Consider the following 243,793-nt stretch of genomic DNA (forward strand, 5'->3'; position numbering starts at 1 on the left):
GATGATTAGTCTCCTATAATGATGGCAGTATGATTGGGTAATGTATATGCCAGCTGGCTGAGGTTTTCTCTAAAATTTTGTTTTGCATCTGGCAGTGAGTCAGACATGCGGTAGAAAGAAACAGTTACAAGTTCATCCTCACCCTTTATACTGCGTCTTGCCCAAACAGCCTTGCATGGGCCTTCAATTTCTATCATAGATCACAGTGGACTTAGTTTTTTGTCTGCTGCAACATATGCTTCATTTTTGTTTCACATAAGCCTATCCTTTCGGTATTACTTATCCCATCTCATAGCTGCCAATTGTGGGTTTCGGCCACTTTTCCTCTTTCTGGCATTATGCAAGTTCCACTTTCTTTCTTTTTTAACTGCTTGAAACTACATGACTTTTGAATGCTTTGACATTAGGATTTTAATCATTTCATATGTGGGGACCATAGGTTTGGGACTTCAGCTCTCATTATCTGGACTAGTAGCTGAGTCGCCTAACCGAAAGAATTCTTTTGTGCATCTACCCGTGTAGCAGCCTCTGTTGTGTAGAGCACAGCTTTCCTGTTTAGGTGGACCCTACTGTTCTTAACCCTATGGCTGAAAGGCCCCTACACATGATCAAACAATTCATCAAATTTTTCTATGTTTGCTAAATATTTGACTGTGTACAGTGCTGCTTGAAATGTTTGTCAAACACAGCACGTATCACAGAAATCTTGACTGACGGAAAATTTGAGAAGATGGCAGGCACTGTGTTGATGTTTCACCGCAAACATTCAATGAAAAAGTTTCATTACAATTGATAGCACCATTTCCACAAATACAGAACCTACAATGAAGGATAAAAACAAAATAGCAATGGCAATTACCAAAATGGTAGAGGTGTAGCACAGTCCCCAGCAGTATATTATGCAGGAAGATGTTAAGAAGAAAATCAATATTCTGCACACAAAATGCAGCAGGGGGTGTAATAAAATTAATACACACAAGTTCTCCTTTTCTTCCATAGATGATGTAGCCTACATGTTACCACATTGTGGTATTTTAATGAACTGTCACAAAAGAAATAAGAAGAGAAAATAATTTTTTGCATAATCGTATCTTTTTTTACAGTTTGAGGGCAAAGAAACTCTAAACAAGTTATTAACAGTTTCTGCAGAAAGGTTCAGTCTTCTCATTTTAAACCATTCCCTGGACCAGCATCTTTTAACAGAGTGCCAGAGTCAATGTTAGAAATGCCATTCCCACTAGTCTCAAAATACAGCATATAAAAACAGTGTTTGAGGTTAAACTAACACACTTTGTCAGTATGTCTACAGGCTTATTGTCAAATGTGGGTTCAGATAAGTGTGAATTTGACAAACATGTATGATTATTTACAGGGCCTACAGCCCATAAAGTCATTGCCTAAATTATAACAGACCCTTCATAGCCTCTGGTTTAAAACCTCTACTCAACTAGGAATCAGAGGGGTATGAAGAAAATGATGCAGGTTCACCTTCAGTGAAACTCCATGAGCAACCCTGATCTTCTCCACCTTCTCTGCCATTTACTCCAAGACTGAACTCACATCCCAGAAGGCAGATGTCATTTGCTGCAACATACACAACTTTCTGCAGCTGGCTGCACCTGTTCCCTCAATGCCTTTAGCACAGCCTCCTCAACATGTTTAATGAGACCCACCCCTTCTTTCAAAACACCTGCTACTGCTTACCTAAGGTGTAGCATTATTTGAAGTACATTCAAACTATCAAGGATAACAGACTGCACCCCATTTGAACATGTTTTTCCATGACAGCAGCCTCCTTAACAGGTGAAATTTGTCGAAGTAACTCAGTTTCAAATCACCAGTACAGGTGTAGTACCATGATTGTGACCCCATACCTGCCTCCTGTGTACAAAGGCCTACACCTGCCACAGACTCGGCAGCAAGTCAAATCATTGTGTAGTGACAGGTAAGTGCTGTATTTCTTGGAGAGGAGACAGTATCTATGGGATACTTTAAGTACCTCTGGTATCTCTTTGATAGTTATCCCCACATACTCATTTGCAGTAGCTTTCTGGACAATTCCAAGTGCTTACAAACAGCAACAAACTCATCCTATGCACAAGAGTTGCAATAACAAAAGGCACGGATTTTTTAGGCCTTTACTGATGTTCACTCTTTAACATACATACTATTTAGTGGATGAAGATTATAGTGACAGATTGAGCTATAGTAAAGCTTAGTGTCAGGCTGTGCTGTAGTATAGCCTGAGGTTTTCATTAGGTTCAGAATTGAACTGATTTTAAGTTGGCAATGCCAACAAATGTGATAGTGTAAGAACACAACTAACATTCTCTGCTAAGTGAAGTTTACATATTCTTTATGAGGTGATTTTTTCTTTATAAGATCAGTTAGCAACATAAACATGTATGTCCTGTTAAGTAAAATAAATGGAAACCCACCTTGGTGATGGTGGAGCATCACCTCAACATACATGCATGAATATAAAATTTTCATCCCAGTCTCTGGCTACTGTGGTCATCTGTGTGCGAGTTGCATTTGCGCGTGTGTGTGTGTGTGTGTGTGTGTGTGTGTGTGTGTGTGTGTGTGTGTGTGAGAGAGAGAGAGAGAGAGAGAGAGAGAGAGAGAGAGAGAGAGAGATTGTGTCTTTGTTGTGCCTATCTGCAATATAGTAAGCAGCAATTGTCCTTTTCTCAATATTGCTGAATACAAAATTAACAAGAATTTGAGGTTTGGCCAACAGGATTTTCCTTAAATATTTGACCTTTAAAGAATCACGTCAATACAAGGTACCTTGCTATAGTTAGCTTATGAAGGTCCACTTTTATAAGATACTTGTAGGAGATCCCTAAAAGCAGTTTACCAATAGCACTGCTGTTCAATGCTAGCGTTTTATATATATATAATCATGTTAAATTATGAAATGCAACATGCTTCACACAAAACTTCCCACGAAAAGCATAAGCTGGGGGAATTATTGCCTGGTTAAGTGCATTTTATGCTCAAACAGGGGCTCACGTAAAACATGGCGTGGTATTGTGGGGTAATTCATCAGATGCTCTTAGCGTTTTTAGAATCCAGAAGAGACACAGGAAGATCATTAATGACAGAAAAACTAGACACTCTTGTTGACAGAACTTAAGATGCTAACACTGCTTTGCTCGTGTATTTACAGGACTGCAAGAATCTTAGAAAAATCACATGGCACCATCCAAACACAGGCTAAAGAAACACAATGAAAGCCACAAACAGAGTAAATTCAAATCTGCATGTGGTTCATGTTAATACACAACTATGGCAAAAAGGAGCATTCCACATGGACCTTTAGCTGTTAAATATGATCAATGCAAGTATGGTACAAAGTCTGTTGAAGGCAACACATAAATATGAAAAGTCATTAAGTCTTACTTGCTGTGTCCCAGTTTATAACTGAATACCTAGAACAGTATCTTATGACTAAGTGCAAGTAGCGTTCTGTTTGGCAGGGTCATGTAGTGTAAATATCTGGGAATAACGTACCAAAGTGATATGAAAATGTGCGAGCTCGTGGTGACTGTGATAGGGAAAGTGAATGGGTGACTTAGTTTTATTGGGAGAATTTTAGGGAAGTGAGGTCCATGTGTGAAGGACAGCACATATGGGGCACTAGTAAGATTCATTCTTGAGTACTGCTTTAGTTTTCGGAATCCGCACCATGTACAATTAAAGGAAGGCATCGAAGCAACTCAAGGCAGGCTGCTACATTTGTTGCCAGTATGTTCGAATAACACCTAAGTATAGCGGAGATGCTTCGGAATTCAAATGGCAATCACTGAAGGGTATACGACGTTCTTTCCGAGGAACACTACTGAGAAAATTTAGAGAACCGACATTTGTAGCTGACTGCGGAGCAATCATACTTCTGCCAACATAAATTTCGAGTAAGGGCCACGAAGACATAACAAATTAGGCTCGTACAGAGGCATAAAGACAGTCATTTTTCCCTCGCTCTATTTGAGAGTCGAACGAGAAAGGAAATGACTAATATTGGTTCGAGGTATCCTTCGAGACACACGATTGCTTGCGGTGCATGTATGTACATGTAGACATATGAACTACTCAGAAGTAAGTCTCGTATGAACCTACTGCAATTTATTGTAAACCATAATCTACCCGACGTAAACAGTAGCAAAGTTCGCCCGGCATCTGTGGCACACTGTGTAATATTAGATCACACAGACCAAATAGGGCTACGTTGTTTTTACGATAAAACTAACCATTTCCATCGCGAATGCTCAGAAGTTCAGCTCTTTCACAAATTTTACGCCAAAACAGGATTACTTCTCAGATTCACAGCGCTTGATTCTACACACGTCTTTTCTCAATTCTGTAGTCTGTGAACTGATAAGAGATAACGAATTTAAGTGAAGTTCCAACGGTTGGTAAGGGATGCGCTATTAATCGATTAATCGTAATTGTTCTGGTAATCGATTACGGCTATATCAATACGACTTTCACGCCATTATTTTACATAATATTACCCTTATAATTAATTATTTCAATTGTCTCTTTTTTCTTCTAAAGTTGACTTGCGCTTTATTACGGAAACAAGTGTGACTGTCCCCTACATTGAATAACTCATCTTGTTGGCACAAATTAGAACATTTCGTGTCGACTGTGCTTTGTTTACGATTGCTACCAACATCAACGAGCTAACAGTAGTAGTGTGGCGAAGTCTGAAGCGTCACAATTCTCAAATAAATAACTTAGCATGTGTGTTTGGACATGAATGTCTCTATGAAGTGCTTTCACAGAAGCTTGCTACTTCTGTTATTTGTTAATACTATACCCAAAACGGAATGAGTAGCCAATGGAAAGCGCAGAAGAACAGAATCCGCGCAAATCACAGCATACTGCACTGCTGTACTAAAAACAGATTTTCGGTCGTCCTGTACAGCAGTTGCAGCATTCTGACAAACGAGAGCCTTCGATGCCATCCTATAACCAATATACTTTATGCAGATTATTCTGGTATATACACATTCTGTAAGAAAAAAATTAACTCACTCTATTTTATAATACTTCAGATATGGCAGTCCGGCTGTTAAGGCATTAATATTACAGTGCATCAGTGGGCCATATACGTTGTTGACTATGATTCGGTGGATTCTTTGATACTCACACTTGCTCTTTTAAATCCGCTTTTTCTGTATCCCATCAGAAGTATGCTTTCGCTTATCTTTTTTTTATTTTACACATGTCCAAAGCATTTTATGAAGTTCTTGGAGCCTACTGGTAACCTATTAAGGTGCAAACCATCTTTTCCCATACATTTATCATTTTAAAACGGTTCAAATGGCTCTGAGCACTATGGGACTTAACTTCTGAGGTCATCAGTCCCCTAGAACTTAGAACTACTTAAACCTAACTAACCTAAGGACATCACACACATCCATGTCCGAGGAAGCATTCGAACCTGCGACCGTAGGGGTCGCGCGGTTCCAGACTGTAGCGCCTAGAACCACTCGGCCAAACCGGCCGGCATGAATGCGACATGTTGACCATATATTTCTGCAAAACTCATCGTATCTATCAACTCATGTTTAAGTCCATCTTTCCTTATACTCTTGTCACTTCTTGAGTTCTTGTTAATTTACAGGTCCTGGCAATAGCGTACATCAGTAATCAAGAGCTGGATTAACTGTTTTCTGTTGTGTTAACGGCAGCAATACCAACTATGGAACTGAAATTATGTGAGCAGAGAGATATGCACTATCACGAAAAATTTTCTTAACGGAATGCTTCTCTGAACTGTAGAAAATCGTAGCATTTCCACAGACGATACCAAAGAGTAAATGTAGCCTGAAGACAAAAAAGATAATCAGAATTGGCGGTAAAAGTCTGTCTCTAAAATGAATAGCGCAAGCAAGTGGCATTTGCCGGAAGACCGCTGCAATTGCAGTTCAGAGAATCCCGTGTAGCAGTAGCAGTGGCAGCACAGTGTGCTGTGGTTTTTGCGTATTCTGTTCATTTGCGTTTCTGAGTTGGTTATATTAATTACTAACCTGTATACGTTCAAAGCAGTTATTGGAAAATAGCCACCCCCGGCCGCCTCTGCGCACATCGCCAGTGATTCAAAAGGCACGCTGCTGAGTATTTAAAGACACAAGACTATAGCTTATTTTAACACATACACAATACACTTTTTTGCAGAGCTACGAAGCAAAAACTTAACCAGCTATTGAACTTATTACCTTTACTTTTCAAGTACATTATTTCACTTAGCAGGCTATGAATAATATTGCACCGAGTATTTTACATCTTTCTGAGACAGTGAGATGATGATGACATACCTAAATAGCTTTATCTTCTGGTACTGAATTTGTGGGTGTCGCCAAAAGAACATCTGTGAGTGCACAATGAAATGCAGCATTATTCTGTGGCGACGAGCGCACGGACAATCTGCTTTACTCTTTGATTTTTATTAGTATTCTTCGTATTCACTTAGATTTTTCAATTGATTGGTGTTTGAGCTTTAGGAAATAAATAGTTGTTGCCTGACTACTACGTTGCATCTCTTTAGCAGACGGCGATAAGCTGTAGTTGGCTAAAAATTTATACCTGTCCTAAAAAATACGTGGACGAAAGAAAGCTGAACAACGAAGATCTGTAGAGGAAAGTTGTGAAATCAGTTGATTGTAAACAGCCAGTTGTATTTTGTACTGATAAAAAGCCCTGCTAACTCGTTGCTTGCATCTCAGTCTCCTTAAAAGTTCTGTAGTGAAAATAAAATATGGATTACAAAAATAATTTACGTTCTGCTGTATATACTTCGGAAACAGCGTTATCTCCCCGCCTTCTGCAATTTACGTAGCTCGCAAGGAAAGAGCTTTCTTCGAAACGTTCACAGCATAGAAAATAGTTTTCTGTCTGTCGGAAACCTTGCTTGTGACAGCGTTAGGCCATTTTTTTCCCCAAGCGCCATTCGAGAGTGGAATAGTAGAGAAGTAGTATGATAATGGTTCGATGAACCCTCTGCCAGGCACTTAAGCGTGAATTGCAGAGTAATCACGTAGATGTAGATGTAACAGCTGTGACTCTGAAACAGGAAACCTTCAAATAAATGCGTGATCATTATATTATTACCATGTTATAGATGTTTATCAGCCAAGTGTCTTACCATACAAAAGTCTAAATATATGCACGTACTTGTGAATTCCCTTTCTGGAATTTATTTGTACAATAAAACGCTGCACAGTTCTTCACCATTTTTCCTGGTTAGACTGGAATATGTAGACAGTACAATTAAAAGTAACAAATATTGTATCTGTGCCCCAACGAATACATAATGTTCGATCTGTATCTCTATCAGACTCAATACAACTCTACTCAAATCACCACAATGCCCGCAACACAATGGAAAACGGCGTCTAGTCGAAGGTTAAAGGATCGCGCGATTGCAGTGCCGTCGCCGAGTCGAGTTATTTTTGTGTTTTGTGTCCGCCTGACAGTAAAACTCGGCGACTTGCTCACGAGCTGCCTTCTCGGGAAAAACTCGCTAGTGTCAGACTGTTTCTCTTATGGGACAGAGCTGCCAGGGAGTGGAGAAATTGTGAATCGCTACTCGGGGGATAGGGTGCCCCTACACGGCGAGACAGAAGGTTGCCAATAGGACCGGTGTTCGTATTCTGAGAGACACTGTCTCACAGTTGCGCGGTGCAAGATGCCGTATCTTGAATATTGGTGTGACCTGTGTAACTTTCCAGTTTTTGGGTACGGATCTTTCGTCGAGCGAACGGTTTTATATGATTTCCAAGTATGCAGCTAATGCATTAGCATACTCTGAAAGGAACCTAATTGGTATACAGTCGCCGGCCGGTATGGCCGAGCGGTTCTAGGCGCTTCAGTGTGGAACCGCGCGACCGCTACGTCGCAGGTTCGAATCCTGCCTCGGGCATGGATGTGTGTGATGTCCTTAGGTTAGTTAGGTTTAAGTAGTTCTAGGTTCTAGGGGACTGATGACCTCAGATGTTAAGGTCCATAGTGCTGAGAGCCATTTGAACCATTTTTGGTATAGGGTCTGGACCAGAAGCCTTGCGTCTATTAAGTGATTTATGTTGCTTCGCTACTCCGAGAATATTTACTTCTACGTTACTCATGTTGGCAGCTGTTCTTGTTTCGAATTCTGGAATATTTACTTCGTCTTCTTTTGTGAAGGTATTTCGGAAGGCTGTCTTTGGTAACTCTGCTTCGGCAGCACTGTCTTCGATAGTATCTCCTTTGCCGTCGCGCGGAGAAGGCATTGATTATTTCTTGCCGCTAACATACTTCACATACGACCAGATCTCTTTGGATTTTCTGCCAGGTTTAGAGACAAAGTTTCGTTGTGGAAACTGTTAGAAGCATCTCGCATTGAAGTCCGCGCTAAATTTCGAGCTTCTGTAAAAGAACGCCAGTCTTGGGGATAATGCGTCTGTTTAAATTAGGCATGTTTGTTTCGTTGGTTCTGCAACAGTGTTCTGGTATAAATCTCTCAATTGCAGCCGATGCTATTTCTCTGAATTCAAGCCACATCTGGTCTACACTTATATCATTAATTTGGGAGGAGTGGAGATTGTCTCTCAGGAAGGCGTCAAGTGAATTTTTATCTGCTTTTTTGAATAGGTTTCGTTTCGTTTATTTTTGGAGGATTTGAGGGTTACAATATTCAATCTCGCCACGACAAGCCCTGTATCCGTTTTGATGCTCGTTATTAACTCAGCATTATTTGTTGGTAAGAGGTCAAGTGTGTTTTCACAACCGTTTACTATTGCCGTGGGCTCGTGAACTAACTGCTCGAAATAATTATTAAAGAATGTGTTTAGCACAATTTCGGATGATGTTTTATGCGTACCTCCGGAATTAAACATGTATTTTCGCCAACATATCGAGGGCAAATTAAAGTCACTACCGACTGTGAGTATGAGTCGGGTACGTGTTTGAAATCAAACTCAAGTTTTCTTTGAACCTTTCAGCAACTGTATCATCTGAATTGGGATCCTATTATTATTTTATTCCGGTTGCCAGCAATGACGTCTGCCCATACTAACTCACAGGAAGTATCTACTTCAATTTCGCGACAAGATGAACTACTTCTAAAAGCAACAAACACGCCATCGCCAACCGTGTTTAGCCTATCCTTTCGGAACACCGTTAGGTTCTTCGCAAAAGTTTCGGCTGAGTTTATGTCCGGCTTTAGCCAGCTTTCAGCGCTTATAACGATTTGAACGTCAGTGCATTCTATTAGCGCTTGAAGCCCTGTTAGTTTCCCATCGAAGCTACGACAATTTACAACTGTTACACCGATGGTTCCTGTATCTACGTTCTTCCTGTGTTCGGCCTGCACCCTTTGCGGCCGAAGACCTTCTTGTGTTTTCCCGAGGCCCTCTAACCTAAAAACCGCCCAGTCCATGCCACACAGCCCCTGCTACCCGTGTAGCCGCCTCCTGCGTATAGTGGACACCTGACTTATTCAGCGGAAACCGAAAACCAACCACTCTTTGGCGCAAACGAGGAATCTGCTGCCTACACGGTCGCAAAACCGTCTGAGCCTCTGATTCATACCCTCCACTCGGCTCTGTACCAGAGGTCCGCAATCGGTCCTGTCGACTATGCTGCATTGGTCAGCTCTGGAGGACTGGCAGCCTCTACCACTTCTGTTAGCCGCTCAAAACCAGATAGAGTCTCTTCTGATCGAAAGTGACACACGTCATTGGTACTAACATTAGCAACCAACTGCAATTGGCTGCACGCTGTGCTCTTCATGCCATCCGGGAGGACCCTTTCCACATCTGGAATGACTCCACCCGGTATGCACACGGAGTGCACATTGGTTTTATTTCCCTTTTTCGCAGCCATGTCCCTAAAGGGCCCCATAACGCGCCTAACGTTGGAGCTCCCAATTATCTGTAATCCCACCCTCTGTGATTGTCCGGATCTTGCACGCTTAGTGGTTTCCTCTGAAACAGGACAGGTGACAGCATGTGGCTCAGCAACAGCGTCAGCCACAGACAGCACCTGGAACCTGTTTGTCAGACAAACCGGGGAGGCCTCGAGCGCGGCCGCCTGGGAAGTCTTTCGCCGCCTGCTTCGCCCCGGGGCGACCTCCCACTCAAAATACACCAGTCACATACCGTTTAAGATGCGACACATCAGGCAACTGATTCTCGATAAGAGCTACGCATGTCCACCGTAACAAACCCGCAACTAAGGACGGCGAAAAACATCTACGGCGCACTAAGAGGTCAAACACACAAAATAAGGATCGAGATAAAATCTCCAGACCACGATTGGCCAGTAGTCTGGAAAAACATCTCGGAACAAGCAATACCGGAGCACGCCAGGTCCACGTGGTGCAAAGTAGTGCACGACACCGTACCGACCAACGAGAGGCTGGCCCTAATCCGTATAAAAGAATCGCCCAACTGTGAAACCTGCAACGAAAACGACACCGTAGAACACCGATTCCTATGCACGGCAACCGGCAATATGTGAGACACAAGCAGGAAAATGATAGCCCACATAAACAGAAATGACCCACGTACCATTGAAGTCGCGGCACTCACCGTCCCTGGTGCGAAACCGTTTCCGAGACCAAAACGCACGGCTACGATGTGGATACTCGCCATGGCTGCACACGCAGTCATAGCCAGAAGGCAGTCAGGCAGCGTGCATTTCCTCACGGACTTGTGGGAAGCGCACAAGAAGGCAAAACAAGGCGCCAAATACCGCGAGACCTTCCACACACAACTTCCTGGAGATCCCGCTGACCGCCGCCTTCAGGGACGCCCTGTCTGCCGCCACGTGAGGTGTCCGCCGCCGCCACAACACCCCCCCCCCCCCCAACGCCCATGTCGCAGTCGCCGATGCCCTCCCACATCCCAAAAGAACCAATAGTGATACGTGTGTTAAAGTGTTAAAAAAAAGTGACAGTGAAAAGTATTATAAGACGTAAAAGTTTCCCATATCGTGCCAGTGTAACCATAGCTTCGAGTATTTTTTTTTCTACCTTCTTCGTGTGCAGTCGAGAGGTGTGCCCAACAGTGAGTACCTCGATATGATTATAGTTCTATCAATGCAACAAATTAGTGTTTCACGTGCTTATATATGTCTTTCCTTCCACCATGAATAGTTTCCTTCCCTCCTATCGCTCAATGTGACAAAATGATTTTAATAATTCGCTATAATGATAATGTTTGTTTTCCTTCTTAGTTTTTATTATGGTTCGTTTTTTTCTGTGTTAAGATAGTTATTCATGAGTGTTCTCCTGTGGATACCACTTTGCTCACCAAATAAGTTCATTTCATGCCTAGTGTATACTCCACTACGGTCTGGCTTTCAAGGCCCAACGTAAAATGCCTCCCATTTTTGTTTTCCAACAGTAGATTTCATAAGAAAATAGTAAAAATACAACATTATTTTAAAATGGATAGAAACATCCACAACTCTCTCTCTCTCTCTCTCTCTCTCTATATATATATATATATATATATATATATATATATATATATATATATATATATATATAAAAACCAACTAGTAATAATTCCTTAAAATAATTTTTTATTTATCAATTATTTAGAGTAACTAACTAGATCTTGCAATCAATGCTTTCTTCCAATTCCTTCTGCCACATGTACAAATGTAGTGTACCAAGACTCAGAAAACGCTAAACAGAAATAATAAACAGCGTAAGAAACTAATAACCAATCAGTCTCACAGACACTTGAAAAATATAGAAGACCAATGAAATAAATTCCAGGGCAATAACAGAAAAATAAAAGCACAGAACGGATTATCTCATCGGAACAAGTAAACTGTTTTTGCAAAACGAAAATTGTTATTCTGTAAATAAAAGTTTATAAACGTTTAAAAAATGGCAGCACAACAGGCCGTATCACCAGACTGACGTACAAATTCGCGGTGAGGGTGCGTGGAGTAACCACGAGAGTGCCGCTGCTGTCATATGAAATCGCATCCCGGACCATTGGCCAACGTGTCTAGACTGCTGACAGGTTGGCTGCAGGCCCTCGACTGGGCTCCTCCTAACCAATACACCTCCATCACTCGCACACATGCAGAAAGAGATCTCATCAGAAAACACAACAGACCCCCGTTCTACCTTGCAGTGAGCTCTCGCTTGATACCACAGAAGTTACAAATGGCGTTTGTTTGGGGTCGCGGTACAGGGCATCTAGCTCTGAGCTGTCACTGTGGTGCCAAATGCTGCTGATATTGTTGCTGCAGGTGCTATACGATGAACCAGAGCCGTACGCCGAACACAAAGGTCTTCCGTCTCCGTAGTGCCACGTGGCCATCCGGAGACAGGTCTCCCCGTGACCGTACAATCCCTAGACCACGCCACCAGCAACCACGTACAGTGGCTACATTCCTGCAATGTCTGTCTGCACTATCACAGGGGGAACGTCGAACATCCCGCTGCCCTATTACACGACCCCGTTCAAACTCAGTGAGGTGTTGAAAATGGCGTCGTTGTCGCCTTAAAGCCTTTCTCGACTAACATCAACTCACCAGGTCCAGCCTGACAGGTAAGCAACGCTCACGACTGTTGCGGCATACAGTGGGCCGGGACACAGCTCTCATCTGATATACATCTACAGAAAGACAAGTTAAATGTTTATCTTTTTTTGTATTTTCCTCATAATATACTTATTAAATAACGGGAGTGTTTTTCTGTTTAAGAGGCTTAATCTTCCGTTTTTGTAAGTATAAATCCATTCAGTCTGTAGCGCAGTAGTTGCTCGTTTGTTTCGTTTTTAAGGCAATCGTCCGTTCGTTTAGTGAGCCAGCCGGTCACGCAGGCAGCAGCTCTCAGCTGATTCGCGTCTGCAGAGCGGCGAGTAGTGCATTTAATAAATTTCGTGCGTGTTTTTCTGTTTAAGAGGTTCAGTCTCGCATTTCTGTAAGGGTGAATGCACTGAGTCTGTAGCGCAATAGCTGCTCACTGAACAGCCAACTACAGCTCACTAAACAAAGCATCAGCGTCAGTTGGCGACACATCAGGAGGGCAGCAAGTTGCATATCAAGGATTCTGTCTGCTTTTATAGTTTACTTCTTCAGTTAGGCTTGCTAGGATGGTTGAGTGACTGCAGGAGGATACAAGATGACTTGGACAGGATTTGTGATTGGTGTAAAGAATGACAACTAACTCTAAATATAGATAAATGTAAATTAATGCAGATGGATAGGAAAAAGAATCCAGTAATGTTTGAATACTCCATTAGTAATGTAGCGCTTGACACAGTCACGTCGATTAAATATTTGGGCGTAACATTGCAGAGCGATATGAAGTGGGACAAGCATGAAATGGCAGTTGTGGGGAAGGCGGATAGTCGTCTTCGGTTCATTGGTACAATTTTCGGTAGATGTGGTTCATCTGTAAAGAAGATCGCTTATAAAACACTAATACGACCTATTCTTGAGTACTGCTCGAGCGTTTGGGATCCCTATCAGGTCGGATTGAGGGATGACATGGAAAGCAATTCAGAGGCGGGCTGCTAGATTTGTTACTGGTAGGTTTGATCATCACGCGAGTGTTACGGAAATGCTTCACGAAGTCGGGTGGGAGTCTCTGGAGGAAAGGAGGCGTTCTTTTCGTGAATCGTTACTGAGGAAATTCAGAGAACCAGCATTTGAGGTTGACTGCAGTAAAATTTTACTGCCGCCAACTTACATTTCGCGGAAAGACCACAAAGATAAGATAAGAGAGATTAGAGCTCGTACAGAGGCATATAGGCAGTCATTTTTCCCTCGTTCTGTTCGGGAGTGGAACAGGGAGAGAAGATGCTAGTTGTGGTACGAGGTACCCTCCGCTACGCGCCGTATGGTATTGCGGAGTATATATGTAGATGTAGATGGTTAGGACGCGTGCATGCTACGTGTGGATGCAGGAGGAGCTGCCCACACTTTGCAATGAGCTGAATGCACTTTTCGCTATGGTCAGTTACCTTCAGGCTGCTGCCTCAGGATGTAGTGGTAGCGAAGAATCTAACTCGTCACATGGGATACCTCAGGCGTCTACTTCCGAGGCGCTTCCTAGTGAACACGACGCGGTGGATCTGCCCCACAGCAAGATGAGTGGCGCGTCATAGCTCGAGGCAGAGACTGGCCGCCTGGCCTCACCCATTCACCCTATGAGTGGACAGGTGACCATTCCGTCAGCAGGGTCCGAGCAGGCACGGGGGAAGAGGCGAGCAGGCACATCGGGGGAGGGGGGGGGGGTAACAGTTATCTGGAGCTCTAACGTTAGGCGCGTTATGAAGCCAGAGACCAGAGACTGTCCACTCGGTATTCCTGCCGGCTGAGCCTCATCCGAGATGCGTAGGCGGCCTGGCCTGATGCTAGTGAGAGGGCAGTGGGCAATCGCCTGCAGGCTGTGGCTCACAACTCCTGTGGCATGAATTCTGAGGCCGTCCTCAAGTTGCACTGGTGGCTGGTGGAGGTAGTGAAAAATACTGGACCGAGCGAGGTGGCGCAGTGGTTAGCACACTGGACTCGCATTCGGGAGGACGACGGTTCAATCCCGCGTCCAGCCATCCTGATTTAGGTTTTTCGTGATTTCCCTAAATCGCCATAGGCAAATGCCGGGATGGTTCCTTTGAAAGGGCACGGCCGACTTCCTTCCGCGTCCTTCCCTAATCCGATGAGACCGATGACCTCGCTGTTTGGTCTCTTCCCCCAAACAATCCAATCCAATCCAAATCCAAGAATACTGGCTTGGCGCATAGGGTGGAAGCAGAGATCGCAATTCGCAGCTTTGTCCTCAGAGCTGACTGGGGTCCTTTGATTTGGAGCCGAGTGGAGGGCCTCAGTCAAAGGCTTCGTCGAGTCTGTGATGGTCTTGGCTGCAGATTTCTAGCCTACGTTATCGTGTGGAGATCTGTAGGAATCCCCTTGATAGGTCAGGGGTGCACTACACTTTTATTTATTTATTTATTTTTTTGGCTAGGCAGTAGTTTGAGGTGCTCTGATGAACACTCGCCGGTAAATACACAGCAAGGGAAGCCAGATGGTGTTCAGATTAAAGACACTTTGACTGTCAAAACTTTATCAGCAAACCGTCCAAGTATTCGCAATAAAGTTGCCGAATTTACTGCCTTCCAGGAAAGTTCTTGCGCTTAAATTCTTCTTGGCACCGAGAGCTGGCTGAAATCCGAAATGGAAGGCTCTGACATATGTTGCGAGACAGGTTAGGGGCCGTAGGAGGAGGAGTGTTCATCGCAGCTGACGAAAATTTTGTCTCTATTGAGGCCGAAGTTGAGTGTGACAGTAAAGTTATCTGGTCGCGTGTGACATGTGTAGGTGAAACCAAGTTAATTGTTGGATATTTTTACCGGCCACGCGATTCCGCTGTGACAGTTCTACAGTCACTCGAAGAAAGTCTACAGTCAGTAGTGCGTAAATAACCAGATCACACAATAATGGAAGCGACTTTAACCTACCGAGTATAGACTGGGATGTCTATGGAGTCATTCTGGGAGGGAGGAGGGGGGGGGAGAGGAGTACAGATAGACAATCATTCGAGATACTTTAGAAATGGAGATTAGCAATGATGCTCTCATTATAGCAACTACGGTTACGAAAGTTAATAAATCACTCAAGAAGGTTACGAAAGTGTTTGTGTTAGATATAGCGGATAAGCAGTTACTAACATCTCACTGCCCCCCCCCCCCCCTCTAATGAACCATGGACCTTGCCGTTGGTGGGGAGGCTTGCGTGCCTCAGCGATACAGATGGCCGTACCGTAGGTGCAACCACAACGGAGGGGTATCTGTTGAGAGACCAGACAAACGTGTGGTTCCTGAAGAGGGGCAGCAGTCTTTTCAGTAGTTGCAAGGGCAACAGTCTGGATGATTGACTGATCTGGCATTGTAACACTAACCAAAACGGCCTTGCTGTGCTGGTACTGCGAACGGCTGAAAGCAAGGGGAAACTACGGCCGTAATTTTTCCCGAGGGCATGCAGTTTTACTGTATGGTTAAATGATGATGGCGTCCTCTTGGGTAAAATATTCCGGAGGTAAAATAGTCCCCCATTCGGATCTCCGGGCGGGGACTATTCAAGAGGATGTCGTTATCAGAAGAAAAAAAACTGGCATTCTACGGATCGGAGCGTGGAATGTCAGATCCCTTAATCGGGCAGGTAGGTTAGAAAATTTAAAAAGGGAAATTGATAGGTTAAAGTTAGATATAGTGGGAATTAGTGAAGTTCGGTGGAAGGAGGAACAAGACTTCTGGTCAGATGACTACAGAGTTATAAACACAAAATCAAATAGGGGTAATGCAGGAGTAGGTTTAATAATGAATAGGAAAATAGGAATGCGGGTAAGCTACTACAAACAGCATAGTGAACGCACTATTGTGGCCAAGATAGATACGAAGCCCACGCCTACTACAGTAGTACAAGTTTATATGCCAACTAGCTCTGCAGATGACGAAGAAATTGAAGAAATGTATGATGAAATAAAAAGAAATTATTCAGATTGTAAAGAGAGACGAAAATTTAATAGTCATGGGTGACTGGAATTCGGAAGTAGGAAAAGGGAGAGAAGGAAACGTAGTAGGTGAATATGGATTGGGGGTAAGAAATGAAAGAGGAAGCCGCCTGGTAGAATTTTGCACAGAGTACAACTTAATCATAGCTAACACTTGGTTCAAGAATCATAAAAGAAGGTTGTATACATGGAAGAAGCCTGGAGATACTGATAGATTTCAGATAGATTATATAATGGTAAGACAGAGATTTAGGAACCAGGTTTTAAATTGTAAGACATTTCCAGGGGCAGATGTGGATTCTGACCACAATCTATTGGTTATGAACTGTAGATTAAAACTGAAGAAACGGCAAAAACGTTGGAATTTCAGGAGATGCGACCTGGATAAACTGACTAAACTAGAGGTTGTACAGAGTTTCAGGGAGAGCATAAGGGAACAATTGCCAGGAATGGGGGAAAGAAATACAGTAGAAGAAGAATGGGTAGCTTTGAGGAATGAAGTAGTGAAGGCAGCAGAGGATCAAGTAGGTAAAAAGACGAGGACTAGTAGATATCCTTGGGTGACAGAGGAAATACTGAATTTAATTGATGAAAGGAGAAAATATAAAACTGCAGTAAATGAAGCAGGCAAAAAGGAATACAAACGTCTCAAAAACAAGGTCGACAGAAAGTGCAAAATGGCTAAGCAGGGATGGCTAGAGGACAAACGTAAGGATGTAAGAGGGTTACCTCACTAGGGGTAAGATAGATACTGCGTACAGGAAAAATAAAGAGACCTTTGGAGAACAGAGAACCACTTTTATGAATATCAAGGGCTCAGATGGAAACCCAGTTCGAGATCGACAGGAAGTGCAAAATGACTAAGCATGCATGGCTAGAGGACAAATGTAAGAATGTAGAGGCTTATCTCACTATATAGCAAAGAAGCAAAGAAGGGAAAGCAGAAAGGTGGAAGGAGTATATAGAGGGTCTATACAAGAGCGATGTACTTGAGGACAATATTATGGAAATGGAAGAGGATGTAGATGAAGATGAAATGGGAGATATAATACTGCGTGAAGAGTTTGACAGAGCACTGAAAGACCTGAGTCGAAACAAGGCCCCGAGAGTAGACAACATTCCATTAGAACTACTGACAGCCCTGGGAGAGCCAGTCCTGACGAAACTCTACCATCTGGAGAGCAAGATGTATGAAACAGGCGAAATACCCTCAGACTTCAAGAAGAATATAATAATTCCAATCCTAAAGAAAGCAGGTGTTGACAGATGTGAAAATTACCGAACTATCAGTTTAATGAGTCACAGCTGCAAAATACTAACGCGAATTCTTTACAGACGAATGGAAAAACTAGTAGAAGCCGACCTCGGGGAAGATCAGTTTGAATTTCATAGAAATGTTGGAACACGTGAGGCAATACTAACGGTACGACTTATTTTAGAAGCTAGATTAAGGAAAGGCAAACCGACGTTTCTAGCATTTGTAGACTTAGAGAAAGCTTTTGACAATGTTGACTGGAATACGCTCTTTCAAATTCTGAAGGTGGCAGGGGTAAAATACAGGGAGCGAAAGGGTATATACAATTTGTACAGAAACCAGATGGCAGTTATAAGAGTTGAGGGACACGAAAGGGAAGCAGTGGTTGGGAAGGGAGTGAGACAGGGTTATAGTCTCTTCGCGATGTTATTCAATCTGTATATTGAGCAAGCAGTGAAGGAAACAAAAGAAAAATTCGGAGTAGGTATTAAAATCAGTGGAGAAGAAATAAAAACTTTGAGGTTCGCCGATGACATTGTAATTCTGTCAGAAACAGCTAAGGACTTGGAAGAGCAGTTGAATGGAATGGATAGTGTCTTGAAAGGAGGGTATAAGATGAACATCAACAAAAGCAAAACGAGGATAATGGAATGTAGTCGACTTAAGTCGGATGATGCTGAGGGAATTAGATTAGGAAATGAGACACTTAAAAGTAGTAAAGGAATTTTGTTATTTGGGGAGCAAAATAACTGATGATGGTCGAAGTAGAGAGGATATAAAATGTAGACTGGCAATGGCAAGGAAAGCGTTTCTGAAGAAGAAAAATTTGTTAACATCGAGTATAGATTTAAGTGTCAGGAAGTCATTTCTGAAAGTAGCCATGTATGGATGTGAAAAATGGACGATAAATAGTTTGGACAAGAAGAGAATAGAAGCTTTTGAAATGTGGTGCTACAGAAGAATGCTGAAGATTAGATGGGTAGATCAGTTAACTAATGAGGGAGTATTGAATAGAATTGGGGAGAAGAGGAGTTTGTGGCACAACTTGACTTGAAGAAGGGACCGGTTGGTAGGACATGTTCTGAGGCATCAAGGGATCACCAATTTAGCATTGGAGGGCAGCGTGGAGGGTAAAAATCGTAGAGGAAGACCAAGAGATGAATACACTAAGCAGATTCGGAAGGATGTAGGCTGCAGTAGGTACTGGGAGATGAAGAAGCTTGCACAGGATAGAGTAGCGAGGAGGGCTGCATCAAACCAGTCTCAGAACTGAAGACCACAAGAACAACAACAACAACAACATCTCACTTAGACAGTAAATATGGGTGTAGAGGTATTGTGAGCAAAGTTTGAGCAGACTGTAAATCGTCGTCTGAAGAGTTACGTGCCTGCCTAGTAAGTGGATAGAGGATGGGAAAGACCCACCATTGTTTAAAAATTAAATTCGGAAGATGCTGAGGAAGCAGAAGTTGTTGCACTCTCGGTTCAAAAGAGAACGCACAAACGACGGCAAGAAAAGTTTAGAAGAGCTCCGTGCCGCTGTGGAAAGATGTGTGCACGAAGCATACAGCAGGTACCACCGGCACACCGTAGCAAAACATCTGGCAGAGAACCCGAGGAAATTCCGGTCCTGCGAGATATCGCTAAGCGGGCCTGATGCTTCCGTTCAGTCCTTTGTCGCAGCTGCAGACTCCAAAACGAAAGCCCCAGTTTCAAATTTCACATTCAAGAAGCCGTTCGCGTAGGAGAATCGTACAAACATACCGCCATTTGACCATCAGACAGACTCCCGTGTCGACGACCTAGTAATAAGCATCCCCGGTATAGAGAAACAAGTGAAATATTTGAAAGTACATAAATCACTAAGTCTGGATGGAGTTCGGTCTTGCAAGGAGTACTGCACGGCATTAGCGCCTTACCTAGCCTGCATTTATCGTGAATCTCTTGCTCAGCACAAAATCCCAAGTGACTGGAGAAACGCGGAAGTCACTCCAGTGTATAAAAAGGGCAGAAGAACCGCAAAATTGCAGACCAATATCCGTAGCTTCGGTTTGCTGCAGAAACCTTGGACATATTCTCGGTTCGAATATAATAAACTACCTTCAGAGTGAGAAGCTTGTGTCCACGAATCAGCATGATCTTAGAAAGCATCTCTCAGCTTGCCCTTTTCTCACATGATATACTGCGAAGGGCAACAGACAGATGCCATATTTCTAGATTTCAGAAAGGATTTCACACGGTGCCCGATTGCAGGGTTTTAACGAAGGTACCATCATATGGAGTAAGTTCACAGATATGTGAGTGTCTTGAAGATTTCCTAAGTAATAGAACCCAGTATGTTGTACTCGACGGCGAGAGTTGATCGGAGGCAAGGGTATTGTGAGCAGTGCCCCAGGTAAGTGTGACGGGACCGCTGCTGTTCTCTGGCAGCAACCTGCGGTTGTTCGCTGCTGACGCTGTGCTGTCCGGTAAGGTGTCCAAGTTGAGTGACTGTGCGAACATACAAGACGGACAAAATTTCTAGTTAGTGGCAGCTGTCTCTAAATGTGGAAAATGTCGCTTAATGAGGCTGAGTAGGGAGAACAAACCTGTAGTGTTTGTAGTGTCCTGCCTGACACAGTCAAGTCGTTCAAATGTCTGGGTCTCACGTTTCAAAGGGATATGAAATGGACCGAGCATCTGAGAACTGTGATGGGGAAGGCGAATGGTGTTCTTCGGGTTATGGCGAGAATACGACGAAAGAGTGGTTCACCTGTAAAGGAGACCGCATATAGAAAGCTGCTGCGACCTACTCTTGAGTACTGCTCGAGTGTTCGTCATCGTACCTACATCTACGTGATTGCTCTGCTATTCGCAATGAAGTGACTGACAGAGGGTTCAATGAACCACCTTCAAGCTGTCTCTCTACTGTTCCACTCTCGAACGGTGCACGGGAAAAACGAGCACTTAAATTTTTCTATGCGAGCCCTGATTTCTCTTATTTTATCGTGATGATCATTTCTCCCTATGTAGGTGGGTGCCAACAAATGTTTTCGCAATCGGAGGAGAAAACTGGTGATTGAAATGTCATGACAAGATCCTGTCGCAACGAAAAATGCCTTTGTTTCAATGATTGCCACTCCAATTCACGTATTATGTCTATTGCACTATCTCCCCTATTAAGCGATAATACAAAACGAGCTGCCCTTCTTTAAACTTTTCCGATGTCATCCGTCAGTCCCACCTGATGAGGATCCCACACCTCACAGCAATGCTCCAGAATAGGGCGGACAAGCGTGGTGTAAGCAGTCTCTTTAGTAGACCTGTTGCACTTTCTAAGTGTTCTGACTATGAATCGTGTGGTGTCACCGCCAGACACCACACTTGCTAGGTGGCAGCCTTTAAATCGGCCGCAGTCCGTTAGTATACGTCGGACCCGCGTGCCGCCACTATCAGTGATTGCAGACCGAGCGCCGCCACACGGCAGGTCTAGAGAGTCTTCCTAGCACTCGCCCCAGTTGTACAGCCGACTTTGCTAGCGAGGGTTCACTGACAAATTACGCTCTCATTTGCCGAGACGATAGTTAGCATAGCCTTCAGCTACGTCATTTGCTACGACCTAGCAAGGCGCCCTTATCAATTGCTATTTATCTTGTGATGCACGTACCGTCAGACCGATGTTCACCAGTTATGGATTAAAGTTAAGTATTCCAGCAGCTACGTACTTTATTTGCTAAACTCAAATCCTTTAACTGTTCCAGACCTCACGCCAGCCTGCGTGAGCTTAAACGCGTGCCTTTCGGCTACCCGTCACTGTGGATTGGCTGTCTTGCCAGTCCACAACAAGTCGCAGTCTCGGTGGTTTGCTCTACCCACACAATTATCTATGTGATCGTTCCAATTTAGGTTATTTGTAATTGTAACCCCTAAGTATTCTGTTGAATTTACAACCTTCAGATTTGTGTGACTTATCGCATATCGAAATTTAGCAGATTTGTTTTAGACTCAAGTGAATAACTTCACACTTTCCTTTATTCAGGGTTAATTGCCAGATATCTAAATCATTTTTCAGTTCCTTTTAGTCATCTGATGGCTTCACAAGACGATAAATGACAGCATTTGCAAACAATCTAAAAGGGCTACTCAGGTTGTCTCCCATGTCGCTAATATAGAACACAAACAATAGAGGGCCTATAACACTTCCTTGGGGAACGCCGGACACTATTTCTGTTTTACTCGATGACTTTCCGTCTATGACTACGAACTGTGACCTTTCTGACAGCAAATGCCGGCCGAAGTGGCCGTGCGGTTAAAGGCGCTGCAGTCTGGAACCGCAAGACCGCTACGGTCGCAGGTTCGAATCCTGCCTCGGGCATGGATGTTTGTGATGTCCTTAGATTAGTTAGGTTTAACTAGTTCTAAGTTCTAGGGGACTAATGACCGCAGCAGTTGAGTCCCATAGTGCTCAGAGCCATTTGAACCATTTGACAGCAAATCACGAATCCAGTCGCACAGCTGAGGCCGTATTCCACAGGCACGCAGCTTGGTTAGGCGATGCTTGTGAGGAACGGTGTCGAAAGCCTTCTGGAATCAATTTGACAACCCCGGTCGATACCACTCATTACTTCATGAGTATAAAGAATTAGTTGTGTTTCACAAGAACGATATTTTCTGAATCGTTTTCTTCGAGGAAATTCATAATGTTCGAACACGGCATATGTTCCAAAAGCCTACTGCAAATCAACGTTAGTGATATGGGCCTGTAATTTAGCGGATTACTCCTAGTTTCCTTTTTGGGTATAGGTGTGACTTGAGCAATTCACTAGTCTTTAGGTACGGATCTTTCTATGAGCGAGCGGTTGTATATAATGGCTAAATGTGGAGCTGAAAGGAACCTGACTGGTATACCATCTGGGCCGGAGACCTTCCGTTTATTAAGTGATTTAAGCTGCTTTGCTACACCGAGGATATCTGCTTCTATGTTCCTCATCTTGGCAGTTGTTCTTGATTGGAATTCAACAATATTTACTTCGTCTTCTTTGATGAAGGAATTTCGGAAAACCGTGTTTATAAACTCTGGCACTGTCATCAGTGACTTCACCGTTGCTATCGCGCAGTGAAGGTATTGATTGCGTCTTGCCTCTAGTGTCCTTTATGTCTGACCAGAATCTCTTTGGGTTTTTTGCCGGATTCCGAGACAGAGTTTCGTTGTGGAAATTATTAAAAGTATCTTGCATTGAAGCACGCACTATATTTGAGATTTTGCAAAACTTAGCCAATCTTGAGGATTTTCCGTTCTTTTAAATTTGGCATGCTTTTTCGTTGCTTATGCAACAACGGTGTGATTCGATTTGTGTACCATGGGGGATCAGTACCATCACTTATTAATTTATGTGGTATATATCTCTCTGTTGCCGTCGATACTATCTCTCTGAAATCATTCCACATCTTTTCTACGCTTACATGATCAGATCGGAAGGAGTGGGGACTGTCTCATAAAATGGCGTTAAGAGCATTTTATTAGCTTTTTTAAATAGATGTACTTTGCGTTTCCTTTTGATGGTTGTGGGTGTTACGCTATTCAGCCTAGAAGTACTAATCCCTGTATCCGTTATCATACTCCCTATTTGTCCAAGATTATTTGTTGTCAAGAGGTCAAGTATGCTTTCGCAACCATTTACGCTTCGAGTGGGCTCATGAACTAATTGCTCAAAATAATTTTCTGAGAAGGTATTCAGTACAATTTCGGATGACGTATTATGCCTGCCGTCGGCTTTAAACATATAGTTTTTTCAGTATATCGAAGATAGATTGAAGTCACCACCGGCTATAATTGTATGAGTGGTGTACCTATTTGAAATGAGACTCAAGTTTTCTTTGAACTGTTCAGCAACTATAATCCTCTGAGTCGGGGGGGGGGGGGGGGGGGGGGGAGGGGGCGGTAAAATGATCCAATTCATAGTTTAGTTCGATTGTGAAGTATAATCACTACCCATACTATTTCGCAGGAACTAGCTACTTCAATTTCACTACAAGGTAAACTACTTCTGACAGCAATAAATACTCCACCACCAACTGTATTTAAATCCTATCTGAACAGTTAGGTCGTTTGAAAAAAAATCGGCTGAACTTCTTTCCGGCTTTAGCCAGTTTTTCGTACCTATAACTTCTCTCCTGGAAATTGAAATAAGAACACTGTGAATTCATTGTCCCAGGAAGGGGAAACTTTATTGACACATTCCTGGGGTCAGATACATTACATGATCACACTGACAGAACCACAGGCACATAGACACAGGCAACAGAGCATGCACAATGTCGGCACTAGTACAGTGTATATCTACCTTTCGCAGCAATGCAGGCTGCTATTCTCCCATGGAGACGATCGTAGAGATGCTGGATGTAGTCCTGTGGAACGGCTTGCCATGCCATTTCCACCTGGCGCCTCAGTTGGACCAGCGTTCGTGCTGGACGTGCAGACCGCGTGAGACGACGCTTCATCCAGTACCAAACATGCTCAATAGGGGACAGATCCGGAGATCTTGCTGGCCAGGGTAGTTGACTTACACCTTCTAGAGCACGTTGGGTGGCACGGGATACATGCGGACGTGCATTGTCCTGTTGGAACAGCAAGTTCCCTTGCCGGTCTAGGAATGGTAGAACGATGGGTTCGATGACGGTTTGGATGTACCGTGCACTATTCAGTGTCCCCTCGACGATCACCAGTGGTGTACGGCCAGTGTAGGAGATCGCTCCCCACACCATGATGCCGGGTGTTGGCCCTGTGTGTCTCGGTCGTATGCAGTCCTGATTGTGGCGCTCACCTGCACGGCGCCAAACACGCATACGACCATCATTGGCACCAAGGCAGAAGCGACTCTCATCGCTGAAGACGACACGTCTCCATTCGTGCCTCCATTCACGCCTGTCGCGACACCACTGGAGGCGGGCTGCACGATGTTGGGGCGTGAGCGGAAGACGGCCTAACGGTGTGCGGGACCGTAGCCCAGCTTCATGGAGACGGTTGCGAATGGTCCTCGCCGATACCCCAGGAGCAACAGTGTCCCTAATTTGCTGGGAAGTGGCGGTGCGGTCCCCTACGGCACTGCGTAGGATCCTACGGTCTTGGCGTGCATCTGTGCGTCGCTGCGGTCCGGTCCCAGGTCGACGGGCACGTGCACCTTCCGCCGACCACTGGCGACAACATCGATGTCCTGTGGAGGCCTCACGCCCCACGTGTTGAGCAATTCGGCGGTACGTCCACCCGGCCTCCCGCATGCCCACTATACGCCCTCGCTCAAAGTCCGTCAACTGCACATACGGTTCACGTCCACGCTGTCGCGGCATGCTACCAGTGTTAAAGACTGCGATGGAGCTCCGTATGCCACGGCAAACTGGCTGACGCTGACGGCGGCGGTGCACAAATGCTGCGCAGCTAGCGCCATTCGACGGCCAATACCGCGGTTCCTGGTGTGTCCGCTGTGCCGTGCGTGTGATCATTGCTTGTACAGCCCTGTCGCAGTGTCCGGAGCAAGTATGGTGGGTCTGACACACCGGTGTCAATGTGTTCTTTTTTCCATTTCCAGGAGTGTATATGAGCTTGAGTGCTTTCTGTTAGGGCTTGGAGCTCTGGTTCTTTCCCAACACAGCTACGACAACTGAAAACTACGATACCGATTGTTGCTACAACTACCTTACTGTGCTTTACCTGCCCCTCTTTTAGACGAACGCCCTTTCTGTGGTTTCCTGAGAACCTGTAACCTAAAAAACCGCCCAGTCCCTTCCACACAGCCCCCGCTACCCGTGTACCCGCTTCCTGTGTGTAATGGACTTCTATTAAGCGGAACCCGGAAACCCACCACCCGACGGCGCAAGTCAGGCAATCCGCAGCCTACACGGTCGCAGAACAGCCTGAGCCTCTGATTCAGACCCTCCACTCGGCTCTACACCAAAGGACCACAGTCGGTTCTGTCGACGAGGCTGCAGATGGTGAGCTCCGCCTCCATCTCACAGTCTCACAGTGCACGTCGGACTGAAGGAAAGCATCAAAGTAATTCAGAGGTGGGCTGCTAAATGCATTACGAGTAGGTTCGAACAAGATGTAAGTGTTTCGGAGATGCTTCGGATGCTCAAATGGAAATCTCTGGAGAGAAGGAGACGTTCTTTCTGCGAAACACTATTGATCAAATTTAGAGAGCCGATATTTGAAGCTGGCTGCCGAACGATTCTAGTATCGCCAAACATACATTGCGCGTAAGGCTCACGAAAATAAGACATGAGAAATTAGGGCTCATACGGAGGCATGTAGATAGTCGTTTCACCCTCGTTCTACACAGGGATGGAAATGACTAGTAGTGGTACAGGATACCCTCCGCCACGCAATGTACGGTGGCTCGCGGAAGATCTACGTAGATGTAGACGCGTCCTCACAGTAGCGCTACTGCACTCCGTCCACCATAAGAACAAACCAGATGTAAACAAACACAAACGCACTGACTGGTCAGAAGCCGTAGCGAACGTACGCTGATGTTGTTGCACTCTTGGAAGTAGGTCCTACTTATGTATTAGACACATTACTACGACGTTACGTAACACGAAATTTTAAGATATTCAAATGTTGTATTCAGTCCAGACTTTGGTTTGAAGCAGCTCTCCATGCTACTCTATCCTGTGCAAACTTCATCTCCCAGTACCTACTGCAACCTACATCCTTCTGAATCTCCTTAGTGTATTCATCTCTTGGTCTCCCTCTACGATTTTTACCCTCCACGCTGCCCTCCAATACTACATTGGTGATCCCTAGATGCCTCAGAACTTGTCCCATCAACCGATCCCTTCTTCTAGCCAAGCTTTGCCACAAATTCCCCTTTTCCCGAATTCTGTCAGTACCTCCTCATTAGTTATGTGATCTACCCAAATAATCTTCAGCATTCTTCTGTTGCACCACATTTCAAAGGCTTCTATTCTCTTCTTGGCTAAACTATTTAGCGTCCATGTTTCACTTCCATACATGGCTACACTCCATACAAATACTTTCAAAAAAGACTTCCTGTCACTTAAATCTCTACTCGATGTTAGTAAATTTCTCTTCTCCAGAAACGCTTTCCTTGCCATTGCCAGTCTACATTTTATATCCTCTCTACTTCGACCGTCATCAGTTATTTTGCTTCCCAAATAGCAAAACTCATCTACTACTTTCAGTGTCTCATTTCCTAATCTAATTCCCTCAGCATCACCCGATTTAATCCCACTACATTCCATTATCCGCGTTTTCCTTTTGTTGATCTTCATCTTGTATCCTCCTTTCAAGGCGCTGTCCATGCTGTTCAACTTCTCTTCCAGGTCCTTTGCTGTCTCTGACAGAATTACAATGTCATCGCCAAACCTCAAAGTTTTTATTTCTTCACTATGGATTTTAATTCCTACTCCAAAATTTTCTTTTGTTTCCTTTACTGCATGCTCAATATACAAACTGAATAACATTGGAGATACGCTACAACCATGCCTCACTCCTTTACCAACCACTGCTTCCTGTTCATGCCCCTCAATTCTTACAACTGACATCTTGTTTTCACACAAATTTTAAATATCCTTTCGCTCCCTGTATTTCACTACTGCCACTTGCAGAATTTAAAAGATAGAATTCCAGTCAACATTGTCAAAAGCTTTCTCTAAGTCTACAAATACTAGAAAAGTAGGTTTGCCTTTCCTTAATCTTTCTTCTAAGATAAGTCGTAAGGTCAGTATTGCCTCACGTGTTCCAACATTTCTACGGAATCCAAACTCATCTTCACCGAGGTCGGCTTCTACCAGTTTTTCCATTCGTCTGTAAATAATTCGTCTTAGTATTTTACAGCTGTGACTTATTAAACTGATAGTTCGGTAATTTTCACATCTGTCAACACCTGCTTTCTTTGGGATTGGAATTATTATATTCTTCTTGAAGTCTGAGGGTATTTCGCCTGTCTCGTACACCTTGCTCACCAGATGGTAGAGTTTTGTCAGGACTGGCTCTCCCAAGGCCGTCAGTAGTTCTAATGGAATGTTGTCAACTCCTGGGGCTTTGTTTCGACTTAGGTCTTTCAGTGTTCTGTCAAATTCTTCACGCAGTATCATATCTCCCATTTCATCTTCATCTAAGTCCTCTTTCATTTCCACAATATTGTCCTTAAGTACATCGCCCTTGTATAGGCCCTCTTTATACTCCTTGCACCTTCCTGCTTTCCCTTCTTTGCTTACAACTGGTTTGTCCACCTGAGCTCTTGATATTCAGACAAGTGGTTCTCTTTTGTCCAGATGTATCTTTAATTTTCCTGTAGGCAGTATCTATCTTACCCCCAGGGATATACGCCTCTACATTCTTCCATTTGTCCCATAGCCATCCCTGCCTAGCCATTTTGCACTTCCTGTCGATATCATTTTTAGACGTTTGTATTCCTTTTTTGCCTGCATTATTTTCTGCATTTTTATATTTTCTCCTTACATCAACTAAATTCCATATTTTTTTCTATTACCCAAGGATTTCTACTAACCCTCGTCTTTTTACCTACTTGATCCTGTGCTGCCTTCACTAATTCATCTCTCAAAGCCACCCATTTTTCTTCTACTGTATTTCTTTCCCCCGTTCTTGTCAATCGATCCCTAATGTTCTCTCTGAAACTCTCTACAACCTCTGGTTCTTTCAGTTTATCCAGGTCACGTCTCCTTAAAATCCCACTTTTTTACAGTTTCTTCAATTTTAATCTACAGTTCATAACCAATAGATTGTGGCCAGAGCCCACATCTGCCCCGAAACTGTTTTACAATTTAAAACCTGGTTCCTAAATCTCTGTCTTACCATTATACAACCTAAAACCTTCCACTGTCTCAAGGCTTCTTCCATGTACAGAACCTTATTTCATGATTCTTTTACCAAGGGTTAGCTATGATTAAATTACGTTTTGTGGAAAATTCTACCAGGCGGCTTCCTCTTTCATTTCTTACCCCCATTCCATATTCACCTACTGCTTTTCCTTCTCTTCCTTTTCCTACTATCGAATTCCAGTCCTCCATTATAGTTAAATTTTCGTCTCCCATCACTATCTAATAATTTCTTTTATCTCATCATACATTTCTTCAATCTCGCCGTCGTCTGCGGAGCTAGTTGGCGTATAAACTAGTACTTCTGTGGTAGGTGTGAGCTTCGTGTCTTCGTGTCTATCTTGGCTACAATAATGCAAAAAAATGGCTCTGAGCACTATGGGACTCAACTGCTGTGGTCATCAGTCCCCTAGAACTTAGAACTTCTTAAACCTAACTAACCTAAGGACATCACACACATCCATGCCCGAGGCAGGATTCGAACCTGCGACCGTAGCAGTCGCACGGTTCCCGACTGCGCGCCTAGAACCGCGAGACCACGGCGGCCGGTTACAATAATGCATTCACTATGCTGTTCGTAGTAGCTTACCAGCGTTCCTATTCTTTTATTCATTATTAAACCTACTCCTGCATTACCCCTATTTGATTTTGTATTTACAACCCTGTATTCACCTGACCAGAAGTCTTGTTCCTCCTGCTACCGAATTACCCTATTCCCACTATATCTAACTTTAACCTATGCATTTCCCTTTTTAAACGACTTCCTCCTGAGTAGTCCCCGCCCGAAGATCCGAATGGGGGACTATTTTACCTCCGGAATATTTTATCCAAGAGGACGCCGTGATCATTTAACCATTCAGTAAAGCTGCATGCTCTCGGGAAAAATTACGGCTGTGGTTTCCCCTTGCTTTCAGCCGTTCGCAGTAGCAGCACAGTAAGGCCGTTTTGGTTAGTGTTACAAGGCCAGATGAGTCAATCATCCAGACTGTTGCCCCTGCAAGTACTGAAAAGGCTGCTGCCCCTCTTCAGGAACCACACGTTTGTCTGGCCTCTCAACAGATACCCCTCCGTTGTGGTTGCACCTACGGTACGACTATCTGTATCGCTGAGGCTCGCAAACCTCCCCACCAACGGCAAGGTCCATGGTTCATACATTCAGATGTTCATAAATTCAAATGTATTAACGGCCATCAACTTATTTCTTAATCACGTTTTAGTTACGTAGTTCTCTGTGAAAATGGTTTAGATTGCTTACTGTTCCGTAGTGAAGCACGAGGTGAGAACGACAGCATTTTATGCTTACCATCTGGTCAGGTAAGCTGGAGTTTTGGCGAATATTATTTCATTCTCTTTAAAAATCTGAGGACGTTCGAAGCAATATTGTTTCTCTGCTCGTCTCTTTTTACGTCTGAACTGCAACTGCTCAAACCGTTGCAGGTTAGTTGGACCGCTGGCTGGCCAGTGGTATGAAAGTTTAACGCCTCTGTAAAACTGTTGTCCCGCGTTATCGATCCGTCTACGTGCGTGTAACACAGCATAAAACGTACGCACGCTAATGATTGTACTCGACTGTACTGGCTTCCGCTCCAAGTGAAACGAAATCCAGTGACTTCAAGCAAACGCAGAAGAATACATGGCGTAAAGTTTATATCAGGTTTATTCTTACTATGAACACAGCGTCACTCTTACGCGACTGGCGTCGCACGCAACTGCGCTACCGGCAACTGCGCATGCGTGCGTTTGCGAATCCCGTTGGCAAAACTAAATATTCTCTGCTTGTTCCAACTTTGGCGACACTGTTTACATGCGTATTTAAGTTAGGTGTGTAGGCAGAGGGTAAACAAACTGAAATATTAAGTGAGGAACAGAGAAAATTGTTCGCTTTTTAGGTATCAATGCTTCGCATAGGTATGTAGGATTTTAGTGAGGTTGAGTACAAAAACAAGCAGTGACTTCTTGATGCGCGTGAGACTGTCACACGCGATTTGAACGTGAATTCGTGAACAATGTCTGGGCAGCAGAGCAAAATCCATTCAATTTAAATTATAGGAGTACATACACAAATGAATTTAAAAAAAATACAGTCAAGCAAAACATCTGGCTGTGGAACTGGCCACGTCGACAAGGCTAAAATCCCGTGGTTAGAGTTGGACGATTCTTTTTTAAGAAAAATAGTGATAGAAGAAAAGTCTACAGAAATCTGGAAAGGTGAACTCTTTATTCAATATTAATTTATTTAAAACGTCACAGCAGTGCTTCCCAGTCAAACTATAGTACAATGCTTAAAATAACTTATAGTCTTCCAATACCATGTCTTTCAGCATGGTCGGTGAACAACAGAGCTGACGTCTTTTCTTTATACAGTCAAGAGACCAAACTCGTTTTTTTTACTATCTTTTGTCTTGTGCAGCGATTTCATGCAAAGAACGTTATCTCCTCCACAACTCGTACTTCCATTTTACACGCGACTACGGCAATCACAAACGACGAAACTGAAGTGCAGGGCGGTGGCGCCGTGTCTACAGACATAGGAGAAACTACACACCAAAAAAAGTTTGTATCACCTCGGTTCCGAGAGTTCCGGAACCTACACAGAAAATTGGATCAATATAAACAACATTTCCGCCCTTTTTATTGCTCATGAAACCGACTCATTGCATGTTGCACCACCATACAGCGAGACCTTCAGAGGTGGTGGTGCAGATTGCTGTTAACACCGGTTCCTCTAATACACAGTAGCACGTCCTCTTGCACTGATGCATGCCTGTGTTCGTCGTGGCATAATATCCACAAGTTCCTCAAGGCACTGTTGGTCCACATGGTCCCACTCCTCAAAGGCGATTCGACGTACATCCCTCAGAGTGGCTGGTGGGTCACGTCGTCCATAAACAGCCCTTTTCATTCTAGTCGAGCGATGTCGTTAACCTGAAGGAAGTCATTCACAAGATGAGCACGATGGGGGCGCGAATTGTCGTCCATGAAGACGAACGCTTCGACAATATTCTGCCGATATGGCTGCACTATCGGTCGGAGAATGGCATTGACGTATCGTAGAGCCGTTATGGCGCCTTCCATGAACAAGAGTGGCGTGCGTCGGCTCCACATAATGCCACCTCAAAGCAGCAGGGAACACCTATCTTGCTGCTCTCGGTGGACAGTGTGTCTAAGGCGTTCAGCCTGACCGGGTTGCCTTCAAACTCGTTTCCGACGACTGTCTGGTTGAACGCATATGCGACACTCATCGGTGAAGAGAACGTGATGCCAATCCTGAGTGATCCATTCAGCATGTTGTTGGGCCCATCTGTACCGCGCTGTATGGTGTTGTGGTTGCAAAGATGGACCTCGCCATGGACATCGGGAGTGAAGTTGCGCATCATGCAGCCTATTGCGTACAGTTTGAGTCGTAACAAGACTTCCTGTGGCTGCGCGAATAGCGTTATTCAACATGGTGGCGTTGCTGTCAGGGTTCCTCCGAGCCATAATCCGTAGGTAGCGGTCATCCACTGCAGTAGTAGCCCTTGCGTGGCCTGAGCGAGGCATGTCATCGACAGTTCCTGTCTCTCTGTATCTCCTCCATGTCCGAACGACATCACTTTCGTTCACTCCGTGACGCGTGGACTCTTCCCATGTTGAGAGCCCTTCCCAGAGCAAACTAACAATGCGGAAGCGATCGAACCGCTGTCCTGACCAGCTAGGCACGGTTGAACTACAGTCAACACGAGCCGTGTACCTCCTTCTTGGTGCAATGACTGGAACTGATCGGCTGATCTAATAGGCGCTGCTCAGGCGTGGTTGTTTTACATCTTTAGGCGGGTTTAGTGACATCTCTGAACGGTCAAAGGACTGTGTCTGTGATACAGTATCCACAGTCAACGTTTAACCTCAGGAGTTCTGCGAACTGGGGTGATGCAAAACTTTTTTTTATGTGTGCATTATAAGATGGATGTAACTTAGCTGAACCTGGCTCGAAACGTGGCGAGTACTATACACTCCGTCCTTCTTTACTGGAATCACCAGACACGTTGTACGAACACACGAGAGGAGAGGAGAAATACCGTGGCACAAAAGTGGAAGACGCTTTAACTTTGTGATGCCACTTTCCTTCTCTCAACAGCGATCAGCGTCAGAAGGGACCAGACCACCGCCCTAAAAACTAACAGGCCACAATTGACGTTTTGCATATTTATACGCGTGTATTAAGAAAATATGTGGTTTCAGTGATACACTGCACTAATGATCTCTCCAAAGCACGTTGTTCAGATTGTGGTTTAGTATGGTATAGTGGCAGGATGTACGACTTGCGTCTGTAAAGTTTTTGCCAGTGAGGTTATGACCACATAATGGTTAATTTACGTGGTGAAAGTACATGTTTGTATTATGTGATGCATAGATAAAATTTGTATGTAAGGAAGCAAGTATTATGTAATTAATGAAAGATAAATTTGTGATTTCGCAGCAGCTCACTTTATTCTAAAAATGGTGAAAATTAATGCAGTACTTGCTGGATATTCAGATAATCTGATTCTAGTACACTTCACTGCTCTCTAGACACTTACCAAGTGGATTTGACAAAGGAAGTAACAGTATTCCTGATGGCAGTATTATTTCAGATTGAGTGTTGCCTTTCATAAAGAAAATCAGTACTACATTGTCTTTTAGTGCGCTTCAAAACTTCAAAATTCGGTAAAAAAAATTAAAAATTTCGTAGAACAGATATTTCACGTGCAAGAGTGAAAATATTAGATTTCAAATTAATATTTAGAACATCGTAAATAACATCTAACGTATCAGACAAAAACTTTGAAACTGTACTTTTCACAATGTGATGTAGGTCTAATTATTAGAAAGATGTAATCGATAGTTGTCAAGTATCAAAGTGTCGCTTCTCGTTTTACTTGAACCAGAAATGCATCTTTAATGTGAGAACTGGAGTTTTTAATAGACCTCAAATCACACCTCTGCAAGTCGCGGCGTATTCGAAATCTGTTTTACTGAATTCATTTAACGTTGTACAGGCATACGTCAAATAACCTCCAATGACTGTCATTCAGTATACGTGTGAAAGACAAACACAAAGTGTGAGATACTCTCAACACGTGTAGCTCTGAAAAGTGGAAACAGCACTTCACGTAGCAGAGTCACCACCCTACCGTCACGAAAACAACGCAAGGGAGCAGGGGCTGCTCATGTCCACCTACCACAACCCAAAAAGACCCACTGCCGTAATTTTAAGCAAAAGATAAACCATCCTCGTCACTTCGACAAATTATTTTTCCGGATTATAATTCTACACCTAAAAAATCTTTCCTGTATCGTCAAGAACATGGTAAATACTGTAAGTAGTGTCCTCAGTTATGGGAATAACCAGACAAGTATTACAAATGCATAACATGACGGGAGAAACGTTCTGTTACATACTCGAGGTAATTCGTAGTGACGCTAATAAGTTACAAATTGTGTACAATGGAATACACGATTTGGTAAAGTTGTCAATAGAAGAACGCCACAGTCAGTTCGATTCAGATGCAACACTTCTATACGATACTATTCCATCACATGTAGCTTTGTGGTAGTTGGTGGATTGTAAGTATGCACATAGTATAGAAGCAACTGTCAAATGTGGTCTTCTTTGTGAAATTTTCAGTCTCTCAAAGAAGCTGTTACAAGACAGACAGCATGGAGATTGATTTAACTGAAAATTCTGAGAGGTGTTACTGGCTAGCTTGCTGTCGGTTTTATGTCTTAGAATGATTATGGTTCAAATGGCTCTGAGCACTATGGGACTTAACTTCGGAGGTCATCAGTCCCCTAGAACTTAGAACTACTTAAACCTAACTAACCTAAGGATATCACACACATCCATGCCCGAGGCAGGATTCGAACCTACGGCCGTAGCGGGTGCGCGGTTCCAGACTGTAGCGCCTAGAACCGCTCGGCCACTCCGGTCGGCTAGAATGATTAATTGATTACTGTAGCGATGGGCGTTATGCAGAAAATACGCTTGCTGAATTATTGAACACCATATGTGCATCACTTTCTGGAGTTCTTGGACAAAAATCGATTAAATATTTGGGCGTAACATCGCAGAGCGTCAGGAAGTGGGACAAGCATGTAATGGCAGTTGTGGGGAAGGCGGATAGTCGTCTTCGGTTCATTGGTAGAATTTTGGGAAGATGTGGTTCATCTGTAAAGGAGACCGCTTATAAAACACTAATTGACCTATTCTTGAGTACTGCTCGAGCGTTTAGGATCCCTATCAGGTCGGATTGAGGGAGGACATAGAAGCAATTCAGAGGCGGGCTGCTAGATTTGTTACTGGTAGGTTTGATCATCACGCGAGTGTTACCGAAATGCTTCAGGAACTCGGGTGGGAGTCTCTAGAGGAAAGGAGGCGTTCTTTTCGTGAATCGTTACTGAGGAAATTCAGAGAACCAGCATTTGAGGTTGACTGCAGTAAAATTTTACTGCCGCCAACTTACATTTCGCAGAAAGACCACAAAGATAAGATAAGAGAGATTAGAGCTCGTACAGAGGCATATAGGCAGTCATTTTTCCCTCGTTCTGTTCGGGAGTGGAACAGGGAGAGAAGATGCTAGTTGTGGTACGAGGTACCCTCCGCCACACATCGTATGGTGCATTGCGGAGTATGTGTGTAGATGTAGATGTAGACATATGTAATTCTGTTTCTATGATGTGATTGTTATTAATTATATTTAGTATATGTGCCGGCATATACAGTAGGTGACCACTTTTTTTTTTTTTTTTTAATCCTGTGGTAGAAATGTACCTATGGCACATATCAAGTTCGAGGCTGTTGTATCTCACCCTAAATATTTGAGGAACACTATTTCATACATAGTACTGGCTTCTGTAGTTATCTCTAGCAGCTACACGTAAGCTGTGTGGAGGGGGGGGGGGAGGGGGGGGAAGTAGCCGCTTTCTCGCTGCCGCACTCCGCGGGCCGTGCCGCCTCTCCGACATACGTCCTGCGCTGCCTACCAGGCTCTGCAACACTCTAGGCGTGCTCTTACCACCTCTCACTGCAGGGTTTACCTATATACACTATGTGATCAAAAGTATCCAGACACCCGGCTGAAAACGACTTACAAGTTCGTGGGGCCCTCCGTAGGTAATGCTGCAATACAATATGGTGTTAGCCCACCCTTAGCCTTGATGACAGCTTCCACTCTCGCACGCATAAGTTCAATCAGGGGATGGAAGGTTTCTTGGGGAATGGCAGCCCATTCTTCACGGCATGCTGTACTGAGGAGAGGTATCGATGTCGGTCGATGAGGCCTGGCTCGAAGTCGGCGTTCAAAAACACCCCAAACGTGTTCTATACGATTCACGTCAGGACTCTATGCAGGCCAGTCTATTACAGAGACGTTATTGTCGTGTAACCAATCCGCCACAGGCCGTGCAGTATGAACAGGTGCTCTATCGTGTTGAAAGATGCAGTCGCCATCCCCGAATTGCTCTTCAACAGTGGCGAGCAAGAAGGTGCTTTAAACATCAATGTAGGCCTGTGCTGTGATAGTGCCACGCAAAACAACAAGGGGTGCAAGCCCTCTCCGTGAAAAACACGACCACACCGTAACACCACCGCCTCCGAATTTTACTGTTGGCACTACACATGCTGGCGGGCATTCGCCATACCCACAACCTGTCATCGGATCCCACATTGTGTACCGTGCTTCCTCACTCCACACGTTTTTACACTGTTCAATAGTCCAATGTTTACGCTCCTTACACCAAGCGAGGCGTCGTTTGGCATTTACCGGCGTGATTTGTGGCTTATGAGCAGCCGGTCGACCGTAAAATCCAAGTTTTCTCACCTCCCGTCTGTCATATACTTGCAGTAGATCCTGACGCAGTTTGGAACTCCTGTGTGATGGTCTTGATAGATGTCTGCCTATTACATATTACGACCTTCTCCAACTGTCGGCGGTCTCCCAGTCAACTGACCATCTACTCTGCTCTCTCACGATGTCTAATGACTACTGAGGTCGCTGACATGGATCACCTGGCAGTAGGTGGCAGCACAATGAACCTAATATGAAAAACGTATGGTTTTGGGTTTGTCCGCATACTTTTGATCACATAGTGTACCGTGAAAATTGTTTAACACGAAACTGATGGGGCTCAAAATATTTTTCCTTGTTAAAAGAAATTCATTTTCACTGTGCATGCAAAATAAATGCTCGACAGTATATTGGAAGCAATTTTCTGAAATACTATTTGCTGCTAAAATGTACACACGCAGTTGCTAGTATTATGCGAATATTAAGCTAATATTACCGTGGCAGTCGGCCGCGACAGTAAAGAGACGAGAACTTTGAGTGATCGAGGGGAGACGAGTGCTGTGGGTTGCCATCCAACTTCCGCGTTCTCTGATTCCACGAAAGCACAACGGACATAACGGTCATGGAGATCCCTGATTCCTTTTCTTGTGATGAGAGTCTTATTAGAATCCCTTCATGCACCAAGATTACTCTCTTCACTCATTTCAAAATTAGAGAAAGAAACAATGAATCAAAATGCAAAGCAAGTTGGAGAACACAAAGCACTTGGTAGTGGCTACAGCGCAATTGCCGGCCGGTGTGGCCGAGCGGTTCTAGGCGCTTCAGTCCGGAACCGCGCTGCTGCTGCGTTCGCAGATTCGAATCCTGCCTCGGGCGTGGATGTGTATTACGTCCTTAGGTTACTTAGGTTTAAGTAGATCTAAGTCTAGGGGACTGAAGACCTCAGATGTAAGTCCCATAGTGCTCGGAGCCATTTGAACAGCGCAATTGTTCGCTGCGGTTGGCAGTGGTAGTTCACGCCCGCCCCCCGCCGGTATGTTGCGCAACCATAGTTCAAGACTCTCCCCACCTAAAACCGTCACGACGTAGTGTCTGCATAATACATATCATTAGATACATTTGTTTACGCTTTGAATGTTTCCATTTTAAGCAAAATGATGAGTTGTATTCGCATAGTTTTCTCGACCATTAGACACGTAAACTGCGTTTCGACACATCCAGAACCGAATTCGAAAACTGACTGACTAGAATAATGAAATTTGCTGACACTGGCAGCGCCTGAACCTGCCCAAAAGCCGCAGTGTTTCTTCTGCTTCGTCTAACAAATAAACAAAAATAAGAACAAAACTTCTGAGAGTTGATGCAACTGCGTAAAATATGTACTGAATACTTAACTGTACTGAGAAGCGGAGCCGGCCGAAGTGGCCGTGCGGTTAAAGGCGCTGCAGTCTGGAACCGCAAGACCGCTACGGTCGCAGGTTCGAATCCTGCCTCGGGCATGGATGTTTGTGATGTCCTTAGGTTAGTTAGGTTCAACTAGTTCTAAGTTCTAGGGGACTAATGACCTCAGCTGTTGAGTCCCATAGTGCTCAGAGCCATTTGAACCATTTTTTGAGAAGCGGATTATTGTCATGTCACACCATTTTGTTTCGTGCTAAAGAAAAACTGAGTATCATTACGCCGGGTCCATAGTATTATTTCACGTCAACGGATTATTTAGATTAAGCGTTCTCGCGTTACACGATTGTCACTGCACTAACATCAAAACGTGATGACTTGGAGTGCGATAAAACTGCCAACATGATGCCTACAGTGCAATTATAATTCACAAAAAAGGGGTTCGTTTATTTGGCTGCAATAAATCGACACTAATTTGAGAATAGCTACAAGACAAACAGATACTGAAGTGTTGGCAGAAGAGCCAACACCGTGTTGCTAGAGGAGGCCGAAATGCACGCGTTTAAGCTCACGCAGACTGGCGTGAGGTCTGGAACAATTAAAGGAGTTGAGTCTAATAAGAAAAGAACGTAGTTCTTGGAATACTTAACTTTAATCCACAATTGGAGAACATCGCTCTTGATGATACATAATTACAATCTCAATATAAACTGGTAATGGCGCCTTGCTAGGTCGTAGCAAATGACGTAGCTGAAGGCTATGCTAACCTATCGTCTCGGCAAATGAGAGCGTATTTGTCATTGATCCATCTCTGGCAAAGTCTGTTGTACAACTGGGACGAGTGCTAGGACGTCTCTCTAGACCTGCCGTGTGGTGGCGCTCGGTCTGCAATCACTGACAGTGGCGACACGCGGGTCCGACGTATACTAATGGACCGCGGCCGATTTAAAGGCTACCACCTAGCAAGTGTGGTGTCTGGCGGTGACACCACAGACACCATAATCGATAACCGATTTAGAGAAAACATAAAACAAAACGTGGTGTGGAAAACATTTACAAGATATTCCTTCATTCATTTTCTCTGATACTGGAGTTGCTAAGCAGAAGGAGAAGAGCATGAACATTGTCCGGGTCCAAAAGTTCATTTGCCCGTTTTCATTCCAGTCATAAGCTACATTTTCAACCAATTTAGAATTGTGGTTTGACTACATATCTAATTCATCTGTGGGAGTCGGATTGCCATCATTATTCGCCTACAAACCAAACTTCTGTACTTTTGTTCTTGGTGTAAAACACAGACTTTTAAAATACTGTTTGACAAACCAAGAGAGTGTAAAAGTACTACTGAAGGGGGAAAAAATTCCGTTCTCAAAAATATTTGAATTATTTTTCAGGATTTAAGGTTGCTCCCAGCTTCGGTCTGGACAGTCTGACAAACAGTTCACGTATATTTGGCTATTATTTAACAAGAATATACGTGAGATAGCCGTCTCTTGTGTGGCCGATTTTAGTTTTATTTAGTACACAGCGCTTCACGAGAAAGCGTCCTTTTGTGAATGGTCACTCGAAATTATTTTGGTAGTAGTTACTAAATTGTATTCTTTTCTCTCCCATGACTTCACGCCTCTGAGATTGAGACATCATTTTCAGGTAGCGAAATGGGGCCCACAGGAAGGAAGCTATATCGAGGCGCCTTTTCCTCTACATAATTTTTCTGGCGCATTCGCAATATTCATTTCGGAGATTTCTCCGTCCTGAGGATCTTTACTTAAGTGTTTTAGGAGCTTCATCTTCCATCACAACATGAGGTACAGTGTAGGTGATTATTTTGAGGTCTCCAAGAAGGGATGTAAAAAAAAATCCCTGCTCTACAATTAAAAAAAAAAATGTTTCAAATGGCTCTGAGCACTATGCGACTTACCTTCTGAGGTCATCAGTCGCCTAGAACTTAGAACTAATTAAATCTATGGACATCACACACATCCATACCCGGGGCAGGATTCGAACCTGCGACCGTAGCGGTCGCTCGGCTCCAGACTGTAGCGCCTAGAACTGCACGGCCACTCCGGCCGGCCTTTTACAATTCCTCAAATAATTTACGTGCTTGTGAATAGAGTTTAACATAAAAATAACAGCATACATAGCGCTAGAACAGAACTCAGTTCGTCCATCAACGTGATGTGAAGCCTTCATTCTCTCTGTTTCTCATTCTCCTCAGAGAGCTTTTTGCACAATACCCAGTATTGCCTTTTGACCGATTAAAGCGTGGTCAATCGTGCGTCCCAGAGAGTTTCGGACGACTGCTCCACTGCTCTCTTTAGACTACGAACAACGCCACTTTGCTCTGCGAACGTCACAAGTTCCTTCACTGCAGTCGGAACAAAACCAAGTTGCGGGATATTGAGTGACATATACCGCACATTAAACGCATTTGGTAGCACTGTGTTCAGCAAGTGACAGGCAAACTTCAGTGTAGAAGAGCAGCGACAGTCGTAAAAGGTACATGTTTCAGATAAATCGCCTCAGCAATTCGTTTGTAATGTTTTCATCTGTTTTAGGCTCGAGTGGGAACCAGGTCATAAACATGAAACGAGACCTGACGTCCCAGTTAACAAAATAAGGATCTGTACGTGTCAGGTAATGAATCCTCTTTGCGCTACATATTCGCATATCTGTGTCGTCGAACATTCACCTCCGTTCACGTAATAAATTACTTCAGGCATAATTTCCTTTCTAAGGCCTTTCACTTTTTTCTGTGATGTGGCGTGAGACAGTTGTGGGGGAAGCATAAGAGGTTTTACGGATACATTTTCTATAAATCGCTGTGTGTATCGACTAATCTCTGAGCCAGATCCAAAATTCCTTCCCCTCCAATAACTTCATAAGATCTCAAATCACATGCACATACAGCCAGGAATATGTCAGTAATCTTGCCGTGAGGAGATCTGGGAAGGCGTGTTTGGTCAACCATGCCACTTGTTTAGCAGACACGCACAAATGGCGTTAAATATGCGAAATGCCAGATGACCCTTCAGCATGCAAGTAAAGTTCATTGCACTCCACACAACAATTATAATTAACACTGTTTCCATCACCATATGATTTGGCTCAGGCTCTTTGGTTCTGTATTCACCAACCATTAGTTTTTGTTTTATTTCCCGTTTTCTTGACATACTTTCCTTTCTTATCGAAGCACTAGCAATTTCCGCATCATTTTCTATGTAATAAGAAAAACATGAAAATCTCTTATACCATCACTTCTGTTTGACACATAATAAGACAACGTATGTTTGCAAAAGATTAAATAAGGACTTTCGTAAACGATTTCCTACAATTTATCAATGATTCGTGCCTCATTTACTTGTGTCCATCGCAATAAGATTGCTACTAACTGCATTGGAGCAGCTGTGTTACAAAGCATCTGTTTTAGAAGTATGAAGACGTCGCACTGTCGTACAACTGCCGCCATCCCGGATATAAAAATTGAAACAGCTTGAACCGTGTGCCTGAAAATCGGCTCGACTAATGTCTGAAGAAGCGCTGGAGGAACTGACACCATGAATCTTGCAGGGCTGTCCATAAATTCTTAAAACTGCGAGGGGGTGGAGATCTCTTATGAACAGGACGTTGCAAGGCATCCCGGATATGCTCGATAATGTTCAAGTCTGGAGAGTTCGGTGACCAGCGGAAGTGTTTAAACTCAGAAGAGTGTTCCTGGAGCCAGTCTGTAGCAATTCTGGACGTGTTGGGTATCGCATTGTCCTGCTGGAATTGGCCAAATCTGTCGGAATGCAAAATGGACATGAATAGATGCAGGTGATCAGACCTACGTGTCAGCTATCAGAGTCGTATCTAGATTTATCAGTGGTCCCATATCGCTCCAACTACACACGCCCCACATCATTACAGAGCCTTCACCATCTTGAACAGTCTCCTGCTGACATGCAGAGTCCATGGATTCATGAGGTTGTCTCCATACCCGTACACATCCATCCGCTCGATATAATTTACAACGAGACCCGTTCGACCAGGCAACATGTTTCCAGTCATCAACAGTCCAATATCGGTTTTGACGGGCCCAGGTGAGGTGTAAAGCTTTGTGTCGTGCAGTCATCAAGGATGCACGAGTGGGCCTTCGGCTCCGAAAGCCCGTGTCGATGATGTTTCGTTGAATGGTTCGCACGCTAACCTTGTTGATGACCCAGCATTGAAATCAGTAGCAATTTGCTGAAGGGTTGCACTTTTGTCACGTTGAACGATTCTCTTTAGCCATCGTTGGTGCTGTTCTTGCAGGGTCTTTTTGCGGTCGCAACAAAGTCGGAGTTTTGATTTTTTACCGGATTCCTGATATTTACGGTACACTCGTGAAATGGTCGTACAGGGAAATCCCCACTTCATCGCGACCTTACAGATGCTGTGTCCCATCGCTCGTGCGCCGGCTATGGTTCAAATGGCTCTGAGCACTATGGGACTTAACTTCTGTGGTCATCAGTCCCCTAGAACTTAGAACTACTTAAACCTAACTAACCTAAGGACATCACACACATCCATGCCCGAGGCAGGATTCGGACCTGCGACCGTAGCAGTCGCGCGGCGCCGGCTATAACACCACGTTCAAACTCACTTAAATCTTGATAACCCGCCATTGTAGCAGCAGTAACCGATCTAACAACTGCTCCAGACACATGCCTTACACGGGCGTTACCGACCACAGCGCCGTATTCTGGTTGTTTACATATCTCTCTGCATTTGAATACTGCATGCCTATGCCAGCTTTTTGGGGCTTCTGTGTAGTATATACAGGCCTTTATATGGGAGGAAAACAGCCTTAGAAGAAAGGTAAAGAAAGTCGTGAAAAGTCAGGGAACGTATTACTGTATGACTATGTACATCGAAGCAGTAAAAGCAGTTAATTTATAACTGAATGACGGCTGCAGATGCATCTAATGAAATTATGAAGAGTACTTCGCTATAGCCGGCCGCTGTGGTCGAGCGGTTCTAGGTGCTACAGTCCGGAACCCCGCTGCTGCTACGGTCGCAGGTTCGAATCCTGCCTCGGGCATGGAAGTGTGTGATGTCCTTAAGTTAGTTGGGTTTAAGTAGTTCTAAATTTTAAATTACATTTGCCTAACTTTTTGAGTTAACCGGTGTGAACCCTCCAGGCTGTTAAAATATTTACACTCAACATCAAGTATTGTACTGCCAACAAAATATTATTTTGTGAAACTATAATTATAAGCACTGCTGACCTAGTGTAAACATAAGTTTACGGTTCCCCCTACATGAGATTTACATTTTGTGTGCCAGAGGATGATGTCAACAGGTAATGCAATATTTGAATTTTATATTACAATACTGAGAAAATTCATGAACAGAGTAATTAATTTGCTTACCAGTTGTTTCATTTCGCAGTAACTGCAAGCTTGCAGAATTAGTCAGATTCATGTAAAGAACTTGCATTTAGATCCAATGTAGGATGTAGTGGGCTTCTTGAAACTCGTATTGGATTTTTGCAAGTTGTGTTATCTGAAATCAAATCATGCAGTTGACAATAACGCAAAAAAACATTAGATTAGAGCTACTTTGTATGCAATTCACATTTTGAAGTGTCGATGTTGATTAATCTGCAGTGCTCAACTCCTGATATTTTATGTAATTTATCATCTGATGGACTACAGCTCAATGAGTTGCACACAGTTTAACTAATTTAATTCAACAAGAAAATTGTTTGCATTGAGCTTACGCATGAGACACAACATATCTGTAAATGAATACATCATTTGAAACTACTGTGTTTCATTACGAACAAAAATGGAGCGCTAGAATATTACAACATTCACTTTTGAGATAACTGTACGAAGTGCTACCGTATAATGACTTATTTTAAAGTAGTTTTCATGTTTCTTACCTGTTGGATGTGTCTCCACAAGCAATGGCACGCTTACTTCAGACATTTGTGAATAGAGATTTATAATCTGAAAACAAAAGTGACACTTTTAAGTAGAGATTATTGTAGAAAACATGGAAGAACAGAGTGAAGATCTTACTTCTCCAGTTACTTCCCCCTCCCCCTGTATTACACATAGATGCTAGAGATAATTGTAAAGCCATAATTATATATTTAAAAGCAACTGTTACTTACATATTTAGGAGACATTAAATGACAACAGCCTCTAGTTAAGACATGACCCATAAGTACATTAATTATACCCCAGCAATATAAAAAGGTTTATGGCTGTCCACTATAAATGTTGACAACCTATTCTCCATGTGTATTCCTCAATAAAATATTTAATTACCGCCTCATCATAAATATGGTAGCCTATTTGTATATGGAAAAAAAGAAGCAGCAGAAGTGGAGGAACAAACCGTGTTCAATAATTCAGTAAATGTACTATAGTTACCGTAAAACAACCATTGCCACTGTAGTGAATTAATCATTCTGAAATTTAATTACGACAGAGAGCTAGCCCGTAAATAGCACACCTCAGAATTATCGGCAAAATTAAACTCCGTGACGCCTGTGTTGTCGCTGGTTGTTGCAGTCTCTGAAAAGATGACATGACGTTCATTATTTTAAAAAGCTGCTTGCCTTTCAAAATAGTTACTACATTAGCTGCCGACGAAAAATTCATCATCTACCATATTGGACGGAATATTCTTACCTAGAAACGTTGCGTCACGATCAAAATGACTAGTGTGGCCATCTGAAGGAAGTTTAATTACATTGTGTATTTTTGTATACACAATTACAAATTTATGTTGGACAAAAGGCCCACCGCCAGTCTGGTGCCTATGCTGCCTTAATGCAGTATAATATTTTCTGGTCTCTTTCTTTAGCGTGTCATATATCTGTCGCAGCTCATCACTGGTTCTGCTTGATGTTGTTTGTGAATTATAGAGATCGCATACTTTCTCCCATGCTTTGTTCTGAAATTTGGAAAGATATCTTATTGGTCAAACGACGAAAACTTAATCATTTAACCAATTTCAAGAGATACTTCATTATACATACATTACAAGGTTAGTTAAATGTTTTGACTGACTTTTTCACTACATGACACTGCACCCGTTTACTTGTTCTCTCTTATGCTTCTGAAATCGTGAACGATATCGACAAGCTTTAATACGTCTTCCAGGGAATAGTTTTGAGCTCTCGATCGCTTTTCACTGATTTTAATCGAGCTCTTTTTGCAGACGACGAGACGTAAATAAACTTCAAAAACGCACGAAAATACCCAGAGTGCTCTTCTGCTGTTGCCAACTTAACTGAACGAGATCGCTATTCCAGGATTAACTAATCTGAGAATCAAATGGCATCGTACAACGCGCTGTCAAAGTTAAGCCCGGTCCACACGCAACGATTTGTCTGCGCAGATGTCTGTACATGCAAAAGATCGCTGCAAATGTGGTGTGTTCACACGACACAAACCCCAATCTAGTACTCGCCCGCCATCTGTCGGTGTAGAAAAGAAATCAGTGGCAAGCGACTACGCTCCCCGTAAACGTCAAAAATTTAATTCAGTTATTCTGAAATATAGAAATGGAGGAAGTTCTGTTGTGGTCTGTGATCGCAACTTGTGTTGCAAAAAACATTCAGACCAACCGCAGGAAACAGTGAAAGCGGTCAAAATGGTGTAGACAGTGGCTGCTAAAGCGAAAGCAGTTTTCTCACATAAATTTACTGCGAGATTTGCAAGGCGAAACTTAAGAAAGCCAAGCAGATCAAAATACTATAACGTTGGCTGGTATACTTGATCTACTCCTACACCAGATCTTCTAGATTTCTGAACTTTGGATAACTCTTTTCGGTAAACAGTTCGCAACGAAATTTTTTTTTAATTACTGTTTCTCTGTTTACCGAGGCGTCAACTGCCCGCAATTTTTCAATTAGAGCATTGTATGGTGCTGTCTTTTTGTCTCGGTCACTATATTCTGTACTCTAATCTTCCACAAACATGGGTGGTTTCTACATATTTCAATGAATTCACTAACAAGCTCTCGAGAACACTGACGAGTTATCAGCCATTTTAATGCCCTGTGCGCACAAATTCGAACACTAGACTGAGCAAACAGCTGTTTCGCGCCAGATTTGCGGCGATCTCCTTTCCACACGCTCCAACTCGTCTGCGCAGATGCGGTTTGAACCCACAGATTTGAGAGGTTTCGCTCAAACCTCCAACTCCAACTTCCAGGTTTGCACACACCTCAGGTTGGTGCAAATCTTCTGTCCACACGCAACGATCTGTCTGCGCAGATGTGATGTGCGCAGACATTTGCGCAGACAGATCGTTGCGTGTGGACGGGCCTTTATACCGTGGTTAACTTATTCGGTGGTTAGCTAACCTTGGATTTAACCGGACGTTGTACAACCGGCCCAGAGTAAAATTTCATGTGTGAAATAGAATTACATAAAATAACGATAAAATAAAGTATGCACTCCTAGTTGTGGGAATAAAACATGAAACAATGCCTTGCCCGCGAACTGACGTTCGGTCTCGTTTCGTCCACCCTTGGGCTGACGGGCAACGCCGGCCCGTCGCACACCGATCAACATGTGGCCCAGCTCGGCCCTTGCAGTGACGTCACGGGCCCGTTTCGTCCGAGGCTGCTGAGGCACAGGGCTGAGAAGTGCGCTCACAGACAGTGAGACGGGCCGCTTTGCAGGACTGGGGAGTGGTCTTCTTTACTCCTAAGTATTATAGGATTTGTCATCTTAATACAATGAAAGTAGGTAGCTCAACAGTATATTTGTGGTACGGGCAACGCACGCATGCGTTCGTCTCGAACAGATCAGCAGCTGTGGTATAAACTATACACAGAAGTAACAAGGACTCCAGAAATCGCATTATAGAGATTTTAATGTTCAGATGTACTCGTTACATTAGTTATTTCTTAACCACTTGCTCAACAAGTTTCGCTATGCGACGAAGAGGCAGTACTGATGGAACACATAAGTTGGCAGCAATCGAAAACAAAGGACAGTCAACACGAAATGTCCCAGTGTGTCGTAAGAGTACTCACTGCGTTTAAATGCGACACATCTTCCGAAACACGAAAAACGAATTTCGAAAACCATTTTTGACTGTCGTATTTACTTGTTAAGGTCTGAAGCGGATTTGGTAGCCCAGTTAAATATGGCGCCTGGAAAACGGCTGTTACAGTGTCTGATGTAGTCAGCACCATCGCTGTTTCTCTTCGATCAGACGAGGTGTTAACAGCTTCGGTGTAATTTTTCTATTTATTCTTTACTGTACAAAAAGCCTCTCCGTCCACATTAGCCGAACATTTTTAAAAATAAGACTAAACCTGACAGCCCAAGCACATTTCAAAACCGGTTGAGTTTACATGGGAGCGAAAATCGATTGCGGAATTGGAAAACAAGCAACCAGAAGTGGATTTCCAAAACAGATTTTGAGGTGTTTACATGATAACCTTGAAGCGGTATTAGGAAATCTATTTACGAAATACGGTTTTGGGAGCCCCATGTAAATGGGGTCATGACAACCCAGAAGCGGTACGATATTGGGGAAACTGGTTTAAGAAATCCGGTTTTGGGAGCCCCATGTAAACGCAGTGATCGTTCACCTTCCACCTATGGTTTCATTTGAGTCTGAAGTGAATTAGTTATCATCGGTGAAAATGAAGTTACCCCAAAATATGATACCGTATGACATAATAAAATAAAAGTAAGCAAAGTATCCCAATTTTATATCAATCATTCCAAGACAATACGATGCAGTTGGGCGGTTGAAAATTATTGCTAATAAATCCCCGTAAACCTCCATTTAAAAAATGGCCAGATGTTGGTTATCTCCCTTAAAACCATGTGCAAATGATGGTCGCCCTAGGTGCGCATAGTAAATTTTCTGAGCTCGCACGCATTATTACACTGTGAATTGCAACAGTTTTCTGCGGAATTGAATTAATAGTATAGAGATTTTATGTATTGCTGCAAAATACGTTGGTTGAGTCTAAGGGCATGCCCGGACAGATTTTTCTATTTAAAAACCGGGTCAATGGAAGCGTCCGATTCCACCCGTCTGTTGTGTTGTGTGACGACATTGCAAGGTGAGAAACAATATACTTCTGATAAGATGTTGATGCTTTTAAAAAGAAAATCGCATTATGCAAGGAACAAATTCGCACAAAAAACAGCCTCCGTGTTCCTAAGTTCACTAGCGTTGAAGAAAACGCGAGTTCTGAAGAATTCATTGTGACCTCGATGGAATTTCGAGGATAGTTTTCTAATTGTTTTGATGACATTGCCGACTTACATCTGTTTTAGAGACCTTTTGCCATTTTAGTTGAAAGTGCCATTGCTCATGACCAGATGCAACAGATAACTGTAATGTAATTCTTCTGAGATAAATTCTTTCACGTCAAAACTGTCCAGAAGGACTAAGTTTCCAGCTTTGCACGCCTCTCCAATGAGCCTGCATACGTGATAAAATATTTAGATTAACATATGTGTTCGGAAGGCGTTTTTGGATTTTGAAACTAAAATAAGTCACGATTAAAGTACGCGGCAACCTGAGAGCGAAAAATATGTGTAACTATTGCGTCTGTCCGTATGCCACCAATTTGTGGCAGATAAACGTTAGGTCTTCAGCTCGCCATAAATTATTTAAATAATACTGAAATTTGTTTTCTTAGTGATCTATATTGTTGAGAAATATGAAACCAAGTGGTATGCCATGCGATTGTATTGTCATCAGAATGCGGTGCGTTCGCAGTTTCTGCTTCCTCACGCTCAGACGGCGAGGTCTGGCTGCAGGGGAGCTGTGCAGCCAGGCGGGAGAGGTGCCGTTGCCGCTGCCGTTGTCATGACTGGACTTCAGTCCATGTATTCTGAAGGGCCGGTGGACTTCGCCTAATGCCCTCTGTCTGACTTTTGGGTTTGTTAACATGATGGGGTTTGTTCGTGCATGTATAGTTGTAAGTGTGTTGTGTGAGGGGATCATGATTTATACCCTAAAGTGTCGGGATATTGTGTTTTTAGGATGTTTGTAGTTGATGTGGAATGGGTTTGAGCCCAGTGATGATATCAGTTGGTAAGGTGATATTTCGGCAGTTTCGTAAAATGTTTGTGTTCTCAACTGTATTATAGACGATACAGTGGGCATGTTTGTATCTCTGTGTATAGTGGCGTTTGAGACGAACCATGGCGCGTCTGTGATGATACAAAGTGCTTTGTTCTGAATGACTCGCAATTTGCGTATGTGGGTGTCAGCAGCCATACCCCAGATCTCGCAGCCGTAGAGTAGAGCTGGAAGGACCACCATCTTCCAGATTTTTAGCTTTGTTTGCGTGGTCAGCCCGTTTCCTTTCAGGAGCGGGTAAAGCTGGAAAAGTCGTCCTGAGCCTTTGTTGCTCGCGTTTGTGATGTGCTCGCTCCAGAGGAGTTTGCTGTCAAACTTTAGCCCTAGGTATTTGATTGTGTTACACCAGGGAAGGTCGTTGTCTTCGATCGTGATCTGCCGGTTTGGTGGCCGTCTTTTGGTTGTAAACGTGATGGCGTTGTATTTCGTAAGCATTGATTTTAGTTTTCCAAAGATTGTACCATTGCGTAATTTCGTCAAGGTGCCTTTGGAGATTGTATACTATGTAATTTAGGTTAGAGTGACTGGCGTATACGGCCGTGTCGTCCGCAAAGAGAGCTAATTGGGTGTTGTCCGTTTGGGGTATATCAATGGTGTAAATGCTGTAAAGGACTGGGCCAAGTACGAAACCTTGGGGCACGCCTGCCTCTATGGATTTGAGGTTGCTCTTGTGTCTTTCCAGGTTTACGTACAACTTCCTATCGCTTAGGAAGGACGACAGTATTTTAAGAATGTGGTGTGGGCAGCCATAGTTGTGTATTTTGTATAGCAAGCCGTAGTGCCATATGCGGTCAAAGGCCTTTTCTATATCTATAAATACGGCGCCCGTACTTTGGCCTTCGGCTCGTGCCTTGCAAATCTGCTCGACCAGCGGGTGGCCTGAGCTATTGTGCCATGTCCGGCGCGAAATCCAAACTCTTGTGGGATGGTTATATGTCTGGAGTGAGGTGAGGATAAGGCATTCGCGTATTTTTCCTAGGATACAAAGGAGGGAAATGGGACTACGGTTTTGTGGGAATACGGGATTTTTTCCGTGTTTGGGTATGGTTATGACCTTCGCCGTTTTCCAGGAGAATAGGGAGTATGTATATTTAAGACAGGAGTTGAATATGTTTATTAGGATAAGGATGGCTGAGGGGGGGGGGGGGTAGGTTTTTGAGCTGGGGTGGCTTGATGCCGTCAGGACCGGGGGATTTGTTGTTGCCGAGCCCTTTGATGGCCGAGCAGATTGTTGTTCTGTCACAGGTTGAAAAATTTTGTCCGAGCGTCTTCGTAAAATTCTCGGAACTGTGCGAAGGACCGTTTCATCGTGGTCATCTGCCTCGTCATCAGTGACGATGTTTTCCATGAACCGTAGTTCCAAGGAATTTGCCGTGGCCTCCGCTTTGTCGTGGGGGTCGTAGACTAGACCGTTTTGGCCGTTGATTTGGCGGACTCCTTACGCGACTTGATTATGCGCCAGAACTTTTGTGGATTATTCCCGATTTCGTGGAGAGTTTGTTCCCAGAGAGAGCTTCTGAACTCAGCCAAGAGTACCCTGATTTCCTGGGCTAGACTGTTTACGATTCTCCTGTCTTCAGGATCGCGGTAAGCCTGCCACCTTTTACGGAAACGTTTCTTTGTGCGTAGTAGTTCCTGAATTTCTTCAGGTAGGTCCTGCCTTCTATTTAGATGGCGTGTTCTGGTGGATGTTTGTATGTTGCACTCGTTAATCATGTGGGTGAAGTGGTCCACGGCTTGATCTATACCCCTACGGTTTGTGAGTCTAGGTGGTTCGGTGGTATGCTGCCTGACTAGGTCCTTGTAGCTGTCCCAGTCGGTGCTATATGTGTAATAGACTTTGTTGTTTCGGTTGTGTCTGGCTCCTGTGATTTCGATACCAACAGGGCCGTGGTCAGAGTCTATTTCTTTTATAACCACTGGGTCGTAAGCCCCGTTGAAGTTTTTTGTTACAAAGATATCTCGTATATCGGGTCTGTGGTCTGGATTTTTTGGAAAGTGGGTCGATTCGTCAGGCGCTATTATAGTCACATCATTGTGGTTTTGCACATAGTTGTACAGCGTGCCACCACTGTTGTTGTTTGCGAGGCAACCCCACGTCCTGCTTTTGGAGTTCAGGTCTCCAGCCACAATGACTTTCGGCCCTAGTCCTAACAGGGAATCCAGGTCTCTGACAGTTATGTTTCTTCCTGGAGGGTGGTAGCAGCTACGAGAATGACTAATCCCTGATCGAGCTTGATTTCTATGGCAGACGCCTCCATTCTTTCGAGTGGAGGGACTTCCACCACTCTGTGAGCAATGCTGTTTTTAATTAGTATTAGCGTTCCGCCTTTTGGACGGTCCGCTCTGTCTTTTCGATACATGGAATAGTTCCTAATCGCTAGATTTTGGTCGGGGTCGAGGTGCGTCTCTGTTAAGAGAGCTATGTCAACTCCCATGTCATCCAGAAAATGTTCTAGAGTATGCTTTTGTCTCAGAATGCCGTCAGCATTCCAGTTTATTATGTACAGATTGTCTACTGTATTAAGGTCCGTCGAAGAAACTTAAAACTACAGACGCTAGTACTATCAGCTTCGAGATCTTGTCAGGTGTTTGTTGCCTGAAGCTGTGCCATAGTGTTTTTTATTGTCGTGGCCACTTTGGCCAGATCAAACGAAGTGAAAGTGAGTAGGCTGGTGATGCCTTGTAGTTGCGTCAGGGTTCATTCCCGCTGTGGGGAAGTGCGTGTAGTGCGGCAGACGTATTGTCCGCCGGGCTGGCTGCTGCGCGACAGCCGTTACCTGTGTTTGCTGCGGTACGCTCCCTTTGGGTACCCTTTTAAATAACCGTGGGTACACTCCCACGGCTTCTCAACGTCGGGAAATTTGTGGTGTTTATGGCTGGGGCTGGTTTTTGTTTCGGCTTTCCAGCTTCTCGTTTCGAGTTGTTTTTCATGGCTTGTGCCATTTCAATGTATTTCGGGCATTTCCGGTAGCTTGCTGGGTGTTTCCCCCGCAGTGTACGCACGTTGGATCTTTGTCTTTGGGTTTCAAGCACAGAGAGGATAGATGGGGTCCTGCGCATTTTACGCAACGTGGTTCAGCTCGGTAGTTGCGGCTGCCGTGGTTGAACCGCTGGCAGCGGTAGCACTGCGTTGGGCCATCTTTCCTTCTGTAGGATTCCGTCGTAAAGGCGTTTTACTTTGTAGATTTCACCAGCATTTTCACCTTTTACAATGGTGGCTATGAAGTTTGGTAATTTCACGAGCTGTGATTTTCCATTTATTTCTCGGTATTCACGCATTTGAATTACGTTTTCGACATCAAAGTTGAGTTCGGTCAACGCATCTTTTATTTCGAGCGGCTCCGCAAAGTCAGGGAGATATTTAATGACTACTTTTTGTAGTCTGTTTGGCTCTAGGTCACACGTGTGATATTGCATACCGCGAAGGGCGAGGTGTTGCCGGACATAAGCGGTAGTCGTCTGGGTTGTCGAGTTGGAATTTAACAGTGTCCCCTTTGTATCTTGCTTTTGAGCCCTGGTTTGATTTCCTTGACGAAGTCAATATAGCCTTTTGTCTGGTAACTAATGATGGGTGGTGCGCGGATTTTCTTTGAAGACGCTGTTGCCCCAGGGCGGGGAGCGTCGCCTGCGTCGTGTGTGAGTTCACTGAATCTGTTTGAAGTGGGGACATTTGCCACTTCCATGTCCTCCTCGTCATCGTCAGGTAGAGGAGTGACCATTGCTGCAGCCACGTCCTCCGTGGCTTGTTTTTTGCTGCTGACAGCAGACATGCCTTGTTCGCCTTCGGGTCTGTGTGTCTTTCTAGTGTGTTTTTTGTGTGTCGTGTTCTGTTTTCGGCGGTCCCTAGCGGTACCACGCTCGACTGTAGTGAATGGTTGATCTGTTTGGGTAAGTCAACGTCTGGCATTGGGGAAAGTTACCAGACAGCACGCTGGGATTGCCAGTTGCACCTTGGCTGTCACCGTAGGGTATCCGGACCCTGGCTCGGAATCATCCCTATCTTCGGTCGAAGCAGAGTGGGAGCTCTGCTGCGTGGTGTCGTGATGTTGGGAAGACTCGACAAATTTGCTCACGCGCATCACGACGAAGTTACGACTAGCATCATGAATAGCTAAACTCAATGACAATTTTGCCCGTAAACGGGCAATAAACTAAGCGCGTGTATTTCGCGGCGTTCGCACACCGTCTTGTTCAGTGTGCGTCGTCGCAAATACAATAACCAACACCGGCGAGCGCACGCCGTTTCACGGCAGTCACGTGCGTCGGCGGAGAATAACGTAGTAGCGGCGATCAGACCAGCGTTAGCGCAGTGCGTCCGAACAGGTCGCCGTCGCAGCCCAGAATGCGGTGGCCGGCTGGCGCAGGAGAGCTATGCATGCGTGCTAGAGCACAGTTCGCGTGCCGAATTCTCTGTCGTCGCTACAGGTAGTACGCGATCTTGTGAAAACAATGATGGCGCCGAGTGACGGAAGTAAATCGTGTGTAAAGTGCCAAAAAACAGTTAATAGCAGGGAAATAGCTTTAGTGTGTGGATTATGGTGTAGAAAATCATTCCACAGTGATTGTGTAGGCCTTAGTAACAGAGCGGCCCGTGCAGTGTCGTGTTCTAAAGAGCAAATTAAGTTTCATTGTGAAGCTTGCGAAAATAGGTTAGGTATCGAACTTGTCAGAGGAAAAGAAGCTCATGAACCTAAAAGCTTAGAGAACAATGTAAACAGTTGCTTACTGGAGCTTGTAGAAAATCTTCTCAAGTTAACATATGAAATATCACATGATAACTCGGCAATAAATAGAAAGCTAGATACAGTTCTAAGTTCAAATGCAAGATTGGAAGAGTATTTATTACAGTCCCTAAAGCGTTACGAAAAACGTAGTGGAGAAACCCCTGCCAACAGTGTAGTGTGTAAGGAAAGTGATCCTATTAGACGAATAACTGAAATTAATGTGGTAAACGACACAACTTCACATAACCAAAGTGGAAATGGTAAACAAATGTGCTGTCCATCAGAGCATCAACAAACTGATAACAGTTCGCTGCATATTGCAAGCGATCTCCCCAGACATTTAACTGATGGTCAACAACAAAACGTTGCAGAAGCATGCAGTTCAAATGTAAGTAGGGAACAATCCAATGAATTAGAACGAATGTATGAAGTGATTTAAAATGTAAAAGTAACTTATCACGTAATCAAAAATACTCCATGTAATTAAAATATAACAAGTGTGTGCTACGATAGAAAGTATTATAACATTCATGCGAATCCTAGAGACGAAACCCCAACAAAACATTCCATTTATTCTTTTACCGTTGATCCAAATAAAGAATCGTGTATCTGTGGGACGAGTTGTGCATTACAAAGTAACAGTTGGAAATTGAGGTACTTTGACAATACATGTCAACGGTAGCCAAGTGCGCTAATAATTACAAACAGTAACATAACATGTGCAATGGAACAAAATATTCCAATAATTACAAACTTGAGCTTTTACCACATTGAAACTGATATATGAAACAAAATTTTAGGTGTCTCAAATTAAAAGTTATAAAATGGCAAACATTAAAATATGTCATTAAATGGACCATAATAAGTACAGTGGTAAGGCAGGGCATAATATTCATGTACAAAGTGGTAATAATGATTATTATATGTATAGTGCTTCGTTGCTAAATTACAATGGATAAATATTAATTAGAAAATCATCAAGACACACATTTTGGCATTACACTGGTAAGGTTTTGTGCAAGATGGTAATTTACCCCCTTTTGTTCAAGGCTCAAGTTTTTACTGTCTATATCCAAGTTGTGTTTTCATCTTTTGATCTTGTTTGTTTACATTGAGTGAGGCTCTTAAGTACAAAGCGCATAACGTATAGGATATACTGTGAGGTCATTGTTTTATCATTTATTATTGTTGTTAATGATTTCATCATTTTATAAAAGGATTTCTGCATAGGCTTCTTTCCAAGAAGTACTGTACACAGCAAAAGGAGATGATGTACATCTTTGCCAATGAAACAGCTCATTTCATGAGTAACAAAGGGGAAAATATATGTTGAGACTATGGTTGAAGAACATAAGCGTGCAAAAGTGCACTTGCAAACAGAATGGAAGCTCACTATCGGAGAATTCTAATGCACCTGGAAATCTCAAACATAGAGCTCCATTAAAACAATTGTTGGTACAGGAGATGACTCAGGCATATTCTACGGCAGAAAAAGATCATTGTTAATCCCTTGTTTTATTTTGTATTAACACCTCCTGATCTCGCACTGTAATGTTTGGAAAATGGATCTTTCATTTGGCGGTTTATTGTGCAATTTATTCCTTATACAAAATTCTGTTTTGTTTGTATTACCTTTGAAAATGTAACTCCAAACTGGCTCTTGTTCTATGAGTGTGTATGGAACTCCTAGTGAAGTAGCATACTTAATGATGTTTTCACTGATACACACAACAAATTGGAAGAAGTGCTAACTTGGTTCAGTAAGGATATCCAGTTTTTTAAATAGTTCTTGACAATGAATCTCACTACTAATTTTAGTTAAAATTGTTACCGTCCTCAGTTAGAAAATAGTGCCCATGTTTTGTACTTTTAAACCCCAAAAAAGAATCCATATGTGAGAACTAAGTGGACATAGGAACAGTTTGTCACCACATGATGGCTGTTGTTATGAATTGAAGATGGAGTCTGATGAGTCTAAAATGCTGACAACGTTCTATATGCCAGTCTCTTTTTTTGTGTTATTTCCATGTCAACTGACTGTCAGTATTCATCCTTAACTAGTTCGTGTTCATTACACAGTATATATGTTTGTCATCTATGTGTAAGGTGACATAATTGTTTTGCCACTGTATGGAAATGTGCATGCTTTTTGTTTTCTTTGTGTTCAGTAAAGAGTATAACATTAAAACTTCCATTTGGCAGCCCTGCCCCTCCTTAGAAAATATTAATTGCAAAGGGCACCAAATTATATAGAACTGGCTCTCTGTATGTTATTTGCTACTCATTGCACAAAAAAGAAAAAAGTTTTGTGGTGGTCATGACATAACTTAAACAAGTCTGTGGCATTTGTAGTTCACACAATAGTAACTTGGTGCACTCCTTTTCAGTGTCTGCAAGAGTGGGGGGTGCCTGATGACCACAGTGGTACACAGGACGCACGAAGCATCTTTAAAGAGGTGAGGGCAGCTTTACTTTTGTATTCTTCCTATGCTGCTGTGAATAATTGTATTACGTAACATAGAAAGGCAGTTTATTACTTATTTTCCATAAAAAAACAATACTTTTATTTTATTTTCAACAGGTGCTACAAATCATGTCATATCTTGCAGGAAACAATTACAGAAACACAGTGCATTTCAATTATTTATAGATTGTATGGTGCAAAGAAAGATAGTCTACCTTTCTGAGAGGCATAATGTATTACTATAAAAACACCTATTAGTAAGAAACACCTGCAGAGCAACATCCACATGGGTACTAAGGAAGTTCGTTAAGCAATTTGATACTCGTGTCATAGAGCCTGTTGTCTGTATCTTTTGTCTGATGTCATGCAAGGCAATAAACGCAATCAGCGGAAGTGTGGTTACAGTGTAGCTGGTATTTCCATTTTGTGGTGCAGTTGGCAATTTTTGTGCCACAAATAATGCATTTCAGTGTCACAAATTTAAACAGTACTTGTAGGTGCCACCCTAACTACAACCTCACAAATGTCGGCATATTTGGGGGGGAGGGGGCGGGGGGATGCGACTGTGAATATTTAACATAAGAACCACTAAAACGTTGTGTGGAATATGTACGGAGCCAATTCCAAGTGGTCAGCAAGTGTAAGAATTATATGTAGGTGTAGGCTACTAAATTGTAGGAAGTGCATCTACTAACATAAATCATTTAGAAATCCCTGTACAGTGCACTGAAAATTATGATGTAAGAAAAATATGTTAAATACATAATGGCAGTAGTAAACTGGTGGCATTGACTGGCTAGACAAGATGACAGATTCATTGGGAAAATAGGACTTGGTGAACATTGACATGACTTCGAGTGTATGAAATTATGTGGCGGCATAATGAAATTCAGTTGTGTAGAAAGCTTTCATGAGAAACAATGTACCGTAAAATTTAAGTTGTACTCCTAGGTTGATGCCTAACCACTTTCTTGCAAATTGGGATGTTATTGAAACAACCCACTGAGTTTTGAAATGATCAGCACAAATGTATTTTAGAGATTGAACAGCTACATACACACATTTGCACCTAATCTACACCTTTGGCTATGCTACAGATCAGTCCATCAACACAGCTAGTTTTCCTACATTTACATTTGTTGGCTTTGCCTTCTCACAACCAAACTGTAACATTCTAATCTTACCTAGCCCTCGAGCTACACTACAAACCAGCCTGTCACAACATACATTTTTTTTTTTTCTATTTCACACATGTACTAAAATAGGTGCTGCTTCAATTGGTTTGTGACACTACTTTGTACTTAATTTGCTAGAGGTGGCACCTACCAGTAGGACTGTGCAATGTGTGTGTGTGTGGCATTGGAAGAGCAGCTGGATGAGTTTACCACATTCCACTGACCACAAAATTTTCAGGATTTAAACTCAATCGAGAATCTGTGGGACAATGTCAATCGTGCTGTTCGCGACAAACCTAGCACAGCTGGCTGCGGCACTGCAGTTAGTATGGCTCTGTGTCCCCATTGATACTTACCTGGGCTCCACTGACATTCTTCCTGAACATCTCGTTGCAAAAAGTGGTTATTCCAGCTTCTGACATATCGTCACATTAATGTGATTGGACAGAGTTTTTATCACGCTAGCAAAGATTTTATATCTACAGTAGGGTGTCCATTCGTCCTGTTTTTCCCGGGACAGTCCCGTTTTTTACCAAAATGTCCTGCTGTCCCGAAAATTTTTTTGGGGACACTCAAATGTCCCGTTTTTTTATGATTCCGCGTAGCTAGAGTATTTTACGATACTGGTTGTTTGACTTGCTATGAACTGCGCAATTATTTACGCTAGGAAGTGTGTAATAACTTTCAGCATATCCCAAACATGTACCGAACTGTCAAAAATCGCAAGTAATTTTAAACGCACTACAGGCTACAAATAACAACGAAGATTCTTCTCTTCTAACTCGATCCACTGAATCCATCCTTTCGGTCCAGGGACACTCTACACCACTGATACTTGCTCTCTGGCTTTCGTCACCACACTGTTAGTGTTTTGCACTGTGCAATGACTGTTTCATTATACAAAAACGAAAGTGTAATTTTATCAGCGATATAAAAAGCGAGTTTCCTTTTATCACTGGTAGTGGAGAAACTGTAGAATGTACGTTGTGCAGATCAAAATTTGCTATTGGTCATGGTGGAAGGTCTGACATTGTGAATCACATTAAGATGAAGAAACATCGCATGAGTGATCAAATGAAAAGAGCAAATAAATGCGTGAGTAACTCACGTAAACTTAAAATCAGTAACAGAATTGCATAGGCAGTTGGCATCACAAGAAGCTACGTTTGCATACCACAGTGCAATGCATAACCATAGCTGTAAGTCAATGGACTGTACTACAGCAGTTGTTAAAAAACTTTTCAATCCTAAATTCACATGAGGACACACAAAATGTAATGCAATCATTTCAAATGTTATTGCACTGTATGCAGCTCAGCAGGTTTTAAATGAACTGAAAAGTGTTTGATTCATTTCTGTAATGATTGATACATCGAATCATCTGGATTTGAAGTTGGTTCCTCTCCTTATCAGGTATTTTCACACTGAAAATGGCGTCACTGTGAAAGTGCTCAAATTGGTTAATATAGCTGGAGAAACTTCAGGTTTACTTCAGAATTATGTGTTGGAGGTCTTAAAGAAATATGATCTTGAGGGAAAGATGATTGCAGTTTCTGCAGACAACAATAACACTAATTTTGGTGGTAAACAGAGGAAAGGAAAAAACAATTTGTTCTATAAACTGCAACAGAACACAGTGAACAATATAGTAGGTGTTGGCTGTCCAGCACATGTTGTGCACAATTCTTTACAAACTGGCTCAGATTGCCTACCCACCGACTGCCAATTAATTGTAAACAAAATCTACCAGCATTTCCACATACATACAGTAAGGGTTGAATCTCTGAAGTCATTCTGTAAGTTTACTGAAACTGAATACAAAACTGTACTTGGGCACAGCAAGACAAGGTGGCTGTCTCCGCTACGAGCATTGGAAAGAATTGTAGAGATATTTCCTGCTTGGAAATCATATTTCATTTTCCTTGATTAGTGTCCTGTTATCCTTAAACAATTCTTTGACAACTCTGTGTCTATTGTTCTTCTACATTTTCTTGTTAGCCAGATAAAACCTTTCTCCACAACAATTAAATGTATTGAGAAACAAGAAATCACAATAGTGGAAGTTTATCAAGAAATAAACAAATTGTTGGGCAAATTACAATGTAGAAAGTCTGAAAGATTTCTCACATTCGTTGTACATGAGACTCTTAAGAAAGCTGGAAGAAGAGGGTGAAATTACTGCAGAACAATTTCATATTTATGCTGACATCTTCTATGACTCCTTCATTGAGTATATTATAGAATGGTGTTCACCATTTCTCGCACCTTTTAAAGCATTTGACTGGGTTAGTACTGAAAATGAGCAGCTACAGTGGAAGGATATTCAGGACTGTTGTGTTTTTGTTAAAAGTATTGTACCAAATTTTCCTGTTTATGAAGACGAACTGTTCGATGAATTTTCATGTGCACAGAATGTCATAGAAAGTGAAGAAGGAGACAAAGCAAGTGTTAGTGCAACGTGGTGTAAAATATTTGCTTATTTCAAAAGGAAAAACATTAACATGAAAAACATGATTCATTTGGTGGAGTTTTGTCTGGCACTTCCTGGGTCAAATGCTGCTGTGGAATGTGTGTTTTCGTTAGTGAACTCTTTGTGGTCAGGTGAAAAAAACAGAATGAAAGTTGAAACGGCTAGGGCCTTGCTCATTGTCAAAACACGCTTTAATGGTGTATCGTGTACTGACTTTCATGATACAGTTTGAAACGAAAATGCAATTCTTGATAAAGTACATAAAAGTGAAAAGTATGGCGATAGTGTGGCAGAATAATTGTAAAAAGTGATTTGGGATCATCTGAGTGCAGGTTGTAAAGGTAAACTTGTATGTGTATTAAATTTAGTCAATACAATATTTGTGTCCCATTTTTTGTTCATTGTCCCAGGTTTTTCTCTAATTTATTTTAAATGTCCCCTTTTTCGATGAAAGTGAAATGGACACCATAATCTACACTGAAATTATGGTGTAATGGGATCTTCAGCTGCATCGTCTGACCACAGCACTGCCAATTTTCCTTCTTTACCAATTCTGTTTAGCCTAAAGAGTTGCAACTATAATGGAAGTAGTAATTGAAAAGCAAAATGTACAACCAAAATCAAAACTTTTCCGTATGATTAATTTTGGAATCACCTACCATAAATTTCATAATAATTCACTTTCTTCTCTCCACTTCATCATCAATGTATAATTAAACAAGAGTTAAGCAGATTTTTGAACTTGTTCATTCCCTGCATAGATCATTGCATAGCTGACCATGCCCCTTCTGTAGTATTAGTGTGTGCACTTGCATTTCAATCTTTGACAATAATTTTATGGTTCACTGTCAAGCCTTGTTATCACATTGAGAAGAGTGTTTTCTGTTCTTTTGTAAATGACTTCAAAGCAGCACTTCTTGCAGTATTTTACACACCACCCAACATCAGTTTGCTTAAAACATGATTATCTCTTCCTGATTCTCTTGCCAAACATGTATTTGTCAGTCCCTACAACACAATCCAAAACAGACTTTGTAGCAAAAGCTATTCTAGTCAACAACAGTATGCTTTGATAAATGTAGCAGTTAAGCAATAAAAATGCTACTACATTTTTGAACCTATGAATAAATTATTTTAATGTGTTCCCCATTGTCAGCCTGCCTTCCACAAACCAACTTTGTAGAACCGTTGTATGTCATCACTTGTATAGTTTCTTACTACAAGCTTCATTGGCTGAAAACGTATCTGCAGATCCTGTATTTTGCAATGATCCGTGAACCATATGTCATTTCAGTTCCTCACCTTACAAATGGAAGCAACTTTATTGTAACGTGAAACACCACCTCAAAAACTTGTGTCATATTCTGAAAAACATATAATACAAAAAATAAATACGAAAATCAGTGCCCAACTTTATAATCCGTAATAGCCAACTCAATAACTATCAATTTTAAGCTCTCCAATTTGAAAGTGGAAATAATGAAATCATATATTTTGCTGAAATAAATCTTATATTTGTCAGTTCTTGTCGGCTGCTGATATTATCACCCAATTTGATACGACCTGTGGCAACAAGTTACCAGTAACCATGCAGCTAAATGTCCCATTGCACCATAATTGCACTGCAGATACAAAATCTTACCTAGTGTGATAAAAACACTGTCCAATCACATTAATGTGACCATATGTCAGAAGCTGGAATAACTATTTTTTGCACCGAGCGAAGTGGCGCAGGTGTTAAACACTGGACTCGCATTCGGGAGGACGACGGTTCAATCCCCCGTCTGGCCATCCGTGATTTCCCTAAATCGCTCCAGGCAAATGCTGGGATGGTTCCTTTGAAAGGGCGTGGCCGACTTCCTTCCCCATCCTTCCCTAATCCGATGAGACCGATGACCTCGCTGTCTGGTCTCCTTCCCCAAACAACCCAACCCAACCCAACCCAACCCCAACCCAACTATTTTTTGCAACGAGATGTTCAGGAAGAATGTCAATGGAGCCCAGGAAAGTATCAATGGGGACACGGAGCCATACTAACTGCACTGCTGCGGCCAGCTGTACTAGGTTTGTCGCGAACAGCACGATCGACGTGGTCCCACAGATTCTGATTGTGTTTAAATCCTGAAAACTTTGTGGTCAGTGGAATATGGTAAAACCATCCAGCTGCTCTTCCAAAAACACACACACTAATAGCCGTGTGACACTCTGCATAGTCCTATTGGTAGGTGCCATCAGGCCAAGGAAAAACAAACTGCATGGGGGGGTGGAAAATGTCCCCAAGGAAAGATACGTATTTGTTTTGATCCACTGTGCCTTCCAGAGTGATGAGGTCACACAGGAAATGCCACGAAAATATTCCACAGACTATAACGCATCCTCCCTCAGTCTGGACCCTTCCGACGATTGGCAGGGTATTTGCTTTCAAACGTTTCGTGCTCGATGGCGTGTAAAACGTGATTTCGTCTGAAAAAGGCGCCTGTAACCACTCGGTGGACTCCAGTTGCTGTATTGGCATACAAATTCCAGCCTGTATCGCTGCTGACCAGCAGTCAGAATATGTTCGTGAACCAGACTCCCGCTGTCTTTTTGGACCTCTAATAAATCTTTCCATTTCCAAATTCCGACAATGATTGCACTCCAGAATGAGACTTTCACTCTGCAGCAGTGTGTGCACTGATATGAAACTTCCTGGCAGATTAAAAATGTGTACCGGACCGACACTCGAACTCGGGTCCTTTGCCTTTCGTGGGCAAGTGCTCTACCATCTGAGTTACCCAAGCATGACTCACTCCCCGTCCTCACAGCTTCACTTCTGCCAGTACCTCGTCTCCTACCTTCCAAACTTTATAGAAGCTCTCCCGCGAACCTTGCAGAACCAGCACTCCTGAAAGAAAGGATATTGCGGAGACATGGCATAGCCACAGCCTGGGGGATGTTTCCAGAATGAGATTTTCACTCGGTCCGGCACACAGTTTTACTCTGCCAGGAAGTGTCATATCAGCGCACACTCTGCTGCAGAGTGAAAATCTCATTCTGGAAACATCTCCCAGGCTGTGGGTATGCCATGTCTCCGCAATATCCTTTCTTTCAGGAGTGCTACTTTTGAAAGGTTCGCAGGAGAGCTTCTGTAAAGTTTGGAAGGTAGGAGACGAGGTATTGGCAGAAGTGAAGCTGTGAGGATGGGGCGTGAGTCATGCTTGAATAGCTCAGTTGGTAGAGCACTTGCCCGTGAAAGGCAAAGGTCCTGAGTTCGAGTTTCGATCCGGCACACACATTTAATCTGCCAGGAAGTTTAATGATTGTACTGTTTTCTGCATTCTCCTTGTCACGCATTGTGTACCCTCCACTGTTGGTGCTGCCACTTACCGTCTGTGAGCTGTTATTGCACATTGATGTTGAACATAAGTAATGGTCACATTAATGTGACTGGTCCGTGTGTTTGTACATCTTAGTGTAAACTGTTGTACTACGTGTACTTGAAATATGTTTTACAATTATAAGCATGTATGTTGATGGCAGTGTAAGTAATTATTTCTTTCCCTTGAACACCCCTTGACGTGTATGATTAATAATGAGACTGCATAGAATCAAAAGTACCATATTTTTACAAAAGAATGAATACTCTGTTATATACTTGGCTGCTACATAACTGCATTTTTGAAGTGTGTGTGAGATTAGATACACTAGTAAAATACACTATTCGCCGTTGATCATTGTACAAACTCATTTCATACTGTCACGCAGTAGGGGACAGTGTGCTATGGACATAATACATGAACTGGTGTGGCAGTCATTAAAACAAAGGCATTTTTCGCTGCGGCTGAATCTTCTCGTGAAATCTACGTCATCAAATTTCTCCCTGGGTTACAAAAATGCTCTGTTGCTGAACACTCTGTCAGGCACTTAATAGGCAATTGCACACTAACCATGTAGATGTAGGTGAAACTTACTGAAACTTTCTTGCGTATATGTGCAAGCAACTTTGGCTCCAGAATTTTACACTGTGCTTTTAAAACTAATTAAGAAGATGCTGAGCCAACATTAGCCAGTTCAGGAATCTGGCCATACCCACAGAATTAAGAGTGATGATGACACACTGAAGATTCAAGATTGACAAGGTTAACAGTTTACTTGTAGCTAATTTACCTAAAACTGATGGCCAGGTATTGAGAGTAAAACATAATGAGCAGCTAGGTTAAGATTATAAAATTAGAACAGTTTATAAAGGATACATAATCAGTTACCTATTGTGTAATGACTTGCTTGAAGAACACTGGGAAGACAGTCACAGTTATTCTCTTACTTTGGTTGTCGTGCAATAAACTTCTTTTATCCCCTATTCAGTTCAGTAGGCCTTTAGTTTAGATCTACTCATCTAATCCTCAGATCTCTTCCATAGCACACCATGTGGAAAATTTCTATTTTTGTTGTGCCTTTAGTGTTTATCATACGTTTTCATATAAGACTACACTCTAGGCCAGTACTTTCAGAAAAGACTTCTTGGTACTTAAATTCCTATGCTATGTTAACAATTTTTTTGCATTGAAATAGGAACTATCATATTCATGTTGAAATCTGAGGGTTATTCATCTGCTTCATGTATCTTGCACAACAGATGGAATAGTTTTGTCGAGACTGGCCCTCTCGACATCTCAATAATTCTGTGGGGGTGTTCTCTGCTCCAGGGTTCTTTCATACTGCTTTTCGTTACTACCTTTTGTTTGTTGTACTGGTATTATATTGAGCTATGTAGATCAACTGATGTTTTCGATATTGCCTTTCATTAGTTTTCATGATTTTATGCTGTGTGTTTTAGTGTTACCTTTTAGAAATGCTTTGAATTTTTGTCTTATCGGCATTTCAAGTAGAGCTATGCAGCTGTTTTCGATATAGCTTTTTCTTGTCATTTCAAGTTGAGCTGTATAGCTCAGCTGAAATTATAGGTTGGACATTTTTACAGATATATGGAATTCTCAGGCAATTATGGTTTACCTGGAAATCTCATAAGATCTCAAGGAATTCAGTATTTTCAACCAAGCATTGTAATTTATTTGTTTGAGCTTTATAAATCACAAATTTCAAAATAGTTAATATTTGAAAGCCTGTTAATTATATGAATACTATTCCTTATAAATAATCCGTCTTTGAAAACTGCGATTAAACTAGTGCTTATTGGTTAGTACGTCTCAACTGTGAGGAAAGAAAAGCTGTTGATGTAATGGAAAACCCTGATCTCCCCCCCCCCCCCCCCCCCTTCTCCCTGGCAACCCCCTGCCCCACCTCTCCTCCACTCCCTCTGTGGGTTCAGGGATTAGAATAAACCCAAGGTATTCCTGCCTGTCGTAAGAGGCGACTGAAAGGAGTCTCACGTTTTGGCCATATGAGTTTAGCTACTTGGGAGCCTTAATAACAAATTATAACAGTATTGGAAAGGCTATAAGGGAAAGAATACAAGCAGGAAACAGAGCTTACTCTGCAAATATGCAGCTTTTCAAAAGTAGCCTTGTTACAAGAAAAACTAAATTGCTAATATATAATTCCCTAGTCCGCCCAGTTATCACATACTGCTCAGAGGTGTGGACGTTGACAGAACACGATAAAAATGCTCTAAGAAGCATTGAGCGGAAAATACTACGCAAAATCTATGGGCCAATATGGGAGGAAGAAGGCTGGAGAATGCGCTACAATGCCGAATTACAAGACTTAATACAAGGCAGGGACATAGTAAAATTTGTGAAATCACAGCGAATACGATGGCTAGGACACTTGGAGAGAATGGCAGAGGATAGAATTCCAAAGAAAATGATGAAAGGTATGATCCATTCAGTTAGGCGAAAAGGGAGACCTAGAAGAAGACGGATCGATGAGGTAATAATGGATATCAGCAATATGGGAGTCCGGGGGTGGAAAGGAACAGCAAATAACCGAGAAGTGTGGAGGGAGATTGTTGAAGAAGCCAAAGCTCACCAAGGGCTGTAGCGCTACTGAAGAAGAGAAGTTTAGGTCCCATTTTATGGTTTGACCTGCCACTTTCAAAATTCTACAGAAATGCGGGCCACGTGGGGAAGGACGCTTTACGTGGTTTACGAGTTATCTATAGTGCCCTTAGATTCGATCTCCTGAATCTCTTGTCATGGCTTTGCATCTCCACCTGCGATTCAACTATTTGGATGAGGACACTTTTCGGGGTATGCCATCTTCTTCCGTTGTCTCCTGTTCTCTTTCGCCAACATGACAATATTGGATTTCTCTGCGCCCAATAACCAGCACGGTAGCCAGTCCGTTGTGGTGGGGCCTTCATATACCAATTTGGTGGTAGTCCAATGACAGCACAGGGATTGCACTGCTGATGCCTCAGCTGTAAAGTCCCCACATATGCCAAGAAGTAGATGCCCGTCTTCCTGGGTCATCAGGAGTCCCAGCAACGGCCATCGCGCCGGTTGGACTGTGCTGTGGCTGTGTGGCACCCGTGGGGAGAGCCCATGATCAGAGTCGGTGGCATCAGGGCGGATGACCCGCAACGAAGTGGACTAAGTTATCTCTTTCTGGTGACCATACGGCACCAGCAGTCTCTAAGAAGGGGAAGAGCGAATACAGTGCCGATAGCTACGACCCTAAATCGTTTCCATCCCTTGCTACACCACGGGAGGAATGTAGGGCTACAGAACGGAGAGAGCTATATTCGCCTCGGTTTTTAGTCTGTACCAGAACCTGCGGGGACTCCTTTATACCTCAGTTTTTCATTGGACACCTTGAGGATAAGTTTGGAGAAGTGACAGCACTGTCAAAGATGCAAAACGGCGCAGTCTTGATTCAGACAGCAACCTCAGCCCAATCCTGACCGTTAATACACCTGGGACAAGCTGGGTGACGTTCCTGTTTCCGTCACTCCCCATAAAAGCCTCAACATGGTCCAGGGGATCATTTTCCATCACAATCTCCTCTTGCAGTCTGACCACGCGCCAATTTAGAATGGTGGAGTGTTCATTTCATCTGGTGCGTTTACAGGGGACCCAAAGACAACAGGGTTGCTACCGGTGCCTTCATCTTAGCCTTTGAGGGTGATTCATTGCCTGAAAAGGTCAAGGTTACGCTTTACCATTGTGACACCCCTTCCCCTATGCGGTGCTTTAATTGCTGGACGTTCGGGCATGTCTCTCCGCTGCACTTCCAGCGCCACATGTCGAGACTGCGGACGCCCACTGCACCCAGATACGTGCGCCACCTCCCTCTTGCATCAACTGTGGAGAGCACCACTCACACTCCTCGCCAGACTGACCAGTACTCCAAATGGAGTGGAAAGTCATGGAGTACAAGACCCTGGACCAGTCGACTTACACAGAGGCTAAATGTAAATTTGAAAGGTTGCACCCCATTCAGTTGACGTCGACATATGCTGCAGCTACGTCGTCATCGCCATCCCAAGTGCCAGTGGTTCCTCACTCTGTGCCATGAACAGTGCCTCCCTCCCTCCTCCCCCCCCCCCCCCCCCCCCCCCCCCCGTTTCCCTGCTCCCAGGTCACCAGAATATGTCCACCCCCTTGGTGGTAGGGGGCAAATATTACTCCATTGCTCCCAAAACACCTACTCCAGGAGCAAGGACCCCCCCCCCCCCCCCCCGCCCCCAAATGCTGGGGACATTGGTCCCCTCCCCCCTGCTGGAGAAGCAACAGCCTCCTCTGGCTTCTCCCGTGCAGAAGGGATCCCTTGGGGCCATCTCTCCCAAGGTCTCCACTAATGCCACGGCGGACACTCGCCAGTGGCTCAAGGAGCCAAAAGCTGTTGGACGAAGAGCTTCATGGTCTTCCTCTGTGTCTGAAGCTGCTTTGGAGAAATCTTCCCAGCAAGCCCCTAAAGAGAAGTGAGCAAGGAAACAAAAGAGTCTGCTAAGAAAAAGGACCCTGAGGTATAACCTGCCGCTTGGGCACTTCTTGCCTTCCCAGCCTCACAGTAATGTCATCCTCCAGTGGAATTGCGGCGGTTTTTTCCGCCACCTGGCTGAGCTACGGCAACTCTTAAGCTTTACACCTGCTTTCTGCATTGCCCTTCAGGAAACCCTGTTCCTAGAAATGCAGACCTCTGCCCTCCATGGCAATAGGGGCTATTACAAAAATCGTAGTGTCTGTGATAGTGTTAGGTAGAGTTTGTGTCTGTGTCCTGAACTCAGTGTGCAGTGAACCTGTGGCCTTCAAATCCCTCTTGAAATTGGCTGTCAGGATTAGGATGACGCAGGAAATAACTGTCCACAACGTTTATCTCCCTCCAGGTGGTGCAGTACCCCTAAGCGCATTGGCTGCATTGATTGATCAACTCCCTAAACCTTTCTTTCTTTTGGGAGATTTTAACGCTCATAACCCCTTGTGGGGTGACACCGTGCTTACTGGCCGAGGCAGATATGTTGAAAATTTATTGTCACAACTCGACCTGTGCCCCTTAAATACAGGTGCCCCCAACATTTCAGTATGGCACATGGCACATATTGGGCCATTGATCTCTCGGTTTGCAATCCTGGCCTTCTGTGGTCTTCCTGTCACTGCCCCGGCGTCAGACCCACGGATGCCTGCCCAGATGGGCTTTAAACGATGCAGACTGGGAAGCCTTCACTTCTGATGTCACCGTTGAATCTCCCTCACGTGATAGCATCAATGTGGTGGTTGAGCAGATAACTACAACAATCGTTTCTGTAGCGGAAAATGTGATCCCTCATTCTTTAGGGTACCCCATGCGACAGACAGTCCCTCAGTCATCACTGGAAGTTGCTGAGGCAATTTAAGGAGTGTCAGTGAGCTCTACGGCAGCATAAGCAGCACCCTTCCCTGGAGCACCTCATAGCCTTTAAACAGCTCCGTGCACCAGCTTATCAGTCGACGGAAACTGGAGTGTTGGGAGAGACATGTCTCGACCATTGGGTGCCGTACACCTTCCCAAGTCAGGTCGAAGAGTTTTTGGGTACCGGACCCAAATAATTGTTCCTGGTGTTAAAATAAAGGCATGTTATATACCAACACAGACGTGATTGCCGAGCATTTTACTGAGCACTATGCTCACGCATCTGCTTCGAAGAATTACCCCCGCAGCCATTTGCACTCTCAAACGGTGGATGGAAGAGAAAGTCCTCTCGTTCACTACATGCCACAGTGAGCCCTATAACGTCCCGTTTACAGAGTGGGAGTTCCTCAGTCCCCTTGCACGTTGCCCCGACACAGCTCCTGGATCCACTGTCAGATGATTAAACATCTCTCGTCTGAATACAAGCGACATCTCCTCGTGATCTTGAGCCAGATCTGGTGCGATGGCGTCTTTCCATCACACTGGCGGGAGAGCACCATAATATCTAACAGTTTGGGTGACAAGAAGTGGTGCAAAACTGGATTGCGAACTTCACACTTCTCTTACTACAGTTGACTTACTTGACACGTTGAGCCGATCCTCTTCTCTGGATACACTGCGTCGATCTCCACAACTTCTTCTCCGAAGAAATAATGCTGGTTAGAGGAACCAAAAAGTATTCTCTCTCTCTCCCTCTCCCCCCGCCCCCCCCCCCCCCTCTCTCTCTCTCTTGAAATAACTCGGTACTCTCATACTTTCAGTTCAATCCAGGTATATTTTTATTTCCACAAGTTTCACATAAGCATACAAACTCTTGCAAGTCAACTGTGTTGTTAACCATTAGATACTATTAAATATAATTACAATATGGTGGGTTTAATAACCACCAGGAATTCAAAGACAGTTCTTGGTTCTAGCAAGTCTAACACCAAGATTAAGTAAGAGTCTCTAGACAAAACATGTTTCAATTGTCTATAACAATTACAATTATTCGACTACCAAGGAATAACACGTAATTACTCCTTGTACTTTCCACACAGGTTGTATGGCGCGAGCGGCAAACACTTGTCGGCGCCGCTCGTCTGACTCAGCTCCTGTCCTCCCATGACCAATGTCCATCCTGCACACGCAGACATGTGTTGCGCAGTAAATAGGCTCTCTCTCACACTTATCTTTAAAATATTGTGTGTTGGAGGCGGTAGAAAGTCTAGTAGTTCCAGGATTTATGTATAAATTCTCAAATCACTACAAATACCAGTGCTCTGACCCCACAAAAACCTGCTTGATGTGGATAGCTATCGCCCCATCAGCCTCACCAATGTTGTTTGTAAGCTGCTGGAACATACAGTGTGTTGGCGGTTGGGTTGGGTCCTTGTCACGTAGCCTACTGGCTCCGTGTCAGGGCGGTTTCCGCTTGGGTCACTCTACCACTGATAATCTTGTGACCCTCAAGTCTGCCATCCGAACAACCATTTCCAGACGCCAGCACCTTGTTGCTGTCTTTTTTGACATACGAAAAGCGCATGACATCACCTGGCGACATCATATCATTGCCACATTATACGAGTGGGGTGTCCCAGGCCCGCTCCGATTTTTATCCAGAATTTCCTGTCGCTCCGTACTTTCCGTGTCCAAGTTGGTGCCACCCATAGACTGGGGTCCTGTAGGGCTATGTATTAGGTGTTTCTCTATTTTTAGTGGCCATTAATCATCTAGCAGCAGCTGTAGGGTTGTCTGTCTCACTCTCTCTGTGTGCAGACGACGTCTGCGTTTTGTACTGCTCTACCTGTACTGGTGTTGCTGAGGGGCACCGACAGGGGGCCATCCACAAGGCGCAGTCATGGGCTCTAGCCCACGGCTTCCAGTTTTCAGTCGCAAAGTCGTGTGTCGTGCACTTCTGTCAGCAATGTACCGTACATCTGGAACCAGAACTTTACATTACTGACGATTCCCTCACTGTAGTGGGGCATATCACTTTCTAGGACTGGTTTTTGACGCCCTATTGACTTGGCTTCCTCACCTTCGTCAGCTTAAGTGGAAGTGCTGGCAGCACCTCAATGCCCTCTGCTGCCTGAGAAACACCAACTGGGGTGCAGATCGCTCTGTGATGCTGCAGTTGTACTAAGCCCTTATCAATCCTGCCTTGACTATGAGAGTCTGGTTTATGGTTCAGGGGCACCCTCAGCATTGCGTTTACTCAACCCAGTGCCGTTTGCCTAGCAACAGGAGCTTGTAGGATGAGTCTGGTGACCAGTGTCCCGGCGGAGACCGGAGTCCCTCCATTGCAGGTCAGATGCACAACTGCTCACCAGTTATGTTGCACACGTTCGTAGTTCTCCTGTGCTTTTAGGGTGGAGGTTTTGATGTGTTGCAGAATGGCTGGCGTCTCCTTTTTATTCTCATGGTCAGCCAGCTATGGTAATCTGTTTTGTCATTTTAATCTCTTCTACCTGTTTCTTGTGCTTCTGTGGTTCTCTTCTCCCCTTTTGTTTATTTAAGTGTTTGTTGTCCTTCCGTCATTCTTGTGGTTTTTCCTTTCTCTCTGTTTAGTGTTGTCAGTCTCACTTGTTTTATTCTCGCCCTTGTGGCATTGTTTTGTTCGAAATAAGGGGCTGATGACCTAACAGTTTGGTCTCTTCCCCTCTCTTTTAAACCAACCAACCCCCCCCCCCCCCCATCCACACACACACACACACACACACACACACACACACACTGACTCTCTCTCTCTCTCTCTCTCTCTCTCTCTCTCTCTCTCTCACACACACACGGACACACACACACACCACCTCTCTTTATTTCCTTGCACATTGTACAAGGAAGAAAAAGTTTTATAGTAGTCATGGCATGTGGTGGTCAAGCTCTATATGTACATTGAAGCTCACACAAGAGTAAATCAGTACTCCTTTTCAGTGTCTGCAGGAGTGGGAGGTGCCTGGTGACCACAATGGTACGCAGGATCCACTTTGCATTAATAAAGAGGTGAGTGTGTCTTTCCTTTTGTACTATTCTTATGTCACTGTGAATAATTGCATTTTGTAGCATATGATAATAACTTTTTTATTTATTCTCCATAAAATGCAAGATTTGTTTTGATTTGGAATATATGTTACAAGTTGTATCCTAACTTGTTGGAAACAATATTTTAAAATCTCAATTGCATATGAATAGTATGCTGCAAAGAACGATGGTCCAATCTGCTGAGAGTCATAGCTTATTAATACAAAAGCACTTTTTAATAATCAAGCAATGCAAAATCCAGAATGGAACGTAACAATATTATGAAAAGGAATGTAGCTACTCATCATATAGCGGAGACAGGCACAACAGAAAGACTGTCACAAATAAGCTTTTGGCCAGTAAAGCCTCTATCAGAAATAGACCACACACACACACACACACACACACACACACACACACAATGCAACTCACACAACACCCATGACTGCAGTCTCTGGTAACTCAAGCCACACAGTGAGTAGCAGCACCAGTGCATGATGGGAGTGGCGACGGGGTGGGGGTAAGGAGGTGGCTCGGACAGGGAGGGGGTGGTGGACAGTGAAGTGCTGCAGTTTAGGCGGTGCGCAGGGGAGGGGTGGGGGGGGGGGGGTTAGCAGAAAAGGAGAAAAGTAAAAAGGAATGAGGGCTGAGTAGTGCTGGAATGGGAACAGAGAAGGGGCTGGATGGGTGAGGACAATATCGCATCGCGGAAATTGAGGCCAGGAGGGTTACAGGAATGTAGGATATATTGCAGGGAGAGTTCTCACCTGTGCAATCCAGAAAACTGATGTTGGTGGGAAGGATCCATATGGCACAGGCTGTGAAGCAATCTATGAAATGAAGGATGTCATGTTTCGCAGCGTGCTCAGTGACAGGGTGGTCCACTTGTTTCTCTGCCACTGTTTGTCGGTGGCCATTCGTGTGGACAGACAGCTTGTTGGTTGTTATCACCACATAGAATACAGCAAAGCAATTACTGGTTAGCTTGTAAATCACATGACTGGTTTCACAGGTAGCCGTGCTTTTGGTGGGATAAGTGATGTTAGTGACCGGACTTGAGTAGGTGGTGGCAGGAGGATGTACAGGAGAGGCTTGCCTCTAGGTCTGTTACAGGGGTACGAGCCATGAGGTAAGGGTTGGGAGGAGGGGTTGTGTAGGGATGGACGAGTGTATTGGGTAGTTTCAGTGGGCAATGGAATACCAATTCTCCTCTTTGGCCGGATGGCGAGACTTTGGGAAGTGATGAGAGTCTTTCCAGTTTCCCACCACCTCCAAAAATCTCACCGTGCAGCCACAGAGGAGCATTCCCCTTGTAACTCAGTACCACCCAGGACTGCATCACCTAAATTACATTCTCTGCCAGAGTTTCGATTACCTCTCGCCGTGCCCTGAAATGAGAAATGTCTTGCCTACTATCCTTCCCACCTATCCTACATTGCTATTCTGCTGTCCAACGAACCTACCCAATATACTCGTCCATCCCTAGACAACCCCGCCTCCCAACCCTTACCTCATGGCTCGTACCCTTGTAATAGACTTCTACGCAAGACCTGTCCCATACATCCGCCCACCACCACCTAATCCAGTCCGGTCACAAACATCACCTATCCCGTCAAAGACAGGGCTACCTGTGAAACCAGTCACATGGTCTACAAGCTAAGCTGCAACCACTGTGCTGCATTCTTTGCAGGCATGACAACCGACAAGTTGTCTTGTCCGCACGAATGGCCACCGACAAACTGTGGCCGAGAAACGAGTGGACCACCCTATTGCTGAGCACGCTGCCCAACACGACATACTTCATTTCAGTGACTGCTTCACTGCCTGTGCCATATGGATTGTGCCCACTAACACAAGCTTTCCTGGATTGCACAGGTGAGAACTCTCCCTGCAATATGTCCTACATTCCCGTAACCCTCTTGGCCTCAACTTACGTTAATCATTGTCCTCACCCATCCAGCCCCTTCTCTGTTCCCATTCCAGCAGAATGCAGCCCTCATTCCACCATCACACCCAGTCTTTTTACTTTCCTCCTTTTCCGCTAACTCTCCCCCCCTCTGTGCTGCCCTCCGTCTAGCCCCCTCGACTGTGCATAGCTGCACTACCCTCTTTCCACTCATCCCTGGACACTCACCAGCAGCACTTCACTGTCCGCCACCCTTACCATACTATCCCTGCCCCTCCCCGCACCAGCCTCCTCCTTATCCCCACCCAATCGCCACTCCCATCGTGCACTGGTGCCGCTGCTCGCAGTGTAGCTTGAGTTGCTGGAGACTGCAGTTGTGTGTGTGTGTGTGTGGGGGGGGGGGGGGGGGTTCTATTTTTGATGAAGGCCTTACTTGGCGAAAGCGTATTTGTGACAGTCTTTTCGTTGTGCCTATCTGCAACTCAGCGTCTCTGCTATATGGTGAGTAGCAACGTTCTATTTTTTGGTATTGTTACACTTTTTAATAAGCTACTGTTGCAGAGCAACTTCCATATAGGTGCTGTGGAAGTTTGTTGAGCTGTTTTCTCCTCGTGTCATAGGGATTGTTGTCTGGACGTCTCGTGTGATGCCATATCAGATGATAAACACAATCTTTCCTATGTTATACATACACATATTTTAGTCTAAACTATTTTACTGGTTCTATTTCAAAGTCAGTTGTACACTTTTAAGAATGTAATTTGATGGCAGTGTAAGTAATTAATACTTACTCTTAAACACCCCTTTATGTGATTCGTTAATTCTCATTCTGCACAAAATCAAAACTTTTTTTTTTCTAAAGAATGAATACTCTGAACATTTGGCTGCTGCAAATTGCCAAACTTGTGTTGCATGTATAGGATATGAATACTCTAGTGCGAGACACACCATTGGTCTTGGATCGTAATTTAGAAAATATGTCTCTGTATTCATAGCACAAGATGATTTTCTTAAAGATTGATATAAAAAAATGAATGTGATCTTCCCAAGACATCTGTGCCTGCCTAATATTAGGTCAAGTAAGGCAGTTGTGTCATCCAATTTTATTTGCATATCATCATTATTCATTCATTGTTGGATAGCTGAATAGTTGAAGGTGAAACTTAATTAATACTTCTGCCATGTAAATCCTGTATGTACAAGCAGATTTTGGCCCAAGAGTTTGGCCTTTTACATGCAGTACCATTCAGAAAAACTGGTAATTAGGAAGGTATTGAACAAATCTCAGCAAGTAGTGAAATCTTAAAGTACCCACGGAATGAAGACTGATGATGACATATTGAGATTTAAGAGCAACAAGCCCATTTGTCAGTTGATTTTCTATTTCTTTTTTTTTCTGCAAAGTAAGTGGATCATATGATTTAAATAGAGAATGTTCTTTATTCGCGGAGTTTTGGAGAACATTCTTAGGTTTTCAGGAATAAAACAAGTCTGAGAATATAGTTCACATGAGTAAAAATGGCAGAGTTTACTTTGCTCTTACGGCAATAAAAGGCATACTTAGCCGGAAGAAATGCTGAAGAGTGAAAATTTAGGAGTTTTTAGAGGTTTAACAATAAAAGCATTATTTTTCTGGTGAACTTCCTTCCCAAACATCACGAAAGAAGATTTTTTTAATCTAGGATGGGTCCCCTCCATGCCCACACCAACACGATGACCAAACCAAAAGTTCTGCTGTCACCTCTGTATAACATGTTAGTATTCGAATCAGGAGTAACAGGATGCGGGCTGTGATGTTGTCCACGTGTCTGGGTAGGATTACTTATTGACAGGGTCCGTAAGAAGACAGAAAGTGGACGAAAGCGATTGAAGGGTAGCGGTTTGTAAGGGCACCAGGAAAAAAGTGCCAAGGCGAGTGCCAAGGGAAAAAAAACCTCTGCGACAGCAGGACGGGTAGTAAGGGCAGTAGCGGCATGCTAGCTGCAACAGTGCATGCAAGGTGAGGTTATGTTAGTGCGAGGTATCGTGCATCATTACCTTTGTCTCTGTGGGTGCTCGTTGTAGATGGGTTAGTTCCGACACTGCAGCTGGGCTCCTGTGAATTCTCCTGGCCCTGCTGCAGTGGCTTCATCCCTGTAACAGTCAGAGGTCGTCATACATTAGTGGGCGATCGGCCATAGATCAGCTCACAGTGTAGGGGGTGTGTATGGCTGATTTGCACGTAGTGTACAGTTCGGCTTCCGTGCAATATCCTGTTTTTTGGCGAGTCGAGCATCTGGGGTTGCCAGTAGTAGCTGTGTTGCAGGAGCTTGCCAGTACTGTTGTGTTAGTGTGCTATGGACCATAGATGTTTAGTTCCTAATAGAGTATTTGGTCTATTATGTTTCCATCTTTGGTTGCAGTCGTAGTTCCCCGGAGAAAGAATAAATGGGTTACGCGAGTGTCTCGTGTTTCTGTACAGTTGTGTGGAGAGTTTTTGGAATACCTGCAAGAGGGTATCTAGCCGATATTCCCGGTGAAGATCCACGGTGCGTGTGTAACGCGGAGCATCGCTTATGATTCTGAATACTTTGTTCTGTATGAGCTGCAGATGGTGCAGGCATGTGGGCGCAGCGTATCCCCAGACAGGAGCAGCATACATCATCAGGGGTCTAATAAGAATGGTGTACATGGACCTGGACACTCTCCTGTTCAATGTGCTGCACCTGTTAAGCACAGGATAGAGTTGTTTGAGCTTTGTTTTTGCTTGATTGGTAATATTTTGAATGTGGTCCTCCCCGGTCCAGCTAGACACTGAGGTATGTGACCTCAAGGAAACGTACTGGGTGCGCATGTAGTGTTATTGGATTACAGTTTTGATGTTTGCACAGTAGTTTCGGTCTTCTAGCGAACAGAATGGCTTCACACTTGACATTTACTCTAACACGCTATTTCACCAACCGAGGCTCTGCAGCTCTGAGTGCAGTCTGCAGTTGTGAGTTAATGTTAGACAGTTTCCAATCCCGTGCGAGGATGGCAGTGTCATCCGCGTAGGTTGCCACCGTAGTGCTGTGTGTTGCTGGAAGTTCATTAATGTAGAGGTTAAACAGTATGCGCCCTAGGATGTTTCCTTGGGGTTCTCCAGTCTGAATACCATGTTGTGTTGATTGCCCTGCACGTCGGTGTTGAAACTCCTGTCCGTGAGCTACGAGTGTATGAGACGTACGAGCCCGTCAGGGAACCACGCATCGCTGAGTTTGTGTGTGACGCTGTTGTGCCACAGACAGTCGAAAGCCTTTTTTATGTACAGCAACACTGCCCTAGTTGCTTTGTTTGTGTTGTATCTATGTTTTATGTATTCAACGACGTGGGGGAGTTATGTTGCCGAGTGGTGATTTCTGAAGCTGAATTGCTCCGGCCTCAGGGTGTCATTTATAATGCAGTGCCTAGTGAGTCATTTTAATATTACCTTCTTGATGATCTTGCTGAGCACGCTCAGCAGACTGATGGGTCGATAATTTTGTGGGAGGGAGTGGTCTTACCTCGGCTTTTTGAACATCAGGACCGTGGCCATCTTCCAAAAGGCGGCAAAGTGTGGGTGTTTAAGTATGGCATTCGTTATGTGTGTAAGGTATTCTACTGCTTTATCTGTGAACTTCTGGAGGACACCGTTTTGAATGCCATCGTGACCAGGGGCCTTCCTAGCTGTGGTATGCACGATGGCCCATTTGACTTCAGCGGTGCTAACCTGTCAGAGGTCATTGTGTGATGGTTGGGCCGAGATGCGTGTAACTGCCTGATCGGTCGCAAGTGTGAACGCTGTGTCTGAGGGATCCGGGCTCGGTGTGAATGACGCTGCAAGTATGAGGGCCATCAGTTCCGCTTTTTCTTCTGCAGAATATGTCGGTGCATCGGGCCCTTGGAGCGTGGGTGTGTACAGTTTCTCCCTGGTGAAATGACGGGCCAACTGCCACACGCCAGGTCGTGTGGTGTCCAGCCCTTCAGAGTTTCTGGTTTCTCTGTTGTGTTTTAAATGTTTGGATTTTGTCCCGTATTATTCCCTGGAGCCTGTTCATATGCTGTTTCAAGTGCTGGTGCCTGCCAATGTCTCCTGAGGTGGTTCCTCATTGAGATAAGACCCAGGATCTCCTGGGGAAGGGCAGCACTGTACTGTTGTGTGCTGATTGGTGTGGTGTTGGCTATTGCATCTTGGATGGCGCTAGTGAGGGTTTTGACAGCCTCATCAATTTGAGCTGTCTCGTTAATCTCAAGGGTGGGTGGGATGCGACTGTCAAGCGTTTCCTTGAATAATGTCCAATTCGCACGCCTGTAGTCTAACATCCTGCATTGGTCCATGTGCTGCAGTGTTTCTTCAATGTACAGTATAACAGATTGGTAATTTGAGGGCAGATGAAAGAAAAGGGGGTGACCTTTCAAATGAAGTGAAAGTGAAAACATTTTTGTGTTATTTAGCAGACCTTGGTTTTCAGACTGTCATAGGAGAAGACTGATGTATGCACCAGACACATGTGTCACTGACATTTTCAGGTATTCATCATGTTTCTCACAGCATAAATCTTACATTTTGTTTTTTAGAAATAAGTAGGCATGTGAAAAAAATTAATAACTGGTATATTACATACATAGCAGTCTGTTTCTTGTGACGAAGCTAGATGGGTTGTCGCTTACGTACTTGAAGTGCGAGGGAACCATTATCTATCATATTTAACCAAAATTATGTTGTGTTAGAAGCTTTTGACAGATATCCAGATTGGAGTAAGTGAAAGTATGATATATTTGCAAGATTCTGTTCGCATAACGTATTCATCTAACTTCAGTAACAAAAGGGTTTCCTAAATGTCAAAAATTAGATATCATCAGCAAATACATTTTGTAAATTGTCCATATATGATCTTAATAATTTGCTGCTGCACATAAAATTAAAACTGAAATGTAGTGCAACTCTTCAAGGACACATTGAAGCCAATTCTATCTATGTACATTGAATAGTTTGCCTGTTTGGATGAGTTGACTGAAACACCTGTGTTCTCTGCCGGATGCGGCAGATGAAACACTGAGAACCTTCTCGAGAAGGAGGGAAGTAGCGAGAAAGAACTTCCTCATCAGATAATTTGCACCAAATTTTTTATTGATGCAAAATTGGAATCATAATCTTTCTCCTTCTTTTGCCCTGAGGATATTCTCCAGAGAATGTTCTCTTTCTTTACTCACACATCTAAATATTCTGACACATATGTAGATTGCTTTTCATTAACAGTTTACTTGTAGCTAATTTACATGCAACTAATGGCCAAATATTGTGAAGCACACTGAACGGGTGTATGCAGATTACAAAATTAGAGTTATTTATAACACTAACATAAACAGTGACTCAGTCAGATGCTTCATAATGACTTGCTCGAAGAACACTGGGAAGACAGTCACAGGCAGTATTCGTAGGAAATTATTTTTTTAAATTTTCTGTTCCTTTAGCAGATTTCGAATCCAGTGAAAATTAATCAGTACCAATATTTTGGAAGTCCCCATTGTCGGCGCGGTCTCCAGTCCATGGATCGGTCCACAACAGCTTTACTGTAAATCTTCGCATATCTGCATAACCACTGTAGTCTACATTCACTAATTTGTCGAGCCTCGATCTCCTTCTGCTCGAACACTTCCCTCTGTTACCCAAATAACTATTCCTCAATGCATCAGTATGCCCTATTAATCAGTCTCTTATTTTGGTCAAGATGTGCAGTGAATTTTGTTCCTCCCCTGTTCATCTCAACACCCATTTAGTTAACTGATATATCTATCTAATCCTCAGCTTTCTTATGTAGTACACAATTTGGAAAATTTCTATTCTTATCTTGCCTATGGCATTTATAGTTCTTATTTCCCTTCCAAATAAGTCTACACTCTTAGATAAATACTTTCAGAAAAGACTTCCTAACACATAAATTTATATTTAATGTTAACAAATTTATTGCTTCAAAATAGGAGTTGTAATATTTGTCTCGAAATCTGAAGGTTATTCACCTGTGTCGTTTTTCTCGCATACCGGGTGGAATAGTTTGCCACGGCTGGCCCTTCCGAGGGTCTCAGTAATTCTGTGGGAGTCACCTACTCTAGGTACTCTGTTTTGAGTTAGATATTTCAGTGCTCTGCCAAATCCTTCTCACAATATCATGTATTCTGTCTCATCACCACGTATTTCACATTCTCATTCCCTAATATTGTCTCGATGTTTGTTGTTCAGAAGGGCAACAAAAAAGAAACAGTCTACAAGGGGAGCTCAGTAAGTAATGCAACCCTTTTTTTTTTTTTTTTTTTTTTTTTTTTTTTTTTTTTTTTTGTCCTGAAAGCAGGCCGGTTTTATTCAGGTTTCTGAAGCACCATATTATTCTCCACTCTTTTGACTACAGAACCCTATTTTTCGACACAATCTCTGCATTGGTAACCTCCCTGCAATTCACATACTGCTTCTCATGGAGTGCATCCACCATTGGGCCAAACAGACAGAAGTCCAAAGTTGCGAGATCTGGACTGTAGGGAGGCTGAGAAAGGACAGTCCAGTGAATTCTCGTGAGCTCCTCTCAGTGCGCAGACTCGTACGAGGCCTCGTGTCGTCACGGAGAAGTAGTAGTTCGCTAGCATTTTTCGAGCGACAAATGTGCTGAAACAGAATAACACCTTCAGAATCCCAGAAGGCTGTTGCCGTGACTACCGGGTGAAGGTGTAACTTTCCACTTTTTCTTCGGAGGAGAGGTAGTGTGACACCACTCTGTGGATCGCCATTTTGTTTCTGGCTCGAAGTGCCGAACACACGTTTCGTCGCCTATGACGACAATCGACAAAAAATTGTTTTCGGCCTCGTAATGTACAACCAGTTGTGCACAGATAGTCCTGCGTTGTTCTTTACGGTGTTCCTTTAGGCCAGGCTGTTCCAACCGAGCTCCAGGGAGCCGGAGCGCTCCGGAGCGCTCACTGCGGCAGCTCGGAGCCCGCGTGGAGGGGGAAAGCGAACTCACTGCCCCCTGGCCGCATGCAGCCGCAACTGACGCAATAATCCGTGTTCAGTGACAGCTATGATTAGCCGCAGGAGCCCTGTACCTCTATTGGAGGATACCTTTCTATTCATTGAGAGGGATGGTCGTCTGCAGTGTCTTGTATGTCATAAAGTATTTAATTCTGCGAAGAGGTACAATATACAACGACATTATACACGTCTTCACGCAGCGCACTACGATCAGGTAGAAGGCGTTGCACGCAGAGAATTGGTAGCCAGGCTTAAGAACGACATACCAGGAGGCGTAATACGGAGGGTATCGAAACATGCAACATAGTTCGTGTTCTGTAATGCGTTTATAATTTTCAGATGAATGAGAACGGAGAAAACACTACTGAATCTGCAATTCGAGCAAGCTACAGGATCGCCATGTCATTGCGACGAGTGACAAGCCGTTTTCGGTGGGGCCACTCGTAAAATCGTGCATGGTAGCAGTTGCAGAATGTTTGTTTCCAAGGGAGGTGCAGGCAATTGAAGGGGTTTGCCTGAGTTTGCCTGTTGAAGCAAATAATGTCTCGCCAAATCCTGGATATGGCAGCGGATTTAGAGACACAGCTCAGGAAAAAAACGGAGAGCTTTGTTGCATTTTAGCTAGCACGTGGCGAAAGCACCGACATATCGGACTGTGCTCAGCTGGCAGTGTTTGTGCGTGGTGTCAACGTGGAGCTGCAAGTAACTGAAGAACTCTTGGATGTTGTACCACTCGATTACACCGCAACGGGACGTGACATTTCTGAAGCCGTTTGTGAACCAGTGGACAATATGAATTTGCCGTGGGATAAGCTCCATTCTGTAGCGACAGACGTTGCACCACAAATGATCAGGCGTCACCAAGGTTTTGCTTCTCGTTTGAAAAATAAACTCAGGGACGAATTCGGGAAAGACATTTTGACTCTTCATTGTTTTGTTCACCAAGAGGCACTGTGTGCTGAAACAGTAGAGCTAGGTGGCCTAATGAAAAAGACGTCGTGAATTGTGTGAATTTTGTGCGGCGTCACGGTATGAATCATCGCCAATTCAAAGGATTCCTGAAAGATGTGGAAGCGGAATATGGGGATATACCTTACCACAGTACAGTTCGTTGGCTGAGTCGGGGAAAAGTTCTTGATGTTTTCTTTGCCATTCATGAGGAAATATCCCTTTTTCTCGAAATGAAAGGGGAAGAAATGCGTTGTTTAAAAGATATAAAATGGATATCAGAGCTGGCGTTCCTAGCTGACATAACTATGCATCTGAGTAATTTAAATCTGTCATTGCAGGGCAAAGGGCAGCTAATCGTTGACATGCACGACCAGATCAAAGCGTTCATGGAAAAGTCACATTTATTTGAGAGGCAGATGAGTAATGGACATTTAACGTTCTTCAATCGTCTTGCTTCTTTAAAATTACCTGGAGGTACTACTTTCGGCGATTACCAAGCAAAGTTAAAGCAGCTCATCACGTCGTTTGAAACAGGATTCCGAGACCTCACTAGTTTGGAAATGGAACTTACGGTGTTCAACACTCCTTTTTCAGTTTCCCCCGATGACTTGTCATCGTCACTTCATTTGGAGATTATTGATTTGCAAAATTCAACTTTGTTGAAAGAGAGGTACTACAACACGTTGGATTTGTCACGATGGTATCGTTCATTATAGCAAAAAACGTTTCCCAAGCTTCACAACAATGCCGCTCAGATCATCTGCATATTGGGATCTACGTATTGTTGTGAGCAGCTTTTCTCAGCAATGAAAAGAGTAAAAAGTAAGAAACGATCGTTTCTTCAGGATGCAACAATGAAGGCCATCCTCCGCATTAACGCTGCGAACTCTTTGACGCCAGATATTTCCGATCTTGTAATGGAAAGAAAATGTCAAGCTAAAGAGGCCCAATAAATTTGTGTAACAGTTGTTCCTTATTTATTTCCTGAACATCGTATTTCCTGGTGTAGCATGTCACCACGTCTTAGCAGGCAAGAGTATGAGGTTGTCTATCTTGTAAGACGCAGCTGGCACATCAAAACGCTTGCCTTGCTGCCTGCCTCAGCCAGCCGTGCCACGTGCCGGCCCACTTGAATGTCCACAGCGAGCGACGTGGCTCCCTGGAGCAGGGAGCGCGCCGCGGCTCACAACGGAGCCGACGAGCTGGAACAGCCTGCTTTAAGCGGTGAGGAACCCGGCGGGCACGTACCTTTGAGTATCCCAACTTGTGGATGAGTGCGTCAGCACTACTAACGAGGACTCCATTTGAGGTGTGAGGTGTTTGTGATGTGTCAGTCACTCGAGTGTGAGTCTCTGCACGTTCCAGCATTGCGATTGCCACAGCTGTGTGAAGCCAGCTAGCGAGCGAGTCATCGCACAGGTTTGCGTGACTGCGTTGCGATGGTGGCAGGTGCCTCACCCGACCACTCACTGTGCTTCTGTTCACTGAAGGGTCTTTGTAGACATTCTGAAAGCACCTGTGAATATCTGTGATGCTCTCAGTTTCTGTGTAAAGAACTTGACGGCGGCTTTGGAACGCACCTCCGTTACAGGTGCCATTTTGAAGGCTACGTATAGCACTCAGAATTATCGGAACTTTGTGAAACTGTAGGGGCTGAAGCGGGAATGCTCCGTGATGTCTCGCAGCAAATTCTGAAATTTTTCGACCGAAATTGGCCGAGAAAAAAAAGTGTCGCATTACGTATCGAACGCACCTTGTAATAAGTTTGTGAGCGGGTAGGGGATGTAAAATTGAATAAATTTTTCAGATTTCTATGGGCTGCAAATGCACCTTTGTTGAGCTACAGCCATAAAACTACAGACAATCTGTGAAGAGTGTGCGGAAGTTGGTTTGGTTAGTGAACGTGTTTAGGTGCATCTAGCAGTGTGGTTTGTTTTTCTGACCGAGCTGCTGGTGCTGCAGTGTTATGCTGTGGTGGTTGTTCTCCTCCGCATTTTCCACATGCTGTGTTGCAGTGGAGTGACGGTGAACACACAGTCGACATTTGTCTTACGTAGCAGCGGGACACAGTGCTCCAGGTGGTGGGTGTGAGAAGATGCAGTGCTGGACATTTCTCGAGCGAAAGGCTGCCGGCAGTGAACAGCTTTGGGGCTGCGGAGTGACGAGATTATTGGGCATGTTTGCATCCGAAAAGGCTGTTGTAGGTTGGTGAAGGCTCTGGTGTTTGATGGAGAGATTCTCCAATATTTTGGAACCTTCAGTCAGTATCAGAGGAACAGCCCATGAACTCTGCCAATCATCAGCTTGTTTGGAGAGTCACAAAGGAAAACGTTTTACACTTCCTGGCCAATTTATTAAAAACACTATAGTTTTTGAGCAAATTTTCGTTTATGTCTAACAATTTTTTTTTTAATACATGAATTGTGATAAAATGATTATGTGTAGTCTACTTCATAACTAAGGTGATATAACAAATAAATAAAATGTAGTATTTGTTGAAAATATTTTATTTTAATCATTATAACAAAAATTAAAATATTGTGAAAGTGAAAACATTAGTTTTAATATCTGTTGAGACACCTTTTGCAGCTATGAGAGCCTTAATACAATGTAGCTCACTGTCGATGCAGGACTGTACTGTGTCCTGCATTTGTAGATTATGATACCACACGTGGGTAATGTTCTTTAAGAGCTGTCTTTTTGTTGTGATGACATCTTTTGCCACCTCCCTCTTCATTAGTTCCTATACATTTTCTATGTCAAGACTATTACCTGGCTAGTCTAACAGAGGGATATTTTGTTCCTTCAGGAAGTATTTAACTGACCTGGCTGTGTAACAGCAAGTTCTGTTGTGCATAAAAATAAATGGTTCCCCATTTGGGAACAGTTGTCTGAGCTGTGGTATTAACCGTTTTTGCAGGACTTCCTTGTATTGGTCTTGCCTCATTGAGCCTTTAACCACATAAAGATGTCCTGTACCCTTGCCAAAAATGACAGACCAAATCATCACCTTAGTTGCATGTTTTACAATCTGAATAATGCAATTTTTCTCGTGTTAGACAGCGCACATACTGAGGTTTGTTAGTTAAAATTTCAAACGTGCTTTCATTTCAGAAGCATACCCTTAAAAATCGAGAAACATAATTAATACACTATGGATATGGGTACATAGGTTACATCATATTGTAAATAATAATTTTAAAGTTAAATTACTGATCTCCAGAAGTCCACATCCTTACCACACCACTGCTTAGCCCACTTCCGATGCTTTGATATCATTGTGGCTGTTAACTTTGGTTTTCTAGCAGTTCGACAAGCCTCGTGATCAATATCCTTCAACTTTCTGTGAACAGTGTATTCAGGTGCATTCACATTAGTCTCTTCCAGTTCAGACTTTATCTGTTTTGTTGTTGCAAATCTGTTTACAAGACAAATTCTTTTGAGAGAAATCTTTCTGACCTTGGGGTGAAAATTGGTTTTCTTCCATATTTATTCTTCCTTCTGGTGCTCAATTCTTTACCTGAATCGATTTTCTTCTTTATGCACATCACGCTAGCTTCTGGCATTTCCAACCTTTGTGGAATTTCCCGATTGCAATACATTTTCGTATTAACGAGGGCTTTGACCTCAGCTTTTTTTACGTGATGAAATGTCCCCACTGTTGCCCATTTTTAAAGGTCACAATTAGTAATGTCTGGCTGTTAAACAATCAGTTGTGATGTCGATATTATAAAATCGATAATCAAAACGAAAAAAAAAGTATTACAGAAGTTACATGCGAGAACGCCACTGAACAGGTCCTTTCCTGTATGCTGTACTCTGCACATTGATACCTACAGTAAGTCAACAATGCAATGTCATGTAGCAACAATATATACAAAATTCAACAATGTTATAAGTGCCCTGAATAAACGGTAGGTTGGACAGACACATTAAGTATGTACATCTGCACCTACATCTATACTCTGCAAACCACTGTGAAGAGCACAGCAGACAGTGTATCCCATTGTTGCTATGTGACATTGCATTGTTGACTTACTGTAGGTATCAATGTGCAGAGTACAGCATACAGGAAACGACCTATTCAGTGGCGTTCTCACGTGTAACTTCTGTAATACTTTTCTGATTAATTGCATTAACTCAACACGTAATTATTACAAATAACATTAAAAATGTGAAGAACCTCTAATAATTTGGCCAGGGACAGCACATCCTTACCGTCCACAAAACAAATCTAGAAGACCACCTCCGAATGTTTTGTTTTAATCTGACCAGGTGCAGATCCCACACACTCGAGCAGTACTCTAGAATAGGTCGAACTAGCATCCTATATGCAGTCTCCTTTACATGTGAACCACACTTTCCCAAAATTTTCCCAATAAACATAAATCCACCATTCCCCTACTCTACCACAATCCTCACATTTTCCTTTCATTTCATATCGTTTTGCAATGTTACGCTCAGATATTTAAATGATGCGACTCTGTCAAGGAGGACACTGCTATCGTTGTATTGGAACATTACAGGTTTGTTTTACGTACTAATATTCATAAAGGTAATTTTTTTACATTTAGAGATAGCTGCCATTCATCACACCAACTACAAATTTTGTGTAAGCAATCTCGAATCCCCCTACAGTCACTCAACGACGACACCTTACCGTACACCACAGCGCCATCAGCAAACAGCTGCAGACTGCTGCCCACCCTGTTTGCCAGATCATTTATGTATATAGAAAATGATAGTGGTCCTATCACACCTGCCTGTGGGTCTCTCAAAGGTACCCTCGTCTCTGACGAACACTTGCTGATCGAGGGCAACATACTGGATTCTTTACTTCAGAAGTAACCTATTCCGTGTGCTTGTACCTCCGTTAACAATTTGCAGTGGAACACTGTCAAATACTTTCTTGAAGTGTAGTAATATGGATTCTACCTGTTGCTCTTCATCCATAGTTTGCAGTATTCCATGTGAGAAAAAGGCAAACTGGGTTTCACACAAGTGATGCTTTCTGAAACCATGCTGATTAAAGGATGGAAACTTCTTAGTCTCAAGGAAATTTATTAAACTCTAAGTGGAGCATGTTCAAGAACTCTGCAGCAAACTGATGTTAAGGGTATTGGTCTTTAATTTTGTGGGTCCACTGTGTTACTCTTCTTATATACAGAAGTCATTTCTCCAGCCATTTATGGCTTCGTGCCGGGAAAGAGATTCACTATAAATGCAAGCTGAGTAAGGGTCCGATGCCTCTTTGTAAAATTTGATTAGGATACCATCTGGACCTGATGACTTAATTGTTTTCAACTCTTTTGGCTGTTAGTCTACACAAGGGATGCCTTTTACTATGTCATCCGTAGGGGAGTCTGTCCGGCGGTTAAACGACAGTATGTACATTCGATTCTGCAGCGACAATGATTTCTTAAACACAAAATTTAAAACCTCGGCTTTTCTTTCGCCGTCTTCTATTGCCGCGCCAGACTGGTCGTCGAGTAAGTTGGTGGAGGCCTTAGAACTGCGTAGCAGTTTTATATGGGACCGGGTTTTCTCTAGTTCTCAATCAGATCTTTTGCTAAGGTGTGACAGTGGTAGTTGCTGTACGGTTTGCGGGTGATCATTTCCGTTATCTCCTTTGAACTGAGAGTGCAACAGCATTTGCTTCCTCAGTATTTTTCAAATTTCATTCTTAAACCACTGTGGATCTTTTCATTTGTTAATCCATGTACTAGGTACACCCTCAGTATTTTCCAAATTTCGTCATTAAACCACGGTGGGTCTTTTCCGTCCTTAATCCACATAGTAGGCACATAATTCTCCAGAGCACCATTTACAATCTGTGTAAACTTCGCCCATCGTACTGGAACCAAATGATGTCAATTCCTTGTCTAAGTGAGATGCTAACAACTGCTCTTCTGCCCTTTCTAGCAGAAACACTCTCCTAGCCTGCTTCACTGATTTATTAACTTTAGTAACCATATTGCTATGATGACATCACAATCACTAATTCCCATCTCTATACTGACGCCATCAATAAGATTTGGCCATTTTCTAGCTACGAGTTCGAACGTACTTCCACTGCGTGTGGGCTGCCGAACTAGCTGCTCGAGAAAGTATTTGGAAAATGTGCACCCTCCTGCAAGAATCTGCAAATGTCCCAGTTTATACTACGAGGGTCAGTCAAAAAGTAATGCCTCCTATTTTTTTTTCTACGTTTAATTGTCAGGAAATTTAAATGCAATTACATAGGTTGAAAACCACAACATTGAGGATCATTTTGTCATTTTTCAATGTAATCTCCGCCCATCTCTACAGTTTTGGTCCATCTTTGAACAAGGGCATGTATCCCAGCACGGTAAAAATCACAGCTCTGCTTCCTAAGCCATTGACGCACGGATGTTTTGACGGCCTCCTCATCTTCAAAATGAATCCCACGATGAGCTTCTTTTAGTGGCCCGAACAGATGGAAGTCTGATGGTGCCAGGTCAGGGCTGTATGGGGGATGAGGCAAAACTTCCCATCCAATTTTGACAATCTCGTCAGAGGTGTGACGACTGGTGTGTGGTCTTGCATTGTCATGCAAAAGAAGAACATCTGCCATTGATTTTGTTGGGCGAACTCGCTGAAGACGTGCTTTAAGTTTGTTGAGGGTTGTGACGTATTGAACAGAATTTGTTGTGCATCCCTGCTCCAAAAAATCAACCAGAATCACACCCTCTGTATCCCAGAAAACTGTTGCCATAACTTTCCCTGCCGATCGCACAGTTTTGAATTTTTTCTTCCTCGGCGAGCTTGTGTGACGCCACTCCATTGACTGCCTCTTTGATTCGGGTTCAAAAAAATGCACCCATGTTTCGTCCCCGGTCACAATTTTTTTCAGAAACTCATCTCCCTCCAAACGGAAGCGCTGCAAGTGTTGGGAGGCTATTGTTTTCCTTGCCTCTTTATTCTGATCGGTTAACATTCTTGGAACCCACCGTGCACAAACTTTTGAGTACCCCAATTGTTTAATAATCGTGATCACACTGCCTTTACTAAGAGAAATAATGCGACACACTTCATCTGCAGTCACCCGACGGTCACCACGAATGATGTCATCAACTTGCTGAATGTTGTGTGGAGTCACTGCACTCACCGGCCTGCCGCTCCGCTTTTCGTCAGTCAACGGTGTTTGCCCTTCAGCTTCCTTACAACGACGAACCTATCGTCTAACAGTGCTGACATCCACTGTCACAACACCATACACCTTCTTCAGTCTTTCATGAATGCGTATGGACGTTTCACCTTCTGCATTCAAGAATTCAATCACACAACGCTGTCTCAAACGAACATCGATGTCGGCCATCTTACAAACTTCTGCTGTGCTGCCACCTGTTGACACAGAAAGTTACTACTGCAGTGGATTGCAGAAGAAGGTTTGAGGAATGGCGCCAAATTCAAATTTTTCACTTAACTTAATTTCTTTAAGTAGAAAAAAAATGGGAGGCATTACTTTTTGACCGACCCTCGTAGGTAGTTTAAAGTTGCCTCCAACTAGTAGTGCACCATCTGGGTATTTCTGTGCTGCTGTCTGTAGACTTTCTTCCAATGACTCTTAAACAGTCACAGCGGAATTGAGTTGCCAGTAAAAACGTCCAACCATTAACTTGATTTCATCTAGATCTGTTAAATGTGAATGCAAAATGTAAGTGTTGATCAGTGCAGACGAGAAGGGAATAAGTTTCTTTTAAATTTAGTGTTACAGAAGAATGGCAAAGATTATATGGATATGTTGTGGGTTAGGGCTGCAGTAACCACTGCCGTGTAATGATAGTCGTCTTTGTGTTTGCCCAAGCATCCGACACAATGTGAAGTTACACTCACAAAATCAATAAATTATCTACTTAGCAATGGAAGTAGTAAACTGCAATGATTGTTAAGTTACTATGTATGTAAATAAACATGTCACATTTAATGTTGAATATGTGGGCATGTAAGACTAAAATTATTAACTGTAACTCCCTGAGACTTTTGTTTTAATTTCTTATTTTGTCAATTATGTACATGGAAATACAGTAAAACTTGATGTAAGCTGAAAGTGAAAAATTCGGAAATCTGACCAAACTGTACAAGTATTTCAGTCCTGATGCATGCAGTACACTTTTATATGCTAATTTTTTGTGTAATTCAGAACCTGTCTAATGTGGAAGCGGATTGGAAACTTTAAGACTTAACTATCAATTCATTGTAGAATATGGAAAGGAGTTTATACAGTACTACTGTATTACAGTATACATTAGTTATTCACAACTCTACATGGACGCTGCTTTTAACACAAACTGTACAGCTATGAAAATGCTGTTAAGCAATGCAAAACCATGGAAAGAGATTTGGCACAGCGTGGAACGGCAGGTCTGGACATCAAACCGTGCCGGTCTGCGCAACTACAAACAAGTTACACATGGTGTCAGTACACTGAAGAAAACTGTTCATTCTTGAGCGCTCTGTGTGTGAGCATTTCTTTCCAATATTATTGATGGGGGCAGGTGCTCACTGGAGCATTGTTGCACATCTACGAAGAGACTGCTACAACTTGTGCAGTGAAAGACGTGTTCTTCCATGAAACAGTGGTTTTTCCTGACAATGTCAAGCATTTGACTACGGTAGTAGCAACAGTGACGACACGATGTCAGCCGGTGTTGCTAACCCTCAGTGAAAGTACTGAGGTAATCGAGGTGAGTGAGAAAGGCAAACTCTGTGTGCACGAAATAACGTTGTGTTTCAAATTTGGTAAAGCACAAAACAAGAAATAGATACGGGATGAATCGATGAAAGGGAATGAGAAATGAAAAGAAAGGCACAGAAGACAGGGAATGAAGAACTTTGTGAGATAGTTGGTATCGGTTTGTAAGTGCGTTACCATTGACTGCACCCACGTTGCGGAGTGATGCTCTGAAAGTAGCTAAAGAGCTAAGTTTAAGGCATCCACAGGATGGCTGGACAGTTTCAGAGTTAGCCACATCATCATGTGAAATGAAATGTGTGAGGAAGCAAAGTATGTGCAGGAAAGTGTAGCAACAGAATGGATTACAATACTCTACAACCTAATTGCAAATTATCACCTGAAAGATTTGTTCAGTGCTGCTGAAAGGATTCTTTTATTGCACACTGCCTTCAGAATCTCTATCAATTGGATGTGAAAAGTGCACTGGCAGAAAAATATCCGAGGAAAGACTCCCTGTACTGTTGTGTGGGTACATGTCAGTTGAAATCGAGAAGTCACTGGTGATTGGAAAGACAGTAAAACAGTGTTGTTTCAAAAATATAGATGCTGGGCTCTTTCAATGCCAAAATGAGCAAAGGAAGTCGCCAAGTTCTCCTTTTCATAAACAATGCAACTTGTTGCCCAGAAGTTAAGTTTTCAGGTTCAACCAGCTTCCCACAACCCCTGACCAGGCAGTTATTTATGCATTTAAGACCCATTGTAACTGATTACTGATGCGGTCTCTTGAAGAAATCAAAAGTGCATTTGCTCTTGCATGGTCAGTTTCTGTGTTCATTGTAGTAAATTGGATTGGCTTGCCAGTAGGCGAAAGAAAGCCCGAAAACTGTTACTGACTACTCCAACAAAGTGGGGTTTGGAAGTCAAGAACAAAATGCTTCTGTGACCATCAAAGCTCAAAGGAAATGCAGCAGCAGTTGCTGAATTAAAATGCGAAACACTTCATGTAGTAAAGATGACAAAAGTGCAGCCGAAGTAATGAATTACTGTTAACTCACTTCACTTTTACTGCACCAACAGGTCTAATAGAAATCTACAACACAGATGATGATAAGGAAGAAGCAAAGGAAGGAAAAAAAGGAGCAAAATAATGTCCCTAAAAAAAATTAATACACCTGGATAAGCTGCTGCATGCATAAATGATGATATACAAGTTAAGATACACAAATTCTCCCAGGCTGTTGGAACTATTGTATAGTACAAAATATTGCTTGGAAAAATAAATTTGAACAGGAAACTCAAACTGGTTTCCCTTCTTGGCATGTTGTGAAAGAAGTGAAATAAACATGGGAATAAAATGTGTGTTCTTACAACAATAAATGAATTTAAAGTTATAGTAAAAATACAGAAATACCATATTATTCATCAATTAGTGTAATAGTCTAGTGTTATGTCATATACAGTAAGTGAACACTTACTGTGCAGGAATGAAGGTACGTAAATATGTGCTTAATTACAAACTAATACTTTGTGCATGATACCTCAAAAATTTTATGCAGCCTAGTGAGTTTTGTGCAATTCAGAAATTTTTCCAATGTGGAAAATTATTTTATACCCATGCGATTTCTATTTGATTAAGTTCTATTGTAATACGAAATCTAATACTCCATCACATCAGTGTAACATTTATTAAATTTGCACCGTTTAAGTTGCATAGTAGTGTAACAAACATTTTACAGTTTCAAAATGTAAGTAAAATGTGGAAGTTTTTCACCAGTTCGCAAGACAAAAATCATACGGTCAAACACAGTCAATGTGTTGCTAGACTATCTCTAATTTTGTATATTTTCTCTTTAATTCTGCCTGAGATATGTAACTCCAAGATATCCTTTAAAATCAAGCTGTAGTTCCAAAATGCAATGGAGAGGAAGTAAAAAAAAAAAAAAATTGTGACTGGTGACAGAATAGCTGTAAGCCTTAGCCGTGGACAGCCCATAACTTAATGTCTATTAATGTTGTTGTCGTCTTCAGTCCTGAGACTGGTCTGATGCAGCTCTCCATGCTACTCTTTCCTGTGCAAGCTTCTACATCTCCCATTACCTACTGCAGCCTACATCCTTCTGAATCTGCTTAGTGTATTCATCTCTTGGTCTCCCTCTACGATTTTTACCCTCCACACTGCCCTCCAATGCTAAATTTGTGATCCCTCGATGCCTCAGAACATGTCCTACCAACCAGTCCCTTCTTCTTGTCAAGTTGTGCCACAAACTCCTCTTCTCCCCAATTCTATTCAATACCTCCTCATTAGTTATGTGATCTACCCATCTAATCTTCAGCATTCTTCTGTAGCACCACATTTCAAAAGCTTATATTCTCTTCTTGTCCAAACTAGTTATCGTCCATGTTTCACTTCCATACATGGCTACACTCTGTACAAATACTTTCAGAAACAACTTCCTGACACTTAAATCTATACTCGATGTTAACAAATTCCTCTTCTTCAGAAACGCTTTCCTTGCCATTGCCAGTCTACATTTTATATCCTCTCTACTTCGACCATCCTCAGGTATTTTGCTCCCCAAATAGCAGAACTCCTTTACTACTTTAAGTGTCTCATTTCCTAATTTAATTCCCTCAGCATCACCCGACTTAATTCGACTACATTCCATTATCCTCGTTTTGCTTTTGTTGATGTTCATCTTATACCCTCCTTTCAAGACACTGTCCATTCCGTTCAACTGCTCTTCCAAGCCCTTTGCTGTCTCTGACAGAATTAAAATGTCATCGGCGAACCTCAACGTTTTTATTTCTTCTCCATGGACTTTAATACCTACTCCGAATTTTTCTTTTGTTTCCTTTACTGTTTGCTCAATATACAGATTGAACAACATCGGGGAGAGGCTACAACCCTGTCTTACTCCCTTCCCAACCACTGCTTCCCTTTCATGCCCCTCGACTCTTATAGCTGCCATCTGGTTTCTGTACAAATTGTAAATAGCCTTTCGTTCCCTGTATTTTACCCCTGCCACCTTTAGAATTTGAAAGAGAATATTCCAATCAACATTGTCAAAAGCTTTCTCTAGGACTACAAATGCTAGAAATGTAGGTTTGCCTTTCCTTAATCTTTCTCCTAAGATAAGTCATAGGGTCAGTATTGCTTCACGTTTCCAACATTTCTGCGGAATCCAAACTGATCTTCGCCGAGGTCGACTTCTACCAGTGTTTCCATTAGTCTGTAAAGAATTCGCGTTAGTATTTTGCAACTGTGACTTATTAAACTGATAGTTCGGTAATTTTCACATCTGTCAACACCTGCTTTCTTTGGGATTGGAATTATTATATTCTTCTTGAAGTCTGAGGGTATTTCGCCTGTCTCATACATCTTACTCACCAGATGGTAGAGTTTTGTCAGGACTGGCTCCCCCAAGGCCGTCAGTAGTTCTAATGGAATGTTGTCTACTCCGGGGGCCTTGTTTCGACTCAGGTCTTCCAGTACTGTGTCAAACTCTTCATGCAGTATCGTATCTCTCATTTCATCTTCATCTACATACTCTTCCATTTCCATAATATTGTCCTCAAGTACATCGCCCTTGTATAGACCCTCTATATACTCCTTCCACCTTTCTGCTTTTCCTTCTTTGCTTAGAACTGGGTTTCCATCGGAGCTCTTTATATTCATACAAATGGATCTCTTTTCACCAAAGGTGTCTTTAATTTTCCTGTAGGCAGTGTCTATCTTACCCCTAGTGAGATAAGCCTCTACATACTTACATTTGTCCTCTAGCCATCCCTGCTTGGCCATTTTGCACTTCCTGTCGATCTCATTTTTGAGACGTTTGTATTCCTTTTTGCCTGCTTCATTTACTGTGTTTTTATATTTTCTCCTTTCATCAATTAAATTCAATATTTTGTCTGTTACCCAAGGATTTCTACTAGCCCTCGTCTTTTTACCTACTTGATCCTCTGCTGCCTTCACTACTTCTTCCCTCAGAGCTACCCATTCTTCTTCTACTGTATTTTTTTCCCCCATTCCTGTCAATTGTTCCCTTATGCTCTCCCTAAAACTCTGTACAACCTCTGGTTCTTTCAGTTTATCCAGGTCCCATCTCCTTAAATTCCCACCTTTTTGCAGTTTCTTCAGTTTTAATCTACAGTTCATAACCAGTAGATTGTGGTCAGAGTCCACATCTGCCCCTGGAAACATCTTACAATTTAAAACCTGGTTCCTAAATCTGTCTTACCATTATATAATCTGTCTGATACCTTCTAGTATCTCCAGGATTCTTCCATGTATACAGCCTTCTTTTATAATTCTTGAACCAAGTGTTAGCTATGATTAAGTTATGCTCTGTGCAAAATTCTACCAGACGGCGGCCTCTTTCATTTCTTAGCCCCAATCCATATTCACCCACTATGTTTCCTTCTCTCCCTTTTCCTACTCTCGAATTCTAGTCACCCATGCCTATTAAATTTTTGTCTCCCTTCACTACCTGAATAATTTCTTTTATCTCATCATACATTTCATCAATTTCTTCATCATCTGCAGAGCTAGTTGGCATATAAACTTGTACTACTGTAGTAGGCATGGGCTTCGTGTCTATCTTGGCCACAATAATGCATTCACTATGCTGTTTGTAGTAGCTTACCCGCACTCCTATTTTTTTATTCATTATTAAACCTACTCCTGCATTACCCCTATTTGATTTTGTATTTATAACCCTGTATTCACCTGACCAAAAGTCTTGTTGCTCCTGCCACCGAACTTCACTAATTCCCGCTATATCTAACTTCAACCTATCCATTTCCCTTTTTAAATTTTCTAACCTACCTGCCCGATTAAGGGATCTGACATTCCACGCTCTGATCCGTAGAACGCCAGTTTTCTTTCTCTTGATAACGACGTCCTCTTGAGTAGTCCCCGCCCGGAGATCCGAATTGGGGACTATTTTACCACCGGAATATTTTACCCAAGTGGACGCCATCATCATTTAACCATACAGTAAAGCTGCATGCCCTCGGGAAAAATTACGGCTGTAGTTACTTTTTGCTTTCAGCTGTTCACAGTACCAGCACAGCAAGGGCATTTTCGTTAGTGTTGCAAGGCCAGATCAGTCAATCATCCAGACTGTTGACCCTGCAGCTACTGAAAAGGCTGCTGCCCCTCTTCAGGAACCACACGTTTGTCTGGCCTCTCATCAGGTTGCACTTACGGTACGGCCATCTGTATCGCTGAGGCACGCAAGCCTCCCCACCAACGGCAAGTCCATGGTTCATGGGGGTAGGTGTCTATTAATAGCATAATGTATTAATTCAAATTCCAAAGTAGGTCATGGTTGAGAATATTACCAAACTGTCAGTTTAATAAATCATGATAGCAAAATATATTATTTACAGACGAATGGAAGAATTGGTAGAAGCCAGCCTCAGAACAGATTAAGTTCCAGATAAATGTAGGAACACATGAGGCAATACTTTATCCTACTTTTTGTCTTTGAAGATTGGGTGAAGAAAAGGCAAACCTATGTTCACAGCATTTGCAGATTTAGTGAAAGCTTTTGACCTAACAGGGATAAAATACAGTGAGTGAAAGGTTATTTATAACTTGTACAGAAAGGAGCCTGCAATTAGAAGAGTTGATGAAAGGAATGAAATGGTAGAGAAGAGAGTGAGACAGTGTTGTAGACTACAAGAACTTTGATATTTGCCGTTGATATTGTAATACTGGCGAATATGGGAAAGAACATGGAAGAGCAGTTGAAAAGAGGTTATTTGATGAACATCAACAAAAGTAAAACAAAGATAATAGAATATAGTCAAATTAAATTAGATGATGATGAGAGGGATTTAGGTTAAGAAATGAGATAAAAGTGGTGGATGGGTTTTGCGATGTGGGCAGCAAAATTACGGACAGTGGAAGAAGTAAAGAGGAGAGGAGATAGAATGCTGTCTGGGTGTAGGAAAAAGCTATTTCTGAAATAGAGGCATTTGTTAACATTAAATGTAAGTTTAAGTGTTCGGAGTCTTTTCTAATGGTTTTGGTCAGGAATGTTGCCTTGCACAAAAGTTTGTGAGTATAGGTGACAAGCAGTTCAGACAAGAAGAGAGTAGAAGCTTTTGAAATGTGTTGCTGTAGAAGAATTCTGAAGATTAGATCGCTAAATCGAATAAATAATGGAGTGGTGCCTAATTGAATTGGGGAAAAATAAATGTATTTCACAACTTGGCTAAAAGAAGTGATTGGTTGCTAGGACACATTCTGAGGCATCAAGGAATAGTTATTTGGGTAATGGACAGAAGTGAGTGTGTGTGGTGGTGGTGGAGGTGGAGGAGGAGGTGTTGTGTTGTAGAGTGAGAACAGTTAGGAGAGCTGCATCAAACCAGTCTTTGGACTGAAAAAAAACTACTACTACTACTACTACTACTACTACTTCATTTGTAGTAGTGAACAGTATTATGTCTGGACAGATGTAAGTGCTGTTGTTTCGTTTGGCAGTGAGTAAGTGCCAGACTTGAAATCCAACGGTCAGTGGGTCAATCTCTAGTTGGTCCTGTATCTCTTCTTTCACTTCTCATAATGATTCTTCAATGTGAAAAATGCCGAGTTGCACTATCTCATGGAATCACATTAAATCTCCAGCTCTAAGGGCTGAAGAAGGCAACGCATAACAGAAGTCAACTGGAGTATGCATAGTAAAGCACTCTAGTCCTGCACACAACTTTCAGGATGAGGACTGCTTGACTTGTTTATGTCAGAATGAAGACCAGATGTGTAGCAGTTGTTTTAAAAAACAGAGGAGCAAAAACAATTATTTATGAGTCACTGCATGTTTAATTGCATTAAAATGTTGTATTTTAATATAATTGGCAAGTACCAACAATTTTGTATTGTCACATAGAAAGCGTGTGAAAGTGTTTTTAATTTATTGTTCTTGCTTGTCATGCAGTAATTAACAGTTTGATTGAAGACCGTGTGTGTGTGTGTGTGTGTGTGTGTGTGTTTAGAATGCCATCCATTTTAATGAATTCTCAAGTATTTTTATTTAGAAACTAGCTATCATATTCCTATGATACTATCTTATTATTAAAGCCCGAATCTAATTCTTCTGCTTTACATGTTTCCAGCTTCTTTGAATGTATCATTTGTGCCTTAAATTTTTAAGGAATGTTGGAGGTCGCAAGAACTATGAAAGTTTGCTATAGTCAGAAACTGTGTAATAACCATAGTTGCCCTAACAATCTACTATTCAACACAATAATTGAAAAGTAATACTGTAAAACTGTAATTATAAATTTTTGCACAATATTTTTTATTTTATGATAAATTTTTTTGATGATACATCTGTGACACAAAAAAGGTTCAGGAATTGTTTGAAGAATGCTAAAGCTTATCCAGGAGCGGATATAAATTCAGACCACAACCTACTGATGGGAGAAATACAAGTGAAGTTGAAAAAAGTCTGGAGAGGTAAAGCAAAGGAAAGAGTAAACATAGAAAGACTCAAAGAGGTAGGAAAGGCATCAGATTTGGAGAACAGATTTATGGAAAAATGGCAAAGAGGTATTGTTGATGAAAGTGTTAATGACAAGTGGATAAAAATGAGGGAAGGACTCATGGACTCTGCCAAAGAAGTTCTAGGAATTAGAGTATCCCAAAGCACCAGGAAAGAATGGAAAACAGAAAACGTTGAAAAAGATGGAAGAGCGCAGAAAGTGGAAAAGTGTAGAAACTGAAGAAGGCAAAAAGAGGTACAGGAAACTGAATAATGAACTAAGAAGAGAAACTGAAGAAGCAAGAGAAAAATGGATGAAACAGAAATGCGACGAAATAGAGATAATGGAGAGAGAGGGGAAAGTATGAAATGATGCATAGACTGGCTAGTGAGATAGTTTTTGAACGTAAAAGAAAGAGGAATAACATGGAAATAGAAAGAGCGGATGGTACTCTAGCAGAAGAACCACAGGAGGTTTTGAACAGATGGCAGGAATATATTGAATGTCTGTATAAGGGGGATGAAATGCAAAGCGAAATTAAGGTTGAAGAGGAGCAATATGTGCTGAAGATGGAAAGGGATTTACCATCTTCGAAGCAGACGTAGAAAAGGCACTGAAGGAGATGAAGAATAGGAAGGCATGTGGAATAGATGATTTGCCAGGAAAACTGTTGAAGAGTCTGGGAAACAAGGCAAGAATAGAAATAGTCTACCTCTGTAACGAGATATATGACGAAGGGGAATGGTCTGAGGACTTCCTTGCAACAGTTATGATACCAATAGAGAAAAAGAGAAACACTAAAAAATGTGAAGAGCACCGGACCATCAGTCTAATTTCTCATGCAGCTAAAGTGTTGGTGAGAGTGTTGAATAGAAGGTTATATGGCAAGCTGGATAGAGGGATCGCAGAGGAGCAGTTCGGATTTAGAAGAGGAAAAGGAACAAGAGATGCTATTGGCCTGCTAAGAACTATAGGGGAAAGATATATAGAAAAGGGTAGAGAAATCTTTACTGTTTTTATAGATTTAGAAAAGGCTTTTGACTGAGTTCAGTGGAACAAGCTGATGGATATCTTGAAGAGGAAAGGAGTAGATTGGAAAAAGAGACGACTGATACAGAATCTATATTTACACCAGAAAGTAAAAATAAGGATTGGAAATGAAATTTCAAAAGGAAGCAGCACTGGACGAGGTGTTAGACAAGGTTGTTGCCTTTCCCCACTGTTGTTTAACATGTACCTGGAAGAGATTATTGCGAAAAGTTTAGATGGCGAAAGAGGAATATGTATTGGTGGAAAGAGAATAGAATGTATAAGATTTGCTGATGACATGGTATTAGTGGCAGAAAGTGAGCGGACAGTGAATAACATGCTCAAAGATCTGAATGAAGCTTGTGTGGAATATGGGATGCAAATAAACACAGCAAAAACAAAGAGTATGGTCATCAGTACAAGATGCAGACTGTCCAATATTAAAATAGGACAATCTACCATTAGCCAAGTAAGTGAATTTAAATATCTTGGAAGCATAATAACTGAAGACTTGAGATGTCACCAGGAGGTGAAAACTCGAATTGCCATAGCAAAGGAGGCATTCAACAGAAAGAGGAGACTCTTATGTGGCAATTTAGATAAAGGACTAAGGAAAAGGCTTGCCAAATGTTTTGTCTGGAGTGTGGCACTATATGGGGCAGAAACATGGACTCTGAGATGAGAGGATGAAAAGAGGTTAGAAGCATTTGAGATGTGGATGTGGAAGAGAATGGAGAGAATAAGCTGGATGGAAAGAGAGAGTAATGAAAGAGTATTGGAAAGGGTTGGTGAGAGAAGATGTGTGCTGAAGGTTGTAAGAGAATGGAAAAAGAACTGGTTGGGACATTCAATGAGAAGGGAGTGCTTGCTAGTAGATGCTTTGGAAGGATTGGTTTGTGGGAGAAGACTGAGAGGAAGAAGGAGATACAAGGTGATAGACGACATAAAGGGAAGAGGAAATTATGCAGACCTGAAGAGGATGGCAGAAGACCGGACAGCCTGGAGAACTACCATGTGAAAACCTGCCTTTAGGCAGAACACTGATGATAATGATGATGATGATGATCTGTGATACGATACTTTGCGTTCGGTAGTTCTGCACTATTACGTTCATTCATTTCTTCAAACCTTTCCTGGGTGCTTTTTTCGTGTGGTTGAACATACTTCGCACATCCTCTGAATTTTTCTTTTACCTTGTTGTGGTGGAATGTTTTCTGGGAAATGCTTTTCTGTAGATAGCCTTCTTACTTGCCACCCATGGAGCTCAGTGTGGGAGTGTCCTTGCTCACTGGTAATTCTGCACACCATACCGTTGTAAATTTAAATACAAGTCTCTTCATATTTTCTTACGTTATTGTGGAGAATGCTTGCATTCAGTAGGTACTAAACCTGAGTACCTTTTAGCAGATATATAGCTTATTTAGTGCATTAAAGTTTTCTGCGTAGTGGCAAACTATACACTCAAATTATATGTATCTTGTTCAGTGGTGAGTTTTGGTCCTGGGATCTTGTTGCGCAGATAAAGATGTAAATAAAACATTTTTTCTTTCTTTCACTACAAGCTTTTATTAGAACTTGTCAAAGTTCAGTAAACTGAACATACATAATATGCCAATAAAACACACAGTGACACTGTCTGATACAATCTGAGTCAAAATTAGTAATGAACCAATCGAACCTGTTGTAAAATAAGTTATGTGATCGCAGCAGTGATCTTATTTATAATCCGTCAATGATCAGTACATTTCAAAGAAGTTAATAAAAGGCAGTATATGTTACTATAAAGATCGATCATATGATGCGTGCAGATTCTCCAGGAGATGTTCTTTTTTTTCTGAGTCACTGGTTTGATGTGGCCCGCCATGAATTCCTCTCCTGGGTCAACCTCCTCATCCCAGAGTAGCACTTCCAGCCTACTTCCCCAATTATTTGCTGGATGTTTTCCAATCTATGTCTTCCTCTATAGTTTTTGCCTTCTGTAGCTCTCTCTAGTACAGTGGAAGTCATTATCTTAAGTTTTAACTGATGTCCTATCATCCTGTTCCTCCTTCTCATCAGTGTTTTTCCACATATTCCTTTCCTCTTGGCCTGGGATGCCCTTTTTGTCAGTGCTAGTGTGCTATTGATGCCCTACCTGATCTGTCTGTCACTTGTTATTTTGCTGCCTAGGTAGTAGAATTATTTAACTACACCTACTTGGTAACCATCAATCTTGATGTTAAGTTTCTCGCTGTTTTCATTTCTGCTACTTCTCATTACTTTCGTCTTTCTTTGATTTACTCTCAATCCATATTTTGTACTCATTAGACTGTTCCACTCAGCAGATCGTGTTACTATTCTTCACTTTTGCTCAAGATGTCAATGTGATCAGCAAATTGTATCCTTTCACCTTGTATTTTAATTCCACTCCTGACTCTTTCTTTTGTTTCCATCACTGTTTCTTTGATGTACAGACTGAACAGTAGGGGCAAAAGAATACATCCCTGTCTTACATGCTTTTTAATCTGAGCACTTCGTCCTTGGTCGTCCACTCTTATTATCTCCTCTTGGCTCTTGTACATATTGTATATTATCCATCTCTCCCTATAGCTTACCCCTATTGTTCTCAGAATTTCAAACATCTTGCATTATTTTATTGTTTTGAACGCTTTTTCCAGGTTGACATGTTTTGATCTTTCTTTAATCTTGCTTCCATTATCAACTGTGATGTCAGAATTCTCTCTCTGATGCCTTTACCTTTCCTAAAGCCAAACTGATCGTCATCTAACACATCCTCAATTTTCTTTTCCATTCTTCTGTATATTACTTGTGTGTAAGCAGCTTGGAAACATGAGCTGTTAAGCTGATTGTGTGGCAATTCTCACACCCATCTTGTCTTACAGTGTTCGGAATTGTGCGGATGATATTTTTCTGAAAGTCAAGTGGTATGCTGCCAGACTCATACATTATACACACCAACATGAATAGTCATTTTGTTGCCACTTCCTGCAATGATTTTAGAAATTGTGAGGGAATGTTATCTATCTCTTCTGCCTTATTAGATCTTATGTCCTCCAAAGCTCTCCTAAATTCTAATTGTAATACTGGATACCCTATCTCTCCTAAATGGACTCTTGTTTCTTCTTCTATCACATCAGACAAATTTTCCCCCTCATAGAGGCCTGAAATGTAATCTTTCCACCTATCCGCTCTCACCTCTGCACTTAACAGTGGAATTCCGGTTGCACTCTTTATGTTACCACCCTTGCTTTTAATTTCACTGAAGGTTGTTTTGACTTTCCTATATGCTGAATCAGTCCTTCTGCCAATCATTTCTTTTTTGATTTCTTCACATTTTTCTTGCGGCCATTTCACCTTAGCTTCCCTGCACTTCCTATTTGTCTCATTCCTCAGCAACTTGTATTTCTATATTCCTGAATTTCCCTGAACGTTTTTGTACTTTTTTCTTTCATCGCTCAACTGAAATAATTTCTTCTGTTTTCCATAGCTTCTTCGCAGTTACTTCTTTGTACCTATGTATTTCTTTCCAACTTCTGTGATGGCTCTTTTTAGAGATGTCCATTCCTTTTCAACTGTACTGCCTACTGGGTGACTCTTTATTGTTGTATCTACAGCTTTAGAGGACTTCAAGCATACCTCATCATTATTTAGTACTTCTGTATTCCACTTCTTTGAGTATTGATTCTTCCAGATGAATCTCTTAAACTTCGGTGTACTCTTCATCATTACTACATTGTGATCTGAGTCAATATCTGTTCCTGGATACACCTTACAATACTGTATCTGATTTCAGAATATCTGTTTGAGCATGATGTAATGTAACTGAAATCTTCCCGTATCACTCAGCCTTTTCCAAGTACACCTTCTCCTCTTGTGATTCTTGAACAGAGTATTCGCTATTACAAGCTGAAATTTATTACAAAACTGAGTTAGTCTTTCTCCTCTCTCATTCCTTGTCCCAAGCCCATATTTTCCTGTTAACTTTTCTTGCACTCCTTCCCTTACAACTGCATTCCAGTCTCCCATGATTAAGATTTTCATCTCCCTTCAATATCCTCATACACTTCCTCTATCATCTTCAGCTTGTGACATCTGCATGTATACCTGAACTATCATTGTCGATGTTGGTTTGCTGCCGATTCTGATAAGAACAACCCTATCACCGAACTGTTCACAATAATGCACTCTCTGCCCTATCTTCCTATTCATTACAAACCCAACTCCCGTTATACCATTTTCTGCTGCTGTTGATATTGCACTATACTCATGTGACATATAATCCTTGTTTTCTTTCCATTTCACTTACTGACCCCTACGATAACTAGATTGAGTGTTTGCATTTCTCTTTTCAGGTTTTCTAGCTTCCCTACGACTTTCAAGCTTCTGACATTCCACGTCCTAACTTGTAGGTGGTTATCCTTTGGTCGGAGATATTAGTCGCGTGATTTAGGTGGGGTAAACTATTTAAGCACTTTCATATGAATGTTTTATGATCTCAGGAAATACATAGTTGTTTATGGAACATCTAGGTTGAAATGTACTAATTTGGATGAGTATATGTTTCAAAGACTTGGTTTACAAAATATGTAATTAGTTACTAAAATACAAAAGGTTACAGGATTACTTTGTGTGTGTACACTCGGAATTACCAGTGTGTGAGTAGAGTTTTCATACAGAAAATTATTGTAGTTTATGCAAATTTTTAATTATTGGCTTAAACTATTAATGATAGGTGTCATTTGACCCAGAAAATTTAGAGCAGCTGGGATCTTAACAAGTACAGTGGCTAAGTGTTCAATGGAAAATTTGGACGTGTCCCATCTCCAGTAGTGGTAATCTTCTAAGTTAATTAGTTTTACTAAAATTAAGACATGTTAAAGTGAAATCTTGTGTCATAGGTCTCCGGTGAAATGTCAGTAAGTTAAATTTGACTGATTAGCTTAGTTGAAACTCCCTATTTCATATTGTAATAAAATTTTCAATTATTAATAACTTGCAATTAATGTAGTTTCTAGGAAACTAAATGTGCCATTGTAATCAGCATATGAATAATTGTATTCTGAATAGTGAAATTGCATGAAGCATTGTGTCATTAATGTTGTAAAAGATTCAAGCCTGTATTATGTATACACTACATACAATAGTAGATTCAAAAAGGAAAATGAATAGAGGAAAAAAAAAAATAATGAGAATGCAAAAAAGCTTTCTATAGGCAAGATCGCATAAATACCATTTTTCAACAACTGGTTTCAACAGGCTTTGCTGCTATCTTCTAGTCTTTAGAAATGTTTATTACAAAATGTGTTCATTGTGAGCTGCAACCTCATGCCAGGTTATCATATTAGTAGGTAAAATGTAGCTTATTATGCAAGTCTTCGTCAGAAATAAAACATTTACAATTAAAAAGCACTATGTGCAAAAGACCATGTTCGTATGTGTAGTGCTCACAGATGACTAATTCTCTTGGTTCATCAATGAATAGAACATGTCAAACTGACATAAATAGATAAGCAGTTGTACATATTACGGTATGTTGTGTTTTTTAAAACTCAACAATCATCTGTGAACAGTACATACACAGACGTGGCCACAAGGTGCTTTTTGACTGTAAATTTATGACAAGCCTTTGCATAATGCACTACATTTTATCCACTAATATGACAACTTAGGCTGAGGTTACAGCTCCCAATGCAACATTTTGTAACAAAAAATTAATAAGTATTTATATGAAAGTTTTTTACCAAGTAAAACCGATTGCGCCTTCTCATGTGTTAACATGAGAAGTTTCAATAATAGGAGTGCAATAATGGCAAATGCAGTGGTTCCAGCTTGCTACCTTATACCATGACGGAATCTTCCTCGTAGACTGTGCACATTCTATTTGTCTAGACTTCATTCCATTACAGTTGTGCCTGTGCTGAAATCTTGAATCTTCAAGCAAATTCAAATTGCTATAGACGAATACATGTTATGACTTCCTTTAAGAACAGTTATATTGTGTGTCCAGATACTATTACTTAATGTAGAGAAACATTGCATGTACAGTTAGTTTGAGTTCTTATATTTGAATCTATACATTCGATTCTGACATACATTAAGAAGCAGATGAACTGATAGTTTTTGTTGTGTCTTCTGTTCACTGTGACATCAGCAGCATTGTTACGGGTGCTTAATATTTGATGGTGCACCTCGTTACTTCGAGCCAGGAAGCTGAATCGTGGAACAAATACAAAGCCCCCCAAGTACTGTCCCTCCTGAAAATGCACCAAAAGCCGCCCTATCTTTAAGGCTCATGGCATTCATGTGTATCATGTTAAATGAAAAAAATAGTAATAATGGTAATAATCATAATAAAAGCTCAAAAGAGTTTTCTGTTCTCAACTGCAGCCATTATTCATCATCTAGACAGACATGGGGTTACACATGCTCTACTGGTGTGATGTGTTACACCACAATGAGTGCATCCAGTTCTTTATTGAAAGTGTGGCTCATGTAATATACTAATAAAAAACTAAGGTAGTTACATTTCAAGATACAAAAATAGTTCTTAAGATATTTGTATTGAAATGTATGAGAAATCTTCTGCTGAAAATGGAGGACAGTTAGCTCGATTCAAGTATTTGAACTTCCTGCATTTCCTGCACCGGGAAAAGTCAAAATCTTCCTGCGAAATGGAGGAACACCTCCATTTCTCTAAAATATGCTCCATGACCAGCAATGACTTTGGCTGTAAGAGACCTTCTGAAATAGCAGAAAAAAGAAATGTTCTCACTGTTTTTTTTTTAGTGTGCTTCCTCATAGTTAAATACTATATTGCCATCCAGTGCTGCACATTTAAAGCTAAACAATCAGTGCCGTGTGTCTACCCTGTAATGCTATTATACGTTGTCTCTGACAGATGTAACATGGTGCAGATGTTATGTTTAGTGCGAACATGCCACCATTTTCCATGATGTATATTACATTACGGTCCTTGTGAATCAGTGTTGAACCAGCTCTAGGTGTTAATTTTTCATGCATTACAACAGGAACAGCGCCTGCTCGACTGCCTGTAATTTATTTATTTACATTTTCTTTGTGTGAAGCCATCAAAATGATAGCACTATTCTCTTTTCCCTTAAAAATCTGCAGAGCAGTAAGCTTTATTGAGCTGTTTAGCTCATGCATACACTGCCTGAGCCTAATCAGCAGCAGCAGCTGCTGCTTTATTCATCCTTAGATGTCTTTTTACAAGGCTATAGGACATGTCAAAGTATTTACAAGTTTAGATCAATTGAAAATAAGCTAATTCACGCACACATATATTTACAAAATTCTAGTTAGAGGCAATCATTAGATTTACTCCCGGTATACAGTACTTTTCTTACAAATAACTTATTAAATAATCTAATGCCACACTGTTCCCTCATATCTCACTATCAGATGATAGTGCACAGATTGTTTCATAACACTTCACTCCCCCCCCCCCCCGCCCCCCCCCCCAACACACACACACACACACACACACACACACACACACACACACACACACAATGGTCTCTGGGCCATTTTCTGTACCGCAGCTTCCCATTTGCTGTTAGTATTATGCTATGCATAGCTTGGGGGTGAGTATTTCTAGAAAGAAAGAAGGAAAAAAACATAAATTGAAGGTGTTATGTGGAATGTTGGATGTTCTATAATCATTATTATTGTTATTATTATTTATTTGCAGAACATTCTTCATCAAACCCCTACTCTGTTTTAGTTAAGTAATCCTTCAATGTATAAAATGTATTGCATAACAGGTACTTTTTAGCTGCCTTTTTAAATAAGTGTATTTTGGCAATTTCTTTAATCTCTTTTGGTAATTTATTGTACAGTTTTATTCCTTGGTAGAAAATGCTGTTTTGAGTTTTGTGTTTATTTTCTTCTTGGTAAATGTAAGTTGAGTCTCTCTCTTGTTGCATGGTCACGGACAGAGTTGTTTGTGCAGTGATTAGCAATGTTATTTTTTATGTGTACAACTGACTGGTAAATGTATTCACATGGAGCAGTTAAAATCCCCAGTTTTCTGAACACATCTTTACAATGAACTCGACTAGTATTTTTGGTTATTATTCTTATGGCTCTTTTCTGGAGTTTGAAAACTGTGTTCATATTTTGTGCATTTGTTCCCCAAAAAAGAATTCCATAGCTAAGAATTGAGTGTACATATGAATAATATGTGACTAAAAGACACTGCATGTTACACACAGATGATAGGTTTTTAAGTGCATAACATGTGATGACACTCTGTTTGCAAGTACCTTTGTGTGTTCACACCACTTCAACTGAGAATCAATATTCATTCCTAGAAATTTTGCATTTGTTACACAATCCATAGAGGTGCCATCTACATTTAATGTAACATTGTCATTTTTCCTCTTCAAACTGAAATTCATGGCATTAGTTTTCTTTATGCTCAATGTCACTTTATTACTTATCGACCAATCATAAACATCCTTGAGAGTTTCATTTGCTTTCTCGGCAAGGGGTTCTCGTGTTTGCTCAGTGACTATAATATTGCTGTCATCAGTGAAGAGAATTTTTTCAGCAAGAGTAACACTACTGGGAAAGTCATTGATGTATATCAGGAACAGTATTGGTCGTAATGTGCTACTTTGCGAACCCCTATATTAATGTATTTTGATTCTGATAAGTGTTTTACTAAATGTTTAGATCTATTTGAAGTATGTGTTATCTCTACTCTTTGTACCCTATCTAATAGGTATGATCGAAACCAGTCATTAGCTACCTCTCTTATTCATAATGCCCTTAATTTGTTTAATAGAATCTTGTGGTCAACTGTATCAGACGCCTTAGAAAGATCCAAAAATATGCCTGTGACACACTCATCTTTATCAAGAGCATCAAGTACAACTTTTGTGAATTCTACTATGGCTGACTCTGTATTTTTGCCACTTCGGAAACCAAACTGTGACTCGCTTAAAAGATTGTATTTATTCAGGTAATTCATTAATCTGTCTTTCATAATTGCTTATATTATTTTTGAGGATTCTGACTGCAGAGAAATGGGCCAGTAATTTTCTGTGTCTTCTGCATTACCTTTCTTAAGCAAAGGTACATGCATGTTTTAGCTGCTCTGTCCCTGATGTGAAGGATTCATTTATTATATTTGTTAAGGAGCCTTGTATAATCCCTATGCATTATTTCAGTTACTTTGTCTAAGACTACTGACTTTTTATTTTTTAGTTTTTGATCACTTTTGTTGACTTCATTCTCTGTGGTTGGAAGTAACCTCATTGTATTTAGTGCAACATTATTTACAGATGTTATATGTGTTTTGGGGAATTTTTGCTGTTATTGTGCATAATTTATTACCTTATCCCCCTCCCTTAGCAGTATGTTATTCTGCATTTGTTTGCCTCTCCTGTTTTCTTTTTTATAACATCTCAGATGGTTTTGCTTTTATTCTCTGCATTATAAATTATTTTGTCATTAAATTACTTTTTTGCAGCAATCAGCACCTTCCTATAGATCTTTTTGTATCTATGATCGAAATTTAAGAATTCTGGATCATTGTGAACCTTTTTCATGAAACTGAGGTATTTAAGTGTTTGGGAGGACTTCTTAATACCTGCTGTTATCCATCTGTTTTTGTGAGTCGTTGATACAGACGTGCATACTTTTGGAAATGCCTTTTCAAAGTTCAATTTAAACAATGTGGAGAATTTAGAGAATTTCATACTCACATTGGTTTCCTTATGTATTTCATCCCAGCTTTGTTTTTCTAGCTCTTTCGAAATATCTTTTATTTAGATTTCTGATAGATGTCGTTTGTATACTTATAGTGTAAGGAATGATTCAGTGCCTGATTTTACTGTTGTTATTTGACAAAGAATAGAAGTCATTCTATTTGTCTTCAGATCTCTTCATCTGATATGCAAAGTCCCATTTCAACTATGCTATTGTGTATTGAAAAGCTAATGTTTGGCATTTTTGGAGATCATTTCTGCAGAATTTTTGACAATTTTGGCAGAGCTGAATTCATTGGGTACTTAAGAGCATTACTGTGGAACACATTACTCATCATTTCAATTTGTACTTCTATCGTGCGATGTTCATGAACACATTTTATAACTGCTATGTGTTTACTTACATAAACTGCCACACCACCACCTTTATTTTGTTGCTTAAAGTAAATGTTTGCTAGTAAGTAGCCTCCTAATCTATATTAGTTCACTAGGTTCAGTTACAGTTGTTTTCTTCTATGAATATTTACAACAAGTAGATTTTGTTTTTGAGATATTATACATTTTAGTGCAATCCCTGTAAAGATGGTATTCCTTCTTGTTGGTTTATCACTCTGCCTGAGTCGCATTTATTTAAGTTATTGTTAGATATATGGAAATCAAAGGAAATGGGCTGTTGTGATTTTGCTCAACAGTTTGTCATACCCTATCTCTTGCCTTATAGCACATTTTTTTCAACTGTTTCAGATATGTCCACCTTCAGCAGACTTTGCTGTGTCTGGCACATTCAACATTGAGAAAATGGAGGGCGAGGAAGACGAGAAAGCAGTGAGCGAAGATGTTGGGCAGGTGGGTCACATTCCATTGTAACACAGTGACTCATTAGTTGATACACACGAATGTGCATTTGCGTGAGGCCCATATGAAATAACTCCAAATAATTAATATTCCATACATACCATTGCAGATTCTGGGCCGATTCTGAATGACTAACTTGCTTGTAAACTTAATGTCATGTTACATAATTTGTTTTGAGGTTCCCTAAACTTTAAATGCAGATTAAGGACAGATGTAGGCCAAAATGCATTCTTGTACTTAAACATATTTATCTCCAAAAATACTACAGCTAAAATAGTAAAACTTGAGACAATTATATAGAACATAATGCTTGATATTCTGTGCAGTTTTTGTTTGAAAATGTGCATTGACGTACATTTTATAAGCATTTGAATTTTTAATTACCGTTGTTTTTATTATGTACCTTCTCTCGTAAACCAGTCAGGCAATGAAACTAGAATTTCACAATAATCATCTTGGGGTTGAAGCTCTTTTTTTCCGTGTTTGCTTTAACAATATGTATGTTTTTGGATAGGGTCCGCCTTTAGCAAAACACAATTTTGTTTTTTAACCCAAACATCTTTCACTGGAGTTGCAGCATCTTCAGTGGGCTTCTATTTTTTATCTTTTTACCACATCAGAAAAACCCACTGAAGATGCTGCAACTGCAGTGAAACATGTTTGGGTTAAAAAACAAAATTATGTTTTGCTAACTGCGGACCCTATCCAAAAACATACATTTGGAATTTCGCAGTTTACATCTGCATAAGAGGTTCATAAAATGTGTGGAACAGTTTTTTGTTTAAGGTCATAGTTGGTATGAAATTAATTTTTCAGTTTTGTGTTACCCAGGACCGCTCTATTTTTCTCAAATTTTAAAGGAGAACTTTTCTCAGAGAAAAGATAGCGGAAAAGTGCCGCACAGGATTATTCAGTTAGGCCTAGTAATTCTTTAGAACCATGCCAACTTCCAGGATGTTAGCTTTTATAATTCCTGAGAAAAGGTGCATTGTAGCTCAAAAAAGTCAGTTTATGGCATTTTGCATTTAAAACTTTTATTGCAATTTTTGACAGTATTGCAGTTTTTGACAATATTGCTATACCTCTACTGAGTAATGCTGCCCATATCTATATTCTTTATTTTCTTCTTTATCTTTCTGGAGTAACCTCTTCCCCTGCCTCCTTTGCCTAGCCAAGTTTTGCATTATTTCTTTTGCTGCCTGGGCTTTCTCCAGTCGCACTTCGTCGATGCTTCTGAATATCTTCAGTGTGAATGCACGTGGGTGGAAGCCTATTCTCTGCAGGCATTTAATTCTACCTACATTTCCACTATTGAACACTAGACAGAAATCTCATGCAGCTATCTTCACAACAATTGAGGACACAAATATTGTTTTTGGACAATGCATCCGTATACAGTGATTGTAGCTCATTTGTATTCTGTGTTTTCCCATCTACACATTTTTTCAGCAGTTCAGGATTGTCTAGGTACCTGAAAGTTTGTTTTATAACATCTAAAATAACAAGTGGAAAATTATGTTTGTGGCTGTATGGCTTTCCACTGGCTTCCACTTGAAGATATTTGCACCATGATATGTCACAAAAGGGAATGTTAAGGATTGTCATCTGTGGAAAGTTTGTGAAAGAATATTGCCCACATGGCTTGCTGCATTGTTTTCACACTGTGTAAGTTATCCCTGATAGCTTTTCCATAGTATATTTGTAAAGTGTGAATTTCCTGCTCTGTCACTCTCAACATCTCCAAGTGGCTTTTCATCTTCTAAAAGCCACATTGTAAACAAAGCAAGGACAATCTTTCTCATAGCCTTCTTGTCTCATCTGCTGTTCATTTTGATTGTGTGAACAAAAAATTAATGCACAAAAAATCTCTAGTGTAAAGAAGGTGTGGATCACAGCATAGTAAGAGGGGGCATGGCAGATGCAGACACCCAAACATAGTTTTTTAAAACATATTTTGTCCCAGAATTTGATTATGAAACTTTGCCACATTATTTTTAAGGAATAAATTCAATAAATTACCCAATTAAAAAAAATTCAAATTGTTACACAGTTTTGCCCCACATCTGCCCTCCCCATATAAAAATTAAAATGGAAAGAAGACTAAAATAGACAAATTTGTGACCTACCGACAAACTGCATACTGTTATTGAATTTCATATGTGATCTTTTGAGATGATTTAATTGTTTGCTCAAGATATTGCAACAGTTAATTGTTGTTGACAATTCAAGTTTCTCCTTTCTGATTCCTCGAGGACCTGCAGTGGTACTGTTTTTCAGTGCTCGGAGGCAAGGACGGATGTGAAATCTCTGTGGACAGAAGATGTCTATTTTTCAAGTTGCAGTCGATAGTCTTCGGCCACTGCTTCTCTGAGCTGTCGGTACTGGGCATATTTTGTGAGGTCAACAGCTCATTGTAGAGTGGACACTGTGAGGATGTAACACACCAGAACACAGCCGCCCCAGTCTCACTTTTCCCAGCTTCTCTTGGGTCCAACAGTTGCAGCTAGACAACTACAATGAAAACACACTCTGATCTTTGAAGTTGCCACCTTTAGTCTGAATACAGTTTTGCTGTTCATTACCTGGGGCAGAAGATACTAGTAATGTCACTTTGTACAGGTATCACCATTTTCACTCGGTGTGCAAGACTAGGTCGGTTGTTGCCGAGTCGTAATACGTTCAGCCGCGTGGGAAGAAGTTGCTATAACCACCTCCATCTGTCACCTCGATGGTTATCTCGTGGACTCGCCCCTTTTCTAGCATTTTAGCATACCCACGTGCTTTCAGCTATCTCCAGCCCATTAGTAATGCAGGTGGTGGTTAGGATACTTTTATAGTTTCATGCATTTATCCTTTCTTCTTCGGTTAATATCTCTGTCTCCCTCACATTTAAATAGTATTCATATGTGAGTGGGGGATGCTCTCAGCTCTCTTTTTGTTAATACTGATAGAAACAGGGTGACCCAAAATCTGTTAACATTTGAAAATGCAGTAACCTGTGGAATAACGTAGGTATAGAGATGAAACTTGACACACGTGCCTGAAATGACATGGGGTATTATTGAAATCAAAAACAGAGTGCAAAAACTGTCCAACAGATGGTATGTGACAACAAGAAGTCAGTGATGCTGTGTGAGAATCGTGTATAAAATGAGTTGTAGTTAAAGAGGGAGTCAGATATGCCAGCAGTCGCAGTGAGTTGACTTCACCAGAAAAGCCATTGTCAGTGAAAAACCTGCTGCAGTAGCTTTGTAATTGTAATAAGAATGTTATTTGAATGGGCAAAGTTCCTGTTACAAGCATTGCTGCAAATAAAATGATCACGAAGTTTGAAGCAACAGTCTGTTCACGTGATCAGTCCCGTAGTGGGTGACAATACACGAGTGCTGCTCCTGCTCAGACAGTTCAGGAAGAACTGGAGACTGTAGCAGGTTCATCTCTGTGTAGTGAGGTCACACTGGAATTCCATTCACTGCTATTTGAAGGGTATTAAGGCTTGCCTTCCAGTGCTATCCCTACAAACTGTGAACTGTTAGCCATCGATTTTGTGAGAGCATTTGGGGTAGGTGACGATCAGTTGTCTAATGTGTTGCCGACCGACAGAGCCAATTTCACAGTCTGTGTGTCTGTCAGTGTCCACATCCGTAGAATTTGAGAAACTGCTGTGGAAGTCCATTGTGTGGTGAGAAAGTCACAGTATGGTGTGGATTTACCACATCAGTTGTAATCTGACCCTTTGAGGAAATGGTGGGTGCCCTTTTTCAAACAGTCAGTAGGACGGGTACGAGGCCGATAAACACTCAGGTGGAAGATAAAACTTTTCTGCGGGACGCGCTTGTGAAAGATCTCTTTGTGGACATGGATTGACGAGGATCGTGCCCTGAACAGCCACTTCCGTCACACTTGTCCTCCCAGGTCCTCAGACCTCACTCTTTTTGATTATCTGTTGTGGAGTTACCGGAAGTAGCTAATCTGCTGCAGTTGTCTGACCTCATTAGGGATGCTAAAAGACAAACTCTGACAACAGTACCTCACCTTACTTACTGATATGTTGTACAGTGCTGTTCACAGTGTTATCTCCTGGCTACAGGCATTGTTAATGAATGACAGCTGATATATTAAGCATTTGTTAAAAGGAGCATGTTCTTTGCTAGAAATCAGTTGTTATGCTAATTATTGCTTTTGTTTTATATGAAGCACCATCTGTTAGTCATTTTGTGCACTTTGTGTGGTTTCAGTAAATTCCCACGTCATTTTGAGCACGTATGTCAATTTTTACTTCTCGATCTACATTATTTTGTGAAGTCCTTTCTTCAGTCTCGTAAGTAAGAATTACCTCCTGCAAGTAGGGACGAAGCCATTTGCTATCCACGGTGGAGTCTGCGTAAGATATCGAGCAAGTCCCTTCCCGCTTATAAATCTCCTTTCCGAAAGGTAGTGACAGTCACTGCGTCCTAAGAATTACGGTGCGAGATATTCACGACCTGTCTCCTGACGAGTGGACACGGCTGGGACGTCCACCCCGTGGACTGTCCGTCACTGGTGTGTTGCAGACATCTGTGTAAAGTAGAGGAAGATCGAGCTTTTTATCGAGTAGCTGGCTGTAGAATGTTACATTCATCTTCCGGCAAAAGTAGCTCAGTGGGAAATGACTTTGAGTAGCAAGGAGATGCACCAACCAGTGATGTATACTCCTTCTGTAGGTGTACATAGGGAATGCAAAAAGAAGTGTCCCATGTTCTTACTTAGTATTCAAGGCCATTACTTTATAATATGTATATTAGCTACCTTTCATAAGTATTATCACTAGATGCCAAATTTATTTTGTTTACTGATAATAAAAACTTTGCAGTAAATAGTAATTCGAATATACTGTTGGAAAGATTGGTTAATGTAATTGTCATGGGCATGCCAGTAGAATCTAACACTACTGGTTCTAAACCAGTTCTTTGTCACCAAACTTTGAAAAGACACACAATACTTAGTTCAGAACTTGAAAGAGATTTCTACATAGTAAATGCCTGAAACTGATAACGAGCAGATAGAAGAGATTGACAGTGTTACATTTGTGGGGTTACACGTTGATAATAAATTCAGTTGATAAAATCATACCACCTAACTGCTGAAAAGTCTGTGGCTGCTATCTCGCTGATACAAAAACAAAAGAAAAACAAAAAAAATCTAGTATTGCTTCACTTAACTTTCGTGCCATAATGCCACACGGGATCATTTTTTGGGGGTAACTCATCAAGTGAAACTGAAGTTTTGCAAGTCCAAAAGTGTGCAATACAAATTATTTGTGTTGTAAATTCAAGAACATCATGCAGAGGCATGTTTGAGCAACTGGGGTTACTAGCTGTGGCTTCCCAATATATTTATTGCTTAGTTAAATTTGTGATGAATGATATATATCTTCCAAATGAACAGTTCATTTCAGGGAATGAATACTATAAATAATAAAATTGATGTCCATTATTCAGCCATCTCTTTGTATTCGATCGATGAATTTCTGAGTAGAACTGCTTGATCAGTTCGCTTCTTTTCTGATTTTTCCCTTTCCCACAGTATGTGATTTAGTTTCACACATTCATGTGCTACAGATGCAGTTTCTCAGAAATTTCTTTCTCAAATTAAGGCCAATGTTTGATAATGGTAGATTTTTTGTGGCCAGGAACACCCTCTTCACTTGCGCCAGTCTGCTTTTTATGTCCTCCTTACTTTGTTCAGGATGTGATTTTTGCTTCCAAGGTAGCAGAAGTGCTTTACTTCATTTGTTTAATGGTCACTAATTTTAATGTGAAGTTTGTTGCTAATGTCATTTATGCTACTTGTCGTTATTGCTGTCTTTCTTCATTTTGTTCTCAGTCCATAGTGTTTGCTTATGAGGCTGTTGGTTCCGCTCAGTAGGTCCTGCAGTTCTTCCTAACTTCAGCCAAGGTTAGCAATGTCATCAACGAATCGTACTTCTTCTTCACGGATGGATCACTTAGGACCACGCGTAATCAACATTTGTTGGCCTTCCTTTTCGCCCAGTATTCCTTCATAAACAACGAATGGGCTAGCTTTCGTTGCGTAGACCATGTATGTCAGTTAGTTTTTCTCTCTTCTTCCTCAAAACCCCGTGTGTTTGTGATTTTTCTGATTTCATTACTATCATGTAGATTTGGAGACCCTAATTCTCTCAGGTCTTTTTCCGTCTGTTTGTACCAGTTCGGTCTTGTAGTTTTGTTCTTTAAAAATGTATGGATTTTGTGCATTAACCTGTTTGAGTCCATTCTTTCTAAGTGCCCCATGAATTGGATTCTTCTCATGCGCATTGTGTCTGTTATTTTGGAGATATTTTTATATATATCTGCATTGGGTTTTGGATAATGTACCCCATCTTTAGTTCTTGGTCCTAGGATTTTCCTCATTATCTTACGTTCTTTCACTTCTAATTCCTCTTTTAGTGTTCCGTGTTGAAGGTTTAGTGTCTCAGATGCATAGAGAGCTTCGGGTCTAATTACTGTTGTGTAGTGTCATATTTTGCAGTTCCACGAGAGACTCTTTTTGTTGTAAATGTTTTTTGTTAACTGAAACGCCGTCTCCATTTACTGGACTCTTGATCTGACAGATTTCTTTTCATTACAATTTTCTGCAATCCATTCACCTAAATATTTAAATTCTTTTACTCGAGAGATGTAGTTATTACCAATTTTGAGATCAGAAGGTGCATCTTTGACATCAGTCATAAATTTTTTTTCAAATGAAATTTGTAATCCTATTTTAGCTGCCTGTTCTTGTAATAATTCTAGCTGTTTCTGTGCATCAGTAATGTCTTGTGCGATCAGTGCCATGTCATCAGCAAATGCTAAACAGTGTAATTCTATGCCCTTATGTCTTGGTCCCAGTCTGTGTGCTGGTGCACCTGTTTTTTTTTCCATTCTCTAACAACTTTTTCAAGAGCACAATTGAAGAGCACTGGGGACAGTACATCCCCTTGTTGTACTCCTGTGTCTATTTCAAATTCTGTGCTCAATTCTCCCATAAATTTTACTTTGGATTTGGTCTCCGTGAGTGTTTCTTTTATGATGTTTGTTGTTTTCTGATCTAGTCCAAATTCTGCTAATACTTCAAAAAGGGATTCTCGGTCTATACTGTCATATGCTTTTTTAAAGTCAACAAACGTGATGACATAACTTTTGTTTGAAGTACTATGTAAATATTTCATTGAGTCTTTCAAGTTAAGGATTTGTTCTACGCAAGATCGACCTTTTCTGAACCCACCTTGGTATTCGCCTAGTTTTGAATCCAGCTGATGTTCTGTACGGTTTAGTAGGGCTTTAGACAGAATTTTGTATGTTATTGACAATAAAGAGATTCCACGATAGTTGTTGGGGTCTGTTTTACTTCCTTTTTTGTACAGAGGATGTATGATTACAATCTTCCAATCTGTGGGGATTTTTTCAGTTTTCCAGATTTCATGTATAATTTCTTTGAGTTTTGCAATAAGATTTTCTCCTGCATTTTTCCATAATTCTGCGATGATTTGGTCTTCTCCTGATGCTTTGTTATTTTTCAGTGACTGAATTATCTCTTTAATCTCTTGTAAACTTGGTGGCTTTGAGTCTGGGTTTCGTTGTGTACGATGGAACTCAAATTTTTCTGCAGGCTTTTCACAATTCAGTAATTTAGAAAAGTATTTTGCAAGAATTTCACAGTTTTCGGTGTTGGTATGAGCAATTTCCCCATGGTCATTTTTGAACTGGAGTGATGGAGGAGTGTACTTTGTTAATTTTTGTTTGAATACTCTGTAGAAATTTTGGAAATTGTTTTTCTTGAAATCATTTTCTATGTCTTGCAATTTTTTGTCTTCGTGTTGTTTACGGACTGTTCGTATTGCTTTTGTGACTGTTTTCTTGGTATCTTTGAGATCTTCCGGGGTCTTTTGATTTTTGTTGCACAACCAATTTTGCCACGCCTGTTGTCTGAGATTTATCAGTTGGTCACACTCATCTGTCCACCATGGGTGTTTACGTGTTCTTGTTTGCGGTGCTACAGTTTCAGCTGCATTTAAAAGTCCTGCTTGCAGTTGTTGCCAATTTTGTGGTTTTAAATTTTGCGTTTCTTTTGTAAATTGTTCATTGCCATTTATCTTTTGTACATCATATTTACGGTGTGGAGATTTCTTAGTGAATTTTCTTTTTTCTGGAATGACATCTAGGGAGAATTTTGTTGGGTAATGGTCGGAATCTAGGTCTAGTCCATTAAGGACTTTAAGTTTCATGATTTCTACTGTATTTACGCGGGAGATCATTACATGATCCAACTGATATTCACCTAGTAATGGATTAGGTGAGATCCAAGTTTTCGTTTTCGAGGTTCTTTCCTTGAAAAATGTTGATTTGAAAAATAGGTCATGGTTTTTGCAGATTTCAATGAGTCGCATGCCATTCCGGTTGGTCTGTGTATGCCCTGACCATTTACCTACCCAATATCGATATTTCTTTTCTTTACCGATTTGTGCATTGAAATCGCCCATAAGGATTTTGACATGGTTATTGGGATTTTTTGGAGAATATTATCTAATTGGTTCCAGAATTCTTCTACTTCTTCTATTTTGTTTTTGTTAGTGATGTTAGTTGGTGCATGTCCGTTGATTAGGGTGTATATCTTATTAGCTGATTTTATTGTCATCGTGGAGAGCCGACCCGAGTAAGATTTGAAAGTTGCGACTGAATCAAGTATTGATGTATCTACTATAAATCCAGTTCCAAATTGTGGACAATTTGCCATGGCTCGTTTTCCAGGTTTTCCTTTGTATATCCTGTATCCTTCCGAATCAAAAGGATTTTCATCTGTATATCGTGACTCCTGAAATGCAATAATTTTGATTTTACGTTCTCTGGATTTGTCCAGGATGTTTTTTAGTTTTCCCATTTTTAAGAGAGACTTTACATTAAATGTCATTAGCCAAATTCTAGATTTTGGTTTGATTTTGTGATTACGGGGTTTTGAGGTACTCCGATTTACCTCCATGCACACTTCTGTGGTCTCCCCAGAATCCGAATAGACCACTTGCGGTTTTTAAACTGTGGGATTTGACCCACAGGGGTAATTTGTCTTTGAAGGTGCTGTATCCATGTTGATTTAATTGGACTGGGTTTGTCACTGAAATTGAGATTTCAGTCTGGCTAAGCTCAGAGTTCCACTTCTGAGTTTTATAGATCAGCCGCCACTAACATGTGGAACAGACGCTGTAGGGTTACCGCCACTAACCTGTGGAACCGTTGTGCCCTTTGTCCAAATAACCTTGGACGATAGCTTTTATAGTATCCCAAAAAGCAAGGTTGCCTCTTCCGCCAGTTCTGCCGTACCGATGATCTTCATCTCTGCCTTCACTGCCTTTGAGGCCTCCACCGTGTCCCTGGCAAGGGGCCCTCACGAGGTACTGTCACCCGGGCCAGGTGAACCCAGGTTTTTTTATGAGGTGTTACTCCTCCCCCTCCTCCTTTTTCAACCGGGCTTGGGACCGGCTATGGCGGAGCTCGAATCGTACTATTAGTATCCTTTCACCGTTTATTATAATATCTTTTCTGAGCCTATCCTTTATTTCTGCCATTGCTCGTTTGATGTGTAGGTTGAACAGTATGGCTGAATGACTGCCTCCCTATCTTACACTCCTTACATTCTTTTTAATCCAAGATCTTTTTTGGTTCTTCCATTCTTAAGGTTCTCTCTTGGTTGTGTGCATGCTACATACAGGGTGATTATAATTAAAGTTAAACTTTGAAACCACTGTACAAGTAACACCACTGGTCAGAATGGTGTCAGATTGCAACGGAGTATTATCGGAGAAGGGGGAAATGTTTGGCAGAAGAAAAATAAATAGTTAAAAAATGTAGAAATAGATGAAACGGTAAGCATCATAATTTAATAGTGGTGGACTACAAACGACAAATGAATCGTACCACAAAGCCTATGGTATACGTTTGATGTTGAACCAACTGTACTACTCAGTCTGCATGGGTGTACAGGTGTGATACTGTTAGCTGCGTAACCCTATCCACCACGGTAAGGTCATATCATGTCAGATGGGAAAAATCGGTTTCTAATTATCCTGAGACCAAAAACTGCATAAAAGGCATCAATCACATTGGTTTTTAATTGTCCTGAGGCCAAAAACCGTATAAAAAGCATCAATCAAAATCAAATCGGATTATTAATTTCCATGTGACTGGTGCAAAACATGTTCAATATGCAACAAGTTGAAACCAAGAAACAGCGTGTTCCACAACTGATCAAAGTATTTACAGGGTCATGTTCAGAATGTGCTGCACAATGTGTGCCTTCAATACAGCTAAGTTTGCAATTGGAACAGTGAACACAACGTCTTTCAGATAGCCCCACAGCCAGAAGCCACACACATTAAGATCAGTTGATTGGGATGGCCAGGCTGTTGGGAAATGGCATCTGATAATTCTAGCATTTCAGAAATGGTGTTTCAACAGCTGCTTAACTGAATTTGCAATGTGTGGTGGTGCATAAAAATGATCCCATCCACACTGTTGGAGAGCTCAAATGACGTTGTTGGGCAAAAGACACTCGTAGCGCTTACCAGTGACAGTACAGATAATGGAACCAGAATCACCTGTCTCTTCGAAAAAATATGGCTCTATGATAAATGATGCCATAAACGCGCACCACATAGTGACCTTTTCAGGATGGTTGATTTGTGTGTGGATTTCACATTGCCCATATTCGACAGTTCCGTGTATTGACATATCCTGTCAGATGGAAGTGGGCTTCATCTGTCCACAGAATCTTCCATGGTCAATCATTGTCCACTTCCATTCGAGCAAGAAATTGCAAAGCAAAAGTCTCTCTTGCTGGCAGGTCAACAGGAAACAACTTGTGCACATGGATAATTTTGAATGTGTAGCAAGAAGGATGTTTCGTAGGATTTTTGCGTACCTTGCTCTCGGATATGGCCAATGTTCGAGCAGTTCTCCATGCACTACACATTTGCACACCACCACTCGTCACCTCCTGCATTGCTGTGGCCACTACTTTCACTTATGATGAATCAATTCATTTCCTCCCTCTACCATGTTGCACACCAAAAGTACCCATCTTTTCAAATTTCCAAATCGTTTTCTCCAGACCCAAGGCAGTCATCAGACCAACGCTTTTATTTTCAAACCCTTCAGCGTCCAGAAATTCTGCAGAGCAACATGTGCACAGTCATCATTCTTGTAATACAGCTTTACAAGCAGAGCACGATCCAGCATTGAGAGACAGTCATGGCAAACATCGCAGATGCGAAAGGAGGAAAAGCCATGTTATCTGGCGTGTTTATACCAACTTCAGTGGGTCGTGTGTATGACAGGTGTTTTCATTTATGTATTCTGACACATACAGTGCCATCTGTTGATCAATTTTAACACTATTTTTTTTTCTTCTGCCATACATTTTGCCCCTTCTCCAATAATATTCCATTTCAATTTGACATCATTCGACCAGTGGTGTTATTTCTACAGCATTTTGAAAGTCTAACTTTAATTATAATCCCTGTGTACTACTAGTGTTGATCAACTCTTTTAAAAGAAAATAAGGGAGATATTTATATTCTTGACAAAAAATAAAGGAGGTGAAGAGCATGGTGAAATTTCACCAAAAATCAAAGCAATATTTGTAAAAGATAACTGTTTAATTACACATTGCTAATACTTACACATATCTTGCAACAAGGAAAATTCGTGGCAACTTGCATTTCAGATTTTATTAGGTTTGTACTACTTCTGTTCCTTACATCTGCCCATTTATTATTCATAAGAAAAATACTCTTCGTGTGAGCATTACTTCCTGGTATATTCATAACATAACCTACCAGCTTACCTAAATTTTCAAAATTCACCACTGGACTCGCATTCAGGAGAACAACGGTTCAATTCCGCGTCTGGCCATCCTGATTTAGGTTTTCTGTGATTTCACTAAATCGCTCCAGGTAAATGCCAGGATGGTTCCTTTGAAAGGGCACGGCCGACGTCCTTCCCCATCCTTCCCTAATCCGATGAGACCGATGACCTCGCTGTCTGGTCTCCTTCCCAAAACAACCCAACCCAACCCTCAAAATTCACGTTACTTGATTTCAAAGTTGTTCAAACTTTTATGTATTTTTTGCTAACACTTCTCTCTAAATGGACAGCACATTTAATTGCATCATTAGAACTACAGAATTCTTCATATAATTCATTTTCATTTACACAACTGAGCTTGACACATTCCACAACTTCATGGTGCCATTGAATGTTAATTCCCTTTGTAGACATGGTGGGATTATACACTTTAAACTATCATCAAATTTGTTAACTTAGTAGGAATATAAAGAACATAGAATTCAGTGAACCTGTTCGCACTAGTAGATTTCAAATTTGAATCAAGAACAGTAGCTAACAACTTATGAGTACCACTGCCAGAAAATGTATCTTCCTTTCTCTGTCTAACTTTACTAATTAGTAACTGTACAGCTCCTTGAGATTCCATAATGCTAAGATCAGAAATCTCCAAATACTTTGCGTTTTGATTGAAAACATTTCCAAAGTTCACAAAGAAAGCAATAAAAGCCTGAACTTCTGTATTTTCATTGCAAAAATACTTTTTCAAAACTTTAGGACAGTCTATGATTTTAAAAAAGCTTTTTATAGGCTGCAACAATGTAGGAAAAAGATTGATTGCTACTTACTGTAAAGAAGACGTGTCAAATTGCAGACAGGCACGATTAAAAGACACTCCATGCAGCTCTTGGCCACAGCCTTTGTCAGTGAAGATAGAATAGACATGTGTGCACCTCTCCTCTCCCCCCCCCCCCCCCCCCCCCCCCCTCACCCCACACCCCACACACACACACACACACAACCGTCAACTCCAGCATCTTGGGCCAGAATGGCTTTTAATCATGCATGTCTGCAACTTGACGTGTCCTTTGTACAATAAGTTGCAATCTATCTTATCCTACATTGTTGTTATTCCTACCTGGAGTTTCTATTGTTTGATTTTTATAGGCTCCCAATGTTTTAAAAGCCTTTCTACAGCAGGTGTGAGAGATAACCATCTAGTATTTACATGTTGCAAGATTTCAGCCCATGCATTATCAACAGATTAAAAAAATATTTTAACGTATCCCTTTGTTTGGCAGAGCAGAAACAAAATTCTTATATATTTTCAATACTAAAACTTCAACTTCTACATATTGTAAACAATTGCATGCATGTTTCATGGCATTATGAAGCACATAGTCAAAACAACTGGCCTGGAGGACTTATTCATTCTCATTACTTAATAGTTTCGTGACTCATTGATGCTTGCCATAATTTATATTGACATCATCGGCACTGTATGATGGTATGTTACTGACATTCAGCTTATTTGAATGTTATTATTTAGTTATTATATATATAACAGCGTATGGAGATCCACTGCAGTTTCATCTGCTTGTTTTGTGAAATCCAACAATTTGTTTTAAATTCCACTAAAGGGGTCAAAATCTCGTATTACAACTGGTAACGATTTCTTGTTTAAGTGATTGACGGTATTTGTTGCTAAAGAAAAGAATATGCTACACTTTTTGGGGTCATTTAAAACTTCCAAAAAATCATTAACATTTCTTGGGGCCAATATGTTCATTATGATCATTTCAGCATTAGTTTTCCACCAATATGTTTTCTTTGACACATTAGCTTAACTGAACATGTTTTTTGAAAGTTTGATTGCACAGTCCGAGGTCCCGTGGCTTAGATTGTGTTGTACTGTGTGTCAGACTAACGGAAGTTCACCAGCAATGATTTTCACGTCATTGCTTTTTAGGCATTTGCTCAGTTGAGGAGAGCTGAAGAGAGTATTTATCTTGGATGAAGTAGTAACATCATTTGCTTTGCTTTTGTGACCTACAAGGAAATACAAGAAGTTAATTCAGATAACTGCCAATTACTAATTACTACCTGCTGAAAATTAAGATATATTTTTTTTAGAATACAAAGTAATAATTTGCTGCCTGAAGTATTCGTGTACTGTACACTATTGTTCTTACTGCCCTGTGTGATGCTAAACTCACATTTACAGATTGGAACTGTTTGCAGTATAAGCATTTGTCTGTGCTGGTCAAATCCAGGAATATAAAGGTTCCTGCTTCATAAGATACATACACATGTAATTTGTTTCCTTTTTTGGTGGCGCTTTAGCTGCGTCCTCACTGCCCGTCACAAAATCTCAAACCACAATTCACAATAAGTACTACCACTCAAATGAAGTTACATCTGATGGACAGGCGTCGGTTGACAATTTCTAAGATAATCGATAGACATAACGTCGATATAGAACCAGTTCTCTCTACTGTCCAATGTTTCAACGAATTCTGACAGTGCACATAAAATTTAAATGCTCGAAAAATATTTGTAGGGAGAAAAAAAAGTTAAAAACTGGTTAAAAATGCCCAATGAGCATGCAAATACAGAAGTTGAGAGATTATAAAAAAAGATGTTCAGATATGGGTGATCCTGGGAAATGTGGGAGAGTTGATCACCCTATACACTACCCATCTTCTTCTATAGTTTACACCTATTTTCCTGAGATTTTGAACTCTTGTACCATTTTACCCTAAGTATAATGAAAGAATTATCTGATTGGGATGGAAATCGGTAGATGCAATATACAAATGCAAACAACTGATTAAAATTTCAGAAAAAATGGATTATTTATTCAAGGGAAAGAGCTTCACAAAATGAGCAAGTCAGTAATGCATCAGTCCTTCAAAATCCCAAACTGGTTGGAGGGACCAGACAGTAATGCTCCAAATATTCTCAATTGAGGAGAGATCCAGCGAACTTGCCGGTTAAGGTGGAGTTTCTCAAGCACAAAGGCTAGGAGTAGAAACTGTCACTACGTGGTGGGTGAGCATTATCTCGCAGAAATGTAAGTGCAGGATGGCTTCTCGTGAAGGGCGACAAATTAGAGCACAGAATATTGTCAGCGTACTCCTGTGCTGTAAGGGTGCCATGAATGACAACCAAAGGGGATCCTTCCATTAAAAGAAATGGCACCATCACTCTAGGTTGCCGTGCCGTATTGTGGGCGACAGTCAGATTGCTATACCATAACTGTCCGGGGCATCCTCAGACACATCTTCAGCCTGGAATCTCTTTGGCTGGAGTAGAATTGTCTTCAGTGATGATTCCTCCTTCGAATTGAGCCCCAATGACCAGCAAAGGTGTATCTGGAGATGCCCTGGACAGCAGTGGGTTAATTTTCACTTCCGAATAGTGTTCTTCAAACCGTGGTGTGGAAAAGGACCTACTGAATTCCATTGATGCACGGATACTCACGAAAGGAGGCAGCACTATTACCGTTTTGCTAAAATGGGCTTCCGGGTAAAGTCGTGCTGACCTTGTCCAATCCCATGTTAACTGTCTGCAGCTGTAATGCACACTGATGTTCGTGTTTCAACCCTGTGTCACGATAGCAGTACCGGGGTCTAATGGCAAATCGTGACACTACCACTCCTAACGATGGGAATTTTGCATTGCATGGTCTGACAATCATTCCTGCAGTGATGGGTACCCACACTGTAGATAGTTTTCCATGTACATTAACCCAAATAGCGAAAGTTTAATTAAAAATGTACTATATTATTCTTGTGATCTGATGGAAGTAGTAAACTGAAAATCTGCTAACTGGAATTGTGTATTTGTCATATTTGGTATTTTTTGTGTTTTACTTGTGTGCATCACACTTGTAAAGTTTCACTGATGCACCAGATTAAATACCTCTCTAACGCACATCATTGTTTTGGTACAATGGGTTGTGCAAAACGCTCATGACATCATTCAATAAAATTGTTGCTGGAATGTTGAAAGTAGGATATTTTCATGTGATGTCTAGTCTAGGGCATTGGTCCTTATGTAGAAAATGATTGCTCATTTTAAGATGATAGGCAAATCTCAACTTTGAGAAAGGAGGTCATGATCCAAATTCAACAATAAATAACTGTCAGTTACCAATATTAGTAATCTGCTGATCTTAGATTTATGACATTTTTACTCAGGGGAAAATGGGAAGTTTCATTACATTTCACAGAAATTGCTGATTTCACATTGTATCATTAAAACTGATTTATTTTGTGTTATAATTAACACAAAATATCCGTATCACTATTTAAATATTGATGAGTGAATAATATTTATTTTGAAAAGTTTGTACAAGGATTTTTCTATTTTACAGTTCCCACAGTGTGCAGAACTTACAGTATGATCTTTGTCAGGAACATAAAATTTCAGTTTGCTCTGGCCATTAACAGATTCTGCCATCTGCACCAGCTCTGTGATCAGAATACTATGTTTGAACTATTTGTTAACATGAACAGCCTTCGCAAATGCTCTCTTTCACTGTCAGTATTGCGCTGAGTGATGTGATGTGGTGTTTATGTTGTCTCTGGTGTGAATTTCCGTGTAAATTCTAGAAGCACTTGCCCTTCTACCATCTCGAACACACGATATTTTAAACATAAGTGAGAAAGTGGAAACGTATCTACTGTGGCACCTGTTTCTGTGTGCAGGTTGGAAGTTCGTTATGAGAAGACTGTAAGTGTGGCGGTCGAATGACGCCAACAAGTGTTTGCCGCTAGCGCCACAGAAGCCGTGATGAAAGAACAAGAAGTAATTATATAGTATTCTTTGCTGTTTTAGTGACTGTGATTGTTGTTAAAGAAAAATGAACAACTGATTATAGATTTTTAAGTACTTCACATATTGGACTCGCTAGAGGCAAGACGGTTTCATAAATTATGTGGTTGTTAAATCAACTTTATTGCAGATGTATTTTATCGAGTCTAATGTGAGACGAATCAGTTGGCTTGTAAACATTCAAATATTGATGTGAGAAATGGTGAATATATTATTTATGGAAGTTGTAATATACCAAGACTGGACTAAAAGTATTCTTCGAGTACTAAATTATTTCAAAAGTCGAGAGTGAGTCTTATAAATTCCTGTTAACCACCAGTATTCTTTGGATTAGTAGTTTTTGGAGATCGACGTAGCCAGAAATCAAGAGAAGTAGTTCTGCTGTACATACCACGTGAGTCAACCAATGAGAGAGGTGTGAATTTTGCAGTCAAACTTCACATCGCCTTGGGTCATCTAAAGCGTTAGAACATGGCGACCATGACAGGACTTCAAAAACAGGAATTTTGAGAAGAAATCGAAGCAGAAGATCTGATGTTGCCATAGCAACCAGCTATAACAAGACAAGAGAACTGTTTCGCGTAATTGCATGAAGTCCAAAAATTAAATAAAAAATTTTGTAAATGCAACACAGTGAAAGACGTACAAAAGTAATAACGTTAAAGGAACGGAAAGAAGACCTTGACGTACTAGTCTAAGAAGAGATACAACAAGAATAATTCAACTAAGAAGATCCGATGTGGGGAGTGTACAGTTCTCGCACACACCGCCGGGATGCAGATGCAGAGACAACATCCGACAACATCGGCGCCAGTTGCTGCTAACCAGTGGCGATTCTACATCTGCACACCGACGCCGACACAGAAACCAGCAACCGACGCTACTGGTACCAGTTACTGTTCACCGGTGCTAATTCCATACCTGCTTACCAACACAGCCAAAAACTCTATGCTGGGTGAGCGAAAACAATAGTTGTTCCAGTATAATGTTGAAGGAAATGGTCACTAGACTGTATTAGTGTAGTTATAATGGTTAGAGTTAATTTGTTAAATGATCACTAGATAAAAAACTAAGAGAAATATGGATAATACACAGAGAATTTGGGGGGACTTCAGAAACAGCCATCCCCCCAGGGGATCCACAACTCTTTTGTGGATACGTGCGAAGCGAGCACGGGGCCCCGAGCTAATGTGGCCTTCCTTCCTTTCCGGGCTGCATACCTTCCCTTTCCGCATCCTTCCCCATCCCCTGTCTTCACCCCCCCCCCCCCCCTCCCCTCTGGCTCTTTCCTTCACTTTCTCCCCCTCTGGGAGTATGGTTTGCGCCTACGTCCGGAGACGGACGCTTGTAAATGTACCGCATTCTTCTTCTTCCTTGCTTGTATGTCTTCTTCCTTCCTTTGTCCTCCTTTCCTTACCTCTTCTCTTTACCCTTTTCTCCGCTGCGGCGTTTGAGACCCCCCTCTTCTTTCCTTTCCCTTTCTCTTTCTTCCTCCCTGTGCGTGTCTGAAGGCCGACCCACGCACTTCCATGCGTAGCCGGTGACGGGGTAACGCGTAATTCCCCGCCCCGGGTAGACAGGTAGGACACGTACGTACCCCCTGGTAAAGGCCAGGCCCAGGGAGGGGTGATTACCCGAGCTGATACCTTCCGAAAGTGCCGATTGGTCCCTCCGTCCGTTTGTCGGGAGGTGTGACCTGAGGTGTGAACAATCACCTAAGGCGGGTGTGCCCTCGGTGAGGGCCCCCACAAGGGAGGAGCGCGCCATCGGAGACGCCGGTAATCATGGGGGATTCTTCCGCAATGGTTTCCTCACCTTCCACTATGTCTGCTCACAAACGTAAGTTCACTGAGTCTCAGCCACAGACGGTTCTTCCATCGTTGCCACAGTTCCTTGTTGTTTCTCGGTCTGACGAAGGTCACGACTTTTCCACGGTCAACCCTTTCATTATTCAGAAAGGTGTCGACGCAATTGCGGGTCCTGTAAAGTCTTGTTCCAGATTACGGAATGGTACCCTGTTGTTAGAAACACACAGTGCCCTCCAGGCTCAAAAATTGCTGCGTACTTCTCTGCTCCACACCTTCCCTGTCCGGGTGGAACCGCACCGTACCTTAAATTCCTCGCGTGGAGTCGTTTATACACGCTCCCTCGATGGATTGTCTGACGAAGAAATTCAGCACTACCTGTCTGACCAGGGCGTCACCGCTGTTCGTCGGGTTATGAAAAGGGTTGACTCGAACATCATTCCAACCCGCACTGTCTTCTTGACATTTGACAAAGTTCAACTCCCATCAAAAATCAAAGCAGGCTATGAGATAATTTCCGTTCACCCTTATGTCCCAAACCCTACGCGTTGCTATCGATGTCAGCGGTTCAATCACACCAGCCAGTCCTGTTCCAATCCGGCCAAATGTGTTACGTGTGGCAAGGATGCCCATGAGGGTGCTTGTCCACCTCCATCCCCACACTGCATCAACTGTATGGGTGACCACGCTGCTTCCTCTCGAGATTGCCCCGTTTTTAAGGATGAAAAGCTCATCCAGGAAATAAGAGTGAAGGAAAAGGTGTCGACCTTTGCTGCTCGAAAGTTACTCGCCAGTCGACAGCCCACCGTGCCTCAGAAAGGAAAATACAGCACTGTCCTTGCTTCTCCTCGGCCAACAAAGGAGGCGGCCACGCAGACTTGCGACCTCACATTTAGTACCACGGTCGTCAGATCGGCCAGCGCAAAGATCGCCCGTTCAACCTCACCACTTTCGCCTGCCCACTCTATGGCTCACCCTTCGTCGGGTTCTGCTAAATCTCGAGCCCAAAAGTCAGACGCCAAGTCTTCGAAAAAAGAGCATTCTCGTGAAGAGTTTTTACGTACTGCAACTTCACAACCATCGGTTCCTCCTTCATCTAAACATTATACCTCCAAGAAGGCTACGAAGAAACGCAGTTCCTCTCCTTCTCCGCCAAGGCGTGTCCCAACTACAGCACCACCTGGCGGAAATCGCCCTCGGCCATCTTCCGTGTCGCCGAGGCGCACTGCTGGTGGCCGGTCAACTGGCCGATCGTTGGTGGCAGGAGCTGCTCCTGACCAACCTATGGATCAGGATCTTCTGCCTTCGACTGAATGCCATTCCATGCTGTCGGTCGCAAGCTCTGAGCAGTCGTTGAGTTGACAGCACCCTTGGTCACGTTTCTCCATTTTCTGTTCACCCTATGTCCATTATCCACTGGAATATCCGCGGCATTCGCGCCAATCGGGATGAATTGTCGATCCTCTTACGAGCCTACTCGCCGGTCATCTTCTGTCTTCAGGAAACAAAGCTGCGTCCCCATGACCGCTTTGTTCTCCCTCATTTTCAGTCCGTCCGATATGACCTCCCCTCTGTCGAAGGCACTCCAGCCCATGGAGGACTCATGATTCTGCTCCATGATACTCTCCATTATCACCCAATCCCCTTAAACAGTTCCTTCCAAGCTGTCGCCGTCCGTCTTTCCCTTTCTGGATACACGTTCTCTCTATGTACAGTATACATTCCATCGTCTACACCACTGGCACGAGCTGATCTCCTTCATCTTCTTGATCAGCTTCCACCCCCCTATTTGCTGGTTGGGGACTTCAATGCCCACCACCCGCTTTGGGGATCTCCACATCCTTGTCCACGTGGCTCACTATTGCTAGACGTCTTCCACCAAGCGGATCTAGTCTGCCTCAACACTGGGGTCCCCACGTTTTTGTCTGCCTCCACGGCAAATTTATCTCATTTGGACCTTGCGGTCGGTACTGTTCCGCTAGCCCGGCGCTTCGAATGGTTCGCCCTTGATGATACACACTCGAGTGACCACTTTCCATGTGTCCTTCGACTGCAGCCTCAACTGCCATATCTGCGCTCGCGACGCTGGAAGTTTGCCCAAGCCGATTGGACACTTTTTTCGTCTCTAGCGACATTCGATGACCGTCGCTTTCCCAGCGTCGACGATGAGGTGACACATTTTACCGACGTTATTCTCACAGCTGCGGAACGTTCAATACCACGCACCTCCGAATTGCCCCGGCGCCCCCCAGTTCCTTGGTGGAACGAGGCATGCCGTGACGCAATACGTGAGCGGCGACGTGCTCTTCGCATTTTCCGTCACCATCCAACTTTGGCCAACTGTATCCGATATAAGCAGCTCCGTGCGCGATGCCGTCGCGTCATCCGCGATAGCAAGAAGGCAAGCTGGCAATTCTTTATTAGCTCATTTAACACCTTCACTCCCGCCTCGGAAGTTTGGAGTCGGCTTCGACGGTTCTCAGGCGCGCCTAGTTTCTCCCCGGTCTCTGGGCTCACTGTCGCGCATGATACCTTAGTGGACCCCGTCGCAATTTCTAACTCATTGGGTCAGCACTTTGCTGAGATTTCGAGCTCTTCAAATTACCCGCCAGCGTTTCTCCCGAAGAAACGTGCAGCGGAAGTGCGACATCTTGCTTTCTCCTCTCAAAATCGCGAAAGCTACAATACTGTTTTCTCCATGCGCGAACTCCAACATGCACTCTCTTCGTCTCGCTCCTCCGCCCCAGGACCGGATGGTATCCATGTCCAAATGTTGCTGCATTTATCAACCCATAGCCTGCGCTACCTCCTTCACCTTTATAATCGAATTTGGACCGACAGTACCTTTCCCAGGCGATGGCGGGAAGCTATTGTCGTTCCCGTTCCGAAACCTGGAAAGGACAAACATCTCCCCTCTAGCTATCGCCCCATTTCTCTCACGAGTAGTGTCTGTAAGGTTTTGGAGCGTATGGTGAATTACCGTTTAGCTTGGTGGCTGGAATCCCGCAGTCTTTTAACACCAGCCCAATGCGGATTCCGACAACATCGTTCTGCCGTTGACCATCTTGTTGCTCTCTCCACTTATATCATGAACAATTTCCTCCGGAAACGCCAAACGGTAGCAATATTTTTTGATCTGGAGAGAGCATACGATACCTGTTGGAGGACAGGCATCCTCCGCACACTGTTCTCTTGGGGCTTTCGCGAATTTATGGCAGAGCGCACATTTAGGGTGCGGGTGAACACTACTCTATCCCGTATTTTCTCCCAAGAAAACTGGGTACCCCAGGGCTCCGTGCTGAGTGTTGTACTGTTTGCCATTGCCATTAATCCAATTATGGATTGTCTCCTTCCTGATGTCTCGGGCTCCCTCTTTGTGGACGATTTTGCGATCTACTACAGCTCTCAACGGACCAGCCTTCTTGACAGACGTCTTCAAGGATGTCTCGATCGCCTCCACTCGTGGAGCATCGAAACCGGCTTCCGTTTCTCACCCAGTAAGACCGTTTGTGTTAATTTTTGGCGACGTAAGGAGTTTCTTCCACCCTCCTTACATCTAGGACCTGTCAACCTTCCATTTTCGGACGTCGCTAAATTCTTGGGTCTTATGTTTGACAGAAAACTGTGCTGGTCCTCCCACGTTTCCTATCTTTCGGCTCGCTGTCTGCGTTCCCTTAACACCCTCCGTGTCCTGAATGGCACCTCTTGGGGAGCGGACCGAGTGGTCCTTCTCCGCCTCTATCGCGCCTTAGTGCGCTCGAAATTGGATTATGGAAGCATAGTCTACTCCTCTGCTCGGCCGTCTATTCTTCGGCGTCTCGACTCTATCCACCACCGTGGATTACGTTTAGTGTCTGGAGCTTTTTACACCAGCCCTGTGGAAAGCCTTTATGCTGAGACTGCTGAACCTCCGCTATCCAATCGGCGGGCAGTCCTTCTGAGTCGTTATGCTAGCCATTTGTCTTCCATGCCTGCTAATCCAGCCCATGACCTTTTTTTCGACGCCTCCCTTGATGTCGGGTATGCAGGCCGCTCCTCCTCCCTACTACCCCCGGGAGTCCGCTTCCGTCAACTGCTCCATTCTCTTTCCTTCCGCTTTCCTAAAACCTTCTTGACAACTTGGGGTACAGCACCGCCTTGGCTCCGTCCCCGGATCGACTTGCTCAGAGACCTCTGTCAATTTACCAAGGATGGTACCCCTACCCTTGTTTACCGTCGGGCATTTGCTGCTCTATGTGCACAAATGACGGAAGCCACATTTATTTACACCGATGGCTCGAAAACATCGTTAGGTGTAGGGAGTGCCTATATTGTTGGCGATACCCCAAATCACTTTCGGCTTCCCGACCTGTGTTCGGTTTATACTGCGGAGCTTTACGCTATTCTCCAGGCTGTCCACTACATCCGCCGCCATCAGCGGATACAGTACGTAATCTGCTCAGATTCTCTCAGCTCTCTCCTAAGTCTCCAAGCTCTTTACCCTGTGCACCCTCTGGTCCACCGGATTCAGGACTGTCTGCGCTTGCTCCACCTGGGGGGCGTCTCAGTGGCGTTCCTCTGGCTCCCGGGACACGCTGGTATCTGTGGAAATGAGGCGGCCGATATAGCGGCCAAGGCTGCAGTCTCTCTTCCTCGGCCAGCTATTCAGTCTCTTCCGTTTACCGATCTACGGAGCGGTTTATGTCGCCGAGTTGCTCATTTATGGCATGCGCATTGGTCAACACTTCCCCATAATAAATTGCGGGAAGTGAAAGCCCTTCCTTGCGCATGGACCTCTTCCTCCCGATCGCGTCGTCGGGAGGAGATAATTTTAGCTAGACTCCGGATAGGGCACTGTCTTTTTAGTCATCGACATCTTTTAAGCGGTGATCCTCCCCCACTCTGTCCCCACTGCTCTCAGCCGTGGACGGTCAGACACCTTTTAATTGAATGCCCCTATTTTAATCCGTTACGCTCCCGTCTACAGCTATCGCCTGATCTATCGTCGATTTTAGCAGATGACACGCGCTCGGCTGACCGCGTTCTACAGTTTATTAGTGACAGTGAAATGACGTCAGTCATTTGAAGCCTTTTTTTTGGGGGACAACCAACCCCTTTCTATAGTGGATTTTTAAGCATTCCTTCTGCCTTTAGTTTCTCAAATTTTATGACTTTGTTCCCATTGCTGCTGATTTTAAATTTCGTTTTTTTCCTGTTTTCTACGTCACGGGCTGGGCGCTAATGACCATAGAAGTTTTGCGCCCTAAAACCACAAACAAAAAAAAAACAAAAAAAAAAAAAAAAAGAAACAGCCATGGCAATGAAAGTGAGTAAGGAGGTGCCAGACTGGTCTGAAGTAGCAAATTTAATCAAAGCCCAAAGTGCAGATTCAGCGACTTTAAGAAAGGAACTAATTGCGATTTTTAGATGCCAAACTAGAAGCTGAGAGTTTACAGTTAAATGATAAAATAAATGACCAGGGTGTTTCTTTGAGAAATGAAATAACTGCAACTTTAAGTGAAAAACTTGATGCACAGAGAGCTAAATTAAGTAGAGCAATAGACACAGTGAATACTCCATTAAATAATAAATTGGATGTTCAAAATTAAACTTTAGAATTGTTAAGTGGTAAGATAGATTCACAAAGTAAAGACTTTAGTAATTTATGTGAAGAACGTATGGGGTATTTGAAGACTGAATTTGACACTTTAACTACTAAAGTAGAAAATCTGAAATTAGATTTGAAAGGTGAATTAACTAGTTCTTTAAGCAGTTATGTAAATCAACTGTTCACTGAGTTTAATCAGAGACAGAATGACCAATTCCAGAATTTGACAAAAAAAAGATAGAATTTGTTATTGAAGATAAATGTAATAGTGTAGAAACTGAACTGAGTGAAAAATTAGGATCATTTCAAGCTGTATGTAATGTTACATTTGGTGCTGTAAAGCAGAGTTTGCATACCTTAAAAGAAAATGTTGAAAAGTGGGACAAGACCAATAGGCCATTCACAAATTGCAGGCAGAAACTTCAAAGAGAAACTAGGACATAATAAATATAAGCAGTCTGGAGGAACAGGTAGAAGAGATGATAGACCGAAAAGTTGCCGCGAGAGTAATCTCTGAGAACGTATCTCCTGTTTTATCTTCTGAGCTTAGTAATACCAAGAGAGGTATGGATGGACTATGGAAAGAATTCAGGACAAAATAGATAATAGGGTGGCTTGTCATAATGTGGTATTGACTAGTGAGCTAATGACGGATTTACAGTGGGGAGCCAATTCAGGATTATCTAGGAAATTCCGTAAGTTTAAGCCAGACACGGAAGTACGTCCTGCTCATTTTTTGAAAAGGTTCAACTAAGCCTTGCCCATGAACTGGGAGGATTTAAAAATATTGAGTTTGCTGTGGGGGTATCTATTAGGGGAGGCCCCAGAGTGGGGTACAGTAAACATTGAGAACTTTTCCTCTTGGGGAGATTTTCAGAAGTAGTTTAAAGATAAGTACTGGGTATCAAGTGCCCAGAAAAAATTAATATCAGACTTGTGGGACCTGAAGTATTACAGTAATACGTGGGGTACAACGAGGAAGTATTTCGACTGGCATTTAACACGGGTGAAGTACTTACCTAAGCCAATGGAAGAAGAAGGATTAGTTCGAATTTTAATAAGACGATTACCCATTTACATGAGGAAAGATATATTATGTAGTGGGTGGAAGACAGTAAAAGAGTTGTTGTCCTTTGTGGATGCACTGGATGCCTTAAATAAAGACCGCAATGAGAAAGTACACCAAAGTGAAAATCATAACTACAAAAGGAATAATAGTAATAATTTTAAAAAACTTGAGGCCAACTTAGCTAGAGTGCACCAGTGTAACAGGAATAATGGTAACGATAATTATCAGAAAAAAGCATCCACCTTCGAATTTAGAGCCTATAACTTCATAGGAATTTGTGCCAAGTAATAATAGAGTACAAAGTGGTAACGTAATACCTGATTTGGTAACCAGCCAGTAATTACCAATAATGAGGAAAACACAGTGCGATCTGGATCCAGGGCCGGAGTCCAGGTTGTAGAGATACACTAGGAGGCCTGATTCATAATAAGTATGTTAATTTCATGCACAAAATACCTACAAAACAATGGTTGCTACTGAAAGAATCAAGCTTGACTACCAGTAATCCACAACCAATAATAGCAGGAACCGTGGAAACGTCTGAAGTTAACATATTTTATAGATTCAGGGAGTGTGGTGTCACTCCTTTCTAGAGCATTCTTTAACACGATACAGACAAAACATTTCTTACCTCTATTACCAGTAACTGGAGTTTACATAGTTGGCATAACCGGAACGAAAAGCAAGGTAGTGAAACACAAAACCCTTGTGAACTGCCACATTGGAAATACCAGATTTCGTCAAACACTTTTAATATTAGAAAATATTAAGAGGGATGTATTATTTGGCCTAGATTGGTTATTAGAATGTAATGTCATATTGACTTTCGAGGAAAATCTTTGTTTTGGCCAAGATGACAGTAGGTGTTGGATACCATTTGTGACTGACAATTACATTGCAAAACAAACAGCTGATTTTCAATGTTTACAATTATCTGCTACAGCACAATTGTTACCAGAGATCGATAATGTAGAGTGCATACCACATTGAGCTGACATACAAAACAGAGTAAAAGAGTCTCCAATATCAACCAATGCACAAAAACTAGATTTATATAATTGAATATGAACCACGGACCTTGCCGTTGGTGGGGAGGCTTGCGTGCCTCAGCGATACAGACAGCCGTGCCGTAGGTCCAACCACAACGGAGATGCCAGACAAACATTTGGTTCCTGAAGAGGGGCAGCAGCCTTTTCAGTAGTTGCAGGGGCAACAGTCTGGATGATTGACTGATCTGGCCTTGTAACACTAACCAAAACGGCCTTGCTGTGCTGGTATTGCGAACGGCTGAAAGCAAGGGGAAACTACAGCCATAATTTTTCCCAAGGGCATGCAGCTTTACCGTATGGTTAAATGATGATGGTATCCTCTTGGGTAAAATAATCCGGAGGTAAAATAGTCCCCCATTTGGATCTCCGGGCGGGGACTACTCAAGAGGACGTCGTTATCAGGAAAAAGAAAACTGGCATTCTACGGATTGGAGCGTGGATTGTCAGATCCCTTAATCGAGCAGATAGGTTAGAAAATTTAAAAAGGGAAAGGGATAGGTTAAAGTTAGATATAGTGGGAATTAGTGAAGTTCAGTGGCAGGAGGAACAAGACTTTTGGTCAGGCGAATACAGGGTTATAAATACAAAATGAAGTAGGGGTAATGCAGGAGTAGGTTTAATAATGAATAAAAAAATAGGAGTGCGCGTAGGCTACTACAAACAGCATAGTGAATGCATTATTGTGGCCAAGATAGACACGAAGCCTATGCCTACTACAGTAGTACAAGTTTATATGCCAACTAGCTCTGCAGATGATGAAGAAATTGATGAAATGTATGATGAGATAAAAGAAATTATTCAGGTAGTGAAGGGAGACAAAAATTTAATAGTCATGGGTGACTGGAATTCGAGAGTAGGAAAAGGGAGAGAAGGAAACATAGTGGGTGAATATGGATTGGGGGAGAGAAATGAAAGAGGAAGCCGCCTGGTAGAATTTTGCACAGAGCACAACTTAATCATAGCTAACACTTGGTTCAAGAATCATAAAAGAAGGTTGTATACATGGAAGAAGCCTGGAGATACTAAAAGGTATCAGATAGATTACATAATGGTAAGACAGAGATTTAGGAACCAGCTTTTAAATTGTAAGACATTTCCAGGGGCAGGTGTGGACTCTGACCACAATCTATTGGTTATGAACTGTAGATTAAAACTGAAGAAACTGCAAAAAGGTGGGAATTTAAGAAGATGGGACCTGGATAAACTGACTAAACTAGAGGTTGTACAGAGTTTCAGGGAGAGCATAAGGGAACAATTGACAGGAATGGAGGAAAGAAATACAGTAGAAGAAGAATGGGTAGCTCTGAGGGATGAAGTAGTGAAGGCAGCAGAGGATCAAGTAGGTAAAAAGATGAGGGCTAGTAGAAATCTTTGGGTAACAGAAGAAATATTAAATTTAATTGATGAAAGAAGAAAATATAAAAATGCAGTAAATTAAGCAGGCAAAAAGGAATACAAACGTTTCAAAAATGAGATCGACAGGAAGTGCAAAATGGCTAAGCAGGGATGGCTAGAGTACAAATGTAAGGATGTAGAGGCTTATCTCACTAGGGGTAAGATAGATACTGCCTACAGGAAAATTAAAGAGACCTTTGGAGAAAAGAGAGCCACTTGTATGAATATCAAGAGCTCAGATGGAAACCCAGTTCTAAGCAAAGAAGGGAAAGCAGAAAGGTGGAAGGAGTATATAGAGGGTCTATTATACAAGGGCGATGTACTTGAGGACAATATTATGGAAATGGAAGAGGATGTAGATGAAGATGAAATGGGAGATACGATACTGCGTGAAGAGATTGACACAGTACTGAAAGACCTGAGTCGAAACAAGGCCCTGGGAGTAGACAACATTCCATTAGAACTACTGGCAGCCTTGGGAGAGCCAGTCCTGACAAAACTCTACCATCTGGTGAGCAAGATGTATGAGACAGACAAAATACCCTCAGACTTCAAGAAGAATATAATAATTCCAATCCCAAAGAAATCAGTTGTTGACAGGAGTGAAAATTACCGAACTATCAGCTTAATAAGTCACAGTTGCAAAATACTAACGCGAATTCTTAACAGACGAATGGAAAAACTGGTAGAAGCTGAGCTCGGGGGAGATCAGTTTGGATTCCGTAGAAATGTTGGAGCACGTGAGGCAATACTGACCCTACGACTTATCTTAGAAGCTAGATTAAGGAAAGGCAAACCTACATTTCTAGCATTTGTAGACTTAGAGAAAGCTTTTGACAATGTTGACTGGAATACTCTCTTTCGAATTCTGAAGATGGCAGCGGTAAAATACAGGGAGTGAAAGGCTGTCTACAATTTGTACAGAAACCAGATGGCAGTTATAAGAGTTGAGGGACATGAAAGGGAAGCAGTGGTTGGGATGGGAAGGGAGTGAGACAGGGTTGTAGCTTATCCCCGATGTTATTCAATCTGTATATTGAGCAAGCAGTGAAGGAAACAAAAGAAAAATTCGGAGTAGGTATTAGAATTCATGGAGAAGAAATAAAAACTTTGAGGTTCGCCGATGACATTGTTATTTTGTCAGAGACAGCAAAGGACTTGGAAGAGCAGTTGAATGGAATGGATAGTGTCTTGAAAGGAGGATATAAGATGAACATAAAAAAAAGCAAAACGAGGATAATGGAATGTAGTCGAATAAAGTCGGGTGATGCTGAGGGAATTAGATTAGGAAATGAGACACTTAAAGCAGGAAAGGAGTTTTGCTATTTGGGGAGCAAAATAACTGATGATGGTCGAAGTAGGGAGGACATAAAATGTAGACTGGCAATGGCAAGGAAAGCATTTCTGAAGAAGAGAAATTTATTAACATCAAGTATATATTTAAGTGTCAGGAAGTCGTTTCTGAAAGTATTTCTATGGAGCGTAGCCATGTATGGAAGTGAAACATGGACGATAAATAGTTTAGACAAGAAGAGAATAGAAGCTTTCGAAATGTGGTGCTACAGAAGAATGCTGAAGATTAGATGGGTAGACCACCTAACTAATGAGGAGGTATTGAATAGAATTGGGGAGAAGAGGAGTTTGTGGCACAACTTGCCTAGAAGATGGGATTGGTTGGTAGGACATGTTCTGAGGCATCAAGGGATCACCAATTTAGTATTGGAGGGCAGCTTGGAGGGTAAAAATCGTAGAGGGAGACCAAGAGATGAATACACTAAGCATATTCAGAAGGATGTAGGTTGCAGTAGGTACTGGGAGATGTAGAAGCTTGCACAGGAAAGAGTAGCATGGAGAGCTGCATCAAAACAGTCTCAGGACCGAAGACCACAACAACAACAACATTTTCCAATCGTCCCGGTAATATCAGCGATTACATATGGAAGTTTAAAATCAAAGATGACACTCCATTTTTCTGTAAGCCATATCTAATACCGGTGAACGTATCAGTTAAGGAGGGAATTGACAAAATGATTGACAACAAATAATAGAATGTAGTTCTAGCATCATGAATAACCCTTTAGTAGTGGTAAAAAAGGTCACAGGAGGTGTACGGTTAGTGCTAGACACGCGTACATTGAATAAGCATATAGAGACAGAATGAGACAGACCCAAAGCAAGGTTTTTTTAGCATGATGGACCTGACTGCAGGATATTGGAAAATTAGGTTACATCGCGAATCAAAGAAGTGTACCGTGTTTTTGTTTGATGGTAAATCATATCATTTCGATGTGTTACCATTTGGACTTAATATCTCAGCATCAGTATTTATACATGCGTTGGATGAGGCATTAGGGAGAGATTTGTTACAGGATTTAATAATATATGTGTATGATATCCTCAAAATCTCAGCTACATGGGAGGAACATTGTCTAACTTTGAGTAAGACCCTAAAAAAATTTAAAGAAAAAGGTATTACAGTGAAATTGTCTAAATCACACTTTGCGTGGCAAGAGCTTATGTTTTTGGACATATTTCAGGGGTGCAGGGGATCAGACTGGATATTGAATGCATAAAAGCTATTAAAGAATGTCCTCCCCCTAGAAACATAGGACAATTGAAGGGATTTATAGTTATGGCCGGATACTATAGACGATATATACGAAGCCAAGAACTGGACGACCCAAGACTTTTACATTCGTTAAGAAAGGGAATACCGTGGCTATGGGATCAAGAGGCAAATGGTGCGTTTGAAAACATCAAGAGAACGCTAGTAGAATCACCTCTACTACATCATCCGATTATGGGTGGGCTATTTAATATTTCGATCGATGCATCTGAGTATGGTATCGCTGGAGAACTCTTCGAAGGAGAGTGGGATCTAGATCATGGAGAACATCGAACCATAGCCTTTGCTAGCTGTAGTCTGAATAAACATGAATTAATTTACATGGCTACTGAAAAGGAACTTTTAGCAATTGTATGGAGTATCCAGAAATTTCAAACACTAGTATGGGGGTCAGAAATCCGTGTCTATACAGGTCATCAGGCTCTATCTTTTCTAATGAGTAGTAGATTGTTACATAGTGGATTAATTAGATGGATGTTGTTCCTACAGGAATATGACATTAGAATACAGTATGTAAAAGGTCTGGGAATATTGTACCAGATGCTTTGTCCAGGTTGCCTGTAAGCATGGAAGAGTTAAAACGTATGGAAGGACCCGGCGTAATTTTTGCAATTAATTTTTTGACAGCAGAATATTAGCACACCAGGGTACAAGAGATGGCTTGAAAAGTAACAGATAACATCCATCATGATCCCTATTTTTCAGAAATGTTTGCTCTGTTTATCAGTAATTCCTTACCTCCTAATCAAGCAGAAAAGTGGAAAATTATAGGGTATAATTTGTTTTGGAGAGACAGTATAACATAACAACGTTGGCGCATATGCATTCCGAAGTTGATGGAAGACGAAATTGTATGGTATGTTCATCCAGGATATGGATACTTCGGAATAAAAAAGTGTATAGCCCACATGAATAAGTTCTATTATTTTAAGAAGCTAGGGTGTAAAGTGGCATCTTAAATCAGAACCTGTGAGATCTGTCAGAAGGTGAAAGAGAGTAACACTCATGTTAAATACAGAATGTACCCGATTATTCCTAAATTGTTTCACGATCTTACAGCAGTTGATTGGTTTGGACCGGTTCCGAAAGGAAAGGGAGCAGTGTTGTACATTTTACTCATCATAGAATGCCGGTCAAAGTATGTTAAGTTATATCCTATCAAAAGAGTAAGTACACAGACTGTTTGCAACAGTATTTTCTGGAGGTAGGAAAACCGAAACAATTTCTCACAGATAATGGACCACAATTTGTCAGTAACGAATTTAAAAATTTCTATTTTGGGAAGATATTCGTCAAGTATTAATATCCAACTATAACCCGTCATTGAATCCGAGTGAAAGAGTTATGAAAGAAATTGGGAAATTATGCCGCACCTACTGCCATGAATGGCATTCTTAATGGACGATGAAAATGAAAGACTTTGAGCGTATTTTAAATGAATTACTGCATTTACCAACTGGATTAACGCCATTAGAAGTAATAGGGAAACCCGTTGTAGGAGAACCTCTGATTAAATGTTTTAATTGAACAACCTACTTTAGATTACGATCTTAATCAGGAAATAGTTTCCAGAAATTTAGTTGAAAAGGCACAACAAAGAGTGAGTAAACATGATGAGAAAGCGGTTGAACCTGAGTACAAGGTCATTGACCTAGTTCTGGTAAAATAACATCTTCAGAGTTCTGCCCTGAAGAAATGTAAACGACCTTTCCGAATACAAACGGTAGGACATCCTACAACTGGATCAGAGAAGGGAAAGTACTATGTAAAGGATATAAAGTTGTATATCCCACAGGGATGTTAACGTTCTGTGTTAACGGGCGAAGTGACGACCGTCGGATACCGAATTGTTTTCGGCATTTCTTCCAAAATAGTTCCCCTGCACCGAATTCCCTTCAAATCTTAAACTATTCTGTATTCTGTAGTCTGTTACTGAATTCTTAAACTATCCTATAATTTTAGTATTTAGAAAACTGTATATGACCATAACGTAAAGACTGGCATAAGAGAACCACGGATAAACAGTGATCTCTAGACAAAAAATATGCCGAACAGAACAACTGTTTTATCGTAGTGTATAATTTTCTATTTTGTATAGAATATTCTATAACTTTTATGAGATATGATATAGACGGGAGGGTTTATATCAGTTTTGAAAGGGGTGGGTAGTGTAGATAAAAGCACGATTTACACTTACAGATAAGTCATGGCTAACACTAAACACACATCACACCTTTCAGACAACCCTCGCTAACAAGTGTGCCTGATTCTTCACCATTTGCCATTTCCATAGGGGTTGCTAAGATTTCTTTCATGGACCTCAAGGGTGAAGGTGAGACTGCCCATTCTGTAGGAGACGATTTAACAACATACCTCCTGTGGCTTCTCACTCAAGTACTAGAAAGGTAGGGATCCTGGAGAAGGGGGGTGGGAATGGTTTCCTGTCTTTGGGGCTGTCTTCTTTCTCTTCTTCGATCTTAGCAACCGCATCTATTTTCTTCCTTTGTTACTTCTCGTTTGAAGATCTATCTATTTCTCCCTCATTCCATATTCATCTACTTCTATCGCAGAAGTCCTTCCTGGTTTCTGTGGTTTCCAATAACCTACAACTTATCTTCGCATAAGAAGGCCGTAGAATCAGGCTGCACAAACACACATCAGCATACACACAAAGATACACGGGTATGCAAACAATGAAACTACTGACTAGAAACCTGTTAAAAGGTGAGAACCGTCAAGTGTTGGAGGGGAAAGGTATGTGTACATCGGGAAATATGCACACAAACAAAGAACTATGACAATTCAATATCGCATATAAATATACATATAAAAAACTAGGAGGATTCCACATTGAGTATTTAAGAAGAAGGCGTGAGTAAGGAAAGAGAGCATAAACCAGAGAGGAATCGATTGTGATAATTATTGAGGAATGTCAAGTCGAAGTATAGGTAGACATAGTATCTGTTAAGAGTAAAGAAGTTGAAAAGTAGAGGAGGACTCCAAGGTATAAGTGAAGTATTAAGAAGGGAGAACGAAGTGTAAAATAGATTTTTATTTTTACCAGGAAATATTTAATAATAGTATACATGAAATGTATGTACACTAGGGCAATGAACCATGAGGCCTACTCACAAGGGATAAGGGAGGCATACCCGGCATTTGCTGAGGATATAAGGCAGATGTATCAACATAGAGATAGGACGACCTGTGGCCTGATGAATAGGGATGTATTATGATGGGGCGTACCTACCAGAAAGGGAGGAGGAAGTGCACTCATAGGGTCAACCCACATGTAAGGTATAGCTACTGATCCTAGGGGAAAAGGACAGTATTGTGACAGAAGTCACACATTTTATAGGAATGATTCTAGTAAGATTGAATTCTATGTACCAGTAGCATTATTATGTGTTGTGACTGACAGAAAGAACACTTTCATTTGCCCAGAGTTCCTGTGAAACTACTGTGAATAATGAAACTAGTACATGCTAAAGAAAAAATAGTACAAAGAATTAGAATGAAGGATGAAATAATCAGTTGTCTATGACACCTGGAGTTTACGGTTCGAAATCAAAAATGTTGTTCACACGATTCCTAGATATAAAAGAACTGACTCCCAACATTAGGTGAAATGCTCAAGTTGTTATTATCGAAGTAGAATGATAAAAGAAGAGCTAAGTATTAAATAAAAGGCTGTTCACGATTATTAAAAGAAATATAATGTATCCTAGTTAAAATGTGAATTAGTATTATGTGGGATATTAATATACATGGTGATTACGTATAAAATATCGCATGTTTGAGCTGAGGTGAGGGATATGTAGTGCTTCGAGAATTTCCGTATAAATTCTAGAACCACTTGTTCTTCTACCATCTCAAACACACGACGATGTTTTAAATATAAGTAGGAGAGTGGAAACGTATCTACTGTGCCACCTGTTTCTGTGTGCAGGTTGGAAGTTCGTTATGAGAAGACTGTAAGCGTGGCGGTCGAACGACGCCAACAAGTGTTTGCCGCTAGTGCCACAGAAGCTGTGATGAAAGAACAAGAAGTAATTATGTAGTATTCTTTGCTGTTTAGTGACTGTGATTGTTGTTAAAGAAAAATTAACAATTGACTATAGATTTTTAAGTACTTCAAATATTGGACTAGCTAGGGTCAAGACAGGTTCATAAATTATGTGGTTGTTAAACCAACTTTATTTAAGATGTATTTTATCGAGTCTAATGCGAGATGAATCAGTTGGCTTGTAAACATTCGAATACTGATGTGAGAATTGGTGAATATATTATTTATGGAAGTTGAAATATACCAAGACTGAACTAAAAGTATTATTTGAGTACCAAATTATTTCAAAAGTAGAGAGTGAGCCTTATAAATTCCTGTTAACCAGCAGTATTCTTTGGAGAAGAAGTTTTCGTAGCCGGAAATCAAGAGAAGAAGATCGTCTGTACATGCCAAGTAGGTCAACCTATGGGGGTGAGGTGTGAATTTTGCAATCCAACTTCACATCGCTTCAGGTCATCTAAAGCATTAGAATCCATGATATAAATGTTCTGTGTATTACTTCTGCTGTACCATATTCATAGCGAAAATCACCTCCTTAAAGGCACTTGTTTAAATGGATACAACTGAAAGGAAGTGGACAGTCCTCTTTCAGCTACGTCGTACAATAAATTTATTTTTCTCCAATTTGATTTAGTGCCTCATCCTTAGTTATTTGATCTACCCACCTAATCTTCGGCATTCTTCTCCAGCGCCACATTTGAAAAGCATCTATTCTCTTCTTACGTCGACCACTTATCATCCTTGTTTCATTACTACACTTGTGGTATGTACCATTCGACACTTCATGAAATAACAAATTTCATAATTGTTGCAAACAATAAACTTTGAAAAGCTGAAGGTGATTCTATTGGAACAACTCCAATGTACCACACCTAGAGAGAGAAGTTTGAATGGCAAATGTAACTATGAAAATTTATTTAGTATTGGTAAATTGTCTGGGTATGTGGTAACTGCATGGGTTAACCAAACACTTTTTTTTAAAATTGCTCTACATTTATTATAATACTTAAAGAAACATAATGCATTACACATTTATGGCAACAAGTAACGACACCTAAAGTACAACAACAACCGCACTATACTCTGTATAATGCTATACTTCGTTTGTGGGCACTGGCGCCACAGTATAAGGAACTTACTGTTCTGATATTACAAAGTATTGTTAGATGTGTACGTGGAATTTCATTTAAAACTATAAACCTTTTATAGTTTTAACATAGGATTTGTTATAAGAAAATATAGTTAAAAATCTTGTGCAAGTTTAATTTTGATAGTAAAACATTTTCAGATTGAAATTTAGGGACTTGCATATTATAAAGAATTCGTACAAATAAAAGTTAACTTACATTTTAATTCCTCAATGGATCTTGTTACTAGCATATTCTCTAAGATTTTGAAAAAAAGTGAACAATTTGCTACAGTTAATGATGGAAGCTGAAGAAATGAATTAAAATTTGTACCATGGCTGTGACTCGAACCTTTGTGTTCTTGCTTACCAGGCAGAAATGCTGACCATTACACCACTGCAGCACTATAGTCAACATTTCTGTCCAGTAAGCAAGAAGACCCGGATTCGAGTACTGGCCGTGGCACAAATTTTAATTCATTTCTTCGGCTTCCATCAGTATTGTAGATAAAGATGAGACTTAAGTGTCTTGCGGAAAATTTTATTATAATTGCTACCGTTAGATGTTCGCTAGAAATGGTCTAAATATTTCCGAGTTGTTTACAAAATATGAAGTATCCTAGAATCACTCATAATTCATAAATTTATATACAATAATAATACTATGATATCAAATAGTATGTTTGTAAGTCTAATTGCATTGACCATCTAATAAAGCATCGAAATTATGATCTGTGTATGGGTCTCATCGCTAAAGTTACAGGATCAAATTGTATACCAATCTGTAGCATTAAACACTAGAGAGAATTACCTTCGGAAAAGACTTCTTAACACATAGACTTATATTAAATGTCAACATATTCCTCTTTTTCAGAAATGCTTTTCTTGTTATAGCCAGTATACATTTTGTTTCTGCTCTATTTCAGCCATCGTCGGTTATTCTGCTGCAAAAATAGCAAAACTCATCTTCTTCTGTCTCTAGCTTGTTTTCCTGATCCAGTTCCCTTAGCATCCATGATTTAAATAAAATACTTTGCATCATTTTTGTTATACTTCTCTTGCCCTTATGAAGAAATTTTTAAAACTGTTTCAGGAATGTTCAACTTCAGAAGATATTGTCGGGCCTAGCACATTTGTTGTTGAGAAAATTGAGAATGAGGAAGACGAGGAGCCAGTGGAGGAAGAGGACTTCAAGGTGAGTCTGACCCCCCCCCCCCCCCCCCCCCCCCCCCCCCCCCCCCGTGCCTATCTGCTGCTGGTGTGCTGCTGACAGCCAGGGAAGGTCAAGCTAGTCTAGTGGGAAGGGACTGTCTAGTAACAAAAAGATGCAGCACCAAATGCAGTATACTCCTCATAAGAGATAGTCTTGTGATAGATAATACTTTTCAAAAGTAGAAAAAAAGGTCCTATAAACCTGTGTCTGGAAACAAGTGCTTATTGTAGTATAAGCAATTTTTACTTCTTCTGGAGTGCTCCTTCGTGGTGTAGGGTGTCTCTGTGCTGATGTTTATTGCTCCTTTCTTATTGGCTATGTCAGTCTCTGTACTTACTAGAGGGCCTTACAGACTGGTCATCTAAGATTTTCTTCATACTTGGAGGATTTGAAGGGCATTGTCCAGATATCGATTTTGTAAAGCAGTATGTTGTAATATTCAAATAACTCAATAAATCCAACTTTAAGGATTGGAAGATTTCCACTATCAACATAATCAGCAATAGGTCTACCCTACACTGGTAGAAGACTGGCACTGGATCTCGCTAGAAGCAAAACATTTTTACATTTATTTAAATTCTGTACATATTACCAAATAGAAATGTTAATTATCATATATGAAACATGTTTTTAATAAAATAATGTCTAATTATTTTGAATTACTGCTAACAAGAAAATAAATTATAATTTGATAGATATTAGTGAAATACATTATTGTTAAGTGAAGAAACAAAGAATCATCATATTAATGTCCAGTCTCCATAAATCGAAAATTGTTTTATGTTCCATTTCATGGTTTGCATTTTTGCACCAAATTTGAATTCCTTGTGATTAGTGTCATTTATGCAATTAGTAATTAAAATATATTTTTATTAAAATATTATATGGTTTTTTGTTAATAAACATTTATATTTGTTAATAAATACATATCCTATTATAAGATGAGGTCTTTTCCCAGATTGATAACCCAAAAAATACAAGGTTGTCATACATTCACAAATTAAGCTAATGCTGCTGAGGTGGATGTTTCTACTTTCTGTAAGAGATATGTCCAACCTGGTTATCCTGAACTGCCCCGCACATCTTGCGCAGAATCCCACGTTCAAATATCTTGAGCTGCTGCTTGTCAGTACATGTTAATGTCCATGTTTCAACCTGTGAAGGTCACAACTGGTCTGGCAGTGCAACGTCATTTGCCTATTTAATAACATCAACATGGATAATTTTAAATTCCTCTAGTTTTGGTACTTTCTGTGGTCCATTTTCATAGAAGTAAACTTTTTCTCGTTCAGAAAACTAAAGACAATTTTTCAAGACAAAAATAAACAAATCGATTTTTTTGACAGTTATTCATGTATAAGTCCCCTTAAGCTGTCGGCACTCGAACTGTGCATTCGAATGTTGAGCATGCAGAGTTTCTGACATCATAGCATGGGGGGGGTGGGGGGGGGGGGGGGGGGGGGGTAACATGTTAGGGAGTCTTTCCAAATGTGCATAGCAATATCTAGCATGTCAGATACTCTGAATGTGAAGTTGAACACAGAGCAAAGGAATTAGAGAACACCACCTGCATCACATGCACGGCATCTCTCTTCTGTACAGAGTTGCCATTTTGGCTTTCAGTTGAGGAGCATATGCCGTTTCTAAGCATCAACAAATTGAAGAGCTCTCAAAAACCTATTTTTAATTGTATGGTTTGTTATAATAAAATTACAAATGTCATGTTGGTGGTTAAAGAATTATTGTAAGTAGTATACCATGAAAATATGCATTTTCAAGGCAACAGCACATTGAGAATCTATCAAAGATGCATTTTTATAATTAAATGTCAATTAATAACATATATACAGTTAAAGCTTATAGGAGTATGTTCACAAGTTGTTCACGATCGGTGTAGAGTACAGCTGCAGAATTGTCATGTATCAGTTCATATCTCTCTGGCTTGCATCTCAGTAGATCCAAACATTTTTTGCTAATGTTCACATTTACTAATGGCGTCTGATACTTTATTCGTTTAATAAAACTATATTCTGAAATATACAATCTTTATCTGAAGGTAAGTGTGCTGTTTCTGAGGAGTGAATTTGTTCGATTGGCTTTCTCTACAAGACAGCTTGCACTACTTGCTGTAAGACATTTTACAATTCCTGTTTTAAGTTTTGTATTTCACATCTTGTAAAGGTTCTGCTACTGAATACGAACAGTGATCAAGTAAGAATGACCTTAGGATCTTACTAAAAAGTGAGAATGATGAAATAATTTGTGTCTAATGTAGAGAGCTATTGCAAATTTGTATCACAGTATTTGAAATGGAACTTTTATAAGCCAATGTCCATATTTACTCAATACGGTACATAGAACCTCGCTTAAAGCGTACCTCCCATAACACGTTATTCGCATAATAAGCAAAACGAACTGTAAACAAAATTACTCTTGTAATGAGTGATGCTTTGCATTATGAGTTGCATTGGAAAGTTGCACAGGTCACACCAATATTCAAAAAAGGCAGTAGGAGTAATCAACTAAATTACATGCCCATATCATTAATGTCAGTGTGGAACAGTATTTTGGAACATATCTTATGTTCGAACATTATGAATTACCTCGATGAGAGCAGTCTGTTTACATACCGTCAACACGGATTTAGAAAACATCGTTCTTTGAAACACAACTAGCTCTTTACTCATGCGAAGTGTTGAGTGCTATTGACAAGGGATTTCAAATTGATTCTGTATTTCTAGATTTCCAGAAGGCCTTTGACACTGTACCACACAAGCGGCTTGTAGTGAAATTGTGTGCTTATGGAATATCGTCTCAGTTATGTGACTGGATTCGTGATTTCCTGTCAGAGGGTTCACAGCTCATAGTAACTACGGAAAGTCATAGAGTAAAACAGAAGTGATTTCTTGCAATTCACTAGGTAGTGTTATAGGACCTCCGCTGTTCCTTATCTATGTAAATGATTTAGGAGACAATCTGAGCAGCTGTCTTAGGTTGTTTGCAGATGATGCTGCTGTTTATCACCTGGTACACTCATCAGCAGATCGAAACAAATTGCAAAAGGATTTGGAAAAGATACCTGAAGGTGAGAAAATTGATCCTAAATAATGCAAAATGTGAGGTCATCCACATGAGTACTAAAAGGAATCCGTTAAACTTCAGTTACGCAATTTATCAATCTAATCTAAAGGCTGTACATTCAACGAAAATGCAGGAATTACAATTATGAACAACTTGAACTGGAAAGATCATATAGAAAATGTTGTGGAGAAAGGCAAACCAAACACTGTGTTTTGTTGGCAGAACACTTAGATAATGTAACAGAGCTACTAAAGAGACTGCCAACACTACGCTTGTCCGTCCTCTTTTTGGAGTAGTGCTGCGCGGTGTGGGATCCTTATCAGATAGGATTAATGGAGTACGTCGATAAAGTTCAAAGAAGAGCAGCATGTTCTGTATTATCCCAAAATAGGGGAGATAGTGTCACGGACTTGATTCGGGATTTGGTGTGGATATCATTAAAACAAAGGCATTTTTCACTGTGGAGCAATCTTCTCACGAAATTCCAGTCACCAACTTTCTCCACTGAACGCGAAGATATTTTGTTGATGCCGACCTACATAGAGAAAAAAAATCATCATAATAATAAAATAAGGGAAATCAGAGCTCGTGAAGAAAGATATAGGTGTTCATTTAATTCGCACACTCTTCGAGATTGGAATAATAAAGAATTATTGTGAAGGTGGTTTGATTAACCCTCTGTCTTGCACTTGAGTGGGTTTTACAGAGTACCTTTGTAGATGTAGATGTAGACAAATGAGTGATGACAATTTAGTGTGATGTCGGCAGGTGTTTGCGTGTCCCGTGGGAAACGTTTAACAGTATGAACACTTTCATTGTCGGCAGTGGCATACAGACAGTGTCTTTAGTATGTAGGGCAGTCTGGGTGTAGCACTCTTTCTGCTACCGCCTCAGTGCAGCTTGTAGTCACATATGTTTCTAAAGTTGGGTTAACACAGTGTTTTTTTGTGTGTGCAAATTTTAATAACCTTTGTAGAAGTGTCACCAAGGATAAAGCCACAAGAAGACAACCATAAGAGAAAGAAAATGGCCTTGGAAATGAAACGTAAAATAATTGAAAAACACGAATGTGATGTGAGCATTGTTGATTTAGTATGCACATACAGTCCGTCTACATCAATGGTTTGCATTATCCTCAAGAACAAGGACAAGAGTAAGGAGATAGATGCTTCAAACGGAGTGACAAGAGTATATAAACTATGGTTTTGTGTTCTGTATGATGTCGAAAGGATGCTCCTTAAATGGATAAGTGAAAATCAATTGCGAGGTGACACTATTAAAGAGAACATAATTTGTGAGGAAGTGAGAAGGAGTTTTGCTGACTTCATTAAGAAGACCCCAGGATTGTCAGTGGCCAAAGACGTGTTTAAGGGAAGCCGTGCGTGGTTCACAAGTTTAAGAGAAACAACCGGCATCCACAGTGTAGTGAGGCATGTCAAAGCAGGCAGCTCTGACACAAAGACAGGAGAGAACTCAATCAGCTACTTCAAGGTGCTCGTAGATTCTGAGGGCTATCTGCCATGACATCATTAAAACGGAGGCTTTTTTTGTTGTTTGTGACGGAATCTTCTCACAAAATTCCAATCACCAGCTTTCTCCTCCGAATGCAAAAATATTTTGTTGACACTGACCTACATAGGGAGAAATGATCACCATCATAAAATAAGAGACATCAGAGCTCGTACGGAAACATACAGGCGTTCGTTATTTCCGTGTGCCGTACGAGATTGGAATAACAGAGAATAGTGAAGGTGGGTTGATGAACCCTCTGCCAGGTACTTAAATGTAATTTGCAGGGTATCCATGTAGATGTAGAACAGGTTTTTGGTTGTTACAGGATGGGTCTATTCTGGAAAAAGATGCCGAAGCTTATCTTTATAACAGCAGAAGAGAATGCATTGCCCGGTCACAAGCCAACGAAAAACTCTCTCTCAGTGCTGTTCTGTGCCAATGCAGCGACTTGAAAATTAAACCTGTGAGCCTTCAAGAAGTGTAAAGTCCAGAAGAGCAGGTTAAATATGATTTGAAGGTCCAACAACAAGGCTTGGATGACACACAATCTTTTTTCTGATTGAATCAATGAAGTATTTGGTCGTATGGTGATAATGTTTGTTTTACATGAATCTGCAACTTGTAATCTCCCCCTCCCAAAATTTGTTTTTTTTTGTCACTCCTATTTTCGATGGTAAAGTCTCTTTTTTTTTTCAAAAATATGAGAGGAGTAAGATTTACAATAAACTCTTTGCTTGTCTTCTTTCATCTTGTAGTTGACTCCAGTTCTTCACGTCTAGGGGCTGATTCTTGAAGCTGAAATTTTCATATTTTACGATCTCATGGTTACAGTTGAAGAATGCCTACACTGTATTTTTGCTTTCACGAATATTTTATTCCCTCACATTTTTCTATATCACACTGTCTTTTGAATTTTCACATTAACAAAGCTGAAATTACATTGTTCTTCCCAAATATAAAAAGAAGTCCGAGCACATCAGAGGCGTGCCCACTACTACTTCACTCTGCAGTAATAACAATATTCCAAAGGGTTTACAAATTTTCTTGACAAATTAATTTCTGTTAATATATTATTATTTTATAAATGAATCCAGAAATAAACATAATAAATAGTATCAGATTGCATCATTAATAATGGAAATTTTAAGTGTGTCAGATATTTCTTAATTTCGATCATTTGTAAAAAAAAATTATTTCAACTCTACGTTCAGAGCTAGTACATATCGATTGTAACAAAGAAAATAAAGTAAATTTCTTTTTACAGATTTTAGCTTGAAGTACAACACATTGTGTACAAAATCATATGAATCTTTTTTTATAAAAATATTTGAGATAATATTAACCTCTTCAAAATTGGAAAATATTTCTGCTGAGGAAAAGTAATGCCAGAGCAGGGTGTCCCTTTACACACGCCATGTCTTGCTTGTTATGGACAATGCTCCTGGCCATTCTTCAGTCCTAAATTACCATCTCCTTGCAGAATTTCAATTCATCAAGATCCAATTTCTGCCTCCCAACACCACTTCATTACTCCAGCCTGTGGACCAGCAGACTATTTCTAAATTAAAGAAGCTCTACACTAAAGCACTCTTTGAGCGTTGCTTTGAGTTGGCTGAAGCTACCAATCTCAATCTGTCACTGAGTTTTGGAAATATCACTTCAACATCCTTGCCTGCATCAACATCATCAAAAAGGGTTGGGAAGGGGTTACCAAGAGAACTCTCACATATGCTTCGATAAGCTTTGGCCAATGTGTGTTGTCAAATATGACCTGAGGTATTTGAGAGTCAGTACCTGTTTTGTTTTTAGTCAACGAGCTTGTCTCTTTGGCCAAGAGCAGGGGACTAGAAGTGGATAACACTGATATGATGAGCTTATGGAAGGTCACAGCCAAGAAATGATCACTGATGAGTTTATGGACATGCAGTGTGTTTCACACCAGGAAGTTGCGGAGAGGAGTTCGGAGGAGGAGGAGGAGTAGGAGGCGGTAACAAGAAAGAAGTAATCTCCTGGCGCAATAAGAGAAATGCTGAAACCATGGTAATCAGTTGCATGGTACATTGAAAATCATCACCCCAATAAAGCAATGGCTATGCATGCTACAAATTTATTTGACGATAATGCTGTGTCGCATTTTCGGCAGAAACAAATGCCTATAGATATCTTCGTAGTAAAAAAGAATTAGTTATGTTTCATGTATGATAAAGTACATAATACTGTATGTATTGAATAAATGGCATGAATAAGATAAGACTTTCAGTATTTTTTCTACATGCAATGCATTATCATATTTTACATTAATTTATGTGGGCTAAATTGTTTCACTTAATGAGTGTATTGCATTATGAGGAATATTCTGGAACAAATTATACTTGCTACGTGAGGTTTCACTGTTCTTTCCTTTCTGCCTTATAAAATTTTCATGGATATTAACGTTTACTGGCATATGGACAAGGGAGGAAATGTGAATTAAAGCTAACATGGGAATTTTGTACTCATCCATTTTGTAAATAAACTGTGTGATCGCAAGTTAGACACAGCCAACAATTGCCACTGGAGCGCGCTGTGATGTGTATACCACATTTAGATACGCGTACCGTACGGACAAATTGCATAGTTTCTGAGCATTCAGTAGGACGGTGAGCTTGGCACTCTTAATGTTGTCATTCAGAAGCACAGTCCGTGTGCCGACAGCTTTAGAACCAGCCAGTGTTGCTGGAGTGACTAAAACATACTTAAAGGATATACCAAGCAGTGACAAATTGTATAGCACTTCCGCACTATCAAGACCATCAGACACTTCCCTGAAGTCTACATAGAGATTATGAAGCTCAATATACTTGTGTGCCTTTGATGTATGTGCTTCGGCACAAATATCTGACCTGTTGTTGACCTATTAGACTGAAATCCAGACTGATATTTTCTTAGAATCTCTACTGCGTGCGGAGCTAGCCGGTTGTAGATAATATGAGAGACAATTTTTTAGGTTATATGCATAATTCCTTGGCAATTCGAACAGCAAATCTTACGTCTTTTCTTATGTATTGATTGGATTTCACCTAAGGTCTGCTCTTCCATGATTCTTTCTGATTCCGTATTAACTTGATGAGTTTGTCGATTCACTTATGGAGACGAAGTCCCCCATTTTTCAACAGATCTGCAGTTATTCCATCAGTTCATAGTGTTCTGTAATTTCTGAGACAGTGCACTACCTTCTGTACGACCTCTAATGTGGGTTCCTCTATCTTTGGATCTACAGTGTAATATGGTAGCTGTTCGCTTCAAACAGGATCGTTCCCCAAAATTCCCTTGAAGTAATCTTCAACTTTTGTGGTCCTGTCCTCAGTTGCGCTTAATATTACGGTATATTGATAATTTTCACTTATGGACCGTCTGACAGCAACTGAATAAAACACAATTTTAGTGCCATACGCGTTTCGCCTTTATTTTCTGCAAGGCATCATCAGTGGCCTGGAATATGTACATATGTTAGCTATTTTATTTACATTTTTGTCACTGTGCCTATAGGTTATAAACAGTTCTGGTGGTTGGTATTTCCTATTAAGTAGTAATGTTTTGAACTGTACTTACAGGTTGTGTAGACAGTTTCTTACATATTACGCTCCTGTTGCATTTTTGGTGTTGTTCTTCTTCCTATGATCGCCAATTTGCTGTTTTTTCCGCATTCCACAGCACTATGCACTGAACGCTTGTTTTAATGCAGTGTTTTGGTTTCTGTTGCGACTGTCAAATGTTTTTGCCAAAGATCGAATATTACTGCCAAACTTATGAGTGTAACTATTGAAGTATCTGTGGTCTGTTCGTGTATGCATTTGTGTGTGTGTGTGTGTGTGTGTGTGTGTGTGAGTGAGTGTTTTTTGGTGTCGTATTAATTTAATTTATGGTTGTAGTGTTTTAAATGCTCTGCAAATGTGGAATGGTTTGTTTCATACTTCCAACATCTGATATGTTCTTTGTATCTTGTTTCAAAATTCCTGCATGTCATGCCTATGTATACTGCATCACAACTTTGACATTCAAGTTTATATATTCCTGATTGTTGGAATTTGTCCCTCTTGGTAGCTGGCTGGCTTAGGTGTGATTGAAGTACTCTCTCCATCTATGCATGACATCTTGGACAATTTGTTTATCTGTCAGCAAATTTTCCTCTTTGTCCTTACATGCTATTCTTTTCAGTCTATATTCTTTAGTTCCTTCTTTAATTTCCTTGCAAAATTTTCTGCTTGCATCCTTTCGGTAGTGCTCTTCTGTCTCCTCTGTCTTTCTCTTTACGGCTTTGCTTTTGTTCCTCCTACATGCCCTTGCTGCTTCTGTTCTCATTTCATTATATAATACCTGGTTTGATCTCGTATTTTATTGTAAGCATTTCAACCTTGCTTCCTTTTTCCATTCCACTATCTGCTTATATTTTTGACCATACCACTCTTCATTTTTAAGTTTCCTTGTTTCATCCAGTATCTGATGTGCTGTTGTCAACATAGCATTTTTAATATAGTTCTGTTCTTTGTCGTTGTGGTCTCCACCATTATTTGCTTGTAACTCTTGTTGCAGTGTGCTCTGACTTTTTTTTTTTTTTTAATTTTATATGTCGTATTCCACAGGACCAAATTGAGCAGCAAGTCTCCATGGTTATGGAACGAGTTAGTACTTGAAATTATAAAACAAGAATAATAATAAATAAAATGAAAAATACACGAATCCTCTGCAGATGAGAAGCCATAAATTTAAATAAACATAACCAAGAACGAAGCACAGGAATTAGTTTAATTTTTCCAGGAATTCCTTTTCAGAATAGTAGTGAGCTATGAGGAAACTCTTTAGTTTAGAGTTGAAAGTTTGTGTATTAATGCTTAGATTTTCGAATTCTTGTGCCAGTTTATTGAAAATGGATGCAGCAGAACACTGATACCTTTCTGCACAAGAGTCCAGGACGTATGTTCCAAATGCAGATGGAATTTCTGCTTAGTATTGACTGAAGGAAAACTGCTAACTCTTGGGAATAAGCTGATATTGTTAACAACAAACAACCTTAAAGGAAATGTGTATTGAGAAGCCATTGTCAGAATTCCCAGACTACTGAACAGTAGTCGACAAGAGGTTCTCGAACTTGCATCATGTATGAACTCGCATCACGTATTGTTCGAACCGTCCCTTTTTGAGCCGAGAATATCCTTTTAGAATCAAAAGATTTACCCTGAAAAAGTAATACCGTAATGTCGTAGACTACTTTTCACATTAAACTACAAATTATTTCGGATACTGTTTTAAAGGTTCCACAACAGCTTACTATATGTTTGAATCCCTAGGAATTTGAACTCTTTCAATACTTTTGAACAGTTAACATAACTTTCAGTTGTTTTGTATTTCATTTTTTTAGCCTGGTGCTATTTCCTTTGGCAGCCATGGCAAGTTTCTGCTTTGTTTTTGCTCCTGCTAGGTAATGGTCAGAATCAAAATCACATTGGAAAGGGAACACATTTTCCATATCAGATGCCCATCTCTTTGATATCAGTATGTGAACTATTTGATTTGTTCGTGGTATTTTCCACACCCCTCCGAAAATACCCGGACGGGGAAAATATCGCAGCACTGAGGAGTCGTGTGATACGAACAAAAGTTGGTAGGCCTGTTTCTACATACGAAAGATAAAGTTCTATTCAAATTTCGTGCCAGTTACATAAGAGCGGCACCAGTGATGTCACTGTGAGGATGCAAGTCGGGCTTGCTTTAAATGTGCTCTGTAGTGATTGTAAGCATTAGTTATCTTTGAGATCGGACACGGTGAGTCGATTTTAGTCAAAAATGCCGTCACGGTAACAAAGATGCCATTATCGGCACCTCATTGAATGGGAACGGGGTCACGCAGTAGGACTACGAGAAGCCGGACGTCCCTTCTGCGATATTGCAGAAGGACTCTGCAGGAATTTAGCTGTAAACGATTGCCGGCAGCGGTGGTCACGAGAAGACCGGCCTCCACTGACCAGAGGGAAGACCCCTGTGCTCTGCGTGCAGCGCGCTACACCCGCAGCAGTAGACGACACCATGGCGACGCAGTGAACTGTTTCAGAGTGGCTACTTCGAGGAGAGCCTCGAGCCAGGTGCCGCGTAGTGTGCATTCCAGTGACATCAAACCACTGCCATCTGTAACATCAGTGGTGTCATTGGAGGGCAGGGTGGAGGTCTTATTTCTTTTCTGATGAAAGCTGGTTCTGCCTCAGTGCCAGTGATGGCTGTGTGTCGGCTAGGAGGAGGGCACTCGACGATGTGCAATCGACTTGTCTGTATGCTAGACGCACTGGTCCTACAGCTGGAGTTACGGTCTGGGGTGTGACTTCGTGTGACAACAGGAGCACTCTCGTGGTTAACGGTGATTCTACCTATTATGTCACGCTTCCCGAACAGCGTTCCAGAGGGTGTTTTCCGAGAGGATAATGCGTGGCCACGTACCGCTGTCATAACCCGACACGCTCTACAGTGTGTCCACGTGTCACCTCGGCCTGCTCGAGCCTCTGATCTGTCTCGAATTGAGCACGTACGGGACACCGTCGGACGACAACTCCGGCATCCTCTACTAACAGCATTAACTGTCTCTGTATTGACGAAAGTGCGACAGGCGTGGAACTCTGTCCCACAAACTGACATCCGGCACCTGTACAACACCGTGCGTGAACATTTGCATGCTTGCATTCAAAATTCTGGTTGGTTATCAATGTACCACTCTAGAACATTTTCAGTGGCTTATCTCATGCTTGTATTAACTTTTGATGCAATGTTAATCACTTAAACATGTTACCTAGGTGAACGTATTCTCATTACTCTATATTAATTATTTTTTTTGTATTTCTTCCGTGAGGCTATATATAGCTGATTGTAGAAACCATCTACCGTGTGCTAATCTGAATCTCCTGTTAGCACTTATACACTCACAAAATTCACTGGAAAGGCTAGAGAGGGTTTGGGGAGGCATAAGTTACTAGAGACAGAGAATATAAATAATTTTAAACAAACTCACTTTATTACAGTATGACGGAGTAAGTGGTAAGAAACACAGATGCAGTCCAGGTAACAAGTAAGACCTTAATGTATAGGTCTGTAGTGCTAATAATAATTACTTGAAGTCTGTTATTGAGAGGAACACAATTTAGCATACTCTGAACCCTTGAGTAGCCACCTGAGTGGCAATCCAGAAAATGATGGTAGAATTTGACAAACTTATTAACCTCTATAAGCATTACTTAAACGAGTGAGGTGAGGTGTCAAACATTTTAGAATTGTTTGTACCAAATGACAAAAGTGATTACAATTTTTCTGATTAGCAGTTTTGAGTCGAACTGTGAAGTATAAGATGGTGGACACATTGTGCAAGACAAGATTGAAATTAAAAGCTTCCAACAATGTTAATTACCCGTAGTTCCTCAGCATTTCCATAATTTACAATTTAATCACCAGTAGATAAATGAGCTAAATTAACCATGACAGAACCTAAATACAAAATCTTTACGTCAGTGGAGGCCTGTCTGAATGATAAATTTTAGTTTTAAAATGGAGAGGTGTAATGAATAATAAAATTTGTGAAACACTGAGAACAGGCTTAGATAGTGTGAAAGCTAAATATTCATAATAATTTAATTAAAGAATTACATTAGTGCTCACCAACGAGAGCATCAGTCAGCAAGTTCAACTGTAAAGCTACAGTCCTAACAGTGAGCGAGTTTAGATTACTACAAATGGGAATGCCTAAAAGCTTGCACCAAAAACAGGCATAACACGCAAACATGGCCAGTTAACACCACAGGTACCAAATTAATCAAAATGAATAAAGTAAAACAAGCACTCAGAAAATTTTTCAATTTACTCAGCTGGCCAGCTGTACAAATCAATAAACAAATATATCTAATGATACAGTGACTTCAGGAGCGTTAGAATGGCTTGTGAATATGAATAGGACTAACTGGGCACAGATGGATACAATATCATACATGTACAATCCACTCACAATAATGATTCTTTTACCTGTTTTGCCTGCAACTTAATTAACTTCATGAATACACATGCCACTCACATAAGCTTACGTATCACATAACTTAAAAAGCCCATGAAAGAAGGTGAAAACCAAATTCAGTAGGTTTTACTAGTGAGATTTTGACAAATAAATACCAGTGATCTACATACCTGGCACAGGTCGTATCAGCTGAACTGTAGAAGCATTAAAGGAGATAGAAGAGCATAACCACAGAGCAGGAGGGGGAAATCTGCATCCTATGCGCAAATGCATGAGAACCAAAATAGTGATGCAACTACTAGGTTAATAGCCCCCCCCCCCCCCTCCCTCCTACACGCACACACAAACACTCTCTCTCTCTCTCTCTCTCTCTCTCTCTCTCTCTCTCTCTCTCTCTCTCACACACACACACACACACACACACACACACACACACACACACACACTTGGTAATACTAATGGACGTTACAACCTAAACACGTCCAACATGCAAACAACCCAAGTACCAGGGTGCCAAGGCTCCTGAAGTAGGAAATGACAGCTGTGCGGGGGCTACTACCAACAGACATCACAACATAAACACACCCTATGCACAAATAGCACAAGTACCAACTTCTTTACACCATGAGTTTGCACTGGAAATGTTTATTTGCCAGTACTGGTTATCAAATTTATAACACATCATCAGTGGCATCTGACCCAGCAAAACAAACAGCTTTATGTACATTGATTCTGCAAAATGAGAACTATATATATGTCACAGTATTATAAGCCTACTTACATCATGTACCTCCAGAGCAGTGACATATGTGTCAGTTAATATGATAGGATAGGATCTGAAATTTGTCCTCTCACATAGTACACAGATTGTCATATATGTTACTGTTGTAAATGTGGAACTGATAAGGCAGAGTCTACATTACCTATCTTCTGTTATCATATTTCTTTATTTATTTTGACTTTGGTTAGACGCCATTCAGTTGTTGCTGCATAATAATAATGTCTTTGTGCATTCAGTATCCGATTCTCTTAGTGCAACTTCGCTTTTCCTATTCCTTATAGTTCACTTTCAAGCTTTGTGTTTCTGTATGTCCATTACATATAAATAACTATGACATTCATGGATATATGAGTGGTCTTATGCCAGAATGAACTAAGCGACATTTAAAAAAAATTGAGTCCTTCACCATATAAAAATGATAGGGTTTCATTTTGTCTTATGACAAAACAAACTATCTGACAACTCGCCTCGTTTCGTTGCTGTAGCAAGGGATTTTGGCAAAGGTTGGTACTATTCATTCTCTTTTTCCAAAGTGAACCATGCGGCATCCCAAGATGGCTACCACGGTATATAGCTCAGGCACACGTTCCCGCGCAATGGCAGAAAACGATAATAATTGTGAAGACGAGGCTTTTAGTTCTAGTTGTTCTGATGTATATGAACCTAGTGATGGTGCCTCTCATTCATCAAATGGTAAGTGGATTTTAATAACTAGTGATACTTTAGTTTATAGAATGAACTCGTTAATTGGAGTTTACGCTGTTTACCTTACATGCCAGAATGAACCATGACCACAAGTAGTAAATCTAAGGTCACTGCACAATTGATAGTGAGTGTATGTCGATATTTTGGCCAGTGCTGCCATAAATATTGAGGGGAGAGAAAAATTGATGGCGTGGAAAGAAATACCTCTTTATTTAGGGTGGAAAATGCGATTTAATGTGGAGGTGGTTTACTCTGGCAGAAGAGTTCTTGAAAGAATTGCATTTCGCATATTCATCAGCTACCAAAGTAATGAAATGGAATATCGTAACTTGGTCTCATGATTGGCATTTTTAATAAATCAGTTTTGAAAACTAATTTGTAGATCTAAGTAATTTGTTTTTCAGATGAACATGAAATTTCTGGCAATAAAAGAAAAAAAGGAAACAGGGAACACTGGAAGAAAACCCTAAGGAAGAAGAAGTGAAATAGAGGGGAGACTGTCCCAGGAAAGACATTTGTTTATTTTAATTGTTCATGTAGACAAAAATGCTGGCAAAAAAATAAATTGTGAGGAGAAAAGAAAGTTTTTTGACACATTTTATGGAAGTGGATCTTGGGATGTGCAGACATCAATAATATATGGTTCAGTTAAAAATGTTCCAGTCAATATTCCTAGTGCAGATGGAAATGATGTGAAGGCGTGCAAAGAAACTTATCTAAAGACACTACAGATTTCTGGCAGCAGCTTGCATCGAGCCATAGCCAAACAAAGGCAAGCTCTTTATGTGACCTGTGTGGAAAACACGTACCTCATAATAAAAGTGCTAACTCAGTTATTATTCACATCCATAATCACATTAACAGTTTTCCCAGTACATCGAGTCACTACTGCAGAAGAGATTCGTCAAAAAAGTACTTGGACAGTAGACTTAATCTTAGTTTGATGTACAGATTATTCATTGATAAGCTGAAAGAAGAAGATCCTAATGTTAAACCTCCCAGCCACTCACTGTACGAAAATGTATTTAGACGAGACTTCAATATCAGTTTGAAGCCTCCTCAAAACGATACAGGTCAAACATGTGACAGGCTAAACACGCTGATTACAGCAGAGGAGACACTGGTGAGGCAGACACTGAGAAGCTATGAAGATTAAGAAAGGAGCAGGAATTGCACCACAGGAAGGCTGAAGCTGCAAGAGGTTGTCTGAAAAGGGATATGGAGAACTCCAAGACAGAAGATAATCTTACAGTTTTTTCATTTGATTTGCTGAAAGCATTACTGCTGCCAAAATTGACAACAGGTGTTGCATACTATAAATGTCAACTCTCCTGCTTTAATCTTGGAATCTTGGGAAGGCAGTAATGCATTGCTGGAATGAAAGTACTGCTTCAAGGGGAGCTCAAGAGATAGGCTCTTGTGTACTGAAGTAAGTCGAATCTCATGATACTGGTCCAAGGATAGTAGTATGGTCGGATTTGTGTGGGGGGCAAAACAGGAATTTTAAAATTATGACAATCTGGATGTATTTGGTTCAGAGTGACAAAACTAACATTAAGGAAATTGGGCACAAATTTGCTGAACCTGGTCACTCGTATCTTCCTAATGGCAGTGATATTGGGGATATAGGGAGGAAACTACGGCATTATCCAGAAACATTTGCCCCAGAATGGCTTTATTTTATTATTGAGAATGCCAGAGTGAAGAAAGGTAAATCTGAAGTTGTAAAAATGGATTGTAGTGACTACAGAAGTACTATGCTACTCGAAAAAGCAATGACTAACAGAAAAGTAAATCTTTCTGGAGAAAAGGTTGAGTGGCTTAGGATTAAGGAAATGAGATTTTCAAAAGGGAAGCCAGGGATAATGGAGTACAAATACAGCCACAATGACATGAAAGAATACTCTTCCATAAATTTAAATAAACGCTTAAAAGCTCACCACTGTTCTCTCAGTCAAATTACACTACCTACACTGTATCAATTAGGGCACACTCTATGCCCTGAGAAGCTGAAAGATATTCAGAGCCTTCTAAAGTACGCACGCCCAATATACCATGAATTCTATAAGGGTCTCAAAATGGCTGAAGAAGTATCAGAAATGAGCAGTGACAGTAAGGAAGATGAGTAATGGGGAAGCATAATCATCGCCTTAAGTATATTCCAATGTTCTCTCCTAATTCCAAAAATTGCTTAATAATGCTGTATTACATAAATGCTGAAATTATATCTGTGTGTTTCAGTTGCCAAATAGACATATATATGAATATAATACAAAAACAAGAAAACTTTACTTTATATTTTGTACTGAAGCGCAGTAATGTGATGTGACAACAAAATAACCTTACATTTTTCTCTCTAGTTTTAAGTTTCAAACTGTAATTAAATAATGTGCTGCAAGGCTCAAAACACTTGTAAAAGTTTTTCACACCCATTATGCACCAGACCACATGTATATTCATAAATATTTTTGAATAAATAAGTTGCTGTAAACTCATAACTTCAGCCCTTCATTTCTCAAAACTAACTAAATGTCACTTAGTTCATTCTGGCAAAAGACCACTCATATGTAAATTATAATTTTTTGACATTTGATATATTTTGCAATTTTATACCTTTTGTATGTTCAACCTTCATATACTAAGTGTTGAAAAATTATAATGTACATATGTGAATGCATGTCACAGATAAATATATATGAGCTTAGAAATAACAGTTCCATGTTTACACTATACGACAGTTATGCCAAATATTATCAAGAATTGTCACTACCTGAGATTTGACAATAGTAATACGCAGAGCAACCTGTAGACAATGTAATAGGGCACATTTCAGGTCCTGTAGCATGTATACCACTGCTAAAAGTGGATAATGTATAGAAACTTATATTGGCGCAACCTTATATACCGTTGTCATTTTGCAGACATCGATTTACGTACAGTTATTTGTTCTTCTGTATCAGAAGCCACTGATGATGGTTATAAACCCAAAAACTGTCAAATAGACATTTCTACTGCGGCTTGTGGTGTATAGAAGATGTCCTTTAATAAACAACAATAGGATATCTTGGCAGGAACTTCTGTGCATGTGCATCTTTACATTGATTACAAATACAACTTTGTGTTGTTTCTCTCATGCTTTAACTGTCTCCATTGGCGTTTATGTTGGCACATGTTGACTCAAATGCCTTGGGTAAGTTTTAAATCTACTCCGTATTGCAGCGTTGCTATTGGCTACACTTATCCTTGTTCCTACACAACTACATTTACTCAGATGATATCTTCAGTTGAAAGGTTCCGAAATTTCTCTGTATGCTACGGAGTTGGATACGGTATCACGCACTACTCAAACAGTCACATGACATTTCACTAATGCAGTATGAGAGCAAGCAATACACAGGAAGTAGAGAGCTGGCCACAACAACAAGTTATCTTTCTACTCAAACTGAGATACGTTTCTGGGTCACAAGGGGAAATAAATCCTCCCATTTATATGCACAATGGAGACTCAGGGTAGATTTGAACTGATTTGCTGTTAGGGTTCTCAAACAGTATGTATTTTAATGTCAGCACCCACTTGAAATATAATAAAAAACAATAAGTTTACATAATTTTTTTAGTGTGTAAACACAGTGATACGAAACCTATTTTTTGAATGCCACGTCTCACTGATGAAGGCAGAAAATGTTAAACATAAAAAAGAAGTACTTGCTTTGGTAATGGGGCAAGATAGGCCTTCTCGGAAATTACACTTTAGTGTGGAAGGAAAAAAATTGTAAAGTCCAGACAGTCTTCAGCAAATGAATCCAAAACAATGACTATGTCAACAATTATCAAATTACAACCAAGTACCTTGCCACCTGTACGACTGATATGTTTGTATTTTCTCAAGCCTGGTTCTCCATGTCTTTGTAACAATATCAATCACAATTGATTTCATTATGTACAAACAATTTCATAACACGATTTTACTGAGTGATTCTAGAGAGTGACGTAAATACCTAGGAAAAGAGGCATCTGACCGACCAGTTGGCAAAACTCAGCAGAACCGACAGTTCCTCTGAAAATGTCTGACACAGCTCCAAATGAAAAGTCAGGATAAAGTATCACGGATTATGACCCTAATTTATGTAGAGTTTCCGTGCAATAAATTATTTTATTGTTTCTGTCTAAAAATCTGTACAGTCAAATCGTGTTATGATCACGTCTTTTTACTGACATAAATGCACATTTTTCTCTCTTCCATGACCTTTGAAAAGTTCAGGTAATATCTTTTATACTTGTTTTTAATGTCTATAATATTTGCCCACATAATATGGGGATAAATTCATAATAAATTTCAGGTTTTATAAAGAAGTCAAACTTTATATTAAAACAATGAAGTGGAACAAAAGATCCTGGGACCTTGAAGAACAGCAGACAGTCACTATAGAAGTTGAGTGAACCAAGAACTATATACCCAAATAGGGAAAATAATAACACCATTGGAAAAGGAAAAACATTTTTTCAGATGTGTTCTTAGAATGTTGCAGTGGCATTGGTACATCAGATAACACAGTTTCTTGTGAATGGGAGAACCACAGTACACTGTATCCAAGAGCTACAAAGGGATCTGGAAGAAATAGGAATACAGGAACGAGAGATTTACAACAGCATGACTTGCAAATCAAAACTTCAAGCTGTCACAGTTTTCTAGGGAAGTTAGACACAAGGCAAGGTCATCACGAACAGAAAAGTTAAGGACGTTACAAAGTATGAGAATGAAAGGATACAGGACAGGGATAAAGACCCGAAGAAATGAAGGTGACTCAAATTGACATGGTCATTCAGATGACCAAAATGAGCAGAAGAAGAAGAAGAAGAAGAAGAAGAAGAAGAAGAAGAAGTGCCCTATTAATATGTATTTTTGTCTGACATTCTTAACTTTCCAATTACAAATTGAATCCAAATCCTCTAACAAGCAACCAAAAATGTCTATTATCTACTCAAAACAACACGTCAGTGTCAAAATCTCGAAAACAGAAAATTGCTACACTAACGTAGAAATATGCATCATTCCTTAGTTTGTGTTATTGTTTTATAAAGAAAAGTATACCTATAGCTCAGTGCACGCAATGACAGACTAGTTATGGTACGGGCATGATAAGTTGGCCACTGACTCCCAGTACTGATCAGTAAGTCTGCACCATTTGGAACACTTCGTGTCGACTGTTCTCTGTTTCATATTGCTGCCACCTCAAAGTCATTGAGATGGCCTGATGTAGTGGCCTGACATAGTGCTGATTTTACTTAAAATTAAATACGTTATGCAGCATGAGACACAATCACAAATGTTTACTAAATGTTTCAATTGGAATTTTTCTACTACTCATTGCATTGTATTAAAACTGTCTTCATTCAATTTTATAGTCGTTGCTACAAATAGGTACTGCATTTGGATATGACTGTCTCTGTAATGCACATTTATGAATCCGTGCTACTTTCACAAATTTATACTTTAGCAGCCGATCAGTACGAATTGCGAATGCTCGTGAGTTGTCAGTACTGGAAGATAATAAAACGTGCCCCCTCTCACATTCTCTAACCCTGCAGTGACCACACTATTCATGTCTCTGCCCCTGGTGCACCTGCCCCAACCAGTGTCAACTACAATCAAGCAATCTTAAAATATGACTGCCTGTGTAAGTATTTTTGTTGGTTACAGGAGAGGAAACTACTAGGTGCTTTTTATTGTAAAATACAGCTCAGGACTGTGGGCCACACACATACCTGATTTGGGCTAGATGTAGCCAGTGGGCCACACATTGTCGACTGCTAATATAGACACTATTAATGATCAGTTTATAAATTATTTCCTGAATACACAAAAGGTATCACACGCATTTAATGGAAAATGAACCGTGCCAATCTGGTTTCATTTTGTTTGAGATTCTAATAAGGCTAGTATCACCTCATAAAATTTCTCCATTATGGTATCCATTTTCTTTCACTTTAACATTAATACCTATTATTCTCTTGTGTGAGGCACAGTGAGTTCCTCATACATCATTTGTAGATTGTCCACTACATGGGGAAAAATGGGGAGTATATATCCTAGTGCACCCCTGCTTGCAGATTAGCAAACCAACAGTGGCTAATTGTGTACAGGCAAAATTAATTAGCAGAGGAAGTGCTCGTATTGTACGAGGGTGAGTCAAATGTAAACCTTAAATATTTTTTTAAATATTATTTATTGTGCAGAAGTGGTACAGAGATTTATCACTTTTCAACATAATCTCCCACAAATGCGAGTCCTCCAGCACTTACAAAGTGTATAAATTCCTTTAGAAAAAAATTCTTTTGGTAGTCTGTGCAACCACTCATGCACCGTGTGGCGTACCTCTTCATCAGAACGGAACGTCTTTCCTCCCATTGCGTCATTCAGTGTCACTCGGCGGTTTTCCTTCACTGTGCGTTCAACTGCTGCAATGTTCTGTGGGGTCACAACTCGTTGTGCCTGACCTGGATGAGGAGTGTCTTCCACTGAAGTCACACCATTTGCGAACTTCCTACTCCATTCGTAGACTTGTGGCTGTGACATACATGCATCACTCTAGTGAACCTTCGTTCGTCACACCTTCACTACGCAAAAACCGAATAACAGAACGCCGTTCTTCCCTGGTGCAAGTCGCAAGTTGGGGCGGCCATCTTTATACTGATAGTGCAAGGGTATGTGTGCATCTACACTACGCTGCCACCTACAGGCCATTCTGCACAGTTTGTAGCACGCTTACGAACTTACGGGATAACGGCGCGAAATTTCTATTTGTTATTACAAATTTAATGTTTTCATTTCACTCACCAGCTGAACCATCTACTGTAACTGGCAGTATAATATTCTTGAATACTAATGGTTCCCAAGACTTGTGTATAAAATTCCATTTTTTGTCCTGATATTTTCGAAGTCTATTGTTTTGCCTCTTAATCATTGAAAAATTATGTATCGATCAAATGGTCATTTTCATGTGAAAGATTTTATGCCTAAGAACATGTAAAAAATTCAAGCATTCTGTGTCACACATAAATATTAGTGGTGGGTTTTACTCAAAGTTAACAGTAAAAGGCGAAAACGTTGTCTTGCAAAATGTATTATATGACCATGAACACAGCACAAAAAACAATGTATTATTTGGTTATTTGTGACTGTGTGATTAGTGAAATGCTTTGTGAATGAACATTTCGATCTGCCTTTATATACTAGAATAACATTTGAAAGCGTTCCCAGATTGTAGTCAGCTGAAAACGAGAGACAAACATTCTTGTGAAACAAGGAAGAATATTGGTTAGAAATTACATGTTTAATAAATGAAATGAAAGAGAATTATACTGTATCATAATTGTGATTATTACAATAAATTACACTGGCAAGAGTAGTTGTGGAGTTAGTCTCAACAGACTCTTCTGCCTTCCAAAAATGACCAGCAATTAATTGGAACGAGTGTCGGTGTGTTTGCTTGATAATTGATGAAAGGCCCAAGAAAACTTGAGATACATTCATAGTATTTTTCAACCTAGAAGAAACATTCAGAAATGTAAAGTGATGCTAGATGTTTGAGATTCTCAGTAAAGTCTCTGGTGAGGAAATAATAAATAGCGTTGACACTTCAAAAATTTAAGGTGTCATATTGATGAGGTGAAAACCATGTTTTGGAACTTCTAAAACAAATTAGCTGAACAACATTTGCACTTAGAATCATTGCAAATATTGGGGGGGGGGGGGGGGGGGGTGGAAGACAGATTAGTAACTTGACATATTTCGCATATTTTCCTTCAATAATGTTGTATAGAATAATGTTCTGGGGTAACATATCTTTCACAAAGAAAGTCGTCATGTTGTACTCACCCGTGATCATCTTGTGAACATATGTTTAAGGAGCTATGCATTTTTACTACTGCTTCACACTGTATTTATTCCCTCTTGACGTTTGCTGTAAATAATCTGCTGCAGTTCAAAAGGAACAATGATATACCTAATTATGATACCAGAAGAAAAAAGTGGCAGCAATTATTCTACATTAATGTAGTCTTAAGCACAAAGGAAGGTGCACAATTTTGCAACCAAAATTTTTGATGACTTACCCAGTGATACATAATGTCTGACAGACAGCAAAGTAGAATTTGAAAACAATTTGAAAAAGTTTCTTGTTGACAACTCCTTCCATTCCATACAAGAAGTTTAATTACTGCAAGCTGTAAAAGGTGATGGATGGAAAGTACTAATTCACATCTGCAATACTAGGAAAAGGGTAGATTGCTACTCACTGTTAAGATAACATGTTGAGTTGAGATATTGTGTGAATGTATGTATGATTTCTTTTCTGAAAAAGGCATCGGCAGAAAGCTAAATGTGAAACAGTCTTTTTGTTGTGCCTTTGTGCAACTCTTTGTGTCATCTTTATGGTGAGTAAGAATTTCCTAATATTGTTGGTATTCCAACCTATAGTTTCCATTGTTTAACTCACATCTGTGAATTAAAAAAAATAAAAAAGTAAAAAAAAAGTACTTTAAATGGTCTGCATGTAACCATATTTTCAAATTAATGTGTGATGAGAATGTAAGGTGACTCAGTCCACATCATTACAATGTATTGTGCAAATGACCCATGTAACATGAAACTAACTGCCTACGTAACTACAATGTAGGAAAAGACAGATTGCTACTTACAGCAAAGAAGACACGTTAGGTTGCAGACAGATGCAATCAAAAAGACACTTATATAAAGCTTTTGGCCAAAGCTTTCATCTGTGAAAGAGAGAGAGAATCCAGTTGTACATGCAAGCAAGCATGCCTCACACACACATGACCACCAACTCCAGCGCGCGCGTGTGTGTGTGTGTGTGTGTGTGTGTGTGTGTGTGTGTGTGTCTCTTTCACTAATGATGGTTGTGGCCGAAAGCTTTATGTAAGTGTGTCTTAATTGTGCCTGTCTGCAACTTGACGTGTGTTCTTTACGGTAAATAGCAATCTGTCTTTTCCTTCATTTCATTTCATTTCATTTCATTTCATTTTATTATCTTCCTGTATATCATTTACATGATGTAGGAATTGTCACAACAAAGTTATCATACTAGTACAAGTACTACAGACATAATAATAGAATATCACTTTCAAGGCATTTTTTAAAAGTACAAGTTTAGACATACAAATTAAAATTTTTGGCAATAAATTTACACGCATTCAAAGTACTCATCTACGTCATAGAAAGTTTTGCTTAAAAGGTAATTTTTAAGTTCAGTCTTAAATTTTACTTCATCTATTATTGCCTTCATGTACACTGGCAGAGCATTGTAGAGTTTTATTCCAAAATAACTTACATGCTTTTGGGTTTGTGTTGTCCTTACCCTTTCTACATACAAATTCTTACGAGTTCTAGTATTATAATTATGGCAGTCCTCATTTGTACGTAGATTTTTCATATGTGCTCTTGTACTCAGAATGCTTTTAAAAATATACAGTGATGGTATTGTGAGTATTTGCAGTTCTTTGAAAAGGGGCCTACAATGAGTTCTTGGAGAGTTATGTGTTATGATTCGTACAGCTCTTTTCTGAAATTTGAAGATATCTTTAAGCTTGATTTAGTTTTACCCCAGAACACTATGCCATAAGACACGATGGACTGAAAGTAAGCAAAATACACTAGTCTAGTACAGTCTGTACTGCATACTCTAGATAATATCCTCAATGCAAAACATGCCGAATTGAGCCTGTGGGATAAGTACTTGAGATCGTCTTTCCAGCTTAAGTTTTGATCAATGTGCATGCCCAAAAACTTTGTGGATTGTACACTCTCTATCTTCTTATCCATTAGTTTTAACTGGAGGTCCATATCTTGAGTTGCTTTGCCATACTGTATATAATTTGTTTTACTTAGATTAAGTGTTAACTCATTAGCATTAAACCAATGTTGAATATATTTCAGGGCTATATCAGTTGTGGTGGTTAATGATTTTTTATCATCACTTATAATTATGCTAGTGTCATCTGCGAACAACATTATTTTGGTAGAAATATTAGGATTTTTTATGTCATTTATTAAAAGCAAGAATAATAAGGGACCGAGAACACTGCCCTGTGGGACACCTATTTCCAATTTCTTTGCATCTGAGACCCACTTGATTTTCTGATTTTTATGCTCTGCGATGATTTCTACCACCTGAGTTCTATCTTGAAGGTAAGATTCAAACCACTGCTTCACAACTCCCCTTACACCTATTGCCTCCATCTTGTTTAACAGAATTTTGTGATAATCAAAAGCTTTAGATAAATCTAAGTTAATTCCCACTACACATTTTTTAGTGTCGAGACTCCTGACAATCTCTTTGGTATAGGCATGGATAGCTGATTCTGTGCTGTGGCCTGAGCGAAAGCCATGTTGATTGCAGTTTAAAAGTTTGTGAGCATCTAAGTAATTTATGAGTCTGGTTTTCATTAATTTCTCTAGAACTTTTGAAAATGATTGGAGAAGGGATATTGGTCTATAATTTTCTACCTTGTATGGATCTCCTTTTTTAAACAGAGGTCTAACCTTAGAGATTTTCAACCTCTCAGGAAACACACCTTCGCTGAAAGACAAATTGGCAATATGTACCAGGGGCTTTATAATTTGTTGGGCAACTTTTTTTATTATTGACACAGGCACTTCATCCACACCTGCAGACACTTTTGATTTTAGACTCTTTATCACCTTTAATATTTCATTGTCATTTGTGGGAGTTAACAACATACTACTGTCTACTTTTGGGGCTGTTAATTTCTCATGTTTAGTAAAGTTTTTACTTAATGACACTGGTACACTTAAAATGTAATTATTAATGTAATTTGCCAGAGTTTCATCTTTTAATTCAATATTTTCACTATTTTTGAGTACTATTTCCTGATCCTTGAGGCCCTTACCTGTTTCCCTTTTCACAATTTCGCAAATAGTTTTTGATTTATTGCCTGATTTTCCTATTAATTTATCATTACTTAGTAATTTTGCTTTTGTAATTACTTTTCTATATATTTTTTTGTAATTTGTTACATATTCTTTAAACTTGGGGTCAGTCCAACTTTTCAGTCTATAGTTAAGCATTTTCATGGTCCTGGAGGAATTTCTAATACCTGTTGTGATCCAGGAGTTAGCATGTGTATGCCCATATGTGTTTGTTTTGAGATATGTCCATATGTGTTTGTTTTGACAAGTTTCTTAGGAAAACACATTTCAAAATTCAACATAAACAGGGAAGAAAAAACATTATATGCGGTGTTTGTGCTAGCTTGTAACAGTACTTCTGCCCATGATTGGTTAGTCAGTGTATTTATGAAGTGACTGCAACTATTTGTGGAGAAGGTTCTTTTGTACATTTGGTATGAACTATTTTTGGTCACAGGGGCTATGGGAAATTTGAGGATAAGTGCATTGTGATCAGATATTCCTAAGACAACATTTATTACATCAATATCTATGGCATCTATATTTGTGAAGATATTATCTATGAGACTTTTTGAAGAGTTTGTTATTCTTGTAGGGTTAGTTATATGTGGATACAAATTGAAGCTATGTAAAACATTCAGGAACTGATCTTTGGATGCACCTTCAGTCAATAAGTTGAAATTAAAATCTCCACTTATAATTATTGTTGATTTTTTATGATGTAATATTTTGAGCAATGCCTCTAACTTATTTCTAAAAATTTCAGGATCACCACATGGTGATCTGTACACTGACATTATTATTCATTTACTCTTTTGCATATTGAACTGTATTGCTACAGCCTCAAAATGTTTTTCTTCATTCAAGGATTCAGTTACATTGTTGATATTCCTACCTGAAGATTCCACTGTTCGATTTTAGCCTAACTAACTAGATTAAGATCGGTAATATAAAATATATACAACAACTGAGAAGGAACTAGAAGAATGTAAAATTAAGAGAAAAGTGTGTGGATTAAAAAGGGCATTGACTATATATCAGAGCAGCATTTACGGAAACAGAAGATTCAGAAGTGGGATGAAAATCAGAGTGATAGGTTATTAAAGAGGACAGTGGTCTGCTCTGGGGAAGGAGGAAGATTAAATGGGATTTACAATATACTGAGTGTGAAATATGGATTGAAATTAAAGAAAGAAAGAAAGAACTTTGAGGAGCAGCAGAAATGAGATTAGCAGTGGACTCAACACCAAACTTGTTATTGATGTGGTAGATGAAGTGAATGAATTTTGCTATTTTGGAAGCAAAATAACACATACAATGAATGAAACAATAAAGATATAAAAAAGCAATCTAGCACAGAAAAAGATGGCATTACTAACCTGAAGAGGTCTGCTATCGAGAAATATTGGCTTTGATTTTAGTAATAAATTTCTAAGATTATATTTGTGCAGCATTGTATTGAAGTCAGGGTGTCTACGACCCGGGAGATCCGGGAAAAACCCGGGAATATCCGGGAGAAAACCGGGAAAAACCCGGGAATCTTTTTGTGTTACGGGAATTTTTCATTGTTTTCAGTTAAATTTTTGTGATTTTGACTGGTAAGAACCAATACTCTAACAAAAAAATTTACTGTATCCTGCTTCTGCAGAATAGTACTGCAGCAACAAAACATGAACGAGAGAAAAAAACTAAAATAAAACTTAAGCCGCAAAGAAAATGCGACATATACAACAACAAAACACAGTGCTCATACAAGCGTCTGCCAGCAGCAAAGTGTGTCAGAGGCTTTAGGAAGACTGTGCAGTGCTTCTTAACAACAAATTGCCTCCAATGAGCGTGAAGTGACAGTTTTTTACATTAGATTCGTTTTAATGCAAGATCTTTTAATGTTTCACATGAACGAACATGCGGGCTTCCTGCGTCATCGTAGCTGCGCAAGTACAGTGACGCATGTTATCTGATGCTCTCTGGCAACTGCTGAAACGTACCTTTCTAGTAGGTCACGGAACAATATTGCGAATATTGCTTTGAAAAGCGTTACTTTCAAAGTCAATTTCCTTTTATGTAAGATAAACTATGTGAGAGAGTGTACGACGAATTTCTTAAATCACAGAGCGTTTGACTCTCATTTAAAAATCAACTCTTTGGGGACGACCATATGAAGAATTTCGAGCCCAGAAGATCAGACATTTACGTCGTTATTAAAAAATTTTACTTTCACGTTTATGTGATGTATGATATGCAAAAAAGATCAACAATATATGTGGAAGCTTAGCCTCTCTTGCAGCTTATTAATCTTAGAGACCAATATTATATGTGATAGCTTTTCTTTTCTTGTAGCAACAATTGTACATTAATTTAAGCTACTAATTTTTCTTATCTGTGTGTTCGCGCTACTTAAGAGTGATCTTGCTATTGGCTGACTACATCACATGTCAGATGCTGTCATCAGCTGGCGAGATCATGTGACATGAGCTGTGACTGGCTTACAAAAGCGCATCGCAATCTCGATTTTAATGCTTCGGAAAGTAACATGCGATGTTTGGTGGAATTCGAATTTATACCTTCGTAACACGGAAATATGCAGTGTATATGTTGCTGCACATCAAAGATCTTTCCAAAACGTGTTTTTTGCCCTGAGTTTCATCTTCTGAAGTGCCGGGAAATTCTACGCCGGTGTATAAAAACATAAACCATAAAAGGATTGATAAGTGCCGAGGAAAAGTATACTGTCACTTAACACGGAAAAAGTGTATTTTCACCTGGGAGAAAGTGTATTTTCAACCGGGAAATCCGGGAAAAATCCGGGAATTATTTTTCCTTGTCCATGTAGATACCCTGTGAAGTGAAACGTGGTTCTTGGAAAACCAGAAAAGCAGAGAATCAAAGTGTTTAAGATGCTGAAAATTAAATGGACTGAAAGGAAATGATGAAATACTTTGCAGGAATGTTGAGAAAAGGAATGAATGAAGACCACTTGCCAGAAGAAGTGACAGATTTGCAATACATTTGTTGAGACAGCAAGGAATTATCAGAATAGACATTGACTCATTAATGAGTATTTCTTTTTATCTTCCCTGAGAATCATTGTCCTTTTTGAGTTCGTGAGTGGCTGAGGAGACCAATGCTGGAACAGGATGTATACGCCCCGGGACAACCAGGAAATGCAGGAATTTTTTCATCTTGGAAAAACTTAGGAATTTCTTAAGATTCTAGCTATTTTTTTATTGTTTTACTTTCCAGTTAAATTTTTGTAATTTTGACTGGTAAGAACTGGTATTCTAACAAAGAATTTTGCTAGCCCACTACTGCAAAATAATACTGCAGCAATAAAATGTGTGTGTGTGTGTGTGTGTGTGAGAGAGAGAGAGAGAGAGAGAGAGAGAGAGAGAGAGAGAGACTAGAAAAAAGAACTTGTAAACAAAATGTGCCATTTACCACAACAAAATGCAGTAAACACAAGTGTCTGCCATCAGCATAATGTGTCAAAGGCTTTAGGACAAAGACTACGCAACACTTCATGACAACTAATTGCTTTTGGTGTCACAGATGTTTATGTTTCTAACAAGGGCATGGGAAAATGTGGATGGTGGTTTAAGAAGTGTTGCTTTCAAATTAAATTTCCTTTTATGCAAGATGGATTAAGTTATTTGTGGGAACGTGTGATGAATTTCTTAAATCAAGTAGTGTTTGACTCTCATTCAGAACTCAGCACTTTGAGGACCAGCCACTCAGAAAAAAAAAATTGGGTCCAAGCATTTATTTAAAATTTTGCTGGCACATTTGTGTTTGATATGTCTTAAATGGTAACACATGCTAAAAACACCAATATTGTACATGACAGCTTAGCTTTTCTTGTAACTACACTGTATGTGTATTAATCTAAATGATAAACTTTTCCTATTTGTATGTTCATGCTATTTAAGTCATGTTGCTAGTGGCTGACTACATGCTCTGAATATCTGCTGTCATTAGCTGGCAAGATCATGTGATGTGAGCTTTGATTGGCTAACAGAAGCACATTACAATCTCAGTGTCAGAGCATTGGAAACTACCTGCCTTTATTTGACAGAATTTGTATTAATACTTTCATAATACGAAAATAAGCAATGTACATATTGCCACGCATCAAAGCTCTTTTGAAAATGCGTTGTTTTTTTACTAGGTTTCATTCCCTGAAGTGCTGAATAGTTTTATACCAGCGTATAAATCCTTTATCGTTCAAAGCATTGATAAGTTTGACAGCTCTGGGGTGAAGTATGTTGTCACGTAACACGGGATCAGGAAAAGATATACTTTTACCCAGGGGGTAGTGTGTTTCTCACCTGGGAAAAAGTGTATTTTTAACCTGAAAATCTGGCAAAAATCTGAGAATTTTTTTTTTTTCTTGTCCATGTATAGATCCTGTGGAACCTCATTTTCTATTATATTGAGGGCACATTCTGTCCATTCTAACCACGGATTGTACGGGGTTGTTTGTCACGAGATTTTCTTGCCATATTCCAAGGTTCCATGTATTCGATCTCAGTCTTTGCCGTAATTGTTCAAAGTGCTGTGAACAACCACAAGCAGTTGGACACAGTGTTGGACAATCATTGGCAGTGGTTTCCCAAATACTGGTGTCTGTTTGGCCCTTTTTAAAGAGTATTTCTCATCGTTCTTGTACAGTTTCAGTTGCCCTCCTTGCTTTTGTTGTCTATTTTTGAATTTCGAGTACATTATTTGTTTTGGTAGGTATCTAACAGGCATGTCGGTAATACGAACAACCCATCGAAGTAGGTGTTTGATAATGATGGGCTCCATGCTGGTAGTATTTGTTTCCAGCAAGTTACTGATATTGGCACACTGGTCTTGCCATTTCCCTTTCAGTATTTTCACGAGGTAACACTTACAATATTTTTTGAGCAATTTTAGATGTCACCTGTAGGTGATCAAGGCCTCAGACCTGTTAGTAAGACTTGGTATAATGGTAGTCTGATAGGGAAAGAAATTGGTATGAGTGCTGAGGTAATGGTTGTTGAAGACACTGTCCTGCAAATGGCCAGAATTTTGTCTCACTATCTGGTGCCTGTTGGTAAATACCTTGCCAGAAACACTGTGTCCTTTTAGACCAAACTGAGGTGCAGTTGATACGGTATTTAGCACACGACAAATGCAGTAAGGAATAATTTCCAAGGTACTAGAAGGAGCTGTAGAGAGCGAGAGTTTTAGAGGAAGGTAGAGATTAAAATACATATGACAAATAACTGAGGAGGTTGTGTGGAGGTGCTGTTCTGAGATGTGGAGGTTAGCACAGGAGAGGAAACTGTGGCAGGTTGCATAAAACCCATCAGATGACTACTGACGAAAGGTGTTTTTCACCTTGAACTTTAATTCCATTATAATTAATTACCTGAATTATGTCCAGTTTCATGAGTCACTCCAATGCTTTCACAGACAGCCTGCATGGCTTTTCGCTCAGGAATTGTATACAAGTTATTCTAAATGTTGAACCCATTTGAAAACTTCGTATTTATTCAAGTCCAAAATTAAAAAGCCTTATACCAATGAAAAGAGGAAGTTTCAGAGTTTTTTTCCATAATGTTTGATATCTATTTAATATTTTGTAGTAATTTGTAATTAATTAGCTTTTAATAATTAGAAATAAGATAAATGTTATAAATGTTCAGTGTTGCCACCATTGGCTGAATGGCAAACATCAGTGTGGTAGCGAAACTCATCCCACACGTGGGAAAGCATATCTGCTGTTACTGAGTGCATGGCAGCAGTGATCCGGTTCCGTAGATTGTTCAGAGTGATTGGTGGAGGTGGGATGTAAACAGATTCTTTCACACCCCATAAGAAATAGTCACAGGGTGTGAGATCAGGAGATCTTGGTGGGCAGAAGTGCAGAGCCAGGTCTTCAAGTCCCCTGTGACAGATGCGGCATTGAGGAAGGGAGTCATTTGAAAAGCTCACACGTCACGGTACCAATGGGGCGGAGCTCCATCCTGTTCAAAAATGAAGTCCTGGAAATCTTCCATAACTTGAGGTAACAGTCATTTTTCCAGCGTGTCCAGGTATGTGATTACAATTACAGTTCTTTCTGTAAAGAAAAATGGTCCGTAAACCTTTGTACGGGATATGGCACAGAACACGTTGATTTTCGGTGAGTCTCTTTTATATTGCAGTGGTGAATGTGGATTTTCCAAACCCCATATGCGAACATTGTGTCTGTGCGGGGGGTTGACTTCTTCAGTAAGGTGAAATGTTGTTTCATTGCTAAAAATTATATGCCTTAGAAATGCTTCATTCTCCATCTTTGCCAGTACATGACCACAAAATGCGAGACACTTCTTTGTCACTAGGGTTGAGAGCCTGCACAAGTTGGAATTGGTACAGCTTGTACAGCAAACGCCATCTCAGAGCTTCCCATATAGTTGGTTGGAGTATACAAAGTTCTGAACTGGCTCCATTGGTAGACTTATTGGAACTGCGCACAAAACTCTTGAATCAGTCGGACATCGTCCTCTGACACACGTGATCGGCCTGTGCTTTTTTCTTTGCACACACTCCCAGGCTGTTTAAATTGCTCAAACGTTTGGCTAATGCTTTTGCCAGTTGGTGGTCGAATACCGAATTTGGTACAAAATGCTCGCTGCACTGCACTTTTTGACTCTCTTTATCCGAACTCGAGAATGCAGAAAACCTTGTGCTCCACAGTCACCGTCTCACTCACAACTGACAGTGAAATCGAATGGTGGCCTATTGCTGCACGAAAGCTACCGGCCACTTCTGAAACAATCATCGCCTGCCTGCCACTGCTCACCAAAAACTTCGAAACTTCCTCTTTTAATTGGTGTAAAGTTTGTTCATTTTGGATTTTTACTTGAATACATATGAATTTTTGAAAGTGGTTCCATCATTTAGAATAACTATGTATTTTCATCTTGAGCACCACCAATGTACGTGTTGAAGCCATTTTGAGTAATGAGATGAGACATCTGGCACTGCTTTCACATTTACTTATTTCCATATGATGTTAACTGGGACGCATCTAAGAGATAGAATTCTTTGACATTCCATAGATATCTCATTTCAGCTGTTGGAACAGTGTTCGCATTAGCTTTACAAATGGTTCATGCTGCAGCACCATACAGTAGCAGTGAACCTGTTATTATTATTATTATTATTATTATTATTGTAATAGATGTTTTTAATTCTTCTTTCAGGAGCTCAAACATGAAGTACAAGTACAGCTGACAAGTAATGGCAGTGAATCAGAAAGGTAGAGTACAGTTTATTTTAGTACCTCTTCATTTTTATTTTGTGCATGAGTCATTTTGCAGCTCCATGTTGTAATCGGAGCAGCAGAACATAATGATATCACACTTATTCACAGAATATCGAATGTTGTTGACTAGTGTCTATAGTGTTCACACGCTTGATCTGTGAAACACTCAGTCTCTTGCTCTGTTTCACCAACAGCATGCATTCCTGTATTTAATTAATAGCTCTAATCTTCCTGAATGTGCACATTTTGAAACCACTCATGTAAACATCTGGTAAAGTTCTTAATCTCCATGAAGATTTTGAGGAGAAAGCATTGGACTCTGCAAGTTTTAAGCTTGTTATCTGTTGGAGGTTTGTGAATAACACTTGTTTAGAGTGGCCTTATGGTGAAGAGAAACTTCATCAATTCTGGAGCCATCTAAATTCCAGTCACGAGAACTTCAGATTCACTTTGGGGCCGGTAAAGCATGTACGTCTTCATTCAGCATAAAACTGACAACATCCTGGGGTGTATGTCTTTGTGCATCTAAAACTGACAACATGCTGGAGCGTGGATATTCACCTGCTAGCAGACAGCTGTCATCATCAAGTGCAGGCAAATTGCATTCCCAACAAACTTATTCAAGGGGCACATATGATTGCTGATAAGGACTGTCTACAGGAAAAATTTGAACATCTCGAAAAAGTTTTTGGTGATAACAGCTATCCATCGTGCAAGAGCCGTGAGACTTGAAACTAAAACTGGATGTGTGTCTCCCACCTCAAGAGGCTGAAAAGGAAAGGTTCAAGTCCATGGCCCTCCTACTTTCTTCTAAAACATTTTGTATCCTCTCTAAACATAGTCATGGCTATTTCTCTATCAGCTCCAAAGATAGCCACACTCATTGACTCTTGAAGGTTGAATTGAATCTACGGCAGGTAAGTGTGTATAAGATGTTCTGTCAGTATGGTTTGTTGTCTATAAGACATATTTTATGTACATTGTGCAGAACATCGACAATATACTCGTTTACTACGGCCTGACCAGTATGTTGGAGCCGAGCACTGTAGACAGGCAAGCCATTGAGCCAACTGCAAGAACAGTCGGATTTAAATGTCTGTTTCATCCGTTCTGGGATTTTAGTTTTCAGGGAAGCTATTGGAATACATTTGAGGATGTATTTAATTAATCATTAAGATGGTCTTAACCTTGACAAAATTTGAAATTTGCCAGTGGAATAGTTAATTCTTGTAGATAACAGTGTCGTCGCCATGTCAACCAGAATTCTGAAACACAAGGGGTCGTGGTAGCATGTATCTCTGCCACCTGTGTGGTATTTCTTCCACAATCATTCAATTCCCTGAGGGCTCGTGAACTTGGCTCACCCTGCCAGTATATAAGGTGGATGGGAGTTTTTCTCCATCAATCATTGTGGCTTACTCAAAGATGGTTTAATGGTTTATAGGTGAAAATTAAACAACAGACAAAGTTAATTTATTTGTAAGTTAACTTTAATTGTTGCTAACAATAATTCATGTCCACCAATCATCTTTCTTGATGGATATAGCTTTTAAACAGATATTTTGTTCTGATAAGCACAGTTCGTGATACTTGCATGGCACCCAGTTCCTGTTCACGAGGTGCTTTCCTATTCTCGCATTGCAAACAAATGTAGTTTCCATAACATCATTCATGACATATTATTGTTTACAGTATTCTTTTTCTACCATCGATACTCACACAAAAGCAACAAATGTATATGTGCTCGCATAAGCTGAAAGCCACTCCCACATGTGATTCTTAATCTCCACGATATGTGCTCAAAGATAATATTTAAATTATTCTTCCACATATTCCATATGGTGAACTTGCATTTGATAGTCCATATAGTATCCCTCAGCATAGTTGTAAGCATTTGCCAGTGACTGTGTTGTTCATGAAGCACACTAAATGTCAATTAAAGCCAAAAACCAGGAAATGGATAAAGAGGGGAGCACACTAGCAAACTCTGTAGCTTTTCTTCCCTTTATCAGCAATATTTCTTTCAAAATAGCCAGAATGCTATGGAAATTTCAGGTTAACGTAGTTTTCTGACAGCCATTCAAGATTACAGAACTACTGGGATCAGTGAAGGATGACTTGTAATTGCAGGAGGCTGGAATTTAGAAATGATCATGTAGCATTGATGGCTGGGAGGCCCCATCCCCGGGGAATTCAGCTGCAGGGTGCAAGTCTTATTTCAGATGACACCACGTTGGGCGACTTACGTGTTGATGATGAGATGATGATGAGGACAACACAACACCCAGTCCGAGAGCGGAGAAAATCTCCAACCTGGCTGAGATTTGAACCCAGTTCCACTGCATGGTAGACAGATATGTTACCACTCAGCTAAGCAGGCAGACTGGAATCTGGAAAAATACTTTGCCAGTGTGGTATGGCTTGCTCAGGCCAGACCACATGCACTTTGGAAGACCACTGTACCAAATGCTGATGCTGCACCCGGCTTTTCCAACCAGTCAAGTGTGTTGTCACTGAGCATTGTACCTCCACTGTGTATTAGTGTGATAAATAGTAATTTTGACCAAAGTGACTTCTTTTTGAGACTGTTATTAAAGAAACCATGGAAATATGAGGGGTATTCAATAAGTAATGAAACACATTATTTTTCTTGGCCAATTTTGGTTGAAGAATTTGCTGTGGGACATCGTGAAATATTTGTGCTTCAGCCCCAATAGTTTGATGACGTTTTGGTCGGTGGCAGCACTGTACGTGGCCTCAGAGTGGTGCCTGTAACAGAAGTGCATTCCAAGCAGAGAGCTGTCATTGAGTTTCTTCTGCTGGAAAACCAGAGCATTGCAGATATTTATAGGCACTTGCAGAATGTCTGTGGAGACTTGGCAGTGAACAAAACCACAGAGTGTCATTGGGCAAGGCATCTGTCATTGGAACAAGCTTGCGAAAACCTGTTCCGTTTCCTACATACTGGCTGCCTGTGCACACCCTCAGGAAATTGTGAACTACTTCTGCGTGTTTGTCGGCACAAAAATGCATACGAATTTCTCCTTCTTCATGACGGCGCAAGGCCTCGCACAAGCCTGCGTAGTTGAGAGAAGCTCACAAAACTTCATTAGACTGTTCTTTTATCATCCACCCTACAGCCTGGATCTCGCAACATCTGACTTCGAGTCTGTCGCATTGGTTGGAAATTCTGTTGAAACGTAGGGTTTTGTAGCCAAAGGAATGGGGAATAATATGCTGTATTGGAATTCTGAATAAAACCGACCAGCTTTCAGAAAAACTTGTTGTCTACTTATTGAACTCCCCTCATACACGTGGCAGCGAATCTGATGAAATGCAATAGTGAGTACCAGTTGTATAGTTTGTGCAACTTTATCAAATCTATGATTTATTCTAAACGAAGTCGGAAGAGTACACAGATGGTCACAATAAATGGCAACTCCGAGGGCAGCTGAGTTCCGCAGTTGCACCAGTGACAGTGGTGCCTGCCTGGTAGTGTGTTCACTCAGTCAACACAGTTGTAAAGCACGTCCAAAATGTACACGCAGCTTACTAGGAAGTTGTGGAATGGGCGAAGGCTCGGTCAGACTTTGATGTCTCACCCGGGGATGACTGGCAGGTGCTCAGTTGATGTATCATGGAGAGTAGTCAGTTACTGCCTGCAAATTGAAGTCTTTATCAATAATGATAAGTCGTGTAAGTTCATGTAGCATGATGTATGGTGCATTACATAGGGAAATGCTGGATGAATTGTGTTAAGGTGAAACCAATAGTGTACGAATGTACTACACCTTAGTACATTTTATAAGCAGACTGAGAGTCTGTCACATCATAATCTTCTGTTAAAATCATTCTCTTCTCTGGGGCAAGACAACAAATGATTGTTTATTGACTTCTAAATATTCCACTAAATTATGGTACTCAGATCCCTTGATAATGATAGCTAATTAAGACACATGCTACTTGTAAAAAATACCAGATTACATAAGATAATTACGCACCATGAGATATAATGAAAAAATCATTAAAATGCATACACCATCTATCTTCCTCTTGCTTGTTAGGCTTTTGCCTGTTTCACCGTCATGTCGTGTGTCTGCTGTCTGTGGTTAGTTTTTATTTTATCATGCAGTGCAGGCTCTCGTGGACTTTATTTGCATCCTTGGTAGTTTTGTTTTACAGATATTGGACCATGGTCCAAGGCATATTTCTGTGGCCAGTGCTTTGTTTCCTAATGCTGGAGACATCATCATAGGCTGTAAAGACCCAGATAGCAATTTCAGACCTGTAAGTGCTCAGCAAGCCAAACTGTTGTTATACATCTATGCAGCAGCTGAGTTGTGACGTCATCAGACTGCTGGTTAAGATCGGAGAGCCATGCTGACTTGTGTTATGAAGCTTGTAGTGGGGAAAGCTTGTAAGTTTGCTATATTTTACACTGAGGCCCACAACTTGTCTAATTTACATTCTTCTTCTTTCGCATTAAAATTGTTTTTGTGCTTTTTATTTTCTGTTCCGCCTTTGCAAATCCTGACATAGTAACGATTGGATCTGGATAAAACCATGGCGTGGAGAAACTAATTTGGTGGGTATCTGGTTCCAGTTCATAACACACCACTGCAGATTTATCTCTATTTGCCGGATGACAAGTGCTCTTGTGTTCCTTAAGCTGGTTATCTTTGTACGTGGGGGAAATTTCCAAGTACTTTGAGACATTTGTCATACTGCTTTATAAGCTTCAAAAATCCTTCGAGGAAAAAATCAGGGCATTGCATATGAGAGAAGCATGGAACGGCTTGTTTGACGTCAGCATTGCTGTCAAAGCACCTTCCGCTGAGAGTCTTCTTCAAAGCAAGAAACAGATGGAAGTCACTTGGTGCGAGATCCAGACTGTATGGCCTATGGTGTAAGCACTCCCAACCAAGAGTTGCAGTATGGTTGTGTGTTGCCGTCGCCGTCGCCGTGTGTGGTCTCGCGTTGTCATCCAACAGTAGAACACCAGATCTGAGAAGGCCAGGCTGCTTTTTCTAAATCACCTCTTTCAGTTTCGAGAGAGTGGCTCAGTACTGCGCAGCATTGATGGTTGCATTCTCCAGAAAGTCCAGAAGCATCCCAGAAAACAGTGAGTAGCACTTTACCTGCGGACAGAGTGCTTTTGAACTTCTTTCAGACAGGTGATGATGAATGTTTCCACTCCACGGATGCGGCCTTCAATTCAGACGTGTAATGGTGGACCCACATTTCATCGCCCATCACAATCCGAAACAGAAGGTCATTGCAAAGTTCATGGTAATGCACAAGCTGTTCCAGGCTGAATGGCATGCATTGTTCCATGTGTATCGGGGTCAGTTGGTGGGACATCCATCATGCTGACACCTTCCTGTATCGAAGAATGTCATGGATGATCTTGTGAGCTCGCTCATGTCCGAATTGAAGTTCTGCTGCTACTCCATCGATGGTGGTACGCCGGTTCGCTTTAATCGTGTCATCCACCTTCCTCACATGTGCATCTGTAGTGGCCGTGCACGTCCATGCAGGTCTCGGTATGTCTTGCACGTGCTGACGTCGTCCGTTGCTGACACCATCGCCACACCATTTGCCTCTACATCACACCTGACCCACACACCTCAACAAGGCAGTTATGAATTTTTGTGCCTGGTACTCCACATGCCCATTCATAGGAGATAACAGCTCTCACTTCTGCCTTTGACCATGACTCCAAAATGCACCTTCTCTCCATAGCTCCAGGAAAAGACTGAACGGCTTGCCTCCGCTTTGTGCAGGCACTGCTTGATCGCAGGTGATCTCTTCCCAATGGTGTATCAGTGTCTTGCACATGCGTGTTCACCTGCCGTGTCATCTTGTGCCCATATCACACATCTCTGCCCACAGTCGGCAGGAGAAACTTACTTTCCAACTCCCCCTCGTTTTTCCAGTGCGACTGCATGTGTAGGGATTTTATGTACTCTAGCTGTGGCAAGCATGGGCTCTCTACAGTATTCAAAGACTTGTGCAACTTTCTTATTGGTTTAAACACTGTGTGAATACTGTGTTTTCCTAGTGCTCTGCTGATAAAATCTGTGATCATTTCTGTGAATGTGAGGGAAATTTTCCTTTAGTTTTTTTTTTTTTTCTATCAGAAGCTCCAGATCTTTTAGTGGTAGTGTCCTATTTATCTCTCTGTCAGAGCAGCCATTTCTGTTGAAAGTAGTGTGTATATTATCAAGCTTTTCCTCTGAGTACTGTGGTTCTGAGTGCTTTTAAATAGCTTTGTCCACGAATATTTAAATAACTTCTCTTTTCTGCAGAGGATGGTGACTGGAAATTTTGTGAAGGTACCTCTATCCATGTGAGTGGGCTTTCTGTAGACATTGTGCCCTAAAGTTCCTTATGGTTTTCTAAGTACCCATACATCCAAAAGTGAAATTTTACCTTCTTTCTCTTTTTGTATAGTGAACTTTGTATTGGAATTAATATATACAAAATTAGGAAATATAGAAATATGAGTATTCTTTTTCACCACAAGGCCATATAACGAATATATCAATGTATTGAAACCAACAACGTTGTTTCTTGTTGGCCATCTAATGGGCTCTTTCTTCAAATTTTTCTGTATAGAAATTCACTATGACTGCAGTTCTTGCCCATCCTGTGCTGCAGGAATTGTAGGCAACTCGTTTAAAATGTCATTACAAATAGCTCACATCTTGGGAACACTGTTGATTGTCTTTATGTTGGTATGATTTGGTGTTTCTCTTCATTATTCTGTTATGATGTGGCAAGTTTCCTTTCCACAGACAATTTTTGGTTATGTGGATTTTCCTTGTATTCCTGTATGCATTGTTTGCTTAGTTTGCCGTCACACTAGCCTTTTCGAATGTCATAAGGACTTCCCCAATATTGTTGGTGCCTATTCTTCTTGTGAGAACATGGTGATTAATATATGCTGTTGTAGCTTGTGGAGTTGCAGTATGTATTCAATCTTTCAAGGCAATATTGAATGCCTGCATAGATGTTGTGTGTCAAGGCACCTGTGTGCGCTGTTGTCATGATGTTCATCCTGCAGCTGGCATAATGCGGCATATAAAGGTGTATTGAGGCTCTAAATAAAATTAAAGACTGTGAATCTTGTTCTGTCCAATTCAGTGAACCAGTTTTAATAAAACTGTGAACAGCAATGTATATATCAATAGTAGTTTACAAATTCAATTTCAAGACAAAAATATCTCATAATAAATAACAGTATATAGTTTATATACGGTGATAATGTGTGTGTGTGTGAGAAGTCTATAGGAAGTGTAAGTAAACAACAAATATTGAGTTTGAGAGTGATTAAGAATGTCTGGGAATCTATATAATGTTATGTGACAGAGTAGTGGATAATACACACTGAGAGTAATATCATTCGTGCAATTCTGAAGATATCGAAGGCAGATAACTGCAAAAACTAGTGTACAGACAGCTTAACAGTCCAGGTTGTTGGCAAGAATAACATACAGAAGAACGGAGAAGGAAAACGATGATCTGTTAGACGAGAATGAGTTTGGCTTTAGCAAAGGTAAAGCCACCAGAGAGGCAATTCTGACATTAGTCTTGACAGTGGAAGCAAGAATTATGGAAAATGTAGATATGTTCATAGGATTTGTTAACAAAAAAAGCATTCAAGATTGTAATGGTGCAATGTGTTCAAAATCGTCAGAAAAAAAGGAGCAAGCCTTAGGGAAAGATGGTTAACATACATACATGTATAAAAACAAAGAGGGAACAACAAGAATGGAAGACCAAAAATGAAGTGCTCAGAATAAAAAGGGCATACAACAGTGTGTCAGTCTCTTACCCTCAGCTGCTCAATATGTATATATATCAAAGAATCAGTGGCAGAAATAAAGGAAAGATTCAGGAGTGGTATTAAAATTGAGGGTGAATGAATTTCAGTGATGAGATACGTTGATAACGTCGCTATCCTCAGTGAACGTGAAGAAGAATTACAGGACATGTTAAATGGAATAAACAGTCAGATGAGTACAGAATATGGCTTGAGAGTGAAGAAAGATGGAAGTAATAAGGAGCAGCATAAATGAGATTAGCGATAACCTTTATGTCAACATTGGGGGCAAGTCGTGATAGATGAAACAAGGAGGGTATAATTGGCAGATTAGCACATATGAATAATAATAATAATAATAATAATGGTTTATTTGTCTATAATAACTTTTACAGGTGTGGACATAGTCAGTCAGTACATACATGAACAATAATAATAGTTTAGTAGTAGAAATAAAGCACATACAATATTAAAAATCCTTGATGGAGTACAAACATTTAGCAATTAACAGTTGCTTTAATTTTATTTTAAATATGTTTCCTTTTAACATTTTATGGTATTTGGCAGTCTGTTGTAAAAGAAAATCTTAAAGCAGAAAATGGATTACGATCGGTTGCTTTTTTATTTCTGAATTTTATGTGGTAATCCTCTTTTTTTCTTGTATTATAACTATGGATGTCACTATTTATTATACTGTGCTCCATATTTTCTTTTACAAACAGTATAGTCCTTAGAACATATAATGAATACACTGTTAGTATACTTAATGAAGTATTCTCTACAGGATTGACTTTTACTAATATTTGCTATTATCCTAATTGATCTTTTCTGGGCTCTAAAACCCCTATCCATGTATACCGTTGGTGCCCCGCCCCAAATCTCAATACCGTATTGTAGGTGGGAGTGTATAATACCAAAATAGATTTGTCTTAAGACTGGTGACACTATTATTCTAGAAAGGCATTTTAGCAGGTAGTTATTACACGAGATTTTTTTCCACATGTAGCTGATGTGCTCCTTCCATGTAAGATGTTCATCAACTATAATACCCAGGAATTTATGTTTATCAATTGTTTCAATTGATAACTCTGGCTCAGTATCCACTTGTCTTGATTTGTAGTTTAGCATAAACTCCATTAGAATTGTCTTTTGCTTATTTAATGCCAATTTATTTTTAGTCATATATTCTGTGATGAGGCTAGTGTTCTTCATATTATTTTGCACTGATAGCTGTTTTGTAGGGCCCCAGGAGGTGTCGTCGGCATAATTCACAAGGTCTGCATTTTTTGGAATTGTTATATCATTGATGTACACAATGAACAGAAAAGGCCCAATAGTACTTCCGTGAGGGACTCCAGAGTTAAGAATTTTATAAGATGATTTTACTGTTTGTATAAGTCCCCCGGTTGTATGATACAACTTAACACATTGTTTCCTGTCAGCAAGGTACGATCTTAACAAATCTAATGCCACTCCTCTGACCCCATAAGTTTCTAACTTATGTAGAAGAATGGAGTGATTTACTGTATCAAAAGCCTTAGATAGGTCTAGAAAGGTGCCAATAACTTTGTTTCCATCATCAAGTTTATTCAGTACAGCTTGAATAAATGTGGCTGTGGCTGTTATTGTAGACTTGCCCTTCCTGAAACCATTTGAGAACTTTTTAATATGAAGAGGGCATACCTGGCCAAAAGAAATCCGTTAGTATCAAACAGTGGAATTAATTTGAGGAAGAAATTCTTGAGAATATACTGATGTAGTGCAGCTTTGGATGGAAGTGAATCATGGATTGGGGAAAACTTGAAAAGAGGATAAAAGTATTTGAGATATGGTGCTGTATAAGGATGCTGACAATTGGGTGGGAAGGGAGGGGGGGTGGGAGGCTGATGAGATAAGAAATGAGATTCTATGCAGACTTGGCAAGGACAGGAATACATGGAAAAAATTGACAAGAAGAAGGAACAAGTTCGTAGGGCATGTGTTACTACATCAAGAAAATTCGCATGGAACTAGAGGGAGCTGTAAGGTGTATAAACTGCAGGAGAAGACAGAGATTGGAATACACCCAAAAAATAATTGAGCAAAATTTGGTGTGAGTAATGCTCTAATATGAAGAGATTTGCAAGGAGAGGAAGTTATGGCCGGCTGCATCAAACCAGTCAGTAGACTGGTGACAAAATCATTGCTATCCATTTGAAATTACCCGTATCCAGGAGTTTGTTTATGATGACCTGTCAGTAAGAGAAATGTTTACTCGCATGAAAGTCGACAGTAAATGGCTATGGAATGTTCTGTGGACAAATGAAGCCCATTTCCATCTCCAAGGACACATCCATACACAGAATTGCAGAATATGGACAACAGAAAATCCTGTATAGCTTCATTCTCCTAATGCAACTGCGCGATGCAGGTTGACGGCCTTGTTTATCGTAGGGCCATATTTTTTCAAGGAGATGGCCTTTGCATGTCCCGCCACCTGTACTGTCACTGGTAAACGCTATGAGAATCTTTTGCTCGCCAACCTCACTCTGACCCTTCAATAGTGGGGATATGTGGGTAAGATCATTTTTATGCAAGGTGGCACTCCTACATACATTGCACAGCCAGTGAGGCACCTGCTGCATTTTGGAAGTGCTAGAATTAATTATCACTCGTCATTTTCTTATTGCCTGGCTGTCCAGATCACCTGACCTTAATCCAAATGACTTTTGGCTGTGGAGTTCTATGAACGATGCTTTGAATCCGTTTGACTTTCGGATGTGGAGTTATCTGAAAGTTGTTGTGTTTAATGATCGGATTACAAATGTAGCTGAATTGAAGGTACACAGTGCGCAAAACATTCTTAATGTGAGCCATGAGACACTCCCATCAGTTGTGAAACATGCTGTTTCTGGATTTTAACTTGTCAGAAAATGGTGAACAGCATTTTTCATTCATTCTTCATTTATCCACTGAATCATTTTGTGTTCAGAGAGTACTACATGGTATGGGACGAGTGATCATAGTAGCTAAAAATTTTAAAAAATACACAACACCTAGACTTCCACAATTGTATGTTAGTTATAGATTACAAGATATAGTAATAGAATACTCACAAGCTGTTAAAAACTAAGATCAACAAGGCCTAATTAAAATTTGAGGATACATTTAAAATCAAATTAAGTACAGGTAAGCATTAGATAATAAGATTTACTAGATAAAAATAATATCTACATACAAGCAGATCAATTTTTAACAGTAGGTTAGGCCTTATTGAAATTTACATTTTGAAGATAAATTATAGTACAAAAAGACAATTGTGCAAATGTACAGGGTGTTTATGAATGAATATTGGGGTTTTAATGCTTTATATATATATATATATATATATATATATATATATATATATATATATATATATAACACAGATGATGTGACTTACCGAGCGAAAGTGCTGGCACGTCGATAGACACACAAACAAACAGAAACATACACATGAAATTCAAGCTTTTGCAACGAACTGTTGCCTCATCAGGAAAGAGGGAAGGAGAGGGAAAGACGAAAGGATGTGGGTTTTAAGGGAGAGGGTAAGGAGTCATTCCAATCCTGGGAGCGGAAAGACTTACCTTAGGGGGAAAGAAGGGGTATACACTCGCGCACACACACACACACACACACACACACACACACACACACATATCCATCCGCACATACACAGACACAAGCAGACGTTTGTAAAGGCAAAGATATATATATATATATATATATATATAATAGAGGGAAACATTCCACGTGGGAAAAATATATCTAAAAACAAAGATGATGTGACTTACCAAACGAAAGTGCTGGCAGGTCGATAGACACACAAACATACACACAAAATTCAAGCTTTCGCAACAAACTGTTGCCTCGTCAGGAAAGAGGGAAGGAGAGGGAAAGACGAAAGGATGTGGGTTTTAAGAGAGAGGGTAAGGAGTCATTCCAATCCCGGGAGCGGAAACACTTACCTTAGGGGGAAAAAAGGACGGGTATACACTCGCACACACACACACACACACACACACACACACACACACACACACACACACATATCCATCCACACATATACAGAGACAAGCAGACATATTTAAGTTAAATATGAACAGGTGCTCGATCGTGTTGAAAGATGCAATCAACCTCGGCTTGTTCTTCAACAGTGGGGAGCAATGAGGTGCTTAAAACATCAATGTAGGCCTGTGGTGTGATATTGCCACGCAAAACAGCAAGCAGTGCTAGACCCCTCCATGAAAAACACGACCACACCATAGCACCACCGCCTCCGAATTTTACTTTTGGCACTACACACGCTGGCAGATGACGTTCCCCGGGCATTCACCATACCCACACCCTGCCGTCGGATCGCCATATTGTGTACCGTGATTCATCACTCCACACAACGTTTTTCCACTGTTTAATCATCCAATGTTTACGCTCCTTACACCAAGTGAGGCATTTGCCAGCCTGATGTGTGGCTTATGAGCAGCCACTCGACCATGAAATCCAAATTTTGTCACCTCTCGCCTGACTGTCGTAGTACATGCAGTGGATGCTGATGCAGTTTGGAAATGCTGTGTGATGGTGTGGATAGATGTCTGCCTATTACACATTACGACCCTTTTCAACTGTCGGTGGTCTCTCAATAGACGAGGTAGGCCTGCATGCTTTTGTGCTATACGCAGCCTTTCATGTTTCCATTTCATTATCACATCGGAAACAGTGGACCTAGGGATGTTTAGGAGTGTGGAAATCTCGCATACAGACATATGACACAAGTGACACACAATCACCTGGCCACATTTGAAGTCCGAGAGATCGACAGGGCGCCCCATTCTGCTCACTCACAATGTCTAATGACTACTGAGGTCGCTGATATGGAGTACCTCGCAGTAGGGGGCAGCACAATGCACCTAATATGAAAGAGTATGTTTTTGGGGGTGTCCAGATACTTTTGATCGCATAGTGTAGCTTGCCATCCTGTAGGAAGGGTCACAGAAGAGTCGTAAGTCACCTCACAGGGGTGAGTGAAATATCACAAGACAAAAAAACTGTTGTGGTCTGAGAGACCATGCATAACAGTTAAGGGTTAAGGTCCGATCTTTCCGACAGACGTTCGTAGACGAGTTTCGGATACAGACTGGAATGAGCGCGTTTTAACATGCTGTACTTTGTTAACTCAGTTTCTAAATGCAGTGAACCGTGCCAAGGTTAAGTTTTCAATGAGTGTGCTAGAAACATTGTCGTTTAGGCCAAAGGGAACCTGCTGAGGTCATCGGTCCCTATGCTTACACTCTGCTTAATCTAACTTAAACTAACTTACGCCAAGGAAAAACACACACACACACGCACACGCACGCGCACACGCACACACCCGTGCCTGAGTGAGGACTCGAACTTCCGAGAGGGGGAGCGGCGCGAATCGTGGCAAGGCGGCTGAGACCACGCGGCTACCGCGTGCGGCCCCTCACATAATGATAAGGCCGGCGATGACATCACAACATCTGCTTGGACTGTATTTGTTTGAAGAGACTGTTAATGGCGTAAATTGATTTACACGTGCTACAACATAGTTAATACCTCAACTTAAGGAAAGGGGCCTCTCAGAACGTATATGACTGCAGCCAGACGGAGCGCCTCCTGACTTCACACTTGCAGTGCGCGAGACATAAATGAACATTTTTCAGGACGGTGGGTAGATCATGGTTCATCAGCAACACTGGCCACCAGTCAAGTCCTGACCTCGCCACACCTTACAGCTCGGTAAATGAGCAGTCACCAAGTCGCGTTTCTGTGCACCTCGTCACGCTACTCGGGAAGAACTGCGCTGCGCAGTGCTGTTGAGGATGCATGTCGCTCTACAACACCTGACATCATACTGATATATTGGACATTTAATGCGTAAATACTTGGGCTGAAATAAATCAAATAAAATAGTAATCCGTAATAGGGGTACGGGTACTTCTTGCCAAGCGTGTGCATTCTTATACACTGAAGCGCCAGAGAAAATGGTATAGCCATGCGTATTTAAATACAGAGGTGTGTAAACAGGAGGAATATGGCGCAGCGGTAGGCAACGCCTATATAAGACAAGTGTCTGGCGCAGTTGCTGGATCGGTTGCTGCTGCTACAGTGCCATGTTATCAGCATTTAAGTGACCTTGAACGTGGTGTTATAGTCGGCGCACGAGCGATGGGACACGGCATCTCCGAGGCAGCGATGAAGCGGGGATTTTCCCGTACGACCATTTCACCAGTGTCTGAAATGGTAAAACATCAAATCTCCGACATCGCTGTGACCGGAAAAAGATCCTGCAAGAACGGGACCGGCGGCGACTGAAGAAAATTGTTCAACGTGACAGAAGCGCAACCCTTCCGCAGATTGCTGCAGATTTCAATGCTGGGCCATCAACAAGTGTCAGCGTGCGAACCATTCAACAAAACATCATCGATATGGGCTCTCGGAGCTGAAGGCTCAATCGTGTACCCTTGATGACTGCGCGACAAAGTTTTACGCCTAGCCTGGGCCCGTCAACACCGACATTAGACTGTTGATGGCTGCAAACATGTTTCCTGATCGGACAAGTGTCGTTTCAAATCGTATCGAGCGGATGGACGTGTACGGGTAGGGAACAACGTCATGAATCCATCGACCCTGCATGTCAGCAGGGGACTGTTGAAGCTGGTGGAGGTTCTGTAATGGTGTGGAGTGTGTGCAGTTGGAGCGATATGGGACCCCTGCTACGCCTAAATACGACTCTGATAGGTGCCATGTACGTAAGCATCTTGTCTATTTACTTACATCGATTCATGTCCACTGTGCATTCCTACGGACTTGGGCAATTCCAGCAGGACAATACGACACCCCACACGTCCAGAATTGCTACAGAGTGGCTCCAGGAACACTCTTCTGAGTTGCATCTTGCTGTTCAGAAGAGATCTCCAGCCTGTCGCACTCTCAGGAATTTATGGTCAGAGCTGCAGGATTCACGGTGTCAATTCCCTCCAGCACTACTTCAGAACACGTCGTGTTGCGGCACTTCTGCTTGCTCGTGGGGCCGTACACGATATTAGGCGGGTGTACAAGTCCAGTTTCTTTGGCTCTTCAGTGTATAATCAGCATTACTTTCACTCACGACCACTCCATCGCTCACGCAGTAACAAAAGTGGTTCGGACGCAAAACAGCTACCGAATGGCTCCAGTGCTTGTAGCGCTGAAACGGCGAGGATGGTTCGCTAAAAGACCGGCAACCAGCCAGTGGCGAGTACCGGCAATTCTGTAAGGTAAGCAAATGGTATTTTTAATTGGTATTGAATCATCTTTTTGGTGAATTCGTTGATTACCAGAACTTAGACCTCAGCTGCCTTAGGAGATCCTCTCAGTTGACAGCACAATCAAGTTTGTAAGCTGATCTTGAGTTTATGAACTACAGTCGATATCTATTACAGCGACATCGTTTTTAACGACGTATGGGCTATAAAAGGAGAATCTAAGGATCCCGCCGAAACCGCATGTCAACGCTATATTGACAAAATCGCTTAGTACGACGTCGCCTATTGAGAATTTTCGTACAAAACGACGTATTTTTATACATTTTCTGAGAAATATATCTGCTATAACGTACATTGATCATTTTTTGTTACATATTTGGAGGTTACTAACACCAGTGTAACGCATATTTTCAAACTCTTGTTTTTCTGCAAGTTGTTGGTTTCAAATCAGGCGTTTAAAACGAATGCATTGTCAATGCAAAATGCATAGCCACATCTTCATTGCAAACAAAAATAACTACTCACCTGAAGGAGGGTTGTATACTGTAGTGTGCGTCACTGTACCGCACCTTAAAGTTAAATCAGCTGGTTGCAAGACTAAACAAGATCGTCTTTGCTGTGAGTGTATAAAACTACAATATTAACTCCAGTATGTGTTTCTTTTTCAAAGTACAGAAGTGGAATAATAGTGCATTCGTTGTGGATGTTTTGTGGTTACGTGTGTTAGATATTTTCAATGTGTTAGGTAGAGTAGCCCTACAACATTTTAAAGAGAAACATGGGAGAAACTGCAGGCCTTCGTGTAATTTATGTGTAGAATATCGTCTTTTCATTTTGGTACTGTTGATTAGTTTCTGGAGTATAGTAACTGGAACGAAGTTGTATTCATGACTGTTACACTATACAGTTACAGCAAGGTTTAAACATGCTCAACATTTTTATCATCTTTCATTATCCAAGACTTCGATATTATTGAACAGTTGACATTGTTGCTACTTTTTTCTTTACCAATTAAAAGTATTTAAATTTTGCTAATTTTTGTTACATATGAGCCAATGTCCTAAGCTCTGGCTTGCAATATGTTGAATATAGCATCATTGAGAAGGAACATATCTCTGAGGCCCATTGCACAATTACATCTACATCTACATCCATACTCCGCAAGCCACCTGACGGTGTGTGGCGGAGGGTACCTTGAGTACCTCTATCGGTTCTCCAGTCTCGTATTGTTCGTGGAAAGGAGGATTGTCGGTATGCTTCCGTGTGGGCTCTAATCTCTCTGATTATATCCTCACGGTCTCTTCGAGAGATATACGTAGGAGGGAGCAATATACTGCTTGACTCTTCGGTGAAGATATGTTCTCGAAACTTCAACAAAAGCCCGTACCGAGCTACTGAGCGTCTCTCCTGCAGAGTCTTCCACTGGAGTTTATCTATCATCTCCGTAACGCTTTCGCGATTACTAAATGATGCTGTAACGAAGCGCGCTGCTCTCCGTTGGATCTTCTCTATCTCTTCTATCAACCCTATCTGGTACGGATCCCACACTGCTGACCAGTATTCAAGCAGTGGGCGAACAAGTGTACTGTAACCTACTTCCTTTGTTTTCGGATTGCATTTACTTAGGATTCTTCCAATGAATCTCAGTTTGGCATCTGCTTTACCGACGATCAACTTTATATAATCACTCCATTTTAAGTCACTCCTAATGCCTACTCCCAGATAATTTATGTAATTAACTGCTTCCAGTTGCTGACCTGCTATTTTGTAGCTAAATGATAAGGGATCTATCTTTCTATGTATTCGCAGCACATTACACTTGTCTACATTGAGATTCAATTGCCATTCCCTGCACCATGCGTCAATTCGCTGCAGATCCTCCTGCATTCCAGTACAATTTTCCATTGTTACAACCTCTCCACATACCACAGCATCATCCGCAAAAAGCCTCAGTGAACTTCCGATGTCATCCACAAGGTCATTTATGTATATTGTGAACAGCAACGGTCCTACGACACTCCCCTGCGGCACACCTGAAATCACTCTTACTTCGGAAGACTTCTCTCCATTGAGAATGACATGCTGCGTTCTGTTATCTAGGAACTCTTCAATCCAATCACACAATTGGTCTGATAGTCCATATGCACTTACTTTGTTCATTAAACGACTGTGGGGAACTGTATCGAACGCCTTGCGGAAGTCAAGAAACACGACATCTACCTGGGAGCCCGTTTCTATGGCCCTCTGAGTCTCGTAGACGAATAGCGCGAGCTGGGTTTCACACGACCGTCTTTTTCGAAACCCACACTGATTCCTACAGAGTAGGTTTCTAGTCTTCAGGAAAGTCACTATACTCGAACATAATACGTGTTCCAAAATTCTACAACTGATCGACGTTAATGTCTAACCTATAGTTCTGCACATCTGTTCGACGTCCCTTTTTGAAAACGGGGATGACCTGTGCCCTTTTCCAATCCTTTGGAACGCTACGCTCTTATAGAGACCTACGGTAAACCGCTGCAAGAAGGGGGGCAAGTTCCTTCGCGTACTCAATGTGTTAGGATGGTCCGCGTTCCGCGCGGTTGGTAGTGATGTATTCGAATTGGGCACCACACAGTTACGCGGACGGTCCGCAAGCGGCGGAGCCGTCCGCGCAGCCCTTGCGCGCCGCGGACCGTCCGCGTCAGTTGAATACACAGGAACAAGTTGGTGCGTGCACGTTCCTGCGGATACCGCGCGCGCAGTAGAGGAAATATGGGTGTGATTTAGGAAGTTTCCAGAATGTCTTGTGAAATCGATACAGACATGTTAATTGCCGAAGTTGAAGGAAGGCCTGACATATGGTACCAGTATCTATCGCATGGGGACTACAAGAACCGTGAAATGCGATTCAAGGCGTGGCTAGACGTCTTTGCAAATATAATACTCGGCTTTGAAGGTTCGAACGAAGCAGATCAGAAAAAGTGTGGTAAATAGACGCATATTTTCCTTGTGTTTTTATTGTAGTTCTATACAAAATGCAGTGATTTACAATTATAGAATTATAGACATTCACAAGTTCAGTTTATGCACAGTACAAACATTGATTATGTTGAAAAATTGTACACAACCGCAAGTGTCTGTCATTGAGATAAGTGGCCTGTGTTCAGTGAATTTTTGATTCCTGCCAGGGCACAGCTCCTCTACCGACAAAATATTCCGAAAATTTATCTTGTACAGTATTACCCGATTTACTGACAGGTGTAGCTTCTGCCACATCTTCGAAGCCGGTAACATAGAGGGTGTTTTCAAAGTTGTATCCGTCTCTTACTCGAACCAAATTATGCAAAATGCAGCGCGTTTTGACAATAGATACTGTTAGATCAAGATTGACATTCAGGGGGCGGTGAAAAACCCTCTACTTGTGACTTAATATTCCGAAGGTACATTCAATAAATCTTCGGGCTCGGGTTAAGTCGGTAATTGAAAACCCACTTTTTGTGAGTCATGGTTTTTCGCGCATACGGCCTTAACACACGTGTTAATGCGAAGCCTTCGTCTTCCACAAGAAAGTATGACACTGGAGAGTGGTGTGTACCTGGCAGTGGCTTTGGTGGGGGTAACGCTAATTTCCCTTTTTCCATTTTCCCCAAAAGATGCTGTTTTTAAATATATTTGAGTCACAGTTCCTTCCGTATCCTCCGACATCAATGAACGTGAAACAATAGTTCGTGTCACAGATGGCCATAACAATATTGGAGAAATAATTCTTGTAACTGAAGAAAAGTGATACACTTTTGATAGGATTTACTAGATGCCATCCAGGGCTCCGAAGCAACGAGGAAAATTGGCGACGTTTTGGAAACCGTGGCTAATTTCGTTCCCTTTGTCTGTTGAGGGCCCAGGCATGCATTCTCCTCTTAATGTAGTCCAAATAGTGGCGCTCACCTGCCTGGTAATCTGTCCAGCTCTTTATGCACCTACTAAATAAGAGTAATGCAGATCTGTAAATGTGTTTACGCTTCGAAGATACCTGTAACTTGTAAAGCATGTATTTGATACTTATGTACATTCACAGAGACTTAATTGTAGGTATTAAGTCAGATACGCTGACATAAAACCTTAGATTTATTCCTTCTTAAAATAATATATGTACGCATCCTCAGTAATAAAAGACTTATCGGCCTTGTTATTTCAGTTGACAAGATCCAGACGATATGGAAAACTGCACGGGATGCCTATTTTAAAAGCCTCACTAGAATAAATCAAACGAGGTCCGGATCAGCAGCATCTAAGAGACCAAAATACATGTACCATCAGCAGTTACACTTTCTTGACCGTCTCCGAGATGCACCAACAGAGAGTAACTTTGACTCAGTATCGGTCGTGCAAGATAATCAGTATAAGAACAATGCACTCACAGAAAACAGTCGAGACGAACCGTCTGAAGAACAAACCAATGACGTCAGACTGAATGTCAACACCGAAAAACAATCCTTCAAGAGGAAGAGGCCTATCAAGAACACAACATTTGAAGATAATTTACTTACATTATTAAAAGATGGTAAGGAAAAGGAGGAAGACGACGACCGAGCATTCTTTGTTTCGCTGTTGCCCTCTGTGAAGACATTAAATGTTCATCAGAAGCTATTATTTCGTACTCAGGTACTTCAACTGTTTATGTCGATTAAGCAAACAAATCAGGCTAGTTTAAACATACCCCCCCCCCCCCCCCCAGCTCCCATCAGCTCTTTCCACTATCCACCGACCTCTTTTACCTACGCCCCACCTTCAATGTCCCAACAGGATCCTAACCAATCAATGCCGTACCGCAAGGATCCGTCCGTACAGACACAAGTTGCGACTCCCCATCCCTCTCCAGCCCAATCAACGTCGTCATCATCTTGGGAGATGTTATAAAAATTATAGGAGGTGGCGTGAGGTCGGTCGCTTGACGGCGCGTTCGGCGCGGGCCCGCCCGTTGCCGGCGCGCCGTAAGGCACGGACGCTCGCACTGGGGCGTATCGCTTCTAGTCGGGCGTGCCGCGGCAGTCCTCACAGGAGGAGTGACGCGTCTCTCATAGCCTCTCCTTCCCAAGTGGCTCTTTCCGCCCTCCCGTGGTGCCAGACGTTAAGCTCGGCATTCTGCCTTGCGACAAAAGGGAGAGCTGCGACCCAACCTGATGCGAAAACGAAAGGTGCGTGGCACAGGGGGAGCTGTGTCGAGGGACCGAACACCAGTCCCTCTCTGTTCGCAGGGCACAGACCAGCAGGTGCTCTGCGTGCCGACCACCTCGTTTGTCGGCGTTGGATCGCGGCGCGAGTCGGCAAGGGTGCTTTGCCGCACCCGTGGGTAACCGGGGCGTGTTCTGCCAAACCCAGGAGGTGGTGACATCGCCTGGGCCAGGTTAGATGGGTCCAGACCACTGAACGACTGGGTGACCGACCTACCACCTGAGTGGGAGTGGGTCCTTGGCCGAGAGGTGGAAGCTCGGGCAAGTAGGCGGCGAAGGGCGAGAGTTGCATCCGCCTCTCCGGAGTGCGGGGTGCAGTTGCCGAGCAACGTCGGGTGAAATCGATGATGACGGAGCCACCGATGGGGACCAGTGCGCTGGCAACGGCGCGCTAACCCTGCAGTTCAAGAGTGCCCTTGGCCTTTGGGCGAGGTCGGTGGGTGAACTGCCTTCTTTGCCCCCCCCCCCCCCCAGTGCCAGAGGAGCCGGTCCGGGGTAAGAGACAGGCTCCCACCTTTTATCACTTGTTAATTCAAAGATGGCTACAATAGAAACGAGTGATTCGTGTGCATCAAAACGCGCTTCTTCTGCACCTGATCCCTCTCCCCAGGACAAGCTGGGACAGGCAGAGGGTGAGACAGTGACACAGAGGCATGCCAGAATATCACTGCTCTTGAAGCAAAATGTAAAAAATGGCAAAATAAGTCAAGTGGCTCTGTCCGTAATTAAAAACGGACTAATAGCATGGACCATTGCACATGCAAATCTTGAAGGCCGGGTGGAAGAGTTAGAGAAGGAGAATAGTAGACTACGAAAGCAGCTTGCTAAGACTTGGGCGGCGGTGGCTGCACAAGCGCCTACCAAGCCAAATACCACCAAGGAGACAATAGACAAAGTAACTGAGAGATCAGACACTGTGGTGTTTCTCAGGACTCTGCCTGGGCAAGACACCAGTGTCAAGAAAATTCAAGAGTTGCTTACCACAACTATCAACCCAGCAAAAGACAAGATTAAAATAAAGAGAATTCAGTAATTGTGGAAGTTGCGTCAGAGGGGGATAAAGAAAAGCTTTTGAATAACTAAAAGTTAAACTCAGTAGTAAAATGCGAACCACCAAGTTATCCTCTATGATGTACCCACTGTAATGACCAATGAGGAGCTTACTGACACAATTCGAGAACAAAATTATGAGGACATAAATGAGGAGGAATTCAAAAACTACTTCAAACTAAGGTTAAAGACGGGGCCTCGGGGGCGTGATGTTCATCACGTTACCGAGGTCACGGCAATGGACAGGCAATGGGCAGATTGTACGTTGGCTTCCACTCGGTCAATATTAGGGACTATATCATGGTACCTCGCTGCCACAGCTGTGGTGCCCTGGACCACATTCTAAGGCTTTGCACCAGGGGATCGGCTTGCACGAAGTGTGGCACAAACGGTCACAATCGCAAAGATTGCAAGGCAGCAGCAGTCTGGATCCCTTGCAAAAGCCGTGGCAAAAAGTCATGCGGAGCCACAGGATGTAATTGCCCAACATACTGGATGCTGGGACAGTGGTTAATTTCCAGAATCGACTATGGCTGATTGCAGCCTACGGAACAGGATGCCAAAGCGCAAATCCGCGAGCAAGAGGAGGCGGGATGCTAGGAGGGCAAATAGATTTAAGAAATTCTTGATGTCGCTCTCGGGCGCCACTAAGACAGAAACATTGGATAAGGCCATCCAAACAGAGCGCTGTACGATAGACAAAAGCACGCAAACAGATCTTCCCTCATTGGGCATTGACCCCACTCTTCAAAGCTGGGGAACGAAGCCGATAGCACATCAGAAGCGGCAAGGGCATCCTGTGGCTGTGACAATCTCAATAGATAATCAAAGCAAAGTAACCCTACCGATTCAAGAAAACACAGTTACCAGTACAAGTCCAAATTCCACCACACAGAGCACTCCAGTAGTCAGATTGCCACCTGTTGACCCGGTAAGGGTGTACCCCAATATCGAGTACATGATGCAACTGACTAGGCTGGAAGAGCCGATTACCCTGGCCACAGCCTTACGACATGTGGTCCGTGTAGGACATGAAGAGGGTAGGAGGGGTCACCTTCTCAGTAATGGAGGCTGTGGACAGAATTCAGCTAAAGTCAGTGAATCTCCCCCACTGATTTCGGAGCCCTGCGGGACCTGCTAAAGAAAGTTTTTGAGAGATGAGGTGAGAAGTTTGACCTCGAGGACATCTATGAACAGGCTGTACTGGCAAATTGCTTTCGACTGGAGTAAGACTTAGCTAGACGATCACATGCACACGTACTTTCCTTGATGACTGAAATAACTATTGGACAGCTAAACTGAAATAACTATTGGACAGCTGAACACTCACAATAGCCGACTTGTGATGCAGGAGCTCCGTAAAGAGGTGGAGGAGAGGAGACTGGATGTGCTCTGCCTACAGGAGCCATACTCCCAAACTGGGAAAAATAGGTTTTGCTGCCGCAACATGACAAATTGTCAGCAGAGGAGATAGGTATCACCAACTAACTTCTGAGGGTCACTACACTCTCGCAGTTCACGTCTAGTCACTGCAACGTTGTGGAGCTTCAATCTCCAGTTGGAGTAATCATTCTCATAAACACATATTTCCAATACGGAGATGACATCGAACAACATCTAGAACATCTGGCAAGAGTTACCATGGCGTTGCAGGGACGGAATATAGTCATAACTGCTGACATTAACGCAAAATCCCCCCTGTGGTACAGCAGCACTAGAGGTACAAATGGGGAAAAAGTGGAAGAATTTATTATGGCTTCGCAGCTCGTGGTGGCCAACAAGCCTGGCAACCCTCGTACCTACGCAGCAGGTGGAGGACAGGGCACGAACATTGACGTAATGTTAACATCACCGAATGCAGCAAATCTTATACAGCACTGGAAGGTCGTGAGCAATGCCACCACAAGCGACCACAATTTAATAACTTTCACTCTAGGTGAAAGGGAGCGCCGTTGGGCCATGGGGTGGGAAGTACAATTTAATTACAATAAAGCAGACTGGAAACACTCAGCAAGGGAGTGCGACATTCCTGCCTTACCGGAAGCTGACATATGTCAGGACATAGACGTGAACGAAAGAGCTGAGGAAATGGTGGGTGCAGTACACAGAGCGGTGCGGGCCGCTGTACCGACCAGGAGGGAGGCCATGGCGGCCTCACCGTCACCATGGTTGGCCGAATTAGAGGAACTATGTCAATCTGTCAGGAGGCTGAGGAGGCACTACCAGTGCAGTGTCGTCTGGCTGGAAAGGCAAAGATGGCAGTTGCAATATAAGGAGGCCAAGCAGAAATTTCAAAAGGAACTGCGGGAAGCAAGGATGCGTAGCTAGGAGAGTTACGTGTTAAACCAGTTGGCCTTCGACCAATGGGATCTCCCCTATAAATTAGTGAGAGAGAAAATCCGCTCCCATGGAGTTATCGACAGTCAGGCAGTGGGACAGGATGACGGAGTCTTGGCAGGAGTCTGCAGAGGTCCTCCTCTGGTCCCTGCTGCTTGACGACAATGCGGATGGAGAAACCGAAGGACAACAGCAACTGCGAAACACGGACTCAGACAAATATAACAACGATACGGCAGTCCACCCCTTTTCGGAAGGGGAGGTGGCTGCACATATAAGATCCTTTAAAAGAGGGAAAGCTCTGGGACCAGACGGCATTGTGGCTGAGGTGGTGCAATTCCTGCTCCCCCCCCCCCCCCCCAGTTAGTTGCACCACTAACTCATCTCTTCAATGAGTGCCTGAAACAAAGCAAGTTTCCTAAGAGGTGGAAAACTGCAAATGTGGTGATAATAAAAAAAGGGGCCAAAAAAGACCTGGCCAAGGTTAAATCATACAGGCCGATTTGCCTATTGGACCTGTTTCGGAAGCTACTAGAAAAACTGCTGGCTGGCAGATTGACAGCTCACCAGGTGCTGTGCAGGATGAGGGGCAGGCAGTTCGGCTTCAGACTGGGGCGGTCGGCATCTGATGCTATCGCTCTGGCGGCTGAGGTCTGTGGCTCAACCCTGCATAAGTACGTAGTTGGCATCATGGTGGATATCAGTGTCATCTTCGACAACACGTGGTGGCATTCGCTCTTCTCCTGTTTGCGGGAGAAAGTGTCCTGTTTACGGGAGAAAATGTGTCCAGAGCCGGTATATGGGTGTCTGAGGAGCTATTGCAAGGATTGGGAGGTATGGCTATCATCCCCTAGTGGGAGAGTTCGGAAAGCAATCACCAAAGGATGTCCCCAAGGCTCCGTTTTAGGACCCCTTTTCTGGGACATCCATATGGAACCGTTATTAGACAACTTACAGCAAAGTGAAGAAGTGCTAGAGGTGATAGCCTACGCGGATGACCTCCTCCTGTTGGTCGGCGGTCGCAGCTGAGAAGATATAGAACCAAAGATTGAAAGGGCCATAGAGAAACCGCACCAATGGTGCCAAAATACCAAATTGACAATATCTCCTAGTAAATCTACATACCTGCTATTAAAAGGACAGTTAATCAGGAATCCTACTGTTAGAATCGATGGCTCGCCAGTTCTTTGGCGACGGGAGACACGATACTTGGGAGTCATCATTGACGAGTGATGGAACTTCGGGAAACACCGTAACCCAGAGAGCTCTCCAATTACTAAACAATCTCATCTCCATAGGACATAAAAGATTTCATCTACTTCCTCATCTCATAAAACTCTATCATAACAGTATTCTAACTTCAGTAGTGGGTTACGGCTCAGGAGTCTGGGCACACAGGCTCACGAGGGTCGTGCCCGCCATGACAGTGAGAAGGGTCCAGAGAAGCACGATTCTGAGATCTGTGGGGCCTACAGAACTTCTCCGGGGGAAGCTCAGTTAGTCATAATGGGGTTCTGCCAGTTAGACATCAAGATACGAGAACAAGTGGCGTGGTACTGGGCCAAAAAGGGGAATATGGAGAAAGTAATAGAGATCATGGGTGTGAGGGTGGAGGATAAGAGGGAAATAAGAAACAGAGGGGAGGAACTTTGGCAGAGGGCTTGGGAGGAAGAAGAAACTGGAAGGAGGACGTTCCAGTTTGTAAAAGAGCGTGGGGGCATGAAATACTTCGAACCTACAGGAGAACTCATTCACTTTCTCACTGGCCATGGACCCTTTCCGACATATTTATGTCTGTTTGGGAAGAGGGCAATCCCCGTGTGTGACTGTGGCGCGGCAGAGGGTACCCCCGACCACGTGGTTTACGAATGCCCTCTCTTCAATGATGTCGCAACAACACTCCGAGACAGACTTCCAAATAACGACACATACCAACCACTCAGACAAGAAGACACTTTTCACACTTTGAATGCATTGGCAGATGGGGTATCACGAAAAGTGTTAGCAGAATACCTGAGGGACCTAGATTAGGTATCAACTTGTGGATCAAACCGATTGAGACCAGATCCCATTCCCATACCGCCTGTGTGTGGGCTGTCCGACTTCCATCATAGTTGGAATCTGCAACGCACAGGACTGGGGGGGTCAACACCACGGATTACAACAAAGCACCAGATACGACGTAGGTTAAGTTAGTTTTGTAGGACTTAGATTAGGACATTAATTTAGGAAACTGCAGCTATTACTTACCTTGGCCAGTCCAGTGCCAGGGGCATGCTCCTTGGGTTTAGCTCGTGGAGCCTGGTATCCTAAGTAGGTTTATACACAACTGGCACACCTGTGACGCTGCAGGTAATAGTCATAGTAGATTAGCTAAGTAACAAGTAGTTATATCAAATTGCCTGTTGTCGTAGAAAACTAAAACGAACACATTGTAGTAGTAAAACTATAGCTCACTAACATAATTGTAAAAGCTGCATTGTAATCCAATCTATGTATCATTTTATGACCCACTAATCATCTTAGGAGGTGGGTTAACATTGTATAATTAGTATTGTTATTGAATTAAAGATTTTTTTAAAAATATAGGAATTCAGTAGTAATACAATACAAATGTAAAATTGTCTATTGCCAAACGAATGTAATACATAGTTGTAGCAAAGCTTTGAATGATTAAATATATTATTAAAATTAATCTTCATCCGTATACATATTCATATTCTTACCTTAAGGTTACTGCTACTCGTTCTGTCGTAGCAATAGGTATCCTTTTGAGACTTTCAAGTGTCAGGTTGTCCTGTATTTTACCGACAAGCTCGTCAAAGCAACGAATAGACTTACGAAAATATGTATTAAATTTGTCTTCGACTTTGCGCACTTCGGAATACAGTGTACGAACGCTCCTTTCGTACATCTTTGTTCCACCATAGGATGCACCCAAAACCGTCTCTCGCACGTGGAATTTCTCTTTTTGCATATCATATAGGCTGAAATGACTTTTACTTGCAGCGAGCTCATCTCTATACATCCGATCAAACAGAACGGTATGCTACACCACAGATGAGATCCGGCACAGTGCAGGGAAGACGGCGTTCACTCGACTGCACGGAACCGCGCGCATCCGCCCGACTGTGTGAACATGACGCGGGTCCGCCACTCGGGCCTAAAAACATGTAGAATGAAACTGACTTCCATCATGATTTCAAATCGACGTGTAGAAGTACAGGCTTCTTCGTTCCGCTTATTTGGATCTGTTATTTTCTTGAAAAGTGGAGCAATTTGACTGTGGTATAAGGTTTTGACAAAATTATATGCAGGACCTAAACATGCAAGAACTTTGGGTAGTCGTTTCTTTGCTTTCTCATCTAGAACCCAGAATATTTTGGTTGACATGGAAAACAGCAGAAATACCATTCAGCCTGAGGGAAAATGTTGTACATTTTATTAATCTTTGATACGACTTTAGATAGCACCTGAATTCAAAAAGTGGTACCGTGAACGAACATTGCGGTAGAACACATGTTTATTGCTCTTGATTGCAATATGTTGAAATGAGCAGCTATAAGTGCAGCCTCATCGTAACTCTGAGCGTGTTTGTGTATTTTCAAAACCTTCCAACGACTTGACGAACAGCTGGTCACTGGAAAGCACTGAGGAGACTCGTGATAAATTACAACAAGTGAGACAACATTTGATTCACTTATCTCCTGTCTTATTTTATTCGTCAACGTGTTTGAAAATAGAGGCACTCTTGTAATTCGATAGTAATTTTACACGCCTGTAAACTTAGAAGAATGTTCTAAATAATATTTCAGCATCCGTTATATTCACTGAGAAGATTCACGGGTTCAACAAAATCGCATTTATCCAGATTTTGCATATTAGGGCATTCTGAAAGCCAGTGATTGTTGTTGTAAAGATGCGTATTGAAACATAATATGCAAGATTCCTAGTTATGGTACGGACTTAGCCTGAGGTCTGCTCAGTTGTATTACGTTATGCTCCTTTTTGAAACTGCGAACAGCAAAGTTGTACCGCAAAGTCGCTGCACATTCCTATCGGCGCTGCCCTGGTTGGATTCCAGTGACGTCGCAGCCCAGCAGTACGATATGCAACGAACTTGATTGCTTCTCTTCCTGCCAACAGCAGCGTGCCTGTGTGATGGTTGTTACATTTTGGAGTAAGATGACGTAACCATACTGACGGAAAAAATCGCAACACCAAAAAATAATTAATGTGGAGTAATGATATTTAAGGAACATCACCTAGAAAACATATTTAAGCGATTAACACTGCAAGATCATAAGTTAAATGTACGGCGCGATATAGGCCTCTGCTAACGTGAAATGGTGGTATATTAATAATTGGTGTAACGGCCAGGATGTTGAATACAAGCATGCAAACGTGCCTGCATTGTGTTGTACAGATGCCAGATGTCAGTTTGTGGGATGGAGATCACTACCTGTTGCGCTTGCTCGATCAGTACAGGGACGATAATGCTGTTGGTGCATGATGCTCCAGTTGTCGTCTGATAATATCCCATATGTGCTCGAATGGAGACAGATCTGGTGATCGAGCAGGCGAAGGCAACGTTTCTACACTATGTGGAGCATGTTGGGTTACAAAAGTAGTATGTTGACCAGCGTTATCCTGTTAGGATGCTGTTCATGAATGACAACACAACAGATCGAAATCATTGTTGGCACCGAGGCAGTACCGGCTTTCATCAGGAAACACTACAGACTCCCATCCGGCCCTCCTGTAAGTTCTCGCTCGACACCACTGAAGTCGCAGGTGGTGGTGGTTTGGGATCAGCGGACTGCACGGTACAGGACATCTGACTCTGAGCTGTACTTAAAGTAACGGATCTGTAACAGTGCCAACCGCTACTCGCAGTACGATGCGTCAGAGGCGCATGCCCAACACGATGGTCTTTCCTCTCTGTGGTGCCACGTGGCCGTCCACAGCCTGGTCGTCTTGCGACCGTATGATCACGTGACCAAGACTGCCAGCAAAAGTGTGCAGTGGCTACATTCCTGCCAAGTCTTTCTGCAATATCGCAGAAGGAACATCCAGCTTCTCACAGCCCTATTACACGACCTCATTCAAAGTAAATGAGGTGTCGATAATGGCATCTTCGTCGCCTTAAACGCATTCTTGACTAGCATCAACTCACCACGTCCACTCTCGTAGGTAACTAACGCTTATGACCGCTACAGTGTGTATTTAATATTAATCAGAGCTGCATCCTCATAATGGCGCTACTAGCGCCACTCCTACGCGACCGGCGCGAAATTTGAATAGACATAGCATTTCAGATGTAGAAACACACCTACCAGCTTTCGTTTATGTCGCAAAACACCATTTTGGTGCTGAGATTTTTTTCCCATCAATGTATGTACCACATGGGTAATTAGTCATTTATGTTAACAAAGAGTACGTTTTCTGTAGCACCAGGGAAGAAATCACAACTTCTAGTCCTAACCTCACACAAAGGAACCTGGTGGTCGAGACTGACACATAGCCACACTTCCCAGTGCTTCAGCCATCACTTGTACAGCCCATTCAGAAAACATCTGTTCTTGTGTGAATCATAAGTTTATAGCGAGTGTATGTAGTAGGGTAAAGGGGGTTCGTAACCACCTTTGATATCAAATTGATATGAAAATTAATTAAATTGATCACTTAATTACCCCCCTGGATGATGTCATGTGTTTTCCCCAGCCGGGATGTCGGTTCCCGGTCCTCCTCTCCCCAGTCCTAACCCCATCCACCACCTACCCTATTGGTGGGAAATACGAATTTTGCCAGTAATTCCGAATTTTCAAAGTAAAATTGAATTTTCGGGATAAAATTCAGTTGTCAGTTCAGAGGCGTAATATTAATGGAGATTGTTTATACGATAGGTGATAGAAATCGAAAAAATTGACAGGATGGGAAATTAGCGAATTATGCACTGTTGAGGACATAATTTGCATTTTGTACTACAGGTATACTCTTATTTATAATGCAGCAGCATCAGTCAGCGCTCTCCCTACTGCCTGGGTGCTCCCATAGGACCTCACTGCCGTCACCTCCTCCTGCTCTGGCTGTGACTGTTCGTCCTTGCCGGCAATGAAAGATATGTGCACCTCAGTGCATACCCCCCACACCAGCAGGTGCTTCTTCCCCAAAGCCATAATCCACCAGATGGACAGTTGTTGGCACCCCTATACGCAGATGATAGTGATAATGAACCTGTGGCCAGTGTTAGTGCTCTCTCCTGTCCTTATAATGAAGGACCTTAGATTAGCTGCATCGTGACCCCTCTAGGATACTTAGCGGTTGCTAGGGCCTTTGAGGAGTGTATCTTGTTCACTAGAATTGAGAATCCGGCTGGAGGTATCGCCACATAGTGAGGTTTATAGAAGCGTGCCTCAAAGCCATAGATGATGTAATGCGGTACTCTGCTGTGAGTTGACTCACCGTCCCTAACATCAGGGTGCTGCTGTGGTGATAATCTCTGAGCTCATCAATCGCGAGTGGTATCGTTAATCCACGTTGGGTGCCATACTGTGCCGGTTTTCCGAGATGGAAGTAAGAGGATCAGCTAAAGCATTCAGCTAAATATCACACCTCAACATCCATATTCATGTCTATGATCCATTAAATGGAGGGTTATATCAAGCTCTCTAAGGATATAGCTGATGAGAAGGGTTCTGTTGGCGATCCTGGTTTGTGAGAGAAATTACTGTTACAGATGCCATCCTGAGCGCACAACATATAGTGTACCAAAAAATAAAATCCCCAGAGATTATAATTTTGATAGTGTTGAGTTAACTTGTAAAGATTCAGGACATACCAAAATTAGAGGTGCAAATCCCGGAATAGTGGTTCACGATTATGGCCTGAAGAAGCTGAAAAGCAGCCAGATGAGAAGGTAAAGCATACTGTAGTTGGACCACTCCATTTTTCAAAATACGCCGGTGAACGTGATTGTCATGTAAACATGCTTGTCTTCTCTGAAGGTGATAATCAGCATTATGTATGGATCAGAGATATGTCCTGCCTCCTTAATTCCCAACTCAATAAACATAAATGTATACAGTACATTTGCTTCAGGTATCTAAATACGTTTTGAGAAGAAAAATATTTAAAAAGTCATCTGGAGGACTGTGAATCCAAGCAACCGGCATGTGTTATGTCTACAGAAGAAAATAAGTTAGTTAAATTCAAGAATGCTCATCACCAGGAACAATGTCTGTCTGTTTTATATGCTGACTTCGAATGCCTCCTTGCCCCTATCACCCACTGTGAAGGGAATCCCTTAGCCTCACATACCATCATCAAGAAAAAACAGGTACTGAATGCAGCAGTGTTCCAACTTGCATGCTCATATGATTCAAGTCTTAACTGCTATGAATCTTATGTTGGGAATAATCCTGTGGTTTGGTTGCTCACTGAGCTTGAAAAACTCTCATGGAATGCTGATAGGCTTTGAAGCACCAACATCTCCATGACCGAATCGGAGGACAAAAAATTATACAATGATGCTGTAAACTGTTATATTCATTGGGCTGCTGTTAGATAGAACAGCTGAAACCCCTTGTAAGGACCACTGTCATCTTACGGGGAAGTTCCACGGTGCAGCTCACAACGCATGTAATTTGGAGTACCAGCTGGCGGATTCCTCTTATGTAGAGTATGTGGTGGAGGCAGACCTCATACCCTGTAAGTATCCGTGAATGCCTAAGCTGATGACCACAAGCAGAGGTACACGATTCATTATCATAATCAACCAGCCCCCTGGTTGAAGGAGTATAAGGCACATACCCGTTTTCTTCCATAATTTAAGCGGGTATGATGCTCACTTTCTTGTCAAGCTGTTGGCTAATTTTAGCTGGGAGAAAAATCAGGCCAGAGTCCCACTGATAGCGTTGAGAAATGCATTTCATTCTCCAAGTGCATGATGCCGAAAATTATGCTCCACTTCTTTGAATACTACGTTGTATGCAGGCGCCACTCCAGAAACTCATTGAAACTGTTCCTCGGGATAATGTGCGTACCACATGATCTGCATTCCCTGATGAGAAAAAGTTTCATCTTGTGACTAGCTAAGGACTTTTCCCTTATGAGCACCTGGCTAGCAGTGCATAACTGTTCAGTGCCAAGCTACGTGACCTGTCTGTATTTACCAGTAATCTCACAGGCGATGCCATGACTGGTGCACGTCATGGCGTACTGTAAACGTGGGGTCGGAATTCATCTCTCCCAGTCTGGATGAATACACACGACTATACATAGACACCAACGTGTACTTGCTTACAGACGTTTTTCAACAGTTCCCGAGTGTGTGCATGATCACGTACTGTCTAGACCCTGTCTTTTATTACACGGCACCTAGGTTTCCTCGGACGTGATGCTTAATAACACGAGGGGCAGCGTCGAACTTTTAACTCCAGATAATCCACTTATGTGTGTAGGCTTCAAAGCATCCCTCGATTAGAGCTATATTCAATATGTGGATGTGAATAACTTACAAGGGTATGTCATGATGCAACCACTGCTGATTGGTGGGTTTCAATGGGTGTCTGAAAATAAATTAGAGGGATTAAGTGGAAACATAATGGGTCTGGTGGATGAGTCTGATGTAGAGTATGTGTTGCAGACAGACCTCATACCCTGTAAGCATGCATGAAATGACAAGTGACTTACCGTTATGTCCAGAGCAAAACGTTCTGCAAGGAAGTACTATCCCTAAACTGATGACCACTGTTGGACACAAGCAGAGGTATGTACCAGCCCCCCAGGTTGAAGGAGTATATTAAGTACTGAAAAGAGGATGGGCATGACTAGCTACGTCGAAAAAGACCTCTATAAACTAATGAATAATTCAATTTTTGGTAAAACCACACAGAAGGTAAGAAATGAATGCGATATTTTAATTAGGACTGAATGGGATGGGCGTTGGGACATAAGAGAATGCATTGCCTGACCAAATTTTAAGCGGGTCACTATTTTCAATGATAACTTTGTTGCTGTGGAGATGTTGAAGGCCTCAGTAGAGTTTACAGTACCTAACTAGTTGGGTATGTGTGTACCAGACATCTACAAACTCCACATGTACTAGTTCCACTATGAATTTGTTAAAACTCATTCCACAAAACCGAAGTTATTTTATATAGATACAGATAGCTTCAGCTATTCAGTGAGGAACTACAATCCATATGAAGTAATGAGGTGTTATGGTAATGAATTCCACACGTCGGGATGTGCAGCTGATAATGTATTGTATTGGTATTGTTCCTCAGAAAAGAAGGTTACCGGCTTAATGAAGGAGGAGGTGAATGTAGTGCTGATTGTGGAGTTTGTGGGTCTAATACCCAAAATCTATGTATATTGTACAATAGATAGGGCCATCCAGAGGGCAGCTAAGGGTGTGCAACATGCAGCATCCTGTGTCCTTGCAGTGCTCGTATGGTGGTGTTCGTAGTGCTCCACCGCAACCTCTGCATATGGTACAGCAAACTAGTATTCAATGGCGAGGTCACGAGGTATACACTGTGCTGCAATCTTAAGTCAGATTGTTACCTCATGACAATAAGAGCTGTTTGTGACAACAGTATCGAAACCCTCCCATACCCACACTGTTTATTTGAAGTGCAAGAGGGAGTGGGGGACTTACATGGTGTGAATGAGAGAGAGAAAGGGGGGAGAGAGAGAGAGAGAGAGAGAGAGAGAGAGAGAGAGAGAGAGAGAGAGAGAGAGAGAGAGAGAGAGTGTGTGTGTGTGTGTGTGTGTGTGTGTGTGTGTGTGTGTCAGAGAGAGAGGCTGACTTTCTGGTTGAGTGAGAGCTTGTGCCAAATAGTAGGACTCTTTTATCATAGTGTAAGTATTGTATGTGTGTGATATATGGTGTGCCTGCATGTGGCATTGCTTATGTGTTTTTGCATGCGCATGTACACATGTTTGAGTGTGGGTGTCTGTGTAAATAAATTCTGCTTATTTTTCCTTAATAAGTAGCATACTAAGTACGCATGAATATATGAGCACCATGTGCTGGAAAAAATTATAAAACAATAAAAAAGTAAAAAAAAGTGCAATGTTTATACAGGGTGATTTTTTTTTCACCATGTACAAACTAGGCAGTGATCAATGAGAGGGTACAGAACAAGACAGGTCTAATGAACCTACGTCTGGAAATGCATGGTTTCCATGCCATAGACTGTTTATTCAGTTGTACTTTATTACAGAGACTGGTCTAATATGTGCTGTACCATGCAGCTGCAGTTACAGTATGCATGGTTTCCTCCTAGAGGGTGGTACTGTTCCTCATATGTCATGGGCTTGCGCACTCTCTTGCCACAGTAATTGGTAATGTTGTGTCGGATTCTCTTCTCTTGCTGACTCACCTTGTAGTGGATGCAATACGGCATTGCACACAATGGTTCTGCATTGGAATTGAAAGCTTGTCAACATGGTGTTTACTTACGGAGAGGCAAATGGCAATGGGTGGTGGGCAGCAAGTTTGTATCAGGAGAGAGATCCCCACCACCAACCACCACAGCATTCAATGTTTGCAATGGTGTTTCGCCATTTGTCAGAGACTGGGTCGTTTCAGGAAGCAGGAAATCACGAAGGACGTACTTGAAATGTTGAGGAGGAAAATGTGATTAACACTGTGGAAGGCAAGTGCAGTGTCAATACCGGGCAGTTGGCCCTCAAGTACAAGGCAAGCCAGACGACCGTGTGGAACATTCTCCATGACAGTTGTCACTACTCTTATCACTTAAAGCATGTGCAGAGTGTACTAGTGACAGACTTTCCACATCGGGAGCAGTTTTGTCACTGGTTTCTTCACCAGGAAACCACAATTCTGGCATTTGTGCCATCTTTGGTTTTCACAGATGAGGCCACCTTTACATGAATAGTATCTTCAACTTTCATAAGTCATTTGCAGGATAGTATGCAGAACCCCCCCCCCCCCCCCCCCATGGTATGGTGACAGAGAACAGGATCGGTGCAGCTGGAATGTGTGGGCTGGGATAATTGGTGACCATATTTTCGGACCCTTCTTCCTTCCACATCATCTAACAGGGTGGAACTATCGGCGTTTCTTGCAGGTGGAAGTGTCATTGATGAATGGAAGGGTTTTGTATCTGCTACATATGAAGTGAAATGTTTGTGGCTGCTACATGTGGTGCTCCAGCCCACTTTGCCGTTAATGTTCAGACACATCTCAATTGTGTCTTTCCTAGTCTATGGATTGGATGAGGGGGGGTCCAGTTGCATGGCCTGTTCGTTCACCAGATCTCAACCTGTGTGATTCCTGGTTAGGGGGCCATCTCAAAAGCACTGTGTATGCAGAGGCCATTCCAGATGTGGAGACACTGGAGCAGCATATTCATGCTATCTTTCACATTTATCAGATGCAGTCTGAGCAATGTGAATGTGTGAGACGGAACATGCTAGGGCGCGTACATGTCTGGAAATCATTTTCAGCACATTCTGTAACTGTGGCTGTATGGTACACCAGGTATTAGACTGCAGTCTCTGTAACAGAGTATGATTGAATAAACGGTCTCTAGCATGGAAACCACGCAGTTTTGAACATAAGTTTGTTCTGCCTTTTTTGTTCCATATCCTCTCATCAATCAGTTCCTATGGGGTGGAAAAATCATCCTGTAAAAAAAAAAAGTTTAAAAATAAGTAGAGAGAACGATCAAAAAGATCAAATAATTGTAAATGGTGAAGAAATTATAGTTTTACAGTATTTCTCTTCTTTTATACTGTGTGCATGAGATTGTGTGAATGCAAGTGTAAATAGAATAGTTTTTACGTTTCACCTACCGCTAGCTGTGCAGGACATTTTAGTTTGAAGTGTGAGTTCTGCACACTTCATTTTAGTGTAGCTGTTCCTGATGAGCATTTTAGGACTATCTGCTTCATTGCATTATTAAATTATTTCATCTGCTTGAGGTGTGAAATGTTTTACAGCAGCTGGAACATGTTAAGTTTAGAGCCACCCAGTTCAATATATGAACTACGTTTTCTGTTTGGATGGAATTTCACAAGTTGTAGTAATAATATTAGTGTAAGAGAAACTGTACCTGTGCAGTGGCTGTAATCAGTACTGCGATGTTATGCAGAAATTTTCGCCCCATATTGTTAGTAATGTAGGAATATTCAGTCGGTACTGCAATGCAAAGTAAATTTTTTCAACCAATACTATTATTTGTAAATCTAAGAAGTATGAATTTAAAAGCAGTATTACTTTGTGTATTGTAAAAACAATAAGATTTGTGACTGTAAAACAGTATTACTACTGTGAGTACATATGAATACAAAAATTGTTATTCGTTACCATATGTCTTTGATGTTATTTCACAAATCCATACCCTTACAAATGTATATAAAGGCTGTGCAAGATGTACAAGGTATTAATTTCAAGCATGAGAGAAGTGACGTTTAAGATGGACACACCATTAGTCAGTGGGCAACAGTTAATCACACGGATGCATCGGATTTTGCCTATTGTTCTGTACGAATAGATTTTTGGGAACAGGCGACCTGTGATTGTGTGTACTTCCAATGATGTGTAGTAAATGTGTTTGAAATGATATCATCTGTGCTGGATCAAAGTCGTAGACGTAGGATCTGGGCACAGCTACATGCTATCTAAGTGCAAGCTAGGTGTAAAGAAAGAAAATACAGAAAGTGAGGTAAAAATTCATTTATTTTCATTAATCCAACTTAAAAGTAATTTTATATTTTCATAAGCAGTCACAACATTAATTTTCACACATCATCTTGAGTTGAAGGGTACTATGGCACCCATAGAATTCCATGTCTTGAATAAATGCAAACTTGAAGATTCGCTGCATCCATGTGTTGTTCGCCTCGCCTTTGATGTAGATGATGGTGTCAGGTGATTGAATATTCAAAATGATGTCATCATATCTTTATAAGGTATACCAGGATTGTCCCACTGGAGTCCACAGAAGAAACGTGTTAACCAGTTTGCATTCCTCCGTGTTTTAGCATAATCCACTCCCTGAAAGGCCTTGGTGATGAAGTGCTTGCTGAGAATGTCTCTATTATACAAGCATCTTCTATGTATGTTATGAACGCAACATCTTTAAATATGAATTGTCTGCACTCATCATCATAGAAACGTTGAATGGCAGAAACGGCGTTCACACTCAAAGTTGCCTTTGTGAAGTGCTCTGGGTATGACACAACAATTGGTCATTTATACGGCACACTGCACACCACCAGTAAGTGGGCAATAGTTAATCACATGGACATGTAGAACTAGAGCATACATTGCAGTGTGTTCTGGGAAATTTGATGATTCAGATACAATTAGTACCTTTATCAGTCCTGATTTAATTATATCGTTCTGCTTAGAACAGTCTCTTACGATGATTGGCGCCGGCTCCTTGAATTTCTGTGGACTGAGTAGACATCCTTCCTCTTCAACACCTTCATAGTAAGAAGCATGGAGCCTTGCATACATGTCAAATGCTAGACTCTATACATTCTGGTCCCACTGTAGCAGTAAATTGTCATAGGGATAGAATTCTGAGTTCCATTAGACTCTGGCACTAGTTAAATTACAATTCTCAAATATATTGGAATAATTTGCTAAATTCCGCTCTCTATTGGTCTGAAATGCAAGTATGTTGAATCTTGGTGTCTCCAGCTGCACGAGGTTTTAATAGCCCATGTTTGTTTGCTCACTGTTGGTAGCATTGGATACACAAAAACCTTCCATGACTGGAAAGTTATTGGCGGATATGTACTGATATTCAGAACTCTTAAAAGCTTTCAGTGCTGCTTGTCTTCCGCGGTGATGTGTGGTATTTTCCATATAATTTTAGTGATGATCTTATTCTCCTCTTGAGCTCCTTGTATGTACTAGTTGCTATGCGTTGCACTCAATACCAGGCTAACTTCCTGTTTAGCATTCATAATAATTCGCTGCATTTCCTCAAAGTACCCAACAAGTATTTTTAGAGGTATGCATGCAGTAAATTGGCTGTACTCTTTTGCTATTCTGCCCACAGGCTCGTATATGTATCATCCTGCATTTTCTAAACCATTCTAGCGTGAGGGCGATGAGGACACACATGTTTTAAGGGTTGATGCTGCGCTTCATTATATGCACAATCAGTCTCTGCCCCATTAAGTCCATATTGTATTTTCTGGAACAGGAATGCCAAAGCATTACGTGTCAGCTTTGATCTCACTGTATGACAACCATCCACTTCCTTAAATGATCCATCCAAATATATGAAACTCGTGCATGTAAGAGTTAAAGTGCTGGATGACAAATGTAATTTCCTCGTTCTTGTTAAATATCATTGAAGCATAAGGTTTATCTGAGAATTATTCCTGGTGTATAATTTGCTCATCATATTCCACAGGATGAGATATATTGAGTGACGATGCCACTGCAAGGTTTCAAGCCTACTGATTTGAGAAATTCGTAGTTTGCACATGTTATCACCTTGCGATTCTGCTACGAACTGCTGTTCTGTGTGCTCTGCTTTTATAAGTTATGCCCATCCTGTCTTAGATTTAGTCATACAATGATTTCCTCACCATGAAAGTCAACAAGCCTTTTATTGTGGTCCATAATACACAGCTGCAGGTAGCCCAATGTCTGAACTGTCAGTGGAAGGGTATAGCATTGGAAAGAGTCGCGATGCCCTACCCAGTTCTGTCCTTATATGGATCAGTTTTCGCCTATAAATGACCGTGATTGGCGATCGGACTCGTAATTATAATCGACAGATAATTGCATGCAGCAAGACCTCAGTGGTGATTTCACTAATCACTATAAGCACTGCAGAGGTAAGCTCTTACCACACACTGTTTAATTTCGAATAATTGGAACCAATATGGTAACTTGACAAGCAAACAAGGGGGAGGAGAGCACACAATATAATTCATAATCACTTTGAAAAGCGACATACACTGCTTATTGACAATATGGATTCTACACATATATTACTTTCATTAGCACAGCAAGAGAGACTTTCATCAGTACAGAATAAACCTATATTAAACTTGAGACACTTTTCTGTAAAATAACACTGATATGCTGAGTGAAAAGATCCTGCTAAGCATTGAAGATGTATAGCTATTGCGGTGGTGTTATTTGTAATTTTGTAACTAATAAACAACTTTATATAACATTATCTGTATACAGAATTGGTCACTGACTGAAAATGAGTTTTTACACTGATGTTTCCTGATAATTTTCAACGTGAAGAATTTTTGAACTGATAGTACTCAATGCGACATGACAAAAACACTTTCCTGTTTTTTTGGTTAAATATAAATTTAGTTTGTTACAGAAAATGTGCACAGTACCTTTTGTTGTCTTCTTCTAGCTGGTACTTTGTACACAATCTGATGGCCAAATATGGCAATAATGATTTTAAGCACTTTATATAGGCCTGCATATAGCCAGCTTATGATCTGAAAATGTTGCTTATTAAATATCAGTATGTGAAAAGAATACACTAAACATCTACTGAAATGACAACACTGTGATCAAGCTTATTGCTTTTAAACACTTGACTTGTATTACTTAACTTGTACAAGAGAACAACAGATCATGACTTTTACGATATGTCAATTGCTATGAAAAATAGAATACACTGAACTTCACCAAAGAAATAAATACTTCAGTCCTTTTGTGGTGTTTGAGCAACATATTGCAGCCTCTGAAGAGATTCTGCTGCCGATGGATGGTTTAGCAGCTTCTACACAGTGGTTTCCAATTCATAATTCCCATCTTAAATTTGGCCGGTACACTGGGTACTGCTGCAGCATAATGTCTGCCTCCTTCACAGCGAACGACGACTTCCCACAGGCCCTCGCAGTAACGTAGTCACTTCTGGTTGGTTGGCAGATAGCTGCTTAATACTGTGTAGCAATAATTTCCCATCCATCGGAAGCCATTTAAGAATGGTGTGCTCATTTTTATCATCACACAATACAGTACATGGGCTTCACACCATACACTACTTCACAACCTTTCCAGCTCACAGATAGAACTGTTCTGGAACTTCATGCCGCAACGTTTCTCCTGCCTTATCCTTCCGCAAGGAAGTCTCTGTAGATTTTAACTTAAGCCTAAAGCCATAACTCTTTACGGTTTTAATTACAAAGGTTCATAATACTTTTAAAGCTAAGGTCTACTTAACAACATATAGAGATTAATACAAAAAAATTATTTACAGCTACATTTAAAAGACTGTTACAGATCATTGGTTGTGAGCTTCGCAAGATGGTGGCAGCACTTTACAGGGGGCGAGCTGCCTTACCTTACCCCTCTGTTGTTAAATAGCATATGCTCCTTCAGCCCTCTGTCATCTCACTGCTTGCTTTATACAGGTTTTTACAACTGGCTTGCTAGTGATCATATTTTTTAAGTTATGACAGAGATTAGATTAACAAAGTAACTTCCACGAAATGTGTGGAACAATTCCTACACTGTGTGATGTATATTTGTGCCATTACAGAGTCCCAACAATCTTATACCCAGTTTCAACTGATGGGAAGAATCCGTAAGTTGAATGACACAATCTGTTGATGAGATGTGAGTTCGTTGCAGTGTTACACTCAACACGGATTCTACTGACAGCCAACATATCCACAGTCTGATCTGACTTGTAAAATTTACTGGCACCCTTCTTCAAAACCTGCCCCTTTGTGAAACCCAGTAGTGGGCCTATTGGACATTTCTGCTTAAAGTCAGTCGAAGCATTAACCCTCCTTATTTCAGATTTAAGTGTACTGATGTTTGCACAGAGCTCAATTCTTTTTTCGATATGTAACCGCTTCGAATTACTAGCAGTTAAATTATATACTGAAGTGCACAGGGCGCAGTTGGTATCTTCTCAAACATTGTATCCACAATTTATCCATGTAGTGTCACTAGAATCGACGTGCTGCAGACCCCGACAGGCTGGAGAACGTCGCATCCACCCACTGATGAGCAAACAAGAAAAACAGTTACAAGTGATAATAGCAGCACAAAGATTTCATCTTCATCACATGACAGTAAACAAAGACATTAAGTGAGGGGTACTGCAGCTTTTTCCTACTCTGCTGCAGCTGGGCAGCAGTGGACGAGATCCGTTGGCACTTTATCCTGACTGACAGCTGCTGTGGCTGCAGAGTAGTTGTTCCTGTCATCGGATGCTGCGTTCCTATTGACTACTGCCAATTTAAAGCGACTCTGGTGGCATAATTGTGAACTGAACCAGTTGCTTGGTCCTCTGGATTGGAGGTGGAAACCTGACCGTGAATTTAAAAAATGGCAAGAAGTTATAACAGCAGCATTTGTCTGCTTAACGTGCAGAATGCATCTTGATAGCATTCTCCTGCCTAGCCATTATTTACTGGACAGTATTCGTCCTCTTCTTTAGGCACTCATCCAATTTTCTTTCCATTCTGCATATAGGAGTTTGTGGGTGCAGTCCTTGGCTGTATGCTTACAGGCAACATGCTGTTAAATTTCTTCTGGTCAGGCACCAGCAGCTCTTTGTAGAACACATTCTGCTCAGCAGCGAGGATGGCAAGTGAGTGATGATGGGATGAGAAGGTGGGTTCGTGGAGGGGGAAGTGGATGGGGATGAGCAGTTGAAGCTCTTCAGTGGTACATATTATGTATATGAATATGCTTCCACTCAAGCGAATTAGCGTCAACTGCTCGCCTCTTCCGTTTTGGAAGAGTTAATGCTTCATGTGGAATACCTCGGCAGCTTGCGAATGCGTATGAACATGGGCATGTATCGGTTTGCAACATGCATCTTGGCTCCATCCCTCTGCATTGCCACAATCGGCTGAATCAAATCATTCTGCTTGTTTCATTATCATAGTCTCCCAGCCACTGTGTAGTGAACTGTTGCTGCAGTGCTTTCTCGAATGTGTATATGTAATAGAGCTATTGAAAGTCGCCCTATCATTCACAATCATCTCGTTGATGGGACACATTGCAAGCTTCCACGACAGCTCAGCATAGACTGAACCTCCTGACCAATTCTGGTAATACAAATTTCAATTTCGCGCCAATTTTTGTGAACGGGACGGAGTTGGGACATTGGCAAAGTCCTGGGACAAAGAAATTCCCGCCATTTTTGAATATCCCGCCAAAAGTCCCGCAAGTAGGATAGATGGGGGAGGGGTAGGGGATGGGGAACCCATGTGCCGGTTGGGGAAAACACGTGACGCCATCCGGCAGTGGGAAGTAATTGATTGATCAACTTAATTAATTTGCATATCAATTTGATATGAAAATTGGGTTAGGAGCCCCATTACCCTACGACTAGCGCAAACATGCGAATTTATCTGAGAATCATGATAAATGAGAACGGGTAATCCGAAAATATTGTATAATGTCTATTTTATAAACCCCTTGTAAGGAATGGAATTAAACCTTTACATTAGTTTTGCCTTGGTTTTCAGTTAATGCTGGGTCAGCACTGCTTATCTTAAGCCAGTTGATTACACACCACCACAACCAGGCAAACACGAGAAGACACCAGAGAATGTGGTCTGCATACAATCAAATGAAGTTCGTTTGTGCCCACTACTGTTTACACCAAGGAGACTTCTTGTTTGCTGATTTTCGTTCACTGATGATAATTCAAAGGTGTCAACTGTGGTGTAAATCAGGTATTATTTTGTGACTTTGTAGGCTTTCTAGGCAAAATAATTCTCTCCAATCTCCTTTGGTTAGCTGTAGGATCGTAAAATCAACATGACTGAATAATTAGACGATTCATATATGCAACATCTCTAGGAGAATGATGCTGCTGATTCTCTCTGAAAACTGAGCAATTCATTGCCCTAGATAGGCCTTTGTACTGTGTGTGGTGCATGTGCTTCCCACCACAGTTGTTCCCCCAAGACTGGGCTGGTGACACTACCCCTAGTATAACACTGGAGCCAACTATGTATCGCCATCACGAACTATCTTCAAACACTCAGATCGACTACACCAGAGAGCATAGGTTTTGATGTGAGATAGTACAGGGTTCCAAGTCCCACTAAGAAGAAAACTCTTGTCTTTATTGAACAGATTATGTGCCAACCTAATTTCGATTGCCTCTTTATAATCACAGTTCTAAAATTTGAAAGTACTGGCAAATATCAGAACTAGGTTAATTTCATTCCATGTTACTCATTTAAATAATGTTCTGCTACTGCCGACTTTTCACAATGTGATGGCGATGTTCCATGCACCTATCCTGAACTGTGCAAATTGAAAGGCCAATGTAAGCACTCCCACATTCACACCAAATTTTGTATATTGCAATCTTCCTAAGTCCCAGATCATCTTCGAGAGAACCGAGTAGTGTACTAATCTTGGAAGGTAGATGGAAAAACTTTTAAAATTCTTCCAGTCTGAAACTATATGACACCAGTATTAGGAATAAATGCCACAAATCTATGCTCTTCATCATGCACTGCTGGGGATGGTCCACATTCCGACCAATCTGCTTCTCAGAGTGCACATTTTCCTTAAACACAGCCATCAAAGGTGCAGGTTCATGGGTTAATGTGGTGGTTAGTAGAGGTTGCATTGTCGTGATGGAATTTGAACTTCCCACTGGGGGGTGGGGTGGCAGGGGGTGTGGCACTTTCTCACCAGACAGGTTAATTAATTGATCAGTTTAATTAAGTAGTCAAGCAAATTGTTAACAGTGAGAGGGGTCTACTCCAATAACTCAGACCCAAAAGTGTACCTATAGCAGTGAGGGGGAAAGGGGTTAGGGCAGGGGATGGGGGGACAATGGGTTAAGTGCCTGTCAATCAAAAGGAAACGGGGGTGACATGGAAAAGCGCTTAAAAGAACAATAGGCTAAGGACCTGTCAATCAAAGGAGAACAATAGGTTAAGTACCTGAGTGCATACCTGCCCCTGATGTAGGCAACCCGCAGTAACAAAATGCGCCAGAAACAGATTAGTCCCACTACTGGTATGGTACTACTGTTCACAGTAAACTTATACTAGAGTGAAATTTTTCATTAAAAATATATTCCCTACTGAACGAACAGCTCTATTCGTGCAATCAATAATAAAAGTGAAATGTGATTGTATGACACTGTTGGCAGAAATGTCCCATCTGGGGTTCCTTGGCTATTTGGTGCAAATCCTCCTGTCTGACACCAATTTGGCGACTTGCAAGTCGGGGAAGGTGAGTTGAAGTGATTAGAGTAACACAAACATCCAGTTCCCAAGTGAGGAAAATCATTTCCCCCTTGGGTGTCGAAGCAAGGACCCCATGATCTAATGGCAGCGACGCTAATGACTAGACTTCGATCTGTGGACATTTGTACTAGAAACAAGAATAATGTTCATAATAATAAATTTTGGTCCATAAAGCTGCTCTTTATTATAACAAACATTTTCAATAACGTTCCAGCAGCCATAAAGAGTTTAACTACTAATGAAAAAAGCAGATTGGTGGCCAACTCTTTCTGTTCGATTGATGAAATTATTAGCAGAACTGACTTTTGTGTGTATGTTATTGACAGTATCAAATAACACTAATGTTATGTACTGTATGACTTGTGTATGAATTCAGTGTTATAATATGATCATTGTAAATAAGTATCCGAAAACGATTTTATGTATGCTGGTGGGTGGCTACAATATCCCAATAAATATCATGTGCACCTCGGTGTATTAAACATTTAAATGTTTTATGACAAATGTTATTACCTTTTAAATTAAAAAGTAAGACTTTTTACTTCTTCTACATCCACAAGGACCTTTTCACTTGCAACGTGTGAAGGTACGTTAGCGTATCAGTTTATCTCTGTTAATATATATTGTGTTCTTGTTTTCTAAGTGTTTTAGACGCTGAAGGATCTCCTCACTATGGATCAAAATTACATCTCAACTAATCTTGGGACAGTCTGTATCTATCTTCTATCGCCTGTCAATTCCATTTCTTCGGCACCTCTTCACACTCTTCCTTGGGTCAAACAAACCTGTGATCATTCGTGCTGCTCTTCTTCGGACACGTTCACTGTCTTCTATTAATCATATTTTGTATGGGTCCCACACATTTGAGCAGTATTCTAGGTGAGGGGACTTCCTTAGTATGCTACCAATGGACCAAAGTCTGCCACCTGCCTTGCCCAGGACTAAGCTTAAATGATCGTTATGTTTCATATTTGCTAAAAGTTTACTACACCCAATATTTGTGTGAGTATGAGATTGTTTGCTGATGAAGGAGTTGTGTGGAGGTAAGAAGCTTCAATGGAAAACCATGAGCAATTGCAGTGGTTAACTGTAAGATAATATCTGTAACAATGAGAAAAATTCTCCTATGGTATCTGATTAGAAGGATTAGTGGTGAACATCTTGGAAACGACACATTGTGTATATGTTTAAGGGTACGATCATTTAACATCGATATTAGGGAATGTGAACGGAAGACTTACACTTGTTGAAAGGGTTCTGGGAAAATGTGGTGCATCTGTAAAGGAAATCCAATACGTGATGTTAATGTGACCAATTCTAACAACTGTTTCTGTGTTTGGAGTCTGTATCAAGGAGGCGTGACAACAGACATAAAACGAACTCAGGAATGTGCAGCTAAGGTCGTAAGAGGTCGGTATATACCGTTACAGAAGTGTAACAGAAATGCACTGGGAACTTAAATATGAATCGTTGGACGGAAGACGTAGATCTCACGAACCCATGTTGTGTAAATTTAGAGAACTTTCTGAAGATGAATATGTGACCATTACGCTGCCGCAATCGTTTATCTGGCGTAGGGATCATAAGAAAAAGTGATGAGGGTGCATACAGAGGCATGTAGACAGGCATTTCTCCCCTGCCTCAGCATGCAGATGGAGCAAGAAAGAAAATCGGTGATATTGGTAAATTTATGCTCTGCCATACACTCAACAGTATGTTGCGGTTTATGTACAATGACGGAAAAATCGCAACATCAAAAATAATTAATGTAGAGTAATGAATTTTGGGAATACATTTGTCTGGGTAACACATTTAAATGATTAACAATGTAATGTCACAACTGAATGTAAGCACGAGCGAATGTGAAATGCTGGTATGTTAATACGAAGTGTAACCACATTTAACGACTCTCACAATCCGCAAACACGTGGTCGTCACAAATAGAAATTTTATATAAAATGAGTGCTAAAATTCAGAATAGCTAAGGAAATTGGACAGGATATATTACTCTGAAATACGATCTGCGAACTTAAGGCTCTGAGATCCGTAGTTAACACGTACTGAGCCGACAAAGACACGTGGAAACTAGATTACGAACTGAAATCTAAATTAGCGAAGTTTCAGAAATCTGTTCAGTTGTACTATACTCGTGAGATCAGACTGAACTGAGAAGATACATCGCGAGTCCACTTGTTTGAACAGAGGTAGAGCAGAACAATGGCTTGCATGCGCTAAACGCAACTTAACTGCTCATAATGTTCCGAAATTATCGAGAAAAGTTCCGTACACCGCTGAACGAGCGATGAGCGAAGAGAGCAACACGTTAATTTTGACTTGAGCTGAAATCTACAAAAATAAGATAATGAGTCATCTATGAGTAGGCACACTCACACTTGGTGTCGCCCGCCTCGCGCCTACCGGAACACTGCTGAACGAATCCTTTGGGGCCCACGGATTCCGTTCTTCCGGCAATGCCCAGAGGGCACAAACCATAAAAAAAAAAAACGGGCTGTGCAGCTGAGTGCGTCTATATTAGTGGCCACAAGGTATATTATCTTTATTTCACCTCACATTTTCCTAATATTTTGGTAATTATCGGAACGAAAAGACGTATTGCGCTTCTCTCAGCTTTAATGTAATTTCGATACGTTGCCTGCATTTCATATGCATTAACGTGAGACCTAAAACGAACCAAATGCAATATGTACCCAAGGCGCTTTTATCTCTGGAATTTCTTTATAATTTCGTGCAGTTTTTACTTGATTTCGTGCCGCACAGTAACAACGACGAACAGCGAAAAGAAATGCTGGCCTTTATCGAGCGAGAATATCAGGCTCTAAGATGGAAAACAGTATAATTTTTTTTTCACGGGATATTTTCTTACAATCGGATGATAAGTATTTCATAGCAGCGGGCGTGTCTACTAGAGCGCTTCGCCGAAAATTCTCATAGCTCCGAGGGCCATACCTGACGTCACACTCACATTCAATGAATCACTGTCCATGACTGTTCCCTAATGTACTCGACAACATTTAGAGAAGTGATCAGTTAAAAATAACTTCTCATGACTCTCATAACAGTTTTTAACATTGCAGTTCCAGTACCCATATTCAGTTTACAATGATAGTACATTACACTTGATATGGTAGGCAGTTATTTGTAACTGAATATGTCTGTAAGTTGATCCTCAGTATTTCCTCTATTAAGATCAGATATTTCAACCACTCTGCGAGTATTTGTCAGCGAAACAATCAATGGAATATTTTCACAATAGCCAATTCCATCCTAAACTGCCTTTAACATTACCATAGCAAATATAGACATGAGACCGACACCTACCCACCGTAGACAAGTTTTCGTGTAAACCGACACCACAGACGGTGAACAGTTTGGAAAGATGTACGACAAAATAAAGAAAATTATTCAGGTTGTTGTTAAAGTAGATAAAAATTTGAAATACAATGAAAGACGGATTTCGATAGCAGGGACAGGAAGATGAAATAGAAGATGGACTAGGAGGAAGAAATGAAAGGGTGAGCCGCCTGATAAATTTCGCGCAGAGCGTAATTTAATCATCGCTAAATCTTTGTTCAAGAATCATGAAAGAAGTACGTCAACACAATAGACTTTTCGAAACACGATTTTAAATTCTAAGACACTTCCAGGTGGAGATGCGGACTGAAGACAATTTACTGCAGACAGCAACGAAAGAGACAGCTAAATGTAGCGAATTAAGAGATGAAATCTGAATAAGTTAAGACCATAGCTTGTGGATACTCTTAAAGGGAACATTAGCCAACGATTGATTGAAAGCGAGGAAGGAATACACTACAAGACGAATGGGTACTTTTGAGAGAACAAGTATTGAGAGCAGCACAAAATAAAAACACGAAAAAGATGCAGTAGAAAGCCTTGCATAACATATGATATATTGACTTGAATTGACAACAGAAGCAAATATAAAAAAGCAGTGCAAAATCGTAAATCAACAAAGGCTTTACAATTGCACTTAGAAAAGATAGATGGTGCATATAGGACAATCAAATTTAAAAAAAATGTTTGGAGCAAACAAAAGCAACTGTACGAATATTAACAGCTCAGATGGCAAGCCAGAACTAAGCAGAGAAGGGAAGGCTGGAAGGTGGAGGAAATATGTGTATGGGGAGGAGGAAACTATACAAACTAAACTGAGCACAATTTTAGAATCCTGTGAAATTTATGAACACGTGATGCAATACTGATCCTAAAAGCTATCTTAGTAGACAGACAGAAGAAAGGCAAACCTACGTTAATGGCACTTGTAGATTAAGAGATCTTGATAATCTTGACTGAAATACACTCTTAGAAGCTCAGTGGGTATCAGTGATAAAACACAGAGACATAGAATTCTTTACAGCGTGTACAGAAGTCATACTATAGTTGTAACTTCAAGGACTAGAAAGGGAAGCAGTAGTTGAGAAGACAAAAATATGGAAGATAAAAAATGTAGACTGATAATAGCAAGAAACGTATATCTGAAAAAGAAGAGTTTTTTTTTACCACGATTATAAATTTGTTGGGAAATATTTCTGTCAAGAAGACAATGAGTGCTTTCGAAACGTGGTGCTAAAGAAGAATGCTGAGTATTAGATATGTAGATTGTATAACAAATGAAGAGGTACTGAACCAAACTGAGGAGAAAAATGAAATTATAGCACAACTTGTCTAAAAGATGCAGTTGGTTGACAGGACATATTCTGAGCCATCAAGGAATCATTAGTTTGCTAATGGAAGCAAAATTGTAGAGACAACGGTAAGCAGTTCGAATGGATGTAGTATGTAGTAGTTAGGCAGAGCTGAAGAGGCTTATGTAGAATAGACTACAGTGCAATGCTGTATCAACACAGTCTTGAAGCTGAAAACCACAGAAAACAATTCAACGAATTGTATTATTGTTAACACAAAGCTGCAGCAACACCTTTAATTAAATATGTTAGTTGTGAATTTATTTCCAGAGAATTTTTTTTATAATATACCAACTAGTACGTATCACTTGTGCAATTGTGAAGTATTTGTGTATATTTTCCTCTTACTGCAAACAGTCTTATACTAGGAAATAAGTTCCAGAGTCTGCAGCTACTAAAGACAGTGCACACAATGTTGTATTTGGTACTTTATGCCAAGATGTTTCGCGAGGAGGCGATCAGGGATGTACAGTCTTTTGGTAATAGAAACTGACTAAGCAGAGGATATATATCCGGCCCGTGAAGACTGTTTTAGTGCTTCTGTAAAGAAACTTGGCAACCTGGGGTTATTACATGTACTTCTAAATTTTCTAAATGTTATAGACAAACAAAGTTTCTTGAGGCAAAACGAAATAATAAAGATTTGTTGATATGTAGCAATTATATCTTATGACATACCAGCAAATTGGTTTCTTTTTAAGCTGTGTAGGTCTGTATGCAACATTGTAAATATTAACGTGCTCCATGTAACTGTGCTTCTCATTCCACATGCTGTTAAATAGCCTTTAAAAAGTACATCGATCAGTTGTAAGAAACTATAGTTAGTTCCATACCTCAATAGATAAAAGAGTTTCGCGTTTTTACCATACGACAAATTACGCGACTCTTTGCGAATAACCATTTGCAAAATACCACGTTTCGATATCTCGAACCGTTTACGAAATTTGATGCTGCTACAACTGCGTGATTTACGACGAACAAGTCGACGCGCGCTGGACCACCGCGCGGCCCGTCCGCCGACATGTCATTCAGTGTCTCGAGAACGGTGACAGCTGTCGTCCTGCTCTCAACTTTAAAAACAATTTCGATATGTTGGCTAAATTTTATACGCAATAATGTATTACCTAAAATGAACTATACGCAAAGTCTGCACAGTGCTTTTTTACCTCTGCACATTGAGCAAAATTTCGTGTAGTGGTTTACTTGGAAGCGACACAGCAAGTAATCATAACGAGAAACAAAAAGAAATTCAGTCCTTTATCGGGCGAAGATATCAGACTGTAAGATGCGAAAGAATCAAGTTTCTTCATCGAATACTTTCCTTGCGATACGATGATAAGTATTTCACAGCTGCCGCCACGCCCGCTCCAGCGCTTCGGCGAAGGTTCGCATGGCCCTGACGTCACGCTCAACGCGTTCTGTGATTGGCGGCGCGGACCTGCGGCGCGGGACGCCGCAACGGCGGCGGCGGCGGTTCGACGTGTGCAAACCGCGACTGTGCTGCGAACGGCGTTCCCATGGCAACCAACGCCTTATCGCGCGGTTTTGCCGCGCGGCAGCCCTAGTGGGAGCCGACCTTTTATCGATTCACCTTTTCTAATTCTCTCCTTCAACTCTGACAACTCGATCTCCTATTGCCTGCCAATGCGTTTGAAGAGAAGTGGACACCCACTTAAGATCGGACACATTACATGTTCTAAGCCATCGGATTCATCTGATCCACATACTTCCTCAACTGAGAGCCGATCTTCCTCGTCTCCGAACATTCTGCTCAGACTGTCAGCAACGATGTTGTCTGTGCCTCGTAGTGCCTTACTTTGAACTGCAGGTGGTAGGGCTTCTGTGTTACCTCAGCTGTATGGATTACCTAAGATCCATAAGAACAACGTTCCACTAAGACTGATTGTTAGCGCTCCTGGCTCACCGACGTATAAACTAGCAAAACACTTGGCCTCGCTGCTCCACCGACACGTACCTAAAGGACTCTGGACATTTCACTGAGAAGCTGAAAAAACTGAAACTTGCACCAACCGACATCCTCGTCAGCTTTGATGTTTCTTTGTTTACGAATGTGCCACTCAGTGATGCTCTGGAGCACATCGATTCCATTTTCCTGCAAGACATCGCAAAGCTCTTCCGTGCCTGTCTCACCACGAGCTATTTCATGTGGAATGGCAATTTCTACGAACAGCTGGAAGGTGTCGCCATGGGTAAGCCTCTTAGTCCAGTGGTGACCAACTTCTTCGTGCAACATTTCGAAGCACAGACACTGGACTCGGCGACTTGCAAACCTAAGGTGTGGTACAGGTACGTCGATGATACTTTCGTGGTGTGGAGCCATGGTGAAGAACAGCTCGGTGACTTCCTAAGACACCTGAACAGCCTCCTTGCCCACATAAAATTTATCATCGAAGTACCAAAAGGACAAAAAACTGCCATTTCTTGATGTGCTGGTCACAAAGGATGGCGAAAACCTGGGACACAGCGTGTATCGAAAACCGACACACACGGACCGATACCTGCACAAACTGTCAAACCACCACCCGAGCCAGAAAAGAGGCATGATTAGTACGCTCGTAACGAGAGCAGGACGAATATGTGAGCCGCAACACCTCAGACACAAAATGCAACACCTGGAAAGTGTTCTGAGGAGCAATGGGTACTCCGCAAATTATATTAGAAGTGTAACAGAGCCAAACACTCGACGAAGTAAGGAAGCAGAAAAAGAAATGTCGGGTACGGCCTTTCTGCCATACATTCCCAGAGTGACGGACAGAATCGGCCGTATATTGCGCAAACACGGCGTAAAGACGATTTTCAAACTGACAAGGAAAATCAAAGAGTGTCTTAAATCGGCAAAGGAGAAAAGGGACCCACTTGCAATGTCGGGAATATACCGTATACCATGCACATGCGGAAAAGTTTATGTCGGAATGACTGGACGATCAATCAACACCGGGTTCAAAGAACATAAACGACAATGCACGTTGGGGCAGCTGGAGAAATCACTAAGTGAGACCGGCCACGTAATAAAATTCGCCGACACGGAAGTTCTGGCTGTAGAGAAGCACTATCACACGCGCTTGTTCAGAGAAGCTGTAGAAATACAAAAACACGCGAAGAATTTCAACAAAAAAGAGGAAAGCCTTAAGGTAAAAGGATCCTGGCTTCCCGTACTGCAGCGAACGACCGTCGCAGGTAGCAAGAGGAGAACCGCACCGGAAATGACCGCGGAGAAGCCCTCGGACGTTGGCGCGCCAGGTACATATAGTCTGCGGCCGCGAGCTCGGCTACAGTTCACCATCGGCAATGGAGGGTGAAGCTTTGACAGTGGCAGCCACTCGTGCTGGCGAAACGTCAGTAAAATCATCAGATGAACGTCGGCCGAAGAACCCGAGAGAGAAGCCAATAGGCAGTTTGTCAGAAAAGAATTTGTTTTCAACACTGTAACTTTCCTATTGCTTGGTGTTAATTTTACAAAATGTCGATGTTTTACTTAGGTACTGGAGGGACTTCACTTCTAACCTGGGTTTTACTATTGGTCTCCGTACCGTTCATATTGTCAATTCTTTTACCTGGGTTTGGTGGCCTCACCTCGACTTCTTCTACCAGTTCATATCGCGTGTTTTGTCCCGCTGAAGCTTGATTTTCCCAACCTTTCTGCGTTCTGTCCATTTCATTACCACCCGAATAACCTGTGTTTTGCTGCTGAAAACCTCTAAACCTTCCGCCTTCGTTCGCACGGAGATTGTATCTCGTATCATAGTTACTACCGTAGTTTCTAGGACCAAATCCACCATTGTAATTCCGCGGCCCACCTAAACCATAATTGTCATTTGCCCTCTGTGCGTTTCCAAAACCATAATTATTATTGTTATCCCATGGGCGATTACCACTCCTTCCAAAACAATTACCTTTTCATACGCTATTATTGCCATTGGAATTATTATTATTAAAACCTGATCGGTTGCTGTTATGCCCCGCATTATTGTTTTCTCTGATTGTACGTTGTTTCCTTGCGTCATCTTCATTGAATATGAATTCAAGTTCTCTTAAAATTTCTTTAAATGGCTGTATATTATCTCCTGCCCTACCAACCAGTAACTGCCGATAACGTAACGGTAACTTCACTCTGCACATCCGTATCAAAAATGGTTCAAATGGCTCTGAGCACTTTGGGACTCAACATCTGAGGTCATCAGTCCCCTAGAATTTAGAACTACTTAAACCTAACTAACCTAAGGACATCACACACATCCATGCCCGAGGCAGGATTCGAACCTGCGACCGTAGCAGTCGCGCAGTTCCAGACTGTAGCGCCTAGAACCGCTCGGCCTAGTTCCCCATCACTGTATTGATAATCTAAACACTGACTCTTTTTTATCATTTCCTCGAAAAATGTAACAGGTTTCTTTTGCCCTGAATTTTCGAACAACTCTTTCTATAATAACTCATACTTTATTGTATTTTGTGTTTCTGTGGACCAGTATCGCTCCAAGAATGCGGATTTAAATTGCTCATACGACTGACAGTTTACAGTTACGCTTTGCGTGGATTCCGCAATTGCGCTGTCCATATGCCCACAAATGAAGTCAAGTTTATGGCTAAGTGGCCAAGGCTCTGGTAAACCGATCTGAAATTGATTTATAAATGTTCGTGGATGTAAGCCGTTCCCGCTTTCTTTGTAATGTTGAAATTTTCTGACTGTCAAAAAGTGATAATTGTCAAATTTTCCTCTTTCACCATATCGCATTTGTGTTTACACAACATTACTCGTTCCCTTCAAATGTGTCATGTTCTCTTGTACTCGTTCTACCACATTTGCGTCTTGATATGACGTATTTATTTCCCATCTAGCATCGTATCTACTTAGTGGTGTGCAGTTATCTACACCGTACCGTTGCTCGTGTGTCGGACTGAAAGATTCGTTTACATTTCCTGTTAATGCTTCAGTGTTTTGCCTTTCTATTATATTCATATTGTCTTGGGGCCTATAACCTGTTGTACTGTGACTTGGAAACTGCACAATTGGTACATGTGTCGCCGCAACTTGCTCTGTTCTAGCGTCACTCGCGTACGTTCGGAGGGTCGGCTGCCGCTCCGTTGGAATCGCGCGTTTACCGTTTCTCGCTCCCTTGTCTGCTGTGACCGCACATCACCTGCTTCGCTCACCTGTGTTAATTGTTCTTTTCCTGCTTTATTTTGTTTCGGTTCCGTAATTATGGACGCAATCTCTTGCGTATATGCGACTGGAATTTCATGACGTTTTTGTGTTTCCGCTACTGCTACGGACAACTGACTTGTTTATTTCTGGATTGCACTGTACGCAAAAGGTAACTGAGACAGATAGATATTGAATGTAGGGCAATGATGTTGTCCAGAAGGGAAAAAAGGTGTAAAGAAGGAATACACAGCCAATTACCATGTGCTCACCTAGTTCGTAACTCTCAAAGTGTCTGTCCTAAAAATGGCTTTGTTAATGGTGCAATAATATTTCAGCAAGAAACATGTAATATGCACCGCAATATAAACATAACATAGTTCAATAAATTCCCATCTCAACACACTAAAGTTAGCATAAATAAATAAAAAATAATAATAAAAGCATGTGAATCCAGACGTAACGCAAAACATAGCAAAATTCAATGGTTAATTTACCAATATATGTTCTCAAATTTTCCCTCGGGTATAAATTGGTAAGCAGCACTTGTATTTTCTGTGCCACATTTCGCTTCATCTGATGTTTGTGTTTCTGTTTAGTTAGGACATCCTGTGGTATCTTTCTCTCCAGTTATATTCTGATCTGTTTCTTTACCTCCACGTTTTAAGGCAACTCGCACCCTTAATTCATTATTAGAATCGAAATTGTGTGAGTTTTCAACTCAAGCAAACTAAACTTTCCATTTACATACTCTCTACCTGAATGTAATTGCGAAGACGAAACTGATTATTTTACAGTCATAATCAAACATTTCACATCAATTAACATCATTCAATTCATGTCCAGTTGGACCTTTTCTGTGAACTGTACACTATTTACAGATTTTTTCAAATACACTGTCGAAAATAGAAGGTGTAACACAATATAGCTCCAGTCTGATATGTATCAAGAATGCGAAACTGTTAAATGACGTGAGGGGTGTTAAATGACTAACTCATCCTGAAGTCGTGTCCATCATCGCCAGCAGGAGGTGTGCCTGCTGCTGGTTCTCTGGGCATAATGGCTGGACTATTCTTGGCACATATTGGGTAGTATTAAGCCTTTGCCTAACACTTATCAAACCACTTCTTTTGTTGTATCCCGCATATCCCATAGTTTCCGAAATCACGATTCCACGAATTGGAGAGGTATGCATCTTGAAATCCACCGCTCTCTATGGCTGCTCACCAATCATCTACAAACAGATTGGAGTCGACCTGGCCGCCGCAGACGGAAGTAAGACTCATTGCTGAAACCACACAGTGGTGCTTTATGCACCCCTGGAACCTGGATTTACACCACACTATCTATAGTCTCTAGTCTGTGGGAAGGTGTCGCTAATAAACGACCCATGACAACTCAAAATCTCAGCACCAAACCATTTCCCAGGTTGACCTTCCTGTAACCACCCGCTGTCGTTTAAGTAGTTTATTCCAGGTCTGTCGCGGTGTAAGTAGGCTTCTCATAGTGGAACGTGTGTTCCACGGCCCGTCACTTTGTGAGACATTTTATCTACTGCTCCACAACCAAGCTGGCATCGTTTGTAGTAGTTTAAACAATGTTTCATAGTCTTTCTTGACACTGGTGAATTCTAGTTGTTAGGATAATTAAGAAAAAAGTCTTAACATGCCCCAATATATCTATGATCTACAACAAAAGGAATATATGAAGTTACGTATTTGCGACACGCCATAGGTGAGTTGTGGAATATAGACTTTGATGTACAAGTTCACATGCTATACATTAGAGTTCTATGGCTCCCATCAGCCAATTTCTTGTGTCTGCTGAAGGAATGGTTATGGTTTGTGGCATCCTGTGTTTTCACTTTTCAGTAATCCCACTGTCAATGAATTTTTTTATACCTGGCTTCTGTGAAGTACCGTGTGACAAATTTTAAGCCTCTTTTTCCCTAAATATCGGGTACATATGGACTCAAATCTCTCTGTTGCGTCTTCAGAACGCCATACAATATTCTGTTAATTTAATACTGTGTATTCCTAATGTGTGATCTAGTTTGCAGACTATGCTATACAATGTGCATTTGTGGGGAACGTTTGAGACATAAGATGACCTCCCATATGGTAATATAATTTTTTATTTCTAGATTTGCACTGTTTTGACAATACTTTCTGACACAGTTTTCTCCATTTTTATGCAGCACCAGCCCTGTTGGCATCGAGGACGCCAAGAGTCTTGATGGCAGCTGGAATTTGGTTACCAACGTTTCACAGGCTGCAGGAACAGGCTACAAGATACAATACACCACCAAAGAGAAAGTCTCCTGCGGGAATAAAAGTGGTACAAGTTGTCTGGTGCATTGTTGTGACATTTGTAAAAAGATGTTTGCAAATTTGAGGGACCTGAAGGATCACACATGCATGATCAGATGTACCTATCATTCGTGCTGTGTGTGTCCCAAGAAATTCGCAAGGAGGAGTGATTTGAAGAGGCATTTCCTTGTGCACACTGGTGAACGCCCGTACAGCTGTGGCGTCTGCGGCAAGACATTCTCGGAACGTGGCACACTGAAGCGGCATGCGCTCTTGCACACTGGTGAACGCCCGTACAGCTGTGCCGTTTGCAGCAAGAGATTCATCCAACATAATCAATTGAAGCAACATTCGCGGTTGCACGCTGACGTAGGTCCCCACATCTGTGGTCTTTGCAACAAGACGTTCAAACATAAAATGTCCCTGAAGCGGCACGCGCAGTTGCACACAGGCGAACGCCCGTACAGCTGTGCTGTCTGCAACAAGACATTCACACAACTTAGTTATCTGAAGCAGCATTCGCTGGTGCACGCTTTCGGACGTGCTTAGATTTGTGGTGTTTGCGAGAAGACACTCGTGGAAAACAAGCATTTGAAGCAGCATTTGTGGTTTCGCACTGGTGAACGCCCTTGCAGCCGTATTGTGCGTCATGATAAATACAGGGTATCAGCAACCTGGGGGAATACTGGACCCTGCACACTCGTACTGAACCATACAACTGCTGCATATGTCAAAAGAAATTCTCATCTAGTTGCATCCTGAAAAAACACTTAGTTCTTCATGTGATAGAACATCAATACCCTTGTGGTATGCTTCTGTAAATATTGGCAACAATGTACAGGCTAGAAAAACATTTATTTTTGTATTTTCGTACACAGGGCAACTGAGAACTGCCTGAAAACACACTTTGTGAGAGCACAATGACAGCATCTACATTGTGCCATAAGACGTTGAAGAGTAAAAATGGATTAAAATGCTTGTGAATTCTTAGAGTTAGCGTTTTTATTATACTTTACACCATTCTCAGCCTTGATCATGGTCATTCCCATTTCAAATGGTTCTCCTAAGATATAGTTAAGTAGTTGATGTTGGTGATTGATTGCCATAATCAATAGCCTCTCATTTAATCAAAACAATATTAAATTTTTTTTAAACCCAAGTGTCGACAATTCTTCAGATAACAAGAGAAATCTGTCTGCGCCTGATTGAGAGTGGGTCACTTCCCAGTCACCCGAATGGTAACAGTGGTTGACCTGTTGCATGGTTGCAATAATTTGTGTTATCGTTTCAGATTCTTCTCACCTTTTGAAATAGCCATTTTTGGAAATCAGCAGGTCTGTCATAGGGCATAGTGACCTTTCAAGCAGATTTCCAATTTGTTGAGACACTGACCTCCATGAAGGAATGTAATGCTGCCACCTCTACATTACATGTAGTCTTATCTACATCTTCATCCATACTCCGCTAGCCACCTGGCGGTGTGTGGTGGAGGGTACTTTGAGTACCTGTATCGGTTCTCCCTTCTATTCCAGTCTCGTATTGTTCGTGGAAAGAAATATTGTCGGTATGCCTCTGTGTGGGCTCTAATCTCTCTGATTTTATCCTCATGGTCTCTTCGCGAGACATAAGTAGGAGAGAACAATATTCTGCTTGACTCCTCGGTGAAGGTACGTTCTCGAAACTTCAACAAAAGCCCGTACCGAGCTACTGAGCGTCTCTCCTGCAGAGTCTTCCACTGGAGTTTATCTATCATCTCCGTAACGCTTTCGCGATTACTAAATGATTCTGTAACGAAGCGCGCTGCTCTCCGTTGGATCTTCTCTATCTCTTCTATCAACCCTGTCTGGTACGGATCGCACACTGGTGAGCAGTATTCAAGCAGTGGGCGAACAAGTGTACTGTAACGTATTTACTTTGTTTTCGGATTGCATTTCCTTAGGATTCTCCCAATGAATCTCAGTCTGGCATCATTCCATTTTAAATCACTCCTGATGCGCACTCCCAGATAATTTATGGAATTAACTATTTCCAATTGCTGACCTGCTATATTGTAGCTAAATGATAAAGGATCTTTCTTTCTATGTATTCGCAGCTCATTACACTTGTCTGCATTGAGATTCAATTGCCATTCCCTGCACCATGCGTCAATCCGTTGCAGATCCTGCTGCATTTCAGTACAATTTTCCATTGTTACAACCTCTCGATATACTACAGCATCATCCGCAAAAAGTCTCAGTGAACTTCCGGTGTTATCAACAAGGTCATTTATGTATATTGCGAATAGCAACGATCCTACGACACTCACCTGCGGCACATCTGAAATCACTCTTACTTCGGAAGAAAATAAAATGGTTCAAATGGCTCTGAGCACTATGGGACTTAACTTCTCAGGCCATGAGTCCCTTAGAACTTAGAACTACTTAAACCTAACTAACCTAAGGACATCACATACATCCATGCCCGAGGCAGGATTCGAACCTGCGACCGTAGCGGTCGCGCTGTTCCAGGCTGAAGCACCTTTAACCGCTTGGCCACACCAGCCGGCTACTTCGCAAGACTTCTCTCCATTGAGAATGACATGCTGCGTTCTGTTATCTAGGTACTCTTCAATCCAATCACACAATTGCTCTGATAGTCCATATGCTCTTACTCTGTTCATTAAACTACTGTGGGGAACTATATCGAACGCCATGCGGAAGTCAAGAAACACGGCATCTACCTGGGAGCCCGTGTCTATGGCCCTCTGAATCTCGTGGACGAATAGCACGAGCTGGGTTTCACACGATCGTCTTTTTCGAAACCCATGCTGATTCCTACAGAGTAGATTTCTAGTCTCCAGGAAAGTCCTTATACTCGAACGTAATACGTGTTCCAAAATTCTACAACTGATCGACGTTAGAGATATAGGTCTATAGTTCTGCACATCTGTTCGACGTCCCTTTTTGAAAACGGGGATGACCTGTGCCCTTTTCCAATCCTTTGGAACGCTACGCTCTTCCTGAGCCCTACGGTACACCGCTGCAATAAGGGGAGCAAGTTCCTTCGCGTACTCTGTGTAAAATCGAACTGGTATCCCATCAGGTCGAGCGGCCTTTCCTCTTTTGAGCGATTTTAATTGTATTTCTATCCCTGTGTCATCTATTTCGATATCTACCATTTTGTCATCTGTGCGACAATCTAGAGAAGCAACTACAGTGCAGTTTTCCTCTGTGAAACAGCTTTGGATAAAGAGATTTAGTATTTCGGCCTTTAGTCTGTCATCCTCTGTTTCAGTACCATTTTGGTCACAGAGTGCCTGGACATTTTGTTTTGATCCACCTACCGCTTTGGCATAAGACCAAAATGTCTTACGATCTTCGTATGGGTGGTAATAACAAAGCACATAACAAAAAAATGAGAAATATGTATGTGATTTTCCTATGAAGACAATACAGCAATACTTATAACATGTAGCCTGAAGTGGCGTAAACAAGAAAAATTGCACGATGGCTCTTCATTGAATTCAACATCAAACAACACTGATAATTTCTTACATATATTTTCCTCCCTGATTGTCACAGACCTCATATTCACGACATTGTACATACATATCATCCAGTGCAAATGCTAATGACTAAGTGGGAGAAGCTACATACTTGTCATTATGTGCAAGTCATGTTTGTCATTGTGACCTGCTGACTCCGTATGCAAGTGGTTATGGTGGGAAAGCTTGGTTGTGCTGCAAGCGGTCGCTTGCGACTAGTAGTGGTTGATCTTCTTCTACAGGGAGTATACGATCCGGGAGAAAACCGGGAAAGCCAGGAAATCTTGTAGATTGTAATTTTGACTGGTAAGGACCGATACTCTGACAAAGGATATTACTGTATCCCGCTACTGCAGAATAATACTGCAGCAATAATACATGAACGAGAGAAAAAAACGAAAATAAAACTTAAATCGTAAAGGAGATGTGCCATATACTATAACAAAACGCAGGGCTCATTCAAGCGTCTGCCAACAGCAAAATGTGTCAAAGGCTTTAGAAAGACTATGCAATGCTTCAGAACAACAAATTGCCTCCGATAAGCGCGACGTCACAACTGTTTACATGAGATTCCTTTTAGCAGTTGCTAGCGGGCTTCTGCGCATGCGCAGTTCAGTCGCGTTTGGGTAGTACCACCTTCTCCCGCTTCTGGCTACAGAAAGGTGGCTGTTGGCTGTGTAAGCAGTCGCAGCAAGCAGCTTTCTATGATACCGCGAAAAACTCTGCTGGAGCGCCCAAGCTGCCAGATTGACGCATGCGCATCTAGGAGAGAGAGGGAGGGGGACCGAGGTATCTGACCCGGGTGGCAATTTCGTCGGGGGGCGCCACATTTATATTCTGGAGGGGAAAAATCCTTGTTTCACAAGCATCCACATCCAGCACACGTTGGCCTATCGATTATCCACATGATTTGTACACGTATCCCTGCTGGTTTTAGAACAATTTTGAACACATCCTAAGTTGATTTTTGAAAGAATCGTAAACTGATTTTTGAATGCGTGCATAGTGTACGTCATGTGCCTGTCGGGGGAATCCTCGTCGCATCCAGAAATAAACTTTCCTGCAGACAAAAGGGGACGCGGCTATACGAGCTGAGCAGAGTAAAGCCGTACGGATGGTGCCAGTCGCCGTGGGATTATTTGGTTGATTCGGCTTGCGAATGAACAGCGTTGTTATAATTATTAGCGAAATCCACAGAGTCAGACTACCAGAGTGGAAATAAACGACCAACAGGTAAGAAACATTACGTGTTATCTTCTCGGTGTATCCAAGAAAATGAAATTTTGTCAGAAAATTTTTGGCCAGATCGCTACACTAGTAAAGACCTGTTATACACTCCGGCTAGCAGCCGCTTAAGTTCTATTCTGGAAGCAGCGCGAAAAACGCGTTGTACAAACATGTAACAACGCAACCGGAGAATAATCGCGGTGTAGCTAAACTGGTGATTCTGGCAGAGTCACTGAATTTAACCGGCTAATAAGTTTTGAGAATGGTAGAAATATATTACTGGCCACTAAAATTGCTACACCAAGAAGAAATGCAGATGATAAACGGGTATTCGTTGGACAAATATATTATACTAGAACTGACATGTGATTACATTTTCACGCAATGTGGGTGCATAGATCCTGAGAAATCAGTACCCAGAACAACCACCTCTGGCCGTAATAACGGCCTTGATACGCCTGGGCATTGAGTCAAACAGAGCTTGGATGGAGTGTACAGGTACAGCTGCCCATGCAGCTTCAACACGATACCACAGTTCATCAAGGGATCGAATGACAGGTAGAGCCACGGGTCGTAACACATCTGAAATGTAACGTCCACTGTTCAAAGTGCCGTCAATGCGAACAAAAGGTGACCGAGACGTGTAACCAGTGGCACCCCATACCATCATGTCGGGTGATACGCCAGTATGGCGATGACAAATACACTCTTCCAATGTAAGTTCACCGTGATTTCGCCAAACACGGATGCGACCATCATGATGCTGTAAACAGAACCTGGATTCATCCGAAAAAATGACGTTTTGCCACTCGTGCACCCAGGTTCGTCGTTGAGTACACCATCGCAGGCGCTCCTGTCTGTGATGCAGCGTCAAGGGTAACCGCAGCCATGGTCTCCGAGCTGATAGTCCATGCTGCTGCAAATGTCGTCGAACTTCGTGCAGATGGTTGTTGTCTTGCAAACGTCCCCATCTGTTGACTCAGCGATCGAGACGTGGCTGCACGATCCGTTACAGCCATGCGGATAAGATGCCTCTCATCTCGACTGCTTGTGATACGTTTAATGCCCAGTAGTGTAGTTCCAGAGTTATTGATGACAAGATTGTCTGTTAGAACAAAGTTGTTAGGAGGAAAAAGAAACAGCGACATCGCACAAATTATGGAAGAATATGACGATTCAAAGTTTATATAAAAATTTCGTACTACTTTTCGATCTCATGCATGAGAAACTGGAGCGTTTGAATGAAATGTAAAACTGTTTCCTAACATAAAGCTTTTCGCGTGTACTAGGCTAAATAGTCATTTGATATTGGTACTTCGTGAATTATAATCTGTTGTGTTCTAAAAATGACCATTTCTGCCAAAACAGTCTCGTTTATTTGGTGTGTGCTACAATTGCTGCAATATTAGAAAGGCCTATTTTGTTTTATATAGCAGACATGACAAAACAGACGAGTAGCAGGACGTTTGACGAATTTTGATAAGGTAATAGATTCTTTCGCAGAAAGGAAAACATGCTATGTGAAGCTATAGCAAGATCAGAGAGAAAAAAAAATGGTTGGAGCTAAGGATTGAAGAAATGTGTACTGCCTTCCTTGTCTCTTGTCTTTACTGGTTTTATGTATCCTATATTTAATTTTATGTCACACAAACCAGCAAGTTATTAGCTAATTGGCAATAAACAGTGCAAATTTTCTGAAGAGTTCTTCTTCTCCCGATCACAAATCATCTCATCCAGTGTTAATTGCGAGGTTTTTTTCTTTTTCTTTTTAAAAAGAAAGAGGGGCAGGATGTCAGACCGGCCGACTGGGAGCAGGAAATGCACCGCAGGACATTTTACTTTCCACTGTCCTGAGTGTAGTTTGATGGCACCTATTACAAAATGTTGCACGTCTCAATTCCACAGAGCGAAATAAAGTGACGTGGGATAGAAGAAAACTATGTGAGGAGACGTGGCAGTGCACTTCGGCACACTGAAGACCAGAAACATGTTTTACATTGCCGCGAACATATTTGTTTTATTATCAGTCTCTTCAGAAACATGTGCACTACAAAATGAACATATTTTTGAAAATTCGATTTTTTTTTTAATTTTTGCCGTCCTACCTCTAACGTTCGAGGGAGGAGGGGGGGGGGGGGGCGCCGCTATCTAGAATTGCCCCGGTTCGGAACTATCGTAGACAGAGCAGCCTGAGTTGTAGTGGGGGGGGGGGGGGGTAGTCTCCACGTGACCCGTGCTTACGTTTAGTGATTTTGCTGTTTCCTCTTCGTTCACTGCTCTCGTGTCCAATGAAAACAAAACGGATTTCCGTGGCCGAGACCTATCAAGTGAATCAAATACATTCACATAATTACGGAAGGCTGAAATATGTTATTAGTTTCAGATTTTATCTTATTTCCACCTTTCTGACAGTCAAGTTTTAATCATCTTACAGAACAATGAAGTTATTTTTGTCGGTTTGCTAAACAAACTTTGTTTTTATTAATCGTTTCCGCTGAGGCAGTCAACGTATTTGAAATAAAGTGTTTAATTCCACACTATTGGCTAGTTTCAACTGTTCGCTCATTTCAAGTGCACGTTTTCATCTTCTAGCACATATGGCGTTTTGCCATAATGAAGAACCAAACATGAGATAATACAGTACTGGTACTCCAAGAAAATTTACTTCCCAAAAACCACACTGAAAAGCTTAATATCTGCTCGAGGCCTACTTCATTGGGAATCTGGACATACGAATGTGCACTTAAAGTATGCACTTTCAATGTGAACGTTGTAGTATGGTTCACAACATTCTCTGGGAGCATCCTCTGATGTCTCTTTTCTTTTATGACAACATGTAAGATCTTTTAACGTTTTACGCGTGCGAACATACGGCCTTCCTGCGTCATCGTAGCTGCGCAAGTGGGGTGACGCCTGTTATCTGGCGCTCCCTGACAACTGCTGAAACGAACACATTTCTAACAGTTAGCGGGAAAATATTGCACATGGTGGTCTGAAATGTGTCAATTTCAATGTAAATTTCCTTTTACGCAAGTTGAACTATGTGCGAGAACGTACGATGAATTTCTTAACACACAGAGCGTTTGGCTCTCATTTAGAAATGAACTCTTTGATGACGAGCCATTTAGAAGATTTTCGAGCACAGAAGACCAGACATTTATGTCGTTATTAAAAATTTTACTGACACATTTTTGTGATATGTCTTAAAGTATAACACTTGCAAATAATATCAATATTAGATGTGAAAACTTTACTTTTCTTGCAGCAACACTATGTATATAAATTTAAACCATTAACTTTTCCTGTTTGTGTTTAACAGTGACGTTGCTATTGGCTGACTACATCACGTGTCCTATGCTCTGAATATCAGCTGTCATAGGCTGGCGAGATCACGTGACATGAGCTATGACTGGCTTACAAAAGCACATCGCAATCTCGATTCCAATGGGTCGGAAGGTAAAATGCGGTGTTTGGTTGAATTCGAATTTATACTTTCGTAATACGGAAATATGCAGTGTACATGTTGCTGCATATCAAAGATCTTTCGAAAACATGTTTTTTTCCTTGAGTTTCATCTTCTAAAGTGCTCGGAAATTCTACGCCTGTGTATAAAAGCTTAACAATTCAAAGGATTGATACGTTTTACAGTTCCGAGAGAAAATATACTGTCACTTAACACGGAAAAGGTGTGTTTTCACCCGGGAGAAAGTGTATTTGCAACTGGGAAATCCGGGAAAAATCCGGAAATTTTTTTCCCTTGTCGGCGTATACACCCTGTTCTAGCACCTGGTTATAATAATACGTGTCTCACATTATCATCATCTTCTTATCAAAGTCACAGCTCAGATGGGCTGTGGAACAAAATACACTTTAAAGCAGTTTTCCGATCTGTGAAATCACTGTGGTCCTGGATAGAATGTAATGCTGTTCCACTCATTTTGTATCTGAAACTATTTCATAATGGTGTGTATAGGAAAGAACGCAAAATAATAAGTGAGAAATTTTTTCTGCCATGTTTCTTTAAACACATATGTAACGTTAGTAATGACTCTCCAGAATACTGATAACATGTGGCATCACAATGCTTAAACAACAATATAAAATCATTTGCACTCTAGGTATTTATAGAACTGAATGTTAAACAGCAAGAAAGTAGCAGTGGGGTGTGTATCCGGGGACAGTCTTCATTGTTGTCAAATTCCAGACGACCTCATTGGTGACATCATCAATTATTATTGTCATACTTACCTTCTCCGTACCCTTCTGATGACATACTAATTTCTGGGTGCATAAAATGATGAAACATTTAAAAGTTGGTTGGAAATTCAAAAATCCGAGATGGCGAACTTAGTGCATTTCTTAGAAGTATGTGATCTGACATTACCACTGGTTTTTCTTAACTCTATGATGTCAGAATCCAAGATGACCAACCTGATGGATTCTGGGATTGGTTGTCAGATCACTTGTGTTTACATATAGACTCCAAGATGTCCCCAAGAATTTTGTGACAGGCTACGTGGTGATCAGAGTTTCGGGGTTTTCCACAGCACTATTTCTTCAAATACAAGAAGGTGAAACTTGTGGATAATGATGTCATGTGAGCTAAGTATTAAATCCCAGAAGACATACTTAAAATGCAAGCTTTAGTGTGCATGGTTGACAGGTCTCTAGGACAAAAATATGGT

General features: G+C 41.4%; 2 protein-coding genes across 2 annotated transcripts in view; one reads left to right on the forward strand and one right to left on the reverse strand.

The window, feature by feature from the left end:
• The window catches only part of LOC124717290 (zinc finger protein 771-like), a 199,979-nt gene extending 195,579 nt beyond the window's left edge, over positions 1-4,400 (reverse strand). The window contains exon 1 of the mRNA XM_047244103.1: positions 4,254-4,400. Coding sequence (XP_047100059.1) covers positions 4,254-4,262 — 9 coding nt within the window. The 5' untranslated portion in view covers positions 4,263-4,400. The remainder of the gene's footprint in view (positions 1-4,253) is intronic.
• Positions 4,401-53,268: 48,868 nt separating this feature from the next.
• Positions 53,269-235,348, forward strand: LOC124717213 (zinc finger protein 135-like). Its single transcript, XM_047244000.1, has 7 exons — positions 53,269-54,039; positions 56,039-56,107; positions 71,503-71,571; positions 109,158-109,259; positions 145,800-145,901; positions 178,181-178,236; positions 234,247-235,348. Exons 1-7 carry the CDS (start codon positions 53,377-53,379, stop codon positions 234,905-234,907), a joined length of 1,722 nt encoding a protein of 573 aa, XP_047099956.1. The 5' UTR covers positions 53,269-53,376; the 3' UTR covers positions 234,908-235,348.
• Positions 235,349-243,793: the final 8,445 nt, after the last annotated feature.

Source organism: Schistocerca piceifrons, chromosome 9 (assembly GCF_021461385.2).
Source record: "Schistocerca piceifrons isolate TAMUIC-IGC-003096 chromosome 9, iqSchPice1.1, whole genome shotgun sequence".
Classification (NCBI taxonomy): domain Eukaryota; kingdom Metazoa; phylum Arthropoda; class Insecta; order Orthoptera; family Acrididae; genus Schistocerca; species Schistocerca piceifrons.

Excerpts from the sequence above, each read along its gene's own strand:
- LOC124717213 (XM_047244000.1), top strand. The coding sequence starts at position 53,377 with ATGATGGCGCCGAGTGACGGAAGTAAATCGTGTGTAAAGTGCCAAAAA. Across the intron at positions 56,108-71,502 it reads CACGAAGCATCTTTAAAGAG|TGTCTGCAGGAGTGGGAGGT; the intron begins GTGAGGGCAGCT and ends ACTCCTTTTCAG. Across the intron at positions 109,260-145,799 it reads TGAGCGAAGATGTTGGGCAG|GAATGTTCAACTTCAGAAGA; the intron begins GTGGGTCACATT and ends AAACTGTTTCAG.